General features: G+C 40.5%; 5 protein-coding genes across 10 annotated transcripts in view; 1 reads left to right on the top strand and 4 right to left on the bottom strand.

Moving 5' to 3' along the window:
• Positions 1–32, bottom strand: part of LOC306775649 (uncharacterized protein) — a gene marked incomplete at its 3' end in the record, with an annotated part of 3,957 nt that extends 3,925 nt beyond the window's left edge. Inside the window, exon 1 of the mRNA XM_079266108.1 lies at positions 1–32. This exon is cut by the window's left edge and continues 340 nt beyond it.
• A 15,819-nt stretch (positions 33–15,851) lies between these two features.
• On the bottom strand, positions 15,852–18,366 carry LOC306797817 (protein FAM3C). Its single transcript, XM_079297253.1, has 9 exons — positions 18,233–18,366; positions 18,057–18,155; positions 17,921–17,962; positions 17,707–17,827; positions 17,559–17,617; positions 16,785–16,835; positions 16,595–16,679; positions 16,387–16,513; positions 15,852–16,269 (listed from the first exon to the last, which is right to left on the bottom strand). The coding sequence occupies exons 1-9, from the start codon at positions 18,243–18,245 to the stop codon at positions 16,162–16,164; spliced, it is 705 nt and encodes a 234-aa protein (XP_079153379.1). The 5' UTR covers positions 18,246–18,366; the 3' UTR covers positions 15,852–16,161.
• Positions 18,367–18,654: 288 nt separating this feature from the next.
• cfap20dc (CFAP20 domain containing) lies at positions 18,655–60,833 on the bottom strand (the record flags this gene model as incomplete). The annotated part of the gene is given in 24 exon segments (XM_079266107.1): positions 18,655–21,412; positions 21,547–21,658; positions 21,756–21,862; positions 22,897–22,936; positions 23,053–23,105; positions 24,774–24,886; positions 25,741–25,835; positions 34,914–34,971; positions 39,621–39,864; positions 40,773–41,144; positions 51,725–51,837; positions 51,840–52,037; positions 53,389–53,499; positions 53,620–53,718; positions 55,896–55,938; positions 56,057–56,178; positions 56,937–57,056; positions 57,859–57,999; positions 58,369–58,516; positions 58,659–58,773; positions 59,791–59,863; positions 59,959–60,052; positions 60,575–60,664; positions 60,813–60,833. Coding segments are annotated over 24 exon segments (2,697 nt in total). The 3' UTR covers positions 18,655–21,397.
• A 73,272-nt stretch (positions 60,834–134,105) lies between these two features.
• Positions 134,106–222,250, top strand: ca16b (carbonic anhydrase XVI b). The gene is made up of 29 exons (XM_079297154.1): positions 134,106–134,362; positions 153,615–153,719; positions 179,361–179,540; positions 185,657–185,805; positions 192,556–192,651; positions 194,603–194,669; positions 196,968–197,125; positions 198,226–198,418; positions 202,128–202,306; positions 204,619–204,727; positions 204,840–204,889; positions 205,030–205,777; positions 206,615–206,753; positions 209,893–209,984; positions 211,910–212,001; positions 213,199–213,295; positions 213,412–213,494; positions 213,869–214,003; positions 214,103–214,237; positions 214,622–214,794; positions 214,936–215,071; positions 215,533–215,679; positions 216,079–216,172; positions 216,732–216,808; positions 217,008–217,136; positions 217,353–217,499; positions 217,615–217,757; positions 218,526–218,661; positions 219,195–222,250. The coding sequence occupies exons 1-29, from the start codon at positions 134,278–134,280 to the stop codon at positions 219,339–219,341; spliced, it is 4,221 nt and encodes a 1,406-aa protein (XP_079153280.1). The 5' UTR covers positions 134,106–134,277; the 3' UTR covers positions 219,342–222,250.
• Positions 222,251–225,538: 3,288 nt separating this feature from the next.
• On the bottom strand, positions 225,539–281,943 carry cadpsb (Ca2+-dependent activator protein for secretion b; the record flags this gene model as incomplete). Of its 6 annotated transcripts, XM_079266320.1 has the most annotated exons (29): positions 225,539–226,867; positions 226,957–227,061; positions 231,227–231,334; positions 231,516–231,548; positions 231,975–232,058; positions 232,716–232,790; positions 232,885–233,032; positions 233,141–233,296; positions 235,402–235,543; positions 235,651–235,807; positions 239,425–239,531; positions 242,366–242,398; positions 243,260–243,328; positions 244,671–244,794; positions 244,899–244,962; positions 245,072–245,173; positions 245,963–246,150; positions 246,269–246,405; positions 252,242–252,454; positions 252,552–252,660; positions 253,461–253,527; positions 253,923–254,062; positions 255,035–255,146; positions 258,451–258,572; positions 259,994–260,227; positions 260,515–260,595; positions 268,157–268,489; positions 269,895–270,008; positions 281,611–281,943. In XM_079266320.1, the coding sequence occupies 29 exons, from the start codon at positions 281,941–281,943 to the stop codon at positions 226,691–226,693; spliced, it is 3,867 nt and encodes a 1,288-aa protein (XP_079122446.1). In that variant the 3' UTR covers positions 225,539–226,690. The 6 variants fall into 6 exon arrangements, with proteins under 6 accessions (XP_079122446.1, XP_079122444.1, XP_079122447.1 ...); XM_079266318.1 differs by lacking the exons at positions 242,366–242,398; positions 243,260–243,328 and adding an exon at positions 234,506–234,667 and having other exon boundaries at positions 244,653–244,794; XM_079266321.1 differs by lacking the exon at positions 242,366–242,398.
• Positions 281,944–288,358: the final 6,415 nt, after the last annotated feature.

The raw sequence follows: 288,358 nt of genomic DNA, 5'->3' as shown, positions 1-288,358 counted from the left end.
TAGCTTTATAGGCTACCAGGAGATCAGTCTTCTTCTTCTTCTTCTTCATCTTCTTCTTCTTTCACTTTAATGGCGGACTACAAACCAATGTTTAAGGCGCCACCTACTGGACCGGAGTTATCATTTAAACACAATAATAATGTTATTTATAAATATAATGAAACAATTAGAAATACACTTCATATTGCAGTCATATTCTGGCTTTTTAACCCGTTCCATTCATATATTAAATAAAGCCCTTTTAAGCTGAACTTGTTTGTCCCCTGTCTCTAAGCCTTTGATGCTCCACTCCCACTCTGTTCTTCAGTCTTTCTCTTTCCACCCTGAACTTCCTCCACTCTATCAGCACATGTTCTACAGTTTCTTTACAGTTGCATATCTCACATTTATCCCACTCTGTCTTTTTCATGATGTGTATGTGTCATTGAGTCCTGTATGTCCGAACCTTAATCTGAAAGTAACATCTTCTTTTCTACTTTTACTTCCATCACTTCTCACTCTGACTGATGTCTGAATTGCGTTGTAATTTCTACCCTTATTGTCATTATTCCAAATTTCCTGCCAAGATGTCCCATCCAAAGCTTTTACCAGAGAATGTCGAGTACTCCCAACCATTGTACAGGACAGTCGATGCCGTGTTTCCGTTAAGTCCACCCTGAATTCTAATCCAGTGTGATAGTGCTGACTCAGTTCTCCTCACATGTAATGGCAGTTGCCTGGATTTCACCAGCAATGCATTGATGGGTGTGGTTTTGACTCGGGAGATGAGTCAGAGGAGAACCATCCAGAAGAAAAGGTGAACAGATAAAAGTCCATTCAGACAGGTTCTACGAGGAACATCCGGTTCCACTGCAACTTGGTGGTAACAAAAGCCCCTTAAACTAATAAAATAGTATATCATTACTCCTATCTTCAGTGACCTTCAATCTGGTCCATATGTAACAGTTGTGGGTCATGGAACGAGACGACTCAAGTGATTGTTTTCCAACATTTATTTATTGAAGACAAAATATCACCAAATGCAAAAAAAGACAGCTGGCAATTCATCTCAGACTGTGTGACTTAGTAAATTAACAGATTCATGACATCACTGCTTCATTTAGAGCACGATAGATCTGACTATAAGTACATGTGTGTATTATGGTAAATTAATGTGTTGCAGATGTGTTCTTATGGCGTGTATGACAATATTTTTAGCCTTATTCTTTCAGCTGTAGCCTTAGTGGTGCGAAACAGACTTGGGAGTAAATAGAAAAGAAATGTGTAAATATTCTCTCATCACACATTCACTGACGCGTGTCGGCTTCTCGAGTCGTGTCTTACAGTCTCCGGCTACTTCAATGTTTGGTGTGGGTGATTTTAAGTGATGGAAGGAAACTTCCTTACTGCTTAGAACTATATTTATATCTATTTTTATTTATTTGCCCAAAAGTCCGTTTCACATCGCTGGGGTCTCAGCTGAAAGAATAAGAATACATCAAAGTAAAACATGAACGTGAATACACGTGTTATTACAGTCAGATCTATTGCGTTATAGATGAAGCAGTGATATTATAAATGGGTTAATTTACAGAATGACAGTTAGTGATTTCTTGCCAGCTGTCCTTCCTGCATTTGTCAGTTTAAACTGCGTTACTTTCAGCATGAATTATGTTCATGTTCTTGATGTTGGTCTCAGAGTGCACCAGACTGATGCTTTTAACTTTAAAATGTACAACATTTTCTTCCAGGTGAGCGTGTCCCCGGCCCCCTCTAGAAAGCCAACACTAACTAGAAAATAAAAACTCAATTAGTCGACTGGATCAAGCTAAAGACAGTACCAAATCTGAGCGTGGACTCAATGAGCGATGCTCTCAAATTGAAAGAACACGCTCTTGGATAAAGATATGGAAGCTCCATCGTTCCTCCCCTGTGTGATGGTTCATGTGGTGTGTCAAATGTATTTTATACATTTTGTATAAAACCGTTATCACAAACAGAACCACTATGTCTCTTATATGATTAACAGTGCCATTGATGAATACATAATTCCTTCATCTGATGAGTGTACTTCCAATAATAAATGAATCCAGGTATACAGCTGTTTTCACAATAACCTGTAACCAAGACTGTGATGGCGTCTGTGCAAATTTACAATATGTGATTTCATATTTGATAAAGAGTCTCTCCAGCGTCATACAAACAGTTCACATTCTTTTCAAAAGACCTTCTGAGCATGTGGGCCCCTGAGTCAGAGTATCCCAGTTCTTCCACAGACACTAATCCACGTAGTGCACCTGCGCCTGGAGCTCCTTGGAGATGTACCCGAGAAGGGTCGCCGTCAGCTGCTGCTTCAGGGTGGCGTTGCCCATCACTAGAGCAGTTAGCTGAGCCAAATCTGTCCACTGAATGTCTCCCAGCACGGCCAGAAGATACCATAAAGCTTCTGCTGCTGCTGAGGACTGAGCTCCATTATGATCTGAGGCAGCGGTTTGAACTGTCCACTGGTCAGCCAGCAGCCCAGAAGGCCTCCGACAGCACCGCCTACAGGGGAAAAGGGTTTCAAACATGTGGAATTATGATTGCACACACAAACACACACAGCATGACAAGGATAGAGTGATTAACCCCCGCTGGACCATCGTCCTCGGTGTGTGCACCCATCTGGGTTGTGTGCCCATCGCCAACGCCGGAGACTTCGGAGGCTACTACTGTCCGTGCCATGGCTCCCACTACGATGCTTCAGGAAGGATAAGAAAGGGACCTGCTCCTCTAAAGCTGGAGGTTCCCTTCTATGAGTTCACTGAGGAGGACGTAGTCATAGTGGGATAAATACTGGAGCTCTGTCTCAGTTCCTCCCTGTAATCTGTATTTTTTAGACGGCTCCGTGTGAGAGTGACATAAAACGTGTGTATTTACTATTAAAGACATATTTCCAACTCTATGATTGAGCTATTGTCTTTTCCCTCGTAAAAAAGTGAGTTTGTTTTTCTTTGATTGATCTGCATCACTTAGCTTGATGTCTTTTGATTCACTGACATTTTATTTATTGTTTTAATCTCTATAGATTTCTTTCATTCCGCACTATTTTTAGCATTTAGTATTTTCCAAACAGCATTATGTAACACAATGTATGAGGGCCGGGTGTGATCAGGTCCAACCCCTTTGCTGCCGCACCAATCCTGATATATTGTGTTGGAGCTGTGTGATGAAGTCAAAGGTGGGGCCTGTTTCATGGTTACCTAAAGATGAGCTGGTAAAAGTGCTCATACACATAAACAAGAGGCCTGGGGAGCACAATGATTAGGATAAGATGACGGTACGATCAAGAAAAGCCACCGGCAATCTAAAAAAGTTGATCAACTGGAAGGAACTATAGATCGAGATCAGGATGTTGTTGGTTTGTGGCTCCAAAGAATGTGTAGATTGCTTTATCTCAGGACCTTTTTATGAGTTTGTGTCAGACAAGATGACAATTTTATACCAGTAATGGCAGCAGCAAAGAGTGTAAACTGCCAAGTAAGATAAAGAACTATTGAGTCACTGATGGATTTAATCCTGACGAACAAAGTGTGCTATGTACAACTGTATGAACCAGTGAAATACACAAACCTTCTACTTTTTATTGATGAAATCATTTCAATACAATATACTGTGCACAGATGCAGGTAAAACCATCGTCTTAAACTTACATTACCATCAAATCAATCATCAATATAATCATCAAAACTATTTCAAACTGTACAGTTGGCGCTCATTCAGTGAATAACTTTTTGTATTGAAATCAGTGGAGTTGAACCGCGGTTAATCATGTGTAACTTCAGAGGTGACTCGTGCTGAAAGCTTTTATCACAAACGGAAACTTTACTGCAACCAGAACAGCTGAAGGGGATTGTTTCCTGTGTGGGTATTGTCGGAAATTTGAGCGTAGAAGTGTGTTTTAAGAAATTATAATAGAAGTGTTTAATGATTCATAATTAAGAATTCATAATTAGAAGTGTTTTGGAAATACATAATTAGAATAATCATAAAAGTGTTTTTGGATTAGTAGCTAGAAGTGTATCTTAGTCAAATTTGTAGACGTGAAACTTGTGAAGCTTTTGCCAAAAGTTGCAAATTCTTATCTTTTATAGAGAATGTTTGTCATAGAAGGGCCACAACAGACAGTCATTGAATGTATTAAGAGTAAGGCTTAGGGACAGAGATATTTCTAGACAGGCAATTATAGATCACACCCGTGCGAGGGTCCTGCGAGGAGGAGACTGTTGAAGTCAGCCAATAGGAATTGAGATAGAAAAAAGAGGAGGGGATTTTCAAGCTGTATGCGGGAGGACTGGAGAGTTTTTCGGTCTCTTTGTCCTCCTAGGATGGGATCAGCTGTGGTTCCCGGCTGGGATGATGGGTAAAACGCCTCTGCGCAGAGAATATATATCTATAGATACTGTTCGTAGTGTACTTCATTGTGGAACTGTTTTAGCTTCAGAAGTATTAAATACTTTTGTTTATAATTGAAACCGACTGACTCTTTGGAAAGGCTGGTCTCCCACAGTTTAAGAGGCTCTCGAACTCCACAGTATCCATGTGTACCTTTAGATCTCTGTTGGGCACAAATATATTACAGCAAACTGATCAGCTGAAAGGTTTTTCTCCTGTGTGGGTTCTCATGTGTGTCTGTAACGTTGAACGCTGGTTAAAAGATTTCTTACAGACTGAGCAGCTGAAAGGTTTTTCTCCTGTGTGGGTTATCATGTGTCTCTGTAAATGTGAACGCAGGTTAAAAGATTTCTTACAGACTGAGCAGCTGAAAGGTTTTTCTCCTGTGTGGGTTATCATGTGTCTCTGTAAAGTTGAATGCCGGTTAAAAGATTTCTTACAGACTGAGCAGCTGAAAGGTTTTTCTCCTGTGTGGGTTCTCATGTGTGTCTGTAACATTGAACGCTGGTTAAAAGATTTCTTACAGACTGAGCAGCTGAAAGGTTTTTCTCCTGTGTGGGTTCTCATGTGTCTCTGTAAATGATGACGCAGGTTAAAAGATTTCTTACAGACTGAGCAGCTGAAAGGTTTTTCTCCTGTGTGGGTTCTCATGTGTCTCTGTAAATGATGACGCAGGTTAAAAGATTTCTTACAGACTGAGCAGCTGAAAGGTTTTTCTCCTGTGTGGGTTCTCATGTGTATCTTCAGATGTCGACTCTTGCCAAATGTTTTCTCACACTCTGAGCATCTAAAATGTTTCTCACCAGCGCTACATCTTGAATCACTGACACGGACTTCATCAGGTTTCACATAGTTTAAACCTGACTGAGGTTCTCTGGTCTTCTTCCCATCACCACCCTCATCAGTGTCAGAAGAGTCTCCAGTCTTCTCATCAGTATCTGGTTCTGGATATCTATCTGGATCCAAGTTCCTGTCTGGTTCTGGTTCTCCACAGTCTTCTCCATCAGCTTCTGTTCCCATCTGTTCAGTTTGTCTTTGATGAAGCTGTGAGGACTGAGCTTCCTCTTCTTCATCTTCACTCTTCACAGGAGTGAATGAGAACTTGACATCAGCCTCCTCCAGACCTTGAAGCTGCTCTCCTTCCTGACTGGTGCAGAGTTCCTCCTGTTCTTCTTTAATGTGTGAGGGCTCTGGGTCCTCCTGTTCTTCTTTAATGTGTGAGGGCTCTGGGTCCTCCTGTTCTTCTTTAATGTGTGAGGGCTCTGGGTCCTCCTCTTCTTCTTTAATGTGTGAGGGTTCTGGGTCCTCCTGGTCCAGACTGGAGCTCCACTCCTGCTGCTCAGAGGGAACCTCTTCTTGAACCAACAACAGCTGCTGGACGTCTGCAGGAAAACAGTAAACACACACAGAGGGGTTACAAAGACATTTTAGAATTGAGCAAATAGTCTCCTGGACATACACTTCCAGAGTATCACTAGAACCAGATAATACAATAATGTAGGGCTGGGCGATAAATCGATTTAATCGATTAATTCGAATGTGTGCTTTAAGGCGATGTGTTTTATTGAAAATCGAGAAAATCGCCCCCACCCCTCCCCCCCGTTGGGTTCCCGTAGTAGAGTTCGCGCGCATTGTTTACAAGCGAAAACAATGGCGGCCAGCAGTGAAGCTCTGGTTCTTAAGAGAGGGAAGAATGTGTCTTCGGTGGTCTGGAAATGGTTCGGGTTCGTGTCATCTGACACAGAACAAACAGCACCACGATGTAAGGTCTGTCTAAAAGCTATTGCTACAAAATCAAGCAGCACAACAAATTTAATGCAGCACCTCAAACAGTGGGAGAAGTGTTGTTGCCCTGAGGAGGGAGCAGGACCGCGGGAGCACAAGCGACGCCGCCGCCACCTCACAACAACAACCCAGCATTTTGGAGACATTCACCAACTGTACTCCGCATGAGAAGAAGAGTGCCCGGTGGAAAGCCATCACGGATGCAGTCGCGATGTATATCGCAAAAGATATGGTGCCCATATACACCGTGGAAAAGCCGGGGTTTATTCACCTTCTCAAAGCTTTGGACCCCAGGTACGTGCTACCAAGCCGTAAACATTTTTCTGACGTTGCCTTGCCTCGGCTGTACAATAGTACACGCCAAAGGATCTCTGCGGAGCTGGAGGGGATGTCATTCTACTCCGCAACAACTGACCTGTGGTCCAGCAGGTTGACCCAGACACCGATCCACTTGACTGGTGGAAGAGTCACCAACTTAACTTTCCAAGGCTAAGTACTTTAGCAAAGAAATACCTCTCTGTGCCAGCTACAAGTGCCCCCTCTGAGAGGCTTTTCAGTGTGTGGGGGGGCATTGTTACATGCCACCGTGCATGCCTGAAGCCAGAGGTAGTAGACAGGCTTGTCTTCCTGGCAAAAAATATTTAGAAAAAACATGCACTACTGTTTAATACTGTTGGTTATGTTGTGAATGCACTTGATTTTGTTTACATGCACTTATTTACTGTGCAAAATATGTTATGTTGATGTTAGATCAGATGTTGCACTTTTGAAAATGTGAATGTTAAAGGGTCACATACATTTTATTTCATGCTGTGTTTGTATCAGTGTATTCAGTTAGAAAAGCTTACTGTAAAAAGTTACATTTGCACAGTTGTTTACAATGGAAGGCTACTATTTAATGCCATTTAATGTTATGTTTAATTTAATTTTATATTTAAATGATTCAGGGAAACAAAAGAGTGACCAAATACTTTTTGTATACTACAGGCACCTTTCTACAATGTTCAGGTTTTGTTTGCACTTTATTTTTATCAACCTACTTGGGAAAATCATCACAAAATAAAATAAAAAATTGTTTTCAACTGCTTCTGTCATCTGCAAAACATTTTGGGGGAAAAAATCGATTTAAATCGTGAATCGGATTTTTTGTAAAGAAATCGGAGATTTTTTTTTTAGGCCATATCGCCCAGCCCTACAATAATGTAATCAACTTATGTGACCATGAACATATGAACCATTTTAAGCTGCCAAATCCATGTGGTGTTATCAAAGAACAAACTTGTACTTAAAGTTGAAATATTTCCTGTCATCTAGAAGCTGAGAGAACAAATCAGCATACCTACAAACTCATAAGAGGTGAAAGAGGTGCCAAGCATCTTCTATTTACAATTAATATGCATTCAATCCAGTTCAATTATTGAAATCATGACGGTTCAGGCTCCTTAATGCTCTCTCTCATTACTTCAGGGCCTTTGGGAGCAACTGCACGTGGGACAGGAAGTACACTTGCTGTGGTCATTACAGTGACCAGTGTCTGGCAGTGTGATGAGAGGGCACGTGAGCCCTTGTTGCTGTACTTGATCTCATTGGAGCAGAGGCTGCAGTTAGCATACCCTGACACTGACAGCAGGAAGCTGTACTGCTCTCTTCACTAGGGTTGGGTACCGAAAAACGGTGCCGGTATGGAACCGGTTCCTATAAGTCCGGTACCTACCGGACCGAAACGTAACGCAGATTTCGGTGCCTCATTTCGGTGCCTGAGTCGATTGAAATACTTTTTTTACACTACTCTGATGACTCCGTCCTGGCAGCAGGACTCTGTCCTCCGCTCCTCACTCATAGTATTATTACAACGGGGTACGTAGCGCTGTCGTCGCTCATCAGCACAACAACACAGGCACCCGAAAGCTTCTTCTTCTTCTTCTTCGAGACCAACTGGCAGTTGGCAAACGACAAATTGGCGCATTACCGCCACCAAATGGTAAAATAAAATAAGTCATGAGTCGTGTCGTATTTTGTCAGAAGGAAAATATGCTCATATTTCTGCAAAATAATTTCTGAAGTTTGAAGCTGCAGTGTGTGTACAGAGTGTGTGTGTTTTATATTTATTTAAGTATACTGTAAACTGTTAACAGTTAACATATTGTTCATAGTTAAAAAGTTTGAAGCTGTAGTTTGAAGCCAAGTGTTTTATACTTATTTATAGTATACTTTAAACAGTTAATATATTGTTGAATTTGAAGAAAAAAGTATAGAGTCAGGCACAGTTTAGGCACCGGTATAGTTTTAAAAGTATCGTTTTAGCACCGGTATCGGAAAAAACGCAAACTATACGCAACCCTACTCTTCACGTCTGTTTAGACCTCCACCTTTATCCAGGCCCAGCTCCACTCACATCTCAGCCCTGCGTCAAGCTGCGCCCCACACACACACACACACACACACACACACACCTCATGTTTCAAGTTATTAACACCACGAATTCGCCTCATTCAACTTTGAGTTAAACAAAAAAAAAAGAAGAAAAAAAACTGCAACCAGAACCGCCGGTGTTCCGGTTTAACGTTGATGAGTGACCACGTGGACTGAACCGAAACACGGAGGGTGATTCATGTTTCATAACGTTACGCTTTTTCCTCCTAAATCTTGATAATGATGAGCGTTAGCCGTTGACAAAGTTCCGCATGCAGTGGACGTTAACGTAACCCAACAAGTCTGAACGGTAACCGAGGGAAATGAAGACATCTTAACGCTGATTGGCCAAGACTCGACACATCAAATATGTTTTATTGCGAAGCTCACGAAATCACATTTTCTCCTTGTCTCACGCCAATCTGAGAAACGCTGGCTGGCCAGTTGACACACACACACACACCATTTTGATTAAAAGCGGCTTATTTCGCAGAAAAGCGACACGTGGTTTGCAGGTATTAAATCAGGAGAAGAAGAAAACTACGAACTGCAACAGAGTCTCACTCCAAACTACATTAAAAAGGTATCAGCCGGAGCATGAACAGTGTTTGAGAGAATAAATAAAGTGAACCCACGTGCTCTTTGTATCCGGATTTCCGGGTTGAGAACAGCGTCCAGAAGTTCCCGTTGTCGTTTATTCGCCTCTTTTGAACGAGAGAGTTCCTCCTCGTACTCTGCTATCATTCTTTCAAACATACGAAATATCTCTTCACCAACCGCAGTTCGTCGCTGGTTGAATAAAGATCTCAACATTTCTACTTTAGACATTTTCACTAAACCACCGAAAGTTTTCCTCCAGACGAACTCCGTTAAAACCACCGTTTACTCTCATTAAACTCTGACTAGCGCTGTGTTGGTCACGTCCGTCCCCGTCCGTCTGTTTCCAGGTAGCATGCTAAGCTAACTTCAATAGCTTTATAGGCTACCAGGAGATCCTTCTTCTTCTTCTTCTTCTTCTTCTTCTTCTTCTTCTTCTTCTTCTTCTTCTTCTTCTTCTTCTTCTTCTTCTTCTTCTTCTTCTTCTTCTTCTTCTTCTTCTTCTTCATCTTCATCTTCTTCTTCATCTTCTTCTTCATCTTCTTCTTCTTTCACTTAAATGGCGGACTACAAACCAATGTTTAAGGCGCCACCTACTGGACCGGAGTTATCATTTAAACACAATAATAATGCTATTTATAAATATAATGAAACAATTAGAAATACACTTCATATTGCAGTCATATTCTGGCTTTTTAACCCGTTCCATTCATATATTAAATAAAGCCCTTTTAAGATGAACTTGTTTGTCCCCTGTCTCTAAGCCTTTGATGCTCCACTCCCACTCTGTTCTTCAGTCTTTCTCTTTCCACCCTGAACTTCCTCCACTCTATCAGCACATGTTCTACAGTTTCTTTACAGTTGCATATCTCACATTTATCCCACTCTGTCTTTTTCATGATGTGTACGTGTCATTGAGTCCTGTATGTCCGAACCTTAATCTGAAAGTAACATCTTCTTTTCTACTTTTACTTCCATCACTTCTCACTCTGACTGATGTCTGCATTTCGTTGTAATTTCTACCCTTATTGTCATTATTCCAAATTTCCTGCCAAGATGTCCCATCCAAAGCTTTTACCAGAGAATGTCGAGTACTCCCAACCATTGTACAGGACAGTCGATGCTGTGTTTCCGTTAAGTCCACCCTGAATTCTAATCCAGTGTGATAGTGCTGACTCAGTTCTCCTCACATGTAATGGCAGTTGCCTGGATTTCACCAGCAATGCATTGATGGGTGTGGTTTTGACTCGGGAGATGAGTCAGAGGAGAACCATCCAGAAGAAAAGGTGAACAGATAAAAGTCCATTCAGACAGGTTCTACGAGGAATATCCGGTTCCACTGCAACTTGGTGGTAACAAAAGCCCCTTAAACTAATAAAATAGTATATCATTACTCCTATCTTCAGTTACCTTCAATCTGGTCCATATGTAACAGTTGTGGGTCATGGAACGAGACGACTCAAGTGATTGTTTTCCAACATTTATTTATTGAAGACAAAATATCACCAAATGCAAAAAAAGACAGCTGGCAATTAATCTCAGACTGTGTCTTAGTAAATTAACAGATTCATGACATCACTGCTTCATTTAGAGCACGATAGATCTGACTATAAGTACATGTGTGTATTATGTTAAATTAATGTGTTGCAGATGTGTTCGACAATATTTTTAGCCTTATTCTTTCAGCTGTAGCCTTAGTGGTGCGAAACAGACTTGGGAGTAAATAGAAAAGAAATGTGTAAATATTCTCTCATCACACATTCACTGACGTGTGTCGGCTTCTCGAGTCGTGTCTTACAGTCTCCGGCTACTTCAATGTTTGGTGTGGGTGATTTTAAGTTATGGAAGGAAACTTCCTTACTGCTTAGAACTATATTTATATCTATTTTTATTTATTTGCCCAAAAGTCCGTTTCACATCGCTGGGGTCTCAGCTGAAAGAATAAGAATACATACAATACATACAATACATACATACAATAAAGCTGGAGGTTCCCTTCTATGAGTTCACTGAGGAGGACGTAGTCATAGTGGGATAAATACTGGAGCTCTGTCTCAGTTCCTCCCTGTAATATGTATTTTTTAGACGGCTCCGTGTGAGAGTGACATAAAACGTGTGTATTTACTATTAAAGACATATTTCCAAGTCTATGATTGAGCTATTGTCTTTTCCCTCGTAAAAAAGTGAGTTTGTTTTTCTTTGATTGATCTGCATCACTGAGCTTGATGTCTTTTGATTCACTGACATTTTATTTATTGTTTTAATCTCTATAGATTTCTTTCATTCCGCACTATTTTTAGCATTTAGTATTTTCCAAACAGCATTATGTAACACAATGTATGAGGGCCGGGTGTGATCAGGTCCAACCCCTTTGCTGCCGCACCAATCCTGACATATTGTGTTGGAGCTGTGTGATGAAGTCAAAGGTGGGGCCTGTTTCATGGTGACCTAAAGTTGAGCTGGTAAAAGTGCTCATACACATGAACAAGAGGCCTGGGGAGCACAATGATTAGGATAAGATGACGGTACGATCAAGAAAAGCCACCGGCAATCTAAAAAAGTATCGACAAGTTGTGAACAAATGGATGTGGCACAGCCCTACCTAGAACATTTTCCACCAGCCGCCACTGGGTATAACCATCTGATACTAGCCCAGAGTTCAGCATATTCATCTAGCAAACTATACCTACCGTACCTTGGAGTGTTACAATAGCGAGTATTATTTTATTCAATGTGTCCATCAGGCAAATTGGTGGATCCAAATGTTGTAAAAAAAACAACATATATGATATAATTTCTTTGTAATCATCCAAAATAATGTTAAGTGTATGGGTATTTTTCCAAGTAGGCCACTGACTGGTCGACACGTGCGATGCATTGAGTGGGCAACGCGCCGTGTATTGAGTGCGCCGGTCTGACAGTAAACTCCCGGGCCACTTTTTCCCCCCAGTCCGCCCCTGCTCTGGAGTTCAGTCTTTTCTTCTTGAGACACTCTCCTGACAGACATGTGGCAGGACGTTATGATTCATATCAACAATGAAAGAGAAGTGTGAGTGTTTACGAGTGTTTGTGTGTCTTTTCCAGCCTCTTGCGGGTCATCCGCAGTTCTCTGTGAAGCTCCTGGTGGCTCTTGGAGGCCGTCAAAGGGTTGGGAGGTTTTTGTGGTCTGATGAGATTACTGCTCTCCTCCTCACTCTGTTGTTGGGACGAAGGTATTGCTGTTCACTTTGGTGTGTCTGCATTGCTGAAGAGAAAAACATACAGTATATATTTTCCAAATATCAATTTTGACGTTTTTCTTGTGATACATTATTCACCATTTCAGTATTATAAACACGCACTGAAGCAGCTTTTAATGACTGCAGAATGATAAAGGGAGAGACCATATTTGAGCAGAGACAGTGGTTATGACAAACCCCAAAGCACCCCTATTGTATCTTAATTCTGTACTTGAGTCATGTGACAACAACTCAACTATCTCATTGACAAAAAAACAAACTCCATCAGGATGCAGCAATTTATCAAAACTGCTATTTCCAAGGTGAATAAAAATGATTGCTTTTTAAAACGTGCTTTTATTTTTGCTTTCTTTATAAGCCCCAGTTGATTGAAAACAAGCCACATGTATGAACACAGGCAGGTATTTATAATACTCATATAGTATTATAGTACTTATATTCCGACCTCTGGAAGTGGATAACTTCACAACTGCAGCAACTACATCAAATAGAGTTGAAAACACCTGAAAACGTTGGTATTAAACCAAATGGAGAAACAAAAGGAACCAAAAAAAAGTGACTACAGTGACCTTGGTGGAGATGACACCATGGGGATTTATTTTTAACTCTGGAAAATGTGTGGAGTCCTTATGGAACTTAGCTTTGTAACAAGTCCAGCAAGGTCCAGTCGGTACGGAGTGTGAACTGGTAGGCGCCGGACACCGAACTGATCGGGGCGCCTTTTGGCACTCCATCACTCGGACCACAATAATTAATACATGCCTATCCGCTGCATGTGTGTGCATTTCGGGCCCCATGGGGATTAAAAACGTACTTCTGCTTCTTCTTCTCTGCCTTTGTAACCTTTGTTGAAAGGTAAATAGTAAAATAACAGGCTGCCGCTAACAGCACAAGCAGAGAAGGGTCAGAATGTCATAAATGTCAGTCACACAGCAATGTCTGTGGAAAGTTTGATAGAAAACATTAGCTACTAAAAGCTGCTGGTCTTACCAGACAATTGAGGCTGTAGATAGCTTCAGAGCCCCTGAGTGTATTGCAATGAACAAGGGCGGGTTATGTTGCTAACAGATTTGTCTATTTATTTAAAAAAAGAAGATTGTGTTATATTGTCTTTTTACATTTGCATGTCTTGCTTTAAAACATATTTTACAGACTTGAATAGTGAATGTCACTAGGCAGGACCCTTTTCCTTTTTAATGACAGAATGAATAAAAATGTTTCTGCAGCAAATAATACTGCGACCACATGTTGCTTTATAGCACAGATTAGTCTTCCCAGAGTCACACAAGTGTCTTGTAACAATAGATTTCTCACCAGACCCATGCAGGTGTGTCTCCGGGGAATGTTCTCTGTCAACAGAAAAAGTCATTGACATGTCAAATCGAATATAATATATCTCATAGTTATTACCAACGTATTTCAAAATACAAGTGTGGAGATATAGTGTGACACATGAACGCACTCCAATCAGAAAACTCTCAGTCAGGTCGCCCATGCAATTTCATGCAAATGGCAGCGAGAGCTGCGAGCGACACAAAGCCGTATTATGATGCTGACGGACAAAGCTCCCGTTCAACATGTCCAGTGAAGCGAGGGCCCTCACTGGTGAGGTGGAGGGCTGCCGCCTCATTAAGGACAAGGATCAAACAGAACACAGTTTGATTCCCACTGAGATTCTCATTTGCTGGAGTTTGAGCAGAATTAATAGTCGAGAGAAGAGAAGACAGGGACTCAGAATGGACTGCTGAATGAAGTGATTGTTTCTGTTTTTCTTCTTTGATTAAATATTTGAAGAACATTTGAATAAAGAAAAAAATATGTCAAACTATCGTGTTTGCTCTCAGCACAATCTAACATAGTTACAGCTACTTTATCCATCCAATTACATGTTGCATTATGTTTGTTGAGGCCTTGGCTTTTGTTGCAATTCAGCTGCACCATGTCCGGTCATCTGGTAGCATTGCTAAATGTGTTCAAAAACCTGCATTCAAATAAAGAAATTTGGAAAGAAAATCTGAGTAAATTGTCGTATCTAGATTGCACTAGATCAATAGAGGCATTTTTTCGACAACTCTGGTGCTGGCTGCTGTTTCATTGATGAGGGAAGAGTCATGCTGTTTGTCTGAAGCTCAGACAGTGAACATTGTGTGGAGAAGAATTAATAGGACATGACAGGGTAAACGCTCTCCAAGGCCCACTCATGGTGTTGGCAAGCACTTGCTGTCTTTGGGAAATAAACTGCAGAGATAACGACAGATAAATCGACCACGGGAAAATGGTTAAGTTCTGCCAAACAAAAGCTTCAATGTGATCAACATAATACAATATTTGTCATTTGTGATGACACACAGTACACAGAACATAGTGTAACAGTTGGTTTCTTAATTAGTTCACAGTGCCTCAATCTTTTCAAACATATTCCAAGAAAGTATTTTTGCCACATGGATGCATCTGCTGGATCATCTTAATGAGACATGTGTTATGTCTCACAGAGAAAGACAAATGTAAATAAAGAATAAATATCGACCAATTTACCTTCTTTCCATGGGTGACACCCATATCCTCAGTATGAGTCCAGTATGAATATCTGCACACAGAGCAGCAGACAGAGTTGCAGTAATAATTTGAGGTTACTCTCTCTCTCCCTCTCTCTCTCTCTCTCTCGCTCTCTCTCTCTCTCGCTCTCTCTCGCTGAAACTGTTCTGTGTTTTGGACGATGATAATTCTCCAAGTGGAAGACCAACTGGAGAACAGGCCAAAAGTGCTGGAAGAATATTTTTTTTTATAGCAGTGATGGGAGGTAACCAAGTATCACACAAGTCCTCCAAATAAAGTACACTGCATTGTTAAAAATGAATCCAACCTTTTTGGTTTCTGACCCCTTATAAAAGTGTCTAGTCTAACTGCTTGAGGCCCAGAAAGAATTGGTGTATCAGAATTATTTTGTACATAAAGTAGTCAAAACTAGGGCCACCTCGACGAGGTGCAATATTACAAATCGTTACACTGAAACTTGAAACAGAGTATGTTCACACTATCTGTACTTTTACTAAAGTAAAGTATTACTTCTTAAACCTCTGGTGTACCAGATGAAATGAAAAAGTATGCAATTAATGTGCTTATAAGATAAGAAGAAAACAAGAAAAAGTGAGATAAAAAAGGTGAAAACACCGGTCTTAATTGACATTTAAATGATTCCAGAGGGACACAACTGTTACTGGCAGTACCCCATAGATCTCATTGTTGTAATAAATAGTTGCACAGTAGCCAGTCACCTCTGTCAGTGTGTCAAATGTTTCCATTTCTTTGAAGATTCACTTCTTCTATTATTATTAACAGCAGCACGAGTGAAGTTCAGTACATTTTATTTATAAAGCTTAGAATCACAAATGACAAACTTGCCTCAGACATCTTTACAATCTGTACAAAATCCTTAGAACCATGATTTGAGATGAGGAAAAACTCCAGGAAGAGCGACAGAGGTGAATCTATCTTCCAGGATGAACAGACATGCAATACACTGGATGCCATTATACACATAGCTGACAGAGAGAGAGAGAGGTACACAATTCAATATGTATATACATATCATTTTAAGTAAAAATGTATTCAATAGGGTAAGTTCTGGGTTTCAGAAAGAGTAAAAATATTTACACTCTTTGAGTGGCATCAGTTTTTACATGGAAGTCTGAAATAAGTCATATTCTCCTTTTCATCACAAAGATCCTTTCAGGTCAGTTTGGTTCCTTGGGATGCAGCCGCCCATCTCCACCAGCTCCGGCCATCCTTCGTAAATGTTGGTTTTGTCATCATTAACAGTTTGCTGACGGGCGAACAAGAAAGAGGACATTTCTTTTACCATCAATTATGTTGCTTTTTTATTTAACTGCCTTTAAAAATAGAAGGTCTTCTCTGACACAAATAGAACAGGCTGGCTAACCTTCTCAAAGAGGCTTTTGTTTTCTGTCCCTGCTCTCCCAGCAAACACCCAGCTATCTCTGCGTTTTACAGACTTGATCAAAGTGCTTCCCATTCCGACGAACACCTCTCTTATGTCGTCTGTCATTCTGCCAACAAGGAATAGAAAAGGGTTGTGTTGTGTGCTTTGACATCGTTTTAGCTGTTGAATCATTGCGATTTCGACTTACTTTGGTGACGAATCATCAAACGAGGCCACCAAGACAATCATTCCAGATTGTATCTCCTTCAGGTACGCCAGGATGTCTTCTGTGTCTTTTGTTAAAAGTGATTTTTAAAAAAACAAAAAAAGATGACATTTTAAGGGTTCGTTCAATACATTTTTCAATTGAAAAGAGGATTAAAAACCACCCAACTTACTTCCATTAATCATATTAAGGTAGCCAAATTTTTCCACGGTTCCACTTTTACCTTAGGTGGAAAAAACAAAACGATTGTTTATCAACAACAAGATCAGCTTCTCTGGAGCTTTTGATCAAATCACACGATCTTCATCAGCAGGTGGAGTTTGCCCTGTTTTTGTGTAAGTTAAGCGGTTCAATTATCTGTTTAATGAGCACTCTAAAGGAACATCATGTCACATAATCGAAAGCTCCAGAACGGCTAATTATTGGACCTTTAGGTAAGCTTGTTCTATCAACTGCTGTTTTCAACAGTCTGAACTGAAGCTGTGATGTCCAAAGTCACGTTCATGAGCAGTCGGTCACGTCACTCAAAAATGACTTTTAGGCAATGAGCAGTTTGAATGATAAAATGTATTCTATCGTCATAACAGACACATTAACCTATATAGACAGTACGATGCAGATGGATCGTGATTCACTGAACTTGTACAGAGAAGCGTGTATCCACCTCTTCACAGAAAATACTGTATTATGCAGATAAATTACAGCAGTCAGCTGTTATTGTTAATTGACGGCATTGACTGTTCATTTACATGCGAGGGATGAACATTTAACTGTATAGTATATTTATTATGAAATACTGTAAGATACCATTTTAAATACTTAAATTTACAGCAATTGATTACAGTGAATGTCAAAACTTTAAAGCCCAAAACTATTAAACATGTGAATGTTTTAAAGAATTGTTTAAGAAAGTATACATTTTTTACATCCCAATACTTTTACTCACCATTTACCACCACAATGTTCAGTCCTGGTCCCACATTATTCAGCGCATGACTCATAATGCTGTTGAGATACAGATACGGTTGAGTTTTACTCAGACACACACCTTTCCCTCTTCAGTTATGTCCAGTACTACCGTATCAAACACGCACATTTTACCGTCGAAACAGATCGTTGGTCCAACAACATTAGCTGCTCCGCTGCTGATTCGTAAAGCGAAATGGTCAGACGGACAGACTCTGGCGAGGCTGCACTTTGGCTCAGTTGTTGTCCCTGAAAACGCAAACAGAAAAGTACTTCTGATCATGACGGAAACCACACAGTTCACGTGGAAGTCATGTCATGTTAAAAAAGAATTGAATTTACCTTTTGGGGATTTTGGTTTGGTTTGATCTTTGTCATTGAACCCTTAAATAAAAGAATGGAGGATGTGTTAGCAAATGAAACTCAATGAGAAGAGGTCGCGCAGGATTTCTGATGTAATAAGTAGAAATGAGCTCACCGAGATTATTTCCTGCTTTCTCCCCAACATCAAATGAATTGATGGCTAATCTCCAGGTTATAAGGAGGACACTAATTACAGCAGCAAGGTTCAAAACAGCTGTCAACCACAAAGAGATGAAGATTGGCAGAGATACAAACAGAAATACCTGTTTTTGAAATAAAGTGAAATCTCACCTGGATTTCTCATATCCGCAATGACTTAGATAGCTTCCAGTTCCTAAAGGGAAGAGATGGGACCTTTGAAATGCACTTCTAGTATTTCCTGTTAACAAGACGTGTCGTAGATACAGCAGCTCTTTGGTGCGATCTCAACTGTGAACACGCACTCTGATAATTCCTACAACCATGCCTGTTGTTTGGTTGTGCATTGAAAAAAAAAACAGCTCCTCCTTGTGCTATAAAAAAACAGGATGTGGCATTAAGCATGACGAGGCAATGTGAACTAGATGATCAGGTTTCTCTCTTTTACAATATCAAATATGGGTGCAACAGATACTCCTTGTGGTAACAGTGCGTTTAGCAAACAGCAAATAGTGCTGAGTCGACGTGCAAACATGTGAAACCTAGGGCAATAAAAGAAAGAGTATTTAGTGAATCCCATTTTATGTGTGAGGTTATCTACATTAACAAAATGCTCCATATGATAGAATAAAAGGTCAAAGTCTCACTAAAAGCAAATACATATGCATGGAATAGGCACAAACAAATCTGGAAAGAAACCATCACAGATGAGAACTCAATTCTCAAAAACAACAAAACAACATTGTTTCATGATGTTCTTGTGTTACAGGTAAATGTCACGGAGGTTAAAGCTTGTTTTTCAAAGGAAACCTGGCGAAGAGGGAGTTATTTTAATAAACACAACATAAATAGGCCGATGGTGTATTTGTCAAGACATATATGGTATTTAAATCCATACTTTTGATGGATGGACAACACTGTTTGCACAAGAGTTAGTTGTCACTAAAAAGCATGTTCAATGACCCACTTAAAAACGAGATGGTACATCTCAAGGGGTTCGTCAATGATTTCCTTATGTTAATAATTCCAGCGGCCAAGGCCCTGTGACGAAGCTTCTGCACTGCTGGTCCTGGCGCAGTAGCTAAGTCTGAGCTTTCACCTGCCTTGAGGGGCCCAAACTAAAATAGCGCCATACTCATTAAATGTATTAATATTATTGTTATTGTTATTAAAATAGCATTTCCCTACAGGCTGTAATGAGCTGATGTTTTGACTGTTATTAAAGTTACTGTGGCCAATCATTACAAGGTCATCATTTATCCATCAAGACACAGTTGAGTAGCTGATTAGGGAATTAAAGTTAGATACAATTGTGACAAATGAAACCACACACATAAAGATGACTGACAAATTACAGGAAAAAACAACACAAAACGTATTAAATAGAACAGCTTCAGCTGCACCGAACGAGCATGAAACAAACTAAAATAGCGAAGAACTAAAACGTACTGAGAGAATTAAAGGACGAAACTTGAAAGCTCGTTATGTTTCTATAAGTGTGAGCACTAACATTAGACACTGCTGAACTGTTTGTTTTTGTAAAAACTCTTTCCTCCGTCCACCCAACCCTAGTGCGATGAGGGCTGTTGGTGTTACATATGAGGGGATTTGCATTATGACAGTATATGTTTGCAGCATCTTAACTCTTGATATTCCTGACACGGTGTGATACTAAAGAGAACCAGCAGAGGCTCCATGTGTACCACATTTTACCGATAAGAGGAAACATTATGCATTCAGAGAAACCTTTGACTGGATAACATAAAACATATCCATGTTTTCTTCTTCTTTTTGTAAATACTGTGTTTGTCCATTTAAGCAATAATACAATAAAAGTAGAGATGCTCTTCAGATAAGAGACAGAAATAGTGACGTAGTAGTGTCCAGTTGGACAGAACAGGGACAATCCAAGCAGAAGGCAAATACATCAACCAGTACACAGGATGAATATTTATAATACAACCAACATAAATATTTCTCTAATGTCCGCCAGAGTATAAATATACACGCAGTAATCGCAGACATCATTCACACCATCATCAGTAACTGTAGAACACAATCTGAAATAATACATGAACTTTAACCTCATAATCAATGCTTAATTCGTTGATCAAACAAATACGAATCAAAAGAGAAACCATGGCGGAATGATTTTCTCATTAATCAGTGTGAGCTGTCACCAGCATCCTGTGACGGCGACGTTATCCTAACAATGTTCATTCGTGACTTTCTAGCAGGTGAAGTTGCAGTTTTTCTTCCTTCTTTGAGGCAAATTGAGCTGTCTAAAAATATCATGCAATATCACTCAGCCCAAAGTCCATGAAAGAGTCGGTTAGACTCTGAACGCGACAGCAAATGTACTTTAAGTGGGTTAACGTTGGCATGAAAATGGAAATATATTTCAAAGCGAACAACTGGCCAACTGGTAGTTAGTGTGACTATGTATAGCTGCAGGTCAATTAGGGAGTTTGAAACATCTGAGATGTCAAACCTCCATGTGATGCTTTGTAGCAACCATTTATTTCATAACTGCTGGATAATGATACTGAATGATTGCGATATAATTGCCAATTATTTGCACGTATTACATTGCAAGTGAATTCATGCCACAACATGTTTCTTTTATTCATTTGAGGTATATTTAACCACATTTAAGCGGAAATGTATGTTGTTGTTGCTGTTGCATTATTCCATAACAACTACACTGCTCCGCACTGTGCTCAACGGTTACAGCTGATGGAGCCGTTGGTGGTCGCCCTCCCTCTGGTTACCTCTCAGGTAAACGCTGTTAGCTCTGTCAGCACTTTGGCCATATAGTTGGTACTGTTAGCAGCAAGCCGCTGGCTCAGTTTAAGCCATGATGAGGGCAGTTGAGAGGGAGTAGAAAAGCTCCACGTCTTGTATTTAGCACCTTTGAATCAATCATTTTACAGCTGATTGAGGTTGTTTATATCCATAATGATAACTTTGGGGGAGTGGCTTTGGAGGATAGGCCTGAAGGGACGCTCAGTGTTGCCGACTTCCTGACTTTTTCGAGAGATTTAACAGCTTTTGGAGCTAGTCCTGCTAACACTTTCAGAGTTAGCAACACTGGGCTGGGCTTTGGACTGTTGTTTGAACAAAGCAACACATTTGATGATGTGTTGCTACAACATGGGTTGTAGGAAAATGTGATGAGTCTTTTCTCAGTGGTGTGGAGCAAATGTATGATGTTTTCAAACATAATTATAGATAATCATTAGCTGCAGCCCTAAAGCACACATTTCATCCACAATAAACTCTTTTTCGGTCGGTCGATTTGCATCCCGGGTCTGAGATTTATTCCAGAAGATCCTGTCAGGAGGCAAAAAAAAAAAAAAATGAATTTACAAAATGACATTTGAAGTAATAAGGACAGTTACAGCTGTGTCAGGTTGTACAGTGGCACGAAGGACAGGGAAAGCTGCAATCAGGGACGATGCACTAACCTCGTCTGACTCCTCTCCGACTGTGCAGGGGCCCCTGTCGCCTTCACCCTCTGTCGCTGCTGAACCCTGGTCCTCCATCCGCCTCAGCTGTGAGTATCTGTATCTTGCCTCACTGAAATAAAGGTATTTGACAGAACGGGGTGATGTGTCGTTACAGCAATACAAATGTTGAATAATCTCGTTAAGGCTCATTAATAAAGTCTGCTTACTTGACCGGGAAGCAGTATTTTCGGATGATCAATAGAGCAGCAAATATTGCCGCCATAGAGACGAAGATCACCGATGCAATAATCCCGGGGTGAAGCCTTAACCCGGCCTAAAAAGACAAATGAATCCAATGAGATCCAACAGCGGAGAAGTTAAAGAGCCCATCATCGTGACAGCGCAGTTCATGATGTGTGGCTCAGATAAAAAAGGAAATACGGGCAGGAGATATGACAGCTGAACAGGGCGCGTGTGTTATGGATCACGCTGATGTATGAACCTACAGCTCAACATCAGGGGTGTGAATCACAGGCCAAGCAGGACTGATGTGATTTTGACAATACATGATCACTCACTTCAGAATTATGATTACAAGCCAATGTGTCTAATATCAGAGCCTTGCATGAGATCACATGTTAGGGGTGCCAGAACTTTAGTCTTTGTAGCGATAATTAGGATTCACACAACCTGAAAGTTACAATTATTCACACACGTGAGGAGGATATTTCACGATATGAAAGATGAGATATCAACTCACTTGTAACATATCCACATTCTTTTGTAACATCAATACATTTCCGTCATTCCGTTTATCCTTGTGTAAGGTGTTTTAAAATGCACTTGGAAGGCATCTGTCAATGTCAGATAAAGCCAGATTTGTAGCTTCCTTTAGCCTTCATCAAGCCTATGTAATCGCTATTATTACGATTACTTCTTAATGCATTCATATGTTATTTCTGTTTGCATTATGGCAGGTGGATTTGGCAACTAAAATACCGGATGTGTAAAATGGTGAATATTGTGCAATAAAGGACAGTGCATTTGTTTCTACTGTTAAGTGTATCCATTTAAATAATCCCATGATATAAGGCTGTTTGATTCTTCAAAGAACTAAATAACAACAACAACAAAGAATCCTTATTTCCGCTTCCACTGTATATGTCAAGTTTAAACAGTTTCACTTTGTACGTAACAGGCTGTTACACTGTTGTGGGCCTCTGCAAACTTAATGACAACAACTTTGGCACCACGATCGTAATAATGACTTTACGTATGTTTACATGTTCACGTGTTATGTTCGCGTACCAATTACAACCACGGGCGGATTTTAACGGATCAAACAGCTGTGTTGCTTCTCATAAGTACCTGTTGCTGTTGTGCTGACATCCTTGTGAGCCTGGTTAACCTACTTTCATGATGGAACAATACCGCTCAGTACATCATCACCTGTTTAATTAAAATCAAGACCCAAATTGGTGGGGAGAATCTGTTATTCAGTTCATAATATGCTGTCTGTTCGACTGTAACCGCACTGGGTCAAACGCCAGTTTTTTTACTTCCTGGTTGCTGTCACCCTGTTGATGAGCCATATTTACACGCCCCCTTTCAGGACACGTCATGTGACGGATAGTTGTGTGTCACGTGACTCTCTGATTCAATTCAATTCAATTTCTTTTTGTATAGCCCAAAATCACAAATTACAAATTTGCCTCAGAGGGCTTTACAATATGTACACATTTGACATCCTCTTGTCCCGGGACCCTCACATCAGAACAGGAAAAACTCCCCAACAAAAACCTTTAATGGGGAGGAAAGAGGAAGAAACCTGTGGGAGAGCAATAGAGGAGGGATGCCTCGCCCAGGGATGCGCCACATTAAACAGTATTTGTGATTTCCTGCTGCAGCTAATACATTTTTTTAATTAAAAAATGAAGGAAAGTCTCAAGTTCCACTATTTTTCAGAGAAGTGAGCATATTTTTGGGAAAATCCCTTGCTTTGAAAAATGTACATTATGTACAATGTCATGCATCATAAAATAAAAAATAAGGACTGAAAACATATGATCGCTGCTTAAATACATCATGCGTCATCCTCACGGCACAACTTCTAGAAAACAGTTTTTGTTGGAATTTAATTATATTCAAATGTTAAATTTTGTGTTTAAATTGGTGTTTTCTTTGTCCAAGATCTTACTTTTCCTGAATCATAAACTTTGTGAAAAGTGTTTTTTATTTATAAATTATGAACAGATTTCATATCGTGCAATAGTGTACACTTTCCATATGTCAGTATTTGACAGAAAGAGTGCTCTTATCTGGGCCCCAGGATACTGGCTGGGCCTACTGATTGGTCAGCCATTCATCCAGTTGGGATTATTGTTTGATTAAAACTACAGGGAATCACAATTTGGTAAATGAATGTGGGTTTTCCTCTCATTTCATTCTACTCCTGCCACTGTGGAGGAACAATTCATCTCTGGCTGAGAATGATGAATCCATCTGGTATCCGCCGTTCATCAGGTGTAATCAGTGCTTTGGCAGGACTGATGAAAAGAACCGCCCGTCTGGTGTTACTGTCGGTTACATAAAAAACATCTAGTACAGGTTCACATGTTACAATGAGGGATCATTTTAACTGTGGGGACTTCAACATTTGATTCATGAATACATTCAAAATCAATTGTCTTCTTTCACAATTTGAGCTTGTTAGGACATTGAAACAGAGCAAGTACAGATCTGTTCAACTAGCCTTACCAGGACACTTTCAGGAAACTGCACACAAGAAACCAGCAACATGGTCCACTTCAATTCATATTTATTTCAAACAAAATTTCCAAAAATCAACGTATTTTTTTTATCATACTTATTTTTGAACGAATTATGATAAATAAAGAACAAAATGACCTATACTGTAAGTCAAGCACAACTTAAATGTCAGAAATCCTCTTTGTAAAAAGAAACTCCAGGAAGTTCATTCAAAAGGCTGACATATTAACCTGCTAGCCAAGACTTCAGAAAAGATTCTTTCTACCATCAGATGTGCTGCTGCAAGGGTCCATTTTTTGGAGAGAAAAAAAATGTGTCTGATTTATTGAGTCCCTCTCTCTTACACACCAACATGACTATTCATGGAGACACACAAGATTCCTGAATGGTGTATTCATAAAAGGGATGATGCCATTCCTCCACTGTCAATGACTTCCGATTTATTAATTTAGATTCTCTCAAGCTTTGAGTCAAGCTAGTTCATAGTACTTCCCCGTCTTTGGATCGAAATAGCAGTTCAGGCAGGGATCATAGAGCAGATTCAAATACTCATCCTCCTCCTCCTCTTCATCCACAGACTCGTCCCGTCCTACAACAAAGCAAGACGATCACTCCGCAACACTTGATCGTAATTGTTCAAAACAATCCTAGATAACGGTGAATTGGATTAACATTGCATGAATTCAAACAGATTAAAAAATGTAAAATGTATATTGTGTTTTCTAGTAGCATAGCTATGCCAGATATGAGTATGGGCCTCCTCTATCAGCTGTTGCTGGGATGAAATGAAATGAAATGACAAGCGTGGATGGTGAGGTGACCTTCAGACTCAGGTGGATTTTAAAGTTTTCTGTCACTGCCATTCTTTCTCTCATCAATCAAGACCTAAGACCCTGTACCACATTATCAAGCTGTAAAGAGATTCTCTGTAATCCCCACTACTTTGAAGTGAGAGAATTTAGCCGTTAAATTGACAGGCAGTTAAATGCTAAAAAGGTTATGGAATGCTCCAAGAGGAACCTTTTATCTTATCGGAAACTTCGGCGACGATAATGAAAACGAATTATAAGACACATTGTGTAGGAGGTTTAAAAATGATGTTGTAAACTGAAAAGGTTTCGTCAATTAACCTTGTCGATGTGTCTTGGGGGTACAGACCTGTAATGCGCCTGTCTCTTTTGACCTATGGAGTTATATGGAGGACAGAGAGCTCCACTCGTATGGCTCTTTACCCTTAATTAGATACAGTTTCACATGCTTTCCCACCATGTTGAGTGCAGTCTTTGGGTGGAAGCTTTGACACCGGTGAATGTTTCCATTGGTTCTTTGCATTTGCGCAATTAGTGTGGTTAATGTTAAAGCATTGTGTTGTTTGCTGTTTGCCTGAGTATAAACATAATAGGGTGTCTGGGGGCAAAAGGACCAGAATTGAAGTCACTGTACCTCCGATTAGATCTTCTGAATTGTTCCAAGTGTTGCCTGACCTTCTCCGCTGGCTTGGAGGGATAATGGGAGGGCTAAGCACGTCCATCCACTCCCTATAGGGAAAAGACCATAAAAGCACACAGTCATGACAACACATGCCATTACACACACCATCCTACTGTACCGTCGCCCCTCAAATTGCCTCCATGTGACATTTTAACAATGACGTCTCATCATCGTGTGCTCTCACAAGCCCATCGAAGCCTCCATTGTCCTTGAGCCACTTCTCCTGCGCGCACTTAGCCTCACTGCCTCACAGTTTTACCTGAGAGATCATTTATTTGATTCTGACTCAAGCTGTGACTGCCAAGTGTCCACATTCCGGCCCAGAGTAGATGTCTTAACCATGCCTGTATCTGAGGGAGCAGGACTTCCTTTCTGTCTAAATGACTTTATCTTCCCCGACAGAGAGCTACACAGGCTACAACTATACATCAATAATTTTCCAGTAAAGTGCAACACTGCTCTTTTAGTACGGAGCAACAGATTAGAGCGAGACAAAAATATGCCACGGGATGAATTATTACATGGAAGCACTGCACGATTCACTTGTAAGCTGAATTCATAATAGTCAGTGATGCAATTATACATTAACATCTTTCGCCTCTGGAGATACCGTCTCATAAGTGCACATCACAACATATTTAATGAGGTACTATAATCTTCTTTTGTACAACATTTAGCTGACAGCAGACAATTCAAACATTCATTATCAATGATTGATAATGACACTCCCTCTGAAAAGAAAGTGCATTCACTAACCACATTGTAGTATGTTGACGAGACTACAATTGTGACATGCTAGTACTTTTAGCAGGCTTCATTCAAAAGATTTACATTTTTATTATCTTCTCTGATTAACTTTAGTGTTAAAAGACTTAATAGGATGTTGGCTGGGTACCAATGAATCCCTCTTGTCATTATTTCAGTGAATACTATAATAATGTGGGTGTATGGACCTTTAGTGATATCTGCAACTAAATGCACCAGTGAAGTAAAAAAACAAAGCTGACCGCTACTTCAGAGACCTGTTTTATAGTATGGCAAAGAAACAACATTGTAACAACTGTATGAAAAAGTAAAAAGGTAAAATTCAAGGCTTTCAATTGAATAACATGTGAAATAGCCCTGACATGTTTAAGCACCACGGATTCCATTCTTCCTGGTGAAAATCATAAAGAAATGCAAGGATTAACACAGCCATGCCAGTCGATTTATATCTCATCTCTCCATGCAGTTAAGCCAGAATAAGATATTTCTATATTTTTAAATAAATGCCTTTAAAATGACCAAGTACATCATCTTTTCTGAGGCTCAGATTTTTCTTTTTAACAAAGGCATCTACTCTACTTTAACACCCTTTTGACTGTGTGATAGGCAGGGACAGAGTACAAATGTTAATGAGGGCAATTTTCAACGACAAAGGCTTCTGCAGAGCTGAAAATTGAACTTCAAATGTTAAAAGGAACTTGGAGAGAGTGATTCAATTCTTAAGTTATTATTAATCAGATATGGAAGAACCAGTGATATAATAAATTAATTAGTTCGATTTAATTTGAGTGAGAACACAGATTTTTCACGGTAAAGAAGTCCATTGAAATCAAGCTTTCCAAATATCTCCCTGTGAAACATTGTCAACGCAACTCTGTTTTGTCTGCATTTCACAATTGTTTTTTCTTTTAAGGCTGCTTCAAGAAGTTTTAACTTTAGTTAGCACCTCTTTACTAAATATGATCAACCTGTCTTTACTAACAGGCCATGGACCACAGTCCTTCAAATCCTCTTCTTAAGAAACCTTCTCTTGATCCAGAGGTGTTGGCCAACTACAGACCTATCTTTGACCTTCCCTTCCTCTCTAAGATCCTTGAGAAAGCAGTCGCAAATCAGTTGTGTGACTTTCTACATAACAATAGTTTATTTGAGGATTTTCAGTCAGGATTTAGATGCATCATAGCACAGACTGGTGAAAATGACATGCGTCGTAAATCATCTCACGTGATGCTACTCAGCCAATCAAATATTCGTATTATAATAGACTTCCCGACTCGAGTGAGATTAAAACACACAGGCGAGACGAGCAACAGACTGAGCAAGAGACCGAGTAGTCGGACAATAGTAGGCGAGTCGGAGAAGTTATTTTACGTGGCGTTCTCCAAAAAGAAAAAAGTGGTCAGCGAGACCAAAGTCTTTAACCAAGAATGGACAGACTTTTAAATGTTAATTCTTCTCAGGGGCAGTTTAAAACCAGTATGTCTCATATGTTCAGAGACCATGGCGATTATTAATACTACTCAACCTCAGTACAGCCTTTGACACCATCAACCACTCCATCCTCTACTCGCGTCTCGGGTCCTCCACATTACTGACACAGCCCTCTCCTGGTTCAAATCATACCTCTCCAACCGTGAGCAGTTCATTAGTATCAACAAATTCAAATCTGACACAGCCCCAGTCTCTCAACGTGTCCCCCAAGATTCAGTACTCAGTCCCCTCCTCTTCATCCTCTACCTGCTCCCCCTTGGCAACATCATACCATGGTCTCCATTTCCACTGCTATGCTGACTGACACCCTGCTCTACATCTCCACCAAATCCACCACCCACTCCACCGTCACCAACTGCCTCACAGATATAAAAACAAGAATGCAAGCCCACTTCCTCAAACTCAATAGCGACAAATCTGAAATCCTTATCATCGGCCCCAAATCACGAAGCAAATTCCACCATAACTTCTCCCTCTGCATCGATGGCACCACTGTTCCCGCTTCCACACTTATCCATAATCTTGGTATCATTTTATGATTAAAGCCTCTCCTTTGAACGCCACGTCAATCACAAAAACGGCCTTCTTTCATCTCAAAAACATCGCCCGTCCCCGCCCCTCCCTCTCCTCCCCATCCACTGAAACACTCATCCACGCCTTCATCACCTCTCGACTGGACTATTCAATTCAATTCAATTCCATTTATTTTTGTACAGCCCAAAATCACAAATTTGCCTCAGAGGGCTTTACAATCTGTACACATGCGATATCCTCTGTCAAGGAACCCTCACATCAGAACAGGGAAAACTCCCCCAAACAACCCTTTAACGTGGAGAAAAGAGGGAGAGACCTATTGGAGAGCAACAGAGGAGGGATCCCTCTCCCAGGATGGACAGAAGTGCAATATATGTGATGTGTACAAAATGAACAGCATAACAGAGTTAAGACACATTCAATGTATATGACAGAACCACGGCAGGAGGCAAGACCAGGATCCACAGGAACCTGCGAGGTGAGAAAGCACAGAGACTCTGGTGAAGAAGCAAAGTCAGTAATGTGCATTAATGGTATCGGTAATATAAAATAGTAATGTGAGTAATAATAAAAGTGATATTAGCAACTGCTGCAACAGCATCCTGTACGGCGCATCCACCAAAATCATCAACAAACTACAATACATCCAGAACTCAGCTTCCCGTCTACTCTCCCACTCCTGCACCAGAGATCACATCACCCCAGTCCTTCAAAGCCTCCATGTATGTTTTTGTGATGTTCCTTTCTGTTATGTCATCTCTTTTGTTCAGATTGTAATGCTTTTACCGTAAAGTGCCTTTGTGGCAATGAGACAAAGCACACATATTTTGAGCATACGTACCCACTCACATCCGAAATGAAGCCAGAGAAAATCAACCCAATATGATCAGAATCCTAAAATATGATTCACTGCCCAACAATGATGTTAACAGAGAGGAATAGAGCTGAAACAAGGTTTTAATAACTACAGAGTCCCTGCACAATATCATTTTCCTTTTTAGAGGATGAGAAAAATATAACATCATGCTTTTCTTGGTTGACATCACTTCACCCTGAATTCACTGAATTTAATGCTGCAGGGAAATTCAGTGAAATTAAATGAAGTACTTTATTTTAAGATACACATTTTTCAAAAGCTTTCTGTTGTTTAATTTATTCTTAAATGCATCCGTTATTTTAATTGAAACGAGAGAGAAGAACATTGATTTATTATTAGATTATGTATTGTTTATAATTCATCCTCAATTTGAAAACTGACAATAAATATTGTTGAGATTCAATTGAGTCAGTTGTTGACTACAGACGTTAATACAACTACTACTTCAATATAAATGTTTCATTTGCTATTCAAGGTATCTGTGACAGCCTGATTTTTGGTTTTCCATATGGTACACCAGCCAAAGTGCATCACATGCAAAGAAACATGTCAAAAATGCTAGAAGAGCCCTGGCAACATTAAGCGCAGCAATAGGAGCATTTAGGCTGTCAAGGAAACTGTAGATCTCAAAAGCGAGGAAGCCTTGCAATGATGCTCAAATAATAACATGATAGAATTCCCTGTAAGGGTGTCTCAGAATGCAATGCCTCAAAGAAAAGGAGCGAAAACAATGACAAATCCTGTGCAGCTGGTCTTCTAATCTGTAAACCAAGGCTTGCTTCAGAGTCTAATTTCAATATATATGTGTTACTAAATCGTAGCTCAAGTTAGACATTACTGGGATGTTCCGGACCTTTAATGTTCCGGAGGAAATTCTCTCTAAATGGACCTCGTTGAATTTTAATTGAATACCCATCCCTAAAGGACATGAAAACCTGGATGAAGTGCAACTTCCTGATGTTAAACTGAGACAAGCTGAAGTTATTATACTAGGCCAAGAGCAACTAATAAAAAATCAATTATCTAATGATATAGTTTCTCTAGATGGCATTGCGCTGGCATCCAGCAGCACCGTAAAGAATCTCAGAGTTACCTTTGATCAGGATATGTCCTTTAACTCCCAGATAAAACAAATTTCAAGGACCGCCTTTTTTCACCTGCGTAACATTTCAAAAATCAGACACAGTCGGTCTCAAAGCGATGCAGATGTGTTCATGCATTTATTACTTCTAGACTAGACTACTGCAATTCCATATTATCAGATATATTTATTCTGTTATATTCATTTATTTCCATCATTATTCTGCACTCTCATTATATGAATAATTGATGTCATACGCATTGAATGTGTTGTAACTCTGTTATGCTGTTCATTCTGTACACATGACATCTATTGCACTTCTATCCATCCTGGGAGAGGATCCCTCCGCTGTTGCTCTCTCTAAGGTTTCTTCCTCTTTCTTTTCCCCGTTAAAGTGTTTTCTTTGGCTGAGTACTTCCTGTTCCGATGTGAAGGTCCCGGTACAGAGGATGCCGTATGTGCACAGACTGTAAACCCTTTGACTGTAAACCAGTTATTTGTGATTTTGGACGATACAAAATGAATTCAATTGAATTCATTTGCTATTCAAGGTATCTGTGACAGCCTGATTTTTGGTTTTCCATATGGTACACCAGCCAAAGTGCATCACATGCAAAGAAACATGTCAAAAATGCTAGAAGAGCCCTGGCAACTTTAAGCGCAGCAATAGGAGCATTTAGGCCGTCAAGGAAACTGTAGATCTCAAAAGCGAGGAAGCCTTGCAATGATGCTCAAATAATAACATGATAGAATTCCCTGTAAGAGTGTCTCAGAATGCAATGCCTCAAAGAAAAGGAGCGAAAACAATGACAAATCCTGTGCAGCTGGTCTTCTGATCTGTAAACCAAGGCTTGCTTCAGAGTCTAATTTCAGAAGTACAGCTGCAGATGCTGTAGTTCTGTATGAGACAAGTCGGGGAGCATGTTTGAGCTGTCAATGGTAATATTCATTTCAGTGGACGTCAATCAAACAGCATAACCTCACTGAATATTTAAAGAGCCCCAAAACATGTTAGAATTGAAATATGAAAATATCTAAATATATGGGAGTCTACACTTGTTCACAACATGCTACCTCGCTTTTCATCAATCAAAAGTGTTAGAGAAGAGGTGGTTGCATAATTTGAGTAGCGGACCTATGATGCAATCCCTTTGCCTTCTCTTGTAACATGCCACATGGTCATGTACACCAACATAGAGATGGAGATGTGCAGAGACGGGGCTCAGTGGGGTGATGCAGGGTCTCTAGAACCCTTTGAGGGCAAATAAGGGATCTGGATCCATCCAAATGCTTACATGGTCGGGTCTTGAGATGGATATGCAGCGCTTGTAAGCGTGTAGATACTGTCCAGATGGTAATGTGTGACATTGTATTATCAATGACAGTAATGAAAAATGTCTTCTATCTTGTCCTCAACATATTAAACCTGCCTCCAAGAGATATTTGACTATTGGAGCCTAAACTCTAAACTATTTTTCCTTACTTGAAGATAGTAAAAAACTGAAATGTCAATTAAGGTTCACTTTTCAGAACTATATTTAATCTTGTCTTGAAAATGAAGAAGCCTATTTACCTTAATTTAAAGAAAATAAATACCACTACCAGATAATCTGTCACTGCTACATTACAGCCGTCTGTAATGTTCAGCACACGGCAGAGCACATTGTCAGATGAAGTGTTGTAATTTGCCTTTTTGACGTACCCACTTTCGCTCATTTCACTTCTTCAACTTTCTGAGCTACACGGTTATTACAACAAGGTATTCTACAAGGTATTCTGTACCTGTAGTTGATATTGGATGCACTCTCCCAAAAAACATCAGTTGTAAATTGTGCTGCCTCCTCCAGTAATACAAGCCCATTCATCAATACGTTTTCTTTTTGAGGTTAGAACTGTAACTGTACTCTGGCTTTAACCTGCAGGCTGGTAAAACCGGGTGGAACATGTCTCGTGGTTGCTTTGCATTATGAACTACAAGGCTCCTGCCTTGCAGAAGTTGGCCATTGCTTCATCAATGATGGATTTCTTCTTGTATGACTTGCTGAAAGGCAGTGCTTAATCGTGAGTCCAACCATTGCATGAATTATCTGGAAGATAAAAAGTTTCATAAAAAGTTGCCAGTGATGAATATAACACGAAAAACAATAAGTGAGTAACTAGAGGGCAATTCTGACAAATGAAAGATGTTGAATATGTTTTGGTTTGTTGAAAAGCGGATGGTTAATGGAATCGGTGGCTTTAAAAATATAATGTATGAAAGATGTGGTATATTTGCAAAATGCTTGAAGAAGTGAAAATGTCTAACCCCGTTGATCTTTGCAGCTGTTTACACCGGCTCCGTGATGCAGGTTCTCATCTCAGCTGCGACCTAAAGTATTTATTTATCCTTCAAGTCAATTTTCTGGGACAATACGAGCGGAAACGTGAGGTTGTTGCTTTTCAAAACATGCTTGCCAGACATTTGAATCAGCAGCCCACTCAACCGAGTTGACTGCTTCTTCCGGCATCATGACAAGAAACAGCAATGTCTCGGTTAAAAAGCAATCGAGCCATTGAGCGCCAAGGGCGGGACTAGTGCCTTTGTCAAGATGTTGTCAAGATGTTATCACTCTGTGCGCTGTCGACGTCATGTTTTGTATCTACAGTAGATGAAAGTCATAACTCCCCCATTTTGGTGAAGCAGACAGGAGTCCTCAGCACAGAAGCAAAGTAATGTAATATTTTGAACGGGTGCAGCAGCAAGACTCATAGGAAGTGGACGTCGTCTGATGTCACCCATTGGTTTGGAATGCAGAGGAGTAACGTAGAGACGACGTATACAGCTCTGTTGATCACAGGAAGCCCACCCTAATGCATACTCTGCTTTATGCTTTATTTTACTCTGGATGGGACCATCATTTACTAAATCAACATGGTGTATTGAAAAAGACTTGAAACTAGCAAATGAGACCATAAAATCATGTTTACAATGTTTACTGAGGTAATAAATCAAGAGAGAAGTATCTCATAAACTCTCATAGAACACAATCAGACTTCTTTTCGCAACCAGAGGAGTCGCCCCCTGCTGGCCAGTCGAAAGAATGCACGTTTTAAGACACGTGCGCATTGGCTTCACTCGGCAGAACCGTAAATTGACGCCTATTTTAACAACCTATGCGAAAGACCCACCTAAAAAACATCCATATCAGTTTAAGCGTAACCTATATTTAGAATATTTTCCGACGGGGAACTGAACTGAAAGTAAAACGTGTCTATACTGTGTTTGTTAATGAAGGCTACTGGCTTTGAAGAGAGCTTCGATAAGTTTGACTTGAAGTTAATTTCCCCTTAAACATACCGTACACTTGAACGGATATTGATTCTTTTAGGTGAGCCTTTCTATAAGGAAGCTAAAATACGTTTTGAAGCTGCTCCCTTCCAAAGCAGTACATTGCTTTGCTCCAGTGCTGGTAGCCCTCCCTGCTTCTCCAAAATGGGGGAGTACCAACCGCCATGTACTGAAGGTAATATAGTATGGATAAGTACATCATAGAACCCCTCTTCAAAAGACCCGAACTATCCCTTTAAAACTCTAGCAAATCGTTGGCGTTGCTATGCATCAGTGTCAACTTAAGATCCCATTAGATTCAGGCGGATACGTTGGTATGAGTGGAGTGGAGGCAATGTTCGACTGAAGATGGAAATGGAGTGTAACAAGTTGACAATTCCGTTGGATATCAGACAATGAAAATGCATGACAAAGTTTGAAAATGTGTCAAATTTGAAGAATCCTTCCAATCTTTTGAATGCATGTTTTTCTAAAAGCATAACGATAATAGTAATAACAATAATGTCTTAATTGCTTCCAACCTTCACCCCCAATATTCTGCGCTTGTGAAGATGACAACAGCCGTTAAGGGAGAACAGAACTACAGTACCTGGCATACACTCAATTCATTCAGACTCATCTGTGAGCGAGAAAAGCTCCAATTTGCATATCTATCTGACAGTTGACATTTAGCCTTAATTCGGCAGTCACTGCAGGTACCATCTGATTATGAATTTCAGGGTGAGTTTCATGCTGCTAAATACAAAAAGAAGGCTACATAAGGCCATTTTCTGTCAGACATTACATGAAAAACATCAGTGTGGCTTGCACTTTCCCAAGTATTATCACTTCTACTGAGCAAGCAGTTTGAGGAGACGGCATCTTGTTCTTTTTAATAACGAGAACGACTCTATCCATAGCCTGACCTTCATGCACAACATACAAGTAGCATCTATAGATATGTGGTATCACTAAACAAGAGTTTCTATTCTCAGACTGTGTCAACCTTGTCGAGTAGTGTACATTTTAAGTATTTATGCTATAAATGTGTCTGACACATGCTTTCTTACCTGGGGTTTGATTGCAGGAGGGGGTTCATTTCCGTCTGATAGTGGTGACCCTGATTAGCTGGCTTGATCAGCAATATAAAGAAAAAGTTAAAGGCTGTGTTAAACATGTCACTAAATACTCAAAACTCAAGGATTAGCAGAATGTTAATGTTGCTAAAATTATTAGCAATATTCAGTTATCTCCATAAAGACCACTGAGTAATCTATTGGGGCAACAACAAAGAATAAAATATACACTCACAGCACTTCAGAACAACCTATTTCATTTAATGTACAGGCCAGTAATGAAGGCTCTGTCACGGGAGTTCACAGGTAGGACCCAAACGCAAGACCACAGGAGACAGAAGTTAATGGAACAGGTTTTATTTAGCCTGACTAAGACAGGAAGGTGTGGAGCCCGTGGTCCGACACCCGAGTGGCAGATCGACGGTGTGAGGCCCGTGGCTCGACACCGGAGGGCTGGCAGCTTGACGGCGTGTGTAGTCCGTGTAACACAAGGAGGGCAGAGCGGCGGAGTGTAATCCGTACACACAAGGAGGGCAGAGCGGCGGAGTGTAATCCGTAGAACACAAGGAGGGCAGAGGATGCCACGGGGTTGAAGCGGGTGAAAGACGGTACGACCTGACAACCCCAGCTCACGTTTACCACCAGACTACTGTTTAAGCTTGGTTGCTTGATAAATGGTCGCTGTCTCTCAAAAGAAATTGTGCATGTTTTGACATATATTTATACATATAAACTGTAACAGGGATCAACAAGTTTTGTAGAGAGATCGCAGTTCATCAACTCAGTTAACCAACAGAGCACAAGCAAGACAAGGAATATTTTCCCGATGTCGTTAGTTCAACCACAAATGAATCCTAAAGTCTCTACAGTTTATGGAAATCCATATGCAGTCAGTTCAGGTCACGATCAAAAAAAGCCCTCCTCTATGTTGTGTGCCATATTAACTGGCAAGTGTGAAATAGCACTGACCTTCTAGCAAACAACAAGAGAAAAACACAAGAAAAATGGAGAGTGCAACAAGATGCAGAAAACATGGATGAACAATGAAGGGTGAACAAACCAAGATCATGAGAGATCCTATGAAGTGTTCAGAAATGTATATGTACTGTAAATATTAAAGGGTGACGAAGGATTGGAGCTCGGTTGTATTTTGTATTGGGGCCTTTTAAAAGCTACATTCTCTGAAAAGTGTGCGTATAAGAGACCTTTAACTGAGGCAGAAGACAAGAATGCTTTCACATTCAATATATAGTAATATTCAGCTGAAACACAAGTGCATTACCCTCTCCATCTTGCCAAAGCTAAAGACCATATTATAGCCTCAGGAGGCTATTTAAATCGAGTGCCTGTTTAAAGGCTATTACGCTACATGGCGTTGATGAAGAAGCAGCCATGCCGAAGCCGTAGTCCTTGCATTGCTAAAGTAAATGTTGAGCTATCTGTGCGCTCCAGTGGCTTCTTTATGCAATCCTCTTCTAAAACTAAGACAAGACCTTAAATTGCACCCTGTGGAATTCTGCAAGTAATATGTACTGAGGATGATTAGTTATCTGTCTCGTGATGGAGCAAATTATTTTGGGCAGGTATAGGAGCTAAACCATTTCTGTACTCTATCTGTAATATGAAACCCAGTGCCTCAAATGTCACTTAAACATGAACTACAGAATCAAAGGGAAGGCTTGAGTCCAAAAGAATTGGACACACATCTGCTGCGAAACAGAAGTACATAACGTACATATTAGTATTCAGCAGCACAGTGTGGTCAGTGAGTGAACACAACAACACTGGCTGCCTGTAGCTGCAGAGTCAACGTGATGACTTGTCTAAAACACTACCTGCTGTCCAAACAAAGGATAGGTCTTGGTGAAAATGTCTCTGCACACCAGGTATGGTTATGGCTTGGTCCTCAACACAGCCCAACTTCTAGTTGGCTCTTGTAGCTGGCACCTCTGTTGTTTCACTAGTCTGCTTAACTGATGCTCAAATACTTTGCTATCCTGGTGCTCAAGCTGCACTACCGCTCCCCTTCTAACATATTCACCCCTGAGCATCATCTGTTATCCTGCTGGGTCAAATGATGCTTCAACAATCAGAAAAACGTAAAAAGAGCTCCTTCTCGTCTCTGATCAGCATGGATGTAAACTGTGAATCATTTCTGGCACCTTGCCTGCCCTCTGTTTTGGAGACATCATCTCAGCAGAAACCTTTGGGTCAAAACATTTGTTTGTAAAACTACGCTGCACAGCATTTCTGAGCTGCTCAGAGCTGTTTGGCATCGACGTTCAACCAAACAGTGCTGGTGCCAGAACAGATCTTTTTAACATCCATCTTACTGCCTTATTCATCAAGGCAGTTTCCAGTTTATTGCTGGTGGACCATTTCCGTTCTAATATATTAGAATATATTGGACTTAGCCTAGCTAAATATAAGAAGCTTGTTTCCCAAATTGGACTTTGTACATGTGTTGTTCAATGAAGCTCCACCAGATGTTTTATCTCCACAGAAACATGGCTCAATTCCAGTGTTTAAATAAACCACTTAGCCAGAAATATTCATTTAGGTGGGCTATAATGGGTAAAATTGGCACATTGTAATACCCCTATTCCATCATATACACTGACTTAATTACTGAATATTTTAATGAGTGGCTCAAAGTTGTACTGCAGACATAAATGTTAAATAAGACACGATGGAAGAAATTAGCTAATTTATTTGGCGAACCTAATAAAATCTCCTACGACCCAGCTGTGGGTCCTCCTGACTCTCGTCATGCCTTGTTTGGAAGTGGAGGCTCGTGATCGTAAAATGTACATGCATAGTAAATCACAACTTGTCAATTAAATCTATTTTATTCTTGATATATTTGATATAATTTGATATAATAAAGTATCCGGCTGGACTGAAGTGCGTGGTCGGCTGTTTGGCCGGCGCTTATGGAGAGCTCTGCTGCTCGTACTTTTTTTGGCTGTGCTGGGTGTGCCAGCTTGAGATTTAGATAGCTCGGCCACAGCAAAGCACATCCAGGCACATCCGAGGCTACACGGCGGGTTCCAATGAAGACTCGAGTGTTGCCGGACATACCGTAACTCATTCAGATGTGGCAGGAAACGTAAAGGACATGTGTTGATTTATGAAAAGAGTTGTTTCACTATACAATTCCTTAACTCTTCTTCACAACACTGACTATGTTGTTCTGAATGTATAAAAGGAGGGGAATACTTCGAGAGCTTCTTTAACAGAATTTACTTTACTTTCATTTACCTCAGTGCACATTCTGTTATTCAGTTCAGTAAAAAAACACTTGAGAATGAAATCTGTCCTTCACTCTGCTCTCGTCAGTAGTGGATTGTTAAAGTCCCCCTGTTATTAACAAAAGTGATAGAGTTTAATGTTTGAATAAACCTTTCATCCTATCACAAGATGTATTTGATTCACCTCCATGTCAAAACCAAACACCTATTCCACATCCCCACTGGAGTTTATTGTGACTGACACAAATTCACAACTTTTCAAGCCTAGAGGGGTTGAGTATTCTATACGAAAAGATTTTGGTTGGAGTTTTACTTTTTGAGTGTTTTCTTTCTTCTAAATCTGTCATGGCTGTAACCCGACATCATGGTCTAAGACAAAAACAAGACTTGACAGTTCTTACCTCAGTTATGTGCTAGCGAATATGTATCAAATCTCTCTCTTTCTCTTATATATAATCGCCTGGGGGTGAAGTTAATGGTCCAGTAGTTTTGGCAGCAGAGACAGCAACAGTGACTATTCTCTTCCTCGGTCCCAAAACCATCTCCTCTTTGTTTTTTCTTTCACAGACTTTTACGTCTCTCTTTATGTCTCTTCTTCTCTCTCTGTATTGGCAAAGCATTTTTTTTATATGCTGATGGTGGTGCTGTTGCCATATGTATTCAAAAATTGTAAAGCACTGCAGCTTATTCGGAAAACATCACTTCGGGGTTTGATTCAGTCAAATGTGAATTTCATCCTGTCCCCGTGGAAAACTGTTCCAACTGTACGGTCTAAAGATATACATTCGTAGTAATCACCACATCACTGTGTCCTCTAAAAAAACCCAGTGGAATGATAATCCCTGCGGTGATACCACTATTCAATGTGTTCTGCTTGAATCTCAGTATGTACCTGCAAGTACAGAAATGGTAACAGGCCTATAACGCCAGCATCTGTAATGATTGTATCACTGGGGACCCCACAGTATATCCTTTAGGGCCAGGCAGGGCAGTGTTCTCTCTTCACAGGTGCAATGTGCTTATGCTAATGGCCCATACATCTAAATGACCTTCAATAGAAAAGTGCAAACTATGCCATCTTTGAATTGTAAAAAGACGTCTGGGGATCATGTCAAATGACCTTAATCATTTTTTGTCACAGGCAGGAACCGTGGATATTATGCCAGTGTGCTTTTTAAAGCTGTACGAGGCCACTTAATGTGCTTCTATCTCCATAATCTTTTGTAATGCAGAAAACACGCTGGAGAAAGAGAGGCATTAGCACTTCACTGTGGCACGAGTGCTTGAAATAAGGGTGAGGATCAACCCAGGTCAAGAAAATTATTCCAGACGGGAGATAGAGAGAAGGACAACGCACTAATGATTGTAAATAGTATGAGCTGCACATGAGTGTTGCTCGTTCGTGAAGAATCAACAATGAAGGATCAAGAGTAGCAGAAGATGATAGTACAGACCGTGGAGATGTGGGTCCAGGTAGAGGCGTCGTCACTGCTCATGCTGACGCTGACATTGCAGTGGTGGATCTGGGATGCACTGAGGCCTGAGGCTCTACATTCATATTCTTCCTGCTCCCTTTTCAGACTTGCCAGCATTCGAAGCTCATGATCATCATCCCCGTGCATTCGTAGACTGCGAAGCACGTGTAAGTTGTAATTGCTGGAGTCAACAGGCTTCAGTGTGTTGGTGTCTTCTGCCTTTAAAATGATTACCTGTGGAAAAAAAAGAAATTACTTTTTTGAAAGCAATTCCAATGACAATGCACTTAGTCACCGTCACACATACACACTGGAGGGTGAAGCAGGAGTGGATTTTCACTCCTGTCCTGTCCCAATGCCAACATAGAGTAAATTAATTGAATTCCTGTCTTGTCCCAATACCAGAAGAATTACTCCTGTCCCATCCCGGGTTTATTCATATTAGAACAGCATATTTCCATCTAAAAAAAGACATATTGTGATTATGGTTCTCGTTAAAGTCGAGTAAATCTCAAAACAGCAGACAGAAGTCGTAGACAGAGCTCAAGGCAGTGCTGGACAGCCTTAGTTTTGACCCTCTAAGGAAATGTCTTAAACAGTGGATCTGCTGTTTTAAGAGAGGGCTGTGTTAATAACCTGAGTTGTGCACGGATGCCTGGTGTGGGTCTAGTATTGAATCAATGGCAGTCAATAAACCAGGGCTGCAGGGAGGGAAACAAACTCCTTGTCATATTTCTCTGACAAGCTTTCAGTCAAAGCCCTCACTGCATGTCGCCTGCTGGAGTTGGCACAAATCAGCAGCCAAGAGCTTGCCGTGATGAAGAATGCTGGGACATGTCTCAGCAGTGAGTTGTGTAAATGCAGAAAGCAACAGCCAAGTGACAGATCTCCCATCAGGGCTTGTGATCTCTCCAGTTGACTATCCTGTGATCCTGGGTCTTTTCAACTGGAGCGGCGGCCAACCTCAATTTGTAACTGACTGTATAGTCTGATCCTTCTCAGCACGGCATTACAAACTTTTTCACAAGTCTTCCGAGGTTCTGTTTCTCTGGCACAAAATACACAGATATATATAGGTATAGAGCCATAGCGCTCTGGATGAGGGCTGTTGTAGATATGAGCAGTACCTTGTGCTGTGTGGAGTCATTTAATTTGACTTCTTGCAGGAATCTTCTTGAAAGCGATACGCTGCTGTTCTCATCCACAACCTGGTTCACCACCTCTGCTTCACGTGGGCCACACTTGACTTCCTGTCTGATGGGTGTCGCACTGGGTGAGCGGCAGCGTGTGGGGGCAGGGGCAAGCCCAGCTGGTTCAGCTCTCACACTGGATGGAGACTTCATACCGGTGGCAGCTGGACTGAGCTCTTTTGGTGTTGTTTGATTAATGTTGTGAGATTCAGGATGGACTTCAAGTTGCACATCTAAAGTTGGACTGGCAGATCTGGGAGTAACAGGGTTGAACGTGTTGTAGCTCTTATCCTGAAAGAAACACAAGGACAAATTGATTCATTATAAATTATTTTAAACACTGTAAAGGGATGATTAGTCATGGCCTAAGAATACATTGTAGACTGTTTCTAATGTCACCTGAACAACTTTAACGTTATGCCCTTTAGATTGATGTGTGCTTAATGAAATACGATAATGAGACGGCAAACAGTCATTGGGATTGACCAGGGGTTGGTGGCTTAGCTTTAAATTAACCTCACATTTAAAAAGGGTAATGGCACTCTCTTTTAGTCTGCTAATCTCTCCCACCTTCAGATCCAAAGTTACCACTCACTGATATCGTTCACAATGTGTCGCCTACCAATCAGGTTACATAACACACTCCAAATACAGACACAGTACATGGCGCTACTCAACATTAAAGGAATACTCTGCTGAAAACCTGAGCTTTGAATATCAAACACTCACCCCTACAAACCAGAAAAGATACGTGATTCTGAAAAGTTTGTAACTTGCTCATTTACTGAGGACGGCAGCTGGATTCACAAAAGTAACAATAGATTCTAACTGTGACCCAGTTTCACAGCAAAACAACTCCCCATCAAAACTTTTCAAAAACGTCCTGCAGCAAAAGCCACTTCTGTCACCGACAACACAGGTTCACCAAACGATTCTTAGAAACCCACAAAAAGGGAAGTGTAGCAGACGCATACATCTAGCGGCAATTGAAAGCTGGACAACAAGCCATACTGGAGGAAATGTGATTGTTTTGGACCAAACTGAGCATGCAGCCTGTGTGGACAGAGCATGACGATGCTTGATCAATGTTTCTGTGGACATTTTGAAACATTTTGCAGTGAAACTGGGTCACAGTTGGAATCCATTTTAACGATTGAATCAAAGCTGAAAGCTACAAACTTTCCAGAGCTACCACTGAAGACAAGGAGTGAATGTTTCATATTCAAAACATCAGTGGCGGGCCGTGCATTTTATACCTAGGCCTTCACTGTTGTCCTGCAGCTGAAATACCACCTTATAACCACATGATGGCGCCACAGTTATCAGTTTATAAGGCTGTAACTATGTACGTATTAAATGTATGTAACGTTCGGTACGAGACTTGCAATACGTTTGAATAGTACTTGAGCATCTGGAAAATGCAGAAGCTTATATTTAGGAAAATATAATGTTTTCTACGCTCATGGAGGATAGTGGTTCTCAGTTGGTCTGGCTGTGGGACCCACCATCACTACTTAATGACAAGTCGCGGCCCAAAGAGATCGTCTTTTGATTTTACTTTCACAACTTGAGCGTTGTACGTACTGCTCTGCAGTGTCTTTCCTCGTCTCAGTCTCCTGTGTCATGGTGCATCTCACTCAGTCAGAATGCCCATATTTGATTGGCTGAGCTGCATCACGTGATGTGATTCACTACCCGACAGCCTCTGCTGTTTCGTTTCATGATAGTCACGTGCTCGCCCACTGACCAGTCACAGCACACACTGCACTCGCGGCAGAGCTGCATGGACACTGAGCTGCACGTAATGCTGACGTCATTATAGGCCGGCTCGCAGGCGCTGACACGTCAAAGAATGCGCCCAACATGTCAAACTAAAGATCTGATTGGTTGAATAATATGACAATCAACAATATCGTCTCCATTTACTTTAATCTGCACTGGCTGCAGGTGAGAGTCTGCAGGCCTCTGGCTCTGTTATTACCTAGAGACACAGAGGTGAGATCTGATTGGATAAAAGCTCTACTTAAAAACAAGCTGCACTGGAAGCAGAGCAACTGAGGAAGACAGTAGCTGTGCAATGAGAAAATAAGATAATGGGAAAAATATTTTTATAAATTATAATACATGTAGTGTATTTAAGAAAAATGATTAAATTATAAAATAGATATAGCTTTGCGATTCTGTTTAGGCCAGCAGAGAAGGCCTTGCAGGCCCTAATGACCCACCACTGCAAAACATAGATTACAGTGTTCCTTTAATGCCATTATTCTGCACCATCTCAACAGTTAGTCAATCTAGAGTTAAATAGCGAGCACACCTACACTTTTTAAGTTCATATTATAGACATTGTTTCTCATGATTTGGACTGTTTGAAGCTTCCCTAAGACCTGCAATCTCTCTTTGTTTCTTCAGTTTGTTCGTTCTGAGGTGTTTTCTTTCAACTCTGACTTTAGTTTTTGGGGTTTAAGGTATTGGCACTTTAAGGTTTTTATCTCACCTGCTCCACATGTCATTTGTTTTCGCTTTTCTTTCAAAGAGTTATCATTTTCATAAGTGCAAGTGAATAAACAATGAGCTTCATATATTATTGAAAGGATTTTCTTATGGGTGTGGCTGTGAGCATGTGGGTTTGCAGTGTGTGTGTGTGTGTAAGTGTGTGTTCCAGCCTGTGTTTTGAGGGCATGTATTGCTCTGTTTAGCTAGCATTTGAGTGTCATGAAAGCAGTTGCTATACTACTGCACAGTACATTCTTTCAGTTCTTATTGCATTAAAATAACTGATATTATTATTATTGTTATAAATTGGTCTATTGTATTTCATACATTTCAAAATGTCAATTTCAAAATGTTTTGCCTTTAATATTTCTCTATGTTTAAGAACAAACGTTATCTTAAAGGAATTGCATGAAACTGATGCAACACCTTGAAAGATGATATTGCTCCACGTTGAGAACTGAGCAACCTGCCATAAATGAATGAAACTCAAAATCAGGCCAACTTGTGTCCGATGGCTCACCACAGTCTGATAAATTACTATCGTCAGGGTGTCAGAAGATGGTGTCTTAAACATACTAAAGCTTCTAGTTATCATGATCTTGGTTTTGACTTCGTTTGTTTCCTGTTTTATTTTGAAGTTCCCTGGGTTAGGGTTAGGTTCCCTTGTGTCCTGTGGTAGTTTAACTTCCTGTCTATGGGGTTTTCCCTCCATCTTTCTGTAGATCACCTGTGTTGCATTAGTCTCTGCAGCCTAGTGTTTCTTCCACCAATCAGCTTTCAGCCTGTCCTCACGTCTCCCCACCTGTGTCTTGTTGTCATATTAGTTTCTTGTGTATTTATAGTCCTGTCTTACGTCTGCTGGTTGTTGGTTTGTCTGCTGTGTTACTGTTAATATCAGCAAATGTCCGATTTACCTGTTTAGTGTTGTTTTGCCTGTTGGATTCTCAACTACTCATTTTTGGACTCACCTGCTTTGTAACTTTTGTTTTGGACATTTCTTTATGAAAATCACTGTTTAGCATCTTTCTGCTCCCCCTGTCTGTCTGGATTTGGGTCCATCCCCTGTTGTCTTTTTGCCAAACTGTGACACTAGGAATGCAAAGCTTATGTGATGTGCTCAAAAAAACTGTTTCACAACCCATGTTGCATGTCTTGCACTTTATACTGTACCTACCTACTGTATCTATTTTTGTCATGTGCAAGCTTATTCTAAGTACACAAACTTTTTTTAATGTAAGTCAACATTTAACACAGAAAAGTGTTTTGACATTCTGTCTTCTTTCAGATATCTTCAGATGATAACTTCTAACTTCTAACTCACAGAGCAGACACTTTGCTGCTTGCTCTCCGCTCTGTTTACATTATTTTGCCGATATCCTGGTTTTTCACAAGCCTTTTTGGTGCGTCACTACACTGAACTACAGTGTCTGCCAAGACTGGACATTAGCTGATGTCAGTATAAGCTTTCACAAACTTCTCAAAAATATTGCAGTGCAATAAAATCCAGCGATTAGAAGTGAATGAGGAGGTGAATGGGCTGTGCAGAAGTCAAAGCACTTTGGACATTGGACAACAACAGACTAACACCAACAAGACAACTACGAAACATGAGTGCTGTCAGTCAGGAGTAAAACTGTTCCTACGTCACCCTTTGGCTCCCTCTGCCAAAGACAAGAGACAAGAGGATTCAAGATAAGAACAAGAAATAACACAACACACCAGAAAGCTTTCAAGGTAGGGTTGTAATCTTCTTCAAAACCATTTTTTATATTTTTGCTGAAATTCTCATTACAGCCTGACAGCAATCAATGAATCAAACTGACAGAAAAAATGAAATAACTGTGGCTGTCGCAGGATTGTAATAAGCCGGTCTAATCTTTTATTACAGCCTAAATGTGATAATTGGATGTGCTACCTGCCTGTCTACCTACCGGCGTGCCTGCCCGTGCACTCACTACTCATCAGCGGTGAGAACTGTTCATTATGATATGTGTACGTTTATAATGATCATTTTGGGGGCTTTGGAGGGAGGGCTGAAGGGACGGGCTGCCAGTGTTGCTGACTTGGCAACTTTCTTATTAGATTTAGCAACTTTTGGGTCTAGTGCTGCCAGCTACTTTCATTGGAAAAGAGTTGGAAACAATGAGCTGGGTTTTTCGGTTCGGCAATTAAAAGAAATCTGGCGTACTCTTGCAAGTTTCTTAAGATTACCAACCGTAGCTTTAAGAAGAGACATTTTAGACCCTGCTTGAACAAAATTGAAAACATGAGGGATGTCGGAATCAAGAGTGTCTACCACACATGCCAATTACTACCTGTGAAGATTCACTTTTTTCAAATGTCTTCATCTTAAATAATTCAAATCTCCACCGTAGAAAAGAACAGAGAAGACAGATTTTTGCATTTTATGTATTCTGTTTCATCTTACTTTTGATCTTTTATAATGTGTTTCTTTGGCCATAACCCCTCCTGGAGTTCACTGACCAAATAAAATAACTGGCCACAGCTGGAACCAAACTTACCTCTTGTCCCTTCCCTCTCCCTTCCTCAGTTTCTTTCCCCTAAGGCCCCTCGGCGTCCCCCTCCACCATTGGTTTTAAGCCCCTGCCAGCTTTGACACATTTCATATATCCTGGTTTTTCATTTTTCAACTGAAACCTTGTTAGATAATAGTGGCAGCAAACCAGTTCTCATTGAGTCAGCCCCATCAAACTTTGATAAAAATTTCTCGACCTGACAGGAAAGATGTTGGTGTTGCTCCAATAATTAAAGACTCATTTCAGTGCAAGCCATTATCATGTGGTGATTTAGTCTCCTCTGAATATCTTTGCAATGTGTTGAAAGGTACACTAAAAATCCTACTATTGACAATTTACAGACCAAGTTTTGATGGATTATTGATAACTTCACTGAGCTGATTTCTTTTTTTTTAAAATATTTTTTATTGAAAGACACGAGACAATATTAAGACAATACATAGACATAACAACAAGAGGATGACAAGAACAGTGGGATAAAAGCCAGCAAATATCAAATAGTCAGTGTGTGTGTATGTGTGCGTGTGTGTGTGTGAGAATGTCCTTGAGCATTTTGAGATGGAGGAAAAAAAAATATATATATAATAATAATAATTGAAAAAAGCAAACCAAAAAAAAAAAAAAAAAAATGAAAAACAGGTAAGTATGTGTGCATTGAGTAACGATTGAGTCAAGCGACTTGAACCAGGAGTGGGTGGGTTGAGATGGTATCATTGTGAATAGGTAATAGCTATTCTGCCCATGAGTGATAATGGTAGGTTCATCCAGCGGAGGAGGTCGGCATTTATTGTTTTAAGTAATGGAGTGAAGTTGAGTGAACAGCTCTGACAGCCTGGGGGAAATATGTATTCCTAAATACGTGATGCCACCTGTGCAGAAAGGGATAGGTGGTGTATGGGCTGCCCCATCCCAACTGTTACTATCTAATGGAAGGATGGATGATTTACTCCAGTTAATGGAGTAGTCGGAGATATTGGAGAATGATTCCATGACTTTAATAGTTTCCTGTAGTGATGAGTAGGGGTTTTGTAGGAAGAGCAATATATCATCTGCATAGAGACTGATCTTGTGATGGGTGTTGAGTGTTTGAATTCCTTTTATGTAGCTGTTCTGACGAATAGCTGCAGCTAACGGTTCAATGAAAATGGTGAAAAGTGAGGGAGAGTGGGCATCCTTGCCTGGTCCCCCTGTGCAGTGTGAGGCTTTGTGAGGTTTGTCCATTAGTGATGACAGTGGCTGACGGTGAAGTATATAGAATTTTAACCCAGTTAATAAATGATTCCCCAAAGCCAAATCTTTGTAATGTGCTTGTGAGAAATGTCCAGTTTACTCTGTCGAAGGCTTTTTCTGCATCCAAGGAGGCTATGATGGTACCAGTTTGTTGTAATGATGAGTAATTGATTAAATTAAACAGTCTGCGTGTGTTAGTGGATGAATGTCTACCTTTGATAAAGCCGGTTTGATCTGGATGAATTATGGATGGAGTGACTTTGTCTAATCTGTGAGTTAATGCCTTAGTGATGATTTTAATATCTACATTGAGAAGAGAAATGGGACGGTAACTAGAAGGAAGAGTTGGATCTTTGTTTGGTTTGAGGAGGAGTGATATACTGGCTGTGTTCATGTTGGCTGGAAATTGCAAATTTTGTTTTATTTCAGTTATCATTTTGTTAAAGAGTGGAGCTAGAATGAACCAGAAGTGTTTATAGAACTCAGCTGGGAAGCCATCGGGACCTGGTGCTTTGTTATTGGGCATAAGATTGAGGGCAGTAAAAAGTTTGTCCTGTATTAATGGTGAGTCAAGTATGTTGATTTGTTCTTTGTTAAGCTGTGGTAAATCAATGCTGTTGAGAAATGAATTGATGTCTTCTTGATTTGGGTTATTTTTAGATGAATATAGATTGGCATAAAAACTTCTGAAGATTTTATTTATTTCATCGGGTGAATTTGTGGGCTTCCCTGCAGAGTCCTTGATGATTGAGATTGTTGTTTTTTCTTTATTTCGTTTAATTAGATTTGCCAGATATTTACCGGATTTATTGCTATGGTGAAAATGTTCTTGTCTAAGTCTGTGTATGAGGAATTGAGTTTTATTATTTATAATTTCATTTATTTGGAATTTGTACTTTCTTAATTCGTTCTGGGTTTCCGTTGTTGGGTTACTTGCATTAATGGTTTTAAGTCGGTTGATTTGTTGTTCCAGTTCAGCTTCTTGTTGTTTTTCTTTCTTTTTTTTGTAAACAGAGAATGAGATGATTATTCCTCTAAAACTGCTTTCCATGTTTCCCACAGAAGGGTTGGTGATGACTCTGGGGAATCATTTATTTCTAAGAAGGACGCCCACTCTTTTTTAATAAGACTATCAAACTGAGGGTCTTTGAGAAGAGATGTATTGAAGCTCCATCTCGTGATAGGTTTATGTAGGGTAACTCTGTTCCAAATAAATGTTACGGGAGCATGGTCGCTAACAATGATAGGATGGATCTTCGAGTCTGAAATATGAGATATAATTGAATTGCTGTTGAGGAAGAAGTCAATGCGTGAGTATGAGTGGTGAACTGGTGAGAAGAATGAGTATTCTCTTGAGTTTGGGTGCTGTAATCGCCAAATATCGCCAAGACCAAAATCACTCATGAACTGTTTTATCATGTCTGTGGATTGCCAGGTACGCTTATTATTTGGATTTTTAGATCTGTCCACTGATGGGTCGATAACTGTGTTGAAATCACCTCCTATTATGACTGGGCAGTTAGAAATGTTTGAGAAGGATAAAAAAAAATTACGAAAAAAGGATGGGTCATCAGTGTTTGGGCCATAAACATTACAGATTGTGACTGAACTATTGTTGATGGATATGTTTATAATGATAAAACGGCCTTCAGGATCGGTGATGGTGGAATTATGGACAAAATAAACTTTTTTGTTAATTAAAATACATACCCCTCTTTGTTTTGAGTTATAGTGAGCCGAGAATGAGTGAGTGAATTGTGGTGATTTAAATTTGTTGTGATCTGAATCTGATATATCTGCTTGCAGTTTAGCCAGATGATTCAAAACTTTTATTTTTTTTGCCTGAGAACCAATTCCACGGATATTCCAGGTTAAGAATTTGATAGATGACATGTTGATTGGGTTAATATAGACTGAACATTAATGTTGATAAGTGTGTGTGTGTGTGTGTGTGTGTATGTGTGTTTGTGTGCGTGTGTAAATGACACAGCAGGACCTGCAGACACTGAATCAGGGGAAATCAATATGAACATTCACCCTTGATATTCCCAAAGACAGTCAGTCCGTTTGAAATGTTTGATCTGTTGCAGCATGTGAAAGGGTCAACACACCGCCAAGGGCACACACTGATTGGCACTGATAGGTGTTGATATTTCTAACAGCACAAGAATATCAACAATTCTTGTGCCTTATTTACTGCTGTTGAAAAATGTAATAAACCCTCAAAACGAATGGCCCCCAACTTCCTATTTCTCAATAGGTGTAATGAATTTGAATCTTTTGTAAGTAATAAAAAACTGAAAATGTCAGACTGAACATAAATTGAACGTCAAACCGTGGAACAAGAACCACGACTGCAATCTCACAGAAATAATGTGGCTGGTCTTTCAGCATTCAATGCTACCAATACTCAGCGTCTGGAGGATGTAGTGAAGCGTCTTAAATCATCCGTTCTAAGTGTTAATCTGAATGTCATCTGCATGTGTCAGCACCTGCTGTTTTATCAACAAAAATGTTTTCAGTTGCTTGGAAATTTTCGGTTGCTTCTTAAAAAAGGACAACCTGGTCCTGATCATTTACTGTGAAATAATTACAGATCCATATCTAATCATCACTTCACAAAACAACATGTAGAAAGCTGCTGATATTCAAATGAACTATTTTTTTTATATATAAATGGCCTTTTGTACAGATTTCAGTCTGGCTTTGGAGCACATCACAGTCCTGAGACTGCACTCATAAAGGTGCTGAATATGAATGAATTCAGGTAAAACATCAGTTTGTACGCTGCTTGATCTTAGGAAAGCCCTTGATAATGTTACTCTTACTGACCATAAAATACTTCTTGTCCAACTGGAAAAGTGGGTGGGTTTATCTTGGCTCAGAGGGCATGGACTATGTTACTATGTTGCTGCCTGGGGTGATAATAAATCTGAATGTATCACAATGGCACGTGGAGTACCCAAGGGTTTCGATTCTTGCATCTTCGAATCAAGAAGCTTCACTGCACTACGTCATCATCACGTCAACGTGCTAACTCTGCTTTCACAGAATTATATGCCATTTAAATAACCCCTTTCAGTGTTTATTATTGTGAAAGGTTGTTTCATTTTTCTGCACACATTTTCTTTTAACCTCAATTGTTTAACACAGTTGCTGTCAGTTACTTTCCTAGAATGCCGATGGACGTTCTCTAAAAAGTTGCATTTGTGGTTTTCACATGCGAAGGTGGAGGGAGAAAATGACTAACTCTATAAGCTTGGCAATATTAATGGCAAGTGAATTGTCCTGGTTCAGACAGCACACACTGCACATACTATTCTACTAATCAAAGCCCAGGCACTACTTTTCTATGGTGGGTGGGCTTCTTTCAGAGGTTTTGTTGTGTTTGAAAAGGCTATGTGATCATTTCCCATTTAACGAGATAACCTGTCTCACAACCTGTGTGTGTGCGTGTGCGTGCGTGTGTGTGTGTGTGTGTTGTACGATTTCTACCTACCTTGACAAATGCAGCTACGCTTATTTAAAACAATTGGGAACTTGTACCAGGACGCACTGCTGATAATAAGCTAATAGTATTTTTGGCTAAGTAATGTAAAATAGAGGATGGAAAGTTTAAAATGTTATCCATGTTCAACAGAGGTAAACATTTACTCTTTGTAAGACAAAGAAACTGTAGGTTTAGTACCTACAGTTTACAGAAGTCACCATGAAGAGAATCATATTTTTGCCAAGCAGAACCTGTTATATGCTGCTTTTCTTACCAGGTCTTACCTGGCGTGAGTTCTGTACATGCACATCTGCACATTCACACAATGTCAATGGGAAATGTGAGTCTTGAGAGAACCCTGAGTTACTGATACGAAAACCTGACATTTACTGTAAATGTTTTAGAGAAGATTTTACCCTGTTGACTCTTGGAAATGTATTGAATCAGTTGCTTAGTTGTCTATTTGTTACCTCATCCTCATCATACAGGAATGCGGTCTCTTGATGTCATCAACGAGTTTAAAAGAATGCACCATTAAACATCAGATTTGACACATGCATGCAACAGGCACTATTATCTATTTTTCTTTAGGTGTTTGTGTTTTAGGGTGGATTTTGTCTTTAACTTGGTGTATAGAATACATTACTTTAATGCCATAGAAATTGTATTAAAATTAAACTAATCAGCTGCGCAACAAAATTTGCTTCTTAAGTCTGAATTATCAGACTTATTATAATGTTTTAAATAAGTAAAAGCAATTAGAATTTCTTTGAAGATAGTCATCTTTATAGTTATACTTTATAGTTGAACAGCTTAATTCCCCTGCTCAGCATAAAGAAAACTAATATTCTTAATTATAAGTCTCAGAGCCATCAATAAATGATCTGATGGAAAATACACTGCAACTAATCAAAGTAAACTGAATTCAATCTAACTGTGACAGATATTATCATAAACTGAATCTATTCTGATGAATTGAGATTAAATCAGATCACAAAAATCGGAATACATTTTGACAAATTATATTTTGGAAATCTGGTGTACGGCTACACTGTCAGTGTCTTTAGTGTCAGAGCAACACACTGTGCGCTGCACTTTAAATGTGTGCACATTTAAAGTGCAGCATGCAGACGTACCTCATCACTTTCACTGCCGATAAAGTCATCCTCAAGCTGGGCCTCATACCGCCTTCCATTTTTGTTCTGAACCCGATCATCTCCCATCTCCATCTTCTCCTGGTCGCCCTGGCCTTACCCTCGTTTGGCTGGGATGAGAAAGTGAACACCTCCCCTTGCAGAGTGAGCTGGGGCTCGGTACCCTCATTAGTCTCCCAGCTGCTCCAGTCCAGCAGGTCACTAGAAAAACCTGGACGGATCGAGCAGGAGAGAGACTCTGCTGGTGTGGGAGCAGCTCCTGTACTGTCCTTAGCAGGAGTGCAGCTATACACATCTAACATTTTAAACAGATTAAAGAACAGAAACAAGACGGGAGTAAATTCTCTATTTGAAACATACAGTATATTGCAAAATAAAGAGGATTTCAGTGTGCAAATTGTATAATAGATGAAAACGTCTTTCAGAATGCACATGAAGGTCTCAGCCACAAATACTGAGTAGAGAATAATGATAGGAATCTAATTACAGTGAGCAATAAATCCTTTTTTCATCACCTGACTAATGTCATTCTAATTTCTTTGGAATATATGCACATACAAATTCATAATAGCACTATGCAAAATTGTAATGAATTATATTGCTTGCCAAAAGAGAGCATAAATTCCTCCCGCACTGACACTTTTTGTAGGTTTTGTTCATAGCCCAGCTATGCTAATACCTTAATGATAATATAACAATATAAACAACATAATCTGTAGTGAGAACAGCAGTTTACTGCAAAGTTGTCACTCTCTGTCCAACATCCTTAAAACTCTAACTGATATATCATTCTGCTTTAATCTTTTGGTTTTCAACTTTTGTTGAAAACAAAATCTTACAGTAGTGTTACAATGTGTTCCTGAATATGTGGGTAAAATCTTTTTAACCCTTAATTGAAAGATGCATCCATTCATGTGTGCGTGCAAGACACACTGGATCCTTCCACTCCACGATAGGCCTGAGATCAAAGAGAGAGGCACCTCTATCAGAATGAGTGCGCAGACCTGAACCTCTCAACAGTATAATCACTTTCTCTAATTGCCCACTGTGTGGCAAACCCTGGACTCAGGAGATGTCCCTCTGACTTTTATTTAATGCGCCACATTACCATTAATGAACTAACTACTTTCTCTCTGTTGGTACGGCTGCAGCAAAGAAGCTTATTGCTGAGGAGAAACGTCGATAAATGAGCTTTCACAGCACGTGCACTCAATTTGTGCGGACAATGCTGGTGTGTGTGTGTGTGTGTGTGTGAGTTTTTATGGTGGTGGTGGTGCTGGTGGGATTTCATGGGCTGGAGCAGGAGAAGGTACTTCTACAAAAATGTTGAAAATGGCCTTGACGTGGGCTATGCAAAATTAAAAAAGGGGAACAAAACCGATGGTGTCTGCAGCATAGAATGAGGCTCATTGAAATTCATGCAATATTTTAACTGTAATTTAAAAAGTTTTCTTCTCAAGTATAAAGGACCTACTTGGTAAAAATCAGAACATGCAAAGTAGACAGCCAAATATGCATATTATTCTCTTTTGTTCCATCCCTCACCGTCTTGTTAGACCACCACTCAGTCTAAAAGTGCACACGTCTTCCTGCTACTGCTTCCTGCTGTCATGCTCGCCGTCTATTCCGGCAGATGTTAACCTCACCTGCTGTTAGGTGATTTGTCTTTTCTGTTAAGGTCAGAGGTTGTTGCTTGCTCTCTCGCCAACTGGGTGGAGGAGTTTTACTTCTCTTTCTTTGGCCACCAGGTACAGCATCTGGAGTGGCGTTTAAGCACAATGAAACACCGTACCGTATTTAACCATGGCACATTCACCAAACCACAGTTTGTATTCCAACATGAACAGAGAACATAAGATGCAGTGCGCACATCTTACCTGACGATACCAGCCTCTCTCTTCCAGCACTGTAGACACGTAGCTTCTGAGATCCCTGCTTGTCTTTTGGGGGATGGGGCTGCATAGTGCCAAGTGTCCCTGCATGCAATACTTTCAACATTAGAAAAGCTTTATAACACAAAACAGTCAAACAATGTTATTATATTTTGCCAGAAGCATATCTGTGAACTGATTATGCACTGTGAAAATCCCTATCAAGAAGGCATTTCAGTAACTGAGCTTCTTCCATTCATTCAGTGCAGGGAGAATACATTATGTTCCGCTGAATTAAGGAATTTTCATCATCAGTTTTTGCATTCAGTCATGCTCAAAGGATGCTGAATTACCAACTATAAAATCTGTTATTAGGTGCTTGGGAGAACATGCTTTGACAGAGATGGGCTTTTGTTTGTTGGTTAATTTGAAAAGCTTTTACCGATGTACAAGAATAATAATAAAGAAGAGCTGTAATTAGAGGATTAGTGTGCACTTTTACAGCAGAGTGCACTTTAAGTCATGTAGTCAATATCCTGTTCTGAATAAACGCATTATACGCACACTATATAAAAACAAAAGACGCTGTCACCCAGAGCATTAGGTATTTAGATGTACTAAGTCAAGGCTAACTAGACTCACTCGCAAGTCTTCCAGCTTCACGTTCTCGACATGAAGTGTTAAAATCACTACATTAGGGACAAAATATTGATATTATACTGTTATTGTGATTTGGTAATATGACAAAACAATAAAGTAATGTATTTTCTGAGCTTGCCAGACTTTTCTATCATTTGCCTTCATCTAATTAGTCATTATAGCCACATTACTGATGATTATTTGACAAAAATCGTAGTGTAAATATTTTATGAAAGAAACCAAAGTCTACCCTACAATATTGTCGCGTTATGTCGAGGTATTTGCATTAATATAACGTGATATTTGATTTTCACTACACTACATTTTATTTACGATTTACTTTTCATTAAAGTTAATAAAAACTGCTTTCATGTCAATCGATCAGTCAACGAACCAACAAGAGCAAGGTGAAACAACACAAACTCAACGCTACATATTATTGATTTGCTTTGTTGGCAATATTCGGAAAATTGCTTTTCAACTCAAAACAATGCTTGGGGACATTATGAACTGATGATGGTTTTGGTAATGGTGATATTAGTATTTACTTAATAATCAATGACTGTGGAGCACTTCTAGGCGATGCTCTTTCCAAATAACGTTTTATAGTTACAGCACTCAAATGTAATTCTATGAAAATTTTCCAAAAACACTTGCTGTCTTAAGTTCAGTTTCTTTTTTTAATTCATTCTTTTCCTCCTTATTCCCAGCTCCCAGTCACTAAGTACATATAATGGTTCACCGACTCACTCAAATTGCGTTTTGTGCGTTATATATGCCGCCCTGTCATCTCTCTTCTTTGCTATGTGCCTTTACTGATTGCTTACCTATCATTAAATGTGCTTTTGAACAAAAAACAAGTCATCTTCAGCCTTTTAAGATAACTGCTCTGCATCCTGCTTCTGGGTCCACGTTACAACTTAGACTATAAATTGAACAATTTATTTTGTTCTTTCTTCTTTTCCATTATCTGCTTTGGAAGAGCGAGAGAAGCAACTGACTGCTATACAGAGATTAACATGAAAACAGCAGGTGTGGGTTTTAACATCCAATCAGAGAAAGAATCAGTCATGTATGGGTTTTATAAAAGAAACGTTCACAGGCTCACAAAGACTAGCAGAGCTGTGCTGTTCATTTCACTGACTATCTAATTCATTCATTTGCTTTTTTGTGTTTATTGTTCTGTATTCAACGCTACTATAATGGCCACCACCCTTACCTCTTAGCTATTGTGTGTCAGTGTGTGTATGATGGCGTCTTCGGTATCTTACAGCAAGTGTCAGTAGACAGATTTGCTTGTCATTAAGGTACGAGGTTCAATTTGTGTCACATTTCTTTTTTTTTTTGTCATCTGTAGTGTTAAATTGTATCATTAAACTTAATATGTTCTTTAAGTACTGTACATATTCAATATGAATGATAGTGTTTTTTTCTCCACAGAAAAAAATGTCAAAAAACGATAAAGAGACGATGATGACAGTGACAGTTCCCTCTGTGAGTGTTTAAACAAATCCGTTTACTGTGGGGCACCAGAGTCTTAAACAAGAAAAAAAGAAGAGAAGCAGCTTCCATATTTGGCCAGATAACAAAAGAATGGTTGCCATGGCAAGCACATGCACCACAAACAACCACAGCCCTCTCACGTTCTGCAGTAACTTCTTGGTTCATTCTTCTGGACGGGGTTGCCTGTGAGGAACAGCACAAGAAAAATAATTTCAAATACAAGATGTTCTATTTTGTACTTGTGGTAATGTATGACATATGGAGATATTTGTTAATGTGAGATTCATGAGAAAAGGAGTACACTTTTTTCCATTCCGTCTGAGGCTGCACTGCCTTTTCTTCCAGTTTGAGGGGGTGGGCCTGAAAGCGTGGAGCCTGAGGCTGTGTGTAAAACCCTCTGGGGCCTGGATCGTCGAGAAGCGGCTGATGTGGTGATCAGAGTGATCAGGAACTGCAAAGAATATCCCATTATCGATCTTTGTCGTTTGAAGTCATTTTCTTACATCTTACACTCGTACGTAAATAAAGAGACTAAACTTACTAACTCCACTCACTTGGACCTAAACTACCTGGCAAGTATAGGTGCTGGAGATTTTAAGCAAGTTGTCAGTCATGTAAAATGATGAAGCAGCCAAGGCAACTTCCCAAGGATGTGCTTCACATTTACTAAAGTGGCATAGTTCATGTCGATGAAAAATGCTGGCATAAAACCAGTTCAATGTGAAGGCCTCAGAGCAGCATTATAAAGATTAGTATGAAGCCGCCTCCGCACTGGCTACAAAGCCCTTTCAATGTGTTTTTTTTACTGTGAATGGAAAACTTTAAAAACTTTAATATTTTGTATTTGAGCCTACTGATTACAACACGCAGTTTACAGTTGAGGTTTAATGGCTGTGTATAAATGAGACTCTACTGCTGAACTGACTGTGTTGGTGTTTTTCTTCAACCTATGAATCTGCTTCATATCATCCTCTACAAAAGATGGGCTGTGGAGGGAGTCATGAAAGGGCCACGATCTCACCCTGCTGTATCTTTGCCAGGGCTCATTAGGACCACCTCAGCTGAAACCCCCCACACACTCTCTGTCTCATCCTGATCATCAGAGCCGAGAGCAGACACTTTCATGCCACAAAACACACCGGCCCGTCAAGATGATGACGACAGAGCTGAGTTGGACTTACGGAGAACGAAGAAGAAGAAGAAGAAGAAGAAGAAGAAGAAGTAGTGCTTTGATGCAGCAGATTCGACACTCAGAAAATGACCCAGGATTAGGAGTGAGTACAGCTCAGTGTACTTCACGTCTACAGAATCCCATAAAAGGATGTTGTAACAATAAGGAATGAAATGAGATCTATGATAGTTGTTAGACTCACGAATATTTTGATCAACAAAAGTTCATTGACCTTGAAACAGAATGTCTTTGGTGTTTGAGATAATCACGGTGTGTTTGTTGCTGCATTATAACTGCTGTAGCTTACCTTGTTTCTGACACATTGGGTACTAAAGCAACAATATTCACCGAGCAACTTAAATTGGATGCCTACTTTAATAGCAATCGTTTTAATTATGATTAAGAATGTTATGCTAATAATGCAGATGCTAATTATGAAAAGCTATTCCTCGTGTGTGGTTACAGCTCTCTTCTGTGGGCATTGCCGGTTGATTCAACATGACTTCGACAGCTGTCAGAATAAATAAATAGGCGCTGATAAAAAGGCCACAGCGGCGGCGGAACTGGATTACTGGTGCATGTCTTTTTGCATGAGGAGATAATTGCAGCTCTCCGAGTACAGGTGAGGTGCAAATGAACACAAAAGTGAGGACCACAGGAATTTCACACGGGGAAAACAAATCGATTGTCATCTTCGTGGAAAAACAATTTCCCTATGTGCAACAATTCCTGCAGCATGATGCTTCTCTGTGTCTCGTAACCGTTTCACTGGTAGATTTGGGCTGGAAGAAATAAATGGAGTGAAGTAAAAAGCACAATATTTGCCTCCAGAATGTAGTGGAGAAGCATGAAGTGGAAATACTAATACTTAGATAATCCCTCCACAACTGTTCATTGATAAATTCACAATTCTGTGATTTGCTCTCACCCACCACAGTCAGAGCTCAACAGCCTCATGGCTGCTTTCCGCGAATTCTCCATGTTCAACACCTGAGTGACGTGGTTTACATCTGGTGGGAAGTGGCAACTGCGAGGTATCAAATCCGTAATACCAGCACCACCAAGAAACATGTCTAGATAAAAAGAGAAACATCTCTATAGAACAAAACAAAACACATCATCACCCAACAATGGTAACACTTTGATCAACAGAGAAAGTACAAATGACAAGCTGTCTTGTAGTGTAAGGGTGCACTGACTAGCCAGCGCCATGTGCAGCAATTGGCTCCGCTGAGCAATTTTAAGAGTTAAACCACCACTGATCTCTCAGCCAACAGAAAACAGACGACGGTTTCTCTCTCTCCACACACGTGCGCACAATTTCACATGAACGCAGAAGAACTCTGACTAACTGACATTACTTCAGTGCTGAGCTACTGTATCTTTTAAATAACCACACACATGGAGGGGACTTTAAGTTGAGCTGATGCAACTCTGTTTACCATCATTTGCCGTTCCTGTAGGCTCCGTCTTCATGGTGAAGATTCTGCGGACTTTACAGGTGGCAAACAATGTGATGCAATCCAGCGTCAGCAACCCCTTGAACAGTTCACCGGTGAATGATTGAAGGTCGATGCACAAAGTAGACCACTGAGACAACAGACACAATATGATTTTGTAGTTACAGTAAAATGATCTCTTAGAGATGCAGTTCAATAACTTGAAGGCGCATATGTGGAAGGTACATCTAAAAGTACGAAAAGAATATGTCATGGCTGAGTTGGATACTCACAGTACTGCGTTTCAATCCTACAAAAGGTATCTTTGCATGCAAAAGTGTGGCAGACAGCTCTTTATGGACTGTTGACAAGTGAAGTCTTCTTTTCAGGTGCTCTAAATCAGTTATCCTGCAAATAGCAAGACAACAGAACATAAATTATCGCCGGCATCAATTGTGCCATTAAGAAGTTATTAGCAGAGAAAGCCACAAGCTTTATGACCCTGTGAGATAAGCTCTTAAAGGTTCTTTGACTTTAATGTACTGCTGTGAAGTCAGCTGTCATGACACAGGCTAATGGAAGAACAGCAACACCAGCAATATTTCTCCAGGCTCTTAAAGTGATGTCGTGTGTGAGTAAAAAGGTAGGTAGGTAACTTTATAGTGAGAGATTATCTAGACTTCTAGATGTCCACCTAGTTTTGTTGTCTATATGGCTCCCATGACATAACTAAATCTAAACAGCAGCATCTATACCATCTAACACAGCCCGAGTCTGTAATAAATTGAATTTTACCATGACATGAATTCGTACATGAAGAGTTTTAAGCGCAATAAAAGACTCCATAAAAACTTTAAAGAAGACTTCTGTAGAGTCTTGATTGCACACAATGTTGTTTTATTGACCATAAAAAAACATTTGGTATCTCACAGAGTGTGATTCTTCTTTCAATAAACATCCACACATTATAGGCTACAATGTTATGCAAAATATTAATAAAACATAGAATTTATTGTGGCTGGTAAGATAAAAGCCTTCTTTTCATCAAGTAGTTTGCAGTTTAGCGGCTTATATGTGATTATTACACAGAAAATTACAGTAAATAACAGTCATTGCTAATATAATACATTTTTCAGGTGGCTCAAGGGGTTTTCATACTAGACTCTTTTAATATTATTTTCAGTGGTCTGAGGGAAAGTCACTGATTTAATGATGATTTTTTTATCTCAGTTTACATTATAATATGAATTATTCTCTCATGTAACAAAGTGTTAACTTACTCCGTTAAAGATAACTGTGGTTACCGTATTGAGCCACACTAACTGTAATAAAAGTCCTTTATTAACAACAGAATTAAAGATGAATTCTACAACAGTGCGCGCTATAAAAATGAAGCAAAAAGAATATTAAGCTTGCTGTACTTACACAAGCTCAATAGAAAAGTCCTTGAACTCGGGAATATTCACTTGAAGGACCAAGAAGCGTTGAAGAAGTCCAACTAAGACAAAAAAAACAGTCAAAGATGAGAATTACAATTATTAAGCGAGCATAACAAATTATAATTTACAAATGGGTGCAAGTGTGGTGACTTACGAGACATTTTCCCACTCTTTGGCATTTGCATCTTGACTGTCCGGCTGCTGACCTTCAGGCAGTAAACAAAGCCCTTCACTTCTTTATTGTACTCCTACGAAAGGAAATAGCATACGCGAGGCCTTGCTCAGTCCAAGGTTCTGCCGAGTTATGATGACCAGTATTGTGTAGGCATACCTTGAGTCATTGAGAGCAGACATGTGGTTCATGTGAGAGAAATAAAGTATGTAAGGTTTGAAATAGAAAGACTATGTGTATGTGAACAAGGACAGCTCTAGTGTCATAGAAAGAAAAAGTGAAGTGAAAGTGTATAGTTTCGTGGCATCGACAATAAAACTTTCACATTTCATTGAGAGTTGATTTTGCTCTTACAGTGACATTTGGTAACATCATGGGTTTGTATCTCCCTTATTTTGACAAGTTAATAGATCCCTCTTACAAAATGTAGTTACGTTAATCATTCACACTTTGTTACCTGTATGATGTTTATTGGACTGCATTAGATTGTATTTGTTACTGTGTGCTAGCTTGACAGGCTAGTTAAATTGACAATAGTGAGCACATGTAATCACATTAAAAATAGGCTAGGGTAAAACTAGCAGCTCTGAAAACTCACCTTGTGTATGGCTGACGGACCTCCGCAAAGTTTCCATTTGGCTACAGGGTCTTTTCCTTGTCCACTAAAGATTTCCACCACAGCCCCACCCTGCGAGAAACAGGATGAGTTTTCACTATTTGCCTGTTGCAGCTAATGTTATGCTACATCAAGCTAATGCTCATAGTAGCTTAAAAAGAGAGCATGCTCCCTACGAAGGAATAGAAGGCCAAAGTCAGTTAGGGTAAAATAAACTTACTTGATAATTCTTGCTGAACATTATCCGTAAACGTTGCGTCAACGGTCGAAAAAGGATATTTGACGTGTTTAACCTCAACGTTTTGCTAACTCAGGATGTGTTTCCATGGTTACCTGACGCTACTGACACGATTGTAATTTGACACGTGTAGGTGTTACGTCATAGGTTGTCCCCCCCCTCAGTTGTTAGGAAACAGGTATAAGGTTGGTTCCGGTTTAGGCAAAGGGTTTTAGGAAGGGGAAAACACATATCGAGGTGGAAACAGTATTCAACGCAACACCTTTTTAAGAGGTGTATACAATGAACACAGACAACGTATAGACACGTATTTGTATTGTAACGTTTAGGTGCTTCACTGTGCTTGGGTAATTAAAAACACAAGGTACGCTTGTATATTAAATTGACATGTTTACATATCGCCATAATGGTACTGTTACCTGCATGGGGCTTTGTTATCATTGACCTGGGCCTATTTATCAGTACAATTCTTTCAGGGCATATACTTTTCCATGCAACCTCCGGATTTAGTTGGTCCAATGTGTTCAATATGAAGCAGGAAGATAAATGTGTGAATTAAATATTCATATGAATAAATACTGGCAAATATATATGATATGACTATGGAATTTAAACTTGATCAGCTTGACATTATCACATTTTATTTCATTGTGCGTCTTTTCACAGAATTTAGGTTATTTTTATTCAATTCCAGCTGTTTTCCACGATATGCTTTTAGTTCACAGTAAAAAAAAATCCCATGAGCCATTTTCTTTCACACAGAGTTAGGTGGATGGCTGAATGAGCAAACAGGGCAATAGTCTTCTGTAGAATCATTTAAAACAATACTGATAGCAAGTGTTTGTTCTCTTAACTCTATACTCTCCAATCTCAAGAGAAAAACAATATTATCATACCAGACAACCACTATGGGGTTCATAGAGTGTGATAAGTGTTGTTTTAATGAAGATGTTGACAAAAAAAATGAACAGTAAAAAATAGACCTGTATTCAAATTGTATCTTCTCTTGAAATGTAAAAACCCATTATTGTGTCATTGTCGCTTGCTTTGTTTACCCTGGCAGCAGGGCTATTATGAGATCAAAAATATGTCTTTTTAATTAGCTAGAGAGGGAGACCACATCCGTAAGTACAACGGTATGGCTTACCACCTATTAACATTTTCTGCATGTATCTGACTTCAAACACATGGTGGTCTCAGTTATTTATGGATAGAACAAAATACAACACAAAAAAAGGATCTGTCCCGTCACACCTTTGAATACTGTGAGTTTTATTGTTTTTGAACACGCGCCACTACAACGTTTAATGTCACTGTCCCCATTTGCATTTTCATGTACTTTTTTTTTGTGTTCAGGCTCGCTGTAGAGATACTAAAAAAGCTCTTCTGATGTTGTAGCAAAAACGAAACAAGAATGCGTCATAGAAAAAAAGGAACGGGGTGCCATATCTTCCGTAGGTTAAACCATCATGTCTCAACCTTTGCTGGTTGTATCATTTAATAAATCTTTAGGACACGTACAGAACTGTTGTATGGCTAAAAGAAACACGCTACACAATGGGAATATGTGAGAGAGAGAGATTAAGAGGTGCAAATGGATTTTCTATATGATATTGCTGTGTCCAGAAGGGGTCAACCCTGCAAAGGATAATTCATCTGAGATTGTTCATCGAATGCACGGTTTGAGTTGTTTGAGCTGCCTCTCTACCAGTTTTTATATCCACAATATTGTAAATGAAGGAGCTTCTTTGTAACATCTTGCTTCTTGAAAGTCCTCTAGGTTCATCATTTCCTCGCGTTGACAAGCCTGTCATTTTCACAAATGGAATTGTACTTCTGTACAGTGAACGTCCTCAGATGAACCTCTGTGTAGAACTGTAGAAGCTTCTGATACACTTAACTTTACCATGATTCATTCTTAACTGTAATGAAGAGCACTTCGGTGAACTTTAGCTGCATCTCTCCTGAACTAATAATCACTGCAGTTTCCGCTCTGCTTTACTGCTTTATTATGACACTCAGTGCAGAAGTGTGTAATATAGAAACAGTGTCAACGGAGCATGGCACGGAAAAAGTTTCATAATTAACTTTTCTTTCTCTGCAGGAATGGCTTGACACTGATTGGGACAGACAGCATCATTAAAATAAAGCCTGGCATGCAGTGAACACTGACGAAGTCAGCATGGAGATCTCCGTTAATAAATCGGTGCCTGTTAGCATATTTAATGATGACTAATTATTTACTCATTATTTTCAAAAGAATCTATTCATTTGCATCAGTCAAAACACATCAATTAGTGTAGACAATGTTAGTGTTGATATACTGTAGAGTGACAGTAACACAAGCTGTTTTTGTCAGTGATGTTGGCCACATTCATGTCGCTGATATACATGCCAAGTCTACCTACGGGTGCAAATAAAAGTAACCTGAACCTGATATTCCCAAAACGTATTTTATCATAAAACTATGAATGAAATTGAGGGGTTCATATTTTAAATCACTATTACCATGACCAATAATCATATTTACACAGCATTTGATTCCAGCTTTCCTCAAAGGAGCTTGTTTTGGGGAAATATGGAAGTAGGGAGTAGCTCTTACAGATGAGTAAATGCCTCTCAGAGTATATCATACAGCAGCTGACTAAACCTATTTGTATTGATCCAGTCTGTGCTTCTCTTCCTAATGCTCATCACTGAAGCTGAATTAATTCAGTAAAGTAAAACATATAATTACTACGAGACAATATAGAAAGTGGTTTTCCGGAGGGCCAAATATACAGTGTATATGATAGAAATATATAATGCTCCACATAGATAAAGCATTTGTTGTTAGGTGCGTTGCTTACTTTTCTAACCAAAGACATTTTTAAAAGCTAAGATAAGAAAAATACCAATCCAATGCTCTTATTTAAAAAAAAAGACAAATAAGCTTCAGCTGTTTTTTTAGCAGCTGTGTTCTTGTTTCTTTTTGTGCTGATATGAGTGATCATTTATTAAAGTGAAGAGGCTTTATTTTCATCATTGCTGTAAATAGGGACATATTATGTTCAGCAGTAGTTTTGAATCCCTTATGGTTCATTTCAAATTGCGATGCAGTCTGTCTGCATCTAACATGATGTCGTGAATTTTGAGCTTGTCATGCTTAATATTTTTCAATTTTGTATGGTGCCAGAATACAATCAAGGAAAAGAGAACCGTGCTTCTCTTGAGTAAGTTAAAAGTGCTGGTTGTAATTGACAGACTTATTGAAGTCCTATTTGCATTCAACGACCTGGAGGGACCCGTGTTCGAAACAGTGCTTCTAAGTGGGATTAAGACGTTTGGAGAGTTGAAGTCCTTGTCGAGGAGATTTTTACATTTTTTTTGTCCTAAAACAAATGCATCATAAGTTACATTCTTGTTTCATTTTTTTCATTTGTGACCTACTTAAATCAAATTAAAAACAGCTGCTGTTCAAGTCACCTTAACTGGACACACTGAATGTGCAACCTTCAATGGGCAGCATCTATTTATAGAGCCTTGCCATAAGACTTGTCATGAATTCACAAAGGCAAACGAATCAAAGTGAGAAGTCAGTAATCAGGGTCATTACACTTCCTGCTCTTGCTGGTGTCAAGTGGGACAAATTCTCAACCACTATGACCTCTTTTCGTATATTCAACAAGTCCAACCTTGAATAGAAACGAACTGGGGAAATGAGAAAAGCTTCTCATACCTTGTGTCTGCTCATATTCCCCAACAAGTGCTAATTATTTAATTATTATTTAGAATCTAGCCCCTAATCTCTGACCAACATCCTTAAACCAATCATATGTGTTACATTATTGACAATACTCGCTCTAATTTAATTCCTAAATTCTGTCTCGGTTCATTTGATTAATTTTTGCATCCGTTGCATAACATTTAACTCGACTTTGTGTACAAACTCGACCAAATCCAGAGCAACACCATCTGATTATTTTGGACATTTGCAGCCATATTCCAATTTATTTGACAATAAGACCGCATTTGTACCAAACAAGATTATAAGCATGGCCTGCAAGGTGTGAAATGGCGTAATGGTGACCATGTATAACCGCTGTTTAATGTGTGTCTTCAAGCCAGACAAATCTGTAGAGCTTATTAATTAAACACACAAAAACATACTGAAGGCCTTTATTTCACAGAGGACATTCTCAAGTGCACTTGTAAATAACAAAATGGCTGAAGACCATACCAAAATACCAAATACCAAAAATGTATTTTACAGAATTGTAAGAGTACAATAACTTAAAATATTGCCCCAAAAGAAGGTATTTTGATGTATTTTACCTCAGCTGTTAGTTGTCCTTGCAATGCAGATGTAATATTTTATTAATACATTTTCAATGACCAACAGCTTTCTCTTCGGTTTGAACTCTACATTGGACAATGTCCAATGTAGAGTGAATCAAACCTGCTCCACTTCTGAAAATCAGAGTGTCTCAGACAGAAGAGACAATCCCTCTGCTGATACCGAATGTGCTGAAATAACCTTTGTCACGGAAACTCCAAAGCGATTTGATTAAAAATTTAAAATCATCGTGCCTTAATTTCCCGCTGAATAATATATCATTGTACAGGCTTCATTCAACTCACAACGCACTGAATTAATCTCACCTCAAATTCCCTCCGATGGTTTTTATTTAATCTTCTTCCATTTCATTGCCATTTAGGATAACAATTTACTTTGATCTTATCAAGGATCACCCTCAAAGAGAAGACCTGCACCAGACAGTGAGCTGGGAACGGATGATGAGCAAGGCAATGTCATTCAGTGAAATTAGCCTGAGGCATATGCCAAACTCAGTAAAGTATCTGACAGGAGGGAGTGTGTTGATTAACTTGTCAAAGTATGTGGTTTCCAAATTACATTTGCTTTCTGCATTGAAAGAATGAGTCACCTCTATGACGACGGGCAATAATTCACATACATGGTTGCAGACAGACGGGCTGCTTTCAGTGTTTAAGGTGCTGAATTTGGATAATCATGTCAGTCGTGAGAGAGGTGTATGGCTCACGCTGCAGGGTAGCAGATAAAGAGAAAGCACATTGTAGTGCCTCTAAAGTAGAACTCTTTCTGTGTGTCGTATCTTCAACACAACTGTGCCCTGAGACGAGGCTTTACATCTGTGAAATGTAAACACTAAGCTGGTGATCTTTGAATTGGCTAGGAGGACCACGAGGCACATGATGAAAATGCATTGCCTTTGTGATCGCTGTGAAGATAACTGGAGAGCTTTGCAGCAGGTTATATAGCTTAGCTCCAAAAAGGAAACGATGAAATATGAACTATGCCACATTAAGTCACCCATGCTCAACTAACCCCCCTGTCTAATATTATTTTTTACCTGGGAGGATGAAAACATTGCAGCTTAAGCCACACAGTTACCATGCACGCACAATACCTCAATTTCAACAGGGGCCAGGCCTACAGTCTATATTTCCGCCGGCCAATTTGCTTTTCTAAAGTTCTGCAACCACAAATCAAAACTTGCATCACAGAAGATGTCTCTCGCCACTTTGACACTCATTCACATTAGAAAAAGGCAGAAGTATCACTACTCATGATTCCGACTTCAGAAAAACTTGATTGTTTCTTCACTTCTTATAAAGTTCATAGATCCGATTTTGAACGATGTCCAAGCAAACAAATAGAGCATGCACCATGTTTACTCTATGACCCTCTCTCTCTCTCTCTCTCTCTCTCTCTCTCTCTCTCTCTCTCTCTCTCTCTCTCTCTCTCTCTGCTCTTTCAACAGGGTGAAGAGAAAAACAGTTTTTGTATGTCCACTAATAGCCATGAAATTGTCCATTCCTGCTAAGATTTGTGCATTTGGTAAGGTTGGTTTTGTTAATACTGATGTCTCTGTGTGACCTGCATAAGTAAACGATACGAAGATTTGGATATTTCTTCTTTTTTAGGGGGGGCAGGGGATCTACAATGGGAAATAGCCAGTCAACAGTATATGGCGCATAGAAGTGGTGTACATCATCTGAAAGCTGGGAACCTGAAGATTCATTTGGAAATCCGTAATAATCATTGTAACAATAAAAGTATCCCTTTTTGACCAAAAATGGTCAGAAATCCCTACAAAACACCACATTTAGACAACAAGACCTCGAGGGACACCATTCAAAAAGCCATGCTGTGATTTAGTATTTAAAACTTCTGATATTTGGAGATTTCTACAAGAATGGCACATTTCATAAAAAAACACCTTTATACTGCATGACCATAGGATTCGTATACAAGTAAAGGGGAGACTACCCATTATTAATTATCTTATTATTATTATTATATATCTTGAGGTGAGAGGTCAAGGAAACCCTTTGAAAATGGCCGTGCTATTTTTTCCTCTTCAAAATAGCCGAACTTTGGAGCGTCATGTTTGCTGACAGACATGGTTGGTATACCACTAGATGCATTAGGCCGCCTAGTTTCACTCTCGCTCTCTAGCTGCAAAACTGATCCCGCGAGTCTCATTAATGTGATGTCAATGTTAGTCAGTGCTTTTTGAATTATATATATATAGCATATCTGTTCGAGCTGTTTAGTGAATAAAGCGCTCCACACAAACCAATCCAAGCAGGGAACACAGTCTGTTACCTTGGATTGAAAATGATGTATCCTGTCTTACATCACTTAGGTGTCCAAAAAACGGGGATAGAGCTGGCAACACCAAACTTGTACTTTGGCAAAGCCGCTAGCTCATTCTCACTCAGGTTCTATTAATGCTTTGGCAAGGTGGATGAATGGTGAGTCAGATAAAGGGGATATTTACAGGCGTCTTTAATTCTCACTGTGATTTAACTTACCGGTTGTTTTTTGCTGATATATTACATTCTGATCATTTAAGGTCTCTTCTTTGTTCACAGTCAATTGATTGGAGTTGGGAATACATTATTCAAATATTGCAAATGTAGTGACTAGTTATCTATTAATGAACTGTTTACTTATTGTTAACCTTTCTGTTGTGATCAATAGAATCTTATTGTATCAATAAAGGGTGTTAATTAAAGCTATATCGTCCAATAAACTGTACAATGGGAAAACAGAACGTTCCCAGAAGCAAATGTGTGTTAATGTGGACAGTTGCACATGATTCAAATGCTGCCTATCTCCGTTGATAGCACCTTTAAATGCAATTTTCTTATAAATTCTTAGTACAGTACACAAAAAAAGTGGACATTTCGCAACTAATATGATTTAAAGTTGAGTGTTTCTGATATTTACATGGCACATGACGACGAGCAAGCTGGCGTCACAACTCCAGTGGTGGAGTTGGTCATTAAAAAATGATTTGGCTCCTTCTCAGTTTGTGTTGTTCTTGTATCCTCCATTTTTATTTTCATCAACTTAGCAGACGACAATTTGAAGACACAACATTCATCACAGCGAGCCAACTTAATGTCCAGATATCGCTGTGGTCAACGTTGACAGAGTGATTTGAATGAAGAAAATGATGAGCTGCTTATCTTAATGATGTTATTGATATCAATTGGGTCAAGCACAAAGTCAGTTTCAAACTGCAACTGTAAGGAGGCTCTGTGCTCATTTAATGAGAGATAAGCTGCTGCTGGATAGTCAAGACAACTGAGAAATGGTGGAGGGAAGACCAACCAGCTCAATTCTTTTCATGTTGTTGGACAGCTGTGAATAGATTCAAGACTGGTTCATTCGACCCTCCTTTGTGAAAATCACAGCTATGTAGATGCTTGTGTGTGTGTGTGTGTGTGTGAGTTGGAGAGAGAAGGAGACAGACACACATAATTGGTTATTTTCTGTGCTACTTGGCACAGCTTCATTGTGAGCTCAGTGGTGTGTTTGTTTAACCCTGCCATGGCACAGCGGTGCCGACAGCTGCAAATCACTGGCTATGTACACCCCCACTATACCTGCCAGTAAAGACTGCTCTGTCACTTTGAACTGATCACAATGTTACCTTGGCCATGTTATTCTTGTTTTTGGTCTATGTATACAGTTTCAGGTTGCGTCTGAAAAAGGACTTAATTTTAATTTAGACCCAGTGGAGGTGGTCTGATGCACTTGATCCCTCACTTACATATGCCAGCTTGTGTGTGTGTGTGTGTGTGTGTGTTTACACTGCCCTGGAGGTGGGCTTGGCAGTGTGACAATGTTGTGGTTGTTAGTAGCTTTCTGCAGGTTGTGATAGCTCATATCAGCAGGGAAAAAATCATACATTTGCATTGCAAGCAATTTGGTTGATGGTTTGCTTTGTTGTTGTTGTTAATAACCCTCATTGTGTATAAAAACAATCACATCACAATATAAAGATTTTTTTATGCACATGTAACATAAGAGAGGCTTCGACCGTAAGTCACTTTTCTGGACAGCGGTGTGAGTGTTACCTTTTTGGGAGCAAAGCCTGTATGAAAAAAAACAGCACACATATAATAATATAAGAATAACAATAATTCTGTGATCTATAGCGCCAACATTGCTAAAGATTTAGTGGATTCAGAATGAATGTGTTTCAAGCAATGTTTCATGCATAATGTGTCCATGTAGAAGTCTAGTGCAGCAGCTGCGGTCGGCTTGAACAAAAAAAAAGTCCTGTCGCGTCTCCTTGAAACCTTTGTGCTGCATAATTCACCTCTCTGCTGTTCATTTCCAATATGTTGCAAACATTCATATGTTCTTCAAAATATATTAGAGCTAAAGGGAGGAAATCAGGGTCTGGTGCCTGCAATGTGATGAAAGGAAATGATTGCTGTCAAATGGAGTTGCTTCTTAGGTTTTACTTTGAATCAAGAACTGCCAAAATGCTGGACACACCTTTGTTTTAACCTTTTCACAAAAATGATGTTTTCATGACCTCCGAGTCAGTGAATGTTGATGACATGTTAATCAAAACACAACACGTGGTTTATTCTCATTAGTGCTGGAAACTAAACATTTTTTTTACTTGGCTCACGCTATTCTGTAATCCCCATTGGTCATTTTAATTGAATCTGCTGCTGAGTATGAGGCATTTGCTGAAGCAAGCTATATCTTGGACACATGCCTGCACATAATAATGTCCGGTCCACTGGGGGATTTTATTCACCTAATATGCTTGCATTGCCACAAGCCAAGTTTGGCTAATGTAATATTGTTATTCCTAAGTGGTATAACGTTGTGTAAGTAAGGAATAATCCATGAAGCACATGAGTGAGGTGTGTTGGTTGTTTTAAACACAAGATAGAAACACAAAGAACCGCTGAATACGACTCATGGGCAAGAAAAATGTAAATATACATTTATGTTGAACAATTTGAACTGATGAAGCATAAAGTTAGTGATTTCATGTTTCTGCATGTAGCCTTGGTTATGAATCTAGGTGGGTTAATCACTTTAGGAGCAATTAGGCTAATAAAGCAGCTAAAAACATGTTTCACAACCAGTGGGAAGAAAGGCTTGAAATCAAACTGATAGCAAGAAACTTTAATGTTGCAATGTTCTGAACAAACTTGTTTTCAAATGTTTTTGCAATAATGAAATACATTGTTACCGGTCTTGCCAACAACTGCTAGAATTGGAATTTCTTTAATTGTATCTTGTTATTTTCTTGGTTCCGAATTGTGAGCAGTGATCTATATTTTCATCGGAGACATGAGAATCTCCAAATACAGAATCCTGCCCTGGATATTGCTCTCGTTGTATGATTGACAGGTCAGTTATCCGCTTGTTAGACTTGAGAGAATTGCATCTTGCAGACCTTCCTAGTCCATCTGGCTGGAACAAAAAACTTACAAGCCATGTATTCCAAGTGAAAGGAAAGGCGATATTTGTATGCAGTGTGCAGTTCAGCCAAGACTCAATATATATAAAAAAACTGGGCTTTGTGAACAAGAGTTAGTTCAGCACACAATGGTTCCATTGTTGGCATTTTGTAGAGCTCAGCACGAGGTGTAACGTGGAACATTAAAGGGCATGATGGCCTCACTAAATGAACTCGTTCTGCTCCCTACCTCAAACACACACACACACACACACACACACACATACACACCCACACACGTGTGCCATCTATTGCACTGGTGTATTGAAACGATTCAGTGGATTACATTCAGCTGATTTAATTTCGCAGGTGTATTGTACTCTGGCAGTGTTCAGCACAAAGAAACTTTTCATGGTGTTGCATCTTGGGTTGAATGTTGCCGCTTTGTAGTATTTTCAGCTTGTAGTGTTTTCAGTTTGTAATATTTTCAGTTTGTGTTGTATCTCAGCCAAACATGTAGTTTGTGGATGCCTCTGCTATCTTTGTTCCATGTTGCTATTATTAATTGGCTTTCATTTTATTTTTACATCAGAAAAACACATCACATGCATACCCAGATATAGATTTTGGAAAAACGATGATTCTAAGTCAAGTTTCCTGCTGTAGCACATGAAGAGATAAACAGACATTGCAGTTTTAGGACCAGGTTGCTGCATTGGGATTCTTTTTTGAACTGGAACTGTCAACATGTAGCATCTCAAACGGCTATACCTCAAACTGGGGTTGTTTCACTTTCCTCACTGAAAAAAACACAGGATCTCCTGTGTCAAGAAGCACCAGTCGAGGAACATTTTTGTTTTAGAAAATACAGAGCTGCAGAGACAAAGAGAGAAATTCATAAATTGGAGCACCAGCGCATTCTTGAAATCCAAACACGCACTCCTGTCCCATGATATTCCTTTGCTAGCTACTACGTGCAACATGCTAATCTGCTCAAGTGTTTTTTTCTCCAATGGGTTGGTCACCTAGTCATCCCAAATTGCATTTCAATCAGGAAAGAGAAATGAATGAAGTATAGATCATTTTTTTATGACAGCAGATGATATGTTATGATATAAGTCTTCGGAGCTCAGACTTTACAGTGATTTTTTTGTGATGGAGGGCCGTCTGTCCTGAGCAGCAGCAAGAGAAATCCCCGCGTGGCTGAAACCTGTCTCCTACAAAATGATGTAACCAAACTGCACTCTCAATAACGTTTCGATGGAAACATGTTTTCTTCCTGATTTTGGTCACAGTTTTGAACAGTTTGAAACACTTGGTGAATTGAAACAAATTATATTGAAAAAATGCTACAAAGCTACTCAATTATGTAGTTTGGTTGAAAAAAAAATCAGTTTCTTGCCTTAAAATAACTATAAAATTCAAACAAAACAAAAAGACAACACAAATTATTTTACCATCTGTAACTTCCTCCCTATGTGGACCTCTGCAGAAACTTATTTGGATAAGTGAAAAGCAAATATAATCCGTGAAAAATTTAAAATCCACAAAATTGAAAACTTAACTGAATAACCAAAGGCATTTTGGCATAATCAGACACAGGCTTTATGCAATAAACAACATTGTCACCTCTTTAAACCAAAGGTTTTTATCTCCTAATCCTCCAATACATAACAGTAATAGAGTGTTCACGCTCACACAATGCAAATACCCAAGACAGATACAAAGCAAGGACGACTGAATTTACCCAAGCCACAGTTGAACGTTTTTTAAATATATTTGATTAACCCATCAATGAACACATTTCGGAAGTACTGAGTCATTTCTGTAAAACATTCGTGAGTAATCCTTTGTCTGCCTGTGTCGCACCTTTGGCCGCAGACAGCGACCCTCCTTTCTTCATTAACCTTTACCTCACTTTCAAATGACTGTATAATAGAGTACGGTAATCTTTTGCTCTGCTTAGAGGACACTTTATGCACTGCATTTAGTTCATGGGGTCTTCTTAAGATAAGATAAAAAAAGTAATTTCTAATACACAGTCAGATAAGAGCCTGAGTTATTTCATTTTCTGCAGCATGGCATTTTGAACTTAAGGCTAAATCTTTACTTTATCTGTGTCTAGAGACTATTTTTGCCTGCATATTGCCATTGGCCCTGTTCTCTTTGCCTTAGAAACACTCCTTTGTGTTTGCCATGAAAAACATTTCTGAGAATCCACCTCTGCCTGGTGCAAGCGCGGCAACAATAATTCAACAGCTTGTGTTGTGAATAAATGCAAACTGAAATAAACATGATTTATTTATTGTTGTTTGATATTAGTGAGAAAGTGAGGGGGAGACTCCTTCCCTCATCTTCAGGTTTAAGACCGTGTGGTTGACAATTCTCCAGCCCCTGCAGCCATAACGGTATTCTCAGATCTGCCTCAAAGTGACTCATCAGCCTGCGGGGCCCTCAGACGCTCCTCTTCCCAAAGCAGGTCTGCCTCTGCCAACGTCTCTTCTGGGGATGGAGATTTCCCTCTGAGCCCCAGAGCTTCACACTTTTTTTTTACTTCAAGGATGTTTTTCTTTAAGGGAAGGTACGGTCATTCATTTTTGCATCCTGCTGTAGACACACAACACACTTGCACCATTTTAAGCGATCCCACGAGCCATTCCACAGTGCCTGATTCACAATAGCATGGGTAGGCGAGTGTTTTAAGTGTCGGTTAACAATCTAAGGCAGTACTAGAAATAAACTAGCCATTACATTGGTGAAATATAGTTTATCAGGTTTTTCCTCCATCAATCCTGTCAACCACAAACTATGATCTTTAGCTTTTCTGAGCATGAATTATCATTTATCTGCAATTTTTACATTCAAATCTGAATCTGAAGATCGCGTCAGCATTATTGACATGTTTAATGAATAGCATTAGGTTGTAGTTGTTTCGTATAGTGCTACCAACAGGTGAATATTTTCACTGGAAAACTGATAATTTAGCTCCTTTGAACTTCAGCTGGACTTTCAGATGAATACTAAAATAACACGAATATACTAAGACTTAGCATATTACCACAAACATGGAGGTCAGTAGAAATGTGCTGATGTAGGATGGAGCGGGCATGGGCTCTACAGCAGGGCCTCCAAATCAAACCTCAAAATACGAGTCATGATTTCTGCTTGCATGGATACTTTTAGTCTTCATAACCAGATCTGCAACACAATGACAGACAATATCAAATGCTGCGCTTGGGTCATACTTTTTACTCAAATGCAGTCGTCGCAATCATGAAAAAATGATCACACCTGGAATTTGATGAATCATGTTCTCCTTTCCACTAAATGTCCTTGACATTTGAGTTTGGAAAGCGATAACACAACCTTTTAAACACAAATTCTGTGTTTGGTAATCATTGAAATAAGCTTTTGAGATGTATTGAAATCTAACAGACAAAAAGATTCAATCAAAACCGAAGACAAAACTTCTTCTGCTGAGGTCAAAGCAAAGGGTGCAATCATCATCAGGGCCTCCAAGTTATTTTGATCAAGACACAGTGGACACACAAGCCAGGAACAAAAGAGCACAAATCAATGAATAAATGGAAAACAAGCTGAATTTTGTCTCCATTATTGATCCAATGTGATGCCTTCTGCTAATGGGAAATAATAGTTAATAACACACTTGTTTGTGGAAAAACAGGACACTCTTTTCAGCAGGATATTACAGTGACAGGAATGGATTAAGGGCCATTTCAACTTTTTCATCTTGAACTCATTCAACATGTCTTTCTCTGCAGAGCTGAGGTTATTTTCTTCAATTTTAAAGCTAAACATTTTAAAAGCAATTTACAAACGGTTGGCCATGATCTATCTGCAAGTTGTGCGTTTCAATACGGATTCTCTTGATTCTTTTCGACTGCTGATCCCGTTTGTTTTGCTTGGTGGATGGATTGTTTCTCTGTTGAAACCCACTGAAGAGACCTTGATAGCACTCTCCATATGTTCAGCTAAATGATTTCCAGCATTCTGTTGTCATTTGAGTGATGAAAGACCCCATTACTGCTGAATGTTGTCAATGCCTCATTACAACAAAAACACAGAAGCGCAGCGCTCTCAGTTCGGGTGATCCTGTGTTAAGACGTGGAATCTTCCGTGAGATTGTGTGTGATAGAGGGTGAGACATGATATGGAAAGTACATTTTTTACATATTTTATGCCTGTTGTACCCTTTTATATGCCCATCAACTGACGAACGAGAAAAAGACAAATCAAATTGAAATTTTTAAATCCATGCCGTCTTTATGCTCACACAATTGTTATTCCACACATGCAGTGTGTTCGTGCCACGTGTTGCCTTCATCCAGTTGTACTGAACAGAATTAACTGTGTGGTCTATTTATTTTTTTCTTGATGCAACTTTTTAAATTGGTTTCAAGAAAACTATAAAACTTGTGAAAACTGTGCCAACGTCTGTTTGTTTGAATAATGAGCGTGACCTGATAAGATTGGAAAAGATGCTACTCTCACTTTAATTCATGGTGCTTCACCCTCGGGGTAACAAATGTACTTCTCAAATGATTTACTGAAAAGCACTCGTATTGTCGAACAACAGGGAATATATGTGACGTGTGTGTGTGTTTGTTAGCTAAAACAATAGAATATATATATATATATATATATATATATATATATATATATATATATATATATATATATATATATAGAGAGAGAGAGAGAGAGAGAGAGAGAGAGAGAGAGAGAGAGAGAGAGAGAGAGAGAGAGAGAGAGAGAGAGCGAGCATATCTATATACTGTGTCCGGGATGCAGTAAATTGCAATGACGCATTTGCATAGAAGCATAGATCTTTTACATTTTGAAGTATGTTTTATTGAAACAAGTCTGTCTCTACTGGGGTTATTGAAGGACATGAATTAAGACCAGCACACAGTCACACAGGGCTCTCTATTGGAAGAAAACAAACAACTCTTTGTGCACAGTTGTGTGGACCCAGACTCACTGTAAGAAATTGAGATTGCTATGACTGCTATGTAAGCACTGTTTACTCAGCTGCTAATTCACCTACTTAAAGCTGTGCAATCCGCTCATTTGAGTCACTAATCACTCTCCAGTCACCCATGATGCCTGAAACAGCACCCTGCTGCCACATAACCCCACTAAACAACATGCTGGGGACCCATCCAGCCAGTGACCGACTCCCCACCGCCCAAATGAGCAGGAGGATAAATCTGCCACTGCCATATGCAACCCTACAAGGCAAATTCTTCGAATGCAAGACACCAGTAGGTACTGGCGAACAAGTATTGTGACTTGCTCTCCCTTATTTCTTGCACCAAGGATGTATCTTGTCAATGAGGTCTTAAAAAGTTACAGCGCCATCCATCTCGTAACCCATAGGCTATCAGTCTGACGAGGGATAAGCGTCAGTATTTTTGGGGTTTTCGATCTAAACGGCGGTTATCCGGACAAAGACTTCCTTTTCCATTCGCTGCTTATTGTTTGCATACAGATTAGCAATTTGAGATTAGCGACTTGAATTTGAGTTGAGAGACGCCGTTAGAATACTACTCGGGTTACGAACGGAAACCAGAACGCTTCGAATACCAAAATCTGCATATGAATGCAGGATCTGTTGATAAAAAAACAGCCCACACTGAGATGGACGTACAGTAACAATTAACTGGAGAAAGCTTTTTTTCCCTGGATTCTGGAGACAGTGGAATCCACAAAATCAGTTCAGTCAGAGATGATTACATCAAGGAATTGATCATTTATAGCAACTGGGTATACAGCTATATTTAGCAGAAACGGCTTTGCTCTTTGAGAGAAGCTCTCACAGAATATGAGCAGCGGCAAGGACTCTGAGAAACCGACATCTATGTGTTGTCAATGAAAGAGCTCGGTTTACACCGGACACAAAACAAAGTCTCATAATTAGTGTTCACTCACAATGTCAGTAGTCTGAGTACGATTACACATTCAGAGTGAAAGTGAAGGTTTAAGTTCGAGCACAGACCACATATACAGCTATTATCACAGTACATGCACAAAGTAATCACAGACAGCTGCTCTTTAAAATACAACAGGGTTTATTACGTTCTAATACCAATGATCTCGTCAACTAATATCTAAACCAACAACAACTATACATTCATGAGCACGCTATCTAAAATCAACAGACTATTGAAAAGAAGGGGGGGGGGAAGTGTGTGTGTGTGTATGTGTGTGTGCGTGTGTGTGTGTGTGCGTGTGTGTGCGTGTGTTGTGAAAATAAAGCTATCTTTCACACTTAGAGCAGGTTTAAGAATGAAACAGAAGCTCTCAGAGGCGTATAGTAATATCAAAGCAATAGATTTATTTATCAACAGAGTTATTCAGCCAACACAATTAAACATGCATGGGCTCTAATGATTTCCCTCTCAGAGGTCCACCATAAGACACGCTTCAACATAGCAGCGTAATCATTTATATAGGGTCCCTCCTCTAGAGGCCCATTGGTTCAAGTCAAAGTTGCAGGCTGAGCATGTTTTTACATGTATTCAACCTGGTTGGGACCTGAGCATATCCGCCCACACTGGCCCGTCCCAGAAGGTGTAGTCATCTGTCAGTGCGTATGAGATGTTGTCGGCTGTGGGGGCAAGGAGAATGGGCACTGCTAGGGCGCTGTCTCTTTCCTGTCTCACTCCTCTATTATTCTACCTTATCTAAAAATGGCAGCCTATCCCTTTGTGACGCAGTTAAAGTTATCAATCTCCCACTGGCTTCTCCCTTGCCCTAGCGTGTACTGTGTGTATTGCGTGAGTGATTATTAAATCTGCATAAACTAATGATTATTAAATCTGCATAAACTAATGATTATTAAATCTGCATAACCTAATGATTATTAAATCTGCATAACCTAGTGGCTATTTAAACTGCAAATAAGCTAATTTTCTCAACAAATCCCTCTCTTGACGTCTGAAAGACGTCACTTTCTTTACCTTCCTACCCTGTTACACGCCTGTGTCTGGCTCTGCCTCATCTGACCCTAACAGGCTGGTCTGCTCCTCCCATACTGGGTAAGCTCCATAAGGAGGGGGTGGTGGGGGTTCCTTGGAGAGGGCAGTTGTGATGAGACGGCTAACCTAAGAACGAATACAGGGTATTATACAACATCCACATGACACCAGTATTGCAATGAACACTCCCGCTGACACTGCTATTGACAAGATCAGGTTCTTCCATTTTCCAAACATGTTTTCCATCCAATCGCCAAATGGATTGTTTACACCTGATGCTTCCTGCATTTCTTTTGACAGTGCCCTCAGACTATTCAGTGCTTTTATGACTGAACCGTCCGGCGCAGTGTTGTTGGGGATGACAGTGCAACACAGATCTCCAAACATTGAGCAAACACCCCCTTTTTCAGCAAGCAACATGTCTACAGCATTCTGTTCTGCATAGAAATCAAAGAAGTTGGGGCCAGCTGCTCAGCCAGGCCCTCTATTGCATCCCTAGTATGATTAGCCAAGCGAAGAACATTGTAATGCACATTATTAATACGATCAACATTTTTATTTACTGTTATCCATGGAATGATACATACGATACTCTCAAAACCTGCTGGTCTACCAATTTGTATTCATTAGGCACTCCTCTGGGCACTCCGATTTCATCCATGTAGGTTGGACCTTTGTCCAGACTGAACTCAGTTCCAGCTGCTCTTTTTGCTAAGATATGTCTGCGTCTGCATTGGGTCAGGCTTTGTAAGCTTTGAAATATCCTACTGCAGTTGCGTTATCAATTGGTGGAAATATGGATGCCAGAGTTGTGCAATTTGGTGGAGTAGCTATTTTAGTCATATTTGTCATGCACGCGTATCCTGTTGGGTCAGATTCAGGATATAGTGGTGCTGGTTCAGTGAACATAGCTGCTCTTGCTGCAGCACAAGCTACACAGCCACCCATTTTGTTTATAGCATTATCAACTATCCAATTTAACCAAACATTGTTGCTTCCATGTCCTGTAGCTAATTGGATCACCTGTTGGGGAGTCCATTTAGAAAAGTCTTCTGACAAGACAATTGGTGGGTCCGGTGGTGGTGGTGGTCTGTACAGAATTATGTTTATCTGAATTCCTACTCTCGGGTCTTTGCCGGGGACGTCCACTAATAGGGCGAACCATATTATGTTTTTCCCTGTGCTGCTTTTGGTGACGTTGTTTAGAGACAGAGATAAGGGATTGGTTGTTGGCGAAAAGTCTCGTTGGAATTCTATTTTGTCCCATAAGGTCTTTCTCGTCTGTGGCTTCCACCGCCCTGTGTATTTTGTTACCGCGCCCCAGGAATAACAAAACGCCTTGGACGCGACGTTCACGTAATTCTCACATCTCTTGACTACGGAATGGTCAGCACACAAATACACAGCATAACCTCTCCATGCTTTTGGTCTTCCTCCACAGTTAATCACATCACACAAATCAAAAGTAAAAACGGTCTTGCTCCCCTTGGTGTAGTTTAAGGTCAGATATGCACGACACGCTTTTGGTGGTCGCTTGTATGCCGGTTCTGAGGCATCTCTTTTTTGCCTACTCTTCCCTCTCTCGAGGTTGTTTTGAGTTTTGTTCACATCCTTGCCGCTTGTTGTCAGATTGCAGCTTGGATGACTCTCAAACCCTGTCAGATTTTGCACTGCTTCTGGCAGACAGCCATAGTTTCCGCTGGTTGGTTTGTTTACTTTTTCGTACCTCACCTCCAATCCCCAAGTCAAAAGTATCACAAATGCCACACCCATTAGGATCCATCTGGTTCTTTTACCTATACCCATATCTTTCCAGGTAACTGAGGGATGAATCCCCAGTGACTGGATGTCCGTTCTTCCCAACAAATTACAATTACACTCCATTTTGCGCCAGATCACCTCTGACCTCTGCTAAGGGTCTGGAACGCTCAGGTGCTGGGGCACAATGTGACAGGTGGTGCCAAGGTGCTCCTGATTTACCTATGACCTGGACCGAGTGTGAAGTAACCTCCTTCACTTCGTACGGCCCTATCCACCTGGGGTCAGTCCACTTTCTCTTATGAACTTTGACCCTGACCCAGTCACCCACTCGGATGAGATTTTTTACCTCTTCCTGGTCAGCTGCACTGGTTCGCTGGACCTGTTTGGAGAGAGCCTCCGTGAGAATGATTAATGCAGTCATATACACCTTCATGTCTACCTGCTGCACCTCTAGGGCAGGAATATGACTATTAACTCATGTGGTGAAAGACGCGTCTCATTTCCTTGTGCCACTGAAAATTGCCATTAGAGCTAGTGGTAAAGCTTCAACCCCTGTCAGCTTTGATGCTGCACATGTTTTTGCTATTTTTCGATTTTAGCGTCTGATTTGCCCTCTCTACCAGTCCTTGTGACTGTGGATGATACACTGATCCATACCTATGTCTGATTCCTAGTCTGGCTTCCACTTCCTGCAAATCATGATATCATTCAACATATTGTAAAAAAGGCTGAACCACTTGGTAAGTGTAAATCAACCAGATTGTTTCACAAGGCTTTGTGAAATACACCAGGGCTTTTGGGTGGCAAAAGTCTGTCCTCTCTGGGGATTAATAAAGTTGTCCTAATCTAATCTAATCTAAATAACCCTAAGGACACCTGGGTCCATTATTATATAGCCTTCAATAAAAACTCAAAAACAGGTGTAATACTTTCAATAGCCTCTCATTTGAGACAGCTCAGCCATGTTGACGGATGTGTGTGTGTGTTTTATCAAACATAAGTTGAATGACTCTTTTTACTGATACAATTGATTTGTGTAAGTCACCTTTGTTTCTGTACATTACCAGGATCCTCTATATTGCTGAAGTCAGTGAATTGAGTCTGACTTGCTGCCAGTCAGACATGTCCTTCACACCAGTCCTGGGCTTGTACCATGTGGAAACATGTGGAAACATGTGGAATCCTCCCCCTTTACAAACTCAGATTGTGTGGGACACAGAGAAACAGACAGCAGCAGTACTTTTTTGTCCAACAAACTGTTATTATACCATTATATAATTTCCACCTCTCTAAATCATACTTCCTCTAACCTTGCATCTCGTTCACGTAACCCATGTGCTGTGCAGTGAAGTGAATCAGCCTGCATGTGACAGTCTAAACATTTTCTCTTTTTAGTTAACGTGACTTGCTGTGACTTTCTAAATCCTTCAATCTCATTCGAATACATATGTGGGTGTGAGTGGTGTTTGTCTAGTTCCTAATGTGTGTATTAAATATACAAGTTTGTCATCTAAAGAATCTGAAGTTAACTCACCCTCGGTGTTGTATTTGTGTGCGCGTCGTTGGTCCAGCTCTGGTCTCACTCCGGTCCCTGCTGCACCCCCCTTTGATGGCTGATTGTCGAGCCCTCCCACCACTCCTTGTTCATGGAGCGTGAGCATCTGTTCCTCAATGTTCAAGCTGCCACATGTATGGCACACAAAGTCTTCAGTTGGTGTGTGTCAAAGTCTCAAAGTGTCTTTCAGCTTCCTCTCATGCCCTGATACATTATCAGCTGGGCATGCTTGCATCTGTGCTGACGAAACTTCTCTGTTGTCCGTTGTTGAACTGATCCTCATGTTCAGCATGCTGCATGTCACACAACTCTCTTGTGTGATGTTCTCCAGGCTTATGGATGGCAGAAAGCCTTCTTACAAAGTTCAGTCAGGGCTGTCACCGCATGTTTATACGGCCAGTTTTCACCATTGTCGTATGCAACTCACTGCAGGTTTGAATGCCGCAGATATTTTCTGTAGCATTGACATGGTACCTGTAGATTTTGACGAGTCTCATTCGTCTTCTTCATCCTCAACGTGTTGAGTGGTGGGTGTCGTTCAAGTTGTTTGTGGCTGGGGAGCATACAGCAGGAAGCGGAATCCCCAGATCCGGACCAAGGACTAAAAATCAACAAAACAAACAAAACAAAACAGCTGCCAAAAGTTCAGCAGCAAATGTTAGACATGTAGAGATACAATTCTTAGATCCCTGTGTTTCTGTGTGTGCGTGCCTCTGTGTGTGTGTGTGTGTGTGTGTGTGTGTGTGTCTCACCCCTGCATTCCTCTCTCTCTCTCTGCTCACATGCCTCTCTGTCTATTTTAAACAGTTACACCTATTTTCGTTTCCTCTTGGACATCAACTTATTTGTATCTGCTTCACCCTTTTCTCTGCTCCCAGCACGTTCTGAGTTAATCAAATTTTAATCATAGGCTAAAACTGCCTCTTTCAGGGAATCCCAATTTTGTTTACTTTTTACTTTTACTTCACTACATTTTGCAAAGAAAACTGATACTTTTACTCCGATACATTTCCCCTGAAACCTTCGTTACTCGCTACAAAATCAAATCTATCTTTAGAAACAAAATGAATCATGAGACCAGCGTCGGGGACTGTGGTGGAACACAGACTGCCAGCTTATCTCCAACCTTGGCCTTGCTATGTTTTCGCTCCTAACTTTGTTTAGTCTCCCAGTAAACTGAAGTATTAACCCTTAGCACACATACCAAATTAAAACCATTAAAACCATTAAAACCAACCCCTCTGAAATATGCACAAATCACGTATCGATCTATTCTAATGTTTTATGTTTGTGTTTGATAGCAACGGGTGTGTCTCATATGCGTTTCCACTGTCCCTCAAACTTTGAAAGTCACACACACACATTTGCAGCAGCCGCAGCCCTCAGCTTTTTCTCTCATATGCACGCTCCAAACACTCCTTTAAACAAAATTGAAACCAAGCACACTGCCGTCTTTGGAATGCGCACAAATCACAAACACGGTAAAGGAATATCTTTACAAACACAGTCAAACAAATAAACAAAAGTTAAAACGCAAATAGTCACACACATTCATACCAAATAATCAAAATCACACACTCCCGTCTCTGAACACTCGGATTAACTGAACAGTTAATCCACTTTCTCACCCTCAGCAAACCGACTGTGTATCGATGACCTCTTGATCACGATACAAATGACAAACTGCTTTTTCAGCAAACAAATACAGTCAAATCATAAAAATTCTTTCCCTAACCAACACACAAAACAAACAACGTTACTTTAATGCATCACAGCGGCCGCTGCGTATCATAAACACAAGTATAATATCTGCTTTGGCTGGGGTTCGAACACGGCCCTACCGCGTGGAAGGCCGCAATGCTAACCCCTATGCTACTGGCCCTGTATATCCACAACACAATTTAGCACACTTAAATAGCCAAGGCCTCTGCTCTGGCCTGTCTCCTGGCGACTTTTCTTTTAAACTCCGACCGTTATCAACGATTCACCGGTTAACTCAAGATTTGCGCTCTCGCCCAGAAACTCCGTCGAGGATACTCTAAGCAGAGATATCATGTTTTTCCACTAAACGCTACGCACAATCCTGGTGTCCTGAGACTTGATGTCTTGATAAGGTAATTTTCTCTTCGTCCGCTATCAATCAGTTAATTTAAAACCTGTGCTCCCGTGCAGAAACTATCTGAAGGTTACTCTACGCAGAGTTAACTTGGTTTTACACCACACGTAACACACTTGATACGGTAATATTTCACGGTCCATTCACTGTCAGTTTACAGTTTATCAATGACCTTTAACACACATATATCCCCGTCATGTTATACAGTTTCTTCGTAGTCCAAAACGTCTTATAATTACGTTAAAGATTACGCTTTATTTGTGGCAGGAATTTGAGTGCGAGGCGCGAGGCGCGTGACAGCGACAGAGAAGGCGCGTGGCACGGCTCACATTCCTTCACTCTACGCTGCCACAAAAACATCATTTTTCGCCTTTTATCTAACGTCTTCTGCTGGACTCATTCATTCCTGTGCACAGACCCCCCAAATGGCTGTATAACAACTCTGTTGCTGTGTGTTTATTCTTTACAATACTTTATAACTATTCCTTACCCACAGTTCGGTCAGTCTGATATCAAATTTAGAATTAAAGCTATGAATACAATATGCAGGATTCAGTTAAATAGGACCTGCTCACCTGTTTGTTATGCCGGCAATATCAGACCTCCCGAAACTGCTGGCACGGACCCAGTGGCAGATACTGGGGCTCCCAGCCTCGGGGAGGATTCGCCAATTATTTCTGAAATCACAGATAGAGAGGTCTGTTAACATTCCAACCCGATATGCTCTGTATCAAGTCTTGCCCGCATTCTCCACCAATTTGTTGTGAAAATAAAGCTATCTTTCACACTTTGGTGGAGGATGCGGGCAAGACTTGATACAGAGCATATCGGGTTGGCTCTGAGAGCTTCTGTTTCATTCTTAAACCTGCTCTAAGTGTGAAAGATAGCTTTATTTTCACAACACGTGTGTGTGTGTGTGTGTGTGCAAAAGGGGGGGGAGCGAGGGAACAGCTCAGTGTCGTGTGATGTAGTTGGGACGTGGTGACGTTTCTCATGCGCGAGACCCAAAATGGCGGAGAGCCACAGGAGACCCGGTGTCTACATGTGCCGGTAGCTGTTTAGCACGTAGCTAGGTTAGCTAAAAGCTACATGTGTGTGTGTGGGTTAGTAAAAGAGAAGGGAAAGGAACTCAAACAAAATGAAATAAAACAAGCGATTACGATCCTCTGCGCCGCGCGGGAGTACGGAAGATTGCTCTCTCAGCCAGGGGAGAGAACAGCGACTCTTTGTCTCAGCCGGCGGTTCTGACCTCCTGAACTGATGAGAAGCAGCTTCGATCTCACTCGGCGGCTGTTTCAACACAGATCACAGCAGCATGGAATACACGCTACTCCTACACAATCCCTACGATCTCGTTAGTGTCGGCGATTATTAAGCATACACCTCGTTATAAAAATGAACAGTACTTTAAGCACACAAACAAGATAAAATAAACACAAATTAAACTCTCTCTAACTCTGCCCAGAATCTATTCAGCCTTACGGTACGATGCAATCGTGGTGATTGAGGGGGGTTCTTCTGAGGGGTTTCTTCTGAGCTCCAGTGGGCTCAGGCTGCGGCTGCGGAAGCCGTGTTTCTCTCGGTGGGAGAGAATCGCTGTCGTCTCGATAAGGGACTTTCGCGTCCTTATGGCCGGAGCAGACGAGGCGCTTGGTGGAGAGTGGAGAGTGGGAGTTCTCTGTCTCTCGTTCTGAAGAAGTCTGCTTCTTCACTTCTGCAGGATTAAACGGGTTCGCTTCGTGGATGCGAACAAAGATAAAATAGACAGTTTGGTGAATTCGGCCAGCGAATATAACTGTGAAACCTAGGATTTTGGTTAAAAGGAGGAACAACGTTGCTGTGTGCCTCCTGCTACCCCGGAGGGATCGGTGGAAAAAGCATTGAGGTGGGGGCTGCAGGTAGTTTTGTAGAACAGTGGCTGAACTACAGGGGTCCTGGGGTGTCTTGGCTCTTGGCCAATGAGATTGCAGCGGTGCTTTCAGGTGACTTCAGGAACGCATAGTTTTTGGGGGGGAGGACACTCACACCCTAATGTGAAATTCCTTCAGAGGAGGTTTGGTGCTCATCAGACTACAATCAGGATGAAACCTTTGCTTGCAAAAGGGAAGACCTGACTCTCTTTGTTCCACAGCACATGTAGAAGCCATATAGTCAGACCCCAACACCACATAAGGAGGAGGTTAAGGGGCGTTGGAGGGAGCTGGGCAGAAAGCTGCGTTGCATGAGTGTAATCAGCAGAGTAACATGTGACAGGTCTCAGGTCAAAATATCACATAGCTTGGGAATGGCCCAATGATTGTAAAGCATATTGAAAACAGACAATGTCAATCAGCCAATACGAGTCCAGGCAACTGAGAGCACCATGACGGGATATGTCTGCTATGGGTAGCTGGCACATTAGACTGGAAGATCAAGATAGCTAGTTCCTTGATTGGCCCCAGTTTATCTTTCTCAGTAACCGATGTGAGATTAACAGGGACCTTCTCGTTCCATGCTTTCAGCAGGTTGAGGTGAAAGTAAACCATATTCTGTTGTTTTTTCCTTTTACATACTATTTTGTCTCTTGTTGTGAAACACTTGAAAGGGGCTGAATGAATAGACGTGTGCATCTGCTCTCAGGTTCAGGATGTATTGAATTCCAGCAGTAGAGGGCACAATGGTACTTTCACAGTGATCAATAGATTGACTGATTCAAATAATTCAAAAATAATTAGAACTGCCTCGTGGGAGGAACTTAAAACCCCCCAGCATTCATCGTTTCTTACTACATGGTGTCATTTCTAGATAAAAGGAAACGTAAATGCAGCAGCAATGTGCATGCAACAGCTTCATTACAGCATATCGTGCCTTCAATCGATGTTGCAATCTAAATATTGCATGCAACCTCTGAGGACTTAAGTTATTTTTCCAAATCCTTGATATCAAAGTAAAATTGAATAATAAAAGATTATCCTATCATAGGTCCTTGAATCCTTGAAATATGCTATTGCTGATTCATCGAAGGCTAACACTAAAAACAGCAGCTGTTTGGATGTCTGTCTTGAAAAATATAAAGAAATCTGTAGAAACTAAACGTTTTATTGGACTTGACTGACTGAATTAATTTCAACCATTTTCAATGTTAGGAACCTGGCAATCAACTTGCAGATGTAACAGGGTTATACGTTTGCATCCTTGTATTCTCTTCTACACTGCTACAGTTTAGACTCTCTCTTGACTAAAAGATAGAAGTGCATGACTCATCTGCACCATTTCAGAATGCGATTTATTGAAGATTTAGTGTTTAAAGTTCACAGATATTGACATATGAAACGAAATTGAGTAGATGGCTTTATTTCCTTAATAACAGAAAAGGAAATCATTATTTAATTTCATCATTTCTTAATTGGAATCCTTTTTTTTAACAGTTTCGGGTTGCTCTGATTCATTTAAAGTACTCAAACTCTATTTGTCTTTCCAGCACGTATTGAAATGACAGTGGGCGAATTTCAATCAAGGCTTGAGAGAATCAATCAGACGAGATAGTCTTTTTCTCCCTTTCGCTTGCTTTTTCTGTGAGGCCCTTCTGCACGTTCCCTGTGGACCATGCCTGTCTGAATGTGGACCCTCTCACTTGATTAAATGTGTCAGCTAGTAGTTGGTCTTCACATCATGCAAGCTGCCTGGGGGCTTCCGGTGGGTGTAGTTTCCTGACAGCTTCTGGATTTGATCTCTGATCCCTGTTTTTACAGACAGACATGAGCACAACATTAGAAGTTATACCTTATGATTAAAGCTACTATTACCCCCGTCTCATTCAACAGGCCCAGGTATCTTATCCAGAGAGTGGATGGGTGTCCCTGCTCAACATTCAGAGTGAGGTTTTCCAACCCATCTAACACCTGTCACTGGAGCAGGGTAGTATTGGACTTGATAGATGGGCTTGCATTCGAAAAGCGCCTTTCTAGTCTGACGACCACTCAAAGCGCTGTATACATGTCAACATTCACCCATTCCGCACAGTGGCAGACCTAATCTACCTCCTGAGCCTCAGCCGCCCCATATTCCAGGAATTACGTTCATATTGGAAGACCACTGGGAACATTCAGTCACTTTCCCTGACCTGGCCATAGCTGCCATACACAGATATTGTTGGAAGTGAGAATTTTAAAAGGTCCGACATCGGACATTAAAATATGCTCGTCACTGAACATAATCCAGGGTTTTGCAGAATCTTCCAACAATGATGTTTTCGTCTGGCGATAAGGTTGAGAAAAACTGTGAACATTTCTGACCCCTTGCATCCTAATCTGGCCGTGGATTATCCAAAAGGAGTTTAAAATAAAAGTGAGGACACCTGCCATGTTGGCATTAATTCCTCAATGTACAGGAAATCTGTGATTACATGCATCTACGGCAAGTACAGGAGGTCAAAATTGTACCAGGAGGTCAGAATGTAAACTAAGATGGATATTTGCAACAATCGGTTTGTGTAATAATTTTACAGCTCTCTTTTGTATTCTCTTCAAATTTGATGAAATAAATCTGTAGGTTTATTATCTGTATGATTGTCTAACTGCTGCCTCTTCTGACTTGTTGCGACCATATTATTACTGATGAACTATAAATAATAACCAAAATCCTTTGACGTCTTCTTGTATGCACAGCTGGTCGCTACAGTATAGTAATAAAATGCCACTTAGATGTCCTCACAGCCTCCAGATCTATTCACAATTGTATCAGCAACACAGAGAAGCGAGAGTCTTAATTAATAGGAAGATGCTCGAAAGCTTTGATGTTGAAGATAATCAGGAAATTGAAATTTTCGCAACCAAACACGCTCCACTGGCCACTGCTACTACAACACATTTGATGCCTGTGTTCAGTTTCTTAGTTGGCTCATAACTCTCCCATGGATTGGTTGACTTGTTATTGCGCCACAAGAGTACTGTTTGAAATTACTAAAAGCATTCTTTTCTTTGGATAAAACAAAGGCTGATTAGTGTATAATCATAACTGTGGTCACTGTCCCAAGGTGGAATCAGTCAATGGGAACTGTCACAGGCTGATTTAATTCCAGAGGCTCGTTCAAAGCCTGCACCCAACTCTCTCTCTCTTCATTACACTCCCAATGTGCATTGACTTCATTCCTAAAGACAATCCATCTGCCGCTTTAAACCTTGTTTTGTCAAGAGTTGTTAGCTGCTTGGCCCCAGGGATGAGCACCGCAGGCTATTATTAATCGTGTTTGTTTCATGTTTCTCTATCTCTGTGCAATAGCGGAAATGAATGCCCGGTGGACTTTCTCTTCCACAGACATAATCAGTGTTGTAAGTAAGTGCAGATTATCATTGAGACTTGTGAAGGAGGGCCGCCTCTGAGGTCTACATGTGTCACCTTGTGAATCATTTTGTACAGGAGCGTTTTTGCTCTTGTAGCTTTGAATTTCTACCAAATTTAGTAAAAACACGGTGATCAAGGGTGAACAATTTGAAAAAAGAGCGACATCTGAAGATAAATTCTGGCAACAGGCCCATAGACTTTTGTGCCGTATGTCAATTGTTAAGAATTGAATTCAATGGTGTCATGTAAGTAAAAAATTAAGCTGCATTTGTGTTAACGTGTTATAGTTCGGCTTTGTGAATCTAATACCTGGGGAATACTCCTGTAAATGGAATTGGTAGCTATTAATTAAACACCCTCAGTCGGTGTGATCTCCAGTAAAGTTATGCTGACCAGTTGATAATGCCGTGAGAAGAGCTGGTGAGTCAGATCCCCGATAATCACGATGCTGTCAGAGAAGGACGGGGCAAGAGGAGAAGGACACTGCTGATTCTGGCTCCTGCATCTTTAATCTAGCCAGAGGCACTGAGGATTTCTGAGCACTCATAATCAATGCGTTTACGCACATGTTTCTAATGCAAGTAAGATCTGATCTGGAATCAATCCCACTTTGGTGACTCCGATGCCTCGCTGACCTCATCTTTTTTCCATCACATTAGCATTGAATAAATGAGCTGCCTCACAGTCACACGGACGTCTCAGTAATCCAACTGCAAAGAAAAATGATGAAAACGGCACTGAGGATGGTTCTTCTTTCAGTTTAACCGCTGCGTATTTCCCAGAACTCATAAATCTGTTGTCACTGTACAACTGAGTTTCACGCAAAAACAATACACTGAATGATACAAAAATAACCTCTTTTAAAAATTAAGTTTGGGGGCAAACAAATCACAGCACATTGTACTGAAGCCAGAGGGATGAACACTACACCACGGTTTTCAAAGTTATTTAAATTCAAAGGCACTGCAGATAGAAATTCCTTGAGAAAGGTAACTTATGATTATTCCCACCTTATTTCAATGAAAAAAATGTCAGCATAATGTAAAACAGTTCAACAGCACCACGAACCGCCTTTGAAAGCATTTGAAAGCCCCTCTTTCAACAAAAATGGACCATTATAACCTTCATGAAAGAAGAATATATTCCAAGTCTGTCATTAGACTGCATACATTTGAACCTGACACTAAAAACTGGCAATTTTTTTAATCACAAGTATTTTCTTGTGCTGACATGCGTAAATTAGAATTATGTTATTGTCATTACACAAAGTCGAACAAAATGAAGTATCCTGATGGTGCATAGACATACGTATATTGAACAGTGCTGACATTTCCTCGAGCGCCACCATTAACTTGACATCACAAGTGAACAAGGATGCAGAAGCTTTATTCATAGTCCAGATGTTTTGATCCATCGTCAGTGTGTTACCTACAGTAGATGACGGTTCCCAGCTTGGAGAAGCAGATAAGGGTTACAATAAGCAAGGCAATGTACTGCTGTGGACAGCAAAATGTATGACAGCCACCAAAACATTTATGTCTCCTTCAGGATGAATACGAATTATGTTGTGATCTCCTGAGTTTTTATCTATCATTACATTTTACATTTATTTCGTTTGGTTTTGTGCTAATAAATGTGAGCATGCCAACACACTAAGCAAAGAGGTCAAGAAAAACATTACCATGTCATCACCATCGTCATTATGAGCATGGGGATGTTAGCATTTACCTCAAAGCACCGTCTAATTACAGCCTCACAGAGCCGGAATCCAAATGTGTCAGTTGTCATTGCCAAAATGACAGTTCGGTCCAAAGGTTTCCCCACAGTGACATCAACATCATTAGCCTGAAAGATGTTATTTAGAGCAATTGATGTCTTGTTGTCTTGTCTTAGCAATGCTCCTGCATATCAGGTGCTTTGTTGGGGAATAGCCACACAGCATCTGGTGCTCAGACAGCTTAAAAGCTACTATTTAGATATGGTGTATTTCCTTGGTCTGAGGTGCTGCTGCAAACATTTGCCGCTATTACTGCTGCTGCTGCTCACATAACAGTTCAGTAAATGTAGCATTTAATAAGGGATTATAGCGTCACCCACCAATCTCTGCAGTGTTGACTTTGGCGTGTGCTTGCATGAGTGGGATGAGGGCCGAGCTCTGATGTCAAATATCAGCTCTGTGCATATGAGCCCGCTCCATCAACAAGTCGAACTTGGCACAATTTTGTTACATCATTGTGGCCAAAACGAGTTGAGATCTTGTTCCTAATCAATTATATTTTCACTTAACAACTGTAAGATTGGTTTCATGAATTCTCTATCTCTAAACACATTTATTGTGAAGGCTCAGTAAGTACATGTTTGAACCTAAAAGCATGCAGAGGCCAATGAAATAGAAAGTGTGATTTAACTCAAGATCGAAAACAGGCCGGCAGGGAAGGTGAGGCAAACTTATCTCGAACCGGATCCCCTATTGGGCAGCAGCCTAGCAGGCAGTGGGTTCCTAACAGGCAAAACTTCAGCAACGGCTGGATTAAACAATAAACAACTCAGTGGGGAATGAATGGAAGTGGTCCATTGTATGTGCATCTGGGCTGATGGGGAAGTATACAGGTGTGCAGGTGGGCAGGGTGGTCAGGAGATGGGGAATGGCACACAGGCATGACTGCAGGACAGTTGAGAGTATATCTGAAACTACAGAGACTTGGATTTAGCTGAGAATGTGTCACTTATGACAGTTGCAATTATTTCCAGCCTTATTTCCAGTGATACATCATCACGTGTGGACCCCCTGTGGAGTTTTAAGCAGAACACCTCATTAAAACGAGTTTTTTCTTGAACCTGGTGTGATCGCTCATCGAACACTTTTCAACTATATGCATCAGAGGTGATTAAAGAGAGGATTTGAACAAAAGACATCTCAAGGCAAAAATTATAATCGTGTCCTTCAGGTGAAGAGAGCAGAGTAGCACCTTTATGCCTGAATGGACAAGATAGACATTTATATTTCTATTTGATTTCCATGGTGTCCATTGACTTGCATATACTGTGAATGGTGAAGCCATTTGGTCATTTACAGTTTCATGAATGACCTTAAAGGAATGTTTGGGTCAAAAGCTTTTGGCATTAACCTTTAATTTGAACCACATTCAGGCATACCTCATACTCACTTTGATATTACAAAGCCAGACCTGAAATCAAAGTGTGTTTTTTGTCCTCTGCGAGTAGATTTATGACCTTCACAAGACAGGAACAAATTTGCAGAGGCAAACTGAAATGCACTTTCTATTTGAATCATATTGCTGTATCTAATTATCCCTTATTTTATGTAATGTATTATTTCATGTAACTGCTAATGCAAATGCATCTCCTTTACTTTGTCATTATTTAGCTTTTTCTCAAATGTAGTATTTTTGTACTGCACACTATTTGGCACATCAACTATCATTAGCCTCTTGGTATTACCGTAGATTCTTATGTCAAAGACCTTGCTCGGGGTTCATTCAATGTTTTTTAAAATGTTTTAATGTTAAAATGAGTTTCTGTTGCAAAGATGCTTGAAGCACGCGTCAAGTGATGAGCCCCATCTGTAGACCATGTACCTGTGCATATAACCTGAGGTGGGGTTTTAATGAGCATTTACAAAACAGAGGAAGCATTGCATATCAAACGGGTAGATAATGTCCCTCAAGAAATGAATTCATCTTTTAAAAGTATGTGACAGTTAAAGATCAAAAATAGCAGTCAGGAAAATCACAAAAGTTTAAGACCATATTATACCCACAATTTAATAATGCATACATGTTAAGCAGTATTCAGTAAATGACTCATCCTGAACATCCTACTGCATATAACAATCTCATGGCCTTACTGAAAACAAAGTCCAAATGAAGCAGTAAACACCCCCATTTGATAGAATACAGCTAATGAGCACTGTGTTAGGTACCGAGGAAATGATCAAAATATATACGTACATGTCAAACAGTAAATAAAATGCTATGACCACCAGAGGAAAATGTATTTTGCAAAACAAACCTAAGACAGGTGACCTATTCAAAACACAGTGTAGGCGTTTGCACAGGCTTTTGCATCAAGTCCTGTTTATTCGTCTCCCTTAATAGTATTTTTAGCCTCCAAGGGCTTCACAATAAAAATGAAAAACAAATGGAGCATCACATCTCAAGAAAGAATCAGGGAAACCGAGAAAACAATGGGACACAGAGAAACAATAGGAACATAATCAAACACAATTTGATTGTCTTGCTGGTGGCTCCTTCCTGACCAGCACGAATTTGAATGAAATAAATTTGATTGGTCAAAATCTCCAATTATTATCAAAGTCGACCAGCTGATTCAAGTAATGGAGTCGTGTCTTGCTTGGACACGGCATTAGAAAAACTTCTCAGTGGTGTTTTTTTTAATCCAGCTCACATCACAATGAATTCAAGATTGGTAAAAATATCATGTAGTATGCAGAGTGTCAACATCCTGTCAAAAGAACGTTTTGGTAACACTTTATAATAACTACAGACCATGAAGCATGAGTTAAGTATGAGTAAACACTTAATTCATCATTCATAAAGCATTGTTCGACATTAATCATTTTATTGCTTGCTTTTAATTGTATGATTCGTAATAGAAAAATTCTTCTTGAGGTTTAGTGTTGCTTGATTTGTTGTGGAGACCGTGAACAGGGACGACAGAGCATACACCCAATTATCCAGGAAGGTCAGTGTTGGTTGGTTGGACGGTGTTTTTGTGGCAAGAGATGTTTTCTGTTTGTGTGAGCGGTTTAAGCTGTATAGCTCGTGAAAGTTGTTCTGCCAGTTGTTCAGCCTGTTGATCCCAAACGAAGTCCAGCTGCAGATTATGAAGGTATTATGTGGGTTTGTCTGGCAGCGACACTTATACAGCAGTAGAGTTTAATGTTTGGTTCAGGCTTTAGGGTTTAATGGCATTAGATGTTACTTTTAACAACTGCAGGCAAAAGAATGATCTTTGGTTCAGGTTTATCACCAAGTAGGTTTTCAGATTTTAGTGCAAAACGGTTACAATTAACACCGTGAGGCAGGTACTGCTAAATTAAAGAACCATAAATAGAAATGAACAAAAAAAACCGATTAAAATATATCTGTGAAGATAAGACGAACACGAGATGACAGGAAAGCCTGTGAACAAATCCCAGTGAAAGCACAACTAAAAGGTGCAGCTGAAGGGGTGACGACGAATTATAGTGATAATTGCCTGTCTGCTTGAACTTCTGTTAAAAGCCTCATTTTAGATACACTCTACAGTCCAGCATATTGGTATGGATATGGATTTGAATGAAAAACACACTAGAGTGGTTACACAGTCAGTAAAATCAGGGGGAAACCACAGAATCAGCTGGGGATTTGTTCACTACCAGAAGTGAAAGCAACGCCCAGAGTATTTGAAAGGACCACTCTCACCCCCTCTATTCCTCATTTGAATGCCTGCCCTCAGGGATGCCTTTGGCAAAAAAATATATTGACAAAAAGTCAAGTGTTTCCAGTGCAACTGATACCTTAAACTAAAAAAATTATGTTTTTCTCTACACTTCCTTTTACCACTAGCACAACTCTTCTGGACTGCACCCTGAGCTCCACATATGAGTCCTATATGTGTGTGTGGCTGTGCACATCGATTTTTGAGGTCATTAATGTTTCATATGCTGTTCTTGATGTAATGTTTTAGGTGATATTGCTGCCTTGTGTTGTTATTGTTTTGTATATGTTACTGCATGATCAAAGACAAACGTACGTCAGTGACTAATGAAGTTGTAATGCATGACCCTTGTACATTCATCATCCTATATTGTTCAAAGGTGCTAAATTCCAAATTTAGAGCATATGATGTATGATTGAGGCGATTGCCTTCATACAACTCTGGTGCCTATAAGCTAACGGTGCTCATAGCAGAAACAGTGCAAACAATGGCAACAGTGCTGACAGAGCTAACAGTGTTAAACTGGGGGGGGGGGGTAACATGAGGGTGGGTAACCGTCACATGAGCATTATGCAAAGCTGTGGCGCTTTTCTAGCCAGTGGGACACGCTCACAGGGGCTCAGATGCACTAACAAGCACGGAAGACCAGATAGTGTAAACAAAGCCCAGTGAAGCCCGGATAACAACGCACACTGAGGGAGAGCGACTCCATTCTCTGCTCAGGCAGACATTAATCCACTCTATCTTTGCATAGCAAATACTTGTCTTCTGCTATATTGATGCTCTGAATTTAGAATTTACGACCTCTAAGATGCTAATATGTACCGGTAATAGGATTGGTTGAATGCAAAGAGGTTAATTGTTAGCTGTTGTTGTTTGGGATTCTGCAAGACCTAAAACGATTCGTCACTCGACAGAAAGTTCATCTTTGATAATTGATTCATCTTTTCTATCTTTTCTCAAATGTGAGGTTTGATGCTTTTCTGTATCACAGATGATAGTAAACTGAGAATCGTTTGGGTTTGAGACTCTCTGATGAAACAAGGAATGAATCAATATGGAAAACAATCATTATTTCCAGTTGGGATTGTCATCCACAGAACAATTTTCATTTCATTTTCAAGATTTTCATTCTCCTTTACAATAGATGTCAATTGATAGATTATCTACACATCCTCTTAATTTAATGAAACAAATAAAAACTGAATCCTCACGTGAACAGTAAGTATAGTGAGTGTAAAGAGATAACCGTGTTTTTTTCCCCACATCGGCTGTAAAAATTAAAATGTGACTGCTGTTTAAATTCTCCATTTCAGTCTCAGTGATTCATTATACATGCAATGAGATATGTGATTACCATTTTGAGTACCAGACCCCCCTTCAATCATCCGCCCACCCACCCCACCCACACACACACACACACACACACACACACTTACTCACCTACACACACACACACAAGCACATTGAAGGTCAGTTTTAAAAGACAGCTTTTCTGTTTTAATTCCTAAAACACGAGAGTAAAGCCTTCCAGTATCTGTGTTTTACCACAGAGATCATCTTTCTGACTCAGTACTCCACATCAAAAGGCAGCATCGCAGCACCTGTTTGGGGTTAAATGCCAAACCGATGGGCACGTAGCCATGCATTTCCATCTCAGTGTTGCTGAAAATAAGTGCTAATGGTTCTGCTCACAGTGATGGTGATGAAAACATCTCTGACATGATGCAGTATTTGACATTATTTATTTATTATCATTTTTTTACTGAGCTCAATGGACTTTAAAAAGCCATCTGTCAACTTACCTGTCAGCATCTGTTACTGTGACTGTGCAGTAATTATTATTGTGGCATTATTTCCAGAAACAAAAAGAGAAACTGTATTTTAAAGAAAACATTTTATGACACAATATGACAGGAGGATCAAGAGAAACAGGCTGGCTAGAATTCTTTAAATGTGTCATTCCCCAACAATTGTCCTGTCTTCACTCCCATTGCGTTCTCACATCAAAGGGAATGCTCCACTTTTCTTGGACTGAACTGGATTCTCTCTCATCTTGCATTCATGTCTTGTTTTTCAGAGAAAACGTGAAGCATGAAAAAGTACTTTTAAGAGCTACGTAATACTGCTTTTCTCCTGCTGTACCACACCTTCCACTAATGTCTCTTCATTCATCCCATCACATAGGCCTCTTTTGCTTCTGCATCTGCAGAGAAAATAGCTCAAATGGAAGACGGGAACCTGCCAGCTGACTTGCTCATCATTCATCACAGTCTGTTTGTGGCCACTGTACGCAGCGGGTGAGTCAGCAGCAACCTGCTCATCTAAGGTTGAGACTGGACCACGACTCTGGGGATGACTGAGGGGGCATTTGTGGTTTTCAGCAAAGTGGACATGTGTGCTGCCGATATGGCATGTTGTCAGACGTCCTGCTTGCATGCCTGCTTGCCCACCTGCCACCTCTGACCCGGCCAGCTGCAGCCAGAATGCAAATGAGCTATAGGAGCATTGTGATTGGAGAATGCACTGAAATGTCATTAGCGACAAGGCCAACCCATGCTAATCGCTAACATCTTGAAAAAGGCTGCCTCTGACATTGACGCAGGGCCTGAATGAGTTGTGATAGCTGATGATTGTTATCCGCTCACAGAGGAGACGCGCTGTCCCTGTCACTGTGCTGCTGCACCTCTGAATGCACCGTGACAGAAAGCCAAATCTCACATCCTGCGAATAGGATTGATCATGAAGCCAAGGGTGAGAAACATTGGTGGCAAGTTGGTATTTTCTCATATAATCTTCATGAAGAGCATCAGTCAAAGCTGTATATGTGATGATTTGGTGAGAAAGTGATTTGTCGTAGAGAATCCTGCTGATCCGCACTGGCTTATTCACTTAAGAGTCATGTAACTTCTGCAAAGTCTGTAACTATATTTCACACTGAATTATGCTTGTAAATGAGCATTACATTTTCATTCCAAGCCAGACACCTGTGCAACAAACCAAATAACTTCCTGATGTTATACATATCTCTCCATTTCCCTCTCACACAGACATACACATGCTTATTGAGTAAATGTTCACCAATCAGCATTTCAAAACAAAATAGAATTACATGCTTATCGTGTGTGTCTGACAATGGATTGTCATTTGGCTTATTCTGTACCCAACATACTGCACAGTGCACATACTGGTGTGGTACTGTTTAGCTCAACGTGATCTCACGGAAATATGTGAATTAACCATGACTTCTTAAAAGCGCATTACATGGTGGTGGCACGTAATGTGTGAAATGATGTGTCAGCACCACGGAAACAATTTAACATTGGGATTAAGCAACAAAACCTCTTAAATAGGTTCAGGAAAAACATCATGGCTGTGCTTAAGGTAAGTACATAAACCAAGTGAACTACATAAGCACATCACATCACTAATCTAACTTCACAATAACTCACTTTGGGACACAAACATCGGTCTCCTGGTTGAAAGTCTTGTGTTTGTTTGACCCATTGACCGCCCGTCCTGCCCAGTCACTAGCTCTGGGCGTTGGATATTCATGAGGATGCGTTTAATTCTCGTGATCAAAATAAGAATCCTGGTTGAGTTTTCATTGGCATTTGTTGTTAATTTGTGCAAAACATGCATGAAGAATAAATGCCAGTAAGCCTTCATTTGGTGATTTGGAGGTCAAGAGACATTAAAACGTAGCTAAATTTGTTTGTAAAGTGAGAGTTTATCGGCGTCTACATGAATTAAAACCGTTGATTCAACTGTATTTCATTTTTTTAAATACATTACTTAAATAAATAGATGGCAATCTTCTTCTTTTGATCATTTTATTGAAATGTATTGATTAATTTAGTCATTCACAACATCCTTCGAAAAAATGTATATTCTATCCAAAGGAGCTGAGACCTTTAGCTTTTCTGATGCTTACGCCGAGCGGATCCTCTTCCTAGCTGCTAATACGTTTGGCAATCACCCTTCCTCATCAGAAGAAATTAAAACAAAGCTGATCCGGCTCAAAAAGAAAGAGACGCGCCTCAAACGGCATGTCTGTACCCTGACTGAACATTGGCCAAACAAACGCATCCCACAGGGACTTCACATCTGAAAAGCTCCGACCAAAAAACGAGGACTTTAAGAAGAAGTGGTGCGATATATTAAATAAATGTTCCTTGGATCTCATGCTTTGTCAAACATGGAGACAACATGGCTACATTGCAAATCATGAAGCACTTATGAGCACTTATGAGAGAGAAGATGGGCAATTATTTTTATAATGTCATTGATTCCACTAAACACACACTCAAGTCATGTGAAGATGGTCTGATGGAATTTCAAGAGGGACACCGTGGAATTTATTCAGGTCAAAAGTCTGCAAATGGATCCAAGAAGAAGACCCTCAACATCCATCCACCAAAAGCCACCAGACTAACAAATCAGATACCACCACGGTCGACAGTTATTCCCCTCGTGAGTCTGACTCAAATAGAAGCTACTACCAGCACCAAGCAGGCAGGAATCGCCATTCAAGAAACGGTCAGTGACGTGGAAGAAAACGAGAAGGGGCGAGAAAAAACCCAGCCCAGGAACAAGCCCTTCACCCACCAGCCGGTAAGGTACTCACTCCACATCAACTTTCTGCTCTCTTTTCCTTGAGAAAGATTAAACTTAAACATATGTTTGGCAACTCTGATATACAAAGGTCTGATGAACCTGTATTTAAGCCGGAAAGCACATTCATGCTTTATATCTTGAATCCCTCGATCATAACTTTTTGCAGGATCGTTAAGCAAAAAACTCTTTGACTTATTAAAAGAAAACCCAAATTATTCTCTCTCTAACCTCACTCAAAATGAGTCTGTACAAGAACTTTTGAAAGACTGAGATTATCATGAGGGCTGGCACTATAGTAATTCAGAACCTGTCACACTATGAGGCCTACCAGCAATTAAGTGATGAACATTTTTACAGAAAACTGAAGACTAACCCCATCAAACCGATGTCAGATGTCACAGGCCGAGCTCTTGAACCGAATTGGATCTCTAAGAGTGAACATGATTGTCTGAACTGCAAACATCCTGTAACTTCTGTTTTCTATATGCGGCCTAAAATCCATTAAAGCTTGGTTCAACCCAAAGGCCGACCTATTGTAACCAGTAATGATTCGATTCCAGGGCATTGCACATATTGAATTGCCAAACCGGGAAGATATGGAAAGAAATATATACTAAAGGGAGCTATTTTGAATTGATACTTCAGCCGACGGGCGTCAATGAGGATTTTGATATGAGTGTTGTGCTGTAATTCTGAAATAGATGATATACTGTAGTTCAAGTTAATGTAGAATTTGGGATCTATGTTCCTCTCAAATCCCCGTTTACTATGTAATGAAATGATATGGTATTATTATAGGCTGCTCCGTGATTGTATATGTTTTTGTCTGTATACACTGTGCTCCCCCCGAAACTGTGGCATCCACTTGTAAACCTCTCAGTACTACATTCAGCAGTTTATAGCTGGAGTTAACAGGAGGCAGAGCCTCTTCCACCAGGGTGGTGTGCACAGGTATACTGCATACAGTGATTGGAATGTGATTTGTTTGTTTCTACATCTGCCATTCCAGCTGAGCCACGTACGCTCTGATGAAGGTCCTTTAGACCGAAAGCTATAAAATACAGTGTCCTCTGCATAGATTTAAGTGTGCGGATATCTATTCTACCATTTTGAGCTTTTTTGATACTTCCAGCAACTTTTTAAGATGAAGCCGGGTGAAGCAGTGGTTATCCTGCATTGAAATGTATTGAAAAATCAAATGCTCTGACAAAAAAGAAAAGAAAAACAAATCCGGTATCTGTGGCTGATGGGTCACTGTCCAATATCAACAATCCTTTCGTATCACTCTTGTTCACTGATGGGGTCGGCTGCAGGTACATTTCAGTCAGTCTTAAAAAAGTTTGCTCTCCTGTGCAACTTTAAAAATTGTTAAAAAAGTTAAGAACTAGGTCACTCAATGTCGGAAATGTTGGTGTTTATACTTTTTAATGACACGGAGTGCCAGCTGCAGCACAGGTGTAGGGGAGTACACATAATATACTTAAACAACTCACTAGTGAAGGTCACAGTCATTACTGTAGCCAACAATTAATGCTAAGGTGAAGAAGAGGATGCTGGCAGGCATGGCAGGCATCTTATTTTATGCATACTAATCAGGTAGTAATGGGAGGCCTTCGGTGCCCTTTCACTCAAGCATAACATCACTTGTAGTGTTAAATTATTTCTCATACAGGTTGTGTTGATGCTGTTTTGCTCTTTAATTGAGACAAGCAGTGCCTGCTACTTTTCTCCTGATTAGATTGGACTGAAAACAGTGACCTGTCCTAATGAATCCCAAACACACGATCAAACATAGCACCTTGAAATACCTTCCTGGAAGCCGTGGCCATGCATGGTTTTCTGAGCTTGTTAAAATCCTGAAACCAAAACTCCTCGTCTTGTTTTTATTTTTAATGTAACAGAATATCAGCCAATGGAAAAATAAAACTGATGAAATGTGTCCCCGGTAATAGAAAACGTTGTGCATTGTCTGTCAGACAGCTACAATTACCAACATCCAAATTTACATTGATGACCCATTATACTGCAATTACCACTACAGCATCATGCCATAACTTAAATTAATGATCTAAATCTGCCAGCTGCACTGACAGCTTCTCCTCTCTGACTCATTTTATCTGCGACCAGATTTTAATGTTCAAACCGGCCGATAAATACTGGCATGTTTGTATAAAATGGACTTATATCAGGTTCCACCGATCCCTCGCTTCCTCGCTGCCATCGCTGTAATCATGCTTGCATATGACCGGGCACATTCAGAGAAACCCAGTCTCCTTCTGCTGCTTTAGGAAATTAACACAAGCTGTTTTCAGCTCAACTCAGACACCTGTTACCGTTAGACAGACTTAGGCTCCTCTTGGCAGCTTGCACAATATTATAAATTAGCTTCCTGCTGCCTCCACTAAATCGAATCATCTACATCAAGTGTACCAATGAACATTGCTCTACTCCTTCATGCTACCGATTCTAAGCAATTGTGACCTTTACGGAATATAACTACTCATTTAGATTTTGTGAGCTCCACAGTTTTTTCAATATCCTCCTGCTGTGTTCCTATGGACACCAAATAAACTGTAAGGTTATACTATTAGCACCCAGTGAGTGTAGCAGTTGCGTACTCTCCGTTGCGTTGTGTTTAATTCAGGACACGATATCTTTTGATGGCTCCAACCAGACGTTTATTCATCGGACAGAATATAGCTGGCAAAGGCCGAACAGCTTCAGTGACTCTCATACACAACGTTGTGGTCACAAGCTCGGAACACTGTTAAATCAAAAGGGACAAATACTTAAGCTAACTGTGGTTAGCATGTTACTCATGCTAAATGCTAAATGCTAAATCAGTTAAAACCATTTGCGCTAGAAACAATTATACGAACAAAAAGGGACTTCTAGACATCTCTATATATATATCTCTCTCTCTCTATATATATATATATATATGTACATCAGACATCGAATGAGATGTTTCACAAGGAAGCTTGTCACAGGTCAACCTACCATGAAAACAGCTTGCTTCAGACTCGTTTATTAATCCTCAATTAGGCTCAACAAAAAGACAAAAAGTCACGTATCACCAAAACAAAATGTTCATAAATGGTTGTTTAATTCATGGATTCAGAGAAATTAGCTAACACCGTTTCCTGTCTATCAAGGTTCTGCCAGTGGGTGTAGAAAAAGCTGCTACTTTTTCCCAACCCCAAAAAAAGCCCCTTTGAAGTCAAATCTTCTTTTTTTGTAACTCTGCTCTGAACCTTCTTAAGGAGAAATGACGTTGGAACACCAGGATTCACAAGCTTCATTTCGCTAAATGTCATTCATTTCAGCAATTAGATGAATTGCCATTATTGAATCCATATTTTGCACAAAGACACAATTTAGAGACTCACCAGTTTTATCAATCACAGTCTAGAGCAGGGGTGTCAAACATACGCCCCGCGGGCCGGACCCGGCCCGCCACGTCATTTTATGTGGCCCGCGAATCCGCCAGCAAAAAAAAAAAAATAATAATTTTTTTTTTTTTTTTTTTTACAAAAATTTAAAGTTAGATGTGAAAATAAAATTATGAGATAGAAAGTCGAAGTGATGAGATGGCATGTTGTCTGTGTGCCGACATTAAAACTATCACAACAGGTGGACAGGAGATGCAACAGCCCATAAAGAGGATTTCCAACAAGTTTCTCAACATGCATACTTCTCTGTACTGAAACGTCATCAGTCTCAGCCCAAGTACTGTTCCAATTCAAAGTTCACATCGAGCCAAGCACGGCCCTAATGCCCGGATGTGGCTCGCTCTGCCCATTTTACCCGGGATGCATCGGAGGTGACTTGTCTGTACTTGGGACAGCCAAATATCCCAGAATGCATTTTGCACCAGCAACAGGAAACAATGGCGGAGGAGAAATCACACAACTGGAAGTACGTGTTGTGGAAGTCACAGATATCCCGGGAAACTAAACTAACTATGTTAGGAGTACCGTAGTTACATTTACACCGTCTTACATTTACAACCGGCCCTTTGAGGGCGACCGTGATGCTGATGTGGCCCCAGAGTGAAAATGAGTTTGACACCCCTGGTCTAGAGCTTTGTGTTCAGCATCTATATTCTACAGCCTAAAATACATCTTCAATCCTCATCCTCAAAGATGACTCTCAAGATTTCAAATCCATGTTGGATACTATGGACTCCAACAGGCAACTTCTCAAACTGCTCCTGCAGTATATGCCTTTTCTATTCTGTCTACCCATATACTCTGTAAGAACCACATGAACATTGTTTCATCAAAATACAGAAAGAACTGCTTTTATGTTTCACTGTTAAATTGATTTGTGCGTTGATTGCATTTTTATCAAACAACAACAACAAATATGAAGCAATTATTAACAAATCTAAGTTAAATTATATTGTAATAATATTGAAATAATGTTTATATTTTACATTTGTATTATTCCCCATGTTTCTTATTAGTTTCTATTGTGCAAATGAGAAATGCAAGTTATAACTGCAGTAACCGCTTGACACTTGGAGCCGCGGAATCATTTCTAAACAAAACATTATGAGCAAACCGTTTCTTATTGAGAGATTCAGGAGCAGCAGATCTGCACTCCACATCCCCCTGTCCTGCAGTGCAGTGGACATCGTGGCACTACAGCCATGTAGACGGCCTCGGCAGGAACAGCGGTGGTTAGATGGGGTCGTAGAATGAAGATACAGACAGCCAGGCCTGTAGTGAGGCTTAAAGAAGTAACTGACTACATTATAGAGAAATGTGTCTGCAGTGAATACATTCAGAACTGCAGACTGAGCTAATTAAGCTATGGTGTGTGGCGCTAAATGAGCGGGCAGAAGGGTCTGAATATAAGGCTGCTGTTGTGTTTGTTCTTTCTCATAGCGTTCAGCATGTGATTACATTTTATACAAACAAAGCAAACTAGCGAATCAAAGTGTTTGTGTCATTTGAACCCCGTGAACTGCTCGGTGTGTCTTAGAGACGAGCAGCTGGACCATGGCGGGGCCTCTGGTACTTTGCTTGTGACAGAAATCTTTCCCAGGTGATTTATGTCATGTCTTTTGGCCTAAACTGGGGCCAATTAAGGGATTCTTTCTTCACATGGTTGACAGATCCAAGTGACATGGGAGGAAAAATAAGTTCTTATTTGCAATTTGGAAACTTTCTCAACCACGACGAAAAACAACGGATGGTAAGTCGTAGAAATGTTCAATTTAAAGCAGATGTCATATCCAATACAAAGCTGGAGAAGAGGAAGGAGTCTGATTTTAAACATAAAGAGCTTTATTTTTAAACACGTAAAAAGACAAAGTTGCATTGCATCTGGAGCTAGCCAAGAAATAGTAACTCTCGTAACTCTCAACTTTCTGCAAAAGTGAATAAGCTAATTTATTTATACCTATTCCTCTAGCAACACTGACATATTACCATTTACTCCAGACAGCCAATACATCTTTCAGTTCAGTAAACTTGTATTCATTCATAATTTAAACGCTTTACAAAAGTTCAAGTTTACAGTAAAATAAACAATCCTAAACTCCCACCAAAGAGAAGACCATAGTTTAGTATGTAATCATTTTATCGCCCAAGGAATTAGTTTTGTTCTGTTTCTGTTGTCTTGCAGCAATCTGATTAGGCATTGAATCCACCCGTTCTCATCAGTGATCGATTGGATCGAGCAACAGTAGCCTTGCCAGAGATAAACAACCTTGTTTTTACGTTTGACAATAACTGTGCAGCATCCGTTCTAATGTGGAGTTTTAACCATCTATGAAAGTACATGTGTGTATCTACGTGGTCATGCTTCGTGTAATCTGATTAGCATGTGTACCAAACAATTTGAAGTTCTTGCAGAAAGAAAGGTGAAATGCATGCAATGTTTTTACTCATTTTGTCAAGTATGGCAAAACCTTTATGAAGTGGTCCAACTTGAATTGTCATCTTCTCATGTATCATGCTGTAGATAGTGTTGAGTTTGAGCTATTTTCTTACTTTCTAAGGTCTTTTGGGCAGATATGTGTTATATCCAGTCCATGGACACTCACCTTAGCCTCATCTCTGCTGTTGGCTTGAACAATAGACTCATTAATGTTTAATAATCATCTTTAATTTTCCAGAGAGACGGTTATCTTTTTAAAAGTCAATAAAATAAGTTTCTTCGGAGAAACCTTTTATCATCAGGCCAATTCCTCGGCTTTGATGTGAGATAAAGCAATTGAGAATCACATTAATACCAAAACATGGTCGGGACGATTTATCTCAACCAGCTAATGAGCCTGGGAAGGTTTTCAGTGTGCATAATCAAATGTGGAGGAAAATACAATGCATGATTAGCATATAACAAATAAATACTAAAACAAATCCACCAGCGCTGGTAGAAAGGAACAGGTAGACTGTGGCAGAGCTGGGAAGATTATAGAGGATTTAACTGGGGACAACAACACTGACAATGCAAATGTGTGTCTCGCATCGATATTTCTCGTCATTTTCTTGATAAAAGCAAAAGAAAACAGCTTATACAGTAAGAATAGCTTGGCATTCACTTTGCTGGGTATTTGTTTATAAATTCTGTTCCCCGTTTTACAGCTGTCTATTTCATAAAGCCCAGTTGACAAAGTTCGGAGGAGCAAATGAGAACACAAATGGGTCAACGTATTGTAAATTGTGTTATATTAAGAGGCTCTTTGTTCCCCAGCCTAAAACTGACGCGCAGATACAATCAGTCCTCGCTTCCTGTGCTTTTCTCCTTTATCAAGCTTTGTTAAATATGTACTGAAATGAATTCCATCCATGCATAGTGTGAACACAATTTCTTGACACAATGTTGCTAAAATGTCTATATCTAGCATTAGACAAGGCATTACTTGTGTGCTAATGTTAGCTAACTGCGAAAAGACGTTTTCAACATTTCCACTTTCCCATTAAAGGCATTCCACCGCCCTAACATTAAAATGTGTTGATTATGGAGCACATGCAGAAAGTTGTGAAGTATCAGCTGCAGCTTTACACACGTCAGCTTACAGCTGCAGATGATGAGAGCAGAACATAAACCTGAATTTAGGTGGATCGGTGACGTTTGCCCGATAAGCAGATCAGTTATCGATGTAAATAATGTAAACCACTATTTTTGGAGGTAAAGCTGAAAGTGAGCATGAAAGTCGAGCTCACAATCTTGCTGTTAAAACTGTGTGACCAACTTTGTGTGGTAAGTATGGTATATCAAAAATATTTTTCTACTATAGGTCCTTATTTTCTCTTCCGAATAAATTTGGTCAACCTGTGGATTTGTTTAACACCTGTATGATCATCTGACCACTTGCCCTTTGGAGATGTCATGGTTTTCCAGATAAGTGCAATTAACTTGGTAAGATACATGTAATTACAACCAATCCAAATGATGGCCTACACTAAACTGTTCGACCTTGATGAGAGAGTGCAGTCGCTTTGCTGCTTGCTCTTGCCTCTGCACCTCTGCTTGCATTTTCTTGCTTCAATTTGCCAGATATATCACATATATCACTCTTCAACGTTTGAGTGAAGACAAATCCGTCAGAAAGTCGTCGAGCTATTTGGATTGTTGGCTAATGCTAACTAGCAGCTAAGTTAAAGCTAACCTAGTGAGCATTTTTTGGTTCAAAAGACGTTTAAAAGACGTCTATGCCCGACGTTGAAAAAACGTTCAAAACGTTTATCAGTTGAAAGCCAGTATTGGACATCTGGTCTAAACGTGAGTGTTGAATCAACGTCTACAAATAGTCGGCTAAAAACCTTTCACTTTTCACCGTGTTTTAACCGTGTATTCAACCTCACCGTGTATTCAACCTCACCGTGTATTCAACGCCGAAATGCTTACAGTGCTTCTGGGTATAGAACACATCAACAGTTTCCACTTACAGGACAAAAGACCAAGTGACACAGCAACAGTTAATTTGTATTTATTAAAGCACAATATAAATATAACAATGTTCTTTATATAAAAACATAATCTCCTTTTCCTTCTTTAAATGTCGTTTTCAAAGCCACACAGGAGCCTGTTTCAGGAGATCTGCCATATTTTCAAGCTGGACATCTGTAAATAAAACAAGTATTAGAAAAACATATTGACTTAGACCAGTTTTGAACATCTCTACACCGGAGACCATAGACGTGTCTTCAACGGAACAATGCTGACCTGGATATTACACAATATTGTTTATATATTGCCATAACCCAAACAACAATGTTTTGACCACCGTCCTCGCCTCCGATTCCTCTCTCTCTCTCTGTCCCTCTCCTCTTTTACGACTGATAGCTTCAGATGTCCCACCTGACAGTTTCCCCGATTTCAGCCAGTTTAGCATATTTAAATTAATGTTGCTGAATGCATGAAGTTCGCTGTTAGCTGACGTTAGCTGCACAAGCTAGGCTGGCTAGTGTGTACACTGGCGGCAGGCGGCAAGACTGCCGGAAGGAGCTCAAGTGCATTTATTAAATTGTACGTTTTTAATTTAAAATCTTACAAAGGGGATTTTTATAATTCATGTTTTTATTTTGTGAAAAATCCCACTTTTTAAATTAAAATTAATGTTTTTTTAAATATTTAATATTATTACACCATCAGACGCCATTACACTTTTCCTCTCGCGCACCCCCTAGAGGCAGCTCGCGCACCCCCAGGGGTGCGCGCACCACACTTTGAGAATCCCTGCTGTAAAAGATGTCAGAAAACTGTGCAGCAAGAAAACCAAAATACTCTGCTTTCCGAAAGATATGGTCTCTGACATGAGAGACAAAATTCTGGACATCGTAGCTGACTATCCCACAGCTAAAAACATCATCGTGCATACAGGAAGCTGTGATATTGTGAAACAACAGTCTGAAGTTCTGAAGCAAGACTTTATTGATCTGTTAAACACAGTCAGCTCTGTCAAGGCTGAGGTGTTTATCAGTGGCCCTCTTCCACCAGTCAGAGAAGGAGATGAAGGATTCAGCAGGCTGTTTGCACTGAACAAATGGCTGTCAACTGCATGTACTGACCATTCAGTACATTTTATCAACAATTTCTACCTTTTCTGGGAGCGCAGACATCTTTTTACAGCGCATGGAGTTTGCCTAAACAAGTCAGGGGTAAAACTGTTTACCTCTAACCTGTTTTTCTCCCTGCGTCACCCGTCTGTCCCTACTGCCAAGGACAAGATACAAGAGGAGTCTAAACAAGAGATAACCACACAGCATCGCCATGGAGACCTTACGGGAAGGATGCCCCTGCCTAACGACAGCCAAAAGGAGGAGTCTCCAACCTCATCATCAGGGACCGCCTCCGATCTCCCACTTTCCCCACCCTTCCTAGACGCGGAGTCTTTACCTCCCTCCCCAGCACCTACTTCAGGTCCATACTTTGGACTGGACCTCCCACTTTCCCCACCCTTCCTAGACGCGGAGTCTTTACCTCCCTCCCCAGCACCTACTTCAGGTCCATACTTTGGATCGCAAGCCTCTCTCACACTCTCCCCATCCTCCCCCCCACCTGGAGTTCACTGACCACATGAAAGAGCTGGTCATTGCTGGAACCAAACACACTCCTCTCCCCACTCCTCGACGGTACTACAACCATCCTCTGTCTCCCCTAAATAATTGATATCTTCTGGGTCCAGGCTACAAGGCTAATGATACCAATGACTCTCTCCAGGAAAGGTCGGGGCCCTGTATGCAGCTAGCCGTTTCAATTCCTGTCCTGCAAGTTTATAGAAAAAGAAAGGTGAGGCTGCGAAGAAACAATAGTAAACATGCTAATTTATCAAACTTAGCATACATTCCTCGTCAGCCTGTCCAAATAAATTGGGCAAAGAAAGCTTTAACCACATTAAACTTAGCTTCATTAAATGTCAGGTCTCTGTCAGGAAAAACATTTTTAATCAATGATTTTATTATTAGGCACAAACTGGACATTTTATTTTTAACTGAAACTTGGTTAAATCAAGATAACAGTGCAGCTGTTCTTATTGAATCAACACCTCCCAACTTCAGTTTCATGAGCGAAACAAGAGCGCATAAGAAAGGAGGTGGAGTTGCTGTTTTATTTAATGATTCTCTTCAATGCAAGCAGATGCCCTTTGGTCATTTTAGTTCTTTTGAATATGTGGCTCTGAATTCCAATCAAGCTTTATTCCTAAACATTTACAGAACGCCTAAATACTGTGCAACCTTCTTTGATGAGTTTACTGCACTGCTGTCTGTAATCTGTATTGATTTTGACTGTGTTGTTTTTGTTGGTGATTTTAATATCCATGTTGATAATCCCCAGGACAGAGAGTCTATAGAACTATGTGGTGTCCTTGATAACTATGATCTGACTCAGCATGTGACAGGACCCACCCACAACAGGGGGTACACTCTGGACCTAATCATCACCAAAGGTGTAAACATTTCCAAGGTTGCTGTGACTGATGTTGCACTCTCTGATCATTTCTGTGTTTTCTTTGAGAGTGCAATCTCCTTGCACACAAATGTCCAAACCAAGGTTGTGACAAAGCGTTACATCTCTGAAAACACCAGTGAACTATTTATTCAGAAGTTCTCCTCCACACCAGCCCTCTCTTGCCTCTCAGTCAATGAGCTTGTAGATGGCTTCAATTTTAAAGTTAAAAATATTATTGATGCCATTGCAACCACTAAAGTGAAGGTTGTCTCGGGTAAGCAAAGATCTCCTTGGAGAAATGCTACGTTGGTCAAAATGGAGAAACGAGAGTGTCGGAAAGCTGAGCGCAGGTGGCGAAAAACTAATCTCCAGGTTCACTGTGACATCTATAAAGAGAGACTTCGCAATTATAATTTGGAACTTAGAAATGCAAGGCAGTCATTCTTCTCTGACATCATAACCAAAAACAAGAACAATACACGGGCCTTATTTGCTACCGTCGACAGGCTAACAAACCCTCCAGTGTCGGTAGCTGCTGAACTCCAATCCACCTGGGCATGCAATCAATTTGCCTCCTTTTTTACTGACAAAATTCAGAAAATTAAACAAGCAGTCAGTGCCTCCACATCAACCACAGGATATGTGTTGTCCCGATCTAACATCCATTCAAATAGCATGACACAATTTCATTCAATCAACCTTAGAAGCCTAGAAGACATCATACAACATCTGAAGTCATCCTCCTGCTGCTTGGATATTCTACCAACACACTTTTTCAAAAATATTTCAAACTGCATGAGCACTGATCTTTTACAAATTGTAAACACATCCCGTCTCTCAGGTGTCTTCCCACAAGCCCTAAAAACTGCAGTTATTAAACCGCTCCTAAAGAAGGCTAGTTTAGACTCCGCAACGATGAAAAATTATAGGCCAATATCAAACCTCCCATTTTTAAGTAAAATAATTGAAAAAGCGGTTTTCCAACAGCTGACCAACTTCTTGGCCATAAATAACTGCTTTGATGTTTTCCAGGCAGGCTTTCGACAGCACCACAGCACTGAAACTGCTCTTGTTAAGGTTTTCAACGACATCCACTTAAACATAGACAATGGCAGAAGTTCAGTCTTGGTGTTGTAAGAAATTTGAGTAAAAAACTGTAGTTAGTAGATATAATAAAAGTGTTTAATAATTCATAATTAATAATTCATAGTTAGTCATAATCATAAGGGTTTTGAGAATGCATAATTAAGATAAACATAAGCATAAACAAACATGCAGAAGCATGAAACTTCTGCCAAGTGCAGAAGTATAACTTTTATTTTGAAGGATTATTATAGAAGGGTTTAAAACGTAACTGACAATCATTGAATGGGTTAGCTGCTCAGGAGAGACAGATGTGAAGACAGGCGTTTGCTGAGCTGAGGGTGGGTAGCCAATAGAAATTGAGATAGACGGAAGGGAGGAGTCGTGAATTAATATGTGGGCGGGTGAGAAGCGTTTTTTCTGCCTCTTTAGTTTGTGAATCTGCTGGACGGCTGTGTCCTGAGACCAGAGGTAGTTTTTTTCCAAATGGGGTTGTATTGTTTTAATATGTCATAGGAGTGTACACTCCAATGTATAACTGTAATCGTGCTTACATCAGTGGAATTAAATTCCTTATAATTGTAAACCAGTTTTGGTAGCATTATTGGTGCAGCGTGTCGACGGCACAAGCCGGCAGCATGGCTCCGGCCTCCCCTTTGTTATGAGGTAAAAATACTATCTTAACAAATTTGGCGAACCCCAGATGGGACAGTCTTACCGGCCTCGCTGTGTGTGCGGAAGGCGGCGGTAGTCAAGCAGACAATCCCGGGCCCACAATATCGGTAAGCAGAGCCGTTTCATGAAATCTGTGAGTTAGTTTCTAGATCTTAGGGGAATCTCTGCTTGGCTAAGCGCTGCTAACGGCTAACGCTGCGTTGCCGGTGGGTACGTTCCAACGAGGGAGGCCATGTTCCACTGAGGTAAGTACGATTTGCTGTCTGAAGTATGATGAACTTAAGGGATTAGTCAAGAGTATAAGGATCCTAAGAATTAATTAAAGACGGACAGCGCTGTGTATGTAAGTAAATCACCACATTGGAATCAAACAAGCTGTGGTACGGGCGAAACTGCTTTGCTCATGCTGGGAGCCTCCTTCGGCCCAACATAAGTATTGTTAGGCCTGCAGATAGCTAGTTTAAAGCAGTTATGTAGCGAGGCGAACTGAGATGTTGTGGCTTTGAGAGGCTTAGGTGTGCAAACCTTTGTGGGCTTAGTCCACGAATGTCGGGTCACGTCGCATAAGTTGCTTAGAGAGCTAGGCTAGCGGGAGTTAGCTTCTGAGGCCGCAGGCTTCAGGAAAGACACACTCGCTAGCTTTGGCTGTGAATATAATTAGTGGATCATGTGGTGATTCAGAGGGCGTAGAATAAGGGCTTTGGTGAAACTAGACAGACTGGGTGAGTGGTTTGTGGCGTTGGAAGTGAATAACTCGCGTTTCATATACGTAACAGTGAGCTCAGGTCCGGAAGAGCTAAAGCCCGTTAACCGGAGGTTTAAGGGTTAATAATAACAATAATACGTGTGACTAGTCTGTGTTTTAGCAGCGTGGAAATACGTTTAAAATGATGACTAAATAAGTCCAATAATACGTGTGACTAGTCTGTGTTTTAGCAGCGTGGAAATACGTTTAAAATGATTGATATTGCATGACCGCGCTGTGGGGAGCTAACGCTAGCTACGTGTAGCTCCGGCGTTGCGGCACTCTGTATGTAAAATAAGTGCTTATAAAATAAAATAACGGCTGGATTGAGAGAGGAGACAGAAGGCGTATGAGTGAAAATAAAGTGTGGGATTTTGGTGAAACTTGTGTGTGCGTACGCTTTATCAGAAGCTCCGTTTTTTCGTTAGCATTGCGGATAGCATATCTGTAAAAAAAAGCCGGTTTCATGACAACTTCCGGTTTGGCGCAGAACAACTTCCGGTTCGGCGCAGACGGCAAGGCAAGTTTATTTGTATAGCACATTTCAAGGTGCTTCACATAAAACCATTGGAGGCATCAAAACATAAGGCAAAAGAAAAGGAGATTTAAAAACAATTAAACAGAAGAAGGAGTAACTGCTAGTTAATGATAATAATAATATTAAACCTAGTGTTTTGAATCTGTCATTACATTAGTACTAAAAGAGGCTGACATCTGGTGACTTAGAGAGACAATCACAGCATAGTTTTATGCCACCCAGTGGCTTCCTAGATAAATTACACAAAACAGTCTTAGAAATTCATTGTCTATGACCTTTGTGCTTACATCCTGACTTTAGTTTTAATTAAGCATTATAACTTTAGTTGTTGACTTTGGTTTTAATTCAGCATTTTAACAAAGATTAATGGTTTCAGTTGTTCTTCAATTCTTGAACTTAATTGTGATTCATTCTTGTGCAGACCAGAGTGTAAGTGCAGTTCAACAGTTTGACTTGCCTTGGTATTTCTGATTGAATATCTTGAACACAGTTATTGATTTTAAAGTTGAATTTAATATTTAATTGATTAATTATTCATTGTTTTTTAATTTCATTTTACTTCCAATTTTAAACCTTTCGAATTCTGATTTGGAACTGGATTGTGATTGTGATTCGGATTTAGATGTTGAGTTTGATTTCGGAATTCTAGCTTCAATTTTGGATTCGAGATTCCTTCACATATCCAGTATTGACTAATTTTGGTACATTTACTAATTTACACAGTTCCTAAGAATCAATTTTGACACGGACGGCGCAACATATTTGAGAGATCGTTGACCTCTCTTACACTACAGACGTATGCTAACATTTACTGCTGAACTTTTGGCAGTTCTGTGTTTGTTTTAGTCAAGGTGCGTGGCTGAGTGGGTCCAGATCTGGGAAGTGGAGCAGCGGATCCCAGTTTTGGAGTCAGCGGCCACACGCCATACAGCACAGAGGGTGAGTTGACTTTGATTCATGTGATGACAAGCATGCACATTTAATACACACATTTGAATACTCCTAGGCTGCATAATGTTTACATTAAAGAAGCAGAGTAAGGAAGTAGGAGAGTTGGTAAAATCCAACGGACAAGCTGAGTTTGTGCCATGGGGACATCGAGACATGGATGCACTGGAAAAGGCGTTGCCACCGCTGGCAGGTGGAGCCAATCCGTGGATCCGTGTCTTTGAAAAACTCACAGCAGCTGATAAATTGGCATTGGGAGACATCCGTGCCGTGATGATCCACACCGAAGGAACAGCCAAATTGAACATTTTGGAGGTAAGTACAGGAACGACCAACAGGGGGGATGAAACCCCATTTGACAACTTTCGAGGAGTTTTCTGGTCAGCAATGCGGAGAATCTGGGCCAAAAAACCAAAAACGAACTCTCTTTCGGGACTGAAGATAAAACCAGAGGAAGAAACCCATCAGTACCTGAGGAGAGCTGAAGAAGAGTGGCAGAGGGCAACAGGGGGGAGACATGACGGCAATGAAGCCACCACTGTAGTATGGCGACACACTGTGCAGATGGGCCTGCCTCCACCGGTACGGACAGCGCTGGGAGAAGTAGTAGGCTTGAGCAACATGAAAGATGCCATGTGGAGGAAACACCTAACTCACTACAACCAGCGACAGCTAACTGAGAAGACAAAAGGACAGGAAGACATAAAGAGCATGCAGCGGCGGCTGCTGAAACTTCAAATAGCGGCGGCTGACAGAGAGATAAGTAGAAAACATCTGGCCAAGAAACAGATGGCCGTAGCCAAGGCTCAGGCCTCACAACAGCCCCAATATCCAGCTGCACCCCCGACCTCATACCAACCAAATCCAGCAGTACCAGCCCACACAGTGGTGTACTACCAACCTCCACCACATTATAGAGGCAGAGGACGTGCACGTGCATCCAACAGAGGCAGAGAATATGGAAGAGGCAGAGCTTACCAAGCAGGCGGATATGGCCAACCAGGAAACAGAGAAAACCCTGACAGGTTTGGTGAGTGCCACGTATGTGGGAGATGGGGCCATTGGGCCCGAGACTGCCCAAGGCAAATGGGAAGAGGAAGACAGCCCAATGCACCACCACAACATGCTCCGTTCCCACCACAACATCAGCAGTACCTACGACCAGGTCCAGCTGGACCTCCTCCCATGAGACATCAACAGATGCCCATGCTGTCACCAGGACCATGGGGAGGTTCACTGTATAGCCAAGATACATAGATGATTGCCATGTGATCCCTTACAGCAGAGATATCAAGGTGAAGGGGGATATGGTAAGGTGTCAAACATTTATGGTAAGGTGTCAAACATTTTTTGTAGATCCACATTTAGAATCGTTTTCAGTAAAGGTGCTACTCACAAATTTTGAGATTTAATAACGTCATGATAAACCACAACTAGACTTGCTAACTCTAGAAATTGAGAAATATACGGGAGCTCTAACTAACATGAGCCGAGTGTTGTTTCCTCAGGTGACAAACGCAGAAGCAGCAGCTGACGAAAGGAAGCAGGCTGATGTGTCACCAGGCAGTCTGGTGTGGATAAAAGTCCACAAACGCAGGTGGAGTGAACCAAGGTGAAAGGTAAACTGGAGCTACTTGACACCACCTCACTCACTGTGCAGCAGCGAAGGTAACGAGTGTGACACTCGCAGAGACAGGAGTGAACATCAGACAGGAAAATTTGAAGCCAAAGACACCTCAAAAGAGGGGTTAGACAGTACTGAAGATGACGTTTCCCCCACAGTTTAAGCGAGGCCTTCCATTGGGAGACTCTAGCTTCAGTAGGTTATGGAAGTCTGTAATTACTTTCGTCCTGATTTCAGTAGCTTCCCTCTTAGTATGTGAAATTAACCACAGACAGGAACCAGATCACATGCATGACTACATCAGGATTCGACATTTAGCCTCAGTAGCTAATCAAACCGATCTTAGACCACGTAGAGAGGCTTCTCTGACGACACTCACCTATGAAAATGTAACTCTCACTCTTACGTTCAAAGAAGGTACAACATCAACGGTCCAGTTCGACTTCTGTGAAGTCGTTTCCGGTCCCAGGTATGAACACATCTACGGGTGGATGTCCAAAACCTTGTGCAGCATAACTGACGAGTGTGGGCCCGCCACAAAAAAGTATGGTAAGCTGTTATCGTATCATAACTGTGATTGTGAAGATTGGGGATGGGCAACGATGAACACAGGTGGCGAGGGTTTAGGAAAAGACCCCAACCCAGGTCTTAAAGACCGACTAAAGATGTTAAATGCCCCAGCTTCTTATCACATGTGTAGAAAAGGGGTGGGTAGATGTAATCCTTTAAGACTTACCTAAATTGACTGACTGAGGACTTTACGTAGTACAGGGAAAGGCTACTGATAGTCCTGCCCCACAAGGGCTCATTAGGATTATTGTTAAGCCTGTAAAAAGACCAGGTTCGACATACGACTGACGCAGAGAATGAGGTAAGGGGTGGAAACTGGAATGGCAGATGGGAATGTATGGTGGGTACAATATACGGCTTCAAGCCAGTAGTACAGATTGTATTGTGTGTTTAGGATCTAGACCCCTAGCAACACCAGTTCCTTCAAGATTCAGACTCCTAAGTCCTGAATTAGTTGTATTTTAACTCTGTTTACTGATGACACTTTGCCCCTCCAACACACTTGTCAGAGGCTACACTGGCATTACCCACCTGTAGAATATAATACCCCACCTCTGTTCAAGGTTTCAGAGGGTCCATTTGATTGTATAGTCTCAGATACCGCTAAGGGCCCAATGTAGGTAGTATTATTGCAAATTAATGCAAATTGTAGCAACAGTCACAATGCTAGCGACTATCTATATAACAGTGTGTTAAGACAGACAGCACCTAGAGCTGATTTATGGTGATGGTGTGGAGGAAGAACCATACATCCAATCCTGCCTAAAGATTGGACAGGTGCGTTGGTGCAACTTATATTGTCATTCCATATCTTGCCTGTCACTGATGCAACTTATGGAGAACTCATCTCTCCACGCCCACATGCTAACAGAAGATCCAAAAGAGATGCCGGTGGCCCGAAGGGGGCCTTTGATGACCAAGTGTACATAAGATGTCATAAGACTGCCAAGGGGGGTGTCTAATGACTTTCAAGCCAGAAATCAAATAGCAGCAGATTTAGAATCTGTTTTCTCTCAGAGGGTGATGATTAATAAAAATGTCGATTGGATCAACTACATTTACTATAACCAACAGCGTTTAGTAAACTTCACCAGTGACGCCATATCAGGACTGCATGCACAGCTGGCGAAGACTAGTTTAATGACCTTGCAGAACAGAATGGCATTAGATATGATTTAGCAGAGAAAAGTGGCGTGTGCCAGATGTTTGGGTCTGCGTGCTGTACTTTCATTCCAAATAACACAGCTCCTGATGGATTGGTGACCAGGGAGCTGGAGGGACTGACAGCACTCAGCCAAGAGCTAGCAGACAACTCTGGTGTCACTGATCCGTTCACCGACTGGTTGGGAAGTATGCTTGGCCTGTGAAAACATACATTTTTGGCAAGCGTAATTATTCTGTGTGCTGTCATCATAGACCGCCTAGTTGTCTGTGGATGGGGGTTCCCGTGCATCCGTGGACCTCTACAGGGGTTTATTGTTTCACCGATGAGCCAGACACCAGTCCAGGCAACCAGTTATGTGACGAGGATGAGGACGAATTGGAGCTTCTGATGGCCACAGTCTAGATGAGGCCACCAGAGGGACTTCACGAGCGGTTCCTGACCATCCAGATGGACTTCTAAAACATCCAGTGAGATGTTGGAAGTTTGGAAAATAGACGGATTGTTTTGGATGAGTATTTGGAGATTAAATTTTTTGTTTAATTGGGTTATAAAGGGATTTTAGGGTGTAAAAGATTAAGAAATGTAATTTTGTCACGTGTAAAAGAACAGTCAAGGCTTCTCAGTATGTGTTCTCTAGCCTACAGGCTGTATCCTGATCCTGCCAGCCCCAAGACATGGAAGGCAGTGACTTCCAACGCACTCTATCTTGAAACGAACTGAACAGAAATACTTGAAATGATATCTGTGTGCATGCATTCTTTGCCTCGGTTTAGATAGATAGGGAGCCTTTCCCTGGATTGAGTAGGGGGGAGGTCTCCAGGGACATTTGAAAAACTAACTACATTTGAGTAGCTAACTCACAGTGAACTGTGAGTTAGGGGAGAATTGTAAGAAATTTGAGTAAAAAACTGTAGTTAGTAGATATAATAAAAGTGTTTAATAATTCATAATTAATAATTCATAGTTAGTCATAATCATAAGGGTTTTGAGAATGCATAATTAAGATAAACATAAGCATAAACAAACATGCAGAAGCATGAAACTTCTGCCAAGTGCAGAAGTATAACTTTTATTTTGAAGGATTATTATAGAAGGGTTTAAAACGTAACTGACAATCATTGAATGGGTTAGCTGCTCAGGAGAGACAGATGTGAAGACAGGCGTTTGCTGAGCTGAGGGTGGGTAGCCAATAGAAATTGAGATAGACGGAAGGGAGGAGTCGTGAATTAATATGTGGGCGGGTGAGAAGCGTTTTTTCTGCCTCTTTAGTTTGTGAATCTGCTGGACGGCTGTGTCCTGAGACCAGAGGTAGTTTTTTTCCAAATGGGGTTGTATTGTTTTAATATGTCATAGGAGTGTACACTCCAATGTATAACTGTAATCGTGCTTACATCAGTGGAATTAAATTCCTTATAATTGTAAACCAGTTTTGGTAGCATTATTGGTGCAGCGTGTCGACGGCACAAGCCGGCAGCATGGCTCCGGCCTCCCCTTTGTTATGAGGTAAAAATACTATCTTAACAGTGTTATGTTACTAGATCTCAGTGCTGCATTCGACATGGTCGACCATGCCATACTCCTAGAAAGAATAAAAATCTGGGTGGGACTCTCTGGCACAGCACTTAACTGGTTTGAATCCTACTTGAAGGGCCGAGAATACTTTGTGTCTGTAGCTGATTACACATCAGAGCTGACTAAAATGGCATGTGGTGTTCCCCAAGGTTCAATACTGGGGCCTCCTCTGTTCAACATCTACATGCTTCCACTAGCTCAGATTATGGAAAACAACAAAGTGTGTTATCATAATTATGCAGACGACACACAAATCTACATAACTATGTCACCAGGGGACTATAATCCCATACAAGGGCTGGGTAACTGCATTGAACAAATCAACAACTGGATGTGCCAGAATTTTCTTCAATTAAACAAAGATAAAACAGAAGTAATTGTTTTTGGTACCAAGGACGAACAATTGAAAATCACCGCTCAGCTTCAGTCACTGATGTTAAAACCCACAAACCAAGCCAGAAATCTATGTGTAGTTATGGATTCAGACCTCAACCTGAACAGCCATATCAAGACAATTACAAAATCAGCCTATTATCACCTGAAGAATATATCAAGGATTAGAGGACTTATGTCTCAACAGGATTTGGAAAAACTTGTCCACGCATTTATCTTCAGCAGACTGGACTACGGTGTGTTTACAGGTCTCTGTAAAAAGTCCATCAGAAAGCTGCAGCTGATTCAGAACGCTGCAGCTCGAGTCCTCACTAAGACCAGGAGGGTGGACCACATCACTCCAGTTCTGATGTCTTTGCACTGGCTTCCTGTCCAACAAAGAATTGACTTTAAAATCCTGCTGTTGGTTTACAAAGCACTGAATGGTTTGGGACCAAAATACATCTCTGATCTGCTGCTACCTTATGAACCATCCCGACCCCTCAGGTCGTCTGGGACCGGTCTACTTTCTGTTCCCAGAGTCAGAACTAAACATGGAGAAGCAGCGTTCAGTTTTTCTGCTCCACATATCTGGAACAAAGTCCCAGAAAGCTGCAGGTCTGCTGAGACCCTCAGCTCATTTAAATCAAGATTGAAGACTTTTCTGTTTGCTGCTGCCTTTAATTGAACCACATTCAATTCATATATTAATCAATTTCTGAATTTTACTTCTGAATTTTATTTCTTACACTGTTTCTTTAATTGTTTTTAAATCTCCTTTTCTTTTGCCTTGTGTTTTGATGCTTTTAATGGGTTTATGTGAAGCACTTTGAATTACCTTGTTGTTGAAATGTGCTATACAAATAAACTTGCCTTGCCTTGCCTTACACTGGTTGTAAAAAAATGTAATAATCCTTTAAGATACCCACGGAATAGGAATTAGTACGTCCTCTCTTTATGTTGATCATCCTAACAAGCAAAAGCTTGAAATGCTTTGGTTCTGAAACAGTTTAGGATCATACTGAAAGAAAGAAAAGATGCCCTTGCTCATTAATCAGCCTCTTAATTAGTGCCTCACACGTGCTACGCACTCAGAGTTGTGCAGTCACAGCATAGGCTTTTATGTAGGCCTTCAAATTAGAGCTAAATGCCCACTAAAGTGAGAAAACATTCCCAAGATGTAGTAATGATTAGATTAGTAGCCTCCTAAATTACAGAGAAGATGTGTCGTTCAGCCAAGCATCAAAAAGATACTGTGAAAACATTCGGAATTGTAAGAAATTTGAGCAAAAACTGTAGTTAGTAGATATAATAGTGTTTAATAATTCATAATTAAGAATTCATAATTAGTCATAATCATAAGGGTTTTGGGAATGCATAATTAAGATAAACATAAAGTGATGTAGGCTTAGTAGCTAAAAGTGCGTAGGGAAATTGGCCAATAGCAATTGAGATAGACGGAAGGGGAGGAGTCGCGAACGAATGTGTGGGAGGTTTGAATTAAGTCTTTTTCTCTCTCGCGTGAAGGCTCTCAGACGACGGACGTGTTTTTTATACCTGAGGAGCTGAGTTGAGTTTTTTGCAAATGGGGTTTTATTGATTTAATATTTCGTAGGAGTATGTACTCCAATGTTTAACTGTAATCGTACTTTCATCAGTGGAATTAAATTCCTTATAATTGTAAACCAGTCTTGGTAGATTTCTTATTGGAGCGTGTCGACTGCACAAAGCAGCCGGACACACGTGCTCCGGCCTTCTCTCTGTGGGGTGTGTGTTTCAGCCCCCGACAGAATTGCAAATGATCGTGACAGAGCTAATTAAGCTGTGGGTGTTGTGTGGCACTGAAGGAGCTGGCTAAAGGGTCTAAATGTCGGGCTGCAGTTATGTTGCTGTCATCTTTGCGCATTGTGCGATCATTTAAAAGCAGACAACAACAAATTAGAGGGTTTGTGTCTGTCGTTCGAATTAACCTGCCACAGACTTCCGCGGCATAGTTAATCTTGAGCTGGAGCACGAGCAGGATGAATCCCTTGTTAATTTTTCTACTTCTCTCGTTGATTAAAAAAAATTTGGATGTGTGATCAATTGAAAATATTACCTTTGTGATTTATATCTCCCCGGTCCTGTCCCTCCACCTTATTGATGCACAATCTGTATATGAAACAAGAGCAAGATTAACAACCCTTGACAGTGAAATATGAAATGATCCAGATGCAAATACACTGAATGTCTGTGGCCGCTTTTTTGTAATTCAATTCAAGGGCAGAAATTAGACTTGCAAAACTTCACCCAAACGCAGGGAAATTACACCGAGATGTAGCCTTGCTCTTAGTGGCAAACAACAGGGAAATGAAACATGCGCCTAAAAGATGGGACCATCAATCTAATGGGATTCTATTGCAAATTCTCTGCATTTCAGTGTTGCCAGCTCTCACTGGGGTACAGTCAACAGTGGAATATCTTTCAGACACTTCAGAGGACAGCGGCTCTCTAGATCCCACGCAACAAGCATTATTGCATGTAAACCTGTGATTTTTCTTCTTTTTTTTAACTTTTCGATAGAAAGAATAACAGCTTGAAATAGAACATTGTGGAATCCAGTGAAAGCCAAATCAGTGTAATAGCCTCACTTAGTGATCGCAGCCACAATAGCAGTGGCAAGCATTAACTCTGCTCATTAAGAAGTGTTGAGCCCCACTGTGACCTATACATGCCAGCATGAGATGAATGGCGAATAATGACCCATTTATTTATGACGTTTCTCTACTTAACAGTATTTTTTTTTTAAATCTTAACTTTAACTTTGCCATTCATCATGCTGTGGCGCAGATATTTCATTTAAATTTGTTCGAGGGAACTAGCGATGTCACCATAAGTAACCTGAAGCATGGCTTTTTTTTTATTCAGAGCAAAAAATGGAGCTTGAGAAGCCAAACTCTTCCTGTGGGTACACTCATTCGTGCTGGAAAAGAAAGAAAGTGGAGGGTTGGATGACAAATTTGGCGGAGGGAGCGTGATTACCGAGACTCTGGCAGCATCGGTTGTCACTTCTGTAAAGCCTCAAAATACAGCCATCCCTTTTCCAGACCCCCAACTCATTACAACTCGTGCAAAATAGAGGAGAATGAGTTTGAGTTGCTTACACATTATGACTGATAGTAACACATGAAGATACGATATGACCTTCTCACTACCTCAGCAGATGGCTCGGTGCAGTCACGTCACGTCACACAAGATGAAAGTCCAACAATCTTTGCATCATTCTCGCTCTCAGCTACAGTGAGGCATCTGAGAATGAGATGTGTGGGGAAAATTGTGGGCTGATGAGTGAAAAAATCCACCACAACTTGTACAACAGAGTGTAAAATATTAGGAGGCAACAGGGCTGCAGACCTGTACAGCCTGGATCTATCTGCGTTTTTAAAAGTCTAAACTAAATCCCCTGTTAATTGTCAATACTGGTTATTTGTGGAGTGTTAGGTAATAAGCTCATATTGTAAGGCTCACATTATTACAAGTGTTCAGTGGACAACCTCCAGATTTAGCAACACGTTCTCTCTCCCAACTCGTCAAATACCGCCATTTAACCAGTGAGCCTGAGCTTCAAACTATGACCCTCTAGCTACCCCTCTAGCTACCCCTCTAGCGTCAGTCTTGAACGTGGCAGGGACAGCGTTTCAGTTTCTACTCGTTACTACATGCATAGTGTCTTTTCAAATAAACTTCCGTCTACGCAGCAAGTTAAGTTTAGGCAGCAAAAACACTTCGATAGGTTTGGGAAAGGTGCATGGTTGACTTTAACTTGACTGCCGCGACGCGGGTAGGTTTACATTGGAGTTAATTGAATCAGACACCGACAGACAGTGACCAAGCATCGGTATTTGACAAGTTGGGAGGGATGCCAGGTTGGACTGAGACTGTCCTCCCAAGAACAACAACAGCATCAGTCGTTTCAGCAAAAGCGCCAAAACAACATCAAATATATTTGGGTTCAAGTGACAAGCCCTCGAGCGGCCATAGTAGTTGTGACGAGAAAGGGAGGAAGTCAGGTGACGTTGTTGTGTTAAAGTCTTCACGGGGAAGAGGTTGGTGTAGATGGGTCAACAAAACATGAGACTTTAAATTTATTTTATTTCCAAACAGTTTTTTTTCCAATCATGTTGATCCTTAACCACATTTTTAATTATTAACCATATTATTAACCTTAATGTCACCAAACCACAATGTTTGCAATGCTGAACCTTAATTATATTGTCACATCATCAAGCATCAACTGTGATTTGAAATAGTTTTTTGAAGGCACAGACGAATGATGTCATCCTTATATGGTGCAGGAGGAAGCCGATATACATTGTTTTGCGCAAGTCCTCACTTCCTCGAATTTGTAGGTCGGAGGTGGCAAGTGGCAAGAGCCGCACTAGCCACATTTAGGGGAAGTTTCCCAGATTTAAATAAAGCAGACATTTCTTTCAAATACCAAATGTGACATATAGGTGCAGTAATCAGCCAGACAGCCATTTAGCTGTGTTTAAAGACAACATCAAAACCTCCTCTTCATCATCCTGTTTCCAGCAAATGCAGCGATTGTTTTCAGCTCCAATTATGTCAACCCACATGGCATCACTGGAAGGGGTGTCAGCCTTACTCCACAATGCATATCATAATGCCTGGATGCAAGTGTGATTGCCATGACGATTCTTGGCAGAATGCGAAGTAAAAAAATGAAATGTAAGGCTATTTAATGTTGACAGTGTGAAGTTGTAGTTTCATTCTGTTAAAAAACTCTTTTTTATTTATTTTTTTAAATGAACCAATCTAAGGATTATTCACATGACTGTTTGGGTCGTGAGTTTCTTTCAGGAGTTGCTGCATCACGATGAATTTCTGTCAGCGTCTGAGTCCAGCTTTGAATTCACTGCAAATGGTTTAAATGTCACCATCCACAGTCTCACTGGGCTAATTAGACAGTAAGGAATGGAGTGAACATACGCTCAACTGTGGTGAACACGTCTATACTCCCAATTCAAAGCTTCTGCTGCTGTACAGCTGTTTCAATGGATTTGATGCTTGAGAAAGGGAGATTTAATTTCATATGCACAAAGTTGTATGCATTTTTTCCAAACAAAGAAACTGCTCTCTGTCAGCTGGGATTCCACTGAACATAAGGTCAAACTACAGTATGTCAATGTAGATCTCCTCAAGATATTCTGCTTATATTTTAACCTGAGAACAGGGTTTTCTTTCTATCTGTAACATCTGGCATTATATTGGTTGGAACAATTTAGTTTAATTGTTGCTGCATGTCATTCCAAAAGTTTGGCTCCTTTGTCATTTGGCCTCATTTGCAAATGAAAAAGCTTTGTATGCTCCTTGAATAGGAAACGACTCTTGGAAGAGTTAGAGGTCCATTTGTCTTCACTGCACTTTAATTAAACAAGGGACAATATCCTGAAAGAAGAAATAAGAAGCTGCTAATTCACCATTGTCAAGAAAATAAGAATAATTTTGACTAAAATCAAAAAAAAACTATTTAAACAAAATTGAAATGTATGAACTAATCCTAGAGGTACCACTTTTCACTTGACTCCAACTGAACAAAATATGAATTCTAAACCTCAGCTCTAGATTGAACAACAAATGATGTAATATTCAACCTCACTGCTTCACTGTAAACACAACACTTTTAAAACTAAACTTCATATGGAAATGTGAAAAACAAACGAGACAATAAGATTTACAGATTGTTGCATCTTCATTTTGCAACTCCTAGATTAATACAAGGAGCTAATTGTTGTAACATCTGCATCTTGTTAGGGGTGGAGGCATAACCATTCCCGAGAGGTGGCATATCCATAATTCATTACGTGTAAACGTAGATCACAAAGAGGAAAGAAATACCTTCATGAACGTGGCAGAATAACAACTTCTGCATTTGAGGGTCATCGTTGCCTCAATTTCCAATTAACAATCAACTTTTTGTTGTGTTTTGTTACCAACCTGTTATTGAGGAAACATCCCTGGAAATCTGCAATACTGTAACAAGCTATATGCTGCACTGTAAGTAACGCTGGAGGCAAAACAGGTCGACCTAACTTGGTAATGCTTTATTTTAACCCAGCATTCACAAACAGTGTATGACGTTATAATGTAGCTGTAAGCAGATATACAGTTGTAAGGATATCGTACGTGTTTATTAATGGATGTGTCAATAATTATAATTCCTGCTTTGAAACATCCTCAGCTGATGTATAAATATAATACAACATTTTAAATCTTATAAATTCATTCTCATATGTACAAAAATATGAAGTATTTATTAATGATTTTATTTGTTACTTCAATGTTATCAATATATTATTCTACTAACGTTTAATCTAATTCTATTTATAAACATTTGCCACAAGATGTCTGAAAGCTCCAGAAGAGATGTCGTAAGTGCACCTTGAGTTGTTTGTTTATTATATATATATATTTTGTCAAGAATGAATCATTAAGGTCAACATATCTTCATGAGTTTTGAACATGTTATAAACAGAGTTGAACCTGATTTGTATAATACAAACAGTTATGGATGCTTTAAAGGGGAAGTTGTTGACAAATATATTAACAAACACTTAAAAATCACCGTATAGATCCGCTTACAACCACATTATTGTGTATTATAAATAATTGATCACGTCTATATATACGCCTTATAATGGCTCAAGAGGGGGTGTCAAGTGCTACACAAAGTTAAATGTGATGAATGCAGGAACTGAAATCCTTCTTACAGGGTGGATGGACTGTTGTTGGCAACATCACCTCAAAATATACAAGCCATATAGAAGCCCTGCCATCTGACTCAGATCCCTCTGTTCATCTGTCAATATCACTGGCCATTTTTGCTTTCAAGGGCGCATAAACGAAAGGTTGAGTGCAGACGTTGAACCTAATTATGCGGATGGTTGCGGGACTCTAAAAGCCGTGGGTCATTAGCGCTCATAAAGGTCTACATGCCGTCCCCTGAGTGACGTTCTGCTGAGGACAGGGAGACGCATCTGATGCATGTTTATTATAGACTCCACAATGACTGCGGAGGGGAGTTTGGTCGATACAACAAAGGCTTGGGGAGTCACGGGTGAGTATTGTTTTTTCAACTGTCAGGCCATGCTATCACAGGTTTGTATGGAATCTATGCTCTGTATGCAGACCTGTATCATATATCTGCAGTGTAAGACACTATTTATGCTGCAGCAATGCGCTGGAGAGATTCAATGCATTTCTTTCTGCTATGAAAGTGATTTAAAAACTAGATGAAATGTGTTTCTCTGTCTTCCTTATCACAAATATTTTTACGTCAGCTGGGGAATTTTTCTGAGAGCTAAGTTTACCCATGCAAGACACCTGGACAAGAACATTTAGAGAAACATTACACATTTATTGTGACTGAAACCTGCAGCACTTGTTCCTTTAATCTTAAAATCTTTTGCATGTATTCAACTGGCTGATACATTCCCCCCCCCCCCCCCCCCCCCCCCCCCCCGGGACATGTATCTGTCTCCCCCACATAATAAAGCCTGATTTATTTTCAGTCTTCTCTGCGTGTTCGATAATGTAGTTTAATCTGATTCAGGCAGAATCCTGGCATCCAGGTAGCGAACGCTCCTATTTGTCTGCTCTTGGATTTGGACCCATCTTTTTCCCTCGGACCAAAAACAAAGCATGTGCTGGATGTGAGCCACGACACAGGCGAGATGCTCAGAAAATGACCTTCAGCATGCATCAATCCTGAAATGATTTAGGTGGGGAGAGTGAATGTAGCTTGCCTGCAAAACAAACAAATGAAGGTGCCTGGGTAGTTGCTCTATGTATAGCACTGGAAGGATAACCGCTCATGGTGAAAGAAGCATTGTGATTACATTTACTGTATGTTTGTATATTTAACATGTATCCAACTTATTTCAAATACAGTAAATAGTAACCCACCATTCTTGCATGGAGTTATGCAACCACTGCACGATATTCCAAAGGTAAATAATCTATTGGATAAAGGTCACACATACAGATTTCAATGAGATTTCATTATTACAACCAGACCACCACACAAATGTGACAATATATGACCTTGCAAGGCACATAAAGAGGGCTTGATGGTAAAAATTGATTCTTTTTTTTTGTCCTTCCATCTCAATGTGATATCACATTTCCGATATATAGAAATACCACAATATGCTGTAATCTCACTTGACGTGCATGGCGTTATTTTGTTATCTTTCACCTCACAGGGATTGCCATCAGGAGGCCTTGAATCCAGGTGACATATTGCAAGGTGAGAACATTCTGATGGCTTCACAGGTGAGCATGTGTCACGGAGAGTAAGATAAATAACAAGGATATATAAACCCAGGACCATGCATAATTGTCACGTCAAAAATAAATCCGTATTCACAGGTCAAATTAACATTAAACAAGGTGGGATTCGACTCAAATGTGCAAGCCGAGCTGTTGAACTGAACTCTGGTTTGTTTCTGCCTTCCTCTTAGTCTGTGACATAGATACACATAGTGTGTCCTACCTGACTGGATACAGACAGTAGAAAAGCAGTGGAGTGTTCAGACTTTTAACAGTTTAGTTTCATATAAAACGAGGAGAGAAAAGATAGGTTGTTCCATTGTAAAAAAACAACTAATTCAGACTAATAAAGCTCTGTAAGCAGTTTGACCTTGGTGCTGGGCTGTTTGTAGTGCCAACCACTGTCAGGCATGGCTACTGGATCTATTTTGGGTCAATAAAGCCATGGACACATAAGAGACAAGTGAAAGGCTGTTCCACAAAGATACAGAGTTGTAGTTTCTACCAAAATATATTCTGCTATATTTCTTCTTCTTTTTTTTAACTGTGCATGATAAGAATAGAAGACAGTGGTACATTTCCCTACAGCAATCCTTTTGTTCATCGGCATAGCTTCGATGTTGATAATTACATTGCTCAAATGGAACTCCAGGCACCTACCCAGAAGCACTATTATGGCTGCTACTGCTTTGCGCTCTCACTTATGCTGCATTCAGACTTGGGATAGTCATTTTTCGAGGCTAGTAAAATATTCATTCCTCATTTTTGCATAAATTACATCTCATTATCGGCTGTGCATTCGGCTGCATACTCTTACAGATATTATTAATGTTATAGCACGTTCATCTGTTTCTGTGTAATTGGCTTCAACCGCCTCACAGTTTCGCGTCTCTCCTGGGTGAGATGTTTCTAATTTGGTGCTGTTTCTTTGTGTAAAAACAAAGATTCTTGAGATGAACCCTGATGTGGTGTTCAGGTCACAACGAATGTTTTGTTGGTTCTTCATTTTGAACCTCTTTGGCTTATTTTGTGAAGAGGTAACATATTTTCTCTGAGTACATACATACCCTTATACAAATGTATGTCCTTTTTGGAGTTTCATGAAAAGATTGACGTCATACAGTCTGAGATACCGGTAAGAACTTCTCATGAACTTAAAAGAGTACTCCACCGATTATGCAGCTATGAGTCAGAACTTTCTGGCATTATCAAACTGAAGGACAGTTTCATGAGGAACAAAAGTGCGTCAAGTCCTCTTGTCAGACCTTCTGGGTCCTCTGGAGGAAAAAAAAAAAAAGAGTCGATTAAAAGTAAAAGCACCTGCTTTTAGATTGTTTCATTCAATCAAAGATTGCAAGGGCAGAAAAGATTATTGAGAAATGAAATATGCAGCCCTGCTGTGCCTACTTGAAAGGTTAAAAATGTGTCCTTGTTTATTATAATACAATTCTGCATCAGGCCAACACTCGCCACCTCAGCAGGTTTATTAAGTCTTGGAATGAATTGTCGATATGAGATACAATAGACTTGTATTTAATGTTTTATATTGGTAATCATGCAAGTGAGTGGAGACTCATTTAAATAACAGTTGTGGCAGGAACCATGATGTTTGTGGGCGGCGGTGGATGAACTGAAGTTTAACAATTGAAGCTCTGAGAAGCTTCATACTTAATGTGTGCGGTCATTGACTAGCACAACAGACTTAGGCAGATTCACGAGCTGAAACACGAATGTGCGATATCATGCTCAACTCGTGTCATGGAATTGGTGTACAACACAGGGGATGTAGCTCTCTGCCACGATGCTGACAAGTTGATTTCGTTCATCAGGACGCGTTACTCTAACAGCTTATTTTGTGCAGCGCTGTGTGGCCATGTGTCCAAACATCTGCCGACTCTAGCAGCCACTCTGTGCCTAAAAAGAAGCCAGCTATGGCGCCAGGAGGGAGATAAATGCAGCAACTTCTGAATTATTGAGGAAAGTCTGAGGTATTTTCATTTGAATGACTTTGCACATAAGGGGAATTTGAGGGTTGTGATTGCTCTTTTCAATCAGCGCAGGACATAAAAGCATCCTCTAATTTAACAGGAGACATCCTCTAATCTATTTTAGAAAACCAGGCTCCATGATAACACACAAACCTGTGCTGATTGTGGAGGATGACCAAGATGCAGCAGCTAGAACATCTTTCTGTGACATCCATCATTTAGGAACAGGAAGAAAAGGCATCTTATAAAGTTTTAACCCATAACTGTATTATTTCCCTCTGTATCTCAATAACCATTCTGTATCCAGCATTTCCATTAATTCAACTGACAGCGATCCACATATGCATGCAAATTCCTTGAGCAATTCAAGAAATGTTCAATCATTCTCTCTCTCTTCTCTCTTTTCTGCATCAGCGTTGCGTCATATGATAAACGGTGATGACTTTCAACAACCCTCAGTGACTTGCAAATTAGCAGAAGTTGTTGGAGGTGAAATGAAAATTGATCCCCGAGCTTTGCTCATCCTGCTACAAATTATCGGTAGAACAAAAAATAAAAAGAAACATTGATGTTTGACGAGGCTCCTCACAGATTACTCACTGATTTTTCTTCCATGTTGGAAGCCAAACAGGGGCCGCCATGTGCCGAACAATGATTGCTATGTGTGAACACACAAACAAAGGTAAACTGGTTCCACTACTCAATATTGTAGGCCCAATAGAAAAGTAATATCATCATGTTTACCTGTTACTGCGTATATAGTGACCATCTATTTCGCAAGATGGTTACTATTGGTTTCTGGTGCAGACAAACACACACTATGCAAGGCCTCTATCGACTGACATCAAGTAAGTTATTATGGCTTCAGTATACCAGATTAAACACGTCGACACTCTGACTCAATATTCTGGATTTCTTGACTATTAAATCATCCATCCAAGTCCTTTGCTGGGATTCGTTGCCCTTCTGTGATAAATGAATCTATTATATTCTTCAGGAGCGTCGCTGACGGTCCTCGGTGGTTTGAACAACTGCAGTGATTAATGGCAACATGAATTTTGCAGACACCCTCTACTGGCTTCAAATAGTAACTACTACCTCCACGAAACATTCAAGTAATAACTCTCATTTCCTCTCTCTGCAAAACTCCTTTTCCATTGCTCACATCTCCTTTATCCAATACTGACCACCCAAATATGAGACTCTCCATGTTTCTCTCATTATCTTCGCATTACAGAACATTATTCTTCATCCTCCAAAATGAGGTCAACCGCACCAACAATTTACAACATGGCAAAGCCTCTCATGGTTTGAGAGTACAGTATCACTTTGATGAATGAAGTGATTTGCACATATGAAACAACTGTGTGGCCTTATAATGATTAAAAATGAATCATGAAAATGGGAAACAGAGTGGTTCAGGGCAGGATCTTGTGTTATTTATCTTAACACTCATTGCCAGTGTAAGTCTTCCCCACTGAGGGATGGCAAGTGCAATACCATCAATAATCAATACAGGGGATAGCCATTCTCTCAGGAGTTGTATCCTCCTGTTTCCACAGGAACTGCAGAGCTTCCCATCTGCTTTTAGGGAGTTGTGTTGAGTATGACTGCAATAGACACCCTTCTGTTCTCAGGGGCAACTTTGTTTTGATGCACAATTGCAAAAGTTAAATTCAAGCCGTGAATCCGTGAGAGGGAATTATATGAGCATATTCAATATCCAAGTCTTAGCTGGCTGCGACAAAACTCACATTTTACTTGGCAACATCTGCCTATTTCCTTATTGATTATCTTCACACCTTCCCATCAGCATAAATCGTGAATACAATCCTTTTTGGCAACTGACTTCCCGCAGCACATGAATGCATTACACAGGCAGGCAGACTTTTCAAATCAATCGGTGCATTCCAATACAAAAATAATAACTTCATGAAAAATGAAATCAGATGTAATGTTCTTTGTAATGGATTAAGTTGTCTGTCAAACTATGAAGAAATTAAACTGAACCAGTGATTGCCAACAAGGCAACAAAATCTCATTAAAAATGGTTGGCAGCCATCCCAAATACTCGTGTTTCAGTAAATCGACTAAAAGATGCAAAACGTCATCGTCTTTTAATCTTTGAAACAAAACTCAGGACTTGCCATAGATTTGAACAGTTTGGCTATGAATCTATCATTGCCAAAGTACCCTTTCAGACTCGAAGCCCATTATAGGCTCCTGAAAATGACTTTAAAAACAACCCAGCTTCGAAAGGACGAGCTTTGTTTTTATCATGCAAATATTTCATAACCTTCATTTGTCATATGAGTTTAGTCGGCTAAAAATACCCTGGACAGGATGATCCCATTTTATAAGTGTGCATCCCACTTCTTTATCATTTTTGTTTTGAGGCTTATTTTTTAAAAAGAAAACCAAAAAGTGTTTTGACTTGCTCGAGGCTCACAGTACTTTTGAACCCCTTCTGCAGTTTTAGAGTGCATGAAACATGACACATTGATGTGGAGAACGGGAGGACGGACCAACAAAAGATAAAATTACATGGGGAGAGTAATAATGGTAAAAATAGCTTTTGATTAAATAATGTAAGCGATTGAGAATCAGATAAATTATATATGGTCATAGCCTGAATTGCATTACATAATTGATGCACAGTCATTATGTACCAACTGTCAACATGTGAAATGTGTTTGAAAAAAGAATACAAGTGTGATTCCTAACCACTTAAGGGCAAAGAGGAAGGAGACGGCCGTAGGGACGATGCTGGACTCGCATGAATCATGTATGTCACATTTCGTTACTTTTTTTAATCTGAGGCCCGGTTTATTTGTCAGAGGAAGTGTTGAAATGCCTTGAAGTGAAAAAAGATTGGATTGTCAGATGTCACGGCAAATGTTACAAAGGCCTCAAGAAACTACTAGAATACCGCAGAGAGCACAAGGGAGGTTTTGGTGGACTTTTTTTTTGATTTTTCAAGGTCAAGGCATGAAGCTCTGCTTTTAAGATTGAAGAAAAAAGAATGTCCATGACCCATTTAACACCATGTTGACTGTGATTGCTTTTATGTATTAGCAACAGAGAGAGAAAAAAAGCAGAACTTAAACAAGAAGTATCACCCGTGTGCATTTAACTTCCAGGTGAGATGCCATGAGGGCAATTTACGGCTCTGTTAACAATTATACTGTTTTTTATTTCACAATTTTCCAGTTCTGGTTGCAGGTGTGAAGGCTGGAGTGATTGGAATAAACCAATGTGGGACCAATAGTGAGACAACCCTTCACAATAAAATGTCAAAAATGGAAAAATGCACTCATTATGAAAGAAATGATTGCAAAAAGATGAATTCACAGCAGATTGCATGCATGGAGGCCAATACGGGTTACTGTTCAGGAGAAAAACGAGTTTCAACAGCAGCTGACTTGCAAGCAGCACAATTAGTTTACAAGTACAAACACTCATCTGATGAAGAACTCTTCAACGGCATTTGGTTTTTAATATTCTCAAGTTAAGATGTGTCATGAAGAGCATGCCACCCATCTGTTTTGTTGTTGTTTAAACGCCATGTATTGATTATTATTGACATGATTTTTATTAAAACTATACGCCTGGATCTTGTTGTGGTTGATTTCAAAACAGCTGCAAGACAATGTTTCAGAAAAGACACAGTGTGCATCACAGAGCCTTGTGGAAAAACTTCTTAAATTATGACCACAAATGTGACACCATCTTTTTTAAATTTTGAATCGTCTATTACTTAAGTTTAGACTGATTGTTTTTTTCTGAGGATGCATATTCCAGCACATGAAAAGTAGGTTGCTGAAACAATAAGGTGACATCTCTAAACTGATAGAAGACAAAGAAAGTCAGCAAGTCCAAACAACCGAGAAGCTGGAACCACAGAATGATTGCCAATGTACTTGAGAATTAACTTAAAGAATGAATTGATCATTAAAACAGTTGCAGATTGAATTTATGTCAATCGACTGATGGACTTATTGTATCAGCTAGATGACATACATTCAACTGAGCAAATTCTAGTCACGAACAAAATATGGTTAAAAAAAAGAGTTTGAGTTGAGATTATTATGTTTAAATGAAATGATTCCTACATTACAACTTCTCTATGTGGTTATTTGCATTACTTGTGATGTTTTACTGGTTTGGTGGTATATATGTTTCCACACGCTACACACATAACGGTAAGTGCCCTGAGTCCATGTGTCAAAACATTGTTGGAGTCTCCATGGTAATCAGAGGGCCATTCTGTCATGTCACCTGACAGCTCAAGACAGAAAATAAAACTGAAAAGAATTCACAAACTACTGTTCAGGTTTATTGCACTTGATCAGTCAGACTACACTAAGGTCTGGTGTGTTGTCAACCACGCTAATGTTTTGCAGTGTGTACGGAGGTAGTGCAGCCTGGAGGATCGTGCATAGGATGCCCACGAGGCTGTGGGAGCTTTGAAAAGGTAGGCATTTTGGAGAGGGAGCAGATGGCCCACATTAAAAGCAGAGGGCCCTTGTGACTGTCTTCAATGGCCCTGCAGAGAACTGGATAATTAAATGAGAAATTTAATCAGATTCCTCAAATTAAATGTCCAGCTGGATAGTTCTGCAAGAAGACCACTGACTACACATTTACCTACGGGAGTGTCACTGGTGGATGCATAATTCTCCAATCAGCACACACTCTTACATGATGATATTCCAGGTGATGATTACTGCTAAAGTATTCCATTCACAGTTCTGCCAGCAGGAGGCAAAGGGACATCAGTGTGTGGCCACAGGAGGGTCGTTTTAATAATGGGGCCTGGGAGGAAGCAACACAACAGTGAGACGACTGGATGGGGGTTGGAATCAGTGGGTTTAGCAGGGAGACTATTTCTCTCCCTTTGAACGAGGCTTCAATCCTCTGTAGATTCGGAAATGGCCTCGGCAGTTTTTCCATCATGTTTGATGCAACATAAATTTCTTTAAAAAAAAAGCAGCAACAATCACGTCTGGGCTTCAGTGATTTGACTATCTGACACGAGCCACATTGATTTCTGGAGTCTTCCTTGTCGTAGCAACATACACAGAAAACAGACCCTGGGTTCGCTCCGACTCATTTTGCATTCAGCAAATCCAAGAACCGCCTCCCCTCCCTCCGCTGCTCCCCTCCCTCCCTCCGCTGCTCCCCTCCCTCCCTCCGCTGCTCCCCTCCCTCCGCTGCTTCCCCGCCCCGCGCTGGCTCCCTCTCTCACGCAGCCTGTCCTGTAGATGGGACCAGCAGCCAGATATCCGTGCATGCCTGACCGCCAGTCCACTTCCTGGGTGGAAGAATGGGACGTTTCCAGCACAGCTTTTCTTCGCATTGTGCATTGCCCTTCGTCACGCTGACGCCACGGATAATCACTTAATAATGACCACGTGCAATCAATAATATTCGACCACTTTTTTCCCCTCCGCTGTAGTTAAAGACAGCGATTGATCGGATTGACCCTTCCACACTACGGGAATGTCGCTATCTGGAAGCCCGCTACAGGCACGGTGGAGTCCAGCACATTTTGAACTGTTTTTGCACAGCCGTAGCGTGCGTATCGTTTCATTCCTCGAAGCTGAAGACAGCCTCCGCTCGGACTGGAGGCGAATAAATTTGTCGTTTTAAAAAAAACAGCAGAAAAACAGTGACTCTGCCGAATCGCTAAGCACTACTTTGATGCTCTGCCTTCGTGGCTGCTGTGCCAACTTCGTCCCTGCTTCGGTCGTGTGTATGTGATTTTTTTTTTTTTCTTTAAAGAAGAGAAAAAGACTCGAACTTTGTCACCCGTTGCCTTCTTGTTGCTCTCGATGAGCAGTCTAACATGCGGAGAATACGGGAAACGAGTTACTGGTGGATTTTATCCTTAATGTTTTTAACCTTGCCCAAACACAAAGACTGTCATCTTGGTAAGTACTTGCAACACGGGTGTTAGCTTTCATGCGTGTAGCCTAACTACTGAGAGTCCACAGTGTTGCATTTGTTAGTTTTTTATAAAGAAGGCTAAAAGCGACTTTTCATTGTCGAATAAAGACATTTTTTTTTTCAGAGGCACCGTTCAGCCTGGGTTCCGCTAACGGTTTAACGGTACAGGGCCGAGCCGAGTTTAACGTCCACCCGGTGTGTTAACGCTGACACGTTCAGGCTCCGTGGTTTGCGTGCATGTTATTGATTAGGCAGCTGGACAATGGCGCAAACTATCCCCAGCTTTAACGCCAGGCTAAACATTTAGTCCCCGCTAAACAACTCCTGGTTGACCCCGACGCGTAACGTGTTAGCGACAACACTGGTTATTCATACAACATGGTGTCTCAAGAATGTATCTATCTCAGGAAATGTAAGGTCAGCTAATGTATCATTCCTGTAGGCACTTCAGATGCTTTGTGGAATTACATTTTGATGGTTTATCTCCTGTGGAATTAACAGTATTTCGTTATCTGTTAATCCTGCAGTTTTATTGTGGTTTTATAAGGAGTCCACAAGTTTTTTTTTAAATTGTCATTATTATAATAGGCTTACTGTAGTTTTTGTCGTGGTTTATGTGGAGGTATAATTTATGTGTCTGCGGGCTGTCATGTGCGTAGGTAGAAATGAGGATGAGGGAGATAGTTAGCGCTGTTGGATGCATGTGCATGTATGAGGGGCGATTAATGCCATTGGCGCACAGATATAGTCCTGGAATATCGGCTTCAGGAGTAGTCTACCAGTTTGAGATGAATGGTGTTGCACACAAATGTGTGACCCATCAGATTCTGGGCCACTACAGATTGAACTATTAAAGATTGATGGGTCGGTTGGACGTTAACAGGCGTGGTTATGATTGGGTTGAGGGGATAACTTAAGCACGAGACCACTCAATACTGCTTTTCCAAGATTTTCCCAATGGCTCCAACATTTTTATTGTTTTGATACCTATATAGATATTTGAGAGTCTGGAAATCATCACAAAATAATGATAAATTGACCTATATAACATCATAAACGGATAATCATGCCATTTCTGTTAAGGCACCATTATATTTGTTCATTAAATAATTGTGAAAAGGTAGGTTATCTACTGAGCAAGTCATTTTACACTTATGAAATGAATGTAGTGCACTCTTGTGGACAAACAATGTGATGTTACTACAATTTAATTGGCATTTCTGCACTGCAAATGTCTTACTTGTTAGCACACATTCACACTAATGGCTTTGTGATATGCTAATATAGTCGGATAGTAATTACCCAGTAGTTCATCAGTCTGCTTGTATTGTTATACCATTAGAAGCATTTAAAGTAGTAACTAAACAGTATTCACATCATTATAGCCACTAGAAGGACTTCTAGTTCATTGGATGTTTTTATTCTATGGCACAAATCATCTCCAATAGAGTGGTCTCACCGACGTCACGATCTCCTTAGTTACGAGGTCTGTCCGCCATGTTGGAGTACATACAGATCCTACATGGCGGCGAGTAAACAAGGAAGTGCGGCGAAAATACCATACTTTGAATCACTGGATAGTGCATCAAAGGTTCGCTACCTGGCCAAATTGAAGGTTATTGGTAACTTGGATCCCTATACGATGAGTGCAGATCGTTTCAGTGCCGATCCTACTTATCTTCCATCGGTAAACTACGCCAACATCTACGCGTATCTCGTAACACCCCCAGTCCTTACACGAAAGACGAGTTGGAGTGCTACAAAGGGCTCGACGCTTATAATCAGTTTGTCAGTGGATGGGTCCGAGACGTCAAAGCAACGGTCGTCGATAATTCTCATCTCGTCATTGGAAGGGTAAATATATACAGATCTGGTCCGATATTTAGCAATATTCAATGTTTACTCAGTGCACACAGACACGTGTGTTTGTTTACATTGTACGTGCATGTCATTGTGTGCGTGTGTGTAGGAATTAACTTTAAACTAACCCCTAACTTCACCCCCCCCCACACACACACATGTATGTATGTATGTATGTATGTATGTATGTATGTATGTATGTATGTATGTATGTATGTATGTATGTATGTATGTATGTATGTGTGTGTGTGTGTGTGTGTGTGTGTGTGTGTGTGTGTGTGTGTGTTGAAGTTAGGGGTTAGTTTAAAGTTAATTCCTACAGGCTACACACATGCACACAATGACTATATATTATCAGGGGTGTGGATATCTAGAAAATTAATTTAAGATTTCCATGTTCTATCGACTTACTTTTATAAATCATTTTACTTTTCTTTCCAAAACAAAAGCAGAGGCAGGATATTCCTTTATATCTCGAGAGATGCGTGACAGCCATTTCTCGCGACGTCGCTTGGATAGCTCCTTCGTGTCATTTCCTTGATGTGTAATGACCGCTGGCAAACGAAAGAATGATTTCTTGTCTCTATCAGCTCTGCTGCCACAACCAAAGACAGCACAAAAGTTCACCATGATCGATAGGTTGTGCGACTCAGCCGTGCATGCCAGTGGCTTTGTGTACTCCAACATGGCCGACAGCTAAAACTGTGACGTCACACGAGACCACTCTATAGTGAATTCACAGTGATGTAGCACAGGAGAATGGTTCCTCTCTGAGTCAACCCCCCCCCCCCCCCCCACCCAGTACCCTGCATCCCCATTCTTAGTTTGCAGCTTTATTGACTAGCAGCCTTCCAGGCCCCAAACGCGTCTTGAGTTTTTCCTCATATGGCATTTGTCTCAACGGACCTCTGAGACGCAGCGATACAGGCTGACCGACAGACCATCTCCAGGTGGTGGAGGATAAATCCAATTTTACTACTTGTACACTGTCTCGTAATGCTTTTATCGACCGACTAGGCAGGGTGACCTAAATCTCAATAATATGAATTTAGAGTTTACATCACAGAGGGTGTTACCAAACCGGTGCTCGATCACATGAAAAGAGAAGATTTGAAAGGGACGGGGGGGGATTATTTTCTTTCTTAAATCAATGCACACCGGATTTAAAAACATAGCTGTCTATGAATTTGGCACGATTTTCACGACATCTTAGAGAATTTATGTCTGCAGCGTGTATGTAGAGGAAAAAGATTATAAAATGATCAAACCTGTTTGGAGAAAGCAGTCTTCTCACTGACTCAAATGTATCTCGTGTGTTTCCCACAACATTTCCCTCACTACAGTAACATGGAGCTATGCAAATCTTTTAAGAGGGATATCAGGAGTTGTGGTTGGCGAAGACTCTACTTGTTTGTTTTTAAAGTTGTGTGGGTGGAATTGCAGCTCCGTAGTCTTCGTAAGAGGCATAGCTTGTCATTAATTATAGAAATTCTCCTGATTGCATCACTTAAGTAATGAGGAAATGATTGCATGTTCTCTGAATACGGTGAAACAGAAATGGATAAAGGTGCAAAGCCTTGTGGTACAGCTGGGGAATAATCTGTAGCACGGTGAATAACTTTTTGAACAGATATAATGACCATTTACACCACCACTGCACTGAATGCTAGTGAGCAAACCTGCTGTTAATGTTATTAATGATGTGCTGCGGTGCCAGCAGGATGCCAGCTGCCTGGACATCACCGATGTTAGCAACGGCATCATTATCATCACGGTCCTCCTCCACGTCCTCTGGAGGATTGGTTGGATGTACGGTACTGACGTAGCATCTCCAAAGTAACTTTCTCCTGGTTTGTAGACCATATGCTCAGCGCACCGTTGTCTGTTGTCTCTCCACCAGCTGCCGGTGCCACCCTCTAAATGGTCCGATGGGGAAACACTGCGACTGTAATCACTTTTCACCCGTGCAGATAATTCGCTGTTTATCCTCTTTTTCTTTTTTTTTCTTTCTTTTTTTTGCCAGCGATTCTCATCTTTTGCTTATTGCTTTCAAATTTAATGAGCAGCTTATCAATGTGTCTAATTAGACTGGATCATCTTTGTATGCGATGCAATTTTGTTATTAAGGGAAGCTGTGACTTGGCGTGTTGTGTGGTGGCCGCCATCGCAGCGTTACGGTATTCTCTTCTAAACTGATCAGCGGTGGTTTCATTTCACCTGCCTGACGTTAGCCTGTGAAATGAGCTACATTGTTATTATTTCTTCTATAAATTATGGTTACTGATAACATAAAATCAGTTCGGTTTATGCTTCAACACTCCTTTGAAAAATAGGATAATTATGTTAAATGAATGACATTTACGATAACCTCAAGGTAAATATCAAAACTGTATTTTTTGGGGGGGCAGATCAGACAAATGAGACAGTTTTACAAACGCGAGCAGAATAACGCGTATTAGAGTGTGAATGATTTATTTTGGGTTCAATGATAATATTGCAGAATGTCCTTGCTGATGGGAAATGCTGTTTGAAAAATTGGTCATAATTTCCAGCATAAGTAAACATTTGCAACCTTGTAATAGTTTTAGAATTTATGATCCATTCAATTGCTTTATTAACACATGTTTCATATCAGCATAATTTAAAATATGTGGTCATGTATTGAGCTTTTTAAAAGGAGATACTTGCTCTGTAGTCCCACACTACTAGATGTAACATTGCTGTGCGCTCCGACACCAAAGAGTCATCTTAAGCACTAAGAAATCAAATCAATAGGCCGGTCTATATTTATAGAATATATTTACGCAACATGAAATGCTACTATGAAATGATGAAAGTGCAGCATGTTGGCAGTTAGAGGCTGTGCTGCTCCTTTTAAAGGTGCCCTGTAGAGGTTTCTTGTAAACAAATGAGTTCTATTTACAGTCAGTGTTGTTCATCCAAAGGCGTTGTGGTTATTCTCGAGGTCTAACCAATCCGTTGAATGTGTGAGTTATTTGCCGAGCAGATTTAAAAAAAAAAAAAAAATATATATATATATATATATATATATACATTTAAAATCCCACACTGGACACATCTGGATTCTAGCGATCCGTCTTCGTCTTCGCTGCTGGCAGGATGTGTTCTCACGTCACCAGCACGAGCACGCACCCGCCAAAAACCAAACCGGGGGCCCCCTCCTAGAAACATTGGTTCATAGCGCTACGAGCTGTTCAAAAGTCAACGGGTTACATTTAAGAAATCTGCTGGATGAGAGGAGTTTCATTGATCCCCTGCAAGGTGCATGTACGATACAGAAGAAGTAAATATACTCCACCACGTATACCTTGTTTCTCACTGCTCTTTAGTTTATGCTATTGTAATTGAATTAGAAGAGAATCGATACCTAGCGTACCGTTTCCAGGAGCCGCTACGTAGCCGAAGCAACCGGCGGCGATTACTGGTGAGCTGGTCCTGCCTGGAGATGTCTGGCATCAGTACTGACGGGGACTGTTTCAGTTGATATGAGCCCAACATTACGAGAACAATGCTTTTTTTATTTAAAGGGTAATTATAGTAATTTGACGTTTATTGTGATTAAGCTGTTTATTTGTATAACTTATGTTAATCAAGGCAATCAGTCATCACTTCATTACTTGGTGTGTACGGTTGAGTTCACTCCATCTTCAGCCAAGATACTCCAAGCCGGTCACAGTAGCGTTTTAATCATTTAGAATGACTCACAGCCACTTCACACCAAATCATTTCATCTGTCCTAGCAACATGCAACCAACAAGGCAGGCACGCACACACGCACGTGCACACGGACCAGATTAGACCAGGCTGGCTGAATCTAGGGAGGATAAATGCTTTTGGGGAAGAGAGTGCACTTATTTCCTGTGCTTCAGGACGATGGTGATTAATGTCCAGGCAATAAGGCGATGTCACTGAAGGATGTGTACTGCTGCACTCAAGGACTTCGCCATATCAATAAATGTCCGTGTCCTTCAGTCGCCTCGTCCTCTTTGCCCTGTGACGGTCTTGCGGTGCGATACTGTGTCAGCTTTACTTACAGCTGGACTGTCAGTCAACTCTGCCCTGTGGATGCTGGACACAATGGGACCGTCAGGCTTCATCCCCCCCCCCCTTTTTCCTGCATTGTGCCATTGTGGGTCAAATGAGCATGTGTTTGCTTTGTGCTCTCAAGATTGTCTTTTTTTTCAGAGGCGAGGAAAGGCAAATTCAAAAGTAGGCTATCGCGTCCACGAGGCTCATTTTCTCTGCCGTGAATTATGGCGACAATCACTGAAGATGTGGGATTAGGCTGTGCATGTGTTGTCAAGCTCAAGGTGCTCTGCAGAATGCAAAATAAGCTCATTGAGTGAGAGTCAAGTTGCATTTGATGAATTGAAGTTTACCCTTTTGCATAAATTATGTAGTTATTTCAGCAACTGTAGAAAATGCCTGAAATATACCCGTGTATACCTTCTGTTGCTATGCGTTTAGGTCACTTTTAGTTGAAAGTGTTCAAGGTTGTTACTGTCGGGACAGACGGTTGTTTTGTTAGAATGAAACGGAAAAATGATGCCTAGGCTTGAAACGAAGGCATGCAAACCTGACGGCCCTTAGATCTTTGGCAGTGACAAAAAACACAGCTGCTTTTGAACATAGATTTTTTTTTTTTTTATTGTGAAAGATAGTTTATTATTGTTGGATCGTAGAGGCTGATATCGATGTGAAAGTAAAACAAATATTTAAAACAAAAATATAGATGCCAAACATATAGTCTTGGAGACGTTTGTGATTATGATCCATTAGAAGTTATTAAAGAAATGTGACCAATTGGCTACATGTAGATATATAAACGATGTACCTTCGGATTTGAAAAGTCCGCTCAAAAGATAAGTTATCTTTGGGGTTAGCACCTGTTAATTAGCAGCTCGGTCTTCTCCAGTTTGGCTATTTATAAAATCAATTTACAGAACTAAGACTACACTGTGGAGAGAGCAGATGCAGATTGCATCTCATTGCTGAATAAACTGGCTCTACCTTTTGAAGGTTCTGACTGTAGGAAGTCTGGAGCGGTCCGTTGCCAAGTTGGGCAAACAGCTGTCGCTACCAGCACCCGAACACCTAAACACCTAATACCTTATCTTTGACGCAGCGATGACTAACACTCTTCCTATCACAGAAATTAGAGACACAGCAGTGAATAAGGCAGTTTGGAAATAAATCTACCGAGGCATTAAAAAAATGTGCGCTCTTCGAATTTAAACGTCGTCTTTTTTTCGTAAGTATGATGAGCAGGTTGCCTCGACATATCTCATCATAGTTTGATGATATACTGTTTATTTTGGGACGTACACAAACACATTACAGTGGTTCACCAACGATCAGAGTTGATAACTATGTGATGCCTTATTAAGGGTCACTCATCGTGAGCATTGGACATACGTGGCAAATGAAGAGGAATAGTTGAGTTCAGCACCGAGTTGATTTCCACTCCAGTGCTAAACCCACTTCATTAAGTCCTTCTTTTTCTTCCCCCGGCTCTTTTCCTTCGGGTTTCCGTTCAGATTGATGTTCTCTTTGTTTCACACACTTTGTCTCCATGGGAGCTTTCTCTGTTACGTGAGAAAGCTCTAAAAAAACAACGATAAGTGGGGGTCATTGGTGTTATTAAAAATTAAAGCATTTTGGTGGCCTTTTCCATGTGTTTCACTATTTTGTATCTGAACGCTTTCTCTCGGATGCTCGGCAGCTAGTGTGACATTTTGGTGTTGGTTAATTTCAGCGGCGTCCAAGGGAGAAGATTTGCTGAGTAAGCTAGTTTTTTGAGGCAGAACAGGAGTTCGGAGACGACCCTATCGATCCTGTTGACACCTTCCCCTTTGGGGAATGCAAATGTTTCTGTTCTTCAACACAAACATCCAAACCGTACCGGTAGTGGAACCCTAATTAACTAGGGAGTGGAATACCATGGCCTTTTCGTTTTGACATTTTCATATTTCAGAAAGACGTTGTTTAATGGTTCCTCAAAAAAGACAACTCTCGGTTTCATTATACCGTGAAGGGACGATGTGGTCAAGAGTTGAATTTGTTGAACATTTGTGGAAATTGATTTTAGCCGCACTGTCAAACAAGTTCCTGCGTGTCTGCTTCATCTGTCAAACTCTGGTGTGAGCTGAATGTGTGATGGCTGCTGTATATCATATCACTGTATTATATTTTTACTGCTAAACCACACGACGCAAAGTGTTTACCACAGCGGAGGAGCCCTATCCCCAGGTCTCCTCTAGTCACTCAGGGACTCCAGAGATCATCAACACTTCTCAGGAAGGTGAAACCTAGCAACCACTCTGCCTCAACAGCATCGAGGCATCGCTGTAACGTTGAGAGTAAAACGTAGAAGCTTCACGGCACGAGTGAAATCTCTGAATGCCATCTTTATGAAATTAACGTGGTCGCTTTCAGAGAAAACAAAAGGTTAGCTCGTATTCAAGCCTGTGAATATATTTCTGCTGTCGACAGGAAGTTTGAAGTAGTCGGTGAAGAGGATTCAGAGGGAAGTATTAAGGTCGTTCATCTTAGCGATGGCAGCACTTACTCTACGTTGACAGTCGATTGACAGAAAACTCACACATTATTGTAATGATTGTTTTAGTTATGTAAGAAAAAAAAGAAGAGGCAAACATCCCCTTTGTTAAATGTCAGGATTTGATGGTTGCTCTTGATAATAAACTCAGTATCTTTAGGTTTTAGACAAATTCATAATTTGAAGAAATCACCTTAAACTGTGGGTCATTTTAACAGCCGTTTTTCACCATGTTCCAATATTTTATAGGCCAAGCAATTCACCAAGAAACTAATTTGCAGATGAATTGATGGTTGCATGCCCTAGATTTCTGATCGAAAATATACAGAACTAGAATAAGAGAAAGGCATGACTGGACACTGTTGGATGCAGGTGTTTCTATAAGTGTTTCTGTACGTGTTGTTCTGTGTTAGATCGCTGTGTTTGTTTTCATGGCCCAAAGTAGATCTATTGTAGATGGACAGTTTACAGCAAATGGCAGTATATTCCTCAATGTTGCTGCTAACGGTTAAGCACATCTGTGTTTTCTCGGAAATAAAAAAAAGTCCATGAAAGTCAGTACATGTAGAATGTAGCAAGATATTGACAAATTATCAGTGTCTCATATTTTAGGAGGATCTTTTAATACCTGATAAAACAACTCCTGTTGATATTTTTTTCATACCCGAGATGACAAGTGGAGCTTTTCTAAGATGGCACCAGACGGCTCTGGTATCTTAAAGGCAACTGATTATGACTTGAATCTAATTTATGTTCAAATGAAAAATTGCCTTGTGTTAGAATCACAGACTGTGGAAATACATGGCTTTAGAGTTTGTGACATCATAGGTTTCTTTGGGAATGTTTTAAAACTTGGATTTGTTTACTCTATGGCTGAAACCAATGACTGCTTTGATTATTCGTCAATTACTTTTTTTTCAACAAGACTTCATTTATAAATTGTAAAAATAATTGTGAAAAATGTCCATCTCATCTTCCCAGATCTTTGTTTTGTACTAACAACAGTCTAAGACACAAAGATATTCAGTTAACAACGATATTTAACAGAAAAACAGCAAACACTGTTATGAGATACTGTCGGGCATCTTGATTGATTATTTGCATGAAACAATTCAAATGATTAGGAAATGCATTATTGTATTTTAATTTAAATACTTGCTTTGATTAAGACAAATCATTGGCATCAGTAGTTTTGATTATGTATTGTAAGCTGGAGAGGAACCTCCACACAGACGACATGCTGAGTGTGTGCCGCTGTAACGATACTGTGTGTGCCGACGTAAAAAAACAATCGCGCAGCAGTGGTACACGCGTGTAGATGTGATCATGGGTCATGGCCGATCAGCTGGCATCTGGCCGGTTTGGTTCTCCAGGTGATCAATAGGTGCATCTCTACAGCGGTAGCTTATGGCAATCTTCGCAGCGATCGGAAGATTCTGAATCTGCACAAAGGAGGGAAAGCGCCTCGGTAGAGCTGAGAGAAGGCCGAGCTTGCAGAAACCATCATGGTTGACTGTGATGATAATCGTGCGAACACAGTTATTGATATCACCTTCATCAAAACATATATATATATATTTTAAAATCCCATCAGAAGTGGCGCTACATTGTGAGAGCCTTATTTCTTGTATGCTGTACCTCACTAAAGAGTTACTTTTTTACATTTGGTTCTGATCCGTTGATTTCCTTTGTATTTCCTTTGATGAGCGTGTTTCGGGCCGTATAAACTGCTACTAAATGCACCCCCACATCGGCTTCACCTCTCGGCTGTGGTGTTACTGCCTGATTGGAATCACTACCTTGAGTCTTGGCCGAGTGCTGCTCAATTGAAAGCTGTTTTTCAGCCTTTGTTCGCTGCTGCGTTAGTGTGCATTCAATCTAAAGTGCACTAGCCTTGGGTCTGTTTTGCTGCACGTTTGACTACATGTAGGATGCAATTGGTGCCAAGGTGGCTTCAAATATGCTCAATGGGCGATATTATGGTCGTCTATTGACAGTCTACTGTTGACTTGACCCGCATGGGATTCACTTTTACATGTTAACAGACAACTATCAGGCTGCCACGTATGAAAGCAAGGCCAAATAAGTGTGTGAATGCAGAGGAGCCATGGTCGGAGCAGATGTCCTTTTTAGTGGCCGTCTTATTGAGATATATATATATATATATATATATATATATATATATAAACAGATTTATTCCATCAAAATACCTCTAAAGTATTTCAGCGGCATATTGTGTGGACATCAGCTATAATTTCCAAATAGGTCCAGTTGACAAAAACACAGGTTGGATTTTATACATTTTTTGAACAAACTCCATCTGACACCAAAAGGTGCCACCATTGGTAATAACATCTCTGTGTTTCTATTCCTTTTTGATTCTGTTATAGCAAAATTAATGAGTTTTTAACAGTTGGAAACACAATTTAATTTGAGTCACCAAAACGGTGGGGATGAGTGGAGACGAGCAATATCTTGGTGTGAAAAAGAAATGATTTAATTTTCTTGAACTCACGATTACACTTAAAGCGTGCTATTTTTTTAGGTAGTGTAATGAAATTAAAACATGAAAGTGGATGATGAATACATCGTGGATCTTGGGAATGCTTCAGTGTGCAAAACCTCAACGAACTGCAAAATAAAATGTAATTTGAATTATGACATAAAGATAAAAAAAAACAAATCGATATTATTAATCAAAGCAAGCATGAAGCCAGCAAGCAGCACAAATACTACTGACATCCTGTTTCGACCTTAACTTAATGTCCAGCGGAACACAGGAAGTAACATAACAGCTTACTGATGAAACAATGTCAGTCTTTCATTCATTGTATTATATCAAAAAAGGAAGTGAAAAGCAGAATTAGTATTTGCTCCCTGGTTCTTGTGGCATAAAGAACTGCGTACAGTCAACACTAGTGAGGCTGCTAAAGAGGTATGAAATGCATTGGTCTTCATAGCTTTATTTATCGTTTCTAAATCTAACCTTCAAGTATTGATTTAGAGTTCAACATCAAAAAGCATTTAGAGAGAGAGGTGGGGGGGGGGGGGGTTGACTGCTTGTTTGGCCCCCGGGCACACACGGAGAGCCTGTTTGGAAGTGATGCATGTAAAGTCATGCAGTGGTGTTATGTATGGCCAACGTTAAGTCATTTGGCCAGTGAGCAGTGAGGTATTTGATTCCACATCATTTCTAGAATTTGCAGCTTTATTATAGTAGTATTTTACAACTAAATCCCTTCACCGGAGCAACAACAACACTCGTTATCACCCCGGGTGTCCCGCGATCAAATTACCGGCTCGGCAGTATCTGTGTCGCGCTCTACCTGTTGCGTGAGATGGAACCACTTCCATCGGCAGTAATCAACCATCCCCATTCATGAACAGCAGTAATGCACGAGGAGTGTAATGTATCCACCAGAGGCAGCTGATTTTATTTCAGAATCAATCGCGGGACAGGTCACGCAGAGCTGCACACCGTGTCCTCAGGAATGACCTCATAAGCTCTCGGCTCTTAAGCGATCCAATCGCCACGTATCGTCACGACATCGTCAGAGCTGTAATGTACGGTCCTGCCACTATGTGTGGAGGATTGTTTATTGTCGTCTGGAAGGGGAACAAGCTATAGCTGTTCTAGTAAAGAGGTCACAAGCCCTGAATTAGTTTAATCTTGTTAATGGTTTTCATCAGAGCCCCTGATGCACTCAGTCAGCGCGGCAAGCTATTTAATGCACTTACTTTGCTGTGCCAGCGTTGTCCTATGCACACTGACACAATTCAGATTTACTATATACCTTCACCATCGCTTGTGTTCAGTCTGCATGTGAGTCTCCATGTTAAACATAGACGTCTCCACAGGAAGTCATGCAGTTTTAATTGAGGAAAGTCAGTTTCTTCCCAGCTTCTTCTGACTCAGAAGTTCTGAGTAGAGAGAATACATCCCAGAATGTGTTCTGTTTTCTTCTTTCTTTTTCATGGAAGGCTGAATACACCGGAGACTTTCCTCTAGGTACGTGCATGAAGTATAATGCATTTTCCATTGTTCGCGTTGTATTGTGAACAATGTCAGTTTAGTTGTATTGCCTCATGTCATTGGTCAAATGTCTTCTGCTACTTGTGAGTCTGTTCTTCGATAGCCGATGCTGCTTCAACGTGGTTCACGCTTTGCCCGTGTTACTGTCTCATTGAAAGAACACCTGTGATGCAATTCAGCGCACCAAAACATCAGCCCGTTGGCCATTTGCTAACTTGAAAAATTAAAATTGAGTCAAGACAATTGTCATGGACAATGGTAAATGAATTATACTTCATACACGGACTCATTTGATGCACTGTGTTTCTTCCGTGGAGTAAAAGGTTGAAGAGCCGCGTAACGCATGATGCACTGCTCAGGCCTCATTTTTCTGACGTCTGTATTTTAAAGCACAAGTACGGTAATACAAATACTCACAAAATAGCTTTTTTTAAGAGGGTGGAATCTGAAGGAAATGCGAGTGAGTGAAGTGAGAGTGGGTTGACAGTTGTTGACACTTGAATTTGCTTATGAAGAGATGCCCCCATCCACTCTTTTTCAGATGCATTTAGAGAAAAGACTGCAGAGTAAGTGTGGCATAATGAGGAAGTTGACCTTTGACCTTCGTCCTATTCTGCTGTTTTCTGTTCGGGAGGAGATACAAGGCTGTAATGCACTGTGTGTGTGTGTGTGTGTAGTCGTGTTTTCGACTTATTTAAAAGTTGGGTTTCTGTCACTTCACCATTTTTACTTGTCTCTATATCTTGCTCCGAAGTTGTATTTTAGGGTGTTCAGCACCCTGCATGGCTAAGCTCAGCTGTGTTGAATGTGCGGTAGCACTTCCTGTCAATTAACATGATGACCAAAGAAGCCAGACAGGCCTTGACATGCACACGCACCATATGCAAAAAAAAAAGAAGATTAAGACGAGCCATCGATGGAAATTTTCATTTTAGTTTCATTCTTCATTGAGTTACTGAAGGATCAATTTTAACTCTAGACTAATGGGCTTAATTACACTTAACATGGCTGCATTTTATTTTTTTTGGCCCAAGGGTGCCAACGTCCTCTTTGCTGAAACTGCTAGTTACCTTTTAGCTGTGTAGACCTAAATATCTGCATTGGGATTTGAGTTGTTACTTCATTCTTTCTGAGCTTGATGTTTCAGCCCGACGGCTCGGCTCTCTCTGTTCCGTATCTTGGGCTGATCTTGGCAGTCCCCGTCCAAGGTCCCTGTGTGACTCCAACACTTCTGGGAATATCGAGCCACATCGCCCACCACCCCGAGAAACGAGAAACACACGCACTCTCAATATCAAGCTCCACTTCCCCTTCTTTCTATGCTCGACCCCCGACATTGGTTCACCATCTTGACTTGCGGTGGTAACCACGTAAACCTCCACACACTGCAGCTGTTTGGCATTCGCAATAATATGAGTACATTTGAAATGTAGTTGTGTGTGTGTGTGTGTGTCATAAATACACGTGTTAGTTATTCACCAAAACAGAAAGCCAAGCAGATGTTCTCACATTTGACAGACGCCATGCATTGCAGATGAGATTGTACCGGCAGCTGTCTCCCTCAGAATGCACTTTTGTTCCTCATATACAGAGCAGTTTTGCACGGAGAGTTCTGCCCTTCTATGCACTCACGGTGCCTCAGAAAAACACAGCTTACTTCTCTTCACTACTACCGGTAATTCAGACGGAATAATGTAAAAGTTGTTGGGACTGCAGTTTGTCTAATTAGTAAACGTAATGATATGCCTTCTCTCGCCCTCTAAGTGAAGGAAAAGATGAGAAAATGTGGATGGGTGCAAGAGTAGCACTTCCCTCTCCCTCAGTAACTGCTGTCTGTACGTAGCTGTATGCATGTGAAGCAGGCCGGCGCTGGAGGAAAATGTCAACGATAACAACGCTGACTGATGAGTTGGAAAATAATTGACTTTATTTAAACGTACATTTTGGTGAAACACCTATTAATGAAGTCCATGCTCTCCAGGGAAGTTAGTTTTGTTTCACAGTGAAGTACGGTAGTGTCAGGCCCACATTACTTATCGCGGACACACTGCAAGTAAGCCCAGTTCACCTTCCCTTGATCATTAGGCTTCAATAAACTCATCCTTTCTTGACTGCACAAAGTAACTTCAGTAATGTTGGGGATTTATTTTTGTTCCACTGCCACGTGTCATTGCCGGTTTAGGGTTTAAGAGGTGTGTGTGTGTGTGTGTGTGTGTGTGTGTGTGTGCACAGTTCTAAGATTATCCTGTTGTATACCTAAATGTTCTGTCTCGATAAAGGTTGTTTCATATCTCAATTTACGATTTATATCACAGAATAGCTCACGTTAAAGTAGTTCATTAAATATATAGTCCACATACGGAAAAAGTAAGAAGAAATTTTTATTAAATTAAGAACTTTAGTGCAAAATGAAGTGAACAGTATAAAGTGAAATTATAAAGAAAAACGTAATCCAGATTTACACTGACTGTTAACATGCACGCACACAAAAACAGATTCATTTGATTAAGACAATCAATTGATAGAACGAAGGAGTTTCAGATTTTCGGAGATGTTTTAGTTACTATATGCTTCTTGTTATCTATTTTATTAGTGTATCACAATATCTTGCATGATTTCATCACAATTTGATTCCATTGAAAGATGATTAATTACAATAGTGACTTATCGTCCAGCCCTATCCTATTGCCCTAAAGGTTAGTTCTGTTGATATTCTATTTTATGTCTTTCTTACGGTCAAAAAATCCCAATTGATCCCAGTAAAAAGTGTTCCTCTGTGCCATATCCACAAATGCTGAACAACATATCAGAGCCACACTATTGTTCCTTCATTCCCATTAACACGGGCGCAGTAGTCTTATTTTTAGGCACCATCCTGCTTCCGTAATTACTCACTCACACACGTGCAGCTGAAAATAGTCCCCAACAAATGCACTATTAACTGCTGTGAAGTATTGAGAGACGGACTAATGCGCTGTGGGTTCTGGTCCGTTCATGGGATTTGTTGATGGTTACAAAATATAGAATATTGACAGCTTTAGCCTTTACAGCCTGTCACTGTGGATGGGTGGAGATAATAGATTAATTGATGACTCACTGCATAGATTCATTGATGACTCACTGCTTGCGTGCGGGCCTAATTAGTGTTCATTTATTCTTACTGTGCCGTTCAAAAACATGCCTGTTCAGAGCGGGAAGAACCGCTCCTACAAACAACTACACAATCCACACCGTGCTTCCTCAGCAATGCACCTGCCATTGCGTAGTGGTGTCTCTCACTCGTGGGGATGAACAGCAGTGAAATAGGCCTTCTGTCTGCTTCCCTGGAACAACACCAGGGGCAGTCTTTATCTTCAGGCACGTCACTGTCTGGGGGGGCCAAACTAAAAGGGCCCCAAACGACTACATATGTATTGTGTGAAGGTATGAAAATAACTTCTATTTGAAATCATTGTACCCAGAAATAACTTACAACCCCCCCCCCCCCCAAAGCACTTGTTTTCATGCGAGATAATAACAGTGTACATTCCCAAAATTAGCTGTGATCGTTTTCGAAACGTGAGAGCAGCTACGGGGTCCTGAAGCTGCGCCCCCGATGCTACATGGAGAGCTGTGTGCTTGTTTATTTGAAGTTCAATAACATTGAATGTTAAAACGTTAAAAACGTCATTTTCACATGAATCACATTTGTGAATCAAACGTTTGTCACATCTGACTCTTGTTTGTTGATAATAAGCAATAACACTTATTTTGGTGTAAATAATGAGGGTGGCGATATTCTCTCTAGATATGCATTTTCTTCAGAAGTGGTACCACACAATTAGGACAGCAAGCTGAATACATTTCTGTTTATTTTCTGTGTTTTGGTCCCACATAGACTGGCTCTGTAAGCGAATATGCAATCTGTAGAGAGAAAAAATAACTATAGTGAGCTTGAGGAAATGTGTTGCTTAAACCAACCTAACAGCAGCACTCTAATGTGTGAGTGACGCTGTAAATGCCGGATGTTGATAGCTTTTCCATCCCCAAACAATCCTCCTGGCGACGCCGACATGCCGGCATTGCTGTCCTTCACCTACCTCATGCTAGCGTTGGTGGTAAGATTGATATTTTAACTCGGGCCCCCAATGACTAATGGAAGTTAAACGTTCCTGTGGTTGTTGTTAGGCTGCTGTTTTTCAAGGGCTCTCAGGGGTTCTTAGCGTGTTGTTGAGTGTGATATTATGGAACAAATCGCGTGGCTTCGTGCTGCTGTAGATGATTTAACTGCCCTCAGGGCAATGAAGAAAGGAAAATGATTTTGTATGCCTAGACATTGTACAAGCTGTTGTTCTGTAGGTGTTTTTGAAGCTTTTCCTTTCCTCCATGCTTCCTAAGACCGTACAGATTCAAAAATCAGGCTAACTTTCAAAACGTCTAAATGTAAAGAAATACCCTTTGGACCAAACTCTGTATAGAGCATCTCATTTCAACTATCGGTGAACCTACATAATCTGGATTTCAAATTTCTGTATGTTGCTTTAGTGCCGTGCAGTGCTCCTCCGTCTCCTTCGGGCCCAGCGCCGGCTATGTTGCCTGTCTGCTCCGCTCTATCGGAGATGCTGTGGCTTTAATCCTTTGCCCACAGGGGACAGCTGACATGGATGAGAGTAAACTGTTGACATGGTGCTGTCTCCTATGCTCTCTGATCAAAGACGGCGCAGCCCTGCTGTTTCACAACCTGCCTTCAAAATATGTTGCGAGTGTCTGCCACAGAGACACCCTCCATCTTTGTTTCACACTTCACGTTAACCACCGTTTTCCCTGCAGTGAAGCGATACGTCTTAGGATGACAAAGCATCCATTCATGACTTCGCCCATTTTGTCTCTGCGACCTCCTGTCCAACAATGAATTTGCTTTGGAAAACTGTGTAAGTAGCTCATAGTGGAGACGGTAATGCATCGACTTTAAGTACAGGGAAAGACTTGGCTTGATGTAGTGCTTAGTTTAATTAATCCACAGTAATGATGCAACTATTAGTAAGAGCTGAGCTTGTCTTAAGTGGCTGGAGGGGTGTGTGTGTGTGTGTGTGTGTGTGTGTTTGATGTGTGCAGATGCTGATGAGCTACAACTGACTGTCCTAAGGAGTTTTAGCTTCAGGAGTCCAGGGAGTTCTGCTGTTTTTCTGAAGTTGCCTTTAACCTCATGAGACTGCTACCAAGCGTGATGTACATTAGTTGTCATGTTGCATAGCACGGGCTTCTACAATAGGAGAAGGGAACTTCTGTCACGCGTGTTTGAAACTGTCGATGTTGTTGGGAGGATCCTTAAAACATGCATAATCCGGATCTGTTTTGGTAGATAACATTATGTTATGGATATATTATTTGTATCATGGTGCCGGAATAGTTCTGGTTGGTACGGCTCTTTTGCTCGTGATGTCTTTCAATGCTGAGACATACAGGAAGAGTTTTAGTGCATTTTGGCATAGGCAACCGCGTGAATACGTTTTCAATTTGTAATGTGTTTTCAAAAAAGCTGTGATACAACATGGATTATCTGAATGGATTAAAAAAACTGTATTGCAGCTGGTAAAAGTGATTTCTGCTTCATTTTGATTCTGGCAGATTGTCATCTCTGCTCTTGTTTTAGCTTTTCCTGCCATTCCCCCTTTTTTCACAGAAACAATCTGCCGACCCAATTCTTTGCATCCTTCTAGCTACAGGCAGCCAGTATTAGCCAATACATCTCTGGATTGTGAATGCGACAGTGGGTTATGACCCCTTGAAGCAACACAAAACACTCTTGTTTTGCTCGAGCACCTGATTGACAACTGCTTCGGCTCGAGGCATTTTCTTCCCCACTGGCACAGGCTGCATCCGTTGTGGAGCACATTTCCCCCGATGAGTTTGATTATTGCGAATCTGGGACTATAGCGAGTGTGTATGCGAAAGGACACTCTGTGCCTCTAGCATTCGCTGTAATTCTGTTGACAATGTTTGATTTCTTTTGGGCAATTTGCCCTCAGAAGCTCAAGAGACATTTGTGCCCAGAAGACAGAGGGCTGATTGTAAACACTCCTGACAACATACATTGTCTGCATTTTGCTGAATGAAGTTTCCACATAAGAGCGTACGAGGCAAGCCATTGTGGCATTATAATGTGCATGCGTATGGGGGCTGCTGCTGCTATCCATTAGTTTAGTGATCGATTATTCTACCTTATTCCATGGAGTAATCAGATTTAAAAAAAAAAAGTATGTATGTATACATATATGTGTGTGTATATATATATATATGTGTGTGTGTGTGTGTGTGTATATGTATATATATGTATATATAAGTGTGTATATATATATGTATATATAAGTGTGTATACATATATGTATATATATACTGGGGTTCATCCCCTCTCTCCTAGGGATGGGCAATAACATATATATATATATATATATATATATATATATATATATATATATATATATATATGTGTTATTGAGAGAGGGGATGAACCCCAGTGTGCAGGGTCAAAGTTGGGCACATTACACACTTATCCATCAGCCCAACCTTCATACTGACATTTCGTTCAGGATGGGCACTAAAGACTGTAAATCTAATGTATCCTTTTCTTGATACATCTGTCACTTTGTTGCCAACGTTTGACTTCAGCCATGTACGGTACATTTTAAATAGATTGTTGTATACGCTGTCAATGTATTTGTTCAGGTTCTAATTTAAACCTTTCTCTTCCTGTGGAGTTTCTTACCGCTGTGTCTGTCTCCCACAGTTGCATCAGGTGGCCAACCTCACGATGCTGAAGACGGGCACCATGGGACCTCAGCCGTAATGAGGGAGAGGAGGGCAGCTGGTGACCCCTATTGGTCCTATTCAGGTGAGCTCTCATTTGTCTGCTGACCAGGGACCTCAGTTGGAGGGGAAATGCATTATTTTTGACCCTTTCACCTCGGCTGTGTCTTGCACATCATTTTAATGTTTTTGTCGACCATTTTTTCCAGAAACTACTATTTCCTCCTCACTGCTGTAGCCAGAAGGGCTCAATTTGCATTTACATAATTGTGTACCTGTACTGTATGTTTTCATTGTCCGTAGTAACTATAATTACACGAATTCACCAGAAAAACAATCACAAAACACTGACATACAACAAAGCAAGTTGATCTTCATGTTGCAGCCGTATTTTTCTTTATTTCCGTTTACAGATCAGGCATACGGTTTGTGTGGATTGAAATGCATGCCTATCAGTTCATGTGCATTTCATTTAATAAAACACTTTGCGATTAGTTGTGAACCCTACTTCTCTTCAACCAGTGATGTTTAAAAATACAAAATTCAAACAAGTTGCCTCAAGGACGATTGTGACCTACAGGATGTCATATTTACAGTTGGCAGCTGTCTTTTTGTATTTTATAAGAAGTACACTAGGCCTGTGAAAGTCTAGCTAGATTAGTTGTTTTAATTATTCCCTTTATTATTGATAATATGCATCCTTTTAATGCCAAAGGAATTTAGTCTCTTCTCCTCCTTCAATCTCTCCGCTGTCTACCTTAACAAACTGGAAAGATGGTCGGAAGTGGCAGCCCAGATGTATGCTCTGATGAATGATTCATTGAGTGCACTTAAATGCTGGTAAATATTCTCACAGTGGTAGTATGTGATTGCATACGTGTAGAGTTGTGTTTTTCAAGTGAAAACGCCACATTGATTGTCTTTAATAGGGAGCAGCTTAGTTATAAGCTTTAGAAAGTTGTCTCCAAAAAACAAATGAACCAAAACAGACGCTTTTTTATTTCATTCGTTAATACAGATGTCGGTATAGTTTCAACTGTAAAATGCATTTTGTACATACGGTTAACACATCAATTATCATGCAATGTTTTGCAGTAAACTAGTTGTGTATCCACTTACTTATATATATATATATATTCAATATTTAGATGCCACAAGGGAAAAGAAAATCAATGAGAAAAAGCTCCTGCATTATAAATTCCTTTTTGTTCAAATGTGGGATGCTTTTTTATAGTGCTTAGCCAAAATAATGGACAATTATATCAAAGGTGCCTGATCATTGCAGTGGCTGTAAAAACAAACTGCGTGGTCCGTTATTCTGAAACACCAGCTAAGCGATAGTCGCATGTATCTTGGCCAACAATATTGTTGTTTTTGCTATTTGTCTCTCTGTGTGTGTATATATATATAAATACAACTTCAATGTTCTCTATACGGAATTCAGAGCATATCTATTGCCTCCACATGGCTCTCAACATGGAGACGGCAGAGCCATGCTAGCCGCTAACGGTGCTAGCTGCTAACGGTGCTAGCCGCTAACGGTGCTAGCCGCTAACGGTGCTAGCCGCTAACGGTGCTAGCCGCTAACGGTGCTAGCCACTACGCTTCCGGGATGTCGCAGCCATGAGTCAGGACGCTGTTATCAGCTGTAACACACACTATGTAAACAAAGCACTGAGAAACTCAGATTACCACTCACTCTGAGGGAGAGCGACTTCATTCTCTGCTCCGGTCAACATTACCTGACTGTCTTTACATAGCAAATAACAGTTTGCTGGTATATTAATACTCTCAATCCTGTATAGAGAAGTTTTAAACAGAGGGTGATCAATGAGCAAAAAAATATTTGACTATGTAAATTATTAGTTTGGGTCATCCCTGCTTTTTTCCATGTTGGGCCGACCAGGAGATGTGTTTTTTTGGCGGGCAACAGTTCTGATAAGCAGACATCAATGTTCTTTAGGAGCGCTGCTTCCTATTCAGCTGTGCACGTGAACACGGTGCAAACACAGCCCTCTGTTGGCCATCGAGCAGCTCCGGTGGGAAATAGAGGTTATGTGCTTTGATCGAGGGCACCTCACTGGAAGAGCTCAGGAAGGGAGGAGCACTGAGTTAAATTATATTTACAGGTTTCAAGGTCCAAAAACAGCCCATATCAAATGTGGTCCCTCTGCTCTTGGAGTGAATCACAGCTCTGAAATTTATTATGCTGATGGAATATTTCATCTTTGGCACTGCTTGTCCCATGGTTTAAGGCAAAAAATAAATAAAAAATACGAAAAGAGAGCAAAGAGCTCTGAAAGGTTTATGTTTGTTTGTTTTTTCATAAAAGTGGATACAGTTTTTCATGATGTTAGTAGTTGGTGTCCCACTACTGCTATAAACCACAGCGGGAAACCATAGCTGCATTCTATTTGCATCCATCTTTATTGCATCCCTTTTTCATTGTATATGTGCAGATCTTTGATTTTAGTTCATAATTGCTTATTTAAATTTCCATATTCATCACATTCTGACTAGAGGAACCAGTCTTAAGTCCAGACTCGAGTTCTGGTTCTGATATATTTTCTAACTGAGACGTTTTGTTTCAGACTTGGTTAATTTCTTTGCTCAGTTAAATTATATGGCGCCGTATGTCTTTTATCTGACAGAAAAGTAACTAACTATGTAAACAGTCGACGCTGCAGGCTGACATGATACTTACTAACATTCAAGATAACCGTTGTGAAGGAATATCCTACTTCGTTTTTGTGTGCAGTTGTGTGATTTCCTATTAAGAGGCAGGCTGGTAATTTGGAGAAGATAGGATCTCTTAATGTAAAAGATTTTTATCCAGGGAGGGTGGACAAAACAATGAACGAACATCGGGTTGCAGGGTGGTTGACATTAGTTGATTTTGGACATTGGTTTCAGGCCCATGCAGAGCACTAATTCCCACCAGTGAAGGCAGCTGGCTGATTGTACTGAGAAAAGGGGAAGCATTGAGTGAACACAGAAATGTCCATTGCTTTGGAAATGTAATTAGTGGCTAAGGCTGTGAATGGGGGACAGACGAGCGTGCCGTAGCAGCTAAATGGTTATTAAGGGCATTTGCTCCGTGCAAGTGAGTGTAAAAGAAATGCACACAGTAGGGTTAGCCTGAAGCTAGAAGCTACTGGTGCAAAACAGGCTTAATTTCAGTGAGCTAGACACACATAGCGCTAGCGTACATCGCCCATTGTTTCACAGACCTCCCACATCCTTCACTGTGTATCCTACAGTCTGCACACTTCTGCTGGAGGGAGCCGTTTGAAGACTGTGGAACAATTTTGCTCAGAAATTCGAGCATCGTAAATAGTGGAGCAACGGTTTAGAAAGTTTCTTGAATCCTTAGTTTTGTTCTGAGCAAATGTATTGATTGTAAAAGTTGAAACGGACACTATGTTGTAATAATAAATTGATGAGAAATATTGCCTTTTGTATTTTACACATCAGCCCAATGCATTGAGGATTAAGACACTCTTCTTATTCCATCACATGTCAGCGTCCGGTGTGCTTTTGTTATCAACCTCATTGCAAGTAGCCTTGAAACCTGCACTCCGAAATTTGATTAAAAGTTATTTAAGGCGTGCTGTGTGTGTGTGAGAGAGAGAGAGAGAGTGAGTGTGAGTGTGAGTGTGAGTGTGTGTGTGTGTGTGTGTGAGGGATGATATCATACTCACCATCAGACTCCCGAGGAAGAGGGCTATGCATCATTTCCCCCTCTTTTTCTTTTTTTTTATATCTCTGCAGGTTTTCACATCTTCTCTGTTGGTTCCTCTCACTTCCTTTATCGGTCGTTCTACGGTTTGGGCCAATGTAGGCTGTAGTTTGCTTTTGATTGCACTCGTGTTGATTTATTGTTCTGGTTTAATTACAGCACAACAGTTGGAGTACCTTAATGTGCATTTGCAGATGCATTATGCTTGATCCCCTTTAACAGTGTGTAGCATGAAAAGGAAAAAGCAAAGCAAATAAGTAATGACATTAGATGTGGAAAAATAGATTAACGCCCTGAAGATAATCGACACTCATTTTTTTTTTGGTTTTCACTGCATTATGACATTTCGTCAAGTTCCTGAATTACCTCTCATGTCATTCCAGACTGATGTGAAGCAATCATTTCTAATGAAATAAATGCTCTTCCTGTGCTCGCGGGGATAATTATTGATGATGGTTAGAAAAAAACTGTGCTTAATTGGGGAATTAAAAATGCAGTAAAGAGCACATGCTGCTGTAGCCCAATATCCCTCAGATGTGATGGTAGTCTACCTCCACAGATGAATAATATAGCTATTAGGCACTACACCTCCAGTGATGTATTTCTTCCTCCAAGCTCTGTGCTCTGCATTGATAGAGCTCTGACTGCAGCAGTCATGGATGTTTGGATGGAAGCCATCCCGACAAGCTGCTGTAGCCACTGAAAGAGCCTGCGATGGTCTGATACGTGTGGATTATATTTCCCATTAGTCTGACTGTTTTATTCCACTTCACTGAGGTTTCCTGTGATCATTAGCAATCTTTCCACTCATGTCTCGCATAATGAAGTGAGTGAAGTGTCATTTTCAATCAATTGCTACGTTGATCCAACTTAATTAGTACTTTAGAGGATAGAGGAAACAAAACAAGATTAGGTAACCCACTGCTCTTGATTGCCAGGGCTGTTTGTTTAGACTTTGCAATGACCCTCAAATCTACTGCTGCACCCACATTCTGTAGCTTTAGATCTATCGCATTATTCTCTTCATTCTTTGGTGGAAATGCGCAGCTACAATTGCACTGATGAGGTGTTCCCAGCTTTTCACAGACACAGTTGCACCACATGCTTTTTTCTTTAACATGTTTAAACCCTGTGATTCATACAACCTTAAGTTGGCTGGATGCTTGTGAAGGCAGTGCACTTTGTCTCTTGTGGCATGACACCCCCCCCCCCCCACACAAAGACTGGAGGGAAAAGAGCAATGCCATGTTGTCATGGTGCCCGACAGAAGGAGCGCTGCCTCCTGGAGTTAATGAATCGAGAGGAGGATTGCTCCCAGTAGACCTCCATGTATGAGAAGCACTTGACTTTAAAGCAAAGCTCCCTGACTATAAGGCCGTGATGGGGTTATGCATGGAGGATAAAGTACGGGGCGTATTATTATACAAGGATACAGGGACATACTCTTCAGGGGTGTTGATAAAAATACCAGCCCTAACTGAGGTGTTTGTGGATGAGAAGATAGAGGAGATTTTTACAAGAACTCCACACTCTCATTAATGAAATCTGATTTATTGTAAGTTTACTCCTTATTGTTTTAAGGCAATCAAATATTATGTATTAAAGTTTTTGCGGGATTTGTTTTGTGAACGGCATCATGATGCACACTTTTTGTTGTCCAAATCAACACCGCAAACCAATTGCGAAATCAGATTTCCGCCGGGATGAAATACTTCTAATGGCAGCTGAAAATCACATTTCCAATTATCATCCAGTCCAATAAGCTAGACAATATGCCCTGTGGTTCTCCCAAGTGGCTGTAAGTAATATCAATTTCAGAAGCGGTTGTTTCAGCAATATTTTTTAGCATTTCCCAGTTGGAAATATACATTAGTAGGTCCTTTGGTGAAGATATTCTATCACTCCATCACTATGCACCCCAACCCCCACCTGCTAAAGTTTAGTTAAGCTTCAGCAATAGGGTTTCCTTTTGTGCTCCGTTACTCAGACTGTGCTTAATCCCAAAGGGACTGTAGTTTGCAGTGTTTCTGATGTGCCATTCCCGACGACATCAATAGTAAATTCTCACCAACCTAGAAATGTGCACTCAGTAGAGTGCAGATCTCCGCCAGGTGTGTCTGCAAAAACCACTGCTGCAGTGTTAGTTTCAATGAATACAACCCACAATTGGCTAAGCCCCGGTCTCAACAGCAAGTGTACCAGACACGTATTTCACTGACACGTCTCACACAACAGAGACGCTCTCATTTTGATCTATAGAGACATCTGCAGCCGCGCGTCTCTGCTCCGTCTCACATGCGTAAAGGTTTATTAAGGCGTCACGTGTATTTCTTCCGACGAAGCGTGCGTAAACGTGACGTTGATGCCCAATAAAAAGACACAAAATAACTGTGTCTCTGGCTGCTGAGCGACGGCGATGCAGTCAGATGTTTGGTAATTCCGTTAGCTGATAGTCTATCACACACCGTACAACGCTATAAAAGGGGGCAGACTGTTTTCCTCATACGCATAAAGTCTATGGTTGTCCCCCACTGTGTCTCTGGCCGCAGGGCAGTGGCTGACGTTCGACAATTCACTCAGCTGTGTTAGTGCCTGTGGCCCCGACCAGCCGACTGAGTGAGGAGTCAACAGGCAGTCAATGACAACATAAAACAGGAAAATAAAAGGTGTTTTGACAAAGTGTTAGCCACAAGAGGACTAACCGGCCACTCAAAATATTGTGCAGCTTGCTGCAGCAGAATGGGAGAATAGCCGTAGTCATTGATGTCTAAGATATCGTACAAAAATACATACATTTTGCTCAATGTGCATCGGCGCGATGCAAGAATGGCTCCATGTTCAAATGTTTTTCTGCACCGCTGCGGTTTTGGTAACGTAATGTTACACAAGCGTCATCTAACGTTAGCTTTAGCTCACTAACGTGAGTGACTTTTGCAATCGTTAAACTGTTTCAACTATTCAATTTAAATTTGTCTTGTTAATCACTTGCCCAACTGATGAAAAAACGCATGTCGTTCTCTTAATGTCATAACAATTTGAAGTTTTGAGTCAAGCACTGAAGTAAAAATACTGATTGTCATGTTCATGGAAAGGGCTGTTATGACATACAGTGATTCAATTAAATGATGTGTCACAGCAGTCCTTTCCAATTTTATGTCTGGCATTTGTCTGATCAGGCATCTTAGAAATATATTTATTAATATATTATATTGTTACATTTGTTTGTTTTAAAGATGATTGATTAATATTTCAATATTTTAATCAGACACGTTTTTGACATTCATATGCGGTAAATTGATTGTTATAATAATCAGGAATTTAAAAATATCTTTAGCATAATCAACACATTTGTCATTTTCTTACAAATTATTTTGAATTACAATTTAGCTAAATATACAAAATCCACCAGTTAGAGCAACACAAGGCAAACACTTACTGCCAGTTGACACATTGTCTTCATCATAATCACATTCGATCCCTGGACTGGCACCTCCTGGCTACTGCAAGCCCCTTCAGGCAAATGTCTGATATTGGGATATTTATAAATAAAACAGACGTGGCTTGACTTGTACCCTGACATGTTTGTGTTGCACTTTAGAATCAAGCCCTGAATGGAACCCTTTTCTCTTTATTTTGGGAATATAAACTGTTCATTTACAGTATGGGTCCAGAAGAACTTTTGAACTTTGTTGTGCGCATCCTGCAACATTCCTCTACTGCCTCCCGTAGCCACAGCGCTCTCTGGACTTGATTAATTTCCTCCTCTTGGGAGAACATGGAGATTAATCTGTCTTACAACCCTGCATTTGCGGTCACAGCCATTCTCTGTGATGATGGAAGCTTAACGCAACATCATCTATATTCCTCCAGCCTTGCTGATGTGTTGTATCAACCTGTAGTAGTACCTGCACTCATTTTCTGAGGAAATGAGAGGTGTAGGAACACTAATTATTAAAAATGAATTTTGCCAGGGCCCAAGCGGACTCATTTTTCATCTTGGTTGTTGCTAGCAGTTTGGATCAGCCTTTGTGTGCCAGAATTGGTCCATTTGTCTCCGTCAGGGGTGGGCCCAAGACAGATGTGCCAATATGGCTGCCGAAGTTCTGTGCTGGGGCAGAGGCATCTTAATTCTCCATGATGTATCACGCTGGCAGCAACCAATTTAGCCCAATTGAGCTCCAAATCATCTTACTTCCCACTGCTTCTGCCAATCTGTTTCCTTTCTCGAGATGAGGTAAATATATTAAGGATGGAAATAGATGAGGGCTTCCTGTACCCTGAACTAATACTGTATCAGTGAGGTTTTGTTTCGAGTTGATTGTTTATATTGTCACATTGGCATGTCAAGAGAACAGTGTCCTGGACATGTGCCATTACAATGCATAAAGCTAAGGCCCAATATACAACAACAATAAATACAGCCAATTTTTCAGCTTTCCCCGAATTGGGCAGATTGATGTATCAGACCGACAGGTTTGTTGTGTAAACCTAATTAATTTAATTTCAGGTGTCGCATGGCTTCGGTGTGCCTCGTGGCAGCATATTAGGCCTAGTTGGTGGCTCAGGTCCAACATAATGGATGTGGACATGCTTGGCCTGCTGGGATTTCAATATTGAGGAAGTGTGAGATTGCCAGCCCACAGGTTTCCTCTCTAATGTGGTTATGCTGATGAGCTGGAATGAGCTAGCTAGCAGCTCAGCACATTTTTTTTTTAGCTCATAATCATGATGACTTACTTTGTAATAAGTATATACCCCCCACAGAGGTGAGGCGTTAACTGCAGGGGGCAAGGTTGTGATGGTTGCATAATGGCAAAATGTGCGATGCTTTGCTTGAATTATAAAACTGTTTGATTGACAATCCTATGTTAAAATGCTGAGAGGTATGTTCACATGAAATTGCACCAGCAAGAGCCTGAGTGTATAGAAGCAATTGATGGCCTTTAGTACTGCGTTGCTTCTTGTTCACTGCCCTTCTCAGGCTTGTTAGATTGTTTATCCTGTGCTACTATCTCTAGTTTACTGAATTACACTCTTAGCAATCCATTCCTGTCTGGATTCTAAATTATAAGGACACTTGCTGTGTAAACATGTCGCCATTGTTGTCCCTGCTTAGCTTGCAGAACAACGGCAACATAGAAGAGTAATTACTGCTGAGGGGGTGAGCCGAGTTTAGAGAGGGCAATAGCTCAGAGTGCTTCCAGCCTGGTTTTTGTACTGTGTTGTTTTGTGGGCTAGTGGTGCCTGAGGGCTGGTTGATATGTTATCTTTTTAAGAGTGGGGGGGTTCTATAATTAGTATGGATAGATACGATTGTTGTAATTTTGTCAATATGATGCGGTTTATCAATCACACTTCTTGTTGGGTAGCTTCAAGTCAGTTTAAAAACTCTGAATGTAGCACGTACATCAACAACATACAATCCGAAACATTGTTTTTCTGCAATCTCAAAGACATCTACCGTATGTTAATCGAGGATGATCCAGCTTCATATTCTAACCGTAGCAGCCAGGAGGAAGAAAACTCCGGCCCGTCATTCTTTGTCTTGTAGAGTCTCATGACTCATTTAAGTGGGAGCTCGTATACCTGCAAGCGGTAATAAATAATATAGATTTATCAAGAAATTATTGGGGTAGAAGCTACTCTTTGCATATTGCAAGAAAGGTTTAAGCTATCACACATTGTAGAATCCAAACACCCTCACTAGGTTTGACACGTTCCCTTCAGCAACAGGGCAGGATTCATACATGAGCAAAACATAATCCTCATGCTGGAAACATTTTGAGTGTGTTAATGTCTCCAGTTTTCTGATATTTATGAATGGAGCCATTTACTTCCTTTTGAGAAAAAGAAAAATAATTAGTCCGTTACCTGTGTGTACACCACAGCCATTCGCTGCTGTGGTAAAAACATTTCATTTAGGCGGCACCAGTAAGATGGACTTTCTGTTGCATGTGTCTGTAGGAGAAATGCTTAGTAAAGGTGCAACAAAGGGCGTCACTGGAGGGGAATTGAGAAATACGATTTGTACTTTTTAACTTTTGGTTTGTGTTTTTATGTCCATACCTAGCGGAGAGCTGCCCACCGGAGCTTTAATTATGAAATGAATGTAAGCGATCTTCCCCAGCACTCCCCTCTCCTCTGGAGTCAATTTTCTGTTCCTCTAAGTGCGCTCCCTCCTCCCCTTTAATTTCCCTCCTCATCTATCTTTCCTAATGCCAGCCGCATTTCAATTCTGAGCAGGGCTTTGCGTGTGGATGCTATGGGGGTAGTGACGAGGGTGAGACGCAGCATGGATTAGGGCTGGATTTAAAATGTCTGCTTGCTGTGCTTAGCTCAACACTCATCTGGGGATGTGGTCATGTGCTATCTCGTGATTTGTGGCTTCATTAGCATATTTGGGGTACCCAAGGCTAGAAAACCCTGCACAGTTCCCATCTCTACTGCACTTAGTTTAATTCCTTCCACTTTCTTGCCTCTTGAGTGTCTACTGACGGACACATGTACCCACATGTGCACACGCTCTCCCACTCTCAAGCTGTGGAAATACGAGCAAAGGACGAGTGAGAAAACCACACAAATACGCAGCAGATTTAGCTTTGCAGATGGAGGCTTCTCCATACAGCCAATTTAATAAATACATACAATCTGTTTAGTTCAGGTTGAAGTGCACAGGTGAAAAATGGAAATATAATTTGGCTCAAGCTGGTGCTTACCTCTGCAAAGAAGGTTATGTTAAGATGACCCCTGGCTGTCTGCGTTCTGTGTGTCGCACTATTACTTTGGCTCTTCTGTGCTCAGCTGTGATCCCTGCAGAGAGCTCATGCAACAAAGAGGACACTTATTAAATGTGGGGACTTGGTGACCTTTCCTATACAATCACGAAATTCCAAACGTTTGCTGCGTTACCTAACCAGACACTGTTGATTATGAAAGTGTCGGTTAAGTCTGGAGATTATTCCGACTTTTTCACACAGTTAAGTGGGTTTTTGGCTTTTCATACATACGTGAATGCTCCTTGTTGAGTTGCATATCAGTCTAAACTTGTCAGAGTGAAAATATGACACGAGCAGTACTGCTAGTGCAACTCCTTCGAGTAGTACTTTTAGGAAAAGCTCTTTTAATTGTTGTCTCATTGTCATTTCATTGTTATTTTGATATCTTTTATCAGTGAATCTCTGTCATAGTATGTAAGCCTGTGTTTGTGCACGTCTGCGTATATCTGTTTCAACTAATAGAGAAATACAATGTCGCATAAGCCTTTGGAAGATAATTAGAATGTCAGGGCCGTGCATGGATCTCTGTATCGGGACAGGCATCTTGTGTACATGTGATTTGCAGAGCTGATCTCCACTTTGTGATGAAAGATGGAAATCATATTTTTGCATGGCATACTCCCTCCCCAATGTCCTTCACAATCTGTATCTGATATGGACCATTGCAGCTGCTATAAGAGACAAAATGTGTCCGTCACACATACTGTAAAGAGGACATAATGTATGTATTGCACAGTATATCTTAGACATTATGAGAGGAGATAATCTTTTATATCATGGCCAATTTAGGGAGGATTATTGAGACATTTGCCGGTTTTCACAGTGTAAATTTGGCATTATAGGTCCAAACACTTAAAACGGCAGCTTCTTCCAAAGTAACACGTACAAGCAGGTGAAATAAAATGTCATCCGAGGGTTCACCGTGTGGGTGGAGATCTTTCGCCTCTATATCTGCTGACTGGCTAATGGTCTGCTTACTGGTGACCTCGTGCTCCGGGGTCATCCTGATGCCATGACATGCATGGCTGAGGGGCCTCTGTGTGTCCCCTGGGGGACAGCAGCCTGCCATGTCTCCTCATGCCTGTCCTGCTTCACCGTTCTGCAGTGACCCACAGTTAACGCATCTTCCTGCTGTTGCGTCGTCCCTCAGTCAGGGGGACGAGAGCACTTTGGCAGGCATCTGCCGCCGCTCCTTCTGCCCCCCCCCCCCCCCCCCTCTTGATGGACGGACGCTGACACAATGGCTTTTGTAGTGTTTGCGATGTGTTTGGCACTTTCTAGCCATGCTAGTAGCTGCATGGCTATAGAGACGGCATTGCCTGACTGCCTGCTGTTGTCCCCTTTAGGCCAGACTGAAATATCTCTTGGATGGATAACCATGAAATGTTGTACAAATGTCCATAGTGCTGAGAGGATGGATCCTACTGACTGGTGATGTGACTTTTCCTCTCGTGCCACCAGAAGGTCAACGCTTTAACTTATCCAGTGAAAAAGCTCCACATATACTTGATGAATGGGCACAATATTCGTGGTTCTCAGAGGACTTACCCTTATTACTTTTTATCGAAAGCAGCAGGATCATATTTTTGAAGAAAATGTCTCAACATCATACCTGCTTAATATCATCACGTTAGCATGTTGGCATGCTGATGTTAGCAATTAGCTGCAAGTATCACTGTGATCAATTACAGCCTGCAGAGCTTTAAGACTTACTGCATGAATGTGTTTGAAGAGAGTGGGGTAAAAAGGTGCTGTACAGAAAGACAACCAAATCAGACGAAAGAAAAAACATAGGGGGAGAAAAAAAGGGTTTTAGCTATAAAGACGTCCTAATATCATGAATAACATGTATTTGGCTCTACCGTAACCAAATGTGTACTGACAAAGACAATGAGAACATCATCTATAGAGTTTACACTTTCCACTGATACCCAATTGGAGCAAAATGATTTAATGACTCTCTGGCTAGTGACTTGAATAAGTGGTCGAAGCGTACCCTCTTTAATAGTCAGGTGTGGAAGTTCATAGCTTAGTTGAAGTTCCTAGAGCCAAAGAAGAGACAATTAAACTAATAGATGAAGCTGCTTAAATGAGGGTATAGCAGCCCAGAAAGAGGTGATGGCTTACAGTGAGATAAGGTGTTCACTGAAAAGAAGCATAACAATAGGAATAGATGGAAAGGGCGATGGGACAAATTAAAGATGGATTCTGGTGTGTGTGTGTGTGTGTGTGTGTGTGTGTGTGTGTGTGTGTGTGTGTGTGTGTGTGTGTGTGTGTGTGTGTACAGTCCAACTAGGCAGTGCCCTGATTGGTTCAGTCTTGAGAACCAGAACAGCGATTATTAACATAATATTGTGCAGTTGTTCTCAGTATCATATCTACTTCAGCCTCAGTGCTTCATCTCGATTTTAATAACTACTGAAATACCCACTAATTATTCCATAATATAATATTGACTGTGATTTGAATACAATTGCTATTTCTTATATTAAAACTTCCATCACACGACCAGCTGCAAGACATTTACGAGTGCCGAGGTTAGCGTCTGTGCTTCCGACAGCGAGCTGATACGAAGCAGTTGCCCTTGGACATTGTGAAGTAATGTAGCGTCACTAATCAGCGTTTCACTTTGCGGCTCTACAGAGGAGAGATCCGTGTTCTGCTCGGCGGAGTGCTCACCTTTCCCTCCTGTTTACAATTAGCAAGAGGTTTCCTCGCACTGATGCAGCGTTGGATTGGTGTCAATGTGCACACAAGAGGGCAAAACCGTGAGAGAAACACTTACCGGTACTCTTTTATACCGTGGGAAACCGCTTTTAAATGTGCAGAAAAGCAACTATGATCAACAGAAATAGCCCTGGTTTATTAGCTTTATTTATTTCAGTTATGCAAAAACCCTCTCTCCTCAAACTGTCATTACACACACGATGTGTAATCCTAAACTAAGTCAATTAGAGTGAAGTGTATTATAAGACAACATATTCTACACCAAATATAGTACTTTTGAATATCAGGGAAACTCTCTGGATCTAAATAAAAATGTCTGTAGACGAGATGATTTGTTCGTACAAAGTAAAGATTTGTCTAAGCAGCTGTGTTAATGAATCAACTGTTACAGGGAAGCTAGAAATCATAAACAAAGCCCATCAATGTTTTAGGGTTTTAGTGGCCATTATTTTTGGATGTCATGAATTAGTCCCGAGCTGTCCTTTTCAAACAGAAATACATTTCTTCAGGAATGAGACAGTTATTCTGTTGAAGTTATTATGACAGGCCTTATATTATGATTGGGATACTGGTGGAATGCTTAATTGGTGGAATGAAATGTTACAACAACTGTTGGCACAGTAATGTACAGGCCAAGAGCCTTGAACTAGAAAGGGGCGCTCAGTAGAGTGCAGATCTCCTCTAGGTGCGTGTGCAGCAACCAATGCTGTATTGTGTGAGTGAATGAATACAACCCACAGTTGGCTAACTCCCTGCGTAGATACTAATGGGCTGTAAGGCGTCGCAAAACACACTTAATTCAAACTCAAAATCAAGAGGCGATGTATGCATCCAATCGGCTTGAAGTCGTCGTATAAGACATCTCATTTTGCCAAAATGAAACTCACTTAAGAGTAGTAAGGGAGGAGTCAGCAGGCAGTCAATGGCCGTATAAAACAAGCAATAAAAGATGTTTTAAGAAAGTGTGAGTCACCTTTACTACGAGAGGTCTTTGAGCATGCACCCTTAACTGGCCACCCAAAATACTATGCAGTTCGCTGCAGCAGAATGTGAGTTTGCTATGGACAGACACGGAGTGACACACTCATTCACGCACAGACACACACCCAAACAATGTAAACAATGTTGAGTTGCATACAGCTACTGCCTATATACCCATGGTATTGGACACCATTACATTACAGCATCATGACAATGCCTTCATGCACACACATAAATGGATGTTTAAATATACCCTAAATGTACTGACGGATTAAAATGTAATGGCACCTCCCAGTGTAGTTCTCCAGAAGAAACGCAGTGTAGGGCAGTGCATTTTTGGCCCGAATGCAATTAACCGGTCAGTTTTTCACTATCATATCATAGTTTCATAATTTGATTACATAAAAAAAAATTCAGTAAAATCTTTATTCCATGCTTTGTATGCTGTTTCATATGTCGAGCTGGTTTGTGGTGAGGTCGTCTATTGAAATAATGAACAAATCCGTCTACTTACAAACTCCAATACTACAATTCTTCACCAACGTTCAGTTCAATCCACAACTAAGACTAATGACTGATCAGTTTGTGTAAACTCACTTCTAGTATTTGAAAGGTTGCACATTTTGCACACTTTTTTGCATAATCATTGATCATTTAAACTGCTTGCATTGACTGAAACTGAATTTAAATCACAAATTAAACAAGTGTCAAGCGAATTTTTTTAATCATAGATTAAATAATGTCATCACTCAAAATTGCATCCCGTTACTAGTCAACATATTACCAACCGGAAAACAAATGTTTAGACATAATAATACTGCACTTCCTGGAAAACATAAACAGCCTAACCCATTCTCATGTCAACAGAAAGGGCTGTAGCCTAAAAATGCTTGTTATCATGCAGCAAAATGAAGTAGACAGACCTTTGTCTTGCTTGTTTTTATTTCGAGAAAATCTACATAATCAGAGGTTTCCTGTAAGTCCTTGATAATTCAATTTGAAGCATAACAGGAGACTGGGAGGAATGGTAAAACAGGGAGCAGCCACAGTAAACTGGTTCGGACCTCTGGTATCAGAGCGGGTCTGAAGCTAACAGTGGTGTAAGAATACGTTTATATCACAGAGAACACACAAAATCAATCTGTCCACCTGCTGCCTCTTTCTCCAATCACCTGAACAGCAGCTGTGCTATGAGGCAAGACGGACCACGTGAAGAGTGATGGAGCACACACTGCACCCATCTCGTCTTTCTCCAGCATGCTACATAAGCTAGCTGTGTAACATCCGTTGTATTCAAGAATAGAGGTGTGCAACTCAGAGCGAGTCTAACTGGGCCTGGTGGTATTGACTTATTCTGGCTGTGTGGTTTGGGCATCAAATACAGATGTAGCATTTGCAATGATGCATTATTGCAATGATGATTTTGTCATCTTTCACACACGCACCACTCTGTGTCGGTAATGCAAGTTAATGGGAATAGATGTGCCATTGTTGGATTTCTGTCAAATGTATTGTGTGGTGATCATCCATAGATCCACACAGAAGGAACGGCTCTGAAACATGTTGAGACATGTTGGCTCTCTGCCATGGTGAAGGGGAAATTGTTACCATTTTTGAATTGAAGGGGAAGCTCTCCCTCATGGGGACAGAATGTATTTCTGTCCCTCTCATTCTTCACACAAGGTCCTGGAGATTATTTTTACAGACTTACGCAGCGGCCAACACCCAAGAACAGGAAGCCACAATTTCTATGAAAGTCCACGAGATGGAAGCAGATAGCGCCAAGGGAAAACAATATTTTGGCTGGAACTCATTCTGGTGGCCAATTAGGCCCCAGTGCCTGTATGATTTACCACTTCCTCTACCTGCTTTTATGCGTTTGGTGCTGCTGTGTGGAACACAATGACCCCTGATGAAAGATTCAGCTCAGGCTCTGAGACGGCCGTGGCGCCATCCTTATCAGATGCCTTCTTCTCAGAACTCAGCAGGACCACCTGAAATCAATGGTTGTACAGTTATACACACCAACATACGCACAAGCAGTGAATATATTCACACTTTATTTTTATATCTATATATATATATATATATTTGATCATTATGATACCAATGATTCTGGTGCTATTTTGGAACGCACTTTCCCAAAGGTCTCATATAAGCGTCCAATCAACGACTCAATATTTGACTTCTTTGCAATGCGTGATGCATAAATGTGTTTTAAGATGTCACAGATTGCTTCCCTTAACTGATTTTTAAAGGGCCGTCAATGAGCACATACATGAATAATCAACTTGAGAACGTAACGTGTATGTTTGTCTTTTTAAAGCATCTACTGAGACACATTGTATATGCGGATGGATTGTTTGTCTTTGCCTCCACCCTCTCCCGTAGACACAAGCTGGAAGGGAAGCGCGTATCTTGAATGGCCGGGTGGGGTGAGGGGTATGAGGTCATACTGTTAATTGCATAATGAAACATGTCTGGGTTAAGATAACTCCTCAAATACCGTTATATAACCTCAAATCGGAACTGACTGCAACTTGATAAAAAGGTGCTGTCAGACACAGGACAGGGATATTTTAGTCAATATTTTAGCTGTGATCTCCAGGACATTGTGTTTACAATTTCACAGCTTACTATCAGCTTTAAGTGCTGACTTTTCAGCTTTAATGATGTTTTTAGGGCGTCTATTGTGGCAGTGGAGGCTTTCTAGCAGTTTGTGTAAATAATCCATAAATTTAAGCACAGTGGAGTAGAACCACCGTCAAATGACCTGATCGAAAACCAATTTTTAATGGGAAAGAGTGCTGTTGACGTGCCAAGTAATTTGACCTCAGACCAAATGTATTTCCCTTGGTGACCAAAAGCCATATAGGAAGGAGTAAAGATCGTTGTGTCTACGGGTTGTAGATTTCAGGCACTGATTGTAAGATTGGCGACCAAATAGGAAAAAAATATATGGATTTTTTCAGTATATTTTACTTCCTGTCCCCTGAAATTCAGGGGATACTGTTGAAATACAATTCTACATTTCATGTAATGTGAGCCCTTATAGTCATTGTTTCATTTCAACTCCACTGGGTCGAGTGCACGGAGGGAACACAAAGGAAAGCCGAACATTAGCACACACAACCAAATGCAACCAAAACACCGGTTCAAAACGGGCAAAGTTTCCCTTTTATTCCACTTTTTGTTTGACAGTCAGTCTCCAGATTATATTGGTTAACTTGTGTCACACACCCACGCTCTCTTTTCATTGTTAACTCAAAAGCTGCTCACTGTATGGTAAAAAAACTAAAAGAAGAGATGTCAGTGTTGGCGGGGGTGTGTACTTGCTGGTGCCCGTCAGTTTGTCTACCATATCAGAGGAAGATGTACTCTACAAGAAAGAAGAATTAAAGGGTGTGTCATTAAAACTGCATTGACTGTAGTGCTGTTTTCTTGTTAATTACCATAGCAAACATGGTGGTGTTTGTCAGGGTAATAAGGGTCAAGCCCTTTTTAAATTAAGATTCAGTTTTTTTTCCACACACACACAATAGCTCGGCTTGTGATCTCAGCTTTCACCGAGCCTCCTCCCACCACAAGTCCAGGATACGACCTCATCACACTCTAGGTTGTGATTATTACTTCTCTGGAGATTAGACATTTAACCTCCACTTCTTTTTCTAAAACATTTGGCTCAGGTCCTGCTAATTGGCCGTTAGATTGCTGTGAAATGCTGGAGAGAAGTAGAGAAGATCTTTCTTGACACTAGTTTGCTTTATCGCCTTTATTGAGACGACCACTCTGCTCTTCTGATCCTTTGTGGTTGAGTCGTGGGAGCTTGTACCAATTTCTGATGAAATGCAGATCTTCCGGACGAATAAAGCAGATGAATATCTATAGAGGCTAAGTGAAGTACCACTTTGGATCACCCCAGGAACTAGTCGGAGGCCTGGAAATCTGACTTTAAAGGCCCGAATCGGTTAACAACACTTGTGTCTTGTCATATCAGTCATCACCACCAACATCTAAACTAACTGACTCCCTGTTATATAAGAAGCAATCTGAACTTATGGAACAGGGGTCAGTAAGTGACCTGCAGCATCAGCTTCAAAATGACTCTTGTGGAGTTTCATTTTCATGTGTACGGCCCTATGGAATCAGTCTTACCTTTGCCACAATCTGTTTTAATTGTTTGATAAATTTTGATGTTTTCCGTTTTGATTTGAATGAATGAATTCTGTGTTTAATGATTCAACCACATGTTGTCATCAGAATAAAGTGTGTTAATGCGATGGATTGATACAATTTTAAGAATGCTTCAGATAAAATTTAATTAATGAATTTGATCAAATACAAAATACAACTTTTTTTTTTCATCAAAAAAAGTGCTCAATACAATTATAAAACAAAATATTCCATCCTTTTGTTAAATAAAGCGCTTTGAATTTAGCTGTTAGTGTCGACTTCCTTTTTTGGATTACTAACTGGCGACCCCTCCCCCGAGTTTACCCTCAACACATGTCAACCAGCCCGACAGGTCAGATATATACGTTTATCCGCTCGTGTCTTTGAACAACAAGCGCTGAGCCAACGCTCATTTGACTCTGTCTGGGGCTTTTGTTGGGAAGCTCCAAAAATAAAAACCTTGATTCCAGCTCATTCCATCATAATCATCAAATCCGCCGGTTTACTTACTTTTGTGTCAGTATCTCTGCAATGAAGTGAATGAACACAAAGAGAATAGTTCTGGTGTGCCTGCCTCTGTGTTCATGACAGAAAGACATGGTCCAACAAACGCACCTCTAATTTGGTGATGTGTAACTGAAGACTCACTCATGCATCACTTTGTGCCCCCGTGGTGACCACAGATGCCTTTTTTCATCCTTGCAAACTGCGCTGATGGAGCACGTGTTCTTTCAGGTCTCTGAGAAGTGGATGTTAGACAATGTTGAGAAAAAGCTTTCCAAAGCACCAAGGACTGCAATTATTTTCACCTTCTGTAATTCCTTGGTAACAATTCAGAGCCTTCAAAACGCCCACTGAGGGCATAATCTTTTTTCTTTTTTTACCTTCATGGTTCACTGATAATGAAGTCGTCTTAAGCTTATGGGCCAGTGAAGGAATCGAACAATACAATCCTGTGAAAGTACAGTTCTCTATGAGGAGATGGAGGGCGAACTGTTAAAATTGATGATTTACTTCTATAAACGTTCTGAAAGTTCCCTGTTTTTCGCAGTAAGACTTTGTGGGCATGTTTAACTTTATCAATAAAAATAGATTTCAGTTGTTGAAGAGTAAAGTAAAGGCAGCAATGAAAGACTCAAACTGGTTTTCAGTCACATGTGACACTTCTGGCGTAGTAGTTTGTAGTTTTGGCAGCGTGACCTCATTTACTGTCGGAAACAGTCAGTCACCAAAATTGGCTGGCCCAATTTTGCCAGGACGATTTTCCTCACTTTGATTGTGGTTGCACGCAGTCTCTTATTCTCGTCTATCTGAAAATGTAAGCCACAATCCCACATGGCACAGAAAATAGAAGTTAGCCTGAGCCCCATCGAAGGCGATAATGAGTCCAAGAAATGATGAACCTATAAGCTAGTGATTGGATTTGTGAACGATACCCATCTCTGGTTGCTTACATGCCGTGTGGTTGGGTGTCTGTATGTTTCGCTCTCAAACGGCATCGTTCAGTAGGCCGAGTCTGCTCTTTTCTCCTCACAGTCCATTCAGCTGTGAGCTGAGCTCTCTCCCTTTCCCTCATCCCATACCAGCCATGAGGTCACAGAGCTGCCAGGAAGCATATAAAGAGATCTGCGGGACACGGAGACTGCGGGACGAAGTCTGTCGGTTTGTTTTGTGCAAAGGACCGCCGCTATTGGAGTTTACAGTAGTCAGGACTGACATTGGTAACCATGCCTCAGAGTTCATTCTGAATGCTCTCCACATATCCAATAAAGGTGCCATGCATTGTGAAAAATATTAAATTAGTACTATACTTCTGTGAATAGATGTAGGAATATGTATCTGGGGTATCTCAGTAATGGAAACGGATAGGTTTGAGGCACAATGCTTATGAATTTCTTCGCTTATCTGAGAAAAAAAGGACAAAGCCCCGCCATGCCAGCAGCATGACTATAAGGAAAGCAATTTCCGTCTGTCTGTCAGGCCGTTGGTCCAACACTTTGGTCCAGACTGGAATATCTGTGTCAATCATTCAAAATTTTGATTAAAAAAAAGATTATGCAACACCAAATGGTCCATGTTAGCCATACGTACTGTTGAGAGGGTTCTCATTTTGACAAAAGGGATTTCCGACAAATTCAAAGATAGAATTTGTGATTTGTCGTAGTTTATTTACCGTACTGCACAAGGTTTCATTTTCATACCATCAGCCATCAGTTATGTCATCGTAGTCACCAAATGAACTGCTTGGATCTCAAAACACGGTGACGTCGTTAAAAATGGGTCCAACAGGGCAACACGTGAGCAGTCCGATGATCGTACAGGTCGCAAACAAGCTGCCAGGTTTACCCCATTAGCTTCCATTCAACTTTGATGGAAAACCAAAATTGAGCACATCAGTAATGCCACTAAAATCTCAAGAATGTGAACAAATGCATATAAAATGTCCAAGTTGAACCAGGAAGTTGGGCTGTAACAGTATTCTAGAACATGACGTTTGGGTAATCGTTTCATCTGCCTTTGTTTTCTCTTCCATATAAATGTAACTGTGGATTTATCTTCAACCTGAGTGATCATCTGACCTCGTATACTTGTTGCCCCAATGGACCTATTTTTTTTAGCTATGTTGCAGTGCTTTGAAATCCCAGCATTTTCTGAAGTCTGGTGTCTGTAATAACCATCGTACAGTAAGCATTACTGACCGGCATTGACAAGAAAAAAATAGTCATTAGCTGGTCATCAGTTGACTGATTGCAGACTTGCGTGACTATTCTGGCCTGCCCCACATTGCACAAGCCCTCAGCTCATCAGTTGTCCAACCTGGACACTCGATACCGCTGCTACAAAGCCTGTGTCTCCACCATCTAGAGTGTTAGCAGCATATTGAAGCTAACAGCAGGAATGTTGTTCAAAATGTTGCTCCGATGCTCCTTCTTCGGGGATTCTGCAGCATACACAATGCTTTGATCTCGCTTAACACTGCTCCTGCTGTTGTGACCCCTTTCACTGCTGCCCATACTGTGTCTTATATCTGCTGGCCGTGTTATGTTGTCAGTGCCACTCACACATATGGACTGATCAGCGTAGATTTTCACAAGTGCTAGTGTGCCAATCCTGGAAGAAGGTCTGCCAGGCGGCATACAGCATGGATGCTTTCTCTCAGTGGGACAAAACGGAAATGACAAGGCAATTGCCATTCTGTCAGCATTGCCATGGTAGCACAGGCATGGCTGTTTATCCCAAGGTTAATGGGATAACGCCTGGAACTGAAAGTGCCAGATTGAGAGAAACATGTGCCCGTTTTACTTAAATCGAGAGTGGCGTCACGTCACACAGAAGTGTGCTCGGAACGGGTCGGATTAACAAACGGTTAACGATTGTAAAAACATCACGTATCTTACTTCCAGCACAGATGATAAATATTTATGGAGGTATGATTGAATCAGTCAAAATATCGATGGAGATGGTTTGTCATTGAACCCGTGCTGCAACGGATCAAAACACCTTAAAGGGTGCAGAACGTTTTGAAACTGGTAAAAGCAGTCTGAGAACTATGACTTTTGTTGACATGGGGTAAATACCAGGCTTATTGGCGTTTAACCATCTTGGCTATATATTTCCGTATGTTTTGCACTGGGTAACCGGCTGGATGCTTGTTGTGTTGCTGCTACATTTGCTGAATTTCTTTGAGGTAATGCGAAGCCTATAATATAGTTACATATGGTAAACAGGTATTGTCTGTACATACTGCAAATGCAACATTGTGTACATCCTTAAAGGACACCAGACGATGCAAATTAGCTACTTTTCTCTAATCTCTTGCAATTCGACGTTGTCACTGCTTATTGTAAACAGTTGACCAGGCGAATCAGTCTGCTGTTTATTTCGGCACTGATGTCCATCAGAGTCCTAGCATTGCTCTCCGATCGTTGCAGTCTGGTGTGCAAATACACATCTGATTGTTATCATGAAGCAAGTTACATTTATTTCAAAGACAAATTAACACAGAACACACAGAACCGCAAAACCATATAATACAATCCAACATGGGAGCACAAATCCTCAAAAGTAACCACAACCTCAGGTTCACAGATTTGGTGCAGGGCTGTTGTATTGTGGTGATCAGATTCATCACTTTCCTCTGCGTTGCTGGTTACAGATAAATTTGGCTAAATGTTCTCATATTTCTGGAAGGTGAGCTGTAACATCCGTGTACGTCGCTCATCTTTGTCCATCATAAGTATATAAAACGATCAGCATACCGCATTAATAACCTGATAGCCGCTATAAAGGTTTTCATTGGAGTAAGTGTGTCGTACAGCCCGGTGTGTATGAGCAGTTCTTTCAGAGCCATATGCTGAATGTAGTTGTAAATGTGGCGTGTAATGTTTCAGATAAATCAATCTACAAGATGTGCTTTTTTTACTTTATTTGTTCACCTCGGCCATATAGAGTGGAAGGGCTGCAGTGGGAAAGGCTTACACACCAGGATTATAGCCATTCTGATGGATGGCAATGAGACAGATTAATCGACTGCCGCGCAACCCTCACTTATCTGATTGTAACGCTGCTCCTCCCTTTTCCTTCTTTAAAGGCAGAATTATCTCTCTGGCAGTAAATGGGGTGTAATGTGTTTTTTAATGGAAAATTAGCAAAAGATTACACTTTTCTCGAGTTATACTCTGAATAAAAGTGGCCTGTGAAACATTTTAGTGGGTTCAGTGCACTTTACTTATTACACCCTGTGGTCCTGATGTGATAACATATTGACATGTTAAAGATATTTATTTGTTTGTATACCAGCAATAAATCCAGGGCTGTTTCTTTTATAACTTCCTTTAATGTTTTGAGTCAACACCAAACCTGTCTCAACACCATTGACCAAAATTCCATCTGACTAATGGAATTTTTTGTTCTTGTGAGGTATAAACATTTTATGCGCTTTATATCTCGGTAGCATCATTAAATGTTCGTTGTAACTTGTCACAATTCACTTAAAAGGCGAAAAAAGGAATGAAAGAAATGGGTGTTGAAACTGCCACCTGGAGAGCCTGAATAGTTCTCAGTGTTTTTTATTGTTGGTAGCCCACATAAGGGAATGGTAAATATTCAAAGCAACTGAAGGCACGGTGCTTCACACAGGTCTGCCAAAGAGAATATATATTTCCTGCAAACACAAATGGGATGAAAGCAAGTAAGTCATAACCAATTGCATAACTGCCTCAAGTGTGCACCACATAAATATACAACCAACCCTACACCGTCTTAGCTCCATTTTTTGTCCTAGAAAAATTCAGAAATGCACACTGAAAACTAGTACAGCTGTGTGGGTTTACAAGTGAACTAATGCAGCTTGTCTCACAAACTCCATCACTGATCAATACATATTACAGTCCGACAGATGCTCGAATTCTGATACCAATACGGACATTTCGGGGTTTAGAAAATCCAATACACAGGCCGAAAGTAATATTAAAAAAAATACAAACTCATAACTTAAACAGTCTTCCTTTGTACAGTTGAAAGATGTACCTGATCTATGCAAAGATGACAATGTTTATATTAATCAAACCTACTTGAATTCTTTCTGTCCTGCAATTTCTTGTTACTCAGAGTCAGCAGCAAGCATGTATACACCGACACCAATACATCTGCAATAAGCTGACATCCGCCAATATATTGGCCTTGATTTACTGGTGCAGCTCTGTGGCTCCAGACATAGACTGGACATTTATTAGATGTCCAACTTTTTTCTTCAGCGCTCACATATTGATTGTGTTGTCGATTCTCAGTGAGACTGGCCTTGCTAGCAAGGCTTTTAAATTATAGGGAGTCATTTGCTTTTGTGATGATATAAAAAAAATATTGCCTCACAAAGCTTTAACCTTTTTAATCAGTGTATTGTTTAGTGGCGCTAATTGAGTTTAATTGAGCCTCTGACAGCTTCCATGTTGATGGCAAGGTTATGGCGCACAACTCAAATGGAATAGAAGACACTAGATTCATATCTAGTGTCTTCTATGTATTTATGATTGCCAAGCAGCGTTCTCTTGCCTTATAATAATATAATTGCATTCCTAATGGCCTCCGTTTAAGGATATCAAATATTAGGAGTTGCTCTGGAACAGACATATTGGTGAGGCTAAAGCCATGACTGACAAATTTAATCCCGCTGGTTTATGCAGTTATTAGTTAGAAATGCAGCTCAAACCCAACATCCAATTGCAACCCAGACCTCACTAGCCAATGATCTTGTGGTGTTTAGATGACAATCGATCTTAATTTACCTGTCACTGGACACATCTGAGACATTTACAAGCGCTTAACAGTGGTTCGTGCAGTCTTTTCCTCACATAGTGCCATATTCATCGGAGAGATGAATTTGTGCCTGCACTGCCCACGATGCATGTTTATGGTCGCTCACTGGGTAAAACATTTGATATTTCAAAAATAATCCTGATTGGCGCTGTCTTTTCGAGGGTCTCGAGCACAGTGTCTTTGGCTGCAAGGTGTTCCTATGCATTACAAGACATAAAGACACCCTTTATCCAGGGTGTTTCAGTAAAGAAGGGTTCTCATATCGTTGCAATGAGCCAGGAGCCAAGTTGCCCTGTATCTGTAGGGAATAGGATCATGAATATTGTGTTAACCCAGAAAAGTTAAAAATCCATGCATGCTTCCTTGTTCCCCTGATCCCTCAGCTTTTGTTGTTGCATTGGCCCATTGTACCCGAGAAGAGATCAAGGGGACCCCTGTCGGTTGTGGATTATTCCTTTGTAGAAGCGCCACTGTAGGGGATAAAGGATTAAAAGAGCAGACAGTGAATGGGGATTCAACAGGAAGTTCGTTTGCAGCACACACTGCACATTTATTGTTAAATTGGAGTGTTTTCTATTGAATAGCCTATTTGGTGTAAAGTTTTTTAAACCTATTCGAGGCATAGACCCACATTGACTCTGTACCCATTCTAGGCTCTGTTTTAATCTGTGTATCACTGTAGAATCTGCCTCATTTGGATATTTATATCATATATGGACAATTAACGCTGGAATTGCCTGTAGCCAGATAATGAATTTTCATTGTGTTTACATGTTTTCCCAGCTGTTGGAGGGGATTCGAGGGCACTGCAGCTGAATGAATATAAAATAATCATTATCGTCTTTCTCTCAATTTCCGTTAAGGGCACATTGAAACCTGGGAGCTGCTGTTGCAGTAATCTTGTCACAGTGGTTCTAATTTTGCGTGTGTGTAATAGCTACAATCTTTCGACAAAAGGGAATTATGTGAGCTAGTATACATTTTTCATAAGCTCTTGCTTCTTCTATTTTTGCAGGAAGCCATGGACCTCAAAGCTGGGCTGCCTCATACCCAGAATGTGCTGCGAGGAACCAATCACCTGTGGACATTGCAGATGAACAAGCTTCGGTTTCGGAGGAGTACCAGGAGCTGGTGCTTGACAAGTTCAACGCTGAGTCCTCCAACCAGACCACCATGAAAAACACTGGAAAGACAGGTCGGCATCACAGATTTAGTTACAGACTAGTTTTGTCCCTAAATCGCAATATACAATAACATAATAATACCAAAATTCCGATTTCTTTGTACAGTTATGATTTTTTTTGTTGGTGAAACTTCAAATACCAGCGTAGAGTTGGGCAATATGACACAAATCTTTTGAGGAAATATACCCACTCAAATCTGAAATGAAGGCACAGAAAATAAAAAATCTGAGAGCCCAATATGATCAGAATGCTGACACAATAATTCACTGTCTAACAATGACCTTAACAGAGAGGAATAGAGCTGAAACAAGTGGTTTGAATAACCACAGATAAAGTCCCTGCATACAAATTACTCCTTACAAGATGAGAAAAATATAATATGGTTTTCTTGGTTGACATCGCTTCACCCTGAATGAACTGAATTTAAAGCTGCAGGGCAATTCTGTTCAATTAATCTTTCTGAAATTAAGCACTTTATTTGAAGATGACATTTTTCAAAATCGTTATGGAAAGTATGTAATCTTAATCTTAAACGCATCCCTTATTTTACTTGAAACGAGAGAAGAACATTGACTTATTATTAGTTTATGTATTGTTTATAATTCATCCAGTTCAATTGAGTACCCCTGTGTTAGAGCATTGCAACCAGTGTTGCTAGATCATTTAGCAGGAAAGCCTTATGCCAATATCGGATTTAAAGGATTTTTGCATCACTTTTATGAACCTTAATTTTTACTGGATTAACCAAAAGCAGACATTATTAATGGTCATTTATTTTTCCATAAACAGCTGAATGTTCAGTTTAAGTTAGTTTACCATTGCATACTGACATACTGACAATATAAGAAACGTATATACACAGTGATAAAAGACGGTATCCATATCACCACTTTACACATTTGAAGTATCTGAAATGATTCTAGTCAATCTATCCGTGTTTTATTATTGCCTGTTCTGCCCGCTGCTCTCCTTTCCTCTTCCCATCCTCTTGGTAAGAGCAGGCATGCCTTGTTCACAGAAGCATTTTGAAGCTAACGTGATAAACTGCTACTTCAAACCATTGCCACTGTTTTATTTTTCAATCAGCTAATCCGCGGACCATTGGTGTGAAAATCCTTAACTTAATTGATCTCTGCTTCTGGCACTGTTTCTCTCAGAGTGTAGTTTCGTCTTTTGCGTTTGATCATAATGAGAGTTGTTAGCATCCATGACAACTAAGACCGCTGGGACAGCCGAGCGATGCTGCGGGCTGCTTATTTACAAAGATGGAAATAACACAGCTGGCTGTAATTTTGGGCACAAACAGTACAGAGGGAATTTTAGATGGCTAAGCACTGTGAAAATCAGGAAAATGGAACAATGTTACCACAAAACATTATTCTGTGTTCACTGTTTAGAAGAGGCCAACTTAATATTGAGCATATTCACCTCACAGTGTTGTGAAATTGATGTTTCCCTCAATGAGAACTTTCATTCTGTTTATTAAACGATATAGTTTGCCATACTGCCCTTTTGGAAATGACATGACATTGCTTAATTGCTCATTGACTTTTTTTTTTGTTTATCATTACTGTTACATTACCAAGATGAATGCACTTCAGAATATAATTTTATTAAATCTTTAACATTTTTAAATAGCATTTAAAGATTCTAAATATTTGGACAGTTCAATGATGGATGGATGGATAGATGGATAAATCATATCGCAGCTTGTTGGCTCTGTTCAACAATCGGTTAGCTGACGCTCATCAAAGCCTAAAAGCCGCAGTTCAGCGGTGGTTAACTCTCATTAGCATTTATTTTCAGGGCTGCATTTGATCGTCTTTATCCCTTGAAATGTGGATGAATGTGTTCATGAACCAGCCAACATGTTTTGGAGTTACGTTGTTGATCCGAGTAGATATTTGTCCTTCGTGTCATTTGAAGACAGGTTCAATGTTTTGAATATGATGCGTCCTCAAATGAATCTCTGGCCTTCGGAAAAGTCTTGCATCCTTGGTACGCCGCATATTGTTATATATATGTTCTACAATCTTTGTTCATGCGCTGACCTTGACAATCTTTTGTTGTTGAATTGCACTGAAGTTGTTAAAGATGACGTCAAACATGGCCGAGTGTATCCAAGCCCATTGTTGTCCTCGTGTAATTGTCACAGCGCTGTGGTCCTCGGGAGTCAAGCAGAGGCACTTTAGTGACACTCCAACTTCTACTTTGATCATGGCTTTTAGCATTTTGTATCATGACAATTCAACCATGCAGTGTGTCCTCTCATCTTAGCTGCAGTGTTGCACACATCATATACCTCTTTGTCCGTTCATGTACAGAACATTGCCTTGAGACTAGGACTGCTTTTTCCTGGCTTCCTCTGCCATTTGTTTACACAGACAGCTACACCAGAGCGATGAAGGGGGACGCTTCTACTCCCAAATGTTAAGTCTCATTCGTAAAACCTTCAGTCAGATGTGCATAGGAGTATGACACTTTTACATGTATATGTGAGCAGTGAACATTGCCCATACCAGTGCAATCCAGCTGGCTTTATCAACATTTTATGACACTTTGGATTTAAAACAGTCATAACTGACTTTTTATTTGAGTGTTTTTTGTTTTCCTAATGCTTTTTTTTGTTGTCGTTTTAAAAGTGCACGGTTTGCCAAGCGTGTCGCAGAACTACGATGGCCGATACACACACTTGAAAAGAATGGCCCTATCCAGAGGCAGTGATTGGTTTGTCCGCTCAAGAGACATGATGGCTGGCTCTTTGAAGAGGACTCGCTCCCTATATAAACATCTAATTTAAAGTTAATGAAGACGGTGATAAAATACAAAAGAAAACGTACTCCTGAATATTATATTCCATTTCCATCAATAGTTCCCCTGAAGGCGGCACGTTGTTCCTTTAATGGTAGTGTTTAATCTCAATTTACCATCCATAGTCAGGCTGTCCAGCTATTTGTATAGATTTCTGTCAAATATGGTAACACAGATTAATTGCCTTTACTGCATATGGACCAATTATGCTTCCTGTCTTGCTTCATGCTTATAAGGCCAATTGTGAATCAGGAAAAACCCGACCCTGTTTATTTTTTGATTTTTCAGCAGCCACTAGGTGCTGCTGAAGTCCAAATGTTCAAATCCTGCACAGAGGGGCTTTAACATCCTTCATTCTATTTAAAAGGCAATGTTGTAATTAAGAACTGAGTGACTGGATCTTAGAAGTTCATCGAGATTGATTTCACAAGGGTCCCTTGTGCCGTGACCTGCTTTGAGATTGAGCTGACTTGCTACCATTCAAGCAGTGTTCTTCAACAACACATTTCTCAGTGAAATTTCAAACAACTCTCAACCAAATTCATGAAATGGGAAGGCCCCAGAGACATTTGCATTGATCAAGGATTTAGTTTCACACGCACTCCCCGTCTCTCACTGGATGTGATTCAAGGTCTTTTTGGCTTAGCTTCTAATTCCTGCTCTGCTGTTGGAGGGTTCAAACACACCCAAGGCAGCATTTCTAATGAAACTCTCATGAGCAGCCAGTATCCCCTTTCCTTGACTTTCCTTGTGCTGCAGACAGGATTACGCAAACTCAACAACAGAAAAACAGGGATTTATTGCCATCCTTGTGAATATGTATGTGGTTTGCAAAAGCGTTGCTCAATCATGATCTTGTCATGGGTAGTTCTTTCGTAGACATACTGATTTTCCCTTTGACCTGATGCTTTTAGTCTGAGAAATCTCCTCCATCTGAGACGTGTTCCTTCATACTGTGGGCCAGCTTAAGCAGCACTGGCACATTAATACTGCTGGCAGATTCTTTCTTGCCTCACAAGAGGGGCTCAGCTCAGCTCATCCTCCATCACACACGGTTCTCCTCTCTTCAGATCTCCGCTTCTCTCTCGTCCTCTTCTCTGGATCTCACACTTGAGTCGTCCTGCATGGAGATCTGTTTCACTTATCTTGATGTCATCCATTCCCTCTGCACAGCTTGTTCATCATGTCACCTGTGTTAACTGACTGAGTCTGTTTGCTCGTACCAACGCTCATACTCGTGGTTTGCTTTGAGCAGAAGGATGGTAATAGGCCTCGTCATGGTTGTGTTTTGGATGTCATGGAAAACCGAAGAACTAATGGAGCTTCAACTCGCCCTTTCAGGACACCGCAGAGTAAATTCACAAACGTAGGCTTCCATGAGAAGCAGACAGGCTGAACTTTTAAGGGGAATCGAAATTGCTGTTATGTGAAAATATCATAAGAGCAGTAATGTGTGTTTTAACCTCAGGAGGCGGATTACATGTCCCACTTTGAAAATTGTCAAAATGTTATGACCCTTAAAAACTCCTCTCAGAAGCCACTGCACGATTTTAAAAGTTCTCACGCTGGTAACATTGATACATTTCTCATCCGAAATTGGACATGTTGGACTTCATGGACCTTTTTTGGCAGATAGGAACAACATGCAGAGCGGTGGTGTCATTCCCTCTGTGATTATGCTGTTTGACACGGTCTGCTCTTTCAAGCAAACACCAATATTTAGCAAAAGTTGTAATATTTGAGGATACTGAGGTTAGAGTTCAGTTTTGCAGAAGTATTTCTCAGGCAGTTTTGCTTCACTTCTTGAATCTCAGGCGTTTGATAGGTCGGGGGATATTGGATTGTAAAAAGTGTTGTTTAAATACTAGCAACCTCACATCCTACGTGAATAACCTAATAGTAATAGCAAGCTTACAATTAATTTATATATGTTTTGGTTTCACAGTTTAGATAAGATTTGAGACCAAACCATTATTGAACATTACATTCTACCAAATTGCGCAACATAATACTTTCATCACAGCCTGTTTTGAGATCTCAAGGGCCTGAGCTGTGATACTTACTGTATATTTACCCTTTCACAAAATGATTTAGCAAATCACTGATGCATGAAATGTCAAACTATTGTATGGGCCCTTGTTCATAAACTCTTGCACTCATATTTTTAAAGCCATATTCTTCTGTGTACAGTAATGAAACTCAGTTACTGTAAACACTTTTACAATTCATTCATAGGGCATTAATTACCATGACTGATAGTGGCACAGCATAAATACATGCTGCAATCAACACCTAATTACAAGATCTTCTGGAACACAATGTCAAACCTTCATAATGCAGAAACTGGCAGTAACCTTGCATTCCAGACATTTTTAAAATGATTGCTATTCTACAGCTGAAGCCACGTCATTACAGCCTTACACACAGCTAGCCGATGGAAGAAGATAACGAAGCAGGGGAATCCCATTAGAGATGGTCACTTTGCCTGTAGCTGTTCACCACAGTCAACCAATGGGACGTCAAGGCCACTGGAAGAGGCTGGCGTTGGCACATCAGTGGCATCATTGTTAAAAGTGGCCAACAATGACTTTGTACCTATAGCAATGATGATTCCCCACGTATAGAAACAAATCATATCAGGCTGTTGCCAGGTAGCAAAGCTTCCCTCTTGCTGCTCTTCCATCCCACTGAGTCAAGATCCTTTGTGATTTTCTTAGCTCTTTGTCCTGATTAAACTATATATTCTGTGTCGTAATTTCAAAACAAAACCAAGTCTGTGTTCAAGGCAGCGTATTCAACATAACAATATCATCTAGAACATTGAAGTAACAGAGGAAATGTGGAGTTTGTTCACATATGCATTAAACACTAAATCAAATCAGAGCGAGTCTACAATCTTCACCAAGTTGTTAGTTCATACTGACGACATCACAGGGAGAGACTATGACTGATAAACAAATTAATCGGTGTCTGAAGCAGGTAGAAATGGCATTATGTCTGATATTTGGAGATAACAAAGTTCATCGTCTCTGGATCAAAAGCTTATAGAACAAATATGAACACCACAGAGTTGAAATGTGTTATTTTTGAGCTCATGCGATAATTGAGTTGTCGTTAACAGGAAAGAAAACAGATGAGAGTTTAGATAATAAGAATTAAGTTGTGATATTGAGATAACGGATAACAAAGAACATGAGCAGCCTCCACCGCTCTGAGCTTCTGTGGAATCACATCTTTCACTGTCTCCCTTCTGCTGCCATGAGTGTACTCAATTTTCCTTCTTTGTTTGATTCCATGTTTTTATGTTTGTCTCCAGTTGCTGTTCTCCTGAAGGACGACTACTTTGTACGAGGTGCTGGACTGCCGGGGCGTTTTAAGGTTGAGAAGATGGAGTTTCACTGGGGCCATAGTAATGGATCAGCAGGCTCAGAACACAGCATCAATGGCAGAAGGTTTCCTGTAGAGGTAAAGCATCCTTTCACCACAATCCACTTTGATAAATGTGCAATTTGGGGCCATGAGGGTCCATATTGAATACTGGAGCCAAGTGCAGATTTGAGGCACATTGACACTTCTAAAATTGAGTATACCTCGTCTCCAAGAAGCACCACTGGATTGAGTGCTGATCGTTGAAGAAAACCCAATTCAGTGTGATCAAAAGCTATTTTTTAGGTAAACGCTGGCTTCCAAAGGATGCTGAAATGGACCATCAGGGGTTAATCTCAGTCATCTCTCAAACATATGGACTTGAGTTGCATTATGGGAAGCGTAGAATCCAGCATTCCTGATACTTAATCCAGACTAGAGACTATGGCTATCTCAGCCTCTGCTGCTTTGATTCTGACCTTTTTTATTAATATTTTTTCGTGAGTTCCCTAACTCTATATGAAAAATCAATACAAAATGACTGGAGAACCCCTTTAAAACCTTAAGACTAAGAAATTAAAAACAGTACAAGAAACGGACATGAAACAAAAAAACAAACTAAATGGCTTCTTTAAAATACTTTACGCTGTTACTGGTCAGTTGTTATTCAATACAACTCAATTCAATACAATAACATCTTTCCACGTAACATCTTTTGAACCACTGTCACAATCAGATATTGTTTGATTGCATTCACAATAGAAAATATGAAAAATGTCATCAATGAAAGCAGAGTTAAAAAACGTCGAGGAAAAGTAAAGTTTTGTAGAGAAGAGTTTAAATAAGATGAACAATGAAGCAGAAGTTTGTACTTTTCTCGCTCTAAAAGTGCTTTTTGCACACAAGGTCGCAACACATTTCTCAATGCCAATTGTGTCAAAAGACAAACAGCGGACAAAAGAGACAAAGGAAGAACAGACTGCAGAAGTAATAAAGGAAAGCAGAAACTAAATTATCATCCTCTCTTGTAGCACAGATATAAAGGGTATTAAGTCTGAAACCTGGTATTATTTATTCTGGCTCCTGGATTAAAGCAGAAATCCTATTTCTGTGGTGCAGAGAATTAGTTATTAGTGCCTTTCAAATGTTTATGATTTACAATGCCATTATCTAAAATGGATTAGCAAATGTGTCTCACTCTTACATTTTGTGGGGTTATACAAAATGTTTTTTTTGTATCCCCTACATTGTCAAACACTAATAATTAGTGTAAATATAACGGTGTATGAAAACAGGAAATGGCTGTTAGTGTGTCCTATCTCCAAACACGCAGCTCGAGTCCTCCTGTGTTTATTTCTTGGCCCTGTTCTTTGGAGCCCTCTATACAAGCACAGCTTTTGATGCTGAAAGGCTGAGTAATTAGATTTATTTTTGCCACATCACTTTGTGTTCAATGTAGTGTTAAAGGGCACCGGATTATATACAGCCATTATAAAGCTGTTGCGCGTACGGCTCCTTTGATGGCGTGCTTCTAAATAAGACAATGTGATTCTCTTTAATGACCAATTTAGTCAGCCATTAGAAAAACAAGCCTAGCAAGAAGAAGAGAATAATGCCCTGAGGAATCCTCATTTATAAATGCAAAATATATATATTTGTAGCTTTGCATGTTTTTGTGTCGTCCAAAGTCCAAGGTTTTTGCATCATCCTCTCTGTCAAAGAACATGGATTCCAAGGTTAATGTGCTCGTCATTTAAAAGGATGAAGCTCTCTTTAAATAGGAAACATAAGCTAACGAGGACAAATTGTGAAGTAGCTTAGCAACTAATGAAAGGAAGAAAAACACAAGAATAAGGATATTTAAAAAATATATATATATCTAAATATGTCCACAAATGTGTGTATATGAGGAAAAGAGAAACATAAATAGGATTAGATATTGTTTTGATGTTTCTTGTTGTAACTACACAGGAAACACCAATTCAACCAATCTCAGTCCGCTGTAAGACCTGAACGCTCGGTGCTACAATTGAGAGTGCATAAAAACTAGTTTAGAAGGAAGTAGAAATGTTGAAATAGACGGCTAAAGGTAAGAGGTACAGGATACAGTGTAAATGCAAACCTTGACCAAACCTGTTGAAACAAAGAAAGGGATCAAGACAATGACAGGATAAAAACATACAATAATCTTATCCATGTTTATACACGAATAGGATTAAATAACCATCGGTTTAAATCCATTTTGAAGAACACAATTTGGAACATAGAAAGGGCTAAATCAGACAAAAAAGGTTGCTTTAGAGCGTTTTTGCTCGTGCATCTGTGTATTTCTTGCGAATGTAAAGGCATTTTAATTACCAAAAGCTCTGCCATTTGGATACAAAGGTAGAATGATTATTTTTCAGAACTCAAAGGATGAGTGACCCTCTTCTCGTACTATTTAATCTGTTAACACATCCCTCACAGGACTTACTTGATATTCAGTATGATGGGGTCGAGGTTTCGTAAATGACACCATGGAGAGATGTTCAAAGGAATTTCAGCATTAGTAAAAATAGGCCCAAAAAAACCCAACCTAGCAGTCATATCCTCATGGGAAATGCATTGTCTCTGCTACAGGAAGCACAAAAAGGAATATTCCATCCACATATCCGCAAAGATGTTTCCTGTGAACGACACACTGTATATGTGCGCCATATATGCAGACACAGCACCGAGTGGGAGGTCTGCTTTTTAAAATGGTTCTCTTTATCAATAGGTTAGACTGCATGTCTCAAACGTGATGTATTATTTCACTCTCTGAATGAGAAGGTGGAGGGAAATCAAATGATGAATGGTTGGAAGGTAACGCGGTTATGCGGGATCTAGCCTTTGGCCATTAAACTTCACCCTGTGAGATGTAGCATTTTCATATTTATGCCTTGGCAGTTTGATATATTTAATATTATATAACATCCGACACCACATGCGCACGCAACATTTTATGTTCATGAATGTTTGTGTTTGACATACCCGGTGATCTTTCACAGCAGAGAGGTGGGCTTTTGTTTTGTTTTGTGTATCTTTTGTTCTTTGAGAGTTGAGCAGAATGACCTTGGAGGTTGAGCTCCAGCGCTTGTTTTCCAATCTGCTGTCTAATTATCTAATTATCCACTTCAAATGAGTCACATTCAGCCCTGAGTCACTTATAAAACGCCACATAAAGCGCTTATTGTTATGGTCTGAGGAAAAAAAGACTCTAAATGTGTATTCCACCTGCTTGGAAGCTTGAAAAACACATGCCGTTCACACATGGGTACAAAAAATCAGAAAGCTGCATTATAGAGCTGCTCTGTCTTTGTAACATGGCCATGTAGAAAAAACAAAAAAACAAAAAACAACAACCACGGCTGCTCGGCCTTTGGCTCACGAGCTTGACATTAATCTAAGCACGGTCTCTTTCATGGGAGTGAAATGGGGAAATCGATAGATGGACCACCTGTTCGCTCTAACAGCACAATGAAAAATGAAACAGTGGATTTCTTTTTCTGCCTCAGGGTACCATAAGGATATATTTTCTAATAATATATTAGGGTGTCACCAAAGTTGGATTAATTATGCATGGATTACAAATCACACCTCGGAAGGGTGCACACAGTACTGCGGATGTATGAAGTGCTGGGGTTGGGTGTACAGTACGGTACGTTTCAGGAAGAGGAAAGCTCCAGTAGCACTGAAAGCATATCTGCAGTCAAGACTAATGACTGTGGGTATGGCGACCCTGAGAGCTTCATACACATACTGAAAGGAGAGAACACGGAGAACACCATACGTAAATGTGATGGAACTAAGAACTGATGAACACGCGACTGGTTTGTGGCGCATACGTTCCTGAAGCCCCATCAGTGGTGTTGGAAACCGAGTGAAGGATGAATTGGTTGGCTAGAAAGACTAACGCTAGAGGCAAGCAAATGTCTGCAATCATATCTGAATTGTGCAATCACAATGAATGTTTCTTCTTTTGTTTTGTTTATTTGCATGTGTTAAAGCTCTCAGGGTCACCGGAGCAATAAAAAGACAAAAGAATGATGCATGTTTATAGATATCTGACTCTCAACAGCATCATAGCAACAAATCATCAACACAATGGATATGTTTAATATATCATGTGTGTGTATATATATATATATATATATATATATATATATATATGATCATAAATAAAGAAAGTTCAATTGAATTGTTATTGAAACCACAGATGAAGTCATTTATTTCAGCCCTGTTGGACAGTGAATACATGTATTAGCATTCTGATCGTATTGGGCTCTTGGGTTTATTTTCTGTGCCTTCATTTTGGATTTGAGTGGGTACATTTGCTCAAAAGATTTGTGCTTTGCTTCGTCGTGGCACTTCACATTGCCGCTTTTCATACTCTTCACGGCCTCTGAATGTATGAGACATGCTGGTTTTTTTAGCTGCCCGTGGGAAGACTGAAGATATGAGTCTGTCCATTCTTGGTTAAAGGCTCTGGTTAAGCTATTCCAGTACTTACTATGCCAACAGTCCGGCCTCTCGTCCAGTCTCCCCCGTCTGTGTGTATCTCACTCGAGCCGCGATGCTTATCGGAATACAGATACTTTGATTGGCTGAGTGGCATCACATGATATGATTTACAACGCATGTAATTGGTCGGTGTGTTTCCTGGACCGCTGAAGGAGTGCCGTAAAATCTGGAAAAGCTGTGACGGTTAAAATAGAAGCGCTCCGTCAAAATGTAATAATTTCGGTATATAGGTCCAGGGTCCAGAGACAACGGCGTCTGGATCCAGATCCGGACCGTGTTCCGCCTATTAGTGACCCCTGTTGTCGTGAATCTTTGTGCATTCTTAGCGCTTTGTGTTATTTTAAATGTACGTATGGATTGTAATTACATTATATCTGTTTACTAACACGTAATTCTATTCTCTTGTGCTCTCTTCTTTTCATTTTCCATGAAGTTCTCTGTCCGTGATCTGTATGTGAAACACCAAGTTTCATTATTAGTTCCGTAACTTACTGTGCAAATTTTGTGACACATAATCCTTCTTGTAAATGAATGCTGTAGCACTTAGTAGATGCTCAAGTGAAAGGATAAGGTCGATGTTGATGAGATAATTATACGGTGTGAAAAAAAGACACTGCAGTAGAACTGTTATAAAGTGAGGAAAGAAGAATACATGTGTGGTGCTGTGATATGAATCTAAGATCTCTCTGCACACAATCTTATTTCTTGTAGTTCGCTTCTCTTGCCTCAATATCTGGCTGTCTTGGGAAATCAGGCCAAACATGACTTTGATTTTCACCTGTTTGTGCATAAATGGAACTTGGAATGCAGAGCAGCGTTCAGAGCTTGTGTTTGCGCTCCCTTTGTGCGACGTCTGCTCCACAGACCAGACTGGAGTTAAATTATAAAGCTCAAATAATGTTTTATTTGTCTTTCAGTTTCCTCTGGTTACATCTGGTCTTTCGCCAGCTGTACCCACCATTTTCAGATGTTCTTTACATATTTCTTTGTTCAACAGTGTGGTACTTTTGTGCTGACAAAACAAACATGTACGAGTGTGTCTGAATGATTTCAGAGAGCTTAAAAATTGGTCGGACCACTTGTCTGTCCTGATAAAAAATCAACATCTTCCGGCGATATCTCAGGATGTGAATGAAGTTTACTCTAAGAAGGGCGTTTTGTGCCAGAGCTCGCAAACATCCAGAGAAACAAAGCGTGCAATCAAGTGGTTCAGATTGCTTTCACGAACATTTCTTGTTATCGGCTGCTATGAAAGTGTTTGACAGTTGAATATCACGTTTTCCACTGTGCTCTTAGTAAGAGCCGGTGACGTGAGCCAATGTCACCAAGTAAATGAAGCCTAAGGGGGGCCAGCTTCATTGGGTAATGTAGTTAATAACATCTGAAGGGTGATGAATAGCTGGAGCTCTTTCTTCTGGAGTTCTTGCACTACAAATTAGTTCCATTAATGGCTGCAGTTAAAGGAACTCTGAAGGAAACATATTAACTTCAATTATCTGGATTGAGACATTTTGTACCCGTTTTAGGCCTTTGGTATGCAATAATGGTTTTATTTATTCTTTTTGCCTCTGTTTTATGTACAGCCAATTGTGGCTGTTTCCCCCCCCCATCGTAATTTTCCTTTGAAAAAAGAAAAAAGGCAAGCATACCCTTTAATTAAATCAACATCGAGGTCCTTTTTTTTTTTTTTTTGCCAATTAACTTGGTTCAGTGACATGAAAGGGTTTTTCATTTTAAAGAGGCTTCAGACAGCGAGATGATGGGCAGCTCCAATTGCTACTTTTAGAATCATTTTCCGATTTTGATCAGTACTCCGATAATATGTCTGCTTTAAAATGAAAGGAATGAAAATATCTTTCTTATATATATATATATATATATATATATATATATATACACACACACATCACCTCAGCTTTTTCTTTTAACTCTGAAGCAATGTTGCGGGTGATATCCGGTAATTGGAAGCGATGATTATAAGCACACAATTCTGTTAGATCTCACCACAAGCAAAGCGCAGCATTCTGCAGTTCTTCCTCTCAGCTCGTAAGTTGTCTCTGTGAGGACATTCGCCCTGAGGAATGGGATGCTGTATTTCTCCAACGTCCCCCAAGAGTGGCAGAACACAAAAAGGAATGACACAGATTATGGGAGATTTATGGGAGTGATAAATACACCCTCTTTGATGCCCCTCAAAACAGCTTTTCATCAGCTCCTCAGCAGTGTGTGCCCGAGTGATTGATGACGGGGACTGTTGGTTCTCCTTGTCCACTCCTCAAGCTGTTTATGCTCTGTTTCCCATCCCAGATGCAGATCTACCTTTACAATTCCGATGACTTTGACAGCCTCGGTGCTGCCATCAAGGAACGACGCATCATTGCTGCCATGGCCGTCTTCTTTGAGGTAAGGTATCACCAGGCCTGAAGGTCAAGACAAATGTAATCTGAGACAAGTGCACTTGTACTAACTGTGTACTTGACCGTTAGTATCCATAATAGCAGCATGGTTCTGGGGAAGTGATCTTCAATTGAGTCCCCTATTAAGATGGAATTTAATTTATTCACAATGGGATTTCTTTTTTACTTTTAAGGCAAACAAGATGCCAGAATGTCCCCTATATGTTAGCAAAGCACTGCTGTACAGCCTCATTGTGTCGCTAGCATGGGCTGTAGAATCTCAGTCTTGTCAAAGCGTCCGGCTTTGTTTGCTCAGAGGAGTTGCGCTACTCTTCAGGGAAGCCTTTGTATTGGCTCTGCTTTCAGTTTCTGGTAGAACTGCCTTCATGGAAAATATCCTTTTTTGCAGGCTTATTAGATGACTTTCTACACAAACTACGCTTCCCGCCAACTGTTAGAAATAGATTACAAAACCAAGGAGATGAGTGAATAAATATATCATAAGCGGATTGAAAATAAAATGACAGAAATTAGAAGAAAACAGGAAATCATACCAAGTAAATAATAGTGAGAGTCAAATGTGCTGGAAAACAGACTCTATGAGACTATTATGATATACGGGGGGTGGTTGTAATTGTATTAGTCCAATTATGACAATAATGAAGATCTGAACATGTTTTTGAGGTCAGTAAATAATACATATTGATTAGAAATGGTATTTGGCACCTGTGATGTGAAAGCATTGTTTCTCTTCACTTTGCAGGTGATTATCTGTTTTCTGTGGCACATTGCAGATTGCTTACCGAGATGCAACAAATTGTCCCCTGAAGGGCTGCGCACATAAGCTCTTAATGGACAAGAATGGTCCTAATTTCTGTAAACAGTAAAAACACCTCCGAGATTTATGAACCGTCAAGAAGCATACACCAACAGCACACGTTTCACTCTTAATTTGTAGTAGCAATATCTACGCGATTGATTGCAGGCAATCAATGTGGGCTAACCTTCAGCTTAATAGCATGTAGGCAGCGGTCAGCTCTCACGAAGAGGGAGGCTGGAATGGGGACACAGGTGCGTGTAATGTAGGTCTACTCTTAGACACTGATGAACCGCGTGTGTACGAGAACCTAAATGCCTCCGCTGGGTCCTGACAGCCCTATTGCTTACTGCAATTAGCACCCGCATGCACAACCCGCTGAATAGCAGTTTACAGTGCGAGAGTTTTTAAGCGGGCACACACACACATTGGCTCAGATTTACCATTTCTAATCAATGAGGAGAGTTCTTCCTTTGCTCCCCGAAGGCCTATTAATGGCCTCTAAGGTGTGCATATTATCCACATTCAGCATTCAGTTGCACACAATTATTCTCCTCTGACTGACCTGAATTAATGTTCAGCGAGGGAAGATTGGTCCCCGCATCGCAATACTGTTTTGTCCATTCCTGTCTCTTAAGTAGGACATTTGGGTTATTGCAGAATGCGTAGCTGAAGAGTATTTGCTTGTGTTCACTCATTTGAAGGAACTAATAGTCGGCCTTATAGCAAAGGAGGGAAGCCCCACTGGTGTTAGTCCTCCCCTAATATTACAGGTACAAATGTCGTCATCATTTTCCTCAAAGAAGCATTAGATGTTGATGGTCAAGTTATTTAACAGTAAACTACACGTCAATATAGCCATCTAGCACAGCACCAGAAACAACAGTGTTGTAAATGACCGGAGGACTGAATCAATTCATCAACCTTCAAACGCTCACCAAAAACGCAACCCATCACAGACCTCACAAAAAGAAAAGCTGGAGTTAGATGCTGCTAGATTATGCTGTATTGTAGAGATGTTGTCCTCATTGTGTCCTGCTGTATTTTGTTCATATTGATTGTCCTTAGTCATTCTGTTTGATTATTCCTCGAGTCTTGTAATCCCTTTTGTAATCCTTTTGTCTCGGGACATTTCCTGCAGCTGGGGCAAAAAAACAATCCAGCTGTAGAGCCTATCATCCAGGGATTAAAAGGAGTAGTGCATCATGGTAAGTAATGGGAAAATGTGTGTGTGTGTGTGTGTGTGTGTGTGTGTATGTATGCTGTTTATTTATTTACTATCTACTGATATATTTTGTCTGTCGACCCAAAATCTCTTCTACATGAAACAATACTGTGGGTATCAAGTGTATTTGGGATATTCAATCCCGTGATATCCCTTATAAAATCACTCACGGACATCAACATGAACAATCCACCTGGTTGATCCTCGAGGAACATTCCTCACGACAGTGCAGACATTGTGCTCCTCCCCTGCAGGTTCTCCATAGAACACAGATTGATGAGCTTGCTTTCAGCTGCGTAACCATTGGTCTTCATTTTTTTTTAAACCCCAAATTAGAGTCTAAACAAAAGATATGAGCAGAGTTTAACTTCAAAAGGATGCAAAATTTGCAAGATACCGCCTCTCCCTCGCTTGTGCAGCTGCACAATGGGAGACCTCTGAGGAGCCTCGCTTACTGAGAAAGAGCTATTAATTACATCTGAGCCTCAATTAGACAGCGCTCCATTGTATTCTGACTCAGACATACATGTGTACATTGTGGCCCTTGGCTCCTACTGAGGCTCATGTTCACATTTAAATCGTTAAGGTCTTGTGTCGTCTTCAATGGCCGATTATCTTAAATTACTGCTGCAGCGCTGCATGCATGACTTATGTAGACCATAAGCAGATGATATAACATGATTTTGTAATCCTTTACAGCATCTGGGTTCACATCAGCTCTGTTTGCACAGACACGTATGGCTTGTTTTACAACCTGCCGCTGACGCTCTTAACCGTACGTGAGCATAGCTATACACTGACAAGGACACGTAAATGGATGAGGATATATGGAAGCATAGAGTAATTGCGCTGTATCCGTGCTGGTTTCACAAACTAGTGCTGGGCTTCGTTGGGCTGTTTCTAATTATGATTTCAGTCCCTGTACTTTCTGGAGATGGATGATTGGTGTTGTGCTCTTGTAAGGTTTTGACCTTTGTGTTGAGCATTGTAGGCGGGGAAACTACTTTTACAGCTTTCTGAACAAGTGGGAAATTACACCTGAGGGTAAAAAAAGCTCACTGCGAGACCACTAGAGCTTCTTAAAAAGCATGTGAATTGTCCCGGGATTCAGAAAATGGGTCGCTTTGTTCAATGGAATTTCTACACTCAAAATTCCATTGAAGTAATTGCAGTAAGGAAATTGGCCTGTTTTCTGATTGGCTCGTTATCAGCTGGGAGGCCGTTTCACCCGTGGTTTTAATTTCACAGAGGTACTTCAGATCCACTTCTCTTTAGTTGTAACCTTGATAAAGGCAGGTCGCCAAAACATGTTGGTTTTACTGGATTCTTTTATGAATCTCCATCAGCCTCTAAAAGTGTCTGAACCCTTCACAGATGTTCGCGCTAACACCACAGTATCTCTCATCTCCCAGATGAGAGAGAGCTCAGTGTGGGTGTGGGGTTTTTGGACTCGCTGGCTGCTAAATGCTCCTCGCCTCCTCCCCTGTTAGGGTGGTTGGTTTTCCGCTCGCTCGGTATCCCACAGTCATCCATCCATCAGCATCTCGGCGGCCCATGAGCGATAGGGCACGTACACTGTCTGAAGACGGGGAGAAGAAAGGCTGTGAATACTGAATTTGACTTTGAGTACAGATGGGGCATGGGGGCATGGGGCGAGGCATCCAGTGCCTCAGTAGTTCTATCAGTCCTATCACCCAAAGCCTCTGCTTTTTTAGATAAGTTAATAAGCTGTTAGAGATTGGATTTGACAATTATTTGGGTTTTTCATGTCATAATAAAATAGAAAAACAAGCCCACTTGCATAGCTCATGCACGGGAATAAAGGGATCTTCCTGCTGGTTTGTCTTGTTATTTTTTTGCATGGCATCGCCTGGTTCTGATCACGAAGGATGGAACAGATCCGGTAATCATTTGGATCGGTCTTAATCCCCATGGCCCATGCGACAGTTGTTACACGTAACGGAGCAGGAAACCACCCAGCCACAGATCAGCTGTCAGAGCAGGCCATTTTGTCTGACTCCCTTCCCTTTGCTCCTTTCTAAAGAGGACCAAAGGGAGATCTCTGAGTACAGAGATCTGGCTAGAGTGATAACAAGTGGTGAGGCTTTTAACTGCTGTCACCATCATTCCACTAGTAGAGGTTTCAGGAAAGCAGTTAAAATGCCACAGGGAGAATGAAATGAAACAACCATTTAAAATGCAACTGAGGATATTCAGGGTTTTTGGCAAAGCATTTAAGGGCGGTAAAAATGTGGTGTTTTTGATCCCATTCCCTACCCAGAAAAGGAAACCAACCTCAGGTCGTTCATCCTGAGGGATCTGCTGCCAGCATCACTGGACAGCTATTACCGATACACCGGCTCTCTGACCACACCGCCCTGCATCAAGGTAGTGGAGTGGATCATCTTCTCCAGGCCTGTGTATCTGTCCTACTCACAGGTGCGTTAAGTCCACACACACACACACACACACACATGCCTAGACAGCTATATTCTCCATTTGCACACATTTAGTGGATCACTTGCTGTCCCACAGTGTCGACGCACAAGCATCCCATCTTCCCTTTTTCCTTCGTTTCTCCCCAACTCCTCTGCATATGAAACCATAACTGCCTATATCGTGGATGAGTAAGTAGGAAGTGGGTGCCGATTTTTGTGGGTATTTAAATGATAATGTGAGATAACCTTTATACACTTATCATGTTGGTCTGAGACGGTGACAATCGGGTCTTCGATAGAATACTGCTGCCCATGGAGGCTGGTTATCACATTATTAAAGTTGTTCAAATGCAGCAATGTTCATTCATTTAAATTCATTTTAATTATTGCAGTAAAGGTTTAACGCTAGATGCAAATTGTGGTATATTACAGGATTCACCTAAAGCACCTTATGTGCTTTAGAGCAGTTTTTTAGTGATTGTAAGAGGTAATATATGCCAAATCATGCCCCATGCTTTTTGCTGATCCCATACACTGTTGCTGCATCTTTTATACATACAATTCTTGGGTTACCCAGCTGCATACAATATCCTCCAGAGCGTTCTGTGCTGTAGAAATGTGCAGGGCTCAGTGGAATTTCTATTAACTTGCAGCAGGACAAATCTTTTGTTCAGCAATGACTTCTGCTGCAAGAATATTGACCACCGCCACAATGTTTGTGACGCTCATAGATAGTCTGTTAGGAACCTGTAATTTATTTCTCCGAACACGCATAGGACACATTGATTCCACAGTATCTGTAATGTGTAGTCATTACAGCACGCGGCAGGAGATCATTCATGGCAATCAATGGCCACAAATTTGCCCCATTGAGAAGTTACAGCCCGGTAGGTAGGTAGCCAGGATGATGATTGAGGTCTATGCCTGCTGGTGCCTGTGGTGTGAATGTTTCTTGCAAATCCTCTGCTCCAGTTTTGAACAGTCAGCTGCTGTCAAGTGGCTACAAATGCAGTCCTGCATGATGTATTATATTCCACACACACACGCACAGTAAAAATAACTGACTTGTTCAGTAGCTATTCTCTGTTTCTTTCCATCTAGCTGGAGGCCTTTTACTCCATCTTTACAACGGAGCAACAAGACCACGTCAAGTCTGTCGAGTACCTGAGGAACAACTTCCGACCCCTGCAGGACCTGGACAACAGGAAAGTCTTTAAGTCGGCTGTAAAAGATGCATGGCAGAAAGACTTAACGGAAGTCTTGGGAAGCCCTCACAGCACTGAGGCTTCAAGAGGTAAGCTCTGTTTCCTGCTTTGTACCCCATTCTCCCTGCCGTTTGCACCATGGTTTAATCCAAGGGTCTCCTGTAATTACAATCATGACTTGCTGTTTTATTAGTTCTTGTAGTTTTAGAGAGGCTGAAAAAAGACATATAATAATTTATCGTCTTTTAGATTGGGATCGATGTATGTAATGGCCTTTATCGTGATAGAAGATTTTGGCCATATCGCTCAGCCCAAGATCTCCATTATGTGTAAGATTTCACTCCATATTATCTCCCATACTGTTCCACAAAGACAACTCTATTTACCAGCACTATTTTCTCTCTGGTCAAACAGGTATTATTTTGAACTTCGATTGTGTTTTGCGACAAAATTCAGGCAGCTCATCTAGCTGCTCAGTGTGTAGACCCATCGATAGACCCCACATCAGTGGGTCAGAGAATATAATACGACCACAAAAGGTTATTCCTTTTTCCTACTTCCTGAACAAATTCTGCCTCGGTTTAAAATAACCACATTAACAGGATAATGCACATATCACTCTCTCGTTGTTGCAACTCATTTTTATATTAAAGAACATATTAATACAAAGCACAGACCTCATGCAGGGATTGATTGGAGTATTTTTTTGTTATGTGGGCATCTTGCAGCGCTTGCTTTAACAGAACAGTACAGGAACTATGGAGACTAATGAGAAAAGCTGCTGCGCTTTAAAGTGGTCTTGTTGGTGTCTGGCGGGGAGAATTGATTGGGAATGCTTGTGATGAAGTTGGAGCACTCTCACAAGGCCGATCAGCAATCATCATTAATATGTGGCACAGCTAAAATAGACCGATAGAAATTAAGTTGTGAAATTGCTTTTGTGGCATTATGTCAGTAGGCAGAATGAATGTGGACCAGTGTCTCCATTTTTTTCTCGCTTGTTTGTTTGTCTTTGTGTCGCTCTCGCATTTCTATTTCATTGTGCTAAAATGTAAGAATTCAGACTCTTAATGGAGGGACGCTGGGAGTAAACGGTATCTTATCTTCAGGGGTGACATCTGTCAAGGTTGTATGGTAGGGGGGGGGGGGGTATTCATCTGCACACAAGAAATCATGGTTTTGCTTGTAAATGTTGTGAGAGCCAGGGCCATACATTGACTGAATGCCATCCCTGTGGCTTTTACGGCCATGAAGGTTGTTTGGCCATTAGAGATGTATAGCTTCTGATGCAACATACATGTTGCAAATTAGTTTGTCAAGTAATAATGTCAAGATAAATAGAGCGATTTGCTTTATTGTGTTAATGCTGTATATGTGCATGTGTAAAACCAAGCTCTATCAACCGGTGCATGCAAGCCTTGGGCGTACCTATGTTTTTTTTTTTTTTTTTGGTTAATGATGATATGGTCCATAGGGCTGCAAATAACTTGAATTTTCATGATTAATTACCCTTCTCTTGTTTAGCTGATACATATTTTGGTCTATAAAATGTCAGTCAATAGGGAAAAATCAGTCAACGCACAATTACATAAAACAGATAAAAGCAGCGAATGCTCAAATTGCTACTGGAACCAAAGAATGTTTGACATGGTAGCAATGAATCAGGTTTATTATTTCTCAGTCATTATTAACATGTCCTATGTGGTAATGTTGTTCGTCAGTGTTAAGACTGACGTTGGCTGTAGCAACAATCATATGTTATAATGAAATAAGTACTGTAGTTGCGATGTTGGTATTTGGCCCTCCGATGACGTGCCTACCTTGACTGCAAAGTTCAGAAAATACAATTCGTACGTCAAAATCAGCATTCTTTGTGTTTTCAATGACATTGTTGTTTTCCCTTTTCTTCCAATGATGATACAAAGCCTCCTTAAAACAAATGGTATAGCCTTGAGAGGAGAGAGGAGAGTTTGTTTACAACTGTCAATTCATCCCCTTTATGGTTGAATCTGCCAGGAGAGAAATGCGTGCTCTGCTCTTGAGTGGTGTAGCAGACTGAGGTGAAACCACTGTGAGGCTGATTTTAGGACGTTACAATACATCTATTCACAGAAAAGTGTTTTTTGCTGGAGAGGCTCGAGCATGATGAATAATTGTGCCAGTGATTCTTTTTTTGTTCAACTTGAGATAAAGTGACAAAATACCATTTGCATACAAATTTTGAAAAAACGATTTAGATGAGCACTTGTTAATTCCGCTGGCAATCTGCCATTGTATTAAAAGGTTTTCATGAAATGAACGATCTCAGATCAATGAATTTCATAATTAATACAGAGACATCATGATTTCTCATCAGTAAACCACAAAGTTGCCCCAGTTATAGTGAACAAACTTGGATGATATGAAAATTTCATGTCGTGACGATCATGGCCGAGTTAATTTAGATTCATGATGGTATCCCAGCAATCATCAAATATGCTTTACACTCTTAAAATGGTACTTAAACATACTCAAATCACTTTACCTTACATTATTTTCAGAAATCAATTAATTTATTGCATCACAGATAGGACGTGAAGTAACTATCATTTTTAGTGATAAACAAACCCCTCCATCAATAAAGGATAAATACGTTTTTTTTTCATAATAGTTCACAATCCCGATAATGGCAATTCACAGCAATTAATTATCGTGAGTGTTATTTCAATGCCATCTGCAACAAAAGGGCTATATTTTTAACAAAAATAATAATCGCAACTGTGTTTTCTTTAAAGTTGCCAAATAGGAGTGTAGCGCTACAGCTGCTGTTGCTTTCAGTGCGACTAGGATGATGGCTGACGTGACGGTAATGATGCAGGCAGTAGAACCATCACCATGTCTTCAGCAGTTATTAAACAGGCTGCTTTAGAGCTACTGCAATTGACAACCAACATCTAACGGGTTACAATGCGTTTCACACCTGTCACACCTAATCAACACCCCGAGATATTCTTGATATTGTGTCGTTTTTTTCGCCCCTGTGTTCCGGTGTCTGATTTCCTCCCACCCTGTCTTCCGTTCACATATCATGGTGCATAATTTGCACCATAGTGTCACTTTGTTAATGGAGAACTGTGGTGGCAATTTAAATTTGATAGAAACCCTTTGTGCACTTAATCAGCTGACACTGGTTCTTGATTGTTGTTGCCCTGATGTGCTGAGGAGCACGTCCAGATTGTCCTTCACTCATACTGACTGATCCCAGTGTAAATATCCGTGCTGCAGCCTACACTGCCACCTTGAGGCTGACTTATGGGCTTTCATCCTCCTCATTTCAGTCTCCTGTTTAATGTTGCACGGACAGCAACCTGAAAAATTACGTCTCGGCAGGAAATTGCGGTATTATCTTTACCACATGTTTAGCACCACACCCAGCTGTTTGGTATTCTACCTGGAATATCTTGCAGTGATGTGGCATGAAAACGTCTTCCAGAGTGACAATCTGTACTGCCACCAAGTCAAGCCTCCAGAAGTGTTTCTTGTTATTGAGTTACTGTATTATCTTGCACCTTGAGGTTTCCTCAAGTAGAAATGGCTTTGAGTCTGGTCAGCAGCAGACAGTAATGATAGGCTTGTTATAAGGCAACGTGCCTTCTGCCAACAAACATAAACACATGTGGTCAAGCAGTCCTCCCTACACAGCCTTTCATTTTCACTCAGTTGCAATCACACAGTGAAAAAGTGCCATTTTTATTATTTATTTTTCTTTTCATGCTGTTTTTTTTAAATCGTACTCCCCTTTACTCTCTGGTCTTTCAGTGTGCAGCAGTGCCCCAGTGAGGATGAAGATCAAGCCGCTGAACCAGACAGCGCTGATGGTGAGCTGGGAGCGCCCTCTGGCCGTTTACCACCCCCCCATCACCAGCTACATGGTCTCCTACGGCTGGGTGAAACGGGATATTGCTGACGAAAAGACCTTCACCAAGACTGGGGACCAGGTGTGTATGATTGTATTGGCAGCTGCCACTAACAACTGCCCCTACCATACCAAAGCCGTTTCTCAGACTTGTCGTCATGGATCTGGTTTAAACAGCTCTGCTTGGTTTGCAGAGCCTCTGATGTATCCGGCTGGATCAGTGACAGTGTGTATAGGAGGTGACAGGTTGTGATGAACTCTGCGCTCGGCTGTTGCTTGATATGAAGGGACCAGACAATCCCCTGTCACTCACCTGTCACGCAGGACTGTCGCATACATTGACAAGTTGAACTGATATATATGTAATGTGTTGGCAAATGTGCCTGTGGCCTCCTCGTTTCAGTTTATGCATTTTCCATTTATTCATTTAATGTCAGTATAGGCTCAGAGATAATGTAGAGCAAAATATATCAGACACAGCAATACAAACAAAAATATTGTTTGTATTGCTGTGTCTGATATATATGGAGTGCATAAACTATTGGCAGATAATGGTAAATTTATGTCATCATCTGATCAATACACTACAACACAATCTAGTTGACAGGAACAAATAGTTGATGAAACAGAGCTATTGTTAGTTTTTGTTGCATTAGCAACAGTGATGCCAACCAGGCAACTGTGCTCGAGTAGTACTTTAGATCTCAGTGAAGTTTCTGACACCAGTGATCACACAATTCTGCTTGTGTGCTTTAAACATTGAGTTACCACATCATTCCTTCCTGTATCCCTCTAAGACAACATTCACTGTCTCCACAGAAATATATCCTCCCCCCTGCTGGAGGTTACACCTACAGGGCTGTTCTTTTTCCACACTACATATTTTTCTCCCCGGTCACATATCCTTCCATTTGAGGGAATCCAACACCCAGCTGTGCGTCTCTTTTAAAGCCCACTGACCCCCAGCTGTCTTGACCGTCTGCATGACGTAAACAGTGCAGGGGCAAAACACTTACCCACTGGTTCAGAGACTTGGGATCAGTTCCCTTGTGGCAGTTCTACCTCCAGCATGCATTTCAGTAAACACAGTTGTCATTTGTGGGAAGCCGGTGAGGGATCATGCAATGTTGCTGCACTAGTGACTACTACTGGTTTATTGGAGCAACTGCACAAAGGAGGTGGGACGTGAAGGGATAGATGTAAACCTTTGCATGTATTCCCGCCTCCCTTCCTTCTAATGCTTAGAAACTAGCTAATAACCCCTTCTACCCATTAATGTGTTTGGCTTACTTTACTTGGATGTTTAACCTTCACTGCGCAGGATTGTGTGTTTACAGTTTGACAGTAAAAAGCTGTTTTCAAGATGCAATTTGTGGTCTAAAATGCAACTTGCATACAGATACACTGAGGATGAGGAGGGCCTATCAGTGAATTAGGAGACACCTTGTGTTTAGTGGTTAAACGTTTGAATTTAACAATATTTTCAAATTCATCGTAGCATCTGGAGGAGTAGATGTAGTTTTGTGGAAATACTATATCACGCACACGCACTATTAGTCCATGCAGTTTATATGTATCTCTTTAAGAAACTATAGACAAGCAGGTTGAAATGAATAGGGAACCAGGCTTCCTGCAGTCAAGAACACCCCCACAGAATTGAACTAACGCTGTCCTCAGCTAGAGATAAATTAACATGCATTTCATTCATTCAACTTCGGCGTCAAATATGAAGGAGTCATTTCTTAAAAACTACATGTGAACACATAAGTTGACTTTGTTGGCTACTTGATGACTTTAACAGTTTTCGGAATGACAAGAATTATTTCTTTGTTGTTTTTATATAATATCTTTATATTCTGTTCGGAGCTTTATGTTGCTGTACATTTATTGTAGATGGCTGACAGAAAGAATGATTAATGTGTCCATGAAGTGCTCAATCTGGTTACACACCATAAATACACTCGGTCAGTCACAGTGACAGTGTCCTCTCGGCTGTCAGTCTTTCTTATTTTGCCCACTTCATTTCCATTTCAATTTTCAGTTTCTATCTCTGGACACCTTTTTATCTGAATTGTTTTCAAGAAATACTGGAGCTCTCCAACACAAGAGGCAACAACCCATCCGTGCTGAGGGCCGTTTTAGCATAAGTAAAGCCATCTGCAAAGTGCACCACACAATTACTTTAGGCAGGAAATTAGGTTTTAAACTGCATCGAACTCGTTGGTCATACGCTGTTGACAGAACAGTGGCTTGGCATTCTATGTTTTCATTGTGGCCAATATAAATTAACAGCATCCACAGTTTGACATTTTTCATTTACCCATTTAAACGTTATTTACAACATGTTTGCAAGTGGTCTTAAGTGTATACGTATGTGCATCTTTTATTTTGCAGAAAGCCGTCATCACTAATGTGTCCCCTGACGTCCTGTACCTGTTCAGAGTGCAGGCAGTGTGTCAGCATGACCTGCGCAGTGATTTCAGTCAAACCCTGCTCTTCAGAGGTACCTGGTCAAAACCCTCCAGCCATCGAGTCATTACTTATTCTTGAAGAAGAACTCATTTTGATGCACGAAATGTATTTTCAAGTGCTTGCTTGCTCTTTTTGTTTTCCAGCTAATACAACAAGAATATTTGAAGGGTCTCGTATTGTGAAGACTGGGATGGTGAGTTGACCAGAAGATGGCAGTGAAAATGTGTTTTTGTATGTTAGTAACAATCTACATGCCAGGAGGCATGAAAGACAATGATGAACATTCGCGTGGTTCTGTTGGATAACCACTTTTTCTCTGCCTGTATCTGTCAGCCCACAATTTCTCCAGCGTCCTCGGCAGACATGGCTCCCATCAGCTCTGGGTCCTCCACTTGGACGTCCTCTGGCATCCACTTCTCCATTGTCTCTATGGCAACGGGGATGGGCCCGTCCTCTAGTGGCAGCCAGGCCACAGTGGCATCAGTGGTGACGAGCACCTTGCTGGCAGGCTTGGGCGTGGGCGGGGGGGTCATCTCTTCTTTGCCCAGCTCTGTTTGGTCCACAAAAGCACCCCAAGCCACGCAGAATCCCACCCGTCCATCCATCCCGCCTGCAAAGTCCAGCACCGAGCAGGCAGCGCCCCAGGGCTCCGAGACAGACACTCCGTCTGAGGAGAAGCAGGCTGCACATGAGGAGGAGGAGGAGGAGGAGAAGGAGGGGGAGAGAGAAGGAGAACAGGAGGAGGGAGAGGATGAGAAGAAGAGAAAGAACAAGACTGCACCAGATAATGAGGAAAAGCAAGCCAACAGCACCGTGGTCAAAGAGCCTTTAATCCCCACCCCCGCGTCCACAGCCAAAGAGAAAGGAGAAGGGAAGCCTACAGTCAAAGGCACCACGGTACCCTCAAGCACTGGTGCCGATCAGTTGGTCAGCGTAGAGAAGAATCCCACAGATGTAAATGCATTCTCCACTGCGGAGCCTCGTAATGACACTGCCGAGATGCAGATTCCCCACAGCTCCACACTGTCTCCAAAGATCAGTAGTGATGGCAAGAGTCTCTGGCCTTTCTCCGTCCACACCGGTGAGCAGACCTCACAGATATGACACAATATGACCTGCTGTACCTTCTCAATCAGACACATCCCTTTTGAATTTGCTGCAAGGCTCTTCTCCTTGTTATCAGCTATTGTACAAGGAAAGGCCTCTCCCCAAAGCATAACTCTGTAATCGCTACCAAAGGTTATGGAGCCCAATGTAGCATAACAAATACATTGATTTAAGACAGCGACTGCACTGGTTACCATTTTAGTCAAAGATAAAGCTCCAGGCTTTTGTGTCACTACAACAAAGAGGCCTGAAGGCAGGAATCAACCATCTGCCATCGGGGATTCTGCCTCCAGGAATCCCTTTCAGCATATTTTGAAAGAGTTTGCTTTGAGAGAGAGAGAGAGAGAGAGAGAGAGAGCATTCCGAAGTTTTTTTTGCCAGATGTTGTACCCTCACAATATTAGATGTCAGTGATAATGTCAGTGGGATTTAACATGATAGACCTGTGGGTTTATTGTTCATCATAGGTTTATTATTATTAATATTAAGCTCAGACCAGGCTCAGGTTGACATTTGATATATAATGAAGTATGGTGAAGATTAAAGCCCCCTATGAGAAGAATTAAAACATGTCTGACTACTCCCAGTGGTAGCTTCAAAAAAGACACTTTGGCAGACTCCGTTCATGGATCTGACCCTGGAGATACAGAATACAGGACTAACAACAACACAGAAACTTACCTAATTTCAAACATGCTATAATTGAAAGAGATCCTGCACATAGGCACTTTAAAGTTGGCAAATGAGCTGGTGTAATTCAGTCAAATGTTTATTTTTAGACATGTATTTATGTGCCTGTGTTACGTTCCAGACAGGACCATCTTGTCCAACGTGACCCGGACCCCTCACCCGGGTATGGGCAGGATGGTGTGGATCGTGCCCTTGGTTGTGGTGTCTGCTCTCACTCTGCTGTGCCTCATAATGCTGCTGATTGTGATGGTCTACTGGAGGTGAGTTCAGTGTATCTCATTCCAGATGGGACGTTGCAGGTCTTAAAGTTTGGTAGAACCGTAAAATCAATCAAGTTTTATTTCTAGAGCACCGTTCAAACAAATCAACTCAAAGTGCTTCACAAATGATTGACGAGACGAAAATGGAGAGAAGATGAAGAGACGAATGAGCAATAATAATAAAAACCATAACATTTTTTGTTTCTGTTTAAAAAATATTGATATTTTCAGGTACTCTTGATTCCCTTGAAAGCTGTTTCAACAGTTTGGAGCATAGTGGGACGACAGATGAAAAATAGCCTCTTGGCTACAGCAGTGTTTTTATTAATGTGCTCTGTCCCTTATCAAATAAACCAATAAATAAAGTGACTGAAAGCAGCATCATCAAATGTTTTTTTTCTGCTTCGTGGAACAGCTTAAAGATCGAAACCAGAGGATCTTACAGGTTCATAAACTGAAAGCATTTCTGGTGCAAGCCCATGTAGTGAAAAAGAACCAATACAAATACTAACGGGTAACCAGTGTAAAGATGTTTAAATAGGTCGTCATATGTGCTCTGTCATTACATGAAGTGCTCATACATACAAAAATGTCTCATCTTACTGAAGGTGTCACTGATACCTCGCTCAGTGGTATTAAAAACTAGCTGCCCCATAACCCACACTGACCCCTCCCATGAATCTCACGTGTCGGGTTAAGTGACAAGCCTGCATGTCTGGATCTTCCAGCCAGTCTGCTCCACTTTAAGACCCGTCTGTTTTATGCACATGCATGCATGAGTGCGCATCAATCTCAACCAGTCTGGTAGCGAGACTGCTTTCATGCCTTGGTGTCGTACATCAGGCCCATCACCCACCTGGGTGAGGGGTCAGGAGACCTGAAGGGCCCAGCAGAGCCAGCAGGGGTCCCAGCTGTGTCTTCGTCTTTCTGGGCTAATTTCCAGCAATGCTATTGGAGCCCCAGTAATCACATTTACCAGGCCATTGGCACATGTGGGATGGTTGATGAGTTACAAATAGCACTATGGAGCATATCCTCAGCTGGTCTCATGCATATTTACTGCCTACAAAGGGTCTGTTTCTAGTTGGGTGGCATTTTCTTTATTTACAGCCTGAGATTTATTTATTCGTGAAATGTGTTGGATGCATTTCATAAATTATTTCTACCATGACAGTTTTCTAAGTGTGAGATCACTGCAGCAAATGATATGGGCCAACACAACCTTACTGTCGCATTTTGTGGTGTCAGATAATACAGGAGCGTGGTATAAATAACAGCCTGGTTATCAGCTCCATAGAGGTGTTCAAAAACAGACTGTGGAAAACAGGACGACTGTAGCCGACTCAGTCAGTGGATATAGATTACTGAGAGTCGTGGTATTTGAGTAGAAGAGCAGGGGCAGCTTTGAGATTAGAAATGCCCATCACAGCTGTTGTTGTGATAACTCTTGACAGTTCACAGACAATGCCTGCTTCCTCTGGGGAAAAGACCATGGTGACAGATGAAATCAACACATTCACACTCTTCACTCTCCACGCTCTGTGTGGTCTCTCTTGGGGACCGTGCAGCTATTAAAGCCAGATGTTTTAGTCACTAACAACTTAATACCACAATCCATTTTGTCTAAATTTCTTTGTTCAAAATGTGATCTGTTGACCAGCTTTTGAAGATGAATGTCTTATTTTTAGCTTGTTCCTTTTCACAGTCTTAGGTTATGTCGACGATGGAATTAATTGCTGGCCTTACAGTGCACATCTGGAAGCCTCAGAGGCTTGAGGTGTTTGTTGAAAACCTCCAGATGTTCAGCTGAGAAAAACGAATCCCATTTTGTGTTAGTGACTCAGTGCTGCTGACACCGGTGTTGAATGGGATGCATCTCTCCACTGACATCTATTCAGAAAGCCTATTTCATGCCAGTCACATTCCCCCAAAGCAAATTGTTCCTTTGAGATCATGGAAGAGAATCGGAGAGGGGGTGTCGACTGTTAGCCGCACCACATCTGCACCCACAGGGGGCCATTGGATTGGGAGGCTGTGACGCAAGCCGGATGGGGGGCTCTCCTCCCTTTCTGTTGTTCACCCTCCCCTCTCAGTCTGTCTCTTTCTCTCTCTCTCTCTTTCTATATCTTTTTAAATACAGTGCAGCCATTTTTATATTTTTATCTCTGTGCATTGCTTTATACCTCTTGAAGAATGACAAGCATCTGCTCCCTCCTCTGCATCAAGTACAGGTAGGATTAAACATGGGAAAGAGTCGTGTACAATGTATTCATTAGTATACATTGTGTGTGAATAAGGGGGAGGGGGAGGCTGTGCAAGTTCAGGACCTTAAAAATGCATCACTTACAGACAGTCTGTGTTTTTCAGGAGCTTTTAGACAACATCTCACTAATTATTAAAGAATTGTTTTTTTGTTGTGCTTAATTGGGGAAGGACATCTTCAATGTGAAGTGTTTTAGCCTACAAATCTGTAATATCCACAGTCAGTGAAGTTAGCTATTCTCTAAAAAGCATGGCTGACTTCAGCCTATCTGCATTCAGCATTGATATGACACGTTTTACAGTTTTTCAGTCTGTGAACTGTGTAAAATTGGAAAGGGAATATGCAGGAAGCGGCACAGACATTTTGTCTTTCGAAACAAGAGGAATTACCCCGATGGATAAGTAACGAATGTCAAAAGTTTCAGCTGGTCACATTGGTGCATTGAGCAGCATCTGCTGGCAGCAATCACGCACATTTTCTCCAGAAAATTGACTTGGAGTTGATTTTGCTGTCCTCGAGTGGAGTGGGATTTCTTGAAAGAGGTGTATGTTGACCCGAAGAGAGAATCTGTGTTCGGAAAAGTTGTCTTCAGTTTGAGTAAAGAGTTAAATTTGCCACTGCGCTGTGTGTCGCTGTAAGTTGTTTACCTTTCCCCCACGTAGTTTGCTCAGACTGTCTCCAGGAGCTGCTCTGTGTGCGATCAGCTGTGTCCCACTCACTCTGGGGTTTTCATTAGCCGTTTCCTGCCGGTCCCGGCCGTGTCATTCTACAGTATTCAACTTGTAGATGATGTTGACGGACCAGGCTCTGAGAACAATGTGATCAGGACTCCCTAATAGACTTTACTGTGCGTTTCCTCTCTCTGTGTCCCTGTAGGAGATTTTTCCAAACAGCTCACTTCTATGTGGAGGAAAGCAGCTCTCCACGGGTGGTGGCCAATGAGAATATACCAATCATCCCGATACCAGGTAAGCCGTATTTCTGTCATTATATTGATCAGTGATTCCCAACCAATGGTACTTGTATTATATAGTACCTGTGTGGTACTTGTGTACTCCAGGGGGTATACTGCAGTTGCTTTGCAGATTATGTCACAGCTGAAGAAATTGGAACAAATAGAGATTACAACTGAATGCATCGAAATGCATCCTCGTATGAAGTCAACTACAATACCAGAACACATTGTTTAAGAAATGTGTAAAAGTGAACAAGCGATCAAAGAAGTTGAAAGTTTTCTAATGAAAAGTAATAAATGAATATGATGAATGGCTGAAAGTGATGGTTAAAAAAAAGTTAGTTGGTTGAAAGTAATGGATAGATGTTTAAACCAGCTAGCTAAAAGGGCTGGAATAAATAAACAGATTAAGTAGTAAGCTTAAACTAACGGATGCAAATTTGAGAAAGTCAGTTTAAGTAAGTTTCATTTGACAGGACTGTGGGTGTACATGGACAAAAAAAGATTATTATTATTAGTTATTTTTTCAAAAAAAGTTGGCAGACTGACACTGAGTCCAGAAACTGTAAAAGTAATCTTGATTTACTTTAAGTGATATATTCTTGTTGGTAAAGGACACATCCACAAACCGCCATGAACTGTTTTCAAATGGTTTTCTCTATTACCGTGATGTCTTGCACAGTTTCTGTTCATTTACATGTGAAATGACTCTGAGAGCACCTCTGCAGGAATCGTATAACTGGCTTTAAGTTGCGTTTAATGTCCCAGGCAGCAGTGCAGTGGCAGCGCGTCGATATTAGACTTTACGACTTTCACAGCTCGGGGACATCTCCAGGCTGTGATATCACAGTTTAAGAGCACAGTTGATGCCAGTATCGACTCCACATTCATTAGGCTTTTATTGCTTGTCTTTTTCATTCTTTGTGCCTTTCTTTATTCTTTCCCTTTTCTTTCTGTCTGAAAGCAGACAGAAAGTCTGCTCTCAGACATCGAAACTATGGCAATTTTTATTCAGCACATATGTTCTGCATGACTGCCCATGTGCTTGATTGAAGTTGAAAATGTGCAAGTAAATTCATTTCATAGAAGAGTGGCTTCACGGGCTCAGAATTTGCATCACTTATCTCCATGGATATTTGTAGAAATATGGTTTTAAGGGCAAAATGACAGAATGGCTCCGCTGGTAAAAGCATCTCTACTGCACATGGTACTATGGGACACGCAAGAATACATGCGAACATATCTCTGTACAGTTTAATATCCCGTCAAGAAAAATTGAGCCTAATCAGCCTTACTTCATTTAAATTTGTAGCCCCTAAAGCCACATCTCAACCAGAACCATTCAGAGGGAACTGGTTAGCCTGATAAGTGACTCTTGACACTAATAGAGAGGGCATATTGATAAATGACCAGATTAACAATCCAGACTTCACCTTTATGCTGCAACCACTGAGGCAAGCAAGAGCCCCAGCTGCAAGGGTGTATTAGTTAAGCCATTTGCCAGTATCGGCAGCAATGACAGCTGGGTCCCCTGTTCTATTGTCCCAATATGATGGTGACCAGCCTTGTCAAAGAACCCTCGTGTGTGATTTGGGGCTGATTTGACTCAGATGAGACGGATGCTCCCGCCTATAAACGCTCAAAATACCAAATCTAAACATTTGTGATAGAGGTCAGTCTGTTAAAACACCACAGACATCTTTAAATTTCTTATCTTTTCTTTTGAATTGAATGTTTACATTTTTGCCTGGTTGCAATAATAAAAAAAAAAGGTAATCACATCGGTTACCAAGTATTGCAAGCACATTCACGTGTGTACACACATTCTCGGAATAGATGGTGGCTAGAAACAAAGCCTAGTAATGCACTACGAACCACACACACACACACACACACACAGTAATGGGCACTTTGCTAACTGTTCTGTTTGTTCTGCAGACGACATGGACGCCATCCCCGTTAAGCAGTTTATTAAACACATCATGGAGCTCTACAAGAACAACCTGCAAGGTTTTTCTGAGGACTTTGAGGTATACTTTCAACCCCACTCCAATAGTTATTTGTTTTGATGCATTGTTAACCTTTGTTATACAGCTAATGGTGGTTTTACATTTGAGTTCGGTTCCGTTGGGCCGTACAAAGCAAAGGAAATAGGCAGTATATTAAGTCTTGCAGCACTTAACTGCACCGTAGGTGTTCATTTATGTTCTCGAGAGTCTCAAAGAGCTCATACAGAAACAATTGACAATGAGCATTGTCATGAATAATGTATCATGCATCTCAGTCAATGTTTAGTGGCTGTGCAGCTTTCTTCACAGTTCACAATCATCAGATTTAATCATCTAAAGTGAACTATTATGGAGCTAAATCCAGGCCAGTAGTGATGGTTTGAACTAAAAATGAGTGAAGGAAATGTTTTTTTGTTAAATATAACTGATTCAGTTCTGGAATTGTTTTGAATAAAATATTTATTTTCATTTTCATATATATGTTGGTATTTGAGGTCTTATATTTTTCAGTTGCATATTTTATATTTTCAGATTCAGATCTTATTTTAACGTGGTTGAGGACGGTCCTCAGCCTTCTTTGTTATGCTGTCACTCATGATTACACGCCCTTCTCAGTTGATGCCACCTCCCTCGTTCTGAACAGTGGTTGGAGATTATTTTCTGCATGCGTTTGTGTGCAGGGTTACTACTTTGGAGCAGATGGTTGTGACAGAGAGAAAGATCAAGAGAGACGGCGGTTAATTAGAGAAGGTCTGTCTGCTGGTTGACTGGATGGGAACACATTCTCTGTGTAACCAGCTTAAGAAACAAGGCCCCCAGAAGATTCCTTCTAATTGGGGTCATTTGATGTGAAGCCCGTGTGCATGATTTTCAAATGCATCGCAATGAAGCTCTGTTAGAAAATGATTGTTTGATTTTAGGGGTGGATGGGTGCAGTGTGCTGTAGTGAAGAAGAGGAGGGCTGTCTTGCTGGAGGCCTGAGCTCAAGCCCCAGTGGCAGAAAGCATCTGCTCCGCTGAAGTGTCCTTGACCGAGACACTGAATCCCCGCCAGTAGTTCTGCTTCGCACTTTATCCTGAGCTCCTCATGCAGGAAGCATGTTTGAAAGAAGAAACCTGTCCCTTGTGAATAGAAATCTGAGAGGTTTTACTTGGTTTCCATTACATCTTCTCTGCTTGTTCAATGAAATCCATCTCTGTATATCTTCCCTCTCTCCAGGAGGTCCAACGCTCCACAGCAGACCTGAAAATCACTGCAGAACACTCGAATCATCCCGACAACAAACACAAAAACAGATACATCAACATTGTGGCCTGTGAGTCTGCTGTAAAATCTGACTATGATGTCTACTGCTGCACAATCCAATAATCTGTTCATAACATGTCATTATTTTAGTAATCCAAAAATAAAATATATCAATTCTCTCCCTAGATGACCACAGCAGGGTGAAATTACGAGCTCTGGCGGGGAAAGATGCCAAACATTCGGATTACATCAATGCCAACTACGTGGATGTGAGTGACTCGTTTTCCTCATGAAGCTCCTAGTTTGGTTTTATTGTTTGTGTTAAAAAGATTGTGAAATTCATCTGCATGGTTCTGTCCTGTGTCATGTGCTAAACGGGGATAAATGCTGACTCCTTTTTTTTTTTTTTAATATTGATTTGGGTAACAAAATCATATCAGCGACAGACAGAGCAATACAAATTGTGTGTCTATTTAAAGAATATTGAGTAATGTATGAGCATTTCCAATTTCTGTCAGCTGAAGGAGTCGATTTCATGACCTACCTGTGTCAGTCCTATCAGCGATATCAGTGGTTGTGGGTAATTTGTAGAATATTGATTGCATCTTACCAGTAAACGTATCCCACCACTCTCCTGTTTCAGGGCTACAACCGGCCCAGAGCTTATATAGCTGCTCAGGGTCCCCTCAAGTCTACATTCGAGGACTTTTGGAGGATGGTGTGGGAGCAGAACACCGGACTCATTGTCATGATCACAAACCTGGTGGAGAAAGGGAGAGTAGGTTCATTTTTCATGTTATTTGCAGAAGTAAAAAATACAGAACAAATCCCTTACTGTACTTGGTACGTCATTCATTGTGTCTGTTGTGTCCTTCAGAGGAAATGTGACCAGTATTGGCCAACAGAGAACAGCGAGCAGTACGGAAACATTGTGGTGATGCCGAAAAGCACCAAAGTGCACGCCTGCTACACACTGCGGCGTTTCCTTATAAGGAACACTAAAGTAAAAAAGGTAACTGAAAGTCAGACTCCGTTTTGTTTGAACTAGATTTCACTTATTTTATCAGGTTGCATCAGATATTCGTTACCAGGTTTGTGTGTGAAGTCCTTCTCTGATTTGCTGAATTGGGTTGCACCATTAACATGTATGAATGTCCTCGCTAGTAAAGACTTCAGTCATTTGTAAATTGTTTGCTAGAAAACATCAGTGATACTATCCAATCAAAAGCAATCCACTAAGTAAACAGGAAGTCTCTGTTGTATCACAGGGTGCAGCATTGTTGTGGTATGTAAACACAGTAATAACTAAGCTAAGTCAGTGTATAAAACAGCTAATGTTGGGAACATGGTAATACCTTCCATGTACAGTGGTCACACATCTGCTCTCATGTTCCAGGGTCAGAAGGGGAACCCAAAAGGGAAGCTAAATGAGCGCATCATTGTCCAGTATCACTACACGCAGTGGCCTGACATGGGAGTGCCAGAGTACACCCTCCCCGTCCTCACCTTTATCAGCCGCTCGTCAGCGGCTCGCGCCGCAGACATGGGCCCTGTCCTGGTGCACTGCAGGTACGGTGCTTACCGGGTTCCCGAGCTCCTGTGCTGAATGAAATGTTACTTATGAGAGTCTCTCAAATGTGCTGACTTCGTTAACAGCTCCCTCTATGGGCATGCCATTATGCTCATTTTGCTTTATGCTCTGCTCCTCAGTGCAGGGGTTGGGCGCACAGGAACATACATTGTCATTGACAGCATGCTACAACAGAACAAGGACAAAAGCACAGTCAGCGTCCTGGATTTTCTCAAACATATCCGCACACAACGCAACTACCTAGTTCAGACTGAGGTAAGAACCCCGAAATCATCCCTTATTTTGTGAAACTGGATTCCTTCTTTTACATTAGAAAGGTCACTTGTGATTAAAGAGTTATGAAAGTTATTCAGTTTGATACTGTAGGCTTAAGTTTAGCCTTCCAACTTCCAAACTGTTGTTGATTCTAATCCAATAGTTTAGTTTAGTTACTTCAAATTATGAATACAAAATATAATCAACTACGGAGTCATTATTATAGATTAAACTACATAACAGTATATAAAGTAATGTGATGAGTGACTGCCTCTGCCCTGTGACAAACTACTGGAAATAAATCAAAATGACCTACAATGAAATAAAATAATATAATAGCATGTTGAGTTTTAAAAATGTATTGTTTTTTTTCACAGGGTTATAGATAGATTTAGTTTTTGTTATTATCTTGTCACATACATACATGTATGTATTTCAACCACTTTTCCGTCTCCTCTCAGGAACAGTATGTTTTCATCCACGATGCTCTGATGGAGACCATCATGAGTAAAGAGACAGAGGTGCCCGCCTGGCAGCTGCATAGTTATGTCAACAGCATCCTCACGCCCAACTCGACAGGCCGCACACTGCTGGAGAAGCAGTTCAGGGTGAGTAGATCTCCTGGGAGTGTCACCGGTACGTTTAGACGAGCTGTCACCATCTGCAGCGGCACCACCGCCAGCTGAAATCAAGGCTGTCTCTGGATCAGAGGCTTGTTAGCAACGGTGCACGTGGCTTTCCAGTTTGGGACGGGAATAGATTGAAAGCGTCTCTGATGTTGACTGTATTAAAGTCATGTCTGTCACCCTGCCGCCCAATGCAAAGCTTGATGAATCATCAGGAGAAGGGAACTAATTGCTCGCACATCATTTCACTTCCTGCCGATCCTCACGTGCTCATTGTGAAAAAGACTAAATCCTGGCTGTTAAAGGACATTGTGTCTTGTGATTTTAATGTACAGTGACTCAGGACTGTGATGATCTGGTCTTTGCTTTCTGTCTCACCAGCTGTTGACTCAGTGCAATGCACGCTTTGTGGAGTGCTTTAGTGCCCACAAAGACTGCAACAAGGAGAAGAACCGCAATTCCTCAGTGGTTCCCTGTGAGTATCTTATCTCTTACCACGGCGCAGTGGCTGTGGAGCTGAGGATTTGGAGAACCGAGGTCATGTTGAACATGTTAAGCCGCTGGAGTTTGCATTCATTGGTTGTAATGAGTTTACATAGAAAGCCATTGGGGCTGCTGTCCTGAAAATAGTCAGACAACAACATTAAGTTGATAATAATAAACAAAATGTGGACACCATTAAGAGCATTTCTGCAAATAATCTTGTTTGTGTTGGCTACTTTTCTTTCATTTTATAAATGTAAGAAAATACGACTCAGCGTTTCCTAATGTCGCATTTTCACATCTTCCTGTTTTTCAGTCTGTAAATTATTAACGACAATTCTTGTTCCAAAATTAGAATCTATTTCCATAAGCCTATACGTTTATCTTTCTTTGGCTTCTCTGCGCCCTGGCAGGGAAAGGGACTTACTTGTTGCCATCGCAACAGCGAGGACTAGTAATGAATGTCTGCATTATCAGCCGGTGCGATACAATAGAGGCCCGGGTTTGTGATTTAAAGTGTTTTTTTTTTCTATCTCTCTGCCTCTTTTCAGCGGAGCGAGCAAGGGTCGGACTCACCACTCTGCCTGGAATGAAAGGAACAGATTACATTAATGCGTCCTATGTTATGGTACGGTGTGATAGTCCAGCTTCATCATCCTTGCTCACTTTTTTCTTTTTTATTGAAGAACTTTATTCTCAGGTCTTACAAATATTGATGAAAATTTCATCGAAAGCGATCAGTTAAAGTCTGCCAGCGTTTACAGTCATCCATCGGTGTGAAGGCTCTGAGCTTTAGAAATGCTAACGGCTCACATCTGTCACCTCAGGGTTACTTCAGGAGTAATGAGTTCATCGTTACCCAGCATCCTTTGCCCCACACCACCACAGACTTCTGGAGGATGATTTGGGACCATAACGCTCAGATTATTGTCATGTTGGCAGACAACCAGGGCCTGGTAAGTTACCCTGAAACATAACAATGGACTTGTGTTCTTTATTTTTTTTTGTTTTATTTGCCCATTAGATCTAGAATGACTAATTAAGGGCAAAACTGTGATGTAGTTTACAAACAGACGAAAAGCATGATGACTAAAGCAGTGGAACAAAGAATTAGCTGAAGAGTTGATGAACCTGCAACAGACTTTGTTTGACTCGTCTTTCTTTCTTTGCAGGCTGAGGATGAATTTGTCTACTGGCCGAGTCGGGAGGAGGCCATGAACTGCATCGCCTTCACTGTCACACTCATCAGTAAGGACAGACTGTGCCTCTCCAATGAGGAGCAGATCATCATCCACGACTTCATCCTCGAGGCCACACAGGTACCTGGAGCTCTCCTTCGTCTCATGGCCGTGCTTAGTCAGGCGTTCTCGGCCAATCCTGGTGTTTTTGATTGCAATGTCATGTGTGTATGAATGACACTCCGACTCTACACAGGACGACTACGTTCTGGAGGTGAGACATTTTCAGTGCCCTAAATGGCCCAACCCCGATGCTCCTCTCAGCAGCACCTTTGAGCTCATCAGTGTCATCAAGGAGGAGGCCATGACTCGAGATGGCCCCACCATCGTGCATGATGAGTAAGTTTGTGTTTATCTCGACGCTGGTATTGTTTTCACCTTGTGAGTCTAGGTGTTGTGGTCACAGTTGGTATGTTCTCATGGCTAGGTGGTGCAGTGTTTGCATTAGTAGGATGGCAAACAAGCCACTCAATGTGGAGTGCTCTCCATTGCACGAGGGTTGAGAGTCCTCTGGTGTATGCCAGCACTGACGATCTACAGGCATCTACCGAGATAAACAAAAGTACCAATCTGTCGTCTCTTAGAAACCAGGCTGTTCCCAGCTGAAGTCTTTCCTGCAGACGTCTGTGCCTTAAGCACATCAGCTGCTGTTGGTGAAAACGTCAGCTAATGGAATAGTCTCCGACACTGAAGGCCCCCTGATGATCAATCACACTTCAGCCCTCATTTACCTTGCGCTGCATCTCAAGTTGCCGCAGACTAAATAACAGGACACTCTGTCTCCCCACCTCCTTACACCAGATGCTAATGTGATGGGAAGCTAATTGCTAACAATCTGCGTGGAAGCGTCTGCTTACCTCGGACATTTTATCCTCTTCATATACTGTGGTGTATCTTATCGACAATTACTTGTTTGTTACAGAAAATATTATTTCTTCAGTTAGTTAATGATGATGGGAGCTAAACACTAAAACTACACACAAGAAAACAGAGTCAAACTGAGGATTCAGGAGGTGTGATGTAACATTGTTTCGGAACACCTGAACAGGAATAGCGTTTAGACGTACGGTTGGTTCCACAGAGCTGATTTTGAACATTTGCACACAGGTACGGAGCTGTGTCAGCAGGCATGCTCTGCGCTCTCACCACACTGTCCCAGCAGCTGGAGAACGAAGGGGTGGTCGACATCTATCAGGTGGCTAAGATGATCAATCTCATGAGGCCGGGAGTCTTCACTGATATCGTAAGTTCAAGTTCATCAGATGATAATATATCAATTTTGTGTTTAAAGCTTGCTCTGCTGCCCCCAAGTGGCCAAAAAATGGAATTAATGCTGACATGTTAGCAAACAAGCCCACCAGTTTTTCGTTTCATCAAGATTTGACTCAACTCTGGGGCATTAGCTGCGAAATGCTCCACTGTGTTCACCGGGCACTGGGTAACTTTCTCTTCTTCCATTCAGTGCCGGGTAGGTGGTAGTAGTTTTTCCGACGGTTGTCTAATGGAGGTCAGTGAGTTTGGTTCACACCAAACCATAAAGTAACGTGGATGTAAAACCAAAACAACGAGTTAAAAGAGACCCAAAGGTTCCAGAGAGGTGCAGAGTTGGGTTCATCACCACCAGTGGCGCCTTTCACATCCGTTATTTTAGTCAATGATTGCATCAACAATGTTGATTAACGCAGATTTGAAAGAAATGTCACAATCTGTCCGAGTTCTGTAACAGGATGTGATGTGTAACGTTAACCTGTGGTGTGTTTGTGTTCTTCTGCACAGGAACAGTACCAGTACCTTTACAAAGCCATGCTCAGCCTGGTCAGTAACAGGGAGTTTTGCCTGAGCCCCCTGCACATGGACACTAATGGGGTGGTGGTGTTTGCAGACGAGTCGGACCCCGCCGAGAGCATGGAGTCGCTCGTCTGAGGAAGTTCTCACAGGCACTTAATTTGTAAAAACCCGAGAACTTTTCCGAGGCCTTTTTTGCCAGACTATTGATTAAATGAATAACCTTATTACTTTTTATACTGATAAAAGTTTTTGATATTTATGTTTTTGTCCTTTATTTCTCGTTTTAAATGTTATCCTGCTGAGCGTTTGCACCCGTTTTAAGTTGACGTGAGGAAAAAGCAGCTCTGTCCAGTTTGCACTATACTATCAGTGTTGCTGCCTGTATCCAGTGAGTGAAGATGTTTCACAGTTAAATGTTGGCATCGCGACACAACCGAGATCTTTGGACCGCATTGAGACAAACCTGAAGCATGAAGACCAGGATAAGTTAAAGCGATCCACTAACAGTCATTTCTCAAAACAAAAAGCATCTCATTACAACGCAGCCCAGCATGCATTTTGTCACTTTGTCACCTCAATAAAACAGTTTTGAGGCTCCGCTCCACTTGGTTGAAGCTCTTTATCACATGCGAAGAGACTTCTACCTGCTTAATATTCATATATTGTCCAAATATTTCACTGCTGTCTTGTACGATGTACTTATTTTGTTAAAGTGTGTTACAACATCTAATGTGAACATGAATTTCTTTTTACAGGGATTCATATTGTTGCGTTGTTTTGTAATATATATCTCCTGAATAGCCAACCAATGTTTTTTTTTCATTTAGTGCGCTCGCCTTTTTGTCCGATAGCAGGGCGGAGGTTCATGTTTCATGAGATTGTCATGATGATTTCCAGCTTCTTAAACCTCAACTGTCAAAGCTCAACTGTTAACATGTGTAGTGGGTATCCGTAATGACACAGTACAATGTCTACATGAAGTATTCACCCTAAACAAACGTCCATGTTTTATAGTTTCACAACATGAAATCGCAGTGGATGAAGTTATGATTTATTTTTGTGTTGCCAATCAATAGAACATCCAGAAATCTATTTAAATTCATTACAAATAGAAAAAAAAACAAAGTTGATTGATATTCATTTTTTGTTAAGATCACATCGGTAGTATTTACAGTGACTCTATGTGGACGGCTTTGTACATCTTGACATATATGCAGTTCATCACATTTTCCTTTCAAACTCAGTTTAAGGACTGTGAGTGAACAGCAAAGTTTCATGTCCTGTCACTTGTTCTGGACCTAACTGAGGTCTTGGACTCAGACTAGATCTCTCCGTGACGACATTGGTTTTTAAAGACATTCCTTCGTAGCTGTGGCTTCACATTTGGGGTCATTGGTTTGATGAAGAATAAAATCTTGCACTTCTCTCACACAGAACCGGGGTTTCCTCCAAGATTACTTAACATTGTACTGCCTGTTGCAGAGAAGCGTCCTCGCCAGGCCTCATGAGGACGGTGTGTTTCTGCGGATGGGCCGTGTTTGCCGTGGGTCCTCTCTACGGTCTCACTTGTTGCCCTTCCTCTCAACACACTGAGATTTTGAGGCAGATTTTAAGAAGTGTGCCATCCTCCTTCAGTTTTTATAATCGTATTAGGGATATCCAGTGCCTTGGAAACGTTCTTATGTCCCTTCCCAGTTTAGTACTCTTCAGTAAACTCAGATTTGTTCGTTTTCATTTTGCGTTTTTTTGCTGGTAACTTCACTTTATAGTTGCTGCATCCAGGTATAGTTTACTTGTCACTTGATTTCACACAGCGGATCTCCATTCAACTTTGGTTTTTTTTATAAGTCTTACTTAGTTTGCAGCTTTTTCTTTTGATCAGTGTAGAAAAAAATCCTAAAATCCTAATTACATCCACTGTGACTCAAAGTTAGAAATAAATAAAACATCAAAAGATCAAAAGGAGGTGAATACTTTCTAATAGGCACTGTAGTTTATTGTTGGGGGGGGGGGGGGTGATGCGACGCTTTATTTGTAACCAAAGATGTGGTTCTAGTTTGCGACATGTAAGTGGTTTTGTCTTGAGATCTATTTAATCAACTGGAATTTAAAATCAAAATGTTGAACTCCTCCAGTGCAGATTACTGGTGTCAGAGGTGTGAACTGAACAAGAGTTCAGCACGTTTCTGTTCCTGCCTCAGGAACTCTCCTCACAGTAAAGAACCAGAGTACATGATTTTAGATTCAGACTGTAAAATATCTTTTATTTGGGCTGATATTCTGTCTCGGCACCATTTTGTGACTATTAATTACAAGCCCTTTTCAACCCCGAGCACCCCTTTCTCTTGATTGGTTCATGTGTATCCTTATATACTCCTTTGTACTCTCTGGTTAAAAAAATAATAATTCTGTGAACACCCACTTCTCTGACAAAGGGGAGTCTGCTAAATTCAGTGAAACCTCTCCAACATTTGGAGACAAAAGTCCAGATTGCTGATCACTTAGCTCTGCAACAGAAGAGTTTTTCTTTTGTATGGATTCCAACGTCCTTTCTGTTTGATATTTCTATGCTCGTGGAGTACTGTGGTTGCACATGATTGCTTGAAAAAACAATTATCTTCGACTGTAATGTAATCTTTGTGATCATAGAAGTTTATATTTTCATACAAAGGTTTGGTTTGTATAGTGGCCCTGTAAAAAGATTGTACTTTTTTGGAAATTTACTATCCAAATCCCCACAGTCACACCTGCCCCTCTGAGGTCCATGCTGATGTTTAAATCAGATATTTCCTGACATTTACTCAATTGTCCAGGGATCCAGTGTGTTAGCCTCAGTGCATATCTGCCAGGTTGGTAGTGAAGTCTATTTTGTAACTTAAATGAAAAATGAAATGGTTTTGTCCATCGTATCACATGTTTATATGATACTATCATAGCCATATATTTCTATGATGCTGTCATATACCATATTATAGTGTAATAGTGTTATTTAATAGGTCAATTGTATTGCTATTCATGAAATAAAGTTTGGGTTTGGGTGCACAGCATCCGTGTATTACATGGATCTACTGATAGGGGAGTTTTTACTTAAACTGATGAAAAGCAAAAATGTGACCTGTTCATCCCGTCCGTCACCAAACAACCGTCGTGGAAGAAGTATTAAAGTCTTGTGAAAATAGTCCTGAAAAGTCTTGCATCGCACATTTTAACTAAGGGGATGAAAGTACAGCATCAGCAACAAAATGCACTTAAATACTTTAAGTACTTTTGAAGAGTTTATACTGTTGGTGTGTGTAATCCAGGGGCTGAATTTAGACTTCAAAGGTGGTGGAGTGGGGGGTGATGATGGTTGGAACAAAAATATTTCATACAGCAAGAGGGATGAAATTGACCCGATAGGTGAAAAAGTGCAGAATAAAAGCAGACTTTTAAATACGTTTTCATCGGTAGAAATGTCACACGGACATCTTTTTAAAAGAAATGCACTTTCACTCGAGGTAATGTTGGCAAAGTTAAGGCAAGCATTGATTAAGAAAGTTTATACAAAAATAATGAAGGTGCTCCAGTAAAGCCACATGCGTAAACTGAAGAGTAAAAGGCCTTTTTATGTTATAAATAAGTGCAAAAATAAACTTTTATGAGTAGTATATATTTGGCAATGTATCAAAAAAGATGTTTGAACTCAACATTTCAAATATGTATCTCCTCTTTCAATATTACAAACGAAACACTCCAATCTCCACTATAAAATATACTATTGACACTTTTAAATGTGTTATACAGATTCATACACATTGGACTATGACATTTCATATTTTCATATGGCATTTTTTATGGTACTGTACTTTAATGTATTTTTTATGACATATTTTTGATTACATAAAATGCAATGCCATTTTCTTACGCACTACAGTAATTATTCGTGGAGCGGGGGTAGCAGGTGTATGAGGGTGTTCCAGACGCCTCTCTCCCCAGCAACGGAGAGAATATACAAAAATATATAAAAGACCATTTTTATGAAATATTAAAATATGAAATTATGACTTTTTAATTTCTATGACATACTATGTTTTTAATGATTTCATGATTTACATTAATATTTTATCATGTCATACTATAATATTAAATATGTTATGACATTCTACACTAATATTCTTTATGGCATACTATAAATTATTAGATTTCTTTATGTTTTAATTCATGATGCTATGCTGTGGTGTTTTTACGTTATTATATAATGTATACTTTTTATGTTAACTATTTTATGAAATGATTGTGATAATATTATTCTACAATAGTATGACATTTTCTGTTACATACACTAAAACCTTTTTTCAGGAATACTATACTATGGCCTTTTAATGACTATTTTTGACTTACTGTAGTATGACGTTTTTAAACATGATATACAAAGCATTGTAAATGGACATCCTATTCTGTGACATTTTGTCAACATGATATGCTGTGGCGTTTTTATGACTTTTTTCAACCTACTTGAAGGTGACTATTTTTTATCACTTTTTCAGACATTCTTTATCGTGACCTTTCATGAATTTGGGGGCTTACCGTGTTGCAGTGGCTATAGCAATGTCGCCTCACAGAACGATCGGACGAGGTTCGATCCCAGAGTGGCTCATTCTGTGAACATGCAGTTTGCATGTTCTCTTCATGTCAGGTTTTCTTTAGGTTCTCCTTCTTACTCCCACAGTCATAGAGACATTCAGCTTACTCAGCTCTAAAATGTAATGTGACTTTGCATGGTTGTCTGCCTCTATATCAGCCCTGCGATAGTCTATGACTTGTCCAGGGGGTACCGTGCCTTAGGATCAGCTCCAGTCCCCCCACTACCCTCACTGGGATAAGCAGTTATACGGATAAAGTATGAATTACTTTTTTAGACATATGATTACTTTTCTACATACTATACAATTACTTTTTTCAACATGATATACAAGGGCTTTTTAATGTCTTTTTTTGACATACTATGATATTGCCTTTTGTTCTTTTTTTTAAACATATTATATTCTTAACTTTTTCTGGCATGCTACAGACTTTTTCAAAAATGCTATACCGTCATGTTTTATGACTTTTTTCGACATACTATGCTTTTTTACGATTATATATACATAAGATATCATGACATGCAACAGTGTGAGATCTTTAATGACAGTTTTATGGTATACTTTCTCTATAATATTCAAATGGTTTATATATTTTGTTTACTTATTTATTTTTCTGATATCTTAATTGACATGCTATATTTTTTATGGCATAATATAATTTTGTATGACTGTTTTATGGCAAACTATACCCTGAGATTTCTTCAATATTTATTTTATTACATTTCTATTACTTTTTTACGACATAATACATTTTTTTACGTCAGACTATACGATGACATGGTTTATGACATTTTAAGACATACAATACTGTGACTTATTTGACATAATGCATTTTTTATACCATTATATGCACACTTTCATGAGTTTTTGTGACATATTATACTATGACATTGTAATTAGCCATTGTAGAAACTATTTAAATCACTGAGTAAACAGCCAATTCTGCAAACATGAGCAATCTTTAAGCAACACTAAATATATCAACAGAAATATGTATAATGTCAGAACAATAACTTACATTATCACACAGCAAGGGAAACGAGCGACAGACACTATCAACACACATTTGACATTTAACTGCGAGTAGCTTTGTTATGATAAACATTTTTCCAAAACTTTGCAATATGACACTAATTGTGAGTATCGTGTTTATTATCGCTAATTACGCTTTTCTTCGTCAAAATAATCTTTAATTTCTGCCAAGAATCATTCGGGTGAATTTGACCTTTGGGTAATTGTATATTTTCGCTCCAAACAGCGACGGACGCAGCGACCGTGTGTTTGTTTGTGCGGCCGCTCAGCCTCTGACTGACCTCATCACAAGAAACTCCAGTTCTTTCCGTTGTTTTCTTCCATCTACTCCTTTTAAACTTGTCCTCCATACCTCTTTAGCTAACAAGCAGTTCCATAAAGGACAGGGGCAGCTGCTCCTGCTGAGTTACAGAGACAATAAACGATTTCCCCCAAAAATAAAACTGAACAATCTTGAATAACAATTCAAGAATAGTATTCTCTATGGCTAACTAAGCAGCCAATTATTCAGTTTGTCACAGTGAACCTAAAAATATCATGTCTGTGTGTTCAAACTTGACAAAATTGGCTAAAAGAGGAAGCAGCCTGAGTAAATGTCCTGAGCTAGTTTCCACCACTGCCAAAGCAACACTTAGACGTACTGTTCAGCGTGTCTATCATTGTGTCTCAGGTGAACATGCAGCTGGTAAACATGACAGCAGATGCACATGTACAGTCATTTTTATTTAGAGGCAACAGCTCTTGCATATTACAACTGTTGGCTTTTCATAAGGCAAAAGCAAGAATGAATCCACCAGCTAATTCACACAGAAAACAGAAAGCGTTTAGGGAGGGTGGGAACCCACGGGCATGCAGCGATGGCTCAGAATGCAATGTACAGCATTTTATATTTATATATATATTTATATAATATATACAAAACAACAGTGAGACCCAAACAAATGCCAGACATCTCATTCTACACAATTACAGAACAAAGACAGACCAACTTCTTTTTTTTTTTTAATAAAAAAAGAATTATCTTTGCTCTTTTCTCTGTAAAAGTGCAACTCAATTAAAATAGAACCTGTTACGAGGCCTTTTAATGTTGAAATAAAAATAGAATCTCCCAAGTTATCAAAATGGACCTATGAGAATATTGCATCTCTAGAATACCAACTCGTTGAAGTCCATGAGTCCTGTTGAACCATGTCTAATTAGTAATTGAGATAAGATCACACAGCATTGACACATGATAGAAATGCAGGACTTACTGTTGATGTCAATAACAGTGAGTAGACAACAATGTATCTGTAACAGCCGTAAACAAATACAGAGGCTTATTTTCAGTTTGAAGCAGTTGGCATTCACTTAAAAACAGACAAGACAAAGAAAAGGGTCCACACACACACACACACACACACACTCATCACGACAATGTACCATTAATGAATGTAGAATACGACAAAGAAGCGCCATATAGGTTTGCATTGGACAGGGACACACCTATTAATCTCACTCAACATTGTCAAACAAATGGTTCTCCATATTGCTTAGTAACACATAGAAATGAATGAATCAAAGATAGGTGCTATCTTCATCATGACAGCTACACTGCCAATCGTGGATATTTTTTTTTACATTTTTATTTCGATTTCCCTCAGTATAAGTACTATTTTTATAGTTAATAGTCCCTTCATAGGCATTTCGAGCTGACAAAGAGGTCCTAGAGTGGCTATCTGAGTTGGTACATGCATCGGTAACCAGGCTAAAGTCAAAAGTGTGAAAGGGTGAAGGGGTGAAGGGGTGAAGGGGCGAGGGGGCGAGAGTAGGAGTGTCAGTGTACGGGCTCTAGTCGTCGTCTTCATCCTCCTCATCGCTGTCCTTCATGGAGATGCCCTGCATGCCTCCTTCCCTCACTGAAGCAGTGGCCTCCTCGATGGTCAGCCTGTTGCGCACCGTGTCGTACATCTTACTGTTCAGGGTGGAGTCTAGGACACCCTGCAGGCGAAAGTCCCGGTACTTTTTCTAAAGCAGGACAGAGATACATCAGCACAGCATGGACACAAGGGATTTTGGGTGATTCGCCAACCTGACGGCTGCTTTCAGCCTTATACCTTTGTAATCCTGATGAGGATTTTTAGCTGGTAGACGTGGAGCTGCTGTTCCATGCGTTCAGTGAGCCAGGTCCCCAGCAGGTTCATGGTGGCAGTGTACCATTGCTGAAACACATAAACACAACACTCTCCAGCAAAACACACACTCACACACATACTCAAGGAATCGTGACGTAAAACTAGCCTTTACGACAGACATAAAGAACTACGGCTAAACACATACAGTATGTGAGAATAACTTTCAAGCACCCTCTGCGTATTCAGGCATCACTTAAAACACAGCCTGCTAGCAGCTTTAACACATGTGAGGCTACATTTCATTTAGCCCATGTGAACAACATATACACCAGTTAGTTTAAAGGTTTAATGCCAAGTCTGACTTCACAAGACAGACATTCCAGCATTTCATGAGTCAGACTCTGCAATTAATGCAAGTTAACAGGCTGCATCAATGCAGGAATGAAGTCATGTTCAAAACAAACAGATCGGTAAGAATTACAAACGACAGTTAAGTGTGCTTGTTCCAACTGTTTCTTTTTATCATGCAACTCAATTTTAAGGAAAAATAACTGATTTATAGTATAATTTCCCTCTGCCTTAATCTAGTGATTTTAAAGCCCCTGAAAACTTGGTCACAAAAAATATATATTTAAATATAAATGACTGAATGAGCTCAGATCAAAAGTTTGGAAAATAAACATCCTTATGTATTTTTATGAAGATTTAATAAGTTGCCTCATTAGGACTGTGTTGGTGTTCTCACAGATCGAAATATCTTCTCAGAAACGTTTGGCGGAACATTGTGTATTAAAGTAATAGTTTGTTATTTTAGGAAATGCGCTTATTCACTTTCTTTGCCGAGATGAATACCACTCATGCCTGTAAGTTTAGTACAAAGCTACGGCCAGTGGCTAGTTTCCTGAGCTTAACAAATACACTGGAAAAAGGAGGAAACAACTGCTTCTCTCGCCTACCAAACACAACACCTGTTTGTATCATTTGTACAAACTCAAAGGAAGAAACTCCATGAAGTTATTGCTCTGCCCCCGACCTCTAGAATGTTGAATTCTCTTTTTTACTCTTCGGTTTTTGTACAAATTAAAGAAACAAGTTATAACGTTTTATTGGTGAACTTTAGAGGTGCTGTGCAGATTTTGTTGCCATTGGACAGCGTCAGGCTGCTGCAGTCAGCTGTTTCAGCCAGTCATCCAGTCTGTAAAGCTGAGCTAACTGTCACCTGCTCAAAGCCTCATATTGAGCAGACAGACAGGACAGCGGTATATATCAATACAAGTATTTCCCAAAAGGCCAAACTATTTCTTTCTCGCTCACAGTAAGAAGCTGAGAAAACGTGTTTTCAGGGCCTTTACATACACTGAACACAGGTCTATCGATACTATTCACTGAGGTATTTAATTAAACATGAAAATTGGCCCGATTACAATTTGACCATAAAGAAAAAATGTATTGAATGAAATGATACTAAAGTAAAGTTTCTTGAACTTGTCCCTTACTGTTAAAGTAATGTTGTCAACACACACACAGGCACACCATGAGTGTGACATCCACACACAAACTGTATAGATAGAACTCTGAAGATGCATTTTACTCAGAGCTCTGATACTATTGCTACTTGAAGGAAATGATAAAACCGAGGGAAGTCATGAAGCATTGACAGAGTGTTCTGACTGTAATAACTGTAATTACCCTTTCAAAATGTTAAAAAGACATGTTGTCAATATTTTGTAAACTCCGCATGGCCCATCGATTATTAAAGGAGATTACTTTGCTTTTATCCATAATTTATTCAAGTAGAAACGCCGAGCTGCATTTAAATACCCTACACTGAAGATAGAAAACTACTACTGTATGGGGAATTGAAATTATAGTTTTGACACGAGTTCATCAGCAAAAGAAAAATAGAATGAGAGTGAGCAAATGGTTAGCAGGCAGGGAGCAGCGGTGCTATTTTCTTGTACCTTTTCTCTACATTACTTTGGGTGGCTGTTTCCCAGACTGTCTAAAGTTTGAAGTTACAAGAGAACAGCACCCATGTTTAATAGAAACAGTTGTCACACCTCCAATTTCAAGATAAAGAAGTCAACTTTAAACATGTGAGGAGGCAGGAACGCAGAAAAAAGGTTTCTTCGGCCCGAATTAGAAGTGGGAGGTTTTCATTTGTGTGGTTGTTGAGGTTTAGTTTTGAGTCGAGGTTTCTTTCGATGAAGTTTAGGTGAATGGTTGAAAGGTTTGAACTTGAGGCCAGATATGCAGATGCCTGTCCACTTCACAGTCGAGTTGAGCGTGCAGTGCATGCAGACCTCGCAGGTGGGTGGGTGGCAGAGTACGTGCTAAGGAAGACTGCTCTATGTGCAAATGAGGCAGAACTCTGAGGAGGAGGGTCATGCTAGAAGATGTACACAGGAAGATTATTTGACTCTAAAATCATGCCAACCAACATAATGTGATAAAACAACGCAATGCAACACTAGAGATAAGTGCCACTTTTTAAATAGAGGAGGCAGCAGGAATGGTGTTAATCAGAAAAGAGGAGATAAAAAGAATTGAAATGAATCAGTGAAAGAAAGAGAGATAAAGTAGAGCCTATGCAACATCAAAGAACTGATTTTCACATGCATGCAAATGGGTGGATGGAAATGCTTTCAAATGAAAGAGAAAAACATAGACATCCTTGAACTGAAGCATAGTTTAAAATGCTAAAACGGAAACATTCACAGCTCAAGAATTCTCTTCGAAGAATTTGACATGACAGCGGTGAGTAGGATTTCGGTGCACTTTGGGGCCACACAGAGGACACGAGGGGGAAAACGCCACACAAGAAAAACTGACACACAGACGGAGACAGGGGAGCTAGTGTGGACCTCAAAGACGAAAGCAGACCCACTTCACAACAGCGTCACTCCTCACTCCGAAACAAACAGAAAAAAAAGTGTATTTATCTGGCACAAGACTCCTGCTTCTACTGCCAAACACAAAACAATACACAACCAAAGGGAGACTTCTGAGTATCTCTCAGACATAAAAACTGCACGTCACTGCCTCACAGAACTGAGAATCTGTCAAACACATAAAGCCGTCACACACCTGTAGAGACACAGGTCTGTACAAATAGTTTCTGAATGACATGAAACACCCACATCACGGCATTATGTGTCGTTTGAATCACACATGGAGGAGACATTACTGTCAATGTATCCTGTTAGGATTATGTTTTTGAAAGACAGTGCTCTCTTCACCCTCTAACACACTGGTTCCCAACCTTTTACGGCCATCTCATGCTTGCTCATAAACCCTCATATCACAGGATGTGTATTCCTATTAGCTGTGAGCTGTTGCACCAGGAGGAGCACTACATTCTCCCAGAGCTTGAATGTGGTAATATTAGGTATGTTTTGCTTGAAAAATCGAATTTTCCCACAATGATTGTTTATAAAACGTGTTGCAAATACATTTTCTGTCAATCAACAAATCAATTCATCAGCTCTGAAGATAGATCCTTGAGAAAAATGACACCTTCCCTGTGAGTCGTTCCTCATTAACTACAGGCAGGAACGATGGACGAACTGGAGGAAATGTGTTTGTCGTGGAGGAGGAGGATTTTTGTTGATGTTGTTATTAATTATGAGCCTTTGCTATTTATGTGTGTAACAGCCTTGACCCCCCCAGGCTGGGAACCACTGCTCTAACAGACCAAGGGTATACGACATGTCAGCCTCGGAGTTTGACATCATGATGTCACCCTGGCCCATCCAGCAGTGCAGCATTTTGTGGAGCTGTGGACTGAGACCAAGAGGGCTGAGTGTCATTTACTGGGGCTGACATGCTTCAAGTGGAAAGTATCTGAAAGCAATAGTGAGCTAAAAAAATACAAGTTGGTGTGTTGGTATGCGATCACTATCGGATAGTTCTGTCCTTTCAAGAGAGCACTGCTTTAGATAATCCTTTTTTTTTTGAGGATGCTTTTATGGACTCTTTGTAAATAAAAGTTTGTTTTTTTATACACAAAAGCCCAAAAGCACTGTGGCAATGCACATCAGAATGCAGAGGGAAGCAACTAAGGTTAAGAGGGACAGAAAGTAAGAAAGAAAGAGAAAAGTCAAGAGGGGTAGAAGATCAGAAAAGCCTCTTTTACCAGGCTGAAATACATTTCCTGCTCTCAAAATGGGACTTATCCCTCTCTGCCCTGTTGTTTTGCCACATTTTGGAAGGCCCCTCCCTTGTTGTGAGGAGGAGACGGCATCTTACTTACATCAAATAACCTTTCTATATACACCTCCTCATTGACCTTATCACGAAGCATATCCTGAGAGTGGCGCACAAAGGTCACATAGCCATCGGCCACGTCCATCCCAGGTTTCTGTGAAACAGAAACAGAACAGGGTCGGGCCTCAGGAGAGGAAGACACAAACACTGGCAAATGACTGTCATCAAGAAAGGCAGAAAAGAAATACTGTTGTTGATTAAAACAAAAGGCAGCTCATTCAACTGTATCAAGTAGCTCATGAGCACACAGGGAGGTCGGGTGTAATTGCACTTACAGGTACATCCACATATTTAGAGGCAGCTTTCACCTGAAATCACAACAACATTGTCAAACACAGGCTGAGAGTTTGTTAAAGAACATTTTGATTCCTATTAATGTATTTTATTTTTTATTTTTTACAATTTTATATAATCAGATTATCAGATATAATACATGCATTTTAGCAGTACTTTAACAATAGCTTACTTTGAAAGATATAAACATCTTTTACTACAAATCCTCCTTTGAAAGTAAAATACGGTCTCAAATGAAAACAACTGTCCGATCAAAGAAAAAGTACAGAACAGTACAAAATCTGAGGAAGCATTCAATGCCAGCTTTAGGAACTACAATACTCACTGGACACATTTTGGTCAATGTCCAAAAAGTATTGCTGTTTAATAACCAGCCCTAAATATAACTGAATCGGTCAACGGGGCAACAAAGGACTGAATAAAGAGAAGCTTCATCTCACCGTGAAGGAGAGGAATGAAGAGAAGAGGGTGCCTTCATCATATCTGGAAATCTTTGCCAACACGCCCTCCAGAATGGCAACAAACTGAGAAATAACAAGTTTCATTCAAAAATTGAACAAGGCATACATCCATGCTAATAGCACTGCTATAACAGTTTGGATGTTATGTCTGCTCACCATGACAGTGTCAACATGCTGATGTTAAGCAGGTATCATGTTTCTACCATGTTCACCTCTTTAGTTTAGCATTTGATAATTAGCAATAAACACAAAGACCAGCTGAGGCTGATGAGAATATCAGGAGTTTAGTGGGTATTTAGTCATAAACCAAAGTATTGGGGGAAATTTGACCTTATGATGGCGCTGGATGAATGGTGTGGATCACCAAAGTGATAACGTGTGTAGCAAGTTTCATAGAACTTTAAATGAAAAATAAAAGGGTTCATCACCTGGAAACCTTGAATGTCTTCCCACAATTTAGTGGACAAGTTCAGTAGATTTTGAGATATTTGACAAAATAAGTATAAACTTCGATAAAAATTCACTGGGTCACCAACGTCATTCGGATTCCTCTGGAACATGACAAAACGTGATTGCAATCCATCAAATAGTTGAGATCTCTGTCTGAACCAAAATAACAGACCGACCCTCAGACAGACTTTGCCATCTCTAAAAATCCTAACTTTTACTCACAAATAATATAATAAATACTAGATTTCCAAAGTTGATATACCGTCGCACCTTTGCTACCAGAAACTGGATCATCTCTTTCACACTTTCCTCAATCAGCTCGTCTACTTGGGTGTGGTACTGTTTCTGCGAAGACAATTGTAACAAAACATCAGTGTGACAGATACCAATTATACAAAGCAATTGTTATTTCAGTCTGTGTCATATGTGAAGTTTTTACCTCTTGGCCCATCTCCATCGCGCACAATTTAGCTGATTGGTCCTTGGCGTCCACCATCACGTTGAACATGGTGCATAATGATGGAGAAATGCGGAAATCTGTGGACTTGCTGCTTTTTGTCAGCTTGGACTCGAATGCCATCTTAGTGCTGCAATGCAAGTCAAATATTTATACCCGCTATAATATAAAATATTCAGTGCTTCGTATTTCTGTGTGTCGATCCCTCTATTTCTCATGCAGGGACGCACAAACGCACCGCTTGACGCAGTTCTCGATCATGTTGCTTGACATGAGCTGGATGCGACTCTCGAGGTGTTTGGCAAACTCCTCCTCAGGCCAATGCAGGTCCCTGATGAAAGTCTGGAGCGCGTCCAGCTTCCAGAAGAGGTCCTCCGACGTCCCGGAGCCATTGCTGCCATCGACCCAAACACACAGACACACAGGTCAGAGGACAACGGTCACCCCGCTGGAAAGAGGGGGGGTGGGGGTGCTGTGGCAGGTGCAGAGGAGGATGCGGTTCCTCCGCACCTTAACAGTGTGTAACTATACTCCGACCACATACTGACTGGTTTGTCGAAATGTCTGGCCTCGATACAGGTGTTTGTGGACAGTCAGTGTATGGGTGAAAAGGAGTGGGCAGGGTTGACTGTTACAACTCAATAACCATGCTGTAGAGTGTGATTATTGACTGGGATGTGAAGTGGCCACATGCAGGTAAAGTGCATGATATAGCTGCTAATCACACTGTGTCAAGACAAAAGGAGATGGGAATGGAAAAGTGAGGGAGGGCATGGAAGAATGGCATTCATAGGCCAAGTTCTTTTCCCACAAAATAAATTCTCCGAATTGATTCTTCTTTATCACAGGCCCTCTCTCAACATCCATGTCCCCAGGCTGGTGGGGCCCCTGCAAGAATTACTAAACAAACCATGCAGACCTTTTAGGGCATCCTGAGTAGAGCTCATTGGGAAAGAACTGCAGGAAAGACGTGGAGTAGGGAGGCGAGGTGATAAAGCGGAGAGGTAGAGGTCTGAACGCAGAGTCGCCTAGTCTCTCTGCATTATCATCTCTAATCCATCACATTATCTTCCCTCCCAATCAGACTACTAGCAGGTGGCCACGGTCAGGGATGAATCTACGGCCATTTACAATCTACAGTGCGCTAAGAATCACTAAAGCAGATGTCTGTGGACAACAACTCTGGGGAGATGCATGTTTTTTTTAGAACTGAGAACTTGACTTGCAAATTATATATGTATAAATATATATTTAAATTTTTTTGTGTTAGTTTGTTTTGGCCTGTATCTCCACACCTCAGCTCAACAGCATGCATGTTGAGACAAATGGGAGTGTTTCTCATTTTAGAAAGCAGAAGCCCATCTACTCTTACACCTCTCAGAGTGCCCTTGGCATGAACATGGACATAATCATGGAGTATTCACGCGAGAGAAAACAAACAGGAATTGATTGTTTGATCTCCAGTAAGAGTCATACAGAAGAAATGTGGCTTTACTTGAAAAATGTTTTGTTATGCTTTTGAATGATCTTTGGCTTCGGGCATCTTCATACCAAGGCAGTCTGTTGACTTAATATTTCTAAAGCAAACTAGTTGAATACACACTCAGAGTCATATATAGCAGCCATCCATGACGGGGTAGAAAAGCTAGGCATTTGTGGAAGGTTAACTGATAGTCCTGCTACTGGCACTGGCAGATTTGGTACTTTGGGAATTTGGAGGTTCACATTTGGTAGATTCACATTGGGCAGATTACTTGTTAAACTCCTGCAGAAAAGACAGACAAAAAGAAAAAAGAATCCATAACAGTGGTGTGGGAGCTGCAAAAAGCCATGTAACACTCATCATAGAAGTAACGTAAAGCTGAAATTAGGTAAAGACATACATACATACATATATACATACATACATAAACAAGACCAACAGTAATTGTCAAAGACGTACAGCAGTAAAGAGGTCTCAGGTTGCACACAGATACTGTGTTAAATGCAGCGAGAAGGAGAAGCAACTTAACAATGAAAAGAACAAACACAGATAAAGACCAAGAATAAAAAAATCCCGTAATTAATCTTAAGTATAACAATGTACAATGCAAAATGCAAAAGCAAAAGTGTGAACACCACAACTAATAAATTATAACTGCAACATAACAGACTGGAGGCCTTTTGTTTCTGGCAACATGTCAACGCACACATTATGAAGGTTAGTTCACAAAACAACACAACAGAGATATTAGGTGTTGCTCTGACCCTAATGTGTCGGGGAGAAATTGGTTAGACACGTACATTAGTCAAAGACTATTTTCAGAATAAATAACCCATTTCTTTCAGAGGGAAAATAGGTTATCAGCCCACTCATGGCTCATGCTTCAAAAGTGAACCTGCAGGAAGCCTGCGTGAACAGATTTGTCAGCCTCCACACAGTCGGTCTCACGTCTGAATATAAAAGCCTTGCATCTGCAACCATCCTACAGCCTAGATATGAAGACGGCGGCTCCTTACTTCACAGGCTCCCAGGACTCTCTCTCAAAGCCTTTGTGAATTGACTGTGCTATGGAGGACTCCATCAGATCCACATATCTAACCACCAGAGGAGCATACAGATCCTGGAGGTGTTTGTGGAACTTTCCATTGCACAGATGATCTGTGTAAAAAGAACAGAATGAATAAGAAGCAGTGACAGGAGAACATGAGTCTCTTTGTCTAAACATACAAAATAGCTTAAGTGTCTAAATGAATGTGGGCGCTTACAGTCTGTCCGGAGGAAGTCGTTGAGAAGCTGGAAGAGGGGGAAGCTGTCCCAGCTCTCAGGGGACTGGATCTCCAGAGCGGCATCCATGTCGATGGCATAGAGGGCCAGGAAGTTCTCTGCATGCTCCACCATGAGGTCTGTCCACCATGCAAACGCCTATACAGACACAGCAGGAAGGAGGAAAAACAGGTGAACAAAGGGCTCCAGATGTTTTGATGCAAAAAAGAAAGACAAGGAAGGAGGGAATAATACACACAACTGGAGCTCATTGGTTCTTAAAAGCAAATACCTCGAGAGTTCTGTATGCTCTATGTTAATCCATGTCAAAGGAATAGAATAGTGGGAAATATGCGCATTTGTATTCTTGCCGAGAGTCCGATGAGAAGATTGGCCTTGCTCATGTGTGTCCCATTATATATGAAGCTATAACCAAGAGCCGGTTAGCAGGAAACAGGGAGAAACAGTTGAAAATGAAATCCTACCAGCACCTCTGAAGCTCATTAGTTAAAACGTCATATCTGGTTCGTTGAATCCATTAAAAACAGAGTGTATAAATAACACATGGTGGTTTTACGAGGGGTTATGTGCTCAGTGACTTCCTGGAGTCACCACAGTCGCTCGAACATCCGGCAGTCTAACACATAATGGTGCATAAAATGAAACAAACAAAATATCACTTCATTAGTGAGCTAGTAGGTGGATTTTGTTTCACCTTTGGAACAGAGGCCGGCTGGTGGTTTCCCCTTGCTCCCAGGCTTTATGCGAAGCCAACCAGGTGCTGGCTATGGCTTCATATAAAACTAATAGTTGGTATCTATCTTCTCATCTCACTCTTAGCAAGAAAGCTGAAAGCTGAGTGTGCATTACCCAAAAGGTCAACATATTCTTTTAAATATGCATTGTATGACTTCATGTTGATGAATACTTGTTTGTGTGTTGTGTGTCTGTGTGTGTGTGTTTCCAATCGCACACTCTGAGATGAACTGTTCTTGTTGATTAGGATTTGAAGGTGGGATTAATCTCAAGTGAGGACGTTTATACTTCGCAAAATAATGCAACCCCACACGCTTTCCTCATGCAAATGTGGAGCTCCATGCATGCCTTTCTCTCACGGTAAGAGATGAGGGGTTCCACCATTCACATCGCTGACAAACTCCGAGATGTGAATGTGACTCATGCACATCTTCCAGTCGGCACACCAAAGACTGCAGCACACAGCGTCTCTTGAGTTGGAGTGCATCCGTTCCAATTAGTGAAGTAAGTCTGAGATTCAGCCGCATGTTTTCTAGCACAGTCAGGATGCTCACCCTTTGACAGCAGGAGTACCGTAGTTGCTTTACTGGCAGTCTTGGCTTGGCTTATTTGCTTATCATTCAGACTAACATGTTGCTAAGTTCAATAAATGAAGCTTGATCTTTCCAAATTATGCTGCATGCTCTATTTTTTTAAATGTTTCTGTTATTTTCCCATTTGGCTTCAGCAACACATTTGCAGTCAAAACCTGACTTACCTGACTACTTACCTGCCCACTCCCAAAAATTAAAAAATGCTTGACAGTTCTAGTGCTAGAGAAACAGGCAGCAAACAAAGCTCTTCTCCATCACATTCAAGGAGAGATACTCTTATTGCTGACAGGGGGGATTAAATGGGAGGACTGTAAAAGTTTCCGACAGATGAGGGAGGGGAAAATGCTCAAAGGTGGCCAGGCGGAGTGGCGTCCAACCTTTGGTAGAGGTTGAGGGACACATACAGGGCCCTGAGAGCTTTAGGGCGGACCCAGTCTTCAGCCAGACAGACTTTAGTGCTGTAACAATGCAACCGTGTCAAGGGAACATCCCTGAGGGAGTGTACTGATGCCGAGGGGGTAAGGAGACGTGGCATCATCTACTGGACATGCATTATGGGAATCTCTCATTCAACTTTACTACATACCTCTTTTCCCTGCTTGGACAGTCACCAATCATATGACAGTGAGAACACAGGAAGATGTACAGAACAATAAAGTATTTTTGAGGCATTTCTCTTGAAAGGGTTTTAAACTAAGAATAGACAGCAGAGAGGGATGGAGGAGAAGCTGGGGAAGTAATGCTTGAACAAGTGCGGACTGTGAAATTAATCGTTGGATGGAGGGGAAACAAATGTTCATGGTGGATCAAACTTCAAAAAGTTCACATGGAGCATACTTTGGGGAATTTACTGGTTTAGCATGCTTGGAGAGAAAGGAAACCTCTTTATGGCCCGATGAACATGCTTTATGATCACAATTGTGTTGTGCAAGCTACAGTGCCTTTTCATTTTAAAACATGTTTTCTCTCACTTCTAAAACCCACCCATTGCTACAGTGTCTATGACATCATTCTCTGTCTAGAGAGGTGCCTCTTGCCATAATGGCGCACATGCCATACAGGGGGGTCGTGATGGGGACTGAAGAGGAAAAAGAAATTAAAATACTGTACCGATTGATCTCCAGAACTTGTGACTGCCGCCTGTCAAGCATATTCAGAGAGATACAATAAATCTGCTTTATCTGGATATTCTACGATCACATCGGATCACCTTCAGATCTACACAGCTACACATGCTCATCATGCTTTTCCTACCAGCTCAATGTTTATAGAAGCAAACAGAATATATATAGATATATATAAACTATTGTCATTGGTGGCAATGCTACTTTATACTTCTACTTTACTTTTTGCTCCATTACATTTATCTGTCTGTTTAAGTTACTAGATACTGTTCAGAGTCAAATTCCACAAAAATAAAACAAATGATGAACCTATGAAATATGATGCACTGTTATGGATGAAACTAGTACTTTGAAATATTTTTGCTCGTAACCTATTACAAAAAAAACACGTGATTGAACTTCCCCTCCAACGTCTCAGGTGGTTTCAACTCTATGAGGCTGTGAAAAGGTCAAATGTTCCAACATTTCCAACACATGTTCCAACACAAATAAAATAAAAATAAATAAAATAAATACAAATAAAGAATGGAATATAAATTTGAGTAGCATAGCCTTGTATTTTCTTCGTGACCACCTCATAAATCATCTCATGTTACCATCTCTTCCATTGATGCATCGATAATAATCGAATAATGTAATCTTGATACATCCCTCATTTTCTATAAACTAAGCTATTTCATTTTTGATATTAAAGTATGTTTAGCTGATAATACTTCTGTTCTTCAACTTAAGTAGCATGTTGAATGCAGGACGTCTAACAGTGAGGTGTTTTACTACAATATGAAATAGGTCATTTTACATTAAGATTTGAGCACTTCTTTCACCACGGGCTATTTTCTCATCTAATTGTGGCAAAAGGAGTTTTTATTGATAAATATTAAGAGAACGCAGAGGTTGTGAGTAATGTGTATCTTCCCGTATTTCTGTTTACCTTCCCGCCTTCTGTTTGTACTGGACTACTTATAAAATATATTACATGCTTACGTAACATTGAAACACCAAGTTATGATCTGCAATAAGAGGAAAGTATTGCACAGATGATATCATTTTATGCCTAATTTACAGTCTCTGCTCAAACACGACGCTTTGATTCCATGTAGCCATGGTCTGCTGAACACTAATTAGAGCTCTCCTCAATTAAATTCATCTTTGAAAGGTTTTTTTCTTTCGTTACCCACAGATGAAAGCAGCTTTATTCATAGAGGGCTGATAATACGACTGACTCCCCTGCTGAGGGGCGGAGTGAGATAAGAGTGAGAGTACAGAGGGAAAGTGTTTTGAGGAGGAGAGGGTTCTCACTCACCTCCGCATGGTGTTCCTGGTTCTGCTGGAGGACCTCTATGACTAACTCCGCCAGGCGAATTGTTTCCTCCAGCTTTTTGGCAGGCGTGACTAAGCGGCCTACGTTCTCTGAGACAAAAGGATGAGGATGAGGGATGAGTGGTTAGTTAAGCACAGAGGATTCCAGCGGGATCTTTATGACTACTGAGAAGATTTTTCCTGTTTGTATTTTTAACTCTTAATAAAAGTATAAACACAGTGCTTACACTGTGATGTTTATCTACCTCGTGATAAGTCAAATGTGTTCTCATTTATATGCATTTTGGGCTGCAAGACATAGAGCAACAGAACTTATGTGTTTGAAGGATATACAGACTTATGTTGGAAGAGAATCAGGCAATAGAATAGTGGCGTTGAGATGAAGGTGCAATGCATGCATATGCAAGCCATCTGCATAAGGAGCTGTCGCATGGCAAAACATGACATGACACTCAATGAGCGCACACTGTAAAAATGATTCATTACTTCTGGTTAAAGTTTTCCTTTGAATTAACTTTAAGAGTTTCAATTCCGATTAAAAAATTGGTCTTCTACCGTATAATGCTCTAATAAAAAAATAAGTATAAAGCTTGATTCGAGTCAGTAATACGGTATTACTGACTAGAATCAAGCTTTATACTTATTTTTACTCTGTTGCTTATGTTGAAGAAGTAGCACCAGTTTTGTGTATTTGTGTACAAAATGTATACAAATGTATTCAAATTACATGTATAGCTATTTGTAAGTCATTTTAAAAACTTTTAAGGACAATTCCGTAGATTTTTTTAATCATTTATGCATTTATGCATTTCTAAATTATATTGAACTTCATCTTTTAATATCTGTACAATACTGTACAAAATACATTTCTAGAAGCAGGTCATACGTTTTGTGTGTAAAGACACTACTTTGACTCATGTGTTTGTCTCATTAGATGCTTTAAGGGTGTTATTTATTATAAATCAGCCATTATCCCATAAATGAATAAACTACGAAGCAATCATCCGAATGTATGCCTTTCAGGTGTGTTGTAATGAATATGTTTTACAGTGTGATGCTTGTTGGGCTTGTTATTAAGTTTGGCGCTCTAACAATGGCTTTGGCACTCTTTCACTTGTCAACATTGGTCTACAATTTGCAAAAGCTCCAAATCACTTGCCTGTACCTTTGCTGACAGAATGATCTGATAAGACAGTTATTAAACGTCATGAAATGGGATTATTCAAACAGCATGACTATGTGGAATGATATGTGTATCATTGGAACATGGAACTGAATGGCTACGCAAATCAAAAGCACATGTATACATAGCTCTACATACAACAGTTGTGGTCTTTACACTGCAGTTCTGACTGGGGGTCTTTTGTTGCTTTCACTATTATTTTAGGAAGGAGTAGCATTTTATCAAATATTCCTCAGGGATTTCTACTCAAGCCAAATGGAAACGTGTATCTATTTTGGGGTCCTGGCTGTAAAATAGATTTGAAAAACTCTTATCTGACACTTTTGTATTACTCTTTCAATCGTAATCTGAAGTTTATCATCATGGGAAATCTGAGAGCCGAGATAATACTTGAGACATTGTCTTTAGGGACATTTAAGTGACACTAATGGATGGATCACATCGATGTGTATTCCAGTAACTATATATTCTGTGCTCGTAATGCCCTGTGAATGGCAGCAGTGGGAGCAGATTTGAAAAATGCTTGTATAGTATTTTGTCCAGAAGAAAAGCAGAGTGGACCTTTGCGGCGTCATCGGCACCGTGAACGCATTTTAATCCGAAGCTGTACAGTCTGTAATATGTCTATTATGGCACTGCTCAAACACCAATATACAATGTGTCTAACTACTGGGATATTAAAGGGCCAGTTCACCAAAATTACAACTTTTTTAAAACAAACAATAAAAAAAATCTTTTCGGATGGTGACAAAAAGTCTCAGTGGCAGACATCTGAAACCAGCGACAAATAGTCCGTCTGTTAGATGAAGATGGCCGAATGCACTCCAGGTTTCATGTTTTGCTCTCATCTAATGTGAAATGTGTTAGAAAGGTTTGTGTGGTGGGTTTTTATCTTTTGTTTTTATGATTTTCTATTATGACTGTTTGTCAGGACAAAATGTCTCCTTGGGGACAATAAAGTTGAGATGCAGTTTAAGTTTAGGTTGCAATAAAAGCAACTGTATACCATGAAAGTAGGGCATATTTTCTTGTTTTCTTTTTTGAATATGGTTAAATTGACCCTTTAAGTATCTAAAATGACATTTATTTGTATCTAAAATTTGATATAAATGTATGATCATATAAGGTCATATTTGACATTAACAAAACCTGTTTACAATAATAATCCCATCATCAAAAGTATCATGTTGAAATGTTTGCTAATATGTGTTGCAGTTGACGATGAGGATAACATTGAAATATTGCTCATGTCCCTATTTTACCTTTGTACTTTAACATGTGGGAAAATACGTGACTTGTTCTTTTTTGTAAGAGATTGTATTACTCTATAATTCCTTCTGTAAAAATGTAAATTATATATCTTTTCCAGTCACATACAACCCCAAAACCACATAACTGTTCTGTGAATACAACATGTCACTGAAGCGGAACTAAATGGAAAGAAAACTTCTCGAACAAACTAGTCTTGAGCCACATCTTAAATTATATAAAGTAATACAATCTCCAAGTATTTACTTTATAGAAAGATGCTTTAAACATGCCAAGACTTCTGAGAACTTGGATGTATATTTCAAGGGTGTTTAACATACTACATGGAGATGTGCTACAGGTAAATTCGGTGCATACATGCATATGTTCTGTATCTTTTGACAAAAAAACACGTGTGTGGAGGGGTGAGGTCTGTGTGCATGTACATGTATGTGTGCACTGTGGCTTAACCACAAACTAAACATGGGTTCACCTGGATCCTTTTGATCCTTTTGACCTTTCTCAACTTCAGGGAGAAAAAGGGAGAGAAAAGATAAAGAGGAGATGTTTAGAATTAGCACGGTTTTAGGGTTATTTTCACGATACAGGGGGAGAGGAGGGGGTGGGGGGGGTTGTTATTCATCACCATGTGACCCTTTTCAAAGAATCTGCTGGGACGATTTCAGCTCCAGGGAGTGAGGTTTCTTGGCAACAGACAAACGTCACGAACATACAATAAAAAACAAACACTGAAATATTAGCCTGTGGAAAATTGGAAATTAAAAAAGTGATAAGATGTTTGTTAACAAACAGACAAAGCTTAGACTATTGTAAACAGGTAAGACACACGAACAGCTGCCGGCTTCATAGACGGGACACACGAAGTGATTATAATACACAAACAGGAGCTGTTAAATCCATACACACTACTCCCTGTCTTTTCCTCCCCATACAATAGATGCTCCTTCACTATCTGTGGTGTCACGGTGAAAGAAAAGCCTACCTGTTTGGCACAGCACACCACTGACACAGACCAAATGACTGGAGGAGATAACAATGTAAGCAATGTAAAAATGCATTCAAGTCAAAGGAATCGGCATCCAACCAAAAGAAAGAAGCTTACAGACCAGACTGCTCATTCATGTCCATCACAAACAGATGGCACTACTAAGATAGGACCCCGACTGATTCAGCGTGGTACTGCTCAGATCTCTTAACTGGTGCGCTCCCCACTCACTCTCACAGACAAACGGCACAGATAAAAACAAGCATGGCAAGAGCAACAACTCTGAAGGAAGAAAAGAGGCAGAGGGGGGGGGGGGATGAGGTGACAGAGTGCTTAAATAAGGAGGAGAGAGACTGGGGAGAGGATGATGAAGGTACTCACGGATGGTTAAATCCATCACTTGAGACGCCAAGCAGAAGACAGGGTGCTCATACATTTCCCTCTTTTTTCCTATAAAAAAGGATCGGGGCATGCAAGAGGCTGGGGTCAGAGGTGGGAAGGCAAGAGGTCAGAGGCTGATGGGAAGAGGGCTGTCCAGGTGAAAACGGATTTCTGTTGGCCGGGAGGCAAAGTCAAATGTTTGGTTTATTTTGAAACCGGCTCCTCACAAGGACAGTGGAACGTAAATTCACATAGCATGGCAAGATATTAAGGTTTGAGTCCTTAGTATCTTTAGCACCCTGGGGGATTTCTTTCAAGGCATCAACAACATCAGAGTTTCCTATGTAAATATGCGAAATGCATGTCAATGCATTTAATGGGTATACTGGAAGCAAAAGACAGCAAGAGAGAAGAAGACATTGTAAAATGTCTTGTCGTTTTAGATATGTAATCCATGCCAGTAAAGAAAGGCCATGTTGTTATGTCTCAAAGCACATGCAGGCTGATGCTGGTTTGTAGGTGTTCAATCCCAGCATTCATTTGGTTACAAGCCACTTATCACATTGTCAAGAGGTCAAATAAAGTGATAACTGTGGCAAAGCCAACAACTGTGAGGGAGGAGAAAAAAGCAGAGCGGAGAGTAGGGAGGGAGAGGAAGATCGTGGTCTTTAGCAAGAACATAAGATAGAGGTGAAAGGAGAGCTGCTGGTATTTCAAGGCAAGGAAGTAAAGAGGGGGCAGAGTCAAATCGGAGCGGTAAGAGCTACAGTAAGATAGTGGGAGAGGGGGAGTGTGCATCGACTGGGAGCTGGGTGTCAGAGAGGACAGTCAGTTAAGCTGAACTCACAGTCCAATCATCAAATGTCAGAGGCTGGGAAACTACACAGCTTGAATAGTCAAGGCACAATGAGAGATCAGCACATCAACAGATTTCAGGGCTTTGGATTTGAATGCATTTTTACTCACACACCTCTACACAAAAGCCAACTTGACCTACAGAACAGCACAGAGCTAAAGCAGGCCTGAAACAAAGGAGAGAGTTATTGGACTGAGAGACAGAAAGTGACCGACAAACTGTCACAAATAATTTGGGATGCCACAAATCATTTGGGATATGGACACAAATATACCATATACCAAGTGAATTCCCCATGTGTAAATACATAAACAACAGTGACAAGTACAATCTCATACTGGAGTAAGAATGAGGACGTCAGAGAATATACGTGTAGTTCATCCTATCTTATTCCACACACAACCACTGGCTGAGCATTTCAATCTGAAAACATTCACGGTTAAATAACTGCATAACATTACATTTATACAATTACGAGGATTTTCCATCATTGTATCATGAACCCATTTACTCCAGCAGTCATTTAGCGACGTTAGGTTGTGTGTTTCTGGTTACCTTCAATGGCAGCATATTCTTGAATCCGCTCGTAGTTCAGCTGAGCGGCCTGCTCCAAACATTTGCGGATCACTCCTTTAACTTCTTCTGGCGGAACTGGGGTCACAATGTCCTTCATCAGGACCTGCAGGCCACATTAAAGAGGAGTTACGTAATCTGTGTTCATTACATCACAGTTGTTCTCTCGTGGAGTATAAAATGCTTTTTTACACATATATATTTACAAACCCTCTCCAGCAAAGACAAAGTTGCCTTCAGTGCTCCCTCTGGACGACCGAAGGGGAAACAATATCTACAAAAGAAGAAGTCGACAGAGAATGCAGTTCAAGTTGAAATATACCGATAGGCATTATGTTTTGTGACTTTTTGTGGTTATGTGCTGTTGGAGAGTCAGCAGTCACCTGAAATTTACAATCTGGTTTTCCAATATCACACGCAACCTCTCCTTGATATCCTCAAAGCGCTCCTTCTCGTCCACTTTCACTGTGCTCAGCCCGTCTGGCCTATGAGGATCACACCCACACACTTTAAACCAGCTGTAACCCTGAAAAGGTTCAAGTTATGCAACCTCTCATCCGACGGGAGCAAGAACAAAAAAACAAAAAAAAACACTGATGGAAAGCTTTGTGCTCCCAAGGAACTGCCTGGGAATTGTGTGTGATGTATTTTTTGAGTTCCCTTTGTGCTACATATAGAAATAGATGACAATGTCTCACCTGTTTTGCCCTTGAAAGAGTGGTATTTTGGAATCCGTTCTCTTTCTAAACTTGAATATGCGTGCTTGTTTAGAGGCAGTGCGAGGATCTGGGCTTTGGGAGGTCTTTGGGGACAATAGGGCTTCATAGCCCAGCGGGCCCCAGTAATTGCTGCCCTCTCTGACTTTAACGGAAGCATGGAAGGATGAATAATATGGACAGTAAGAGAGTATGGCAACAAAGGACAAAGAGAAAAGAAAACAAAGAAAAATGGTAGAAAACAAGGAAATATGTAGCTGATTAACAACCAAACATGTAACACAAAAAGCTGCAAAAAGTTAACATGAAACTAAACAAACATAAATATGGCAAACTTATAAAGATGGAAGACAAAAAAAAAATGCAGAGGATGCCTCTGATAAGGCTGACTTCTCTGTTCTTGTCCAGTGGGAGTTAGTGTATCTACCTACACTGTATGAGCTATCAGTTTGCCGAAAGGAATACAATCTATAGTATCATCCTAATGTGCTCTCAAGTCCTGTTCAGCAATGTATCTTACAAAGCACAAACATGTTCAAAGAAGGGATTAGAGCACACCTGTTCCCATGGACATGGGATGCACAAAAAGCAAAGCTGTAGTGAAGAAGAGTGGGGTCAATAATAACCCCACTTTCTGCTCTTTCCAGCAGATCACGCAGGTAACACAGATGTCTGTGACAACCTCGAACTCCGTTCCTGGCACAGTACTCATCCAAGACAAACACCTGGCCCGGGCTAAACCATCCCTGCACAACACAAACACACAAGGGGATTGCATTGCTGTGTGTCAGCTAACAAACAAAAGCCCACTGCCATCAATGCATTTATATGTTGATGTTTTGACGGGCACGGAGAGTCACTCACCAAGCAGCAGAAGGTGTCATTGAGCCTGTGGTCCAATGTGAGTCGCTGCACCATCTCAAAAAGCGAGGCGTGGTCAAAGCTACAGGGGTTAGCGGAGATAAACTCATCCATGCCATGTTTCTGAGCTCTGTCAGCATCTATCCAGCCAACGGCACAGGGGAAAGAACACGGTTCAGAGGAGAAGACATCAGTGAGGCACGGGCAAACAGCAAGTCTTCGTCACAACACAGAAACAACAGGGATTTCTTTTTACTACTTCTGAGGGCAAATTATAAACACTTACAGCTTACATTGTCAACTTGCATTGTGTCAGACCGCGTAAAGAGATTTAATGTATTGGTGGATGAGATTCTATCCATCTGAAGCTAAGCACAAAGGCACAGGTGCTTTGTTTTGTATGTGCATGCATGCAACTTAGTACAATATGTCACACTCCCTGATATTTTGCACGGGAAATAAACCTTTAAAGATCGAAAACATGGTTGGAAAAAGTGCTGGTTCGATAGATTTAGATGCATTTTTGTATTCAATAGATTCTGCCATTCGCGATTGTTGAATGTCACTCAGGTCCTGACAAATATTGGGATGTGTGCCAATAAAAAAAAGACAGAAAAATGGCAAAAATAATTATTCATCTGAACACATTGTAGAGTATAAAGTACTAATTGAAGAACGTTATTGACTGTAAATTTGCAGATTTGTCTCAAGTTATGGATCATTGGAAGTCATACTCTTTCAGATTTGTATTGTTGTTGTCTTGCTTCATAACTTTTGACAGCAAGAAGACTTTCAGACTTAAAAAAAAAAAAAACCTGCTCTGTGAAATTCAATGAAGAAAGAACATTAGTAACATCAAATTGTGTCAAAAATGTAATGAAACTTTGATGAAACTCAATAAATATGGGTGATGAAAACATGATGGAATAATCTGTTTTTTATTTCTCCAAACCACCCAAGGACAACAGCTACTAACTGTACTGACCATGATTTCCTGTCCTCTGTAAATAATACAGCTGTCAGAGAGAAAATGATGGGGACGAGGATGATTAAAAAAAGACAAGAGATGTCAGAGAAGTCATGTCCTCGGTGTGAGTGACAGGTGTCATATCCATGAGACACTGACATGAGTGATGATGATTTGGAAGCCTGATCTTGGCTGGGTAGGACCGGGGCAACGTATAGAGCAGAACTGACATCTGTCAAAACTCCAGGTCACTGAGAGGGAAGAGCAACGGTGTAATACGGATGCTAAACATTCACTGAAATAAAAGGAACCTACAGAGGGTTACACTTCAGGGAATTGTCTTGTTTTTTACTACAATCTGACAAGAAAAACCCGTGAGACAACAAGTAAAACGTAGAGGATGGAAATAAGAGATTGCTCGAGGAAAAGGGACAAGACAGGGAAAGTATAAGTCATAATGTAAACAAATAGGACAGTTAACACGTGAGGGCTAGAAACACAGAGGGAAGAGAGTAAATGGCAGTATAGGTGAACCCAGTGCTGGGAGACGGTGGCAGGATGAAAGTGGGCAAGACAACCTTTTAAATGGGACAATAAGACAGTGGTCGGACAAGTGCTGCACCAATGTGATGACCACGAGGGGAAGATTCACTCAGGACCAAGTTACAACGAGAGTGATACTGCGGATCCGTGTAAAGACAGTGAGTTGCATCCAGAAGGGGCCTGGGGTTGGGCTATGACAGACAGTGAGTGGGCTTTATCTCCTTTGGTTGGATTAAATGAGGAAATGGAGTTTAAGTCCAGAATACACTCAATGCTACAGTAACATTATCATAACTTACAATAATGACAATGACTTCAACCATAGATAAAATTACCAAAGTGATATGGGTACTTTTGCATACATATGTAAATTATCACATGCTGGAGAACATTGTGACTTTCATTGAGCTTTTAAATGTCATGCACATCTGCAGACCCATTTTCAAATTTGCATTTTTATATTATTTGGCATTCCTTTTTTTTTTTTCTCTACGCATTTGCAAGTTGACAATACTTGAATATGTTGCAGTGTAATTATGATCTCTACAGAGCAGACTAACAGGCATACCACTACCGGAGAACTCTAATAGGGTAGCAATACAATTTAGTGCAAGTACATGGGTAAATAGCATGAAGCCGACAGAGGCAAAACTGTATCATTCTCTGGGAGATGGGGGGAAATGAATGAAAACGCCTGTATTTGTACAAAAGTATGGACACATGACACATGTGTTCTCCTATTCAGGCAAACAAAGGGCAGTCAAAACAAATAAAAATGAGAGCTCTCCTAACACTGGTCTAGCTGCTATCTACAGGCCGATCTACTGCGGGAGGGAGGGGAGGGGAGGGGGAGGGGGAAGTCCGGAGTATTTCTATCTTAAGAAGGGGAGGCATTGGCTACTCCTTGTCTTTGGCATACAGAATACTCCGCATACATATTTGCCAACTCTCATTGAGGAAAGTTCAAGGAAAAATAACTGAAAGCATTTGAGCCCTCTGAAGTAAAGCGTAATCAACACTTTAGAAGTGTCAAAACTCATTTCACTCGTGCAGGAAATATATTTTGAAAAATAACTGCGTCACAGACTGCCATCATTCACACTTTATTTACACTTCTGTCTTTGAACACCTCTATATAGACATCTGACATTTTCTAGGTTTCATCGAACTGCAATCAAAGAATCACCGACTTGTTTTGAGCTCTAAAATTTATATTATTGAGAAAACATTTACACCATTTCATCTTTCTCATGACATGGGAATTTTGAGCTTGCTCTCTAATAGTATGTCAGAATTTATCATCATATTGCTTTACTCTGAGGGATCCAGTCACCAATATGAATAAAGAGAGAAGGCAATTATGCAGTAACAACTATAATTTCAATTTGAACCATTACTGAGTCAAATAATAAGATCTTAGAATAAAATACATGCATCCTATACTGGCACGAATGGATGCTTCTACTTTGATCCTCAAGTTGAGGTCGTCAAAAACAAAAAAAAGTCATCAGCTAATATCTAAGACATGAGGCGAGACGTGAAAAAAAGGAGAAGAGGGAAAGAAGAGAGAAAGAACGTTGCATTTGTCAGATAATCGGCGGGGATTATCTGAGCTGTGCCGGCTACAGGGAAGCACTTACCCTTGAGTCCAGCTAGAAGACAGCAGGGTAAGAAGGGACAAACCAGAATAACATAAAGACTAGCAACAAGGCTGGAGGAGAGCAATCACGAGAGACCCTGACCTAGCAGCTGCATTACTCTAGAAGGGTACAGGCAAAGCATGAAGAAGAAAACACAACTCAAAAACAACAACCTATACCAACATGGGCGTTTGTGGGCGGTGGTGTGTGAGTACATGTGAGGATATGTGAACTTGACAACAGATGTTGAGGCATATTAGAGAGAGAAAGAGGGAGACAGACAGAGACAGAGAGAGAGACAGAGACAGAGGAAGGAAGAGAGAATTTACGATCCTCATCACTCCACTGCAGTTTTTTTTTCTGGATTCTGGACAAGTACTTAAAGAGTCAAGAGTACATGCAAAGTACTGTCACTCTGTATGACAGCAGATCAAACAGAAGACTTACTTTTAAAAGGGACATTGGCAAACACATACATCTATCAAGATGAAGCAAACCCTCAGTCAGTTTCATGTGTAAAAGATGCCTATGTCTTTTTTAAAAGAAAAGAGACTATGAAGGTCCTGAAAAGGGTGAAATACATCAAGTGGTGACATTAGCTGTAAAAGTGTTGGTGAAATAACACATCACAATGATAGCAGTAAATTTAAACATGCTTGAAAGGAGCACTCCACTGATTTCAGACATAGATGAGTTTGCTCGTCGTGGTTAGTACTACTGAACCTGTGAAAACAGTATCACGTCTATTGCAGCTCTGGGGCAGCTGCGTCAAGTCTGAAGCCCCATTCAGACCGGATGCATTTATCTGTGGAGGTGGGATTACGTTAACATTACCTGCACTGGTCACTGATTTTAATCCCGTCCAAACCAAATGTTTCGCCCACCACCCAGGTATTGATTACTGTTGCAAATACCGACTGTTGCTCTGCAAACTCGCTTGTCCTGCTGTAAAGGGAACTTTATACTACTTTATTTATTTGTTTTAAGCTCAGTGTGAAAGGTAACAACATATCGGCCTACAGTGTTTGGGAACCAATATGCAGACAAAACCCCCAGACAAAGCTTTACAAATGATTGGGCTTTTATAGGAGTATGATTTTTGCCAGAAAATTTAGACCTCCCCAAAATGGGGAGGTTTTTGACGCTCTCTTTTAGCCTTCATCTGGTGAATGCCTTTTACTTACCATTTCCTGCAATTTCATGATGGTTGAAATGCCGTCTGGACTGATAAGTTAAATTACCAAGATGCTCAGCGAATCAGCGTCATTTTTTATAAATCTCTTATAAGTTCCCAAAAAAAATGGAAGTGCAAGACCAAATTGCTGGAGTACCCCATTTAAGCCGCCTATGATATCCTCACATATCAAATTCAATTGTTGTATTTTCTGTACAATCTATAATACGAAAGGTCCAACACAATAAACTTGCCTACATTTATTCGAACACTTGAGAATGTGATGTGCACTTCACCACTTTCTGCTCTGAAACTGGTTCTAAAATGTTGTGCGGATCGCTCAGAACCTTCATAGGACTCTTGTTTAGGATCAGTCCACTGCAGCAGAGTCAAGAGGGCTGTGTATGTTATGGTCCCAGTGCCATTCAAGACCACTAGGGGGTGAAACATGTACGCGTGGTGTGCCACAATGTTTCAGGGAGGGGATAGGAGGTCTGTGCCACTGTGAGGAGGCTTTGAATGGCAACAGCTGGCATCAGAGGAGTCAACTAACCACAAGAACGATCACATACTGGACAAAGAAACCAATGGAGAAACAACATAGAATTTGTGTGATAGGATTCTGAGTAACTGATCCAATTCATGTATTTATAGTTTTACTCCAATGATATGATAAACAGAGAGTGAAATACATTTTGGGCTTTTAAAAAAATATTATATTATTAATATGATTAGAATTAGTTTTGTTATAACCCTGGATGCCAATTGTTTTGTATGAGTAAATAATGCCAATTAGTTTTTGTACAATTAATCTAAAAAATTAAATAAAAAATACAAATCTTGTTCTTTAGAGTTGAACACAAATAATTCTTAAACTATGGAGTCAAAAGATGCACACAAAAAGTCATGTTTTTTTTCTGAATAGCAGGATCTATTATTGTGGATCGGTAACAAGTATGCAACATTAAGTTCAGTGGGTCAGAAAGGTCTATGTTAGTGTTGTTATCGGCGAGGACACGCTAATTTCTCTAGAATAAGAAAATGACTGCCAGCAAAGGTCAAAACCAACTCGAGTATATGCAGATTGTGTGAAGACAAATGTTGCTGACATAATTTACAAACAATACATCTTTTTCCCTTCTTTAATGAGGGGGAACACAAGAGACGGTTACAACGGAAGTTGGTAGAGATGCCACACTACGACAGTCTTACCTTCACTTTGCTACCTGACCTGTGGGCTGCTTAGAGGTGCAAGTACAGTGACAGATTGGTTAAAACGTCAGACATGTTGTCTGGCTTGGCCGTCATTCAGTGACACGGGAACCATCTGAGAAACTGTCTCAGAACCACGACTGCCTTCACAGCTGCCCTCTAGAGCAATGGCTGGATTAAAACAGGCTGATGGAATAGCATGGAGCTGCAGCTTCAGCTAAACACTGTGGTAGTGGTGACAATGAGTGAAAGTCCATCAGATGCTGGAGGGATCTGTGAGAGACCAAGGCATGTGTGTGTGTGTGTGCTTGTGTGTTAGTTCTACCATGTTTTGTGACTGCAGTGTGGAGCGCGTGGCGTGAGGCATTTATGGGTTAGAGCTTTCACTGCATTGTAGATGAGAGCTGCTTAAGTGACTGTGTTTATTTCAGGCTACTTACAGAACTGAGAAATGGGTGCATCCATTTGGGCTGAGGCACCCCCTTTGGAGTTGAGTTTCTGGACCTGAGTGGGCGGAACAGGCTTATGTGACTGGCCAGTGGCACGATACATGGCCTGGACCCACAGGATGCGGTCCTGCTCATCATCGCTGGCAAAGATCACAGTGTCGCCTTCCTTCACAGCATTGAAGAAAGCCCTGCCACCATCCAAGCCTGAGACAACAGGATGTAAAAGAACAAGTAGATACTGTTTTACAGTGAGTGCTTACATGAGCGTATAGTTACACCATGCATAGGTGTGCCGTCTCACCTGGCTGGGGGTCGCTGTAGTCCACAGTATACCCGTCCAACTGGAGAAGCTCTTGCGGTTCTGACTTCTTCTCTCTGTAGCTGCACATGGCGAATGTATACTGACTCACCTACAGCACATAGGATTAGCGATCAATTCAACAAGCAAGAAAAGCAAACTTATTGAGTTCTGTACTCTCCTTCAGTAATTCAGTTCAAAGATATAGTCTGTTACTTTTAATGGGAAAATGAAGAGTCAACACATTTTCAACAAATGCCGTACTTTCCTGCAATAAACACCTATATTGTGACTCAGTTGTTTAAAAGTAATCTTTAAGGATCCGAGTCAGAATCGGAACTGTACGTTACACATACAAGGAATTTGGCTTGGTGATTGGTGCATAACAATAAACACAGTGCAATAGTATGAGATCATTTCAAAATAGAAAATATGAAAATTTACAATCAAATATGGTAAACAAACAAACAAATACAAGTATTTTAAAACAAGTGTATTATTAAAGTGTCAAGTGTATATTAATAGAGAAAAAGATGTGCAAGCGTGTGTAACTGTAAGAAATTGTGCCGGGGATGTAGTGTCTGAGTCAGTGGGGGTCCCGGGCTTTACTGATGAACCCAACTGCAGATGGGAAGAAACTATATTTTTGTGCATATTTTGTCTTGGTCCTGATGGACCGCAGCCTCCTGCCAGAGGGAAGGGACTCTAACAGTTTGTGTGCAGCATGAGAGGCGTCGGCTACAATCATTCGTGCCCGCCTCAGGGACACAACACACAACAATGCGCACTAATACACCGAGGCAGCCATCCGCCGCGCCATCTTGAATTTAAAATTCATTAAAAAAAACTCATGAATGGACTAAAAGCCTGAACGGAAACGACCTCAACACTGATGCTCTTACGATAACTCACCTGCACAAGCACAAAGAAACGCTTCTTCCAGCGCTTCCAAACATTCTTCCCAAAAGCCCACAGATACCTGTCAAAACATTGTCCACACACAAAGAGACAAAGCCAAGTCCCCGTCACGATGACAACAAACACTGATTGGTGCATATACCTGGTGCAGAAAAGGTTCATTATATGCAATAAAAGAAAATTGGATTTGAAATAGTCATGAGAAAAATTCTTAAGACAAAAAACATAATGGCTTAATGAATGAAATATGAATAATATTTTTTGGAAACCTTCTAATAAAGATAAATCTAAACTACACACTGGCATCCACCAGGGGGAGTAGTGCACTTCACAGTATTTTTCCGTGGTACGTGACTAGAAATGAGGCCAAGGAGCTGAGAGCGCTGGAGTTCCACAAGAAAAACAAGGAAAATGAAGACGCACAGGAACGTCACTACATGGCAGCACATCTCTTACCCGCAGTGTTTCATGTTCTGTGGTTTGTCCATACGTATCGCCAGTTTGATCCTCAGATCTTGGTCTGGGCACGCCTTGGTCACAGTCATCTTGTGGAGCTCTGACTGCTTGGGGCTGTTCGGAGTTGGGTGAAGGACAACCTGCACTCAAATAGAAAAGAAAAGCAAAAAGTAATTAAGAGGGGAATCTTTGATCAGAGTGTTTGCAAATGCTGGTGATTATGTGTGTTTCTGTTTCACATATATTGAAAGTGAAAGAATAAAGTGAATGAGAGTAGAGAAACAGAATAGTGCTTTGCTCTGCCTCCCTGAAGAGGACTAATCTCTCTTTGCCGAGTTAAAGAGCTGTGAGGAAGCCTGCCGTCCTGCCAACGCTGCTGCAGTGGGAGATCAAAGAGCCTTGTCACAGCCAAGGTCACTGCCACTACAGGGACATCTGAGGCGTTACTGCCCGAACGCAAACACCACCATCCTTAACCCTTCATCCCAGTAACCTGAAACATTTACGCCTCAGGAAAGTGCAGGCTGGAGAACCGATAAATGTCTCTGCTCCCTCTACATTTGAGTCAGAGGAGCTCAGTATTTAAATAATACTAAAAGATAAAAAAAAAGATCTGATGTTGAAAGAGGAAAACGTTTTTGTCAACCTGTACCTCTATCGTATGAGAGAAGCACTGCAGCATAATTCCCTCACATCATTTAAACCCAAGCGTTAATGTCAAAGAATCGGAATGAGAAGTGTTTGCTGGGAACACAAGCAGTACTTGTGGAAATGCTCAAACAAAAGTAAAAAGGCATTGGAAGTGGAGCTGCATTTTTGTATGTAAAGACAACGTTTAACTTCCAAAACAATCAAAAGGTTATGTCTGAATCACATCCAAGTGGCAGTACACTAGAGGCTCAGTTGAACTTATGCAAATCCGAATATCACACAGCTACAAAGAACTGTTTTGTTTTTTTATTTCTGTTTCTTTTATAAGTCAAAGAAGATGTCATTTGTTTGTTTGGTGTTCATCTATGCAGAATGGGCGTTCCGATTACAGTATTCTCGTGGCTGTGTTGAAATCAGAGCATTTCTGTATCAGCAAAAAATAAAGCAAATAGAAATGTTACCCTGCCCAGTTCTTTGTCCTCCAATGCCAGCACCCCTGTGCTCTCCGTGAACAGTTTCACCTTAACACCAGGCAGAGGGTGTGTGGTGGTGAAGTCCCCCTGGGTGCCCCAGCTGAAAGACACAACAAAAGACACTCCAGAGGTTAGCTTCCATGACAGCACGGGAGCACAGTGGTCCCAGACAATGACTTAATCTGCATCCAAATGAAATCCCATTGAAAAAGTCAGTAAACAACTAAGACATTAAATTATGAAATCAAAGAAATAAAATCTCCATTTTGACATCCTTTTAGTCTTCCCTTCAACACAGCCTTGAAATATCAGCTGACAGGTCACACAGAGAATGTCAGAGTCAGGACAAAAGCACAGAATATAACTCTCTCACACACACACACACACACACACACACACACACACACACACACACACACACACACACACTATATTCCTCTGTCTCACTGTCACTTGTTCTAAATGTATTCCTGCTATTTATATACCAGACATTTTTAAAGCTGCACTTGGCAAGATTTTAATTAAACAAAACACGTCCGTCTTATCAGCCAACACTATTTTGCAGAGATGCAGAGAGATGCCACAGACGGGCTAAAATTAACTTCTGCTGTCAAGTGTATTGTATTTATTTAACTCCTTTTCACTGACACGTCTCAAATGCAAGACAGTATGCGTCTATTTAACACAGAGGTAAATCAACTGATAACATGTATTCATCTTCAAATGTCATAACATACAAAAACTGTTTAAAGACTAAAACACAAAGACATAGAGGTTGTAGTTCAGTTCCAGACACCACCCTGCATGATGGAACACATACGAGCTCATATATTCACACTGAGAGGCTGTTAAGAGCCTTCAGTCCACCTGACCTGCATATCTTTATATAGAAACATGGGAAAACTCCACGTAGATGAGTCAGAGTTTGGAGGATATGTTTACAGTTTAACTTACATGCAAAGCGAATTCAATGTAAGTGACGGGGGACAAAATCCAGTCCTTGTTCGGTGTCAGCCAAAGCTAATACGAGTTGTCAAATGAAGTTACAGTCACTGCAATTTGTGTTTCTTTGCAGAGCCGTAGCCAAGGGATATTAACACAAAGACGAAATGTAATACTAAAAACAAGATACCTGCCTGATATGTCCAACCAAGCCGGCTGAAACCTCATAAGCTTTGGTTGAACTTTGATTTTTACATATAAATAGGACTATGTATCTATTTATATAAATAGAAACCCCCCAAAGGATTACTTTGTGGCCAGTATGAATGAATAAAGCAATAATTACAGCTACAATATATATAAGCACGTGAATATTTTTTAGATACTCTCAGAAAAATCTGAACCTATACCCTTTAAGAGAAAACCACGAATAATGAGTAAATGTCATCACAATAAGCTTCGCCTCCACAAGTCCAAAAGGAATATGCAGGGAAACTGCAGTTCACTGTAAACATGTTACACAACCTATATGGGCTTTTGTTACTTTCCGCTGCCATCTGGGGCTGCCAACATCATATAAATGCCTGAATTGGAGCTCTGTAGCGAGGTATGGAGGACATGGTGTCAATTTTCAGCCTTGGTAAGCTGTTTTCCTTGTAACCATTTCTAACATTCATAATGAATTGCAACTCAATGTACACAGAGACACTGTAGTTCCAACATGCGCAGAAAAGCTGCTGACTGGTGCGGAGGTAGTTGTGAACAGTGTTGATTTCAGATGGAAGCATTGTGCCGCCATGAAGGTGACCCTGTAGCTCAATGTGCGGTTTATTAATGGCTGTGACTGAGCTGTGCTCTCAAGCTCTTAAAGTGCATGACACCGTTTGTGCTCAAGTTGGTCAGAAATAAAATAAATAAATAGCAGAACCACAAAACAATAACAGAAAATAAATGTTCAGCCAACGTTAAGAACATTAAGCCCGTAATTAATTATTCAAAGTAAATCATAAAATATGTCTGAGCAAACAGTTACTGAACAAAAGCAATTAGTCTGTGCAAATAACCTGCAGTCGTACACACACACACACACACACACACACACACACATTTATCTGGCCTTGTTCTCCTCTAATCCCTTCTCTCATTCATGTCCCTCCATCTCTCTCATATTCTCTTCATAAAATGGCTCTTGAATTCGGGGGATCAGAGGAAGAATTTGGGCCTTAAAATAGCTCGTATTTGCGTAAATGTTTCATAGACATTTTCTCTTGTATCTTGTGCTGTGCAATACTAGTTAATAAGATGAAAATGGGTAGATATATTTAGCAAAAGATACACTGTATTTGCCTTTAGGACACCACTCTTGTTATGAATTGGGTCTAGAATAAGGAAACAAATATATTTTAGGATACATGCAAACCGCTGGGACTCCAAAAGAAAGGAAGGGAATTTACAAACTATGCCATTTCATTTCATACTTGACATACCGTGGGATTACACAATACATTTTCACAACTTGGTCGGCTGAGTCAGAAATCACCCAGTCAAATAGGTTTAACAAAACAGAGACAGGAAAGGTTTTTGCTTTCCCATAGGTTTAGAAGGTTTGCTGGCCCATCACGGTGCAAAACCACATTGTCATTGTACAGTATTTGCATGTATTTCATTAAGAGAAGGTGCAGGTAAAAGGTCTACTCTGGACCAAATAATTCATATATTTCAAAGAAATTTATTTTATTAAAGATTCGTAAATTTAAGTTTTGTCCAAATGCACAGTCCCTTTTCTTTTTAAATACAGTGTCTCACATGTGAAGTGCTTTCAAGAGTGCATGACGCATCATATAACACATGCGAGAGCACTGGAAACGTCTTCCTGCAACCAAGAACCCCCTAAGATGCAGTTTGGCAATGTAGGTGTAGAGGCTTTCACTCAGGGCATCTGAAGCAATTCACAGGAGGCGCAGATCAATAAAAGAATGGGGCACAATCTCAACAGTGCAAGTTTAAAATGAACAGTGTTCAATTATTGGAGAGATAATTAAAACTATTGAAATTACATTTTCCCTTTGGATGAAATGAATAATTAAAACGAGCCTGTAAATGACTGCCAGTAGTGGAATCACTCGATGTCTGAACAGCAGAACTGATGCTAAAAACAAATTTAAATGGACATTATCAACATCAAACAATGTCATTGATACATTTGGGTGGATTTTTGTTTTCCCTAGTGCAATTCAATAAAACTCCAAATTTGCAGAATCTTAATCACAGATCTTGAAACAGTTGTTGTCTTATCTAAATGAAACAGCAGCAATCGCCAGTCAAAATGTGTGATTTAAAGTGTGCCTGTGTGTGTGTGTGTGTGTGTGTGTGTGTGTGTGTGTGTGTGTGTGTGTGTGTGTGTGTGTGTGTGTGTGTGTGTGTGTGTGCGTGCGTGCACACATGCACCCTCAGGCCCTTACGTTGGCTTGGATGCTTCTGCTTGGTCGGTCTGCAGTTTCTCGCCTCCCTCCACCTCCATGGTGCAGTAGACAATCCTGTTCGGAGCCAAAGACTTCAGCCCCACTACTTCCATGATCACAACCTAGGAAGCACAGACACCTCAGTGAAGGTTGCGGACGAGAGATTCATCTCTTGAAACAGGTCAGCAGATGTTAAAGCGGCCTGTCTTTTGAGTTTGATATTTTAGCAATACTATCTCTGCCACAATCACTATTAACACGAACACTAATTACTAGATTTTCTACTAGAGATCCAACATAATTACAGCCATCCTTCCTGTAAAGTTCAGCTCTCTATTATTGAAGCTGCTTGTTGGCATAATCTTACAAGTAGTCTTTAATCGCTCAGTGAATACCATGTAATAAAAACAGTGCCAGGGGTAACTCATATATTGTGACTGTAAATGTCTAGTGTGACAGGAATATGTGCTGCTGTCAGGATAAGGCATCCACTTTGAATGAAAGTGTCCACCAGATCCACCGATGTCTTCATGGTGCCAGTATATTTTATTTGACTGTCGCTGTTAATCAGTCCAGCACACTCGGTTGGCCCCCTTTACTTAAAAGCATTGCATGAATATATGTGTATATGTAAGTCTATCTACACCACCGAAAGAATGAAATGAGATTTGAAATGTTCAAAAAAATGAATATTAATTTTAGCTCATCAAAAATAAACTGCTGGATTTGTAACATGATTGAAAAAGCCTTTCCAGTATTTTCAAAAGTATTGTAAAAAAGCACTACTACAACGATCTTTGTACATCATCATATTAATAATTCCATGTTCTTATTCACGGGGATCAGAAATGCTTTAGGACTGTGTTACAGCTGATTCCAACTCGATTATTTCATGATTTGTTCCTGAGGGATTTCTGGCAGCTGATGCAGCCAACCATTTTAAAACGCATACAGACTTTTACCAAAGCACTGTGGAACTACCACCTCACACAAATAGCTAATTGCCACAAATCATTTTCGCATTCAAAAACCATAAAGCTCGTGCCCCCTTTTGTGTGAAGGAACAAAGCAGTGTCATATTATTTTGCACATCATGTACTTCCTGATTCTGAAATAGCACTGCATCATAAAAAAATGAGGTGTGATAGCGAGCTGTTCTGTGGAGATAGCTCATCTCAGACAAGCCGATAACAAGATGAGTCACATTTCCCATTAAGGAGCAGGTAAAGGGTATTTTTTTCGTGCGTTTGTCGGTCTGTTATTCACATAGCGTCTCTTCAACCCCCTAAACAGGTCTGCTGTCTGTTTCTATTCTCAGTCTCGAACAGACAAGTAGTTGACGACAGCTTTGATTTATGAGCTGTGGTTCAGGCACATGCAGCTGCAGTTTTTTTTATTGAGTTTAGATATTGTAATGAAATAATGTTTGTTCTATCTGGCTATTGTTAGGAATCCAGAGATGTCAAAGTGATGAAAACTGTGTAGGTTTTAACATAGATTTGATCATACATTCATATCGAGCCTCATTCCTGATGCACTATACCTCCAAAGTGAAGGACAGCACCACATCAGACTTGGACAGCGTGTTCTCATCCTCCTGACCCATGTCGATAATGGAGGTATTGTGTCCCCGTTTCATTTTCTGGAGTTTGAACTCCCCTCCCTTGGACACAGGCATGCTCTCCAGATTGGCCATCAGCTGATTCACTGAGGACTTGAGCTCCTCGATGAACATGGCCTCCATCTCTTTAGACACAAATTTGGGGAACTTACCACCCTGTTGAAAACAGAGAAGGCTCAGCAAACAATCACAGTCTTGATGGCAAATAGCAATGAGGTAATAAATATTAGGATTTTCCAAAATGCTGAAAATATAAAAGCAAGATAAGCATGTCTCTTTTTCAGATGATGGATATCTAATTCAGTATAAATGACATTTGTAAAATGTGTAAATTCTTTGAAATTATTTTACCTGTGGGTGGAAGCTCCCACTGTGATGTTATTAGTGACATATTAGCTGTATAACAAAGCATATTAAAGAGTCCTCCACGGACTCTGACTCACCCTGGCAATCTGGTCCGCCATCTGAAGACGGCCATCCAGCTCTCTTCTGATCTGTGCAGCCTGCTCATCCAGGTTGTCCAACTATTGACAGAAACCAGAGGAGCAGATCAATGAGGTCACAAATAAGAGCTCAGCAAAACTTAACACAGCCAGCGGTCAGTGTCAAAGCTCACCTTCAACTCCCAGCATCAATTATTTTACCATGAACGAAGAGAAATCCAAGAAATCCTTTAACGCGAGACATAGATCATTATAATGATTTGTTACGATGTATTGTCAATATTGCAATTTACATAGTAAATAAATACATTTTTCTAACCATTAAGAGGTATGGAAACTCACTCATTTACTTTTTTTAAACTTTCAGTCTTCAGCCCCAACTAATCCCATTTTGTGCAGCTCCCTCTGGAGCCACAAAAGGCTTAATACAACGTTTCACATATGCAGCAGAATAACCCAAGACCTCTGAACACAACTTGATATGTTAAATCAATGGAGTGCCCTTTCAATGTCAAGTGTGAGGTACAGCAGGATTTAAATGGCACATATCTAAGATAGAGCAAGTGAACACAAGCACGTTGAAGCAAATGTGACCGACATTCACCCAAAGGTGCTCATTGACATTGGTAATGATGACGAATTGTATACAGCAGGACATAAAAAGGCTAATTAGAGCTCCAGCTTGTCTTAACGGGCTGCAATCATAGCAGCATGGTGCGGCAGCACACATGAATAGAAAATCACAAATGAAAATCAAAAGGAAATGCACCAATAGTAGGAACCATGCTGCCGGCACCAGAGAGACCTTGAATGGACGCCTGTTTGTGGTCTTTCTCAAAGTGTCAAGCGTTTGGAATTGTTTCTTTTCTTTTCTCTAACTCTCTGCAATGGTAGAGCGGAGAGAAGGGCAGACAAATAAAGACAGTGAAATACATTCACAGTGATAAAAAACAAAAAAAGTGTAGACTTGAATAAGCCATTTCAAACTATTTCGGCACATTGAGACAAAACCAGTAATGTGATTTCTTTCAAATATTTGAAAATTGCCTGCATTGGACAATATCAGCTCTGGGGTAACAAGTCGCTATCCTAGTTTTTGCCCTGGAGTAAAGAAAAGCAGAGACAGTCATGGCTCTCTCACATCAACAATAAGTTTTATATTAGCTGACACAAGGAAATAGAAGCGAGGGCTCGTGTCTCTCTCCTGCTTTCTGCTTCAGTGTTCTTCACTTATTCACTGATTCCCTCCCCCAAAATGTCTCATTCTTGTTAAATGTGATGCTGTGACTCACCCGTTGACATTTCCTCCATGAGGTCGGAAGCCTAATTGAGACATAGTATCTGGAGCACAGTTGTACCTGGGGAGTCACAAACCTGTCCACACAGCGGTGTTGTGCAAGTCTTCAGTGAAAAATAAAATCCACCTCGTCTTAGTGTTGGTATTGCAAAATCCTTGAGTTTTACACACAGGTGTCGTAACACGGGGGAAAACACGATGCTATGCTTTTCAGTTTTGCCTTTTTATAGCGGACGCATCACAAAGTGAATGTTAGTTATTTGACACTTTATATAATTCAAGATTTTTTTTCTGTTTGGACTTCAAAATATAATTTGACTAATCAGTGCAACGGGTAAAAAATGTTGAATCTTACTTTTTCAATACAAAGCAGCAGCAAACGTTTGAATGTAATAATGCATTTTGATTCCATGAGGAGTGAACATTGTATTTTGGCAAAACTCTTCAGACAATTTCTTTGATTATGGTAATGCTTTTCTGTACATTTAATATCACTGGTGATCTGAAAGTCAGCAAACTGATCAACTAAATATGCATCATCAGATATCATCCTTGCCATCCTAATTAAGGCAAGCTGGCGACAAAAGTTTGTTGAATAAAGCATAATGTGAGAGAATCGTCTCGACCCAGCAGCGTGGTGTCTCCAACTGACCACCTGATCTATCTTTGACATACAGCGGCCTAAAATCCCCTGGCCTCATGCTGCTGGGACGCGTGCCAAAGCTGATCTCTCTGTGCCTTATATTTCACCCACTGCTATTACATTAACAGGCCGTGTCTTTTAGGCTTTACTATGTTGATTCCCGTCCCGTTCCAGCAATCCTTTCTAAGAGAGAATGAGCTGAAGTCACAGTGCACAGTGCGTTAACTGGGGGGGGGGGGGGGGGGGGGCTGTGATCAAGTAACACGGAACATGGATGAGAAACAAGAGTCACACAGAGTGCTCATAAAGGAATTATATGATCACAAGCAGAAAGAAATGTCCGCTGTTGAAATCTTGGCTTTCTTAATTCTAGATATTTTGCTGATATGGATTTTTCCTGCATTACTTTCTTTCTGTAATTGATTCTGTTCACTGATGTGAACATGATGAAATGATGTCAGCCAGATGGCATCTTCAATGGAGGACAGTCAGTGTGAAACATCAAGTCTAGTGTGCTACCAGTGCTGGCCACTAAACAGCCACCCTGCTACATAACCCAGAGTTCCTGTTTAGTAGAGCACATAATCAGACATTGCCACCAGCTGCAGCAGAATGTCTGCACTTGCAGCACAGTAGTACTCAGTACTGTTCTAGCACACAGTGACCGGAATCGTATTCAAGAGGTTAACAGTGGTGAGCGTCCTGTGCTAGGAAGTTTGTCTTTTCTTTTCATTGTCATGTCCAACAGCCGAAAACCAGATTCCCTCACAACCAGAACTGTGTCTGATCCTGATTACATTCCTGCCTGAGCTGTGCCTGAACGTCTCCTTTACCCATGCTGCTGGTGATCTGTGCTGCCTGTCAAAACACTCAAGCGCTGGGCACTATTGAACTGCTGTGCCAGCGACATTTGACTCGTGCAATCCCAAAAGAACTGTCACTGCCATGCCTGGAAATCCAGCAGCTTGTCTAGTCGGTGTCTGACACTGCATCTTTTACAGTCTCATCTGTGGGCCTCCTTCTCCCCAAAAAAACACAAGAGACCCACATTTCTCAAGACTGCAATACCTCAGCAAAACTGAATACTGCAGCAGCAGATAATCTTGGTCATTGTGACTATGTGCAGATTGCAGCTCGTCTGAAAAATGGCTAACATGAGAGGAGTGACTCTGAAGCATGTAATGTGAAGGGGGATGGGGCGAGTTTCTTCTATTACTCCCATCTCTCTCTTGACAGCAGTGAAAGGCAAAGACAGTCATGGCTGTGGGAGGAAGTAGAGCTGGAGGTGTCTGTGTGAACTACTGTAATAGCCACCCCATACTGAGCCCCACAGCACCCCAATGTTATCAAGCCTACAACTACTGAAAGGTCACTGTTGGCCCACAGGCATGATGGGCATGATATGTGAACAGGCAAGCTCATAAAAAAATAAGACTGATCAAAAGGTAAGTTTCGCTCTGCGTGACTGAAGCTGACAGCAACACTGCAGCTAAATAAAGGTGACACTGCCTCAGTGTTTGCCAAGCTGACAGCAGGTCAAAGGTGATGGAGCAGAAGTAGGCGGGTAGTTAACAGCACAGCTGAAGACAGATACCCAGGTGGATGCTGGGACATTATCAGCAGATAACACAACCGGCCAGGGGCGGTTCCTTGTCGAGAACAAAGGCTGGGCGGACAGGGCTAGAACGGAGCTGGATGGGACCTGGAGGAATTGAAGCAGCTGGTCTATATTCAGACTGCGTCTCTGTATATGTGTGTGTGTGTGTGTGTGTGTGATTAAAAAACAAAGTGCGCACTGTGAAAGAAAGCTTCTCTTGTGCGGGTGTAGCGACGCTTGTGAATAATTATCCATCTCAACCTCTAACTTCTTAATCAACTTAGAGAAATCTCTTCAGTCTAGTGCAGAGATTTGGTTTACTTTTTCTTTTGATCGTGTTGAAAGCTAACCGTATCAGTTATTTTAGATTAGATTACTATTTGTAATGTGAAGGGAGTCACTCATATGGGAAAATGATATCACCAGACCGAGTAGTTCCCTCCAGCTCTACATGACATTATTATGATTTGTACAGCCCACAACTTTACTGGGGGGGGGGGGCGTTTCAGCACCACTGCTTTTTCAGCTTAGAGGTGGACGGGCAGGCATAGGAAATGCTTTCATCCTCTCCCCTCTGTGCAGTGAAGAGGCTCCATTACACAATTATATCAGCTACAGGCTAAACCAGGAAGAGCTCAGGCCTCATTTCCCAACTAACAGTTGCTGACAAGGCAAATTAAAGAGGAAAGGGAGGGGTCTCCTTCAAAACCTGTTAGAGGGAAAGCAGATTTGATTATGGTCTGTCAGTCGGGGGGACGGCGGCACAGGACATGATTTATAGCTGTGTGGGTGTGTGTGTGGGGGCTTCAGGAATTGAATCAGCCATTTGAGCTTAGGGAATAATTTTAGTTAGCGAGAGTCCACTGGTGTGAATAAATATCAATGATCATTGATCAGCTTGGGACCTGTAAGCAGTGTTTACAGCTGAAAAAATGTGTTGACTTATTCAGAAGTCGACAGAGAAAAAGAGTGAATCAAATGTTTCAAGAATCGATGAGATTGTTTCTGAAAATGTTCACGCAGAAGTGCCAAGCAGTCACTGGTCTTGAGGATTTGCTGCTTTTGTTCCTCATATTATAAATTGATTATAATTAATTAGATAAATAATCTGAATATGTCATCTTGTGCAGTGGAAATACCTATTTTTAGACATTATACAGATAATATATGAGCAATTCATATTAATTGTAAAATATTTTAATGAAAATAATTTATTAAGAAATATTCCCTAAACATAGCTGCTATAACAATGTCATACCACAGGAAACAAATATTCAGTTGTTGTCAGCTTTTTCACTTTTTATCAGCCAAACACGCAACCAAGCTAACAACAGCAGGTAAAAACTAACTAAGCTAGCTGGTGAACATAAGAAGTCTGACGGAGAAATTAAAACGTTACATTTGTTTACCTGTTAACCAGCAGCAGGTTCAGCAGGTCTTAAAATGTAGCATTAGTTAAGATTGGTTACATTGGTTAAGAAATTAACATTTCCAGCAAAGCCGCACCTTGTGGCGAAATTGGATTTGAACGTTGGTTTCGCACCAGGCAAACATTTTATAATCCTGAACAAATAATAGTAATCTAAGAGAAAACTAAAATGCAATCGAAGATATAAGAAGCTAAACATAGAACATTAATAAGAGCCTGTTTAAATGTCATGCAGTGTCGGATATACACTGTTCAGAGTGTGCTGTACTTTCATCAAAATGTGTACACAAAAGTCATTTTGGTTAAATGATTTGAGAGATACAGAATATCTTTTCATGTGCTGGTTGACTGTCTTTACTCTCTAGACAGTCTGCAGTTGCAGCTGTTTTACTCAAACTAAAAATAAACTTTACCACAGCCAGGTTTAAAAACCCGTGTGTTTTAGGAATTCTTAGTATATGGCAACATTAAAAGTGGACAGTGAACACAAAGTTATATTAATATAGTTCAACAATTATGGTCCAGAAAAAAACTGCTTTGCGAAGTAGACAGTTAAAAGTTTGGTCATGCTTGGTGTCACCACAGCTAAATAACTGCAGCCATCAGGGAGTCCAGTATGCTCTGAGTAGCTGGTGCAGCCAACGGCATGAGACCGAAATAGACCAGTGCTTCTTTTCTACTATTTGGATGTAACTGCAAATGAATGCAAATCCCCAGCGATAACAGTTAAAAAGTGATGGCCTCTGAATCCTAGCCCAATCCATGGAACCCTTTCATCAAATCCCAGCAGCCCTGAGCCCATGCTGACTGTATTGCTGCATCTCCTTTTTAGTGAGGACTTTATCATTTAGTACAGGGCAATATATGGCTGCTGCTTGCTTACTGATGGGATACATTGGTCAACATCAGTACAGTCTTGATGTATTCATTATAACAGCGAACGAGACAAGAAAGAGACAGAGAGAACTCAAAGAACAGCAGGAAGAGCCGCTGAAGTCAAATAGAAATGTTGATTCTCTGATGCAAATGATATATTTGCTCTTATGTAAGTATATGAATGATCAATTTAAAACAAATACGTCTCCTTTCCACAACGATGGCCTAGATCCATGTCTGTATCTGTTTGTCTGGTGTAAATCTGTATTTCACCACAGTATGAAACTGAACATACACATTTCTGCAGCATCGTGCCTTTATGTTGCTCTGTTGTTGAATGTTCTTTAGTAGCTCTTTATTGTTCAGAGGCATCTAACGAATGAACACTGCAGAACAGTGCCCTTATTGATCTTTGCCAACAGAGACATTTGAAGAATACTGAACAATCTAATTTGTTTCACAGCACCTCGTGCCATCTGCGCAGATGTATGCAGTACATTAGCAACTGTTGAAAGAAGGATGACACCTGGTCCAAAGAAATTCAGCATTTTAAAACGCACTGGCTTCCAAGAGGTGGGTCCATTAGATGGAAATGAAATGAAGAGGTCGGTTTTCTTATGCATTAAATGATGAGAAGATGTAAATGTGTCGAGCCCTTCCCCAAAATCCTGTCGTGGTGAGACTTTTAATCAACCTCCTGAAGAAGGAATACATTAGTGTGTCTTTCAGCATTCCCATAGAGAGCAGTAAAGCAGTAAAGACAGCGAGGGAAGGAGAGTTATGTCTGACACGAGCCCCCTGTGTCCACTATTATCCACCTGCAATCTCAACATATCTCCCCTACAATGAAGTATTGCTGGCCTGGTATCAGGAGTATATATCTTGAGGAGACATATTTACTTTAAAATATGTCCATTCAACGGAACAACAATGACACTTTGTACATGGCAAATACTAATAAAATAAACATACACCTAGAGTCATTAAATGGTCATTATTATAGTTAATCTAGTCATCAAACCAAATCATATCATGTGATAAAAGGGTGATTATTGTTCAGCATTTGTCTCAAGCATCACATTTCATGGATTATTTTTGACATATTTTGCTAATCTGGTGATTCTATGTCCCTAATCTCAAATGATATACCAGAATATTGTGTTTTCACAATTGGGCCGAGGAAGAATCGAGAGAATCTGGTGCATTTGGTGAATTGTTGTCAAATCTGGAAGTGGTGAGATAAGAGATCTCAGGTCCAACTAAAACATTGGTCTGGGGTTAACTTTAGCCACATGAAAGTATAAAGAAATAATAATTATAATGATCTATTAAAAAAAAAGAAGCAAATGCTCACTAGCTGGAGCCAGCAAATCATTATTTTTGCTTGATTAAACAAAATGAATGACGAATTCACTATTACAACTGTTGAAGATGAATCATCCGATGAACAATTAAGTCATTCAACGACTAATTGTCACAGCTCTTAACCCATCCACTTCAATTCAATGATATCATTCCTGGCACTATTGTAGCAGGAAGAAGATGCCGTGGTCTTGTTTAGAGCGAAAAGAAAATTAATGTAACCATATTAAAATAACGATTCAAAACATTAGACATTCATGGTGTATACTGTAATTGATCGACAGTTTAGGATGATCTTATGTGTGAAAATGATAATTCTAATGATGCCTCCACCAACCCACGCATTCGAAAAACTGAAACAGTTCTGTGACAGCACTCAAATGTTTGGGTCGAATGTGAAAACCTTTTGAGACGTATCACACGGGCTTGAGATCTTACCTGACAGGCTTGATAAAGCAGCTGGTGCTCAAACTTTTTGATGCCCAGTATATTCTGGAACATCTCGTACAGCTGGTCCTTGCTGAGGATCAGCTCAGAGGCTGCGCTGGCCGTCATGCGTTGCTGTGCCTTGCGTGGATCCTCGTCGCCGCGGTAGATGGTGTCAAACTTGGCCATCCAGGAGCTGAGCACCGTCTCCTTGCTCAGACCGTCGATCTCTGGAAGGCTGCGTACGCGCTTCTCGATGTGCCTCTTGAACACTTCCCTGAAATCATTGGCCGAGAAGCCGCCGCTCTGGACCATCTTAGCCACACGGTCACTCTTCAGGAACACCTACATTGTGAGACACCAATGTCACTGATTGCAGTTGTGTAAGACATAGAGTGATCCATCAAAAGAAGCACTTTTTCAAATGGCTGTTAATGATTTGGTCGATGAAGACTTCTAAGCAGACTCAGATGTAGAGTAGAGTATTGCATCGGAGTTATTCTGCTGTTCTGTCACGTTCTTTCTTAAACACTAAATGTCTGTCTTCGTCAGCGAAGGGAACTGTTCTTGTTAATTTGGAAATGAAAAATCAGTGGCATATATGTTAAACTGTGACTCAACAAAGCTGCATTCTGTCTCCTGGTAATGACAGCCTGACAGGGACAGAGACAGGCGAGGCTATATTGTCACAGCGTCAAGCGGAGTAACCATCAGAGCTGACTGCTTTGTCACTCTGACAGTCACATTTGGTTCTTAGCATCCATTATGGCTAAAAAGCAGCGACGACAGCACTGAAACATTTCAGCACGCTGGTACATTACCCTTGTCATTTGGTGTATGTCTCCGAGGGTAACAAAGGTTTGCAGGCTGCTGGTTTCCCATTTGCACGCCATAACATTTAGTACGATTTTGGCCAAATATTTTAAGGGTTTCCATTTATGTTATAATTTCCAACATTTTGAAGGACTTTGCAGTGATAAACAAGCACAATAATAAATATCATTAAAGCAATACATAATTGTCTTGACATCCACAATCACAGGTTAAAAAATATGACTCAATGCATTTAAAAGAAACGTAAGAGACTAATTGTCAGGTGCAAGTAAATCATATTCAACATTAACAATAAATACATCACAAAATAAACCAAATCTCTGGTAGCTGTCACATACAGGTCATCCTGTAATTAACTTCCACGACATTCTAAATTATACATGTTTCCTGATGGTTCCAGCTTCATACTTATAAATGAATAATGGCTGTACTTGTTTTTCCATCATGGATTTGGCCTGCATCTGCAATGCGTGTTGTACTGCATGCATGGTAATAATGACTTTTTCATCTGCAGATTGAATAGGCTGATTGATGGCTGTGTCAGCCACATGCTCTGACTCATAATCTGTTCTGTGAAAAGCTTCAGCCACCATTTTACCACTCAGGCGTCTGAGTGGATGCATTTTGACTGTTGAGTGCTTTTTTTAGACTTTTTAGACTGAAAGCCGGTCATTTCTGGTTTTAAATCTACTGCAAAAGTGATCCAGAGGCTATGGTGCGCTTACAATAACAAATACTGTACATCATATATGTAAAACAAAAAGTCAAGGTATTAATCGATAATAAATATTCAAATGCACACACACATGAATGATGTGTTTCACATGTAGTGGTTCATTTGAAAGCATCAAGTCCCTGTGGTTGGATCATAAAATGTTTCTGAATGTGCTGCTCTGGTTTGTTGGTGTGTTGCTACCTCATTGTAGCTCTGCACAGCATTGATGAATGCCTCATCAGCCACAATCTGCGTGTCTCCATTGAGGAAGGCCTGGAAACGATCCTTGGTCTGCTGAAGCTGCTGCTTGGCAATCTGCGGAAGCAAGGGCAAACAAAAGTCACCTCAGCATTAAAGCCAGGATCGGAAAATACAAGAAGACATTATTTTAAATAACAATAACATTCACTCATTTCTGATAAGTTATTCTGGGTGAGCAGAGCACCCCAAACATCCCTTTCCCAAGAAGCCTCCTCGAGCTCCTGCGTGGGGGAACACCAAGTTCTCCCAAGCCAGTTGTGACGTGTAATCCCCGCAGTGTTTCCTAAATCTACCTTTACATCCATTTTAAGACAGCCGTCCTCTAAAGGCAGGTGGCAAGGAGGCATTCCTACTAAGTGCCCAAACTACATCAACTGACTTCTAACAAGAAAAGGTAGCAGCTTTATAACAAGTTCCTCAGAATTCTCTGAGCTAAAAGCTCAGCTCTGTCTTTACCACTCACAGCCTGATACAAAGCCTGCATTACTACAGCCAGGGCCCCGGAACGGAAGTCAATCTTTCAATCCTTTTTACCATCGTCATGAATGAAAAAAAAAAAGATACCTAAATTCCTCCAGTTTGGTACCCCCTCTTTATAACCAAAGCAGGGCTCAACAATAGGGAATACTCAATTGCCAAGCAACTCACTTACCCGATTGGGAAAGTGGTAAAAAATAATTAAACACAGATTATTTTCTGGAGCAGATGATAGAAGGAGTGAGCCATCTTTCCTCTCATCTCTGTTGAGAGTTGCACGAGTGCAGCACCGTACCGATCGAGCACTCGAAGCTGCTTTTGCCGGCGCTCTCACTCACTCGCTCACTCGCTAACTCACTCACTCACTCACTCACTCACTCACTCACTCACTCACTCACTCACAAACTTTGACCGCTAATACAGTTAATAAAACTATTTGTATCGGTCAAAGTAAAACATTTACATCAGCCTCATATTTACTCAGTGTCTCGGGCAAATGTTTTCAGGCTAACACGCTAAACTAAGTTTCACACATGAATCAGTGAGCTAACTGTAAAGAGATGAACAATCTCCCTCTTCAATCTGCAGCTGAAGTTGGTGTGTGTATCAAACGAGCACAAGAACTTGCTGGTAACGTCAGCCGATCATCGAAAGCGACAGACTTCTGTGTAGGAGTGAGATGGAAAAGTACCGCTAACATGTGCGTTAGAGGCAATCTCAACACCATCTGTGTATCCATCGTACTTCTCAACCCCCCCCCCCCCCCCCCCCTTCAGTAATGTTCTGAAAATCTGGGTTCATGTAATGATTTCTCGATCAGAGCCAAAGTGAAAGTGCCTGAGTTTGGTCTGATAATAAAGATTTAATAAGGTGCATATAAATACAAACATAAAAACTAGACAAACACACCAGAGGTTGACAATGAGGAGCTCTCTCTATCTCTCTGTCACTGGCAATAAATATAATACAAAGCCTCACAAATCATTTCCACAAAAAGGAAACTCCTACTTTATCCGATTCACGATAGCTGCGGATGAGTGACACTCACGATGATATACCACTTAATGTCCAAACATAAAAGATGCACTTAACAGCACATCAACAACATCAGATATCAATACGCGTGCTTCTGCTTCAAGGTTCCAGGTTTATTCGTATTCGCAATAGCTACTGTAGATGTGCGATAAAGAGAACGTGTAGACCATCTCCGAGCATTTTCTAATCGACCACAGTGTTCAAGGAACATCCTGTGGCAAGAAATGTTAATATTAACACCAGTATGCAAATCAGTCCGGTCTACGGAGACTCTCAGAGGCTGAAGTCGATGTACTCGTCCTTGGTTTCTTGTACATTTCTGACAGTGAGGGGGTGAGGATAAATACAGAACACAGTTTTCACTTTGTATTGCCCTTTCTCATGATGTACAATGGGAAGTATACAACACACGGCACATACTCAGACTTTCATTCCTTTTACTGATGAGAACGTGTTTCCCATCAAATTCTGAAGTCGTCAAGGCCGGTCAGTTTTATTTCTGAAGGGGCTTTACAGTCTGTACAGCATACAACACGCTGTGTCCTTAGACTCTATTCAGATAAAGAAAAACTCTCCCTAAAAAGAGTTTAACAGATAAAAATATAAGAAAGCTCAGGAGAGCAATTGAGGAGGGAACCCTCTCCCCCGAACGGAAGTAGCCACTGTTTTCTAAGCAGGAGTCTTTTGTAGGATAAACATTTTAATTAAAAGTAATAAATGGGAGGAAAATGTGTGCATACATGCTCAGACTTAAGAGTAACCATGCTGAGTGATGAGCTACAGTCAATTCACCAACAGGGAGAGCAAAATGGGTAATAAACTGAGGGCTGAGATGTTTTTTTGTTAAAGGGCTGCTGGGCTTTTGAAAAAAGGCACAAAAGCAGACTTGAACCAAGCTGACTGAAATGTTTTGAGGGCAAAGCACTTTCTTGAATACGAACTCTGGTCCATAGCAACTGCATTTCAGTTTACGGCATACAAAAGCAACTACACTATGCTGTGACGACTAAATAGATCACTGATCAGTGTTATTGTGTTTTGTTGAGGAGCTTTAATTGCAGAATAATTCCTGAATAAATAATCAGCAGCTATGATAATTGATTAATCGTTTGAATAATTTTTCAAACAAAATCTTCCAGCCCCTCAAATGTGAGGATTTGATAGAGTACATTAAAAGCTTTGGGGTTTGGAGAATTAAACGAGGAATTTGAAGACATTGCTATGAGATCTGTAAAGTGATGGTTGGAATTGGTTTCTGACATGTACAGATGAAACAATGAATCAAGAAAGTAACTGGCAGATTATTTAACAACGAAAAGAATCACAAAGATAATATAATCACAAAAATACTACAATAAACTCAAGGAGATGGGGTTGGCAGTCGTCCAACACTGGCAGAACACATTTGTGTTTTACCAGAAGATGTTTCCATGAAAGGTCAAAGCTAATAATACTTTTGCTTCTGCTGACAGTTTCTCTCGGCCAATTGGACTATATGACAACACAGCAGGCTGCTAACACTGTGTGTGTGTGGGGGGGGGGGGGGTGTTTTACCTGTCTTGTGGGGACAGAAATCTGATAACATATTCAGATTTGCCTTCATTTGTTTGGTATGGTAGCAAATGTGTGTGTGTGTGTGTGTGTGTGTGTGTGTGTGTGTGTGTGTGTGTGTGTGTGTGTGTGTGTGTGTGAGCGTGTGTGTGCGCGTGTGTGTGTGTGTGTGTGTGTGTGTGAGTGTGTGCGTGCGCGTGTGTGTGTGTGTGTGTGTGTGTGTGTGAGAGCTGACACTGAAGTACACAGTAGAATCGAAATGCCACCAAAGTAAAGCTCAGTTGCATGAAGTATTTATGACTTTCAGTTCTGCATGCTCTTTATTTCACTGCTGATTGGAGGACTGTGTTGATTAGGAACCAAGTTGATGGATGAGAGAAAATGCTTCCGTTTTCATCCGTATTGCCAGACTCCCAATATTCCTGCTTTGCTCTTATTGATTCTCGCTCTGTGGCTCTTATCAAGATTGCAGTGTTACATTGTGATCCATTGGCTTGCAATGAAGTGGGCAATGACATTAATCACCCTTCACCTATCAATAGGGTTGATATGCACATTGCATTGGCTTGATGTACAGTAACTTCATTACAGTTCAGAATGACTATGGATGTATTGATAGGGTATAGTGGTGGCTGATTCAACATTCAAGACATTGTCAAACAATTAACGACCGAAGAATTTTAAATAAAAACTAGTTGTATGGTCAATTATATATGATCTGTAGTTTAGGTCCCTTAAACATAACAAACCAAAATGGTAATTTCCAGACAGTGTGGAGTAAACAGATGGTACAAAATGAAAGAGAAGCTCAAACTAAGTACAATTTATAAATACTGTATGTTTAGCATCTTAAAGCCTATTCAGCCCATTTTTAGCTCCTCCGGCACATATCTCATAAAAAGGATATGACTGCTTTGTCAATATGTGTGGAGTGTAGGTTGTAATGATCTTTTTATAACGTGTTTTTGGTATTTCAGTTTATCTGTCATCTACAAGGTGACAGAAGATACCGGGTAGCATTTTATAGACAAAGGAAGCAGTAAACTGTCTAAAAAATTAACTAAATTAAGGCTCCAAACTATTTGGAAAAATACTTATTTTAAAGGATATTCAAATGTTCTCAGCTGCCAATCACTACAGTCAATATAATAGGGGGATCGTTACATAAGTATGTGTATTATTAAACAGAGTTATTCTATGGTTGTAAACCTCCATGTGTGTACAAAATAACGCATAACACCTGTAATAATAGACAATAATTATATTATTATTATTATATAATGATTGGGATTCTGTTCATATTTGTTATATTATCTCTTAGAGGTTTTTAATCAACCTAGCTTGCAAGGTATACAGCATATCAGCTGTCCTTGCACTGCTGATGAGTGGTGTAATTAGCTAATTGAATGCAGTATATACAGTATACTGTACCCAGCGTGGTTCAGCGCAATAAAGCTGACTCACACTTGACCCTCTTCTAAGTTGCATTATGTTAAATTAACACAGCAGATGTGCATTTTTCGGTAGTAGTGGATTCATAAGAAATAAACCAAATGAATACAAGTTGAATTCATAAAAAATAGACCAACATTAGCTGGGTTATTGTTAGGACTAGGGCAACAACTAAATAGGCTAAAACATGCAATGTTATATACAATGAAGAGACAAAACATCAACGTTGGTATGATGCTGTGAAGATATACGTCAGCCGAAAAAGGAGGGTTCACTTTGCTTTCATGGGATCAAAAGTGCAAAGTGATGACGGAAGAATATCATGCAAACTAAATGTTCTTATTGAGTATAAATCTGTTTGCTCATGAAAGAGCTGCCGACTAATGCTGCTGTTGGTTTAGAGCAAACATGGTATTCTTGAATCCTTTCGCCAGACAAAGCATATTTCAGTCATGTTGCAGATGACACCACCGGCCCAAATCTGAGTAAACAAGAGTCCGGGAACGAGCGCTGCATGACAGCTGCACTAAATCTACCAGCAACAGGCCTCATCAAACACAGAACACCCGCATTGTGTACTGACTGTGGTCAAAAAACTACAATTATACAAAGACAGATGCACCAACTATTATCTCCAACCAGACACGCTCGCGTGGATTTGTTCTGAAGGCACACACAAACACACACACTGCGTTGTGTGAGTAAATACCACTCCGCTGGGTTAGTAAACAGCCAGGTGCGTACTCTGCAGACAGAACTTGACACGCGGCAAAGAGGGATACAACAGGAAGCTCTGTATATCCAGCCTTCACATCGTTGTTGTATTCAGGAGCTGTGGCTCTGCAGATATATACAGCAGAACACTGTGTTCACAACCAGCTATAAGCCCCTTCATGGAACAGTCATCCAGTATCACACCACCAACTCACAGGCAGCAGCCGCACAGCTCAGCTGGTTCATCAATATGCTCATTCAGTTACGGAGGAGAAAATAAGTCCTTAACGTAATTAACCTAAATGGTACGGACACGTGAACTTCCACATATAGAGGATAAGCTCAATGGGACAATTTGCATCAATTTAGTCCACAACAATCAAATCAATGCTGTATATTATATTGCATTGGCATCAGTACACATACATACATATACACTTACTGAAATACTGAAGTGGGAGTTGTTTGTTCTGCCAGATGTTGATGACATTTGATGACATTCATGTTTACCATAACATGCCTGAATCCACTATATGTTTTGTATTTAGCAGCTACAGTTACCTTTTCAGATGCAAAAAAACCATCAGTTATTATTTATGATGCATTGTTATAGATTAAACTACACAACAGCATATGTAGCTCTTCAAATCAACTCTACCTCGGCCAGCTACAACATTAAAGTAGGCGACTGATTAAATGCTTCATGCTTCAATAATTTAGTCAATAATCAATAATGATATGAGTATTTTGTGAGGGATGGCTACTTTTACTTAAAATTTAATTGTATAGATTTTCACAGCATCTTTAGGTTCTTTGGTGTGATTTTAAATTGGATATCTTTGGATGGTCAGAAACAACTTCACTTTTGTCTCTCAGAACTTTTGATGAGCATGTTCACTACTTCTTGTCTTTTCTCGAACTACTTGATCAATTCAATTGAAAATGGTCAATGGATTAATCAATAATGACAGGTCCAACAAGTCCAACCAACGATGGAGTGGCCTTGTACTGTATGCTGCACTCCAACAGTTAAAAAATTGAAATCGGGTTAAAAGGCCAAGCTTGGAAAGGCTCCTTTATCTTTTTATTTTTTTTAATCTGAAATAAAAGTGTGTCGTATAATAAGAGGATTTTTAAAAATATGTTTTATTTATTCATTTTGCATTCATCTATTATGTCGTTGTGTGATCGTGTTTCTGAGACGTGGTTCAGAGTACTGCAGTGCCGCACAAGAGTAGAGTTCACAAAGCAGAAGGTGGGTTGGTATCTCTGTCTGAAGCTGGTGCATTACTCTCATCAAGAACCTAAGTTATAAATCCTTTCCTTCCACCCTCCCATCACGAATCACTTACTGTCGTTTTCCCTCTTTCCACCGTCGAGTAAATCTCTCTCACTCACTCTGCTTTTAAAAGTGATTATCTCAGATATCTACTTCTTTGTGCCGTCTCTTGTTCTCGTCAGATGCTCGGTGAGGATTGCATTGTGGGTGTTTTCCAAACGCAAACAGTTCTAGAAGTAGTGGAAATAGATCACCCAGATTACATTAATCAGACTTTTCAAACATGGTCTTTACTTGTGAGTTCAGTAACTCTTTTTTAAGATTGTAGACGGAAAGGTTAAGAACATATGTTTTCAAAATATTTCAGCATTCTCACAATGCAACTTAAGTGTTGACAGCTGGATCGGATATTTGAGTGTGTTATGCTAGTAGCAGCTACGTAGCTCTACAAGCCTCAAGCAGAGATGAGGAGCGGCTTACAGAGGTCTGGTAAGCTGTCTAACTCCACACCAACTGATTTATTTCATTCTCAAACTTGTATTCTTTAGACCCAACCAACGGTAAAGTGTGGTATTTTATCAGATTTCTCCTTCTGGAGCAACAAAGGCTTTATACAACTTTTTCATGTAAGCAATATAACTCCCCAAGACCTGTAATCAGACTTTGACGTGTAATGATGAGTTTGAATCAAAGTTTTTTTTACAATTAATAATAGGAGAGTTATGACCGTCTTATTTATTGTGAAGGCAAAGCAGAAAAAAGTATGATTGAAAGTTCGTTTGTTTTCTTCTTGAGGTTGGTTTTTGAATTTTTGTCCTTTTTTCTCTCCACATGGATCTGTTATTATCGTCTTACTGCATTGGTGTATGGATGATAATGCTTCTTCTGTCCTTTTCAATGAGAGAAGGACAGAAGGCCTCTGAAACAGATTGAGTTGTTGATTATGTTTTAAGAAGATGGCACAGGGACATGTGTGTTTCCCGTGTTATCATGTGACACCCATGATAACGGAAAGGAAGTGAGTGTCTACATGACATACAGCATGATGGCTGCTCCAGGCTGCTGTTTGTGTTCTTTATGCCTCAGTGACAGTCGTCAGACAAAGAGGGAAAGAGAGGTTCAACAGAGGACTGCAGTAACGATCCTGCTATAGCTCTTACCTCGGTCTTCTTTCTTTAATGTGGAAAACCACCACTACTAATCTCTCTCCATCTCTCTGCTCTTTGTCTTATTGGAGTCATACACTGCTCATTTTCCCTTTGAAGCAATGTTTCGTGGTTGAACACAACCATACATATTTCGACCAACATTCGACCAACAGCCGCCGGCCTTGATTTCACATTCAAGAAACAAAAACGATTTCTAAAAGTGTGAATATGTACATCCACACATTGTGTTCATCGAAGAAAGTTCACCAAAGTTTTCATGTAGGCTACAGTGATTATAACTCTGATACGTCATAATTACAATAATTATAATACGAGAAAACTATCCCATAATTATAAGGGTAAAAAATGTCCCAATTACGCTGTACAAAAAAATGTATGTGATTATAACAGTTTTATATGAGCAAATATGAGTCAGACTTATTTGGAACGTGATTGCTGCCTTAACAGCAGTCAACCTTTGGGAAACAATGTTAGTATTCTAACAGATACAATCTTCGTCTTCCTTCTTGGTTGTATGCAAACAGATGGAGATGTTTAATTTGTGAAGCTGTGATTTGTTTCACGCGGCTGCACAGATTGTAGGTGAGGGGGTATTTTGCCTGCTGCTTTTCAGCTGTCACCCCTTTGGAATCCACTTCCATGTCCATACTATTGACGTACACCTCTATTCTTCAACAGTGTTGCTAGAACACGCTCATACAGCAGCTGCTTAATATTTGAGACTAACATTCTTCAGCAGCAGCAATCAGCATGTTTTATGATGTTAACGCAAAGCATGCCTTTTTCCCCCTTTAACTGCTGCTCTCTGATTCTCTACATGACTGTGTGTTCTATGAACATAATGAGCTCAAGCAGTTACGCCTTAATTATCTGTACATGTTCGTTGTCCACCTATAATCTACAGTCAAAATGTCTTCTGATTTTGTTCAAGGAAGAAATAAGGGGCATTGACATAATCCATACATTAGGATTTTTAAAACCATACAGTGCATGAACAGTTAGTCAAAATTCTTACTTCACATACACCAGTTAGAGGGTATTCTTATGAATGTTTTAATGTTACTAATTTTACTCATGCCTCTTCCAATGATGTCAGTGCTATCTGCCTGTCTTCCTCAGCTCCCTCTTCTAGTTTCCATCTCCTCATATCTTCATGTCATGAATTATATCACCACGGCCTTAAGATAACTTCACTATTCACTATTTTTAATATTTATAATTAATATTTTATATATTCTACTACCACCAATTGTCCTGGCAAGATATTGTTACTTGTTAGTAAGCCTTATGGGGTCAGTTCCAAATAAAGTGAGTCGTCATCAAGCACATTTTTTGCATTCGCAAGGCAATTATTATGATTTCAATTTAAGAACACGATAGGAATCCCATTCCGTGTGAAACTAGTCCACATTGGGACACTCAAAATCCTTTGCCAGGCTTAGCGCCAAACACCAACGTTGCAAACTTCACCGTATCACAAGTATTACTGATTTGCATTTCATTCTACTTCACATTCACAGAGCCTGCTGCACAATTCACAGCCCTCAGAGTATCAACAGGCATACTGTATAGTTTTAAAATGCTGAGCCAAGAGGCCCTCTATTAAGGAGGCCTGCTGGTGGACGAGTTGATTGGGTCAGATTATCTTCTGGGCATCACACTTTATAATTGAAAAAAATCCTGAACCACGGAGGTTATTCAATCCAGAAATACACATTCAACGTGATCTAAAAAAACATAGGTTTATATATAGCAGATTTAGCTTTCTGTAGTTTGACTGCTTTTGTTTGCTTCTGTTCGACAGCATGACATTTGAATGATCAGATATGCAACCAACATTCGAACAGCAGTGGCCTCCATAGTACTGCTTGAGAACACATCGTTTCAGACTGATGGAGAAAATATTTCCCTCGCCCCTCAAATGGAAGCCTGTTACTGCCCTATTGTGTTACCCTTTCACACGGTTATAGCGATACATTTCAAGGAGCAGCAGCAGTGGAGCTTGCATACTCTGCAGCCTGGCCTGTTTCTCTATGGTAGCCCATCACTGCTGTTTGTGTGCCAGAGCTTCTAATAACGGATTATCATGGAGCTGCTCCACATGTTTCGCTGAGGCCTTTAAGTCTTTTCATTACAGAAATTGCTTCATCATATTTCTGTGACTAATCTATAATAGCCAACAATTGTAATAGGCTACATATTAAATCGAGCAGGCAACGGTGTGAGGAATTTCCTTCATGTGTTGTTGTTGTCGAACCTCTGAGGAGCCCACATTTAAGGGAGTTCTGTGGCGGAGGGGAATCTACAGAGAAAATATTGGACCAATGCTCAATGGTATATCTTCAACAAAGTGTATTTTGTGACAATTATTTTCTTGACAACCACACAGGACATAGATGTAATTAAATGATGAAACGATGACTACTGCACAATGGCATGACACTGTAAATGCACATAACTGTCAGAATGTACTCTGTGTTGTTCAATTATTGTGTATATAATAAACTATCTTTTTTCAGTGTCGTACAAATCAAGTCAATTAAATATGTCACAAGAAAGGCTATGTAGACTTGTTGTCATTTAATGCTGCACAAGGTGTAAAGTTCTTCTGAAGGGATTGTTTTATAGGCCAAAGCAAATTTGGACAAAATCAAAGTCAAAGGCAGACTGTAGGCACACAGACACACTTTCATTTCTTGGTCTCACAGCAGGCATTGGATTGTTTGTCCGGATATTCACTCACCCACAGCAAAATGTTTGTGGCCTCCTAAGCTACCAGATATGAACGTGCATTACTAAGCACCAATTAGACCAGTAACCATACGCTGAGCGGTACTACAAGCAAATAGATGGAAACACTGTGGTTCATGCCTCCCACATGCACTTGTGCATGAGTCAGCAGAAAACAATTCAGACCATATGGCTTAAACTGTGTCCAGAAGAAGAGGAATTGTCAGCAGGTTAAACAAAAGCAACAGTCACAAACACAATTCCCATAATACTGTCTGTTTACAGAGTTTCCTTGCAAGAGCGATACATTATCAGTGATTTTAACTGAGCTGACTGAATCATGTGCAGGTCCACACTGAATGCAACTTCTGCCTTCTGGGGAGAGCTGCAAGAAACTGCTACTACAGTCTCATTGAGCCATGTGAATATATGTTTTCACGGTATAAAGGCAGCCCGAGACACAAAACTTGTTGATCGCTTGCATCTATAATGGCATTGGTGCCTTAACTAAGGAAAATGTCATTACAGTCTTGGAGTACAAACAACAGATGGTCTATTTTTGGTGTGACATACAAATGCACATATCAAGAAAAATAAATCGGGTCATTGTCCACTATCACTTCAACCTTCCTTTAGTACAGTAGAGCCTGTGCATTGTGACTTTGACAGTAAGGACATCATGACCCAAAATTGGCTTCAACGTCAATGGAGCCTCACAGCAGCCACGTGAACCAGGATGTAGGCCTTGTCCCTTACAGTAACTTATATACATATATATATATATATATATATATATATATATATATATATATATATATATTTATTATATATATATATATATATATATATATATATATAATATATATTATATATCTATATATATATTATATATATATATATATATAGAGAAGAAGGGCTATTAAGAAAACCCTCCTCAAGAGGTCTGTGCCTAAAAGTCACCTTGGGGGGCCAAATTGACGGGATAAGTGATGGCACGTGTCCTTTCACTATACGGAGCTCGGAGCGCTTATATGTGTTGCTGTCATGCTCCAAGGATTTCAACATTTTGCGTCAAAAAACAAACAGTGGTTTCACTGGGACTGTGCTGGATCCGTGCGCTACCGGATAGCCCAAACCCCCCTCTGTGCTCTACCGTATGTAGGTCATCAATGACAGCATCTGCGATATGAAAGTAGGCATTTCGTCAGCATGTGGTTATTAATCATGCCTTTACGCCGAGGACCCTTACCTTCTGCTGTCGCCTTGCCATATCTGTGGGCTGTTTTGCATTGAATGGGTAAGCGACGCATCGCATCACAAAAACATACAACTGCAGCTTCTTTTTACGGTCGTCTTCCTCCCTCTGCATCTTCTCCAGTTCCTCTTTCTCCTCGCTGGCGGCTGACGGGCTCGGGCTGGTCGCACGGGCACTGCTGCGGCTGCTGCTGGGCGCGAGTCCACCCGAGCTCTCGGTGGTCCTGCTCGGAGAGATGCGGGTTCCGGCCTGAGGTGCCATCGCCTCTTTGCTTTCCTCCTCTACTATCCCGTCAGATTCCTCCTCGCTGGACGACGGATCTAACATCTTGCTCTAGAAGTGATGCGTTCCTACAGATACCCTAACCTACCAAATGAGTGGCCTATATCCCCCAGATGATGGCTGTGCCGTAGTCTTATCCGTGCATAGATTTCATGAAGAATATATGCCCGAAGTCAAGACAGGGATGGGCCCTGATTGTAAGCTACTCGCTCGCTGGGGGGATGTCAGCAGTACGAGTGGAGCTGGAAGAGGTTGATTCTGCTTCACACTGAGCTTTCTCCGCCTGCGCCGAGCACACGTCGATGCTTACGTATTTTCTGTATTTTATTGGCCAGTCACTGCTGCGGATGTGAGAGGGGGAGGTGAGAAGAGAGCGGAGGGGAGGGGCAGGGGGAGTGTAGTGTGGCCGACAGCTGAGGGGAAGGAGAGCGGCTTATTTCCCCTGTTGGTAAAAGCGGGGCGATGGCCTCTCGTTGCCTGCCAGGCGGGGACGCGGGCGCGGGGAGCTGGCCGCGGTCCTGAACACAGAATAAGAACAGAGAGTGAAGGATGCGCGACACGTCCTTGATCAAACGCTCTGCAGTGGTACACCTAAGATGGCTGCCACTGGATTTCTCTGATATTGTCACTGAAATGGGGCACATTATTCAGTTCATGGGCAGCGCACGGGATTCAGATTATGTGGTGTGAAATGTGGCTCTTGATCCTCCCCGTGCCGTGTGCTGTTGAAGGGTGGAGAAGCCATGAACACATGACCTGCTCGCCCTCTGTCTGTAGGTTGCTGGTCGGGAAATTGATTGTTGCAGCATGTGCTGGTATCTCTTGCATTACGCTGCAGTCACCGTTTCATTAATAGAGATTTATTGTTCAAGATGAAGATAAATCTTCAGGTGTGTACTTAAAATCGCACAACTCTGGCCAAATGCAAATGTTTAACATATAGTGTTGATCTTTGACATAAAGAAACATCAACTGTGAATTGTATTATATTTAAATATGACATTATATCAGTCATGTAAAACTTTATGATATTTAAAATGTGGTTTGCTGCACTTTGTAATAAAGTGGTCACATGACCTTTCAAATCTTTTCAACATCACAATGCTACAAGTGCAAACAAACAACATTTACATGACACATGCACTGAAATATCTGCTTGTGGAGACAACAATTGAAAACTGTAAAACAAATAGCAGCTTTTTAAAAATATATACATGACAGTGAATGTAGGTCACACTTACTTTCTGACCCTTAACCCTTTTGACATAATTAAACTGACACACACATCAGTGTTGGCTGAGATTGAATTTGGAGACACAACCACAGAGATCTGAACACATGTTGTTGTTATCATTACCTGTAGCCCATAGGTCTACATTAGAGAGAATCTCACCGCAGCTATCTAGCAATTCCCTACTAACTGTATCATTTTGGAAACCCTTTTCTCATAATAATGACATAATATAACAAGGATGCAGACAAAATAGACCAGAGTTGATCTGTTGATGCCTGTATCTCCCCCTGCTGATGAGATATTTTTAGAGTGAGCTTGTGTAACCGGTCTGATTGCGTGGTTCGGCTGCTGCCTGATTTATGATCTTAACTTTAGTATACATCCATTTTCCACTTTTTGGTTCATGACCTGCTGATGACTCTTTGTCACAGGCTATATATGTCAATAAGTTCGAAGCTGTTCAACCAAGAAGCAATATTCCCTTCTTATTGATTCATTTGATCAGGTTTTAGAGGTGTAGCCATCCAGTATCAGTAATTCAGAATCCTAATTTGTCAGACATATGTTCTTTAAATGCTGTCTTGTTAATCATGTTGCGATTTATCTTTTGTCCCCACAGGTTGGGAACAATTGCTCTATTGTCACTTTACCCACCAGCCTGCTTGCAAATATATAAGAGAGATTAGTCTCTGACTGGCAGCATGGTGACACGATCCCTTTTCAGATGGAAAAGCAGAGGTGTAAATAATTAAATAAATTCTTTTTAAATTATATTTTGCTGCTTCAGTTTCAGGGTAGGGCCAAAATATCATTGTGGGCCTTTAATGACCCCCACATCCCACCTATCACCCTCAAAATGCAAATGCAAATGTTCCCAATGTCATTCTGGTCGAAACCATTTCAGATTTGTGATTGAGGTTATTTTCCCTCCAAACTCATCTTTTCTTACCACCAACAACACCTCTATGACCCTTCATTGTGTCACCTCCCCCACCATCATGGTACCGAGCACATCAATGACCGACTTTATTCTGTGAACTCAGCATGCACAGAACATGAGCCGGCCTGCCAACTTCAACTCTGAGATTTTATTGACTCTGACAGCTGGACTGACTAGCTGCTACTCCAGATGTTTCTTACGCATCTGACCAGCAAATTCCCTGCAGGTATACGCTTTCAATGACTCCTCATCTCCAGTTTTGCTCCTGTTGCCCTGACTTGACAATTATTCGTCCTTCTTTAGTTTTTACTCACACAGCAGCTTGCCCCTGTGGATTCTTAGCATGAGGTTTGCCTTTGTTCCCCATAGTCCTCAGCTTGTTATAGGTTATCAAAAGGCCACTGCCAGTTCCTGATGGGTGAGACCCCTCAGTTGTCTGTGAGATCCCTCTGAGAGGTCTAGCACTAACCTCAGCAACGGAACTCGCCAAACCTTTTAAACATCAATAATTGACTCTTCTTCTCTGCCCCGTGCCTCTACTTCAACTAGAGTGTATATACATTACATGTTGATGTTCTTCAGAGTAGTAAAAAACAAAGGAGAGTGTGGAAAAAAATACAAGTTTTCGACGTGCAGCTGTAAAATTGTAAAATTTGTTTATGTTTCAAGGAGAGTATGTTTGCTTTTGTTTTGTGGTAAATGTCCATTGTCAGTTTAGTTAAGTTTAGAAAGCAACCTCACCCCAACTTGCAGTAACAACAGCTGTTACAGAGCTTTTGGTTGCTCCATCTTCATGTGGAGATGAAGATGAAGGTCATGTGATAAGTTTAAAAGCTCCGGAACCGCTGCTAAATATACTTTGTTAGGAGATTGTTCTCTCAACTGCTGTTGTCTTTCAAACCTATGGGTGAGTGGTCCTTAAACTTACAACAACAGATGTCTTGGTCACTCGTGGCAGTAGGAACAAGTTGTGACCGCAACATTGGCATATTACTACCTTTTAAATTGTTAAGAGACAAATATAGGTCCAATATTCACTCTCCTTGTACATTTGTTTTGGTCTCCACCATCCCCTGAGGGAAATATCTGGCTCTTTATCTGCTAAAGGCACCAGTGTGTTTACCAGCTAGTTGCAAACTTTGTCTTTTTGCCATTTGGGGCTGGGCAGGTGAGGTACAGTAAGTTTTTACAGCGACTGAATACAGCGATGATGAGAATGGTGAGAGTTAACCAAACAGTAAAGTTGCAGAAACAATGAGATGAAAAGACTAAAACGCTCCACTGAGCTGAAAGAACTGCAGTCAGGTGATAATTATCTGTGGGTTGGTCACTCCAAGCAGCCCTCCTCACGTACAAGTATTGTTACGATTGATAAGATAAAAATTTAAAGTGTTTTTGAGCATCAATTCCATGTCAATCAGGCAAACTCCATCTGCTGATATTTCATGCAACACAGTATGAGTGAGACCTCCAGAATAGCTACTAAATGGACTTTGTGGTGAGATTATTTTCTCAACAAATATCAAGAATGTTCATGAAATTGAAGGTGATGTCCCTTTAATAAAAGGGCATGTGATATTTTGTCATATGACGACTTGAAAGCAACTTAATGACTTATTGATTTAAATATATTCAGAAATAACAACATGTCTGTCAATTAAATGTTATCGGTAATAAAGGTGTCAGGGTGTGAATTCCCGGTTGAATAGGTTTAACCTGGAGAAATATTCTTTACATATACTATACAAGACAGACATACTATACACTTTGCTAGATATTTGACTGCGATCAGCAAAAAAATCATTTGAACTTACATTGACCTTATCCAGGAAATGAATTATTGATTGAAGTCATACTCTATGGAAACCCGTCTGATTTTATCATCACACCCGCGTATCATCTTAACAGTCTTTTTTTTCATTAATATTGTCTCTAAGAAATAAGAAACTATAAATAACACAAGACCCACGTTAAAAGGAACACGTGAAATACACAAAATAGAAGCAAAAAATATAACTGGGGTCCTTAGTTTGTGGTTCAATGTGTTCCTGCCTGTGTCTTTTGCACACTGTCATGTGGGTGTCTTTGGACAGTTGACACAGACAGCATATGTAAAGCAGGGATTAACCAGAACATATTGCAGCATGATATTATTTGACTTCCATCCCTCAGTTCTCTTCGTTTCAAGCAGGTTCCAAGCAGGTCAAGAAGAAAATATCTTTTATTTAAATTTATTTTATTTCATCTTTTTTAAATTTTCTCTTCATCCTTTTACGTATAATGCATTGTGTCTGTACACTATTTTCTTACACAATATTTTCCTTTTATTTACCTGAATGCAAAAATAACACAGATGGAAATATAGCAGATAAGATAAACTCTTTGTGTTCTCTTTTATGGATTATACTTACAAGGTTTAAGGTTCCTTTTTATAATTGCAGGCCACACTGCAAGCATATTGCACATTCAGCCTTAATTAGGATTTTATGTGGGCTTGACTTTGCATGTTCTAGATTAGCACTGGGTCAAAGGTGTCCATCTGCAAGAAAAGAAAAGAAAAAGCATTACATCAATTCATTGGACAGCACTTTTCCAGGTTGGAGCCTCATGAAAACCACCAGATTAATGCTTGTCTCTTCTTCCCACAGTTTTCAGGGTAGAGAGGGGAAATGATGCCAGAAAAAGATTCATTAATAATGCAGCGAGAGGCTGGAGCCTCACCACTTTAACATGATGAAAAACCATATAGCTGTAGGAGGACCAGCACAATCTTCTCATCAAGTGATATACGATTTATCCAATCAGTGCACACAACAGTAGAGTTGGGATGTATTTAGCTTTTTGTACAGATAGGAGACACAACTGTCAACTTGGATTTTGGAGGGAGTAGAAAGATCAAATGCAACGAGAAAGTAAGAAGAGCTTATCACTGCAGCTATAGAGATTTTTCTCTCAATGAGCATAGCTAAGTACCGCCCTCTGTTGGCTGAATAATCAAAGAGCAGTTAAAGTCACATATTTTGCTGTGTTGCCCAAATGAAGTGAATATTTGACTACATCACTTATAAGATTATAGTCTCAATTGAAAGCAGATGACCACACTTCAAAGATGTGTTTTCTTTAGATTAAACATCACTGTATTGTTCTCTTATGGAGTTACTTAATACACAACAAACAATCATTCAATCACAATAATCCATTAATACTCAATATTGATGTGTCTGAACACTTACATTATAAGACTAAAGAATACATTACCACAGGGGTATTCAATTAAAGTTCAGCGAGGTCCAGTCAGAGAGAATTTCGTTGTGCTAAGGTCCAGAACATCACAATCATTTCTATGTCGTCAACAACTGACTCTCAACCGACTCAAATGAAATAAAGAAGTCTGTCCTGTCCAATTTGTCCAATTTGTTTTCTTTAACTTTGCCAAGGTACAACAATGCTTATATGTACCACAACAAATCATCAGTCATCATCCTTCATTTTATTGCATTGTTGTGCTTTTTTTGGTGTGAAAAATGGATTCAGAACTTTTTTTATTTAATTTTTTATTTTGGAATTGAACTTACCTTTTCATAATGTCCATGAATCCCAGACCAACAACCTGTGAATGACATTGTAAAGTTGACATTGGAAGCATAGTATAATAATTAATTCAGTAAACGCAAATCAAATGACGGGGCCATTTTCTGTCGTGCGTGCGCGTGCGTGTGCGTGCGTGTGCGTGCGTGTGCGTGCGTATGCGTGCGTGTGCGTGCGTGTGCGTGCGTGTGCGTGCGTGTGTGTGTGTGTGTGGTCCTTTGCGCTGTGCTGAAGGGGAATGGTAAAGTTACATGCAGGTGGTCTTTTTGTTTGAGTCACATTATGCTGTCCGTAGGTACATTTGATTTGGCAGTGGTTTAGTCATCATTTGCCAACACATTCTGTGACAATTTCCTCTATTTACTAAAACAGTAATGTTTACTAAAACAGTAATGTTGAGACAACTAGAAGATTGCAGTTAAATCAACTTGATGAACTTTAATTTCTGAGTTGAATCAAAAGCAGTCTTCAAGTTAAGTTAACTCACATTTTCAAGGCAGCAGGTGAACTTTCATTTGCAAGTTTAACTGACTTGAAATGTCTTACAGTGCAGTTGTTTGACGGAAATGTTTTCACAGCAACTTAAAGAGACATTTGAGAGGGAAACTGTTTAACTTTCTAACACTAGTAGTTTTAATGATATCATTCTGCTTAGAGCTATAATGACAAGATTTGTTTTAATCAATTAAAATGCAATC

This window comes from Melanostigma gelatinosum (genome assembly GCF_949748355.1).
Source record: "Melanostigma gelatinosum genome assembly, chromosome: 3".
Classification (NCBI taxonomy): Eukaryota; Metazoa; Chordata; class Actinopteri; order Perciformes; family Zoarcidae; genus Melanostigma; species Melanostigma gelatinosum.
Note: the sequence above shows the minus strand (reverse complement) of the source record. Positions and strands in the feature narration are given on the sequence as shown.

Excerpts from the sequence above, each read along its gene's own strand:
- LOC306797817 (XM_079297253.1), bottom strand. Across the intron at positions 17,963-18,056 it reads GAAAGCAGGAAATAATCTCG|GGTTCAATGACAAAGATCAA; the intron begins GTGAGCTCATTT and ends CTTTTATTTAAG. Across the intron at positions 16,836-17,558 it reads GAACATTGTGGTGGTAAATG|GTAAAAGTGGAACCGTGGAA; the intron begins GTGAGTAAAAGT and ends TTTCCACCTAAG.
- ca16b (XM_079297154.1), top strand. The coding sequence starts at position 134,278 with ATGCGGAGAATACGGGAAACGAGTTACTGGTGGATTTTATCCTTAATG. Across the intron at positions 134,363-153,614 it reads ACACAAAGACTGTCATCTTG|TTGCATCAGGTGGCCAACCT; the intron begins GTAAGTACTTGC and ends TGTCTCCCACAG. Across the intron at positions 213,296-213,411 it reads ATACATCAACATTGTGGCCT|ATGACCACAGCAGGGTGAAA; the intron begins GTGAGTCTGCTG and ends TTCTCTCCCTAG.